The 245,703-nt window shown below is 41.4% G+C and overlaps 17 protein-coding genes across 25 annotated transcripts in view; 7 read left to right on the top strand and 10 right to left on the bottom strand.

Moving 5' to 3' along the window:
- Positions 1 to 2,136: 2,136 nt before the first annotated feature.
- Positions 2,137 to 6,968, bottom strand: epd (ependymin). Its single transcript, XM_089017785.1, has 7 exons — positions 6,812 to 6,968; positions 6,698 to 6,729; positions 6,456 to 6,593; positions 5,579 to 5,765; positions 4,798 to 4,879; positions 4,499 to 4,693; positions 2,137 to 3,465 (listed from the first exon to the last, which is right to left on the bottom strand). Exons 1-6 carry the CDS (start codon positions 6,885 to 6,887, stop codon positions 4,567 to 4,569), a joined length of 642 nt encoding a protein of 213 aa, XP_088873911.1. The 5' UTR covers positions 6,888 to 6,968; the 3' UTR covers positions 2,137 to 3,465; positions 4,499 to 4,566.
- A 5,003-nt stretch (positions 6,969 to 11,971) lies between these two features.
- Positions 11,972 to 13,198, top strand: LOC148886352 (uncharacterized). The gene is given in 4 exon segments (XM_089017787.1): positions 11,972 to 12,269; positions 12,360 to 12,461; positions 12,579 to 12,783; positions 12,786 to 13,198. Coding segments are annotated over 4 exon segments (717 nt in total). The 5' UTR covers positions 11,972 to 12,110; the 3' UTR covers positions 13,037 to 13,198.
- A 149-nt stretch (positions 13,199 to 13,347) lies between these two features.
- LOC148886351 (unconventional myosin-Ic-like) lies at positions 13,348 to 27,341 on the bottom strand. The gene is made up of 32 exons (XM_089017784.1): positions 26,791 to 27,341; positions 22,873 to 23,031; positions 22,659 to 22,774; positions 21,098 to 21,296; positions 20,944 to 21,024; positions 20,695 to 20,874; positions 19,985 to 20,083; positions 19,790 to 19,903; positions 19,636 to 19,707; positions 19,443 to 19,562; positions 19,278 to 19,360; positions 19,100 to 19,205; positions 18,938 to 19,018; positions 18,758 to 18,849; positions 18,576 to 18,670; positions 18,420 to 18,466; positions 18,259 to 18,339; positions 17,631 to 17,736; positions 17,381 to 17,498; positions 17,179 to 17,292; positions 17,008 to 17,084; positions 16,836 to 16,904; positions 16,641 to 16,725; positions 16,387 to 16,546; positions 16,237 to 16,320; positions 16,065 to 16,158; positions 15,928 to 15,983; positions 15,214 to 15,349; positions 14,689 to 14,759; positions 14,519 to 14,616; positions 14,346 to 14,445; positions 13,348 to 14,262 (listed from the first exon to the last, which is right to left on the bottom strand). The coding sequence occupies exons 1-32, from the start codon at positions 26,806 to 26,808 to the stop codon at positions 14,239 to 14,241; spliced, it is 3,135 nt and encodes a 1,044-aa protein (XP_088873910.1). The 5' UTR covers positions 26,809 to 27,341; the 3' UTR covers positions 13,348 to 14,238.
- A 3,825-nt stretch (positions 27,342 to 31,166) lies between these two features.
- On the top strand, positions 31,167 to 41,220 carry arhgap35b (Rho GTPase activating protein 35b). Its single transcript, XM_089017783.1, has 7 exons — positions 31,167 to 31,832; positions 34,087 to 37,997; positions 38,104 to 38,245; positions 40,010 to 40,087; positions 40,183 to 40,314; positions 40,521 to 40,626; positions 40,742 to 41,220. The coding sequence occupies exons 2-7, from the start codon at positions 34,278 to 34,280 to the stop codon at positions 41,166 to 41,168; spliced, it is 4,605 nt and encodes a 1,534-aa protein (XP_088873909.1). The 5' UTR covers positions 31,167 to 31,832; positions 34,087 to 34,277; the 3' UTR covers positions 41,169 to 41,220.
- A 1,775-nt stretch (positions 41,221 to 42,995) lies between these two features.
- LOC148886349 (cell adhesion molecule DSCAML1-like) lies at positions 42,996 to 103,464 on the bottom strand. Of its 2 annotated transcripts, none has more exons than XM_089016981.1 (33): positions 103,291 to 103,449; positions 94,271 to 94,591; positions 91,521 to 91,667; positions 73,294 to 73,440; positions 69,616 to 69,894; positions 67,821 to 68,096; positions 67,449 to 67,745; positions 65,591 to 65,863; positions 63,659 to 63,943; positions 63,436 to 63,555; positions 63,180 to 63,356; positions 62,454 to 62,653; positions 61,170 to 61,266; positions 60,941 to 61,069; positions 60,687 to 60,854; positions 60,532 to 60,602; positions 59,808 to 60,048; positions 59,089 to 59,235; positions 57,624 to 57,779; positions 55,949 to 56,088; positions 52,467 to 52,620; positions 51,891 to 52,008; positions 50,545 to 50,708; positions 50,371 to 50,469; positions 48,886 to 49,074; positions 48,505 to 48,792; positions 48,273 to 48,428; positions 48,161 to 48,191; positions 47,963 to 48,081; positions 47,281 to 47,433; positions 46,325 to 46,525; positions 45,939 to 46,250; positions 42,996 to 45,781 (listed from the first exon to the last, which is right to left on the bottom strand). In XM_089016981.1, the coding sequence occupies exons 1-33, from the start codon at positions 103,331 to 103,333 to the stop codon at positions 45,345 to 45,347; spliced, it is 6,135 nt and encodes a 2,044-aa protein (XP_088873107.1). In that variant the 5' UTR covers positions 103,334 to 103,449; the 3' UTR covers positions 42,996 to 45,344. The 2 variants fall into 2 exon arrangements, with proteins under 2 accessions (XP_088873107.1, XP_088873108.1); XM_089016982.1 differs by having other exon boundaries at positions 42,997 to 45,781; positions 59,050 to 59,235; positions 103,291 to 103,464.
- A 1,657-nt stretch (positions 103,465 to 105,121) lies between these two features.
- scn4bb (sodium channel, voltage-gated, type IV, beta b) lies at positions 105,122 to 113,072 on the bottom strand. The gene is made up of 6 exons (XM_089017035.1): positions 112,931 to 113,072; positions 112,588 to 112,763; positions 109,592 to 109,755; positions 109,297 to 109,516; positions 108,770 to 108,899; positions 105,122 to 108,629 (listed from the first exon to the last, which is right to left on the bottom strand). The coding sequence occupies exons 2-6, from the start codon at positions 112,670 to 112,672 to the stop codon at positions 108,530 to 108,532; spliced, it is 699 nt and encodes a 232-aa protein (XP_088873161.1). The 5' UTR covers positions 112,673 to 112,763; positions 112,931 to 113,072; the 3' UTR covers positions 105,122 to 108,529.
- A 3,449-nt stretch (positions 113,073 to 116,521) lies between these two features.
- On the bottom strand, positions 116,522 to 122,650 carry mpzl2b (myelin protein zero-like 2b). 3 transcript variants are annotated; one of them, XM_089017622.1, is made up of 5 exons: positions 122,448 to 122,650; positions 120,759 to 120,928; positions 119,760 to 119,970; positions 118,111 to 118,300; positions 116,522 to 117,327 (listed from the first exon to the last, which is right to left on the bottom strand). In XM_089017622.1, exons 1-5 carry the CDS (start codon positions 122,560 to 122,562, stop codon positions 117,156 to 117,158), a joined length of 858 nt encoding a protein of 285 aa, XP_088873748.1. In that variant the 5' UTR covers positions 122,563 to 122,650; the 3' UTR covers positions 116,522 to 117,155. The 3 variants fall into 3 exon arrangements, 2 of the variants coding, with proteins under 2 accessions (XP_088873748.1, XP_088873749.1); XM_089017623.1 differs by having other exon boundaries at positions 117,185 to 117,585; XR_016117930.1 differs by having other exon boundaries at positions 117,190 to 117,327; positions 117,447 to 118,300; positions 122,448 to 122,649.
- Positions 122,651 to 123,423: 773 nt separating this feature from the next.
- On the top strand, positions 123,424 to 127,511 carry pafah1b2 (platelet-activating factor acetylhydrolase 1b, catalytic subunit 2). The gene is made up of 6 exons (XM_089017595.1): positions 123,424 to 123,568; positions 124,004 to 124,091; positions 124,248 to 124,337; positions 124,426 to 124,542; positions 125,427 to 125,549; positions 125,999 to 127,511. Exons 2-6 carry the CDS (start codon positions 124,005 to 124,007, stop codon positions 126,275 to 126,277), a joined length of 696 nt encoding a protein of 231 aa, XP_088873721.1. The 5' UTR covers positions 123,424 to 123,568; position 124,004; the 3' UTR covers positions 126,278 to 127,511.
- Positions 127,512 to 134,327: 6,816 nt separating this feature from the next.
- Positions 134,328 to 141,093, bottom strand: LOC148886345 (transgelin-like). Its single transcript, XM_089016544.1, has 5 exons — positions 140,934 to 141,093; positions 135,616 to 135,804; positions 135,373 to 135,544; positions 135,190 to 135,292; positions 134,328 to 135,079 (listed from the first exon to the last, which is right to left on the bottom strand). The coding sequence occupies exons 2-5, from the start codon at positions 135,793 to 135,795 to the stop codon at positions 134,929 to 134,931; spliced, it is 606 nt and encodes a 201-aa protein (XP_088872670.1). The 5' UTR covers positions 135,796 to 135,804; positions 140,934 to 141,093; the 3' UTR covers positions 134,328 to 134,928.
- Positions 141,094 to 151,798: 10,705 nt separating this feature from the next.
- LOC148886344 (gap junction delta-2 protein-like) lies at positions 151,799 to 171,218 on the bottom strand. 2 transcript variants are annotated; one of them, XM_089016542.1, is made up of 3 exons: positions 169,985 to 171,218; positions 168,942 to 168,998; positions 151,799 to 153,476 (listed from the first exon to the last, which is right to left on the bottom strand). In XM_089016542.1, the coding sequence occupies exons 1-3, from the start codon at positions 170,053 to 170,055 to the stop codon at positions 152,612 to 152,614; spliced, it is 993 nt and encodes a 330-aa protein (XP_088872668.1). In that variant the 5' UTR covers positions 170,056 to 171,218; the 3' UTR covers positions 151,799 to 152,611. The 2 variants fall into 2 exon arrangements, with proteins under 2 accessions (XP_088872668.1, XP_088872669.1); XM_089016543.1 differs by lacking the exon at positions 168,942 to 168,998.
- Positions 171,219 to 174,583: 3,365 nt separating this feature from the next.
- Positions 174,584 to 183,166, top strand: rab6a (RAB6A, member RAS oncogene family). 2 transcript variants are annotated; one of them, XM_089016352.1, is made up of 8 exons: positions 174,584 to 174,931; positions 176,216 to 176,274; positions 176,354 to 176,407; positions 176,689 to 176,794; positions 176,920 to 177,031; positions 179,909 to 180,002; positions 181,851 to 181,917; positions 182,747 to 183,166. In XM_089016352.1, exons 1-8 carry the CDS (start codon positions 174,862 to 174,864, stop codon positions 182,809 to 182,811), a joined length of 627 nt encoding a protein of 208 aa, XP_088872478.1. In that variant the 5' UTR covers positions 174,584 to 174,861; the 3' UTR covers positions 182,812 to 183,166. The 2 variants fall into 2 exon arrangements, with proteins under 2 accessions (XP_088872478.1, XP_088872477.1); XM_089016351.1 differs by lacking the exon at positions 179,909 to 180,002 and adding an exon at positions 179,443 to 179,536 and having other exon boundaries at positions 174,585 to 174,931.
- A 142-nt stretch (positions 183,167 to 183,308) lies between these two features.
- dnajb13 (DnaJ heat shock protein family (Hsp40) member B13) lies at positions 183,309 to 188,394 on the top strand. Its single transcript, XM_089016349.1, has 8 exons — positions 183,309 to 184,827; positions 184,884 to 184,987; positions 185,264 to 185,425; positions 185,502 to 185,650; positions 185,878 to 185,991; positions 186,104 to 186,217; positions 186,294 to 186,370; positions 187,349 to 188,394. Exons 1-8 carry the CDS (start codon positions 184,760 to 184,762, stop codon positions 187,506 to 187,508), a joined length of 948 nt encoding a protein of 315 aa, XP_088872475.1. The 5' UTR covers positions 183,309 to 184,759; the 3' UTR covers positions 187,509 to 188,394.
- LOC148886341 (dicarboxylate carrier UCP2-like) lies at positions 188,133 to 193,855 on the bottom strand. Its single transcript, XM_089016350.1, has 7 exons — positions 193,764 to 193,855; positions 192,093 to 192,218; positions 191,166 to 191,373; positions 190,900 to 191,097; positions 190,727 to 190,828; positions 188,876 to 189,056; positions 188,133 to 188,783 (listed from the first exon to the last, which is right to left on the bottom strand). The coding sequence occupies exons 2-7, from the start codon at positions 192,207 to 192,209 to the stop codon at positions 188,678 to 188,680; spliced, it is 912 nt and encodes a 303-aa protein (XP_088872476.1). The 5' UTR covers positions 192,210 to 192,218; positions 193,764 to 193,855; the 3' UTR covers positions 188,133 to 188,677.
- Positions 193,856 to 197,845: 3,990 nt separating this feature from the next.
- ppme1 (protein phosphatase methylesterase 1) lies at positions 197,846 to 204,297 on the top strand. The gene is made up of 14 exons (XM_089017263.1): positions 197,846 to 198,119; positions 198,789 to 198,884; positions 199,066 to 199,156; positions 199,252 to 199,309; positions 199,774 to 199,825; positions 202,684 to 202,838; positions 202,922 to 203,012; positions 203,128 to 203,193; positions 203,277 to 203,397; positions 203,500 to 203,629; positions 203,704 to 203,748; positions 203,826 to 203,890; positions 203,975 to 204,042; positions 204,234 to 204,297. Exons 1-14 carry the CDS (start codon positions 198,034 to 198,036, stop codon positions 204,235 to 204,237), a joined length of 1,128 nt encoding a protein of 375 aa, XP_088873389.1. The 5' UTR covers positions 197,846 to 198,033; the 3' UTR covers positions 204,238 to 204,297.
- Positions 204,298 to 211,213: 6,916 nt separating this feature from the next.
- Positions 211,214 to 237,576, top strand: nectin3b (nectin cell adhesion molecule 3b). Of its 4 annotated transcripts, none has more exons than XM_089017355.1 (8): positions 211,214 to 211,367; positions 217,870 to 218,217; positions 218,821 to 219,120; positions 219,276 to 219,393; positions 219,960 to 220,111; positions 231,005 to 231,149; positions 233,563 to 233,665; positions 233,753 to 237,576. In XM_089017355.1, exons 1-8 carry the CDS (start codon positions 211,289 to 211,291, stop codon positions 233,924 to 233,926), a joined length of 1,419 nt encoding a protein of 472 aa, XP_088873481.1. In that variant the 5' UTR covers positions 211,214 to 211,288; the 3' UTR covers positions 233,927 to 237,576. The 4 variants fall into 4 exon arrangements, with proteins under 4 accessions (XP_088873481.1, XP_088873480.1, XP_088873479.1 ...); XM_089017354.1 differs by lacking the exons at positions 233,563 to 233,665; positions 233,753 to 237,576 and adding exons at positions 223,876 to 224,726; positions 226,400 to 226,799 and having other exon boundaries at positions 231,010 to 231,103; XM_089017353.1 differs by lacking the exons at positions 233,563 to 233,665; positions 233,753 to 237,576 and adding exons at positions 223,876 to 226,626; positions 226,768 to 226,799 and having other exon boundaries at positions 231,010 to 231,102.
- A 2,679-nt stretch (positions 237,577 to 240,255) lies between these two features.
- LOC148886338 (reticulon-2-like) lies at positions 240,256 to 242,972 on the bottom strand. Its single transcript, XM_089017684.1, is given in 7 exon segments — positions 240,256 to 240,318; positions 241,801 to 241,825; positions 241,827 to 241,842; positions 242,002 to 242,072; positions 242,165 to 242,302; positions 242,750 to 242,768; positions 242,771 to 242,972. Coding segments are annotated over 7 exon segments (534 nt in total).
- A 2,412-nt stretch (positions 242,973 to 245,384) lies between these two features.
- The window catches only part of LOC148886337 (reticulon-2-like), a 1,161-nt gene continuing 842 nt past the window's right edge, over positions 245,385 to 245,703 (bottom strand). Inside the window, 3 exon segments of the mRNA XM_089017683.1 lie at positions 245,385 to 245,421; positions 245,423 to 245,438; positions 245,576 to 245,646. Of these exon segments, the coding sequence (XP_088873809.1) occupies positions 245,385 to 245,421; positions 245,423 to 245,438; positions 245,576 to 245,646 (124 nt within the window).

Genomic DNA, 245,703 nt, shown 5'->3' with positions numbered 1-245,703 from the left:
GCTCAGATGTATTTTATTCTGTGAGCATTTCTTAGCCCACATACAGCTCTTTGTATCCAACAATGGTTGTTTTACGGTATTCTATAATTCAGACAAGTCAGTCTAGCAGTATCAGGTCAATGTAAAAAAGCACAACAGTATTATAAATGACAACGTTTACATTGGTGAATAGTTTTGCTGGGCTTTTTGAAATTGTACCACATCTATTTTCATTATTAACAAGTCGATGAGAAGGTTTCTTCAGCCGTCATCTGTACAAATGTGAAGGTTTCGGACGTTTCCCCTCCTACCCAAGAGGCTTCGTCAGCGAACTAAAGTCTGACTGGTCGTATCGGCCCCATTTATATATCCCTAATGTCCAGACATGGTGGCGCCGGACACAGCTATGATAGGTCCCTACTCTCAGGTTGGGGGGGCAGAGGACCCCGCCCTGTGGCCCCACTGAATGTTCCTACATTCCTGACTAACGACTGGCCTATTACCCCCACTCCCACCGGTATCACCTCATCAGCATAACGACCCTCATCAGCATTACGAAAGTTGCCTAACCTGTTTTGCCTAAGCAGGCTATTGTATGAACGATCCAAATTGAACCTCACCCCACCAGACCGGTTTAATGAAGGATTTTGTTGTTTTATAAGAATCGCTTCTTTTACCCCCCTTTCAAACCATCTATGTTCTTTCGCTAAGATTTTAACCTCATTGTCGTCAAATGAGTGGTTGCTAGCTTTTAGGTGCAAATGTACTGCCGATTGAGGTCCACTTATATTATCCCTGCGATGTTGATAAAGTCTTTTTTTGAGAATTTGTTGAGACTCCCCAATGTACTGCTCTTTACAATTTTCATTCTTACAATGTATGGAATAAACTACATTACTTTGTTTTTCATTTGGTAGCCTATCTTTTGGATGCACTAATTTTTGCCTTAACGTGTTTATCGATTTGAAATAAGTAGGAATTTTATGTTGCCAAAGGACTCTTTGTAATTTTTCAGAAACTCCTGCAATGTACGGTACTGCTACTCCTCTCCTTTTTGTATCTTGAGAATTATTGGTTTCATTCCCTATTCTTTCTTTCTGACATTTGTTGAATGACCACTCAGGGTACCCACAGTTAGTGAGTGCTCTCCTGATATGTTTTGACTCCTTTTCTCTACCTTCAGTGCTAGTTGGTATTAGTTTAGCCCTATGCTGGAGGGTTCTGATAATTCCTAGTTTGTGTTGTAAAGGGTGGTTAGAGTCAAAAAGTAAGTATTGGTCAGTGTGCGTAGCCTTCCGAAAGACTTCTGTTTTTAGCGCTCTGTCCTCTTTTATAATTACTTTACAATCCAAGAAGGCTAGTTGGTTCTCTTGAATGTCCCCACGAGTAAATTTAATGTTGAAGTCTACAGAGTTGAGGTGATCTGTGAAGGATTGAATTTCTTGCTTTTTAATTATGACAAAAGTATCGTCCACATATCTGAACCAATGTCTAGGTTTTGTCCCTGGGAAGGATGTGAGGGCCTGTTTCTCCATCTCTTCCATGTAAAGATTAGCCACTATGGGTGAAACTGGTGAGCCCATAGCACAACAATGAATTTGTTTATAAAATTTTTCCCGAAATTGAAAATACGTAGTATTAAGGCAGATTTCTAACCTGAGAGTAGGGACCTATCATAGCTGTGTCCGGCGCCACCATGTCTGGACATTAGGGATATATAAATGGGGCCGATACGACCAGTCAGACTTTAGTTCGCTGACGAAGCCTCTTGGATAGGAGGCGAAACGTCCGAAACCTTCACATTTGTACAGATGACGGCTGAAGAAACCTTCTCATCGATGGACCACTCCTGTACGACTGAGAGCTTACACAGACATTATTAACAAGTGAATAAAACAGGCTTGAAATTGTCCAATGATGGCATTTTTGTTAAACATACTGTATGCAAGCATTGGCACTTGAATGTATCCAAATAGGTTCACATGAAGCATGTGCAATACAGGCAACTATTGGTCATTGACACTAAAAGATAAGCTACAGGCTGATTTGATTGGCATGCTGCTTTGCTGCACTGCCATGACATGATGGTTGTGTATCCTCCTTGGTGTCTTTTGTTGAGAATAGTTCATTTACAAAAACTAGAATGATACAACTGTCAGCAAGAGAAAACATGTCATTACATTTCGATTAGACAAGAAATTCAGCACATGGGTGAGTTGCAAGGTGGTGTTGTTTTTGTCAATATTTCTCCAATCCACCATTTTCAAAATTACTAACCTTCCTTGAATTTCCTCATGGCAGCAGCACTCAGTCGGGATGGACTTCTTGAAACCACAGTTGAACGCCTGACTGCTTTATTAACTGATGATTGTCAAATTCGACTTGATGGTTATCAAGTATGCCTTCCTTTTTTGAATACAGAAAATTTATCAGCTTAGACCTAACCCACGGCGATGATGTACAAGTGTGTCAACATAACTTTCAATCAATCGGTGTCCAGCCCACTAAGCATTTACATGAGCAAGAGTTTTATTTTGCATGACTTTATTAAACAGTTTATAACTTGATTTGTATGTACTTTAATGAAATACAAAATGATTCCTTTATTCAGTATATACTTTTAACATTTATTTACCCAAATAAATTATTAGTTCATGAGTTATGAATCTATGAATTAGCACTGACAGAATAAAATGTAACCATTGATTTAAATCAAAATAATATATTGATGTATGTTATAATTTATATTCATTTATTCCAACATGTTGGTTGACTGACTTACTGCAAATAAAAATTAAAATAAAACTAAGTTACATATTAACATACATATTTTTTTTAATACAATCACATTTTTTTTGCATGAGTAATCCACTGAGCGCACTCACGTTGACATCTGAGGACAATTTAGAGTCAGCCTTCAGTTAACCTAGCATACACGCTAACATTTTCACATGTTTTTGTACACAAATTTTACCTTTTATTAAAAATAATAATCTAATTCTTCTTATTTGTCTATTTTTAAAATCAATAGATGATGGAGAGACAGACCAAGCGCACTTACGTAAAAAAACTGCTACGGACAGTTGATGTTTCTGGAATGTGAGAACAAGCACGAGCAGAACATGCAAATTCCACAATGCAGGCCCTCGAGAGGATAATATGAAAAAAATGACATAAACTTACACAAATAGAATCTTACTGGAACACAGAAATCAATATACTGAACAATCCAGCCACTGCAATTAATAACATTCTTCCAAAATGTGGATTTTATTAAAATAAAAAAAGGAGAACAAAAACAAGGTCTAGTTGAAACCACTGGTAGTTTTGTTTTGTTGTCCCATTGTTAAGAGTTTCGGAAGCAAGACTGGTGTGATCGTAGTTATTAATTATGATTAATTGTCTCATCTATATTATTTCTATCTTTATCATGAACATGTTTACAGTGTGGTGTCTTTCAGCATAGACGAGTGGAACAGTTGACATCGATGAGAAGGTTTCTTCAGCCGTCATCTGTACAAAAGTGAAGGTTTCGGACGTTTCGCCTCCTATCCAAGAGGCTTCGTCAGCGAACTAAAGTCTGACTGGTCGTATCGGCCCCATTTATATATCCCTAATGTCCAGACCTGGTGGCGCCGGACACAGCTATGATAGGTCCCTAATCTCAGGTTGGGGGGGGGGCGCGGGACCCCCCCCCCTGTGGCCCCACTGATTGTTCCTACATTCCTGACTAACGATTGGCCTATTACACCCACTCTACTACCCACTACCCACTATGCATCCAAAAGATAGGCTACCAAATGAAAAACAAAGTAATGTAGTTTATTCCATACATTGTAAGAATGAAAATTGTAAAGAGCAGTACATTGGGGAGACTCAACAAATTCTCAAAAAAAGACTTTATCAACATCGCAGGGATAATACTAGTGGGCCTCAATCGGCAGTACATTTGCACCTAAAAGCTAGCAACCACTCATTTGACGACAATGAGGTTAAAATCTTAGCGAAAGAACATAGATGGTTTGAAAGGGGGGTGAAAGAGGCGATTCTTATAAAACAACAAAATCCTTCATTAAACCGGTCTGGTGGTGTGAGGTTCAATTTGGATCGTTCATACAATAGCCTGCTCAGGCAAAACAGGTTAGGCAACTTTCGCAATGCTGATGAGGGTCGTTATGCTGATGAGGTGATACCGGGGGGAGTGGGTGTAATAGGCCAATCGTTAGTCAGGAATGTAGGAACAATCAGTGGGGCCACAGGGGGGGGGTCCCGCGCCCCCCCCCCAACCTGAGAGTAGGGACCTATCATAGCTGTGTCCGGCGCCACCAGGTCTGGACATTAGGGATATATAAATGGGGCCGATACGACCAGTCAGACTTTAGTTCGCTGACGAAGCCTCTTGGATAGGAGGCGAAACGTCCGAAACCTTCACTTTTGTACAGATGACGGCTGAAGAAACCTTCTCATCGATGGACCACTCCTGTACGACTGAGAGCTTACACAGACGAACAGTTGACATGTAAATATTTAGGTCGTACATGGAAGGAGGAGACAGGGGTCTGACAAGACACACTTGGGAGCCTCCATTTAGAGGAATTCATCAAAGAAACCATACGCTGTCCCTTCTGGTGTGTCCTCCACACGCAATCCTTGGCATAAGGGAGGCACTGCAAGGACATCCGGATCCTTGATATCCAGTTCAATATTCATGATGCTGGGAGAGGGGGTGTGTGTGTGTGGGGGGGGGGGTGGCATATGCACAGTGAGCAGTCATTTGGTTGACGAAAAAAATATATGCTTCAAAACAAATTGCCATACCTGAACATGAACATGGAGGAGTCAGTCACGAAGATTGTACTCAGAGGTAAACACCCCATGGTTGTGCACATTACGCTGTGGCCTTTAAAAGAAGTTATTCATTTCAGTTGAATTGAAGATAATAATAATCATAACAACAACAACAATAGTAATAATAATAATAATAATAATAATTTATTGTTATTTCGTTTTTTTCCTTGTGACTGCAAGATGGCGCCGCGAGAGAGGCTGTCTTTCCAGCGGTTCCTGTATTTTGTTTTTCTACTTCTTCCATTCCTTTCAACTTCCTTTCATAACTATGCCGCTGTGAAAAGTAAATTTCTCCACTGCAAGACTAATAAAGGTGAATCCAATCCAATAATAACTAACAGTAATAATAATAATAATAATAATAATAATAATAATACATGTCATTTATAAATGTGTAGAATAGTATATGAGAATTGTGTTCATACCAACATTGGTTAGTGTTTTTTTTTGAGTGTTGTAAAAGCGCAATGTTTTCACATCTCACACTTTGCCTCTGTTTCCTTAACAAGTTACTTAACAGCATTTTTTGCCCCCCCCCCCCCTTTTTTTTCTAAAGTGGGCAAGGGTTGCACAATCTACAGAGCACTACGGCTAAAACGCAGATTGGCAGCTTCTGCATGAAGCCAGCTTGGGGAGAATAAACAGCTGGTTTTCAGACACATTCTGTTTTATACCCTCACAATCATACCCGTGGAAAATTTAGGCTTCCCATGAACCTAAAGTGAGTGTTGTCACTGTTTTATCCCTTTACCTTTAAAACCCGGTGTTGGTGTTGTCCATATTTGAAATTTCAGACCTTCCCCCACAATGGAAGCACTTCCAGAGGTCATTGTGGTCATGAAGGTGGCATCACTGGGAAGAGCAAAAGGGTGCTTTTTGGACTGCAGTGCTTTCTTCTCGCAGCTTTGGTTTTTGCTGTCGATCTTGTATAATATCCCCTGGTACACACAATTTAAAGAATGTAAAGTATTTTCTTGCACTGCAATAAACAGTGTGATGAATATACTAAATTTTATTTCATGAGGTGGTTTAAAACAATAAATCATCTGAAAACAGAGAAATGTGTTAACTTATTCGCTGCCATTCATGAATTTATTCAGGAATTGAAAATAGGACATAGAGCGTCATTCGTGAATTTGTTCGTTTTTTTTCTTTTTTTTTCCATGCTTGGGTGCTGATAAAGCACCGGTCATGGCCTCTGGCAATGTTTTTCTTTTCCACAAGGGAGCAGCATTTCCTTTTTTCCATGTTAGCGCTTTGTTCCAGTTTCAGCTGTTGTTAAAGCGCTATATAAACCAATATGTATGTCTTTTGGACAGCTGCCCTCATTTCATGCTCATATAACTTCAAACCGATTTAATTTAGGAACTAACTCTTTTTTCTGATGAAAGAAGAGAATCTAAGGTTTCGAATGCTGTATCGAGTGTAGTCCTAAAACCCAATATTCTGTGGGTCCCAAAATTTAAGTGACTGACAAAAACCCTGGCACTGGAGTGGACGCATTTTTTGCACGCCAAGCAGTAAATGAGTTAAGTAGATGTGCAGAGTAGTTAAAAACATATCTGGATCCAGATTCTTTTATGTGGAAGCACTTGATATTCAATGCATATTTTCTTTTGTCACTATACCTCCTCAAAGAACACCAGGAGATCCAGATCCAAGGTTACGTTCAAGGGAAGGCTTGAGTTGGACTGGAAGCGGAGTTTCTTATTCATTGAGTCGTATGTGAACACTCCGATTGCTTTCGTTTCAGCCCTTCCTCCCATCTGGTCACATCCACAAGCACGCATTGAGTCAAGAAAACATGATTTAGTTCTTTCAAAAGCTATCCACATTTTTCGGGGTTCAAAATCAAAAGATTATCACTCACCACCGAAAGTGATCCGGTCATATTGGGGGAACCTGAAAGACATTTGTTTCCTTCTTCACTTACAGAACTCAGTGAAGTAATTCGGCATGGAAAGATGTCAACTGAAATTCTTACGACAAAGCTGATGATGGTCTGCATGGGTAGAGGTCGTCCAGCACACCAAGACAAAAAGTAGAACAGCTCTGTACATTTTCGTCACCCCAAAAGCGGTTTCAGTTCAAAAGGATGGCCAAAAAATGAGGCGAAGCGCATCTGCCGTGCTGCGCAGCTCAAGCAGCTTTTAAAAGGACGCACCATAGCCTGAGATGACGTCAATGGGCCAGCTTTCAAAACAAGCCCCCTTGCTGTGTGCCCAGCAGGTGGTGACCTTTAAAAAAATGATTGATTCAGATATCTTTTCTTTTCTTTGCTCGATTTATTCAGCTGTATTTTGATGTTTTTATGACTGGATTTATCTGGTTTTTGCTTGCACAGTTTGGATGTCTGGAATTTTCATCAGTTAATGTTATGTTGTACTGACTCTGAATATTGATCTTAAAATGAGAACGAATTTTGTGATTTCAATGAACAGTTGTCAATCACAAGGCCCGGGGCACATCACTTCATGTCATCCACTAAAACAGCCTGTTAGTCAGTGGTGGGCCATCAGGGCCTCCAAGGCCTTCTCCGATGGCCTAAAAATATCTGAATCACAGACCAACGTGAATTATAGGGTGTCCATGAATTCTTATGAAATAATTCAAAATTGTCTTTCAGTTCCTTTGATTACTTTTTCCCTGCTGTGCTGCTTCCAGGCGTGTGTTTTTGCATTTAAGCATTTAACCAATCACATTTCAGCCATCATTTGTAACCAGGATCAGAAATCTACTTGGATGCCTTCACAATCATTTCTGCAGGCCCTGGAATATAAAAATCAATGGTGATGAAGCTGTTGCTTTAACCAATCAGAGCTCAAGTTGGCAACCCAAGGCCTGCTCGAAGGTGCTGGTAACATCAGAATTTTCGCAAATTATGATTGGTTAGTCACTAGCCAATCATAGTATCACTAGCCGCTACACAATTTGAAGTAGTTTTTGGACATTTTAAGTCATTTTTATTGGTGTTTTGCATTTGACTAAAAATATCATACTCCATGTTTTGGGTATTTTAGATGCTATAAAACGTTTTTCTGATGTCAGTTAGGAAACACAAAAGTGATGTCGGTTGTCCTTTAAGTGTGCAGGTAAACGTGGTGGGATCCAGGTCACCTAAACCCGATTGAGGATTAGCAGTATACAGAAAATTGATAGATGGACATTACGAAATAGAATACAGCTTTTAAATTTGGTACTTAACCTTCAAAGTTGAACTGATGAAAGGAACTTTGGCAAGACGCGTTAAGAGCCATTTCCACCCCAACAGCACAAGTTAGATCAGGAATGTTTTGTGGTACAAAGTTTGTGAAGCAGTCATTTGTTATTCTTGAATGTGTCCAAAGTTGGTGCAGCTGTCGTTTGTTATTCTACTCAACATTGTGTCCCTGTGTCGCCTTGTCCCTGCCAACAAGTCACTGCACTTTTTTCTTCTTCTTTTTGGGTCAAGCAACAGTGACAACAACCTGATTACTTACATCTTCTGGATGCTAAAATCTACAGATTCTGATGATGGATGCCCGTTTTTTTCAGGGTGAGTGCCTACCTGCTCTTTTTATGTAGCTACGTTGATCCATCCAAACATTTCCTGAACTTCGTCTCCTTTTTACTCATTCGTTGCCATTCTCGAATTTATTCGGGAATTGAAAAGTATGATGTGGAGCGCCCTTCCCGAATTTGTTCGGGTTTTGGTTTTTCTGTCGGGGGGTCCCGATAAAATGCTGGTCAGACCTCTGGCAATGTTTTTTCCCTTCCACGAGGGGGCAGCATTTGCTTTTTGTCCATGTTAACGCTTTTTTCCAGCTTCAGCTGTTGTTAAAGCGCTATATAAATCAATACATATGTATTGTATTGTATTTTGTACAGCAGCCCCCGTTTCAAGCTCAAAAAACACCAGACCCATATAACTTGGGAATTAACTATTTCTTTCTGATGAGACAAGTGAGTCCAAGGTTTCTAACACTGCATTGAATGTTTATGTCGTCCTAAAACTCAATATTCCGTAGGTCCTGGAATTTGAATGAAAGTGACAAAAACCCTGGCACTGGAGTGGACACATTTTTGCCCATCGTCTGGCAGTGAATGAGTTAAGGGTCACACTTAGACAGACAAACATCCACACTCACACTTTGGGAATATATTTTACGTGTTCTGTTGACTTTTTAACAAAGTTATTGGAATGTGGGAAGAAACCGGAGCACCTGGAGGAAAGCCACACTGACAAAGGGAGAACATGCAAACTTCACACATGAAGGCCGGAGCTGCAATCGAACCCCGAACCTCTGCACTGTAAGGCAGACGTGCTAACCACTTGTCTAACCGTGCCAGGAATATACTATTATAACAAGGGCGGGGGGGGGGGGGGGGGGGGGGGGGGGGGGGGGGGGGGGGAATTAAAGACAAAAAAGGATGAACTAAAAATATAGCAGTTCATACACATCACTTTCTTGAAATCAGTTTTCCTTTGATTACTGTATCTATTTTGTCATGTTAAAGATTTTCAGTCACGTGACAGGCCTGACAACTTGACCACATCACAACACGAGAGGTTGCACTGTAATGTGTGACAAGAAAAAATGGGAAGGAAATGCATAGCAAAACCAAGAGTGAGACCGAGAGTAAACAACGCGTCACAAGGGAAATTTGCTCTGAAGGCGCCACTGGGGCGGGGATTATGAAAATGAGGGAAGCCCTTTTCCTTTCCCTTATGATGCGTTTCGGCAAAGAGGAAGTTATCGAGTACAATGATTCAATCCAACTCAAATAGACAAATAGTTGCCTCATATTTGTGTCCGAAGATCACACGATTGCTGAATGCAAGTCATTTTGAAGCTGACAAATATTTTTTGGGTAATTGGCAAGGGCCCTAATATTGATCATTGGAGGAGACCTCTTTGATTTGGGCATGAGACTACAGAGTCACTTCTGTTCTGCCTTTGCATTGCAATAGGCTAATACAAATCTATTAAAAAAATAATACCTATTTTAAACTGCATAAATCATTTACCCTTTGTGCTTCATTCATTTGTTGACATGGTTAATTTATTTAGTGACTTCTTGACATTAAAGGGAGAATTACATCGTTATTAAGTGGAAGTTTCTACCCCTTCCTAGAACACTCACAAAACCAGTTGTTGCCTTGACTATTATAGCAAAAAAGAAATAAAAAACACAAGACCTCCCTGGAAACAAGCAAAGCGTACTGATGTGCCAAAAAGAAACAGCCCCACCACGAACAAATACGTTGAAACCCTTCTATGCTTTGTTTTGTAGTGTTTCCGGTGGTTTGGATATGACTGTATTTTGAAATTGCCAGATTTTTTTTTCCTACAATGTACACAGTAAATTGTCTTTTATATTGCAGGATACTTTCCAGACTGACACAGGATGATAATGTAAAATACAAAGGGAAATTTAAAAAAAGCACAAAAAAAGTATTATTATATAATAATAATTATACATTTTATTAAATTATGCTAAAATTATTGAAACGTTCCCTCTTGTGAGGATATTAAAGGCTTTCTGATTCTGATTAAGAAAAAAATGTTTTGCATGGACACACACACGCACACGCGCACGCACACACATTTTATTGCAACACAACCACATGTCAAACCTTGGAACCAACCTTGGAAAACCTTGGAATCTTATGTAAGAGTGAATACCCTGCATCATTCCCAAGTTAGGAATGTAACTCTATATAATTATCCCACCAATCATGTTTGCACAAAAAGAAATAAATAAATAACCAAATAAATAAATACACAGATAAATAAATAAACAAATAAATGCATAAATACACAAATACAAAAAAAAACAAATAAACATAACTAAAAATATAATAAATAAATAAACAAACAATAAAAATATAACCAAATTAAAAAAAACAAATAAAAATTTTGAAAAAATGTCAGAATTTGGACCTAAATCTGTTTCTCCAAATTTATATATCCACTCGCTTATGCATCCAGAAGTGCCGCATGCAAATGCATCTAAAATAAGCATTCATTGTATTTTCTTTGTTCATGTTTTTCTCCACCAACCTTAATAAAAAACGCCTAAGTGAGTCTTACTGAGAGTGTTGGTGCTGCTACAAAGTCAATGTGTGATGAAAAATTCCTTCTCAAATAGGACAGAAAAAAAACATCACGAGAGACTTAATTCACATTTGATATATATATAGAGTCGAAGTTTCTTACCAAGAAACTTCCTCCCTTTCAAATGATTCATGTTTCAAACCACAAGATGCGGCAATTCTGTGGGAGACAGAGAGAGAAGATAAAACCCGAGATTAGTCAGGAACCGAAAACATGACCGCTAATATAAATTGATGGTTGCATGAAGTTTTGGCACTCATGACCTTTTGGGCATTCCTGCACTGCTCCTTCTCCAAGGTATGCCGATCTTTCGTATTTGGCTAACATAGTGGTAATTAATTGTCAGCATGTTTAGAATAAAGACAAATGCCATGACTTTTACTTTTTAATTTGTAATGAACCGTATCTTTGTATGTTGGGCTGTCAACAATGCAGACAATTTTGGTGACAGATTCAGTTCAGTGAAGTTTGCTTGAAAGTGTTAATTGGTGAGAGTCTGCATTCATTTAAATGTATTATTATCTGTGCTTATTGCTTTTTAGACTAATCTATATAACGTCAATTCAGAGGACAGATGCGGTCATAGGAACATTTACGGCGTATATAGCTTTCTCTAAACTAAAAAAAAAAACTATTTTATTATTATTATTCTGATCAGCGTTAAATTGAGCAGGCACAGTATTGATTTGCAAGAATTTTGCACCACTTACACAATTACTCAGCAGCTGTTGGACACTAAAACTATTGAAATAACTTCTTCTTTTTCCTTTCGAAGGGTCGCCACAGCAAATCAGTGTCCTCCATCTTTAGAGGATTGATCCGCATGTTTGTTTTGGCCAAGCTTTTACGTCGGATGCCCTTCCTGACACAACCCTCTGTATAAATAACTATATATTTCTAAATAACTATAATTATGACATTTGGTTAGTTACACTGGCTCGTGTAAGCAATACCTCAGCTACCGGCTTTCGAGTAGCACACTGCCAGAACTATGTCAAAATGTTATTTCACAATGTTGAATCATACTTCTTTTATTGGCCCAAGATTATGTAATTTTTTTGGTCGCAATGGTAAACAGACTGAATAATAGTAAAGAAATAGTCATGCACAAACACCATCATGTATTTTTGCTCTATTTAAAATAACAAAACAACGCTCATTGCTATGTTGCTACTTGTTTTCCAGATGAATGCCGGCTGCTGTGCTCTCGTCCTATTTTGTTGCATACTGAACTGTACAGAGTCTTCAAATTCATCACTGGGCATCCATAAGGCGAGATACAGCAACTCCTTCCGCCTCACAAGGTCCACACGAAGTCGTGTCCAACAGCTGCTGAGTAATTATGTAAGTGGTGCAAAATTCTTGCAAATCAATACTGTGCCTGCTCAATTTAACGCTGATCAGAAAAATAATAATAATATGTTGGGATTGCAGAAGGAGCAGCAATTAGGAAACAAGGACTTTGAGGACAGAAGTAGTTATTTGAAGGACCTCCCATTGCTCTCTACCGACTTTAAAAGCTGGCTCCAGCTTACGGTCAGTCACTTTTTTAAAAGACAAATCGCGCACGAGAAAACAAGTTACCGGCATCAGACTTCCTGGTTCCAATCAAAAACCGTTTCCCTGGCTAAACCTTGGCTGGTTTGCATCCAGGATTGGCAGCGACTCCAGGCCGCCTTCTCCGACATGCAGGCCTACAGGAACAGGCTGGAGTGGAAGAGGAAAGAGCTGGAGAGGGAGGCAAAAGACAAGAAGGGACTGCAGACTGTCCTCAACACTTTACCTCAGGACTTCAAACATATTGAACTGGACCTGAGGGACCTGATGAGCAAAGTCACCAATCAGGTATGCTCCCACACATTTGATCCCTGTTAATACCAGGTATCATCAGAGCACCTGTTGACATTTATTTCCTTCTTCAGATGAGTCACATCAAGACGTCCAACAGGACATCAAACTTACCCACCGTTCGAACACTTTTGAACCAGACACTGATCTCGAAAACACTGTGGGAAAAGCGTGTGGATGGTTACATCATTTTACGGGATCTTGACCTGTACCTCACCAAGTTGGCACGAGACTTCCTCCTTCTGGCTTCTAAAGCACAGTAAATATACTGCGGGACAAAAGGAATAGTTTGGCCATTGAGGGGTTGTCTCATAGGTCACCGGAGTCAACTATTCATAGAGCAATGAGCATCTGACGGACTTCTCCGGGTATTTTCCCAAGTTTCTGTCTCGCCTCGGACTGTAAATTTGCTACAAGGCTCCCACAACTGACAACATCCTGTTTTGTCACTCAGGCCCCTTCATCGTCTGGACTTTCCAAAAGACACGAGATATTTTGCTATTTATTTGACTTATTTATTGAATGGATTGCTTTATTTATCTTACAAAGACAGTGACACAGTGTTTACATTCCATTGCATATTTAAAGTATATTTATTTTTAAATGGCTTTCAATAAAAAGATGAAATGTGAGGACTTCGTGTTTCGTTATCATCAATCACGACCGGATATACATTAAGACAATTTTGCATATCGTATTTCCTCGAAAGGTGGCTTCCGTTCTTGAAAGTCACTGTACTTCAATAAATCACGAGGTGAATCCTTTACCTGAACATCTGAAACACCCGAGTCATCCCTCATTGGAGTGTTTAGGAAGAAAAATTGACGATAAGTTGGTGCGAAAGCTATAAAGTGCATTTGTCCTTGCCGGTAAGTAAGCGTGAAGGAAACAAAAGCAAAAGAGATAGAGTAGAATATATTACTACTGTATTATATTTTTGTGTATCTATTGCAATTGTTTTTTTAGGTGTGTAGATGAGAGGGAGCCAACCCCAGCTGATTTTGAAACAAGAGATGAGGTACACGCCGGCCGGACTGCTTGCCAGCCATCCCCAAGGCACATCCAACAGTTCACAAGGAGGAACACTTTAAAGTCCTCTGTGAACTTAACCTGCATGTTTTTGGAATGTAAGAGGAAGCCCGAGTTTAGGGGAAGATCATACGCCAAACATGGCTGCCACACAAAGGCGAAATTTCTGAACTATGAGGCACTATCATGCGTTATTTTCGTTGAATCAAAATATCTATATTTTTTATTAATGCCTAATAGAAGCTTTGGACTATCTATATTGATTTTTCACTAATTAACCACGTTGGGCCACTATAAGAGGAATGAATGGCAGTATGACCGAATGAGGTATTTTCAATATACAGTATTCTGTGTGCTTCAAGCGCATCAAGAGCAGTGTGTTAATCCTGCGGTTAGCCAAGTGTTAGCAATAGCAATTTTCTGGTTTTGCGCTTCTTCATGTGTTGATTCGAGGGGCAGTCTAGGAGAGAATCAAACAGATTTTGTTCTTAAGTATGCTGGTTTTATTCAAATGATTTTAAATAAGAAAAGCTGCAGACTCACCACGAGCAGGTGTCCTCTTTTGCCTTTAGCCACCTTGAACTCGGAGCCACTCACAAAATCGATGATGCCCTCGTTGCCTCGTGCGCCTGCAAACCTTACACTAATAAAGTGGAAGCGCTGTTAAAACAGGGCGGTTTGCGGAACTTGGGGTCGGCGGGGTGAATGGCCCTCACCTGCCGGGCTTGATGTTGACGTGGTTTAACATGCGGGCCATCAGGGCTAATTTTGTCACGAGTTCAATCACGTGGTTGCAGTGCAGCAACATATCACCCTGGGGAAGATAAAGACAGACTTAGGATGTCTCCCATTCTTGAACCCAATGAAGCAGCTCAGATTACTGTACTTTTTGTTTATTGTCCTCACTGGGCAGGTGCAGAACAACCATTCCATCGCTGAGAGAGCTCACAGAGATACCTGCACATTTCAAAAGGTAATCTGGATTCACAAAGAAACTCACAATGCAGAAAAAGTGGGAGAGCTCCTTTTGAAACTCCACGTGATCCCGCAAAGATGTTGCAGAGGCCAAATGTTGAACAAATGATGGCTACTTGATCAGAATATTCCATGGATACAAATAAGCAAGTTGGTACAATGTTTGCCTTTTTTGAGTCAAGGCACATACCGTACATGTAATATGAAAATCTGTCATAGTGCAGTATCCTGAAATAATGAAGAACCCTCCTTAATTTACATATAAAATGACTTGTAAAATCTTGGCCTATTTGAAAAGTATTCACAGTCGTGTGTTGTAAGAATGGCAAGAGGTTAACCGCTCTTACTGCCATCCAGTGGAAAAGTAGAAAATTGTCCTGCGTATTCCAAGATCATCGAATTGTGTTTGGATGCTCGACATGCTGATCAATCTCACCTCCAAGAGCCGCGTAGTCAATCCTCTGCTTGATCTTGGTTTTGTCCACTAGTACGGCGAAGGTATGGGAAAGGAGGAGCTGACGCAAGCGTGGCTTGAACCCCCTCCTGTCGTACTTTGTCACTGGGACGGCGTACTGTGAGGCACAGGCAGCATGAATGTTGCAATTCAAACATTCCCAGGCATTTTTTTTTAAATTATTCAGGCATCTATTTTCTCGCGATCATCCTGTTCGGGGTTGCGACTTTCCTGTAACTGGGAATAAAAATAAAAATGAAAGTAAAAATAAAAATAAAAATAAAAATAAAAAATAACAAGACATACAAAAACATATATAATACTAAACCTAATAATATTAATAATAAGAATGGCACTGCTTTGAGTCACAATAATAATAATAATAATAATAATAATAATATTGTCAATAATTTTATCAATATTATATATTAGCAGTTGGATTTGTGTTTTTTGTGACAATATGTGAATTGATTTGGATTCCTTTCTGTTACATATGTATGAATATATTGACCGCAAAACACTGAAAGACGCCGTTTTGAACAAATAAGACAACCAACCATTTGGACTCACAATCAAACCCGCAAGGTAATCTTCCAATGAACCAACATAAACGTGTTTGTAAAATGAAAAAAAAAAAAAAAAATACAAATCCTGGAAAAAAAACATACAAGTAAAATGAGAATGAGAAAAAGTCACCTGCACTTTGTCACTGCCAAGAGTCTGGAGAACCTTGAGATTAATTTGTTCACGATCTTTATTAAAACAAAAAAAAACAGTGAGGGAGTCAAGGTATATTTGTTGGATACTTGTAAAGAAAATGCCCAAACACGCACCAATCCTGGTGTCCAAAAACAGCCTGCCAACACTTTGAGGGTAGCTATCTTTCTGATCCTTGAAGATCTCACTCGCAACAACCTTCTGCGTCATCTAGAGAAAAGTCATGCCGGATCGGCATAAAAAAAAATTACAAACGCCACCTCTGTGGAATCTCACTTGACACCTTACTTGATTCTTCCACTCAGGCTGGATCCTTGTGCAGTACTTCATGACCATATTGCGCATGTGCAATCTGCGAAGGTACTCTGAGGCCTGCAGAGGGAAAAGTGATCAATGGCGAATTTGTAACCGCTCGCCCTACATATCTAGCGATTGTACCTCAGTGACAGAGGGAGGAGATGCCATCCAGCTTTTGTCCAAAACGCTTGTGGGCAGATTTTTGCTCAGCTTCATGAGGAAGGAATAACGCACATGATCCAAGAAATAGTCATTTTCGGGACAGTAGTCCTCATGGCGGTAGATAAAGCCTTTTATGAACCTGAAAAAAAAAACAGATACAGAGAAGATCTGAGGTGAAGCTCATATTTTTGACAGATTAAACAACTAAATAGCAACGATAGACAGTTGCGCACCTGCGAATCAACAGAGCAGCCATTCGACGCCTCTTAGCCCTCTGACGTCCTTTCATTCCTCGCCATGCGGCCTGGATTACTATGACTGTACGTACACACAAAGGCATTCTCAGCAGTCATCCAAAGAAATAATGATGTGAAAAGGATATACAGCAGTCACATGAAAAGTGTGAAAAAAGTGTAGTGCGCACTGACTTGCGTGTCGGATACGTTTGTATTTGGCTCTCTCCCTGTAGCCTCGCCAGGATGTCTGCAGAGTTAACGCTGGAGTGAAAAAAACAAGTTAATCATACATGAGCCTGGTGACATGATCTGGATTTGTTTTGGATTTGGGTGAGATATATTTCATTGTAATCATGTCACTGACCGATCTCTGGCTTTTTGGCTTGAAGCGCATCTTCAGTAAGAAAGAGAGTTTTGGGGAAACAGATGAAAATTTTGGACCTACATGGAATGAAGCAGTACAACTTACATCATTGTAAAGTTTGTCGCAGATCAAATGAAAGGATGGTGTGAAAATGGATGGAGGATGCTTTGCCTGCCAAGTTTGTACTCCTCCTCTTGGTAGCCGAGGTGGTTGACCAGTGTGACCACACCATCGTAGAGTCTGCCATACCAGTTAGGCCACGTCTCCGGACACAGCGGCTTGTACCTGAGGGTGTTACCACATTAATGTTATGACACGGCCAAGCTGAGGATTCACAAAGCCAAGAAAAACGATGACTGGAATAGCGAGTCACCTCTGCAAGAAGGCTTCAAAGCTGCGTCTATAGGCAAAACCAGCTCCCCTGACTCTAAGATTCTCCATTAGACCTAAATACCTGACTTGGTGTCTGACCAGAACTTCATCGAAGTGATCTGCAAGTGGAGACCATATCAACAAATTTAACAGTGCTTGTGTAAAATGTTTCTTGTAATGTGTAACTGACGAATTCAGAGGTTCGTGCAGGTCTACCTAACAAAGTGTCATGAGAATGTATACAATTTCACCTGGCTGCTTGGCATCATTCGGTTTGATACAGCGCACGTATGACGGTTCCTTCATCATGAGAATATCCAAAAGTCTCGATAGGCTATTTTTAAAGTGAGTGGCAGCCTGGAGGAGAAAAAAGAAAATAATATATAGTATACATTTAATGTATGTATCAGTGTGTGTGTGTGTGTGGGTGCGTGCGTGTGTCTGTGTGTGTGTGTGTATGTATGTATGCATGCACTGTACGTACGTGTGTACGTGTGTATGTGTGTCGTATGTATTTATGTGTGTATTTGTGTATGTGCGCATTTGTATCAATTTGTGCGCTTATAAATGAAATGTATTTTTATATGTGTATGTATTTACGTGTATGTATGTGTGTCTATGTGTAAGTGTGTGTATGTATGTATTTGTTTATTTATGTATGTGTGTGTTTATTTATGTATGCATGCATATATGCATGTGTGTGTATGAATGCTGTGTGTGTGTGCGTCTGTCATGCATACATGTATGTATTGATTTATTTAGTTACGTATTTATTCATCTATCTATTTATGTATGTCTTTATTTATTTACGAAAGGAACGGGGGGTGGGGGGTGGGTCAGACAGACAGAGACAGAGAGCAAGAGAGAGAAAGCTCCTACCATGAGTGGGCGTTTCTGGTCCGTCACTTCCTCTCCGGAGAAACACTGACTTATGATCTCGTTGTCTGACTGGCACATGATCTTAACGCAGACCAAAACCAAATGATTCATGTCAACATCGTGGGAAACACGCTTTTTAGCCAATTACAAATGTTGTTTACCTCTTTCACAGTCCTGTTTAAGGAGTCAATGTTCTTCTCAAGGAAACCTGATTGAATAAAAAAATGACATCAGCTTGTTTTTTTTATTACTTATTTCGGGTTGCCGCAATACACTGTAATGATTAAAAAAAGAATGAATGAATGCTTATTTGCTACCATCAACATTGTAGTTGACTTCCCCAGCATAGTGCAGAAGCCGAAACTCCTCTTCACTCATTACCTTCCGAGTTTTGCCATTTGCCAGCTTGTGACTGCAAGACACACGTCGGCATTCACAATCTATTCGGTGGCTTGTAAATCTAAAAGGATAGCAGTACTTGGATCATTTTCGCACATACGTGACAAAATGGGGATGGCCTCCAAGCGTGTCCTCCAGTTTCTCTAAGAATGAGGCATCGCTTGTCTCTCCGGGTCTCAGGCACTCCTCATCCTGAAAGACAGCAACGCTACTCAACTGATAACAACACCAGCAGCTGCCCGTTCAGCTGACCGTTCAGACAAGGCGCTGATATACACACCAGAATAGCAATGATGCCCTTGTGCCTCGCCTCTATCAAGTCACAGATGATTTTGTTGTCAAAGTACGGCATCATCTCCCACTGAAAGTTAGTCGGGCGTCATGTTGTGTTCAAATGGCAATGTGCCCAATGCATGCATTTTGAAATCTATAATGGACTCACTGCAATTCCCTCTGTTGTATACTCCTCTTGCTCCAATCCCAGCGTGAGCTCAATAAAGAGCTGCTGGAGCTTCTCGCTGCAGTAGTTGATGCAGAATTGCTCAAAACTACAAAGGAAAAAAAAGCGAGGTCTATTTGTTATGACATATTGAACAAAGCAAAATAAGGGCGTGTCAGACCTGTTACGCTGTAAGACCTCAAAGCCATAGATGTCCAAAAGGCCGATCACAGGGAAAGATTTGTTGCTATGGTCGATGTCATCCTTTATGACAAGAGTAGAAAATTGACACATAATAACACTTTCACAGTTGACTTTGTCTTTGTGATTAAAAGAATGGCTGCACCTTCAGAGCAAGAGACCGATTGATCTTCTCCACCAACCAAGTGAAGGCCCGACCGTAGACAGTTTTAGCCAAAGCGTCTCGGGCAGACATTGCTTGCTCAAAGTTGATAGGAATGATCATCTACAATGGAAGTGAGAAGTGAAAAGTCACTGGAAACACAAACGCCGCAAATAAAGAACAATGGTGTCTTTACCTCCTCCCCATTGGCTGTGATTTTCTTGTGAGTGAGAGCTTCACTGAGGGATGAGGCTCGAAGACCCAGCAGCTGCAAAACAAGAACACATCTGTTCAAAAAAAATAAAATATAAAAAATACCATCTGGCAATAGTCCGTGGGATAAATCTAACCTTGGCCGCATTTGCTAACGGCATCTCAGTGGTTATGTGAATTTCACCTTCCTTGCCTTCTCCCAACTGAATGTTTCCCAGATGGAGAACGCTGGCAGTGATATTCAACAAATTCTGACAATAGACCAAGAACTCACATTGGTGAAAACAAGCTGGTGATACGCAATATAGAAGAGCAGAGCGATTTTGACCAACCTGCAGATCTTTCTCAGTGAAGCCAATAACAGAAAGGGCGTTCATCAAAACCTTCCAGTTATTCTTGTCACTCATGGAGCTGACTTTGGAACAGCTTCCCTATATCGACACCACTCAGTATCATGGGAAATGCTAGCAAGGTGAATTCGTGTATTTGAACGATAGAGAATAGAGTAGAAGTTATGTTTAAAAGTTTCATCCCGTTGTATGCTTAGTTGGCTGAACACAAGGCCTACAATGGAAGCACAGAAAATCTGGGGTCAATCTGAGGTGAAATGACACAGCCTGTTAAACTGTCGTCCTCTGGTAAGAAATCTAGCCTTGGGCGAAAGGGAGTATTTGGTACACTCTTGCTTTAGAAGATATCATTAGCCAGGTTACGAATCTATCAGTTCAAGGAAAGGCCACCCATTAAAATGTCTATGTTCTGTTGGTTTATGGATGTTGATGCTTGTACCAAAGGACGACTTGGGTGTGTCTTCCAGGGGTGTGGTATTCAAATCAAGAAGGCTGTGTTTTACTAATGTGTCACTTAAATTTCCATATACTTTCAATAAATAGCTTGGCAGAGGTCAAAGAAGCGCACACGAAGCGGCTTCATGAAAACTGCGCCCTGTGCCTGAAGTAAAAGACAATCTTCCTGTGTTCGAGCCTTTGTTCAGTGTCCGAGCAAACATTTCTGACAATGATGCAACTTGAGCTCCACAAACCTTAATCAGATACTGGTAGTTCTGAGGGTTTTTTTCAAGGTCCAGCATCTGAAGAAGTTCACTGCTTCCACCATCCAGAAGTTGATAGAAGATGTGGAAGTTTCTTTCTCCGTGGTTCTGGTGGACTACACGGGATTCCTCTAAAAGGTAATTGAGGATGAGGCCACCCACTGGTGCACCCTATGAAAGGCAACGTCTTAAAAGTTTGCATTGACAAAGAATTGTTAAAAAATCCAGAGGATTGTTTACCTTAAAATCAAACTGCACATCCATATATTTTCCAAACCGACTGGAGTTGTCGTTCCTTAGTGTCTTGGCGTTACCGAATGCCTACACAAAGCATCAGTTGAATGATTCCAAGTGAATGGAACATTGATTCCAATTACAAACTCCAATTCCATACCTCCAGAATAGCATTAGACTGGAGCAGGCGGTCTCCGACGGTGGTCATGTGACGATTCGTGGGGCAGGTGAAAGCATAGTAGAGGAGGATCTTCTTCAAGGTTTCTGTTTTACCCGAACCGCTCTCCCCTGATATGAGAATACACTGATCCTTCCATGTGTTCCGCATGGCCCGGTAAGTGTTGTCCGACACTGCATAGCTGAGTGAAAAGCGATCCAGTTTTAGAGTCAATGCAATGAGTTAATTGTTATGGGTTATAAGCGGCTACCAATACCATGTGGTATTTTGAAATGTGGGCAATTTTAGGGTACACATTTTTTCTCTTAAGAACCTGACTCATATTCAGACAACAATTTCAATGGGTAATAATTATTTTTTTGGGGGGAAAGGGCAGTATTTGCCAGTACAACTAAAACCAAAATTACAATCATGACTACAAATTCTAAAGGTAGAATAGTGTATAAAACAAATTGATTGACTGAACACAACATTTGGTTCAGCTTTTCCTAAAACATTGTTGTGCATGCGATACTTAGTTTTTCATTTCAACCCCCGACCCTTTCAATTTTGCTGCTGTAGATTGCAAATGTCCCCGTTGTGGGACTATTAAAGGCTTTCATAATCTTGTTTTTTTTAACTCATTCATTGTCATTCCTGAATTTATTTGGGAATTGAAAATATGACGTGGAGTGCCATTCGGGGTGCCGATAAAGCGCTGGTCAGACCTCTGGCAATGCTTTTTCCCACCCACGAGGTGGCAGCATTTGACTTTTGTTCAGCGGGCCCCACTTGTACCTCATATTACTCCTGACCCATATAACTTAGGAATTAACATTTTTTTCTGACGAAAGAAGAGAGTCTAAGATTTCTTACGCTGCATTGACTGTTTATGTAGTCCTAAAACTCAATATTCTGTATGGAATTTGAGTGTAAATGACAAAAACTCTAGCACTATGGTGGACACATTTTTGCACACCGTCTGGCAGTGAATAAGGCTTTCTTATTCTTATTTTCATTCTGAATGCAATTTATCACAAAAGCTGTCCGGTAACTATAAACATAGAATTAACATATTTTTCCGGTGTATAGGGCGCACCGGAGCAGAAGGTGCACCCCGAATGAATGGTGTCTTTTAAAACATTTTCCATATATAAGGCACACTGAACTATAAGGCGCACCTTCAATGAATGAAAAATGTTTCCCAAATATAAGATATAAATAAATAAATAAATAAATAAATAAAACCTTCCCAAATATAAGGCACACCACATTATAAGGCGCTACAGTAGAGGCTGGAGTTACGCGCTACTTCTTCTACAGGAGGAAATGCTGACTGCTGACAGTATTTGTGAGACCTGTTGTGGCTCAATATTACTTCACATATTGGGCGCAGGGTCATCTTTTGAAGAAAATCAAGGCTTTTGGGTACGCCTTACACACCAGAAAATACGGTATACTATATCAGACATGACCATGTCATTCAGGCACATAGTAAACAATACAGTTGACATTTATTACCCTGAGACCGTGCGGCCACAAGGCTTCTGAAAACAAGACTCACATGTGAGGAGATATTTCATAGAAGCCGACTCCTCTGTAGCGTTCCATCTGCGGCTTAGTGTAAATCTCCAGCTCTTTGTAGGGGTTAACGGACACCAGAACGGATCCAATGTACGTCTGAGCCCCCCCAAAAAAAATCACAGAATGATATCAATCACTCCAAAACAACTTAGCAAGAGAGATATTATTTCAAACAAGAGAGAAAAAGTGCTTACATAGATGAGGTTTTCTTTGAAGCGCCGTCGCAGGTTCTCTATAAAGGCTGCCTCACTGTTGTGATTCTCCAGTAGGACAAAATCCTGGACGCCAACCCTGTCGCGAGCTGTTAGGGTGCTCTTCATCACCAAGCGCACCCTTCCTTCAATGTCCACCTCCTGTAAATAGAAGCAGGGTTGTAATTCATTAATTCAGGCACAAGATGGCGCTTCTGGGTTGTTCTGAGTTTATCAAAATGCGTTAAGACCTTGAAATAATTCACACAAATATGAATGATAGTACAAAATAATGATGAAAAAAACAAAGAGATTATATTTGGACCCACATGTTGAAAAAAAAAACGGAATAGACTAGGCAAAATGGTTTGGAATGACAATTTCTGACAAATAAAGTTTTAATAATAATACATTTCATTTAGAAGCACCTTTCAAAAATTCTTAAGGACACTTTACAGTCACAGGATAAGTTTTTCTGCAAGTGAGCAAGCAGCGGCAGCCAGACGCGCCAGCGTTCATTCAACCCGAAAGTAACTCAAATATAAAATGTTCATCGGCACAATAACATTCAAATAAAGTAAAATTACTCACTATATATATATATATATATATATATATATATATATGTGAATATAACATACAGTAAAGTCTCGTTATATCGATATTCTCGGGAGTCCGAAAAATATCGATATAACCGGGACTATCGATATATCCGACCCTGCGCGCATGTAATTTTCTCCTTGCGGTCATAGAAATAGTATCGTAATAAGCGGTACTATCGATATAACCGATATCGATATAACGAGACTTTACTGTAATTACTGTAATTATTTTATTGATAATAACTTTTGTTTGTCTCTGGAGGATATGATTTGGTCAAGGCATACATTATAATCAACAATGAAACTTTTCTTCATTTTTTTTTTCGCCCAGAGTCACATTTTACTTAAAAAAACAGCGAGGATTGTGCAAGTGCGAACATCAAGCACGAGACATCAAGCAATTGCAACACAATCTACACACAAACCGTCTCCCTTCTTGATTATAACTAAAACAAAAAAAATACAAATGACTCAACATTTACCAATCACATCTATCAACAAACAACACTCCACACTTTGACCAAGCCTCGCCAAGGCAAGACATTTCGAGAATCCCAAATGATAAACAGGATGTGCTTATCCGTGTTGAGATGGTGATAGTCGCCGCATACTGTACACATAACGTGATGATACCACAGAGTGATGAGAGTGATGTAAATGGGAAAGTGTGTGTGTGTGTGTGTGTGTATATGTCAACCTTAATGTGACGACAAGCCTAATATTATGGATGGGTAGAATTTAGTGGGCTGCGGTGACATTCTCTGTGGCCACAGTGTAAAATATCACGGGCACATACAACCACAGCAACATGCAACAGGAAAGGGAAACATTTGTGGCTTTGGAATATTTACTAATGAACTAAAATTGCATCATTGGGACATTGAGGGTAAGTTGTCAATGGTACCCATGAAAACATTGTTCTGGAGACCTTATAGCAGTTTCAAAATATTGACGTTCAGTTCCACATGATGGAGTGCCAGTCAATTTAAAGCATTTGGGTTGACATTTCAAGGCTCGCAGAACATTGTTTTGTATGTAAACACGGAAAATACCAAATGAAAGATTGCACTCTCTTCTTTTATCTGGAAAGTTTGCCAAGATTTTTTTATGGAAAAGGATTAGGGCCACAGAAGAAAAAAAATTATGTTAGTAAAATTCTCACTTTAATCTCAGAATTCTGACTCCAACCCTCATATTATGTTAAAAAATCACGTTGATTATGTTGTGGGTGCCTTGCATGCTGGGTACAAGAGGACAGTAATTTCACCTGTGCTGTATGTCATGCATATTAGCATATTTGACAATAAAGCTGACTTTGACTTTGACTGACTTGAAGGTGAGAATTCTGACTTTAATCTCAGAATTCTGATTTTTGAATGAGATTTCTGATTTTAATCTCAGAATGCATTACAGTATTCTTAGACTTTTCCCTACCGATTCCCATTAAAAAACAGTTGTTGACTGCAACTCACGTCCATTTCATTCAATGCGAAAATGCTAATTTTGCTCAGACTTCTCCATGACTTTTTCCTCAATACAATACAATACATATTGATTTATATAGCGCTTTAACAACCGTTGAAGCTGTTACAAGGCGCTTAACATGGACAACTCTCCTATACAGCGAATGTTCAGTGGCAAAAGGTGTGAGCATTAAAACAGGGGCATTTTCGACATTTTGTTGTTCGATTAAATACACAATGTCTAATTTTTACTTAATTTGGCCATAAACAGCATGAATTAAGCAGTTTGCATTTTGAATTAAGCAATTTTGAATTATTGTTCATTCCAGTATTTGATATTTGTTGTGTTCCTGCTCGACAGCTCAGGGGTCAGGTCACCTGTGAGACAAAGTACACAAATGACACCTAAAGAGATTCCTTCCTTCATATTAGATTCACTTTCTAGCAGTATCTTCTTCTCTGGCTCACGCCCTGCGGATCTAATGTAAACTACGATAAAAACGTCAACAGAAAGCAGAACAAAGGCGCTGGGCTTCTCCTCGATGCTAGCGTCTCTCTCCGGGGGAACATTTGGCCGTTCCATGTCACTAAAAGGCCTTTTACCCTTGAGCAGTATTGGTGGGGAAATCCTTGCGAAAACAAGAGGACAACAGTGGACGAGAGCCAAGATGTGAGAGCAAAGGAAAGCTAGCAAGTCTATGGCGGCCACTCCTCGCGCCTTCACCTTGGAGTATTGTTCTCTCATTCCTGCAGGTGGGCTCCCTACAGATGTGATTAACGCTTGGCTGTCAGATTTTCCAAAGAATATAACGATGGAATGTTGGGGTCAGGATTGTAGCAGGCGGTCAGAGAATGCCATGGAATCTTTTGTTGCGGTGTGGCAATAGCTGTGTGTTTTCAGATGAAACATTGGGGATGGCGGTATGGTTGAGTCTTATAAACGAAAGGAATCAGCTGTGTAGATGTGTGAGGGAAGAAATATAACCCTTGAAATCACTCTGCCTTTTTTTCTGAGAAAAATCACGTAGGTATGCATACCTTCCTAAAACTTACCTCAGTACAAGACAGCACAGAGCCAGATTGCCCTTGGCAAGATTGAGCTGGCTCTGCGACAGCCCCTTTAAACATAATCACTCATTTGTCAGATTTAGCACCTTTGCACCTTTTTTTGCAGACGTACATCAGCTGTCGTGCCGTGTTTGTGCAATAATCTCATTTGTTTTTCCAACTTGAGAAGGGCAGTTCAAAATCGGACGGGGGGGGGGGGGGGGGGGGGTTGCCGGGCAACCAAAGTATGTTGTGTCATCATGCAACACAGCAAACTTTGTTTTCACAAAAATCACGAGTTTAGATTTTGACTTTCTTTCATCCTTGCAATCACCCCGGAGAGCGGAACTCGATTTTAACTGGGAAACGGCCGCGTGTAAACCAATTTTCCAGACTCCAAAACAACTTCTACCAGCACATATGAGGCCAGGCAATACATAGCGTGGATTTTACATTAGGAAAATCTGAGTTGTTGTGAAAGGAGTCTGTTTATTCTGCAGAGGAGGCACACCTCGCAGTAGGACTCCACTCAACTTTTTGCTCGAGTGACTACATCCAGATAATCTTCCTTATTTGGTCAGCCACTTTCCAGATGAGGCAAAGCTTGATGCTACCACAGCTGGATGCAACCGACTATCTGGAACAAGCTAACTCCTCAACGTTAATGCTTGACGAAGCCTTAAAAATAACAACTCTGAATACACAAGGCTTTGTTTGTATCCCGATAGCAATTTGTGCTTCACCCTTCACAGTATAGAAAGATGAATATGCTCGAAATAGGAAGTTAAATCTGAACACGGGGTTCTTACCCTGCCTTGGTACCTCATCCTGTCCAGTTAGTTGCTTGACAAAGGATGAAGTGCTGGTTCCTCCGTTGAGCTGGAACTCCTCCTCTGGTGTGAAGCCGACCCGTCAACTGGAACCACTCATTCAGCGTCACCCAAGGGCAACAGAGTGTGGCAGTTAAATGTCTTCTTGTCCCCCCGTCAGTTCTCTTTTCACTTTCTCTCAGCCTTTCCGCACGTCCGTCGTGTTTCTGTCGCTTGATACCCCCCCTGCACGTGAGGATAGAAAGTAATCAACGCAAAAGAAGTCCCTGGTTGAAACCTTCAATCCACCTTCCCCTTCAAACGTTCACATATACGTGTGCCTCTCCAAAGCCCCTTTCACCCACTCACTGCCCAAACCGTGCCGCATGAAACAAGAGCAGGAACTCACACGTCACAAGTGGGTTGCAAAAGAAAAAAAAGAAAAAACATGGGAAAGTATGCCGCTGTGGATAATGCTAAAGGAAAGCCAGAGAAATAGGGAGTGGAAAAAGTTACAAGCAGCTTCAAAAGAAAGAGTACGCTGCTGCTCATGCTGCAAAAAAAAAAAAGATGATGAGATCCTGAAGCATTCTTTCCATTTTTCCCTCCCAGTTAAGTTTACTCCCTCCCATTTCTCCCACAAGCTGAGACAGATTCAAATAGGATTATATTAGATTACATTACATGCGCCTTTATTTGTCTCACAGTGGAGAAATTTACATTTCACAACAGCAAAAACAAAATACAGGAGCTTCTGTAAAGGCAGCCACTCTCGCCACGCCATCTTGAAGTCAAAAACAAACAAAAAAATCCAAAAGAACAAACAATGTGACACAACAAAATCTTAGTCTTCAATCTTAGGCACTTTCTCCACCCTCTTTGTTGCATGAAGCAGTTCTAGATGAAAGAGCGTCCTTTTCACCAGTGGATCGGGGACGTCTGGTGGAATGTGCACATCTGCTACAAGCTAGGTTTTGAAAGCAAATGTGGATCTGTAGTATCCATTGACGAAACAGATTGTCTCACATCTCCTGTCAGACGTAAATCCGCTTCAATTCCAAGCTGCGACAGTTGCACATACACATGGGGTAAATATTTCTTTGACTATACCTGCATATCCAAATCATAAAAAAATGAAGACTAATGACAATTTTCTGGTTGTTTCTATGGATGTCATAGTAGACAATGTCATAGTTTTATAAACATAGCCCTAGCAATAAGCTAACAAACAACAAACCTTGAGAGTTTTGAAAGGCGCTTATAAATGAAATGTATTATTATTATTATTTAAAAACAAAACATGGTTCCAAAACACTGTCTTTTCTTTGTTTGTGTACATTAAAGGTGTCAAAGTCATTTTTTTGCCGCGGGACTAATTATAGTTACAGTTTCCTCTCGAAGGGCCGTTATGAATTTGGGGAAGCCATTAGAATGTTTAATCCCCTCCACATGTTGCATATAGAGCGCACAACAAATTACTGAATAGTTTTCAAATTTGTATTCAAAAATAATTACTGTGATTGTGGTTTATATGGGACAATTTTCAATTTTGGTTTGGACTTCAGCAAGAATCGTGGAACTTCACAAGTTTGATTTGCTTTCGCGGACCGAATAAAATGATGTGGCAGGCCAGATTTGGCCCCCGGGCCTTGATTTTGACACCACGGAGTACATTCTCAGTCAGTTAATTTTGAAAGAATATTTTTACTATATATGGTTCACCCACATAGTTCCCTTATCTTCATTTGGGCCAACGCTGCATTCCATCAAATGCTTGTTATTCATTTTCATGTTAGGCGACCATTTGAAAAGGAATTCATACAATGGAACAATAGTTAATAATTTCTTTGCCACACGGGGGCAAAAAAAAGGATCAGTATTGTTTTGCTTTCCTATCAAAGCCTAACAGTCTCCTGAGAAACAATTCTGGATCGGAGCTGATGTCACGTTTAAATTAGCCTCACGGGAACATTATATTGCAATGTTTTGTTCACATTCTGCTGAAATGATTAGAGACAAAGAACAATTTCGCCTTTTGCTGCCATTCGCGTCTTAGTATATGGACATAAGATGCAATGGTGAAGGTGTCACAGTAATCGACAACATCTGAGAGGTGAATCTGTCACCGCTGTTTTCCAGATGTGCCAGTGCTCCTATTTCTGTCAGGCAGTTCCTGTAAGTGGGATTTCCTTCCTTGCTCTTTCCTGATGTTCAAGATTTTCCTTCATGGCCTTCCACCGGAGAACCCAAACTCCCGTTTCAGAAATATGACCTCAAGCAATGTGCATATAGAGCAAATAGAACTTGAGATTTTACATGCTCCAAGATGGGATCTCCATTATCACGCCACACACCTTGGGTTGGATTTTAAAAAACTGTACAATGTTATTATGGTTCCATGAATAAAAGACAGGACGAATGAATCTAATTTTGATTTTCACATAATTGGATCCAAGCTCCAAAACTAATTCCAAACACGTGAACTTTAACCGAAGGCACTCCACGCATAAACAAATCATCTTGCAAACTGTCAGCCTGCTGGTTTGTGTCTTATTTTAGTCTGCAGACGGTGTATGACTCAGCGCGGCAATACATCACGGTGGGGTGAATTTTAGGGCGGGGTGGAAAACGGGAGGGATTCTTACCTCTCTTTCTGTATCGGTTTGGTCTCTCTCACACACACACATATACACACACACCCACACACATGATCCATGTCCACCAGCCTGTCCTATCTTTTTTTCATGCGATCACACTTACACACAGCGTGCACACTTAAGGGTGCAGCTATTATTGAGTCTGCACCTCTGTGTATTATGCCCCCAATGGAGAACCCCATGGTAGCCTACTGTCCATCTGTGCCGCGCTCCATCAGCATCCATCTGTTGTCACTTTCACCTCGTATTCACCTTTGCTGGCTCTCACTGCCCCCGTATCGACGTTACACACACAAAGGCTACTTGATTACTAGATAATTGTATCAGAGATATAATACAGAGAACACATCAGGACTACGTTTGAAGTTATAATTGTGCAAAGTGGACACATCAAGTACAAAAAGATTATTATGCTGTGTTGACTGTCGAGACTAACTTATCTTAAGATCTAGTCATTTGGTATTTAATTAAGTCAAGACCAATGGCATTGCCTTGTGGAAGTTATTATCAACCACTTAAACTGCTAAAACCACCCAGCTCATTGTTAACTTCTTCTGAAAGCACCTAAAAATATCTTGGATTAAAACGTTGATGCTGCCCTCTTGTGGACCTTTTTTACTGCATATGCAATGTATATAAAGTACAGTATAGTACATTAATAAATAATAATAATAATAATAATAATAATAATACATTTCATTTATAAGCGCCTTTCAAAACTCTGAAGGACACTTTACAGTCACAGGATATTTTTTTCTGGGGGTAAGCAGCGGCAGCCACTCGCGTCAGCGTTCACTCAACCCGGAAACTGTACCTAATATTTATAACTACATACAATATGACGCAATAATTAAACGCAATCGGACAATTATGGGTAGTAATTCAAAGTTGTCTATCTTTTATTCATTTTCAACTGCAATTCAACTTTTGGGGCCATCCAACTAAATTTATATTAGTTTAAAGCTCAGTTACATTACTGAGCTTGTGGAGCAAATATTGCAACTGCACTAATATACTGTACTGTATATGCTTTGAATACTAGTTCAAAAATACTAGATATTCAACTACATATTAATGTATATTACAAAACAGTGACAATTAGAAGGGTTATGTTGACTATTTCCACTCACGTGAATAACAAAAGTAAATGCACAAGAGGTTAAGGACTCAGCTACCATTGATTACACAATCTAAATGTGAAGTACGTAATTGCATTTGTGTTGTCTTGATTTACTTTTCAGATGCATGCGTTTCAGATGGCATCTATAAAGGATATAATATGAAGAAATGTTGCATGCATATGTATATATACATATATGCATATGTATACCTATACACACAGTGCATCTATATATACAGTATACACTACATGTCGAAAACATGTATACAGTGGTAATAACCATGTGTAAGACATATTTACAAAGCAATTTAGCTCATATTTTTTTCATAAAATCAAAAATGAGTGACCGAGTTACAAAACGGAAGATGTTTATTTCTTTATCGACTCTTACATGACAAATGAAAGTACTGTATGCATAAAACATTTGGTGACTCAAACAACATCCGTGGGGAACAACTTTGCCTAGCATACTTAAAGTGATATTTAGACTGGGAAGGGGCATTGGTGGTAATATATGTGTAACCAATGAAGAAAGTATACGTGAAGAATACATTAGTTAGCTTTAAATAGTGAAAGTATGGTGTGTGTAGCTACCTTGTTGAAAAAATAGGATGCTTTCTCTCTCCTTGCAGTGACGCAGCCCACAATACTGGATGGAGTAAACACGCCAGTGTCTCGCTAGCCGTGTTGTAGTAGTGTGCGGGCGCCGCTGGGTGAGTCCCTCTCACCGCCGCTGCTGCTGCATCCATTGCTCCATTCCCCTTCCGAAGAAAAGAGAAGAACTGGGTCCGGGGAGGAGGAGGGCCCCCGCTGCCGCTGCCTCCGCCGCCGCCATTATCGGAAAGCTGCCTCCAATCGCACTTTCACACACGCGATCTGCTCCCAAAAAGCGGGACGTGAACATTTCCGAAAGCCCCTTGGATGTTTTGTCGGAGACTAAACGGCTGGTCGATTGCAACCGACCGGACCGTTTTGTGTAAGGCGTGTGCGGCCGGCCCAGCATTAAAATGTGCACAACAATGGACACAGTAATGAGTGAAAACCAAGCAACGTGGTGAAGCCAGCAAAGAAACGGCTTTGGACGATTCTTTTTTATTTTATTTTTGGACACCGGGATATTTTTTCCTCAAGAAAAAAAGCGTATGTTCAAACAACAACGGATTGTTCTCATTTTTGTGCGTGCGGATATTTATTGCCTTTCCAGTGTTTTTCAATTGCAGCAACGGAGTGAGCAAGTGATGCCAAATCGGAGAAGGCAAGCACGGGTAACTAAGCGCTTTTTAATGCACACAATGAATGGCACGTGCACCAAGTGTATGTCGAATGCGTTGTATGATGTTTTGTGTGCCTTTATGCGGTTGCACATCAGGCTGGGCTGCGGCACGCTGGCCTGACAGATGCTGCAAAAGAAAAAAGGGGAGACGTGCGATGGTATGCACGCCCTCTTCTTATTTGTTGCTTTCGTGCACCGGCGAGTGCTCGTGGGTTGCACACTAGACAGCTGGCCAAATAAAGCACCTTTTACACGGCGTCTGTGTGTTCCACCGGAGACACACTAGCCTAGATTTCGGGAATGCGTCTGCAATCTCATTATGTAGACAGCAGAAGAAAGCAGGCCCGTGGTGGGCAGCCCCTCCGTGACTGGCTACCCGTGTCAATCCTTTGCAAAAAAAGGATCAACGGCAATATGTAACGTTTACAAATGATATTCTGATATTCGAAGTCGATCATATCTGAGCCAAACCAGGGTCGGTTGGGAATGTGAACTGCGAATAATTGCTTCTGAGGCTACTCATCTTATTTACTTCTCTGTACGTAATTTGCTATGTCCGCCCAGTTCTGATTTACTGCAATGGCTCCTGTAGCTTCACACTGTTTATCACTGTCACAGATACAGTATGTGTACAGAAGAGAGCATGCACCCTCAAGGTACAATCAATGATAATTCGCCTTTAGCTCCCCGATTATAGTACCAGCTGTACACATTGGCTGTGGAATGGAAGTCGAAAGTAAATTTGCCGTGTAATGCAGCAGAACATTTGGCAAACGAGTCACATTCAATCAAACATGAACCATTTCAATAAGTCACACGTGGCGAAAAATGTTGATTAATCTGTACAGCATGGATAAGACCAGAATTATTAATGTCCTGGCTATGTTTTCAGTTCCATTTTTTTTGTGAGGAGATTGATCGAATAACAAAAATACTGAGCAGAATCAAGAGCTCATTCATTCTTTCATTGCATCAAATAGTTGAGGATATAGTATACAGATAGAATGAATAAAATATCCATCCATGCATTTTCAAATTGGCTCAATGTAACAAGGGCCACATTTAGTGAGTTCTAGCAAACTACCAGGCATGTTTTTGGAATGTGGGAGGAAACAGGAATACCTGGAGAAAACCCACACAAGCACAGGGAGAACACGCAAAGTCCACATAAGAACACTGGAGTTGGAAACGAAACCCTCACCTTTGTACTTGGAAGCCGACTTGTTAACTCGTCACCACTGTGTCACCCTAAATAAAATATGTGAATTATTTTGTTGACAGGGTATTTTCTCACTCAAATGACACACTCAAGAAATAATAACCTAAATCAATTGTGGGCAAAAGCAACCATTCATTATGATTTCGGTAACAACAAAGCAAGCGTTCACATCAACAATGAATGTTTAGCATTGGATAAGCATTTCATGAGGGAAGAATTTCAGACAAGGATTAATATTTCTGAGTCCTTTTATTTTACAGCATTATCAGACAGTGTGATTTAGAAAGCATCGACCCTTTCATGGAACCTTGCATTTACCAATCTTGTCAAACCATCCATCCATCCATGCTAAACTTTCTAAATTAGTATGATATGATGTTGTTGCGTGGTCTGACAATTTAGTCAGGATTGCAATGTATTAATGACAGGTAAGTTAGTAGTTGAGAGCTATGGTAAATTAAAAAAAAACTCACTTTCTCCTATAATGTCTATAATGGTTGGATTGGATTAGCCTTTATTAGTCTCACACTGGAGAAATTTACATTTCACAGTAGCAAAGCTATGAAAGAGGAAAGGAAAGGAAGAAATAGAAAAACAAAATACAGAGCTGCTGTAAAGGCAGCCACTCTTGTCGCGCTATCTTGAAGTCAAAACAAAAAACAAAAATAAAATAATGTGACACCTTTTTGCCCCGTTGTTAAGATTGCACAACTGTCCATGTATTTAGGTGACTTTTGCGTTTATTATTTTGCTTTATGTTGACTATTACTTGAAGCGCTTTGTTACAGCGGCAGCTGTTGTGAAAGTGCTATATAATTTAGGATGCATTATATTCATCGATGAGAAGGTTTCTTCAGCCGTCATCTGTACAATTTTGAAAATTGTACAGATGACGGCTGAAGAAACCTTCTCATCGATGGACCACTCCTGTACGACTGAGAGCTTACACAGACGATGCATTATATTGTATTGTATCTTTTAAAATATTTACCGTAATGAAATACTCACCTCCTTTTTTATCTTCCAGGACCTGGCTTTGAAAGAGCATGAATGAAGGAAGGCACCATCTTTACATTTCACAGTGCTGCTTCTTGAATTCAGAATAGATGTCCTGCACAAGAACTGAAATTTGAGCCTATCACCAACTTTATGGACAAACCTTCAAGCAAACGTTTTTCACATAGTGCCCGTTTATGGCAGGATGATCGGCGATAGCTCATGATGGCGAAAAAGCAAGATGTCCGCTCCCCCATTTACAACCTCATTGTGGTGGGTTTGTCGGGTACAGAGAAAGAAAAAGGACAATGTGGGGTTGGAAAGTCCTGCCTTTGTAATAGGTATGTCAGGCCCAGCGCAGATGACTTCTACTTGGACCACACATCCGTGTTGAGCACCAGTGACTTTGGCGGTCGGGTGGTTAACAATGATCACTTTCTGTTTTGGGGGGAGGTCTCGCGGCTTCTGGAGGAAGGGCCAGAATGCAGAATGCATATCGTGGAGCAAACGGAATTCATTGATGACCAAACATTTCAGCCACATCGTAGCACCGCCATGCAGCCATATATTAAACGAGCGGCCGCCACCAAGTTGGCGTCGGCAGAGAAGCTCATGTACTTCTGCACAGATCAGTTGGGCCTCGAGCAAGACTTTGAGCAAAAACAAATGCCCGAAGGCAAGCTGCAGGTGGATGGTTTCCTTCTCTGTGTTGATGTCAGCCGAGGTATGAACCGCAACTTTGATGACCAGCTCAAGTTTGTCACAAACCTTTACGGTCACCTGAGCAAGACCAAGAAACCTATCGTCTTAGTGTTAACGAAATGCGACGAAGGAGTCGAACGCTACATCAAAGACGCGCATACCTTTGCCATCACGAAGAAGAGTCTCCCCGTTGTTGAGACGTCTGCGCGTTCAAATATCAACGTGGACCTCGCCTTCCTCACTCTGGCTCAGCTTATCGATAAAAGCAGAGGGAAGCCCAAGATTATTCCCTATTTCGAAGCACTGAAACTTCAGAGTCAGCAAATCGCTTCCGCCAAGGATCGCTACGAATGGCTAATCAACCGGATCGTGAAGAATCACAATGAAACCTGGCTGAACACCAGTCGACGCATGAACACCTCCCCAGAATACAAAGAATATGTTTTCTTGGAGGGAACGGCTAAATGCAAGAAGCTATTTCAACAGCACGTTTACCGTCTGAAGCAGGAACATATTGAGCGTCGTCGTAAAATCTACCTAAGCACACTTCCCCTTGCACTTAGTTCTTTGGTTCCCGACCTGGATGAGATAGATCAGCTCAGTTGGTCTGGTGTACAGAAGGTTCTTGAGTCCAAACAGCACTTTGCTCACTGGTTCGTTGTTTTGGAGGACTCTCCATGGGAGGATACATCTCACATCGACAACATGGAAGATGAGCGGATCCCGTCAGACCTTCTGGAAACGGACGAAGCGGAGGAATTGTTTAATACCCACCTGGAGCATTTACGTAACGAATGCAGACGTGCGGAGATGAGGCTGGAGTTTAAACACAAGTTAGCTTCTTCTCCTTTTGTCACACCTGGAAGACCCTGGGAGGAGGCTCGCAGCTTTATCATGAACGAAGAGTTCTACTTGTGGCTTGAGGAACCCGAGTATTTGGACCTTTACAACCGTCATCAAAAGGAGATCATCGACCGGGCTAAAGAAGACTTCCAGGAGCTTTTACTGGAGTATTCAGAGCTGTTTTATGAACTTGAAGTGGATGCCAAGCCAAGTAAGGAGAAGATGGGGGCCATTCAGGAGGTGTTGGTGGAAGAGCAGAGGTTCAAGGCGCTACAGAAGCTTCCAGCCGAAAGAGACGCTCTGGTATTGAAGCATATCCATTTTGTGTATCACCCTACCAAGGAGACCTGCCCCAGCAGCCCCCATTGCGGAGACTCCAAGATCGAACAACTCCTAGCTTCCCGTTTCCCGACGTGTTATCCATTTTTTGATGTGAAGGCTCATTTTGGCGATACAAAGGCTGACAGAATCAATCTTGTCATCCTGGGAAAAGATGGACTCGCCAGAGAATTCGCCAATGAGATTAGGGCCCTCTGCACCAACGACGACTGGTACGTGTTGGACGGTAAAATGTACGAACTAACGCTACGACCCATTGAGGGAAACGTGCGTCTTCCGGTGAATTCTTTCCATACTCCCACCTTCACCCCTCATGGATGTCTCTGTCTGTATAATTCAAAAGAATCGCTGTCGTACGTGATTGAAAGCCTGGAACGGCTTCGGGAATCGACATTAGGTCGAAGGGACAGCCAGCTAGCGCAGTTGCCGACGTCGCTGCTCTTAGTGACCAAAAGAGGTGTCGGCTCCTATGTGGATGTTGGTGGAGAAACCGCCTTAAATCTCATAACACAAGGACAGCAAGTTGCAAGGAGACTTCAGTGCAGCTTCTTAGATCCTGCTTCTCCTGGCGTCGGATACGGCCATAACGTCAGCGAGTCGCAAATCAACCAGGTGCTCAGGGGCCTTCTGGATATTCGGAGGAGCACATCGTTCAGTAGCAACTCGCCTCCACTCCTCCCCGAGCCTCCAGGCTTGAGAGAATCTCCTCATCAGCCAGCCCCGGAGGCGGATCTTCGCATTGTCATGTGCTTAATGTGCGGCGACTCGTACGACGTTGAACAGCTGCTGTCCCCTTTCCTGATGCATCAGCACTGCAGACCCATGTCAAACAGCGGCACTTCTGTATTACTCGAGCAGACTATCGCTGGACATAAACTAGCCATCGAGTTATCCGTCCTCTCATATCATGCCTCCTTTACATTACGGAAGAGCAGGTTGGTCCACGGCTATTTTGCTGTGTACTCTGTTTCCCGAAAATCATCCCTGGAGACTCTGTGTGCGTTCTTGTGCGAGGTTCAGGATATCATCCCGGTGCAGCTGTTGGCGGTCGGCGATAGCCAGGCCGAGTTGACGGAGAGCGACTACGCCCGGGAGCAGCAGATCCAAGGCGAGGAACTCGCCCACGAGATCGAAGGTCGTTTCAATAGTGTAATTTGCGGTTCTGGGGGCGTGGTGGGGGGCCTGCACAGGATAGAGATGTTCCATCCCTTCCTAATGGAGGTGGTGGAGAAGCGGAACATTGTGGAAGCCACACACATGTACGACAACGTCGCCGAAGCGTGCACAAATGAAAACATCTACTCCCCGCGTTGCAGTTCTCCCAGTCCCGTCACCTTGTTCCTGGATTCAGAGGACGACGTGGAACCTTCACCCCCGTACTACGATGGCACGCTGACATCTCACCACGGGGGATTCCACTTGCACGACCTGGACTCCAATGACATCTCACTTATCACTGATATTCGAGACCTTGAGAGCAAACTCAACAACAAGGTGCCCCCGCATGTAAGAGTTAAACCTGGCGTCACGTTCGATTTTCGGAAGATCAGCCGAAACCCTTACGTGGACACGGTCGGTCACCGGCGCTCGCTGCCATCTGCCGTGACTTGGGTACCCGGAGGCGACGTTGGCTACGACCCCTCAGACTACGCAGAACCTCTGGATGCTGTTTGCAAGCCCCGCCCCCACAATGACGAGATCATCTACTCCGTACCGCATGACAGCACGCAAGGAAAGATCATCACCATCCGCAACTCCAACAGGATGCACGCCAACGGCAACGGATCTGACAGTGAAGCAGACAGCAGCTCTCTGGAACGAAGGAGGAAATTCTCCGCGGTGGGCGTGAAGCCCCGTCTGTATCGCGACCGCTCCAAGCGGCTTGGCAAGTTCAGCAGCTTCCGCAGCAGCTTTATAGGTAGCGACGACGAGATGGGAGCGCTCCCAAAATTCAAGGAAGATGACTTTGGGACACTGAAAGGTGAAAGCTTGGTCAATGAGGAGAATGAGGACCCCAAGAAGAGGAATATTCTGAAAAGTCTTCGCCGAACAGCTAAAGTGTGTTTTTACCTCTTTCTCCTGCTTTTCTGATATTAGATCCAATCAGCAGTTTCATGTGATTGGTATTTTTTGATGTGGAACTTCGTCTTTCTGTCTCTCCCAGAAATCAAGACCAAAGCCCCGTCCAGCAATCCCCAAGCCCATTGAAAGCAACTATTTTGGGGTGCCTTTAGTCAATGTGGTATCCCCGGATAGACCAATTCCACTCTTCATTGAGAAGTGTGTCCGCTTCATTGAGACCACAGGTGGGCAAACTTCTTTCTACCTGCTTAACATGCGCTCACTGGATTATGTAAACACTCCAAGTAGGTGCAACACTAGAGCGGTTGTGATTGACACAAGCAAAGAGGTATCTTAGCGCTATGTGGGCGTCTGTGCCATATATTGGGCCCAGTTGGTAAATATGTATGCTATGATTTTTTTTCTGATTATTAAACGACAGACAGAGAGGTAGATAGATATACACGCATACATATACACACACACACATACACATATATATATATATATATATATATATATATATATATATATATATATATATATATATACAGTAAAGTCTCGTTATATCGATATCGGATGTATCGATAGTCCCGGTTATATCGATACTATTTCTATGCACGCATGGAGAAAATTATATGCAAACAGGGTCGGATATATCGATAGTCCCGGTTATATCGATATTTTTTCGGACTCCCTTGAATATCGATATAACGAGACTTTACTATATATATATATTATATATATATATATATATATATATATATCTCCATACATATACTGTACATACATATATACACACATACTGTACATATACATATATACACACACACACGTATACATATACATAGAGATACATATACACACACGCATAAACAGTATATATATATATATATATATACAGTATGTATATACACGCAGTATATGTATATACTGCGTATGCGTATGACTAGCTCGACTTACGACCACCCGTACTTCAGCCCACGACCTTCAAACCCTATTTTTAAAAATTGCAAAAAATGCAACGCGTAGGACAATTTTGGCCAGGCAGCCAGCATCTTACTCTCGCACAGCAATTGACCGTGTGATGGCACCAGGGGGGGGGGGAGTTTGCGTGTCATTTTGCCTCCGAGTCGCTATTCAACATTTTGAATGGATTTCGAATTACGACCCTTTCGATTTACGACCGTTTGGTCGGAACAGAACTCGGTCGTAAGTCGGATGTTACCTTGATATACACATACTGTATATACATACATATACACACATTATATGCACATTATATGCACCTATACACACATTATATACACATGTGCACACCTATACACACATTATACACACATATGCACACATTATAGACACATATATATATATATATATATATATATATATATATACAGTAAAGTCTCGTTATATCGATATCGGATATATCGATAGTCCCGGTTATATCGATACTATTTCTATGCACGCACGGAGAAAATTACATGCAAACAGGGTCGGATATATCGATAGTCCCGGTTATATCGATACTATTTCTATGCACGCACCGAGAAAATTACATGCAAACAGGGTCGGATATATCGATAGTCCCGGTTATATCGATATTTTTTCGGACTCCCTTGAATATCGATATAACGAGACTTTACTGTATATATATATACATATGAACACATTTTAAACACATATATACACATATATATATACACAATAGGTTGAGTGTGGCTGCCGCCTCTCACCCGCATAAAAATATCCTGTGACTAGTGTCCTTGAGTTTTGAAATCTCTCTCTCTCTCTCTCTCTCTCTCTCTCTCTCTCTCTCTCTCTCTCTCTCTCTCTCTCTCTCTCTCTCTCTCTCTCTCTCTCTCTCTCTCTCTCTCTCTCTCTCTCTCTCTCTCTCTCTCTCTCTCTCTATATATATATATAGAATGAGTTATGAATAAATATTGAGGAGATTTGTTTAAATGTTACAATGTTGGTAATCTGTGTGCACCTTCCCTTTCTTCACTCAGGTCTAAACACAGAAGGTTTGTACCGCGTTAGTGGGAACAAGTCTGAAATGGAAAGCATGCAAAGGCAGTTTGAACAGGGTGAGTTAACCCAAGAAAAGGCATGGTTCACTTCACTGACCCATTGCCGCTTATTGTTCATTCACCTCTCCGTAACATCTGCTCCTGTTGCGCAGACCACGGATTAGACCTGGTGGAGAAAGATTTCTCCATAAACACTGTGGCTGGAGCCCTAAAGAGCTTCTTTTCCGAGCTGCCTGAGCCCCTGGTGCCTTGTGCTCTGCAGGTGGACCTACTGGATGCGTTCAGTAAGCAACCACCGCTGGGTAGGGAGGGGTTCTGTCTCCGTCATAAAAGCATGATTCCTGTCGGAGCTCAGAGGGTGGAGTAGCTTTTAACTTTTATCTTCCCTGTGCCTTAACGCTGATGAGCGTAAAGAGGCTTCTTGAAAACCAATCAATGCTGTAAATGGCATGACGCAATTCTAAACCCTTCGTGTCGGATGTGAACGCAGAAATCACCGACAGAGAACAGCGGCTGTACACAATGAAGGATATCCTGAGGAGGTTCCCCAGGGAGAATTATGATGCCTTCAAATACGTCGTGAGCCACTTGCACAAGTAAATTGCGCCTGAGAAGCATATTTGTTTAGAAGGATGAAAAAAAAAACGTTGAAAAAAATCTGCTTCGTCATCGGTCTGAAAATAGCCTCCGTCCACCTTCTGTGTTTATCAGGGTGAGCCAGCTGAGCAGGGTGAACTTGATGACCAGCGAGAACTTGTCCATCTGCTTCTGGCCGACGCTCATGCGACCGGACTTCACCACCATGGACGCCCTGACGGCCACGCGCACCTACCAGACAATCATCGAAATCTTCATCCACCAGTGTGCATTCTTCTTCTACAACCAGCCGCTCATCGACTCCCCCACGGGGCTCGGGGGGCTGCCGGCCTCGCCCACCACCACCCTCGGCGGGAGCTCGGCTTATTCCTGCTACCGCTCTTCACCTCCGCACACCGGCGCGCATTTCAGCCCGCTGCAGCAGCAGTCGCCTCCCACCACCCCCCAGTCCCCCCTGCAGTCCTTGCTCCCACCCTTGCACCAGCATGCGCATCCCCACCCCCACTCCCATCACTCCCCCGCTGAGCAGGAAACACTGTGAGACGCCGAAGCCTCGTGTGCCCGGGATGCACCCTGGAACCTCACCGCCAACATACAAACATTCATGCTAAATTATAGCAGGGGGAGGGGCGGTTAGCTAGGGCGAGTGTGCCCCCCCCTCTAACTTCATGCTGGTGATTTTGAGGGTTGCTGGAAGACATTTGTGGCCACCATGTTTTTATCTGTTTTTCTTGCTTGTGAAAGTACTGCCACTGGATTTGTTGAACCTCTCGGTCCTTTAGGGTGGATAATTGCGCCCTCTTGTGGAGGCATTGGGGGTCTTCATTTGGTTGGTATTGGGGTGGGGGATAAGGGGTGGGGCTTACACATCCAGGGATGCACTTTAATGTTCACTTTTGTTCAATTGTGTGTTTTTAATTTTGACAGTTCAGCCATACCCATTGCCTCTACAGAACGGAGCTCTGGCAGATCAACCTTTGTTTACATGAAATGTTTTTTGGTTTGTTTTCTTTTATATCCGCAGACGTACCTGAAGCACTTTTTGATAGTGTAGCGTTACATTTGAATTGTCCGGATTTGTTTAGTGGTTGAGTCTGGCTGGCATTCTAGTGCAAATGAGATCCCCCTCATGTAAAAACTTTCATTGGTTCCATTATCCCGGACCGACTCCTATTCGCCACTCATTCGGCTTGACAGAAGATAGCGTTAGATTCTGTCCTCTTTGTAGCTGTTGGCTGAGCTGAAGGAATTTGATTAATGTGGATCAAATTAAGAAAAGCAGCCATATTTGATTAGCACATATACAAAAAACAAAATGCTTATCATGTCTAATATTTCCTCCATTTTCCATATTGACCGCAAATCCCACTTTGACAATATTGTAGAAAGAATCTGAATGGCGACGTCACACGTGAAGTACTTTAGCATATCATACAGTGTTTGTTGAAGATCTAAATGTTTTTTGTTTACCCTTAAAATTTATCAGACAAAGCTCTGTTTCCTACGGGTGGGGGGATGTTGATGTGTTCATCACTGTGTTGACTGTATTTCTTTTTTTTCTGAACATCTTTGACTGGCACTTAGTAATTACCACAATTGATTATTTTTAAACATTGGTCCTCCTACTGAAATATATTATAAACACATCAGTGGTTGTGTGGCCATTCAGTGGGCAAACAGTGTCAATGTTTGTAGGCCTGGGGGAGGACACCAGTGAAGTCAGTAGTAGGAAACATTTCTCGTGTGTTTTTTGGTGATTGAAAGTACTTTTTTACCTTTTTTTTGTGAAGGGTTCAAGGCCACTTAATGCATGATTTAAAACACACACACTACCATGGCAGTGGGATGAAAGAAAGACTCTCCCTGTTTGAAAATATACACGAGGACAGAACAAATGCTTCAAGCGAAATAGCTTACATACCGCGCACCAAGAGCAATTCATGAAATTTGTCCGACTGAGTGTTTGAAGATGAAGGCCTTATGTGAACTGTATGATAGTTAATAAATTAAATCTTGTAACATTGTCCTCATCTTTCTTGTACATATGTACTTTCCTATCTTTGGGGACATCCTGAAGCAGTTGCAGCACACAGATGTTACAACCATCCACTTTAGAGTGTTCAATGGAAATTGTACTCGTACTTAGTTACTTCCACCGCATCTTGTTCAATGTGTCGATTGTGTTGGTTGATGCAAGTGGAACTTCTCACCTGGAAATCTTTTTTTTTTTTTTTTTTTTTTTTTTTGGGGGGGGTTGGGAGTGATATTTTTTGCAAGCAGGTCGTTCCCTCCCAGAAAAATAACTAGAACAAGTGGAAATGCAAAATACAGTAAAGTCTCGTTATCGGATATATCGATAGTCCCGGTTATATCGATACTATTTCTATGCACGCACGGAGAAAATTACATGCAAACAGGGTCGGATATATCGATAAGTCCCGGTTATATCGATATTTTTTCGGACTCCCTTGAATATCGATATAACGAGACTTTACTGTAAGTGAAATGCTTATCCAGGTACACATTTTGAAAACATTTCAGAATATCGAAAGGTAATATGTAAACCATCCAGAAACCATAACGTATGAAAGATAGCTTTATTGCACAAGGTGTTAGAATGATCTTTTTAGTTTTTGCTTTCTTTTCATAGAAAATGTACTTTTGAACACAAGCAATTGCCGTAACAAGCAACTCCAACCAATGTTTGGGATACCCTCAACGTGTTTTTTTTTGTTTTTTTTCCTCCAGGCATTTTTAATTTCCATACATATTTTCTTTCAAATGTTTCCCTTCTAGCTAGCATGCAATGAGTTTTTAGAGGATCAACAAAATAAAAAAGTATGCTTTAAAAAATGAAAATAAATGACATCAACAACAAAGACCTTTAAAAAAAATACGACAAATTAGTATCAAAAACAAAGAAGGGAAAGTGTTTTACCCATTCAGATGTATTTTTGACTATTTTTTCTTTTTCAGTTCTTGAAAGTGGGGGGATTCAACCATGACGCATCCCCCTTTAACCATTCTGATGAAAATAGCTCTTCATACAAAACTGTGTTTTATATACATGACTTTACCTATAAACAACACAGACAAAAGTAGCAGATGCTGCATCTAACATGGTTGTGGGGTCGGGATATTTTCACTGTTCTTTCATCTGCGCAGTGAGGGAGAAAGTGAGAGGAACCCGGAAGTATCATTTTGACATTCACCTCACTCTGGTATTTATGTACATAATAGCAGTTTGTGTGACATAAAGAGCTACTACGAGTCCCTGATTTGCTTTGGCTGACATGCCACATACTTGATTTTAGTCTAGAAACTACATTTTCATTAAAGCCCAAATAACTCTGATGAAAATGGACGACCGACAGAACACCCCCCCCCCCCACCTTAAACAAACGTACAAGATAAATATAAAGCACAAAATCTATCACAGAGATGCTTCAGAGAAGCATTTCAGTAGATTCTTGTGGTGAATGTACATATTGAGGGACATTTACAGTACTTCAGACAGGACATGAAGGAAGATATTCATCGGGTAACCATTTGCTAACTTGCGCTCAACTTAAAACCGAGCCATTAGAAATCTTGAAACGCTCACATCGCTACTGGGATTCCTCGAACTGGGCTTAGTGGGCGCTTGGTTGTCATGATGATAGCAGTAGCATCTGCTAGTGGTAGAGACCGGACTGAAGTTTGGGAGTGATTTTATTCATGAAATGCCCAAAATGCAAAAGGCTGACTCTAACAAGACTGCAAATCATCCAGTCACCCAAAATAATAATAATAATAATAATAATAATAATAATAATAATAATAATAATAATAAAATTAAATAATGAGTCCATCTTGCCTTTTCCCATTTTCACATATTGACACTTTCATATTTATTCAGAACATCCATACTTAACTTTAATTCTTTCTGTAGTCAAACCTTTATTATTATGATTACTTTTTTTTATGATTGAGCGATTGTCTCATTCTTCTTAAATTTGACTGGTATTGTAAATACCTGATAAATATTACTACACCGCCGTAGCACATAGCATTTATTTCATTTCGATTTAGACGTTGATATAACTTTATAGAAATATATATATGTTAAATCTTTTTTTTTTTTTAAATAGCAAACATTCTCTATTTGCAATGTGGGGTAATTGCAGGTGGTTCATTTAAGTTGCCCTGACTTCACTACAGGAGTCACAGGGCACGACACCCATCGAGACTTCTAGAAGTGAATCTTAACATCATTTGTTAGAGGACAGTTGCCAATAGTTATTAGAGAGACAGACAAAGGGGAAAGGGAAGAAGAAGAAGAAGAAGAAGAAGAAGAAGAAACTGAAGTGGAAGTCCTTAAATGGTCAGTAAAACTATGAAAGTGTGTGTGTATGTGTGTGTGTGTACATACGTATAAGACATGATCCTGGCCGTCATGGACTCAAAGCTTTTTTGCCCCACACAGATAATTAATATTTGGCTGCACTACTCCGGAAATCAGCATCAGCCGGCCATATAACTGTTAGTTGGGCGTTAGTAGTTCTTTTCGAGAGTCCCTCGTGGAGATTAAAAAGCAAAGTTAGTTTAGGAGTCTCTGCATAGGAGGACACCTATGGAGAGGGCAGCGGGCAGTGGGCAGCTCACCTTTAGTTGGGTACAAAATGCGGTGGCATGCCCTTACAGGCCCAGGCCGCTGGGCGGGGTGGCACCGAATGGACTAGACCAGCGTGTAGGACTTGGAGTAAGCCCCGGCGCTCTGTTTCTGCAACCGACCCAATGCCGAGGAGCTGCTCTCCAGCAGCGAGTCTCTGGAGCCGCCCATCTTGTTGCCGCTGTTGGTGGGGTTACTGCTCGTGCTGGACGTGGAGGACGTGGCCGCCACGTTGGAACCTGGCACGGTCAGAGTCCTCTGGGGGAGGGTGGCCGTGCCCGAGCCGGCACCCAAACTGCCCAGTCCAGAGTGGCCCAGCGTCAGCGCCTGCTGCTTGGCAGAGTCTAGAGTCTTGTGGCGGCCCTGCGTGTGATACGCACGCTGCGTCAGGCTGCGGATGGACGCCTCCCGCGGGGGCACGGCCGGGCAAGGATCGTGCAGTTCCCCTTGCTTGCGGAAGAAGGGATCCGTCTTCATGTAAAGGGGGAGGTTGCAGAATTCACCTGAGAAAAGCCGTTGAGGTGAGAAGCTATTACATTTGTGAACTCTTGCAGAAAATGGCGGCAAAGCACTACATGAAGCTCCTCAACTGACTTCAACATAGTTCCTTTGCACCAGCGCTGTTAACATTTTAGAATGGAGGCGGAGGGGGTCACTTACTTTTGTTTGCGCGATGAGGAATGGGCACAGCCACATTTTTACCACGATCGTAGTCCTGCGGCTTTGGAGGCGAGGCGGTGAAGCGGCAGATGCCCGGCTCGGACGGCGTACTCAAGGAGGTCATGCTGTCCGCCGGGTCGTTGGTGCCCGTGGTCATTTGGTCAGAGGAGCTGTCGGAGATGAAGCACTCGGTGATGGTGAATTTGGCGTGTTGCAGGTGCTCCTCCAGTTTGGCGTGCTCGTACGCCCTGGCCAGCTCCTCGTAGGTTGACGAGGCGCTCTCCGTAGACACCATGCTGTTACGACCCTTATCTGTGAATAGATGGACCAATGTCATGTTAACGTGGACAATATTGGTGTAAAGAGTGATCCCAGATGTGTCTTACCTGTGTCTTGGGAGAGGCTGGCACTGTAGCTGTCGCTCTCGGTGGCGGTGATGCCATGAGAACCCATGGTCCGCCAGTCTGAGGTCAGAGTTCGCGCAGAGGCCGTGGACTGGCTTTGACTGGGTCGGCTGAGCGTCCACTGACTGGAGTACCGGTTTCTGGAACTGTGGGCTGATTTGATGCTCTTTCGGGAAACGGGGTCTGAAACATTGTCCAGGTGATTAGAGTGTTAATTGTCAAGCGATGCGCTGCATCAAGGGGTGTGGCGTCCTGAGTCAAAAATTGGTCCAAATTACGCCAGTGACATATCGGTTCCTATATTCGGAGACAGCCGCGCTTGCACGAGGCGTAAAAACTGTTGCCCAGCGGACAATTTGGTGACATGAAGTAGATTTGTGTGCGTCATTCTTCTGCACAGATTCCGACAAGCCCTTTATACTTTCGCTACATTGATTGCGAGCCTCTGCTTCGGCGCTTTAATTGACCATGTTCAGCCCCACAACGGTGCAAACGGCCATTTTTTAAACTCTGCTGTCTATGGAAATGCAAACCTCAATTCCACCCCCCTAAATAAACAAATAAATAAATGGTGGTCGAGTAGTTAGCACGCCGGCTACACAGTCCAGAGGTCGTGAGTTCGATTCTCACTGCGGCCTCCCTGTGTGGAGCTCGTATGTTCTCCCCTGGCCCATGTGGGTTTTCTCCAGGTCCTCCGGTTTGCTCCCACATTCCAAAAAAGGCTGATTGAACGCTCCAAATTGTCCCTTGGTGTGAGTGTGAGAGTGAATGGTTGTTTGTCTTTTTGTGCGGATAATGAATGTATGTATAAATAAATAAGTAAACTACTCATGTGTACGTTTTGACTGCATTTTGTGCTGTGCATGGAAATCTGGCATTTCGTGACATGCAGAACAATTGAATGTTCTTCCACTGGCGTCAAGACTCATGCCACTCACTCGTGCCAGGACGAATGTCGGACATGTCTATCAGAGGTCCAGAATTTTGGATGAGGGCTTGATGGTGAAGAGACACGCCTGTGCAGAAGTTTTGCGGGTTGACTGATTGGTTGAACTCGGTATCTGTCACTGGCACCGCAGCTTTGTCTTCTCCTGTTAGAGACAGATCATGACAAAATGTGATGGTTAGACATGGGACCAGTAGGGGGGGGCATACCGGAGTAAAAGGTGCACCCCCAACAAATAATATATTTTCAAACTTCTTAAATATATAAGGCATACCGGACTATAAGACTTATCAATTAATTCAATGAATGAAAAAGGTATTCCAAATATAATATAGAAATCGATAAAAGTTTTCCAAATATAAGGCACACCACATTATGAGGAGCTACAATAGAGGCTGAGGTTATGCACTACTTCTTCTACAGGGGGAAATGGAATCGGTGGCTGCTGACAGTAGTTGTGAGATATTACTTAACGTGAGGTGCACCAACGTATAAGGCGCTGGGTCATCTTTGGAAAAAAGTGAAGGCTTTTAAGTGCGCCTTATACACCAGAAAATACGGTACTCTGCATGTTTTTCTAAGACCCATCACGCCTTACTCAGCTGTGTGATAACTTTGGAAGAAATGATATGCAGTATAAAAACTGGACACGTTGATATTTGTCACATGCTCACCTATTTGTTTGATGCCTTCCTTGTCCTCAATGAGGAGCTGAACGCGGGGTATGTCAATGTGGAGACGCGGCCCCTGCGGAGGACCCTTCACCGGAGTGTCAATACTGCGATTGTTTTTACTGCACACAAGAATGTCTGATATTATTTTCATGAAGCTGAAAAAATAGCGTCCATCATAAAATAAAAGCTATAACTCACCTGATGAGCATTTCAGCGAGGCTTTTCGCATCTATAAATCAGAAAAAAATAATGTCAGGTTCAGTGTTCGTCACAAATTCAATTTTAAGGGCTTATTTTTATTTTGACTTACCTCGAAGTCGTTTCAGTCTCTTCTCTTTACGCTTCTTGCGGATAATGAAGAGCAGAGCAACCCCAATGGTGACCAGAATGACAGGAGAGCCGATGGAAAACAACTTTTTCACATCGTCACCTTCCCCACGGGCGGATTTAATGGGAGGAATTGTACCTGCGGTGGGAAACCGATATTTAGCAACGATTTACATTATATATAATGAATCAAGAAATAACGTTGAGATACTTACTTCCATCGTAATCGGTGGTGGCAAACTGCGAGCTCTGGTTACCACAGCCGGCACTGTTGCAGGCCTTCATTTTGAGCTCATACCAGGTTGCCTCCCGCAGCTCACCGAGGAAGAGCTGAGTGGTGGAATTTGCTTTGAGGCTTTGCCAGGCCCAGGTGCCTTTGGGCCTGAAGTCCAGCATCATATCAGTGATGGGGCAACCGCCGCTGGTCCAACCTTGCAGGTTGAACCCTGCATGGGTGGAGTTGATGTGGGTGAGCAGCGGCTGGTCTTTGTTGAATACGGGCTCTGTTGGAGAACGAGAGCGGCCATGGAGATGAGCAGGATACACAGAACTGTCGAATAACATAAAAGTATCCATTTCAAGTATCCGGTCGTCACCTCTGCCGTGCGTTTTGGCTTCAATAATCTCACTGATGCGGCCGGGGCCCACGCTGTTCTGTGCTGCCAGCTTGACCTTGTACCACGTTCCACAGCGCAGATTGTCCAACCTAAAGGAACGTTCGCTGGAACTGATGAAAACCTCCCTCCACTCCTCGGTGTTGTCCACTGAATACTGAAGCAAGAAGCCTACAAAGTTATACCAAGGCTTTCAGTTTAAAGCGTACGAATGGCGCTTGAAAAACTGCAGTAACATATATTCACCACCAGGAGGCAGACGTCACATACATTTCTATCACACTAAATATTTCATAAGGAATCGCGTTTGCAGGACGAAAATGTTCATTATCATAGAATTTCCTTAATTTGGGAATTTATGATCGTGCCTGTGCTGTATGAACGTATAAATAAATGTTAGGTGTTCAGCGTGTGCTGTATAAACATATACTGTATATGTTATCAACATATTTAACAAAACAAGTTATGAGATAGCGAAATATATTGTGCATAATCATAGCAATACAGTACATTTTGAAAAAAATAGAACACATTATGTAAGCAGTTTAATTCTTTGTAAAATCTGAGTCAAACTTTGTTTTGTTACTTGGGTTCTTTGTCTTAATCAAGAGGTTTGCTTGGTTGTCGTAAAACTTTGTTGCCAGTTCCGAGTAACTGTCCCGCCGATCAGTAACATCGGGTGAACTCTTGTGCAAACAAGAGTAGTTTTGAAAGCATTGCCATAGCTTCTTTGCTGGACGGTGGCATCATGTCATCATGATGTCATTCACTTCCGTATATTTTGTCTTTCGAGGCACCAGTAACTTATCAACTCGCCCACATTGTACTGTTGCGTAATATTGTCTTCGTTTTTACCATGTTGTACACTTGAGTTTTGCCTATTCCGAGTATTTCTTGAATTTGTATGACTTTATATACTTCTTTACTCAGTTTAATACACTTCACTCTCTCTTCTACGCTCATGACTTTCTTACATTTGGATGCCATGGTTACAGTGCTTACTACTGACGAGAACTACCTAATACAACTGCTGCACTACACTAAACAACGTGCAATTTTGAAAGCAAACTAATGCGTATAACCTGGGGATTTCCCATCATCCTCTGCGCAGGTAACCACAAGAAAAATGGCGGAAAGTTTTTTTCCCCATATATCGAGCATGAAATCACACAATTTTGCATGGATTGTAATTCAGTGTTCTGGATATCGGAATTTCCGTTGTAGGGAATCGATCACTGCTATCATTTAGTGGTAAAAAAAATTCATACATATGATTTTTCTCCTGGTTAAGAAATTTCCGTTTCACAGAAATCCTTATGTATATTCCTTACTGTACTTTCCACTCATAGTATTCAGAATCTGCTTATATAATAAAATAACGCTGAGCAACAGCGTAAATAATGTGTCCCGGACCATGTATTTTGCACATTCTGTGACAGAGGTGTTTCACGGATGTAGGCGGCATACCTCTGATGGAACTTCCACCGTTATCCCCTGGGATCCAAGCCAGGGTGATGGAAGAAGTGGAAGTGGTAGAGACAGTCAGGCGGGGCTGGTCTGGAGGAACTAGGCGGAATCACACAGCCAGTGACTTGACAAGTGAGCAGAATGCATGAAGGATAAATATTGTCTTTTCCTTACCTTGCACTATGAGATTGACAATGATGGTGTCAAAGCCAAGGGTGTTGGTGGCCGTGCATGTGTAGTAGCCCGAATCTTCTGCTTTGACTAAACGCAGCACCAGTGTGCCATTGGATAAAATCAGCCGCTGACTGTCAGCTGTCACTGGAATGGCTGAGTCGTCGCTGACGAATGACATGGACATTACAGGTGTTAACAACCTCGCCGTCAATGCTTAGAAAGGAATTCTGTCAAGCACTTGTTGTATCCCGCCATTAATCCGACGACATGATACAGAATTTTGTGTTTTATACAATACAATACAGGTAACATCCGACTTACGACCAGCGCAACTTACGACCTCCCATACTTACGACCACCAGTTCCCCCCTTTTTTTTAATTCTACGCCTGGCACTGCAATGCGCTAGCAGCCGGCGACGTGTACTACAATTTTGGCCAGCCAGCATTTCACGCTCGCACAGCAATCTACTGCGTGCGCGGCGAAACTAAAAGGTAAGAATTCAATGTATCAATAAACTGTACAGTAAAGTTTGGCAAACATTACAGGTATACAGTAATAAAAATCGATATGAAATATAAAATGATGAAAACGATACTAAAAGGTATAAAATGTACAACTAAACTGTACAGTAAAAAGTTTGGTATATATAACAGGTATATAGTCATAAAAATTGATAATACGAAATATAAAATGATAAAAATGACATGATATAAAATGATAAAAATGACATGACAAGTTATAAAATGTACAAATTAACTGTATACAGTTTGGTAGATAATGGTATTCAATTGAAAACATTGCTTAAAAACAACAGATTGACAACGTATACTATCCTGTCATATAAACCTCGCGTCGGCCATTTTGAATGGATTTCGACTTATGACCGTTTGACTTACGACCGTTTTGTCGGAACGGAACCCGGTCGTAAGTCGGATGTCACCTGTACATCCTAATTTAAATTTCATATAGCGCTTTCACAACAGCTGCAGCTGTAACAAAGCGCTTCACATAATAGTCAACACAAAGCAAAATAATAAACACAACAGGAACATAAAAACATGTACCGTTGTCCAATATTAACTTTTTTTTGTTTGAGTACAAGACAAACACTTCATTAGATGAAGCAGTTCTAGATGAAAGAGGAGAGGGTGAAACCCTCCTTTTCATCAGTGGATCAGAGACGTCATGGTGGCGTTGAAAGGAGTTTCAAAATCTTATCCGATTTCAACAATTATGGCATGATGACAAAGTGTAAAATCCTATTTAGGGGCACCGTCATGCTCGTCTGTGGTCTCTTTTTGTTATTTTTTTAAGTTGGACATAGGCAACATATGCTCAACGGACCTGTCTTTGGTCCATTTGATGGTTGGCGCAGGCTCCCCCACAGACTTGCAGGGCAGACGAACCTCCTTCATCCAGGGCGTGGTCACTGTTCCCCCAAAGGACAAAATTTTGGCCGGGACTGCAAAGCAAGACACAAAGACGTCCCACAAAGTGTTTGACAGATACTTCACCCCCACCCTGCATCTTTTGTTTGCTGTACAAGTGGGCCAGTTTGTCTGAGGGGAAGGCCTTTATTCATCGGCCAAGCCTCCTCAGCTGACCTCGTAGTCTATCTTGAAGCCATAGATCCTCCCCTCTATTGATTCCCACCCGCTACCTCTCTCCCCATGGGTCATTTTACTTTGGACTAGATCGGCCCTGTTCATCACCACATAATTAACAACAACATTTTTCGCAACAGAGCCGGCACCCAATCAATACTACGGCTGTCAATCAATAGCAGAGCGTGTCTACAGAGCCAGGAGGAGGGCGAGTGATGAAAGTGATGTGTGATCGGGAGATCATCTCGCTATTTAATAGCCATCGTTAGGGCGGCTCCACCTCATAACCTTTACGAGGCCGGCCGTCATGACCCACCTTTTCCGGCAGGCTCCACGATGACCTTTGAGCTCATGTTGCCCCGGCCAGCAGTCGTCACGGCAGCGGCCCAGATGTGGTACTGTTTGCCTCGGCTGAGGTGGGTGATGTGGTAGAAGAGCATTTCCGGGTTGGCCTCGTACTCACTGGGTGCCTGAGACGGACGGACGGGGTCTTGCGTTAGAGGATAACGGATGGCAAACTTGACTTGATTTAGCTTCTGCCAATCACATGTTCATTCGTGGTGTTCTCACATTGCTAGTGGAGTAAAATCTTTATGACAAAATAAATCCGCCCCTCCCCTCCCTATGATGGTCTGATTAGAGTAGCAACATAACAGGTGTCTCACTATTCAATAAGCCGCTGTCCTCAGAAGGCCCAGCTCGACTCCGTTGTGACGTTTTTCAGTTTTAGAGGAGAAACGAGCTGAGGGAAACTGACCATATCCAATTCAGTTTCGGTTTTTTTTCCGGAAATGATTGAAAGAGAGTGAAACTATATTTCCATTTAACTCATTCTCTGCCATTGCCATTCATTCACAAGTGTATTTCGGAATTGACAATATGACATAGATCGAGCGCCATTCCCGAATTTGGTCAGGTTTAGTTTTTTTCATGCTTGGTTGCCGATAAAGCGCTGGCCATGTCCTCCGGCAATATTTTTTCTTTTCCACAAGGTGGCAGCATTTCCCTTTTTCCATGTTAGCGCTATGTTCCAACTTCAGCTGTTGTTAAAGCGCTATATAAACCAATATGTATGTATTGCATTGTATTTGGGACAGCTACCCTCATTTGAAGCTCATATAACACCAGACCCAATTACAGTAAAGTCTCGTTATATCGATATCGGATATATCGATAGTCCCGGTTATATCGATACTATTTTTATGCACGCACGGAGAAAATTACATGGAAACAGGGTCGGATATATCGACAGTCTCGTCACCTCCCGTATCGATTATTGTAATTCACTTCTTTTCGGGGTCAATCAAAAATGTCTCCATAAACTCCAACTAGTCCAAAATTCCTCAGCCAGGATCATCACAAAAACCCCCTCATTTCACCACATCACTCCTGTCCTCCAACACCTCCACTGGCTCCCTGTTAAACTCCGTATTGAATTCAAGATACTTCTGTTTACATTTAAAGCCATCCATAACCTTGCCCCCCCCTATCTGTCTGACCTAATTCAAATCTCCGTTCCTACTCGGGCCCTCAGATCCTCTTCCTCCCTCCACCTCTACACGCCCTCTGCCCGTCTCACAACGATGGGGTGCAGAGCTTTCAGCCGCTCCACTCCTAAACTCTGGAACTCACTTCCACCCAACATCCGCAACATTGACTCCCTTCCTACTTTCAAATCTCACCTGAAAACCCACCTCTTTAAACTTGCTTACATGGTCTAATTTATTATGCTGTTTTATTATTTATTGCTTTATGCATGATTTTACTGTTTTGTGTGTTGTCTTTGTTGTAAAGTGTCCTTGAGTGTTCAGAAAGGCGCTTGTAAATTAAATGTATTATTATTATTATTATTATAGTCCCGGTTATATCGATATTTTTTCGGACTCCCTTGAATATCGATATAACGAGACTTTACTGTAATTTAGAAATTAACTCTTTTTCTGATGAAAGAAGAGAGTCTAAGGTTTCCAATGCTGTATTGGATGTTTATGTAGTCCTAAAACTCAATATTCTGTGGGTCCTGGAATTTGAGTGACAATGATAAAAACCCTGGAACTGGAGTGGACACATTTTTGCACGTCTGGCAGTGAATGAGTTAATATTTATTTTTCATGAAAAACTTTTCCTCTTTGAGATAAAGGGCTGAAGTCCTTTGCTTATTCAACAATGTAGAATTGTCTGGTTATTCTTAGCATCTGTTAACTAACAATTATCCATATTTCATGTCTTTGGTAGACAGATTCTAAATACATGACATGGCATATTGTCCAAAATGACCATGATCAAGTTACAAATTAGATTTATTGATTAATCTCTGAAAAGCGATTCACTATTATGCATTGCATTCGTTTTGGTCTGCAAAAGTACAGAAAATACATACACTGGGTTTTTTTCTGGTATGTTTGTTCTATACACCTATTTAGTATTCATTTGAATTAAAAACAACAACAACTTGGCAGTTATTTATTGACCTGTGAATTGTGTGTTGAGAAATAATCCAAGTACAACATACACCCAAGAATCATACAATCAATGTCAATCGAATATGAAAATGATTGACGAAAGGATTTATGATATTAGACTTTGCCCGTCTATATAATATTTGGTTCAAAGGATAAGGATTCTACAATGTACACATAAATTGTATTTTGGATTTTTGATTGAAGGACACAATTTAATTTGAACTAATCAAATGTTTGACTGTTTGGGCTGAATTGCAAAAAAAATAAAAAATAGTGCATTTTCATACCTTGTTCCACAACCAAATGTATTCATGTGTCTTAATTTTTCCCAGCAGAAACACACGGGGAATGATTTTCACACTTTTGCCCGGAGGCACGCAAACGCACGTATGGCGATGCGCACAAAACGCTGCATTCTCTCAAGTCAATCTCCCGTTGTGTCTTTCTAATCTGCTCGTCTCTTCACTGCTTGTCTTTTGTCTCCTTCAGAATTTGCTTTCCCTCTCTTTCTAACTCAGCGAGAGGATGGAAGGACGCGCGGAGGGAGGACACGTGTGCGTTTTTTGCGCGTGAGTATAAAGGGGGGTGCGAACATTCCACCAGAATAGCGGCAGTGTTGTGGTGATCCAGGGAGTGATACAGGGAGATAATGAAAAGACGGACAAAAGCACTCTCATCTCGATGTGACTGATACCCTCCTCTTTCTCCCCCCATCCCCTTCCCTGCCCGTCTGTCACTCTACCCCCTCTGTTACTCTCCCCTCAGCCCTGCCGCTACCCCATTTCCCCCTCAGTCTCTGCCTACCTCTAATGGTGTCTTTCTTTCAGTCGCCCTCCCCTCCCGTCTCCCAGATCGTTCTCATTTACATTGCGCTTGTGCACCAGAAATTGAGAAGCATTTTTGAACAACAACAAAAGTGGGAGACATCAGCATTCACCAAGTGATATGCGTTGCGCGCACACCAAAAGTGAAATGCCACACGCGGGTGTAAAAATAGCAAATGGCTGAAATGTGATGTCTGTGTGCCTCTCTGATGCGGCAGTGTGCATGTGTGAGCTTGTTCTCTGCCTCATTTGCATATCTACGTCTCATCACGTTGCCAAGACAACCTCATCTGTTCATCTGGGAAGGCAGGAAATGAGGCGATGGGGCAAACATGCCGAAAGAGTGACAAAAAAGACACGCGTGCAAACACACACGTATTTCTGCTGGTTCCCTTAACACAATTTGAATCGGTGATTAGATTCGTATCAAGCTTGGCAAATTCTCATTTTCACTGAGATGAACGCACCCCCCAAAAGCATGTTTTTATGTTGTTGTTTTTTGAGTCGCTTACCGGCTGTCCGGACCCCGGGCTGGAACAGTAAATGGTGTACTTTCGGATAACACCGTTTGGTTTGTTGGGAGGCAACCATGACACGACCACGCTACTAAGAGACGAAGGAACTGCCTTGATGCCAGCCGGTGGGCCGGGAACTACGGAAAACATGGAGGCAGATTAGCAGGGCATGCGTGTACTGCATATTTATGATCACCCGTGTGTGTTTTAGCACACTATGCTTTTCCATGCTGAGTATCTGGTGTCTATTAAAGTGATCAGGCTTGTTTGCAGCTTTTTAAGTCTTATCCCTCACTAAGCTGCTGCGGAAGGACTGGCAAGAAGTGCCTTTACATGGCCAGGCGTGGCATATGTTCATTGAGACATTTGGTCAGCAGTTCTGACACCAGCATTCTCCTAACTCGCAAACCCACAAACAGATTAGAAGATGTCTGATCCTCCGTCAGCCATTTTAGCTTGACACTGGATGTGGCTTAATACGCTCGATTGCTGGTAATCAAGCCGAGGACTGAAGGAGTTTAAAATGCATGCGCACTTTACAGTAAACACACAATAGCTGGACAGCGTGTGAGTGTGGCTTTTGTCGCCTAAACTATAGAGTGAAGGGTTCACAGTGTTAAAGCTATTCAATTCCTGGCATAAATATTGGGTGGGCCTGACAGTGGGCCTCATCCCAGGGCTACAGAAAGAGCCACTGCGGTGTAATGCCAAGCCTCTGTAAATCCATCACCGCTTCCTTTTTTTTTTCTTCCCTCCTCCCCAAAATGTAGGCCTCCCTGATCCCGCTATTCAGCCAGTCTGTGACTCGGTACTCAGAGGGGATGTAGCAGGGCAGCGTTTACAAGTAAAGGCAAGGGTGAATTATTTGATAGCTGCTGATCCCCCCCGGGGGAGTGAAGATGGGTGGCAACGGGGAGGCACGTTGTCATAAATGAACCTCCACGCGAGAGTAGGAGAGTTGGTGTGGCAGGAGGTAAATCCCATCTGGTGCCCAGACAGAATCTGCCAAGGATGCCACGCATGCAAAAATATTCCGGCGTCCATCGTGTGTGGCCCGTGTTAAGATAAGCAGGAACCGAATAAAGGCACCTTACATGATTGCTGCATTATGGTTTGTTGTACTGATAAGGAGCGAGACAACCGAGACTAAAAGGCACGGGGGGGGGTCCTCAAGATACACAATAGGCTCTATGATGTTCCTTGCTATCTTCAGCACTTGTTTGCCATACATACCCCTCCATAATCCTGCCTCCAATGGTGTAAGCACAAAATTAATTCTTTCTAATCCAAGAGGAGTTAATCCTTATGCCTATGGCAAGGAGGGGGGGGGGGGCTGATGGAACGGATGCATGGCTCGGGATGACGGTTGATTCCAGTGTGCTATTAGCTGTGAGAGAGAGAATCCCCCCCACACACACACACCACCAGCAGCGGTTCCTCCCGCCAGTCCTTTCCCAGCCCTGAGCCATGTACCCAAAGCCTCTTAATTCTCATTAGCACCACTAATGGAGCTTCCTAACATAAATGAGCTTTGGTCATAGGTTGGAGATACACCCAACACCCATTTCTCGACTCCCTCACCTCATGTAATCTCAAAGACATCAATTGTATTATTCCTTTCGTACATTTTTGAACACAGAAATATATGGCGGTAAAATGTGTGTGTACTCACGATCTTCTCGAGTTTGGATGTACAGCACATTGCTGCGAACCCCGTCGCCGGCTTGTGTATACGCCAGCACCTGAACACTGTAATTGGTGAACTTTTCCAGTCCTCGCAGCTCCACCTGCTCACGTGTGGTTGTGATGTTCTGCATCTCTCCCCACTCTGACAATAATTGAAGGATTTTATTCATCCATGCACACTGGCTATATTTGCTTTCTTAATATCAGTACAGTGAGCGTCCACATATTTGCACTATGGCATTCTCCAATTTTTGGATGTTTTTTTTTCATTCATTGTTTTTCTACTCAGGCCAAAAGCAATAAAAGTAAAGCTTTGGTGCCATCTTGGCATCCACCAACTACGTTGAAATGAGTTGAAGTGAGGAGTTTCATTGAGACAAAAAGCACCTTGCTGTAAATATTCAGGCAATTTTCTCCTGCTATGAGTATAAATTCACTGCACTCAAAGAACATCAAAAATACAAAAAACACTTTAGCCAGGTATTACAACACTGATGTTTTCTGACTTTACACTTCATCTGCAACATGCTTTGAAATACACACTAAGATTAACTCATTCAGTGCCATTTCCGAATTTATTCGGGAATTGAAAAGCATGACATGGAGCGCCATTCCCGAATTTGTTCGGGTTTTGCTTTTTCTTGCGTTGGGGTTTTGTACAGCCGCCCCTATTTCAAGGTCAGAGAACTCCAGACCCATATAACTTTGGAATGAACTATTTCTTTTCTGATGAAAGAAGAGAGTCTAAGGCAGTGGTGTTAAACTCATATTTGTCGCGGGGCACAGTTACGTTATGAATTTTGGGAAACCTTGTTTCATCACCTCCACATATTATATACAAAGCACACAACGACATAATGAATAACTAGCTTTCAAATTTGAAGTAAAAAATAATTACTGTTTTTGTGGTTTACATGGGACAATTGGAAATTTTGGTTCGGAGTTTAGCAAGCAACATGGAATTTCACAAGTTAGATTTGCTTTCGTGGGACAAATAGCTGGATTTGACCCCGAGCCTTGACTTTGACACCTGTGGTCATGATGTGGCGGGCTGGATTTGGCCCCTGAACCTTGACTTTGACACCTGTGGTCCACCTAAGGTTTCTCACGGTGCATTGAATGTTTATGTAGCCCTAAAACTCAATATTCTGTGGGTCTTGCAATTTGAGTGAAAATGACAAAAACCCTGGCACTGGAATCAACATATTCTGGCAGTGAATGAGTTAAATGCTACTTCGATAGCAAGCACATAAAGCATGCGACGCTCAAACTCATTTCACAACAACAAACATCCTCAAAGGGGACATAGAGAGAGGAAGTGCTTGATGAGGTACACACAGGTCAACACGTCAATGGCATTGACAGTGAAGTTGGGGGTGGGGGGTGAAGTTTAGAATGATTTAGATATTTACTCTGCATTGGCCATTGGGCCCGGCCCCCGCAGCACCCACCTCCGTCGGGGAACAGGGACCAAAACACAACCCGGTAGCCTTTTAGCACGCCGTGCAGCGTTAACCGTGGAGGCTCTGACCATGTGATCACCGCCTCATCCGACGTGACCGAGATGGCTCGTATGTTCTGAGGGGGTTCACTGGGAACTGTGGACATAGAAGAGCGAAGGAGTGTTAGTGCTACACCCGGGAAAAAAAAAGGGACTTTGTTGGTTATTGCTATAAGGCGTGCGGGTGATTGTCTTCGTTAAAATGGCCTGACGGAATCTACGTAGCGGGTCTGCTGAAGCGCTTGACATTTGAGGGACTTGTCAAGACCGCAAAGCCACAGGCAATCGCTGCAGGAATGAATCAGTCAAATAAGCTCAAATGAGCTCGCAGTGGCTTCTTATTCCGTGCGCACATTTCAAGAAATGGAGGAGAAAAACAGGGACGAGAGGTGTCGGTGGAGGGGGGGGGGGGGGTGATGGAGGAGAGATCAGAGTCGTAAAAGAGATGCCCCTAAAGGGGTTCAAATGCAAATGAGTAGGGTGGGGTGAATAAGACGGGGAGGTTTCTCCTTTAGCTTCCAGCAGCTAACGAGCGTGCTAATTGAAGAAAAGAGAAATAATGGGGTTGCTCCAAATCCAATTTTTAGCATTCTTGTGAGAACAAATTCACATCAGCGTTACATCTTCCTACTCCATTCTTACATTTTGTCACCGTTCATATTTCCTCACCATCTTCCAGTGTGGTTGCATTGATCTCCGTGCTAGAAGGCCCCGTCCCAGCCCTGTTGAAGGCCTGGACTACCACTCCGTACTGGGCAAACTTCTTGAGGTTGTCTAGGGTGTATACTTCGCTGTCTCCGGTAGCTTTCATTTCCACGATACTATATTGGCCGTTACTGCCTGGGCCGTTTTCTCGGTAGCCAATCTGGTAGCCGCGGATCACACCATTCTGCAGCTCCTTTTTCGGTGCCTTTGAAGAGATGCGTTGGTAAAATTAAAATGGATTCATAGATGTAAAAAAATGTTCTCACTTTTTTAATCATTTTTTTTAACTTAGCATACAGTACAGGAAAAAAATATTTTTTTAAATGTTTGATATTTTGGTGTGGGGTGTTGTTGCATAAATAGCTCAATAACAATGGCAGCAAAATAATACTTTTTATAATCAAAGCATCCTCAAATATCATTCAACTAGTCTTTCACAGACGTGAAGATAGACAAATGGTGAGCGGTATAGAAATGACATCAATGAATTGGATTCTTAGTCACGCCTTTGAGAAAATTCCACATTACCCACCTTGCATGACAATATTAATATTTTGTGTGTCGGAGATGTGAATTTAAATGAAATATCACAATCTCAACATGTTTTATTTTTTTAACACATGGCAGAATCGACGACTTCTCTCATCAGCTTCAACATTTTAGATAATGCATTTAGTCTATGATTCACCCTCCATGTGACCCGAATGCTCTGTGATGTCATGGGCTGCAGGATCACATCCATCGGTGGCCCATCAGGTGCTATTGAAGCCAAGACATTGAATACATTATGAACGTCAATATTCTGAGGGTTTTCTTTTTAAACTTTAAAGAAAGTTCACTTACGTGCTTCTTCTGTACTGATTGTCAGCTCTTTGCTTGGAAGGCTTCGACCTATCTTATTGTAGGAGTACATGCGGATGCTGTACACACAAGCCGGGTGCAGCTCGACAATGTTGGCTTGGTTGTTGGTGGGTGAGATGTTTCTGGTTGTATACATGTGATCCCAGGAGTCTGACAAATGGAGAAATGTAGATTATTTTTTAAAAATTGTATTATTGTATCAAAAAATGACATTTGCTTTGATTTGGGGTACCTACCTGATTTGTTCTTATACTCAATGTCATAGCTTGTGATGATGCTGTTGCCATCAAACCTTTGGATCCATCGTAGATTCATACTCCTATCCTTCACCTCCCTTACTTCCAGCTCTGGAGGATCTGGCGGTTCTGAGTGTGTACGTAAAAACACAATTTTTAAGATCAAATATCTCCATTCGACATCGGGTCCAAACAAGACCGCTGTTTTCTTCGCTCCGAGACACGATACCTTGCACGGTGAGTTGGATGAGTCCTCGACCTTCTCCGTAGGAGTTGATGGCGTGACAAGAGAAGAAGACAGAATCTCCTCTGTCGGCTGGGTTTAGCTGTGAGCATGAAAGATTCCAATTAGTGAAAATCACAAATGACAAAAATAAATAAATACAATGAGTATTAGCAACTCTGTAACATTCGTCCCTTTACGGCATCATCCAGCCATATACGTATCTATATCCATATATCTATGTACTGTATATCCATCTATCCATCTATCTACCTACTAAATGTAATGTAGTAGTAAATGTAAATTTCTCCACTGTGAGACTAATAAAGGCATATCCAATATATATATATATATATCAGAATCAGAATCATCTTTATTGCCAAGTATGTAGGACACACAAGGAATTTGTTTCCGGTAGAACACGCTGCACTAGTATTGTTGTCAAAAAAACTGCTAAGTGGCACTATACAGTTCCATTTTGGCTACTGTTGAAAGAGTTCAAAGAGTTAATGGCTTGGGGGAAAAAGCTGTTTAAATGTCTGCTGGATTTGGTGCGCATGGATCGGTAGCGCCTGCCTGAGGGGAGTAGCTGGAAAAGGTGGTGGGCAGGGTGCGGAGGGTCCAGTAGGATTTTCCGCGCCCTAGTTTGGATTCTTGCAGTGTGCAAGTCCTCGAGAGTGGGTAGGGCGGTGCCAATGATTTTTTCCGCCGTCCTAACTGTCCGTTTATATATATATATATATATATATATATATATATATATATATATATATATATATATATATATATATATATATATATATATATATATTACCGATCCATGCGCACCAAATCCAGCAGACATTTAAACAGCTTCTTCCCCCAAGCCATTAACTCTTTGAACTCTTTCAACAGTAGCCAAAATGGAACTGTATAGTGCCACTTAGCAGTTTTTTTGACAACGATACTAGTGCAGCGTGTTCTACCGGAAACAAATTCCTTGTGTGTCCTACATGCTTGGCAATAAAAATGATTCTGATTCTGATTCTGATTCTGATATATATATATATATCTAGCCATCTACCCATCTATCAATCTATGTATTAATTTTTATTTATCACTAGTTCTATTCTTAGAGATAACAATACAGATTAACAGCTTGTCTTTGTGTCAAAAAGAAAAGGTTGGATGTTTTAAATAGTTGTTCTCTATTCATACTACAGGACTATTTATATATTCTGTGATAAAAAACCCATATAATTCTTCCTGCACAGCCGCACACAGGTATAAAGACATCAGCCAGTATTTGACCTTTAGGGTGGAGATGACTTCATCGCCCTTCTTGTTGATGGTGATTGAATAACGTGGGTTTCTCTCCGCGTCAATGACCGTGTCCCCTCTTTCCCAGCGGATGATGATGGGCTGCTCGCCTCGGGCTGTGCAGTTCAGTTCCTTGGTCTGGCCCTTCCTGGCCATGGTGGTGTTGGGGTGGCTGGTGATCATTGCGGGAACTGAGAAGAATCGTCGAGCGGCGTCAGTGTGACAAATGGCACGACGCGGTGTCATGAGACAGCGGTGCAGGGAAGGAGTGATGGAAATTGAGAATATATTACAAAATGTATCGCCATCTCCATCGCTTCCCTTCCGCCTCCATTTCACGCTTTAAACCCCGCCGCCGGCATTTTTCGTGCCTGCCTCTTTGCACACCCCTGCTTCGATCTCTTCTCCGCGCAGACATAGATTATTGATTACAGGGGTTCTTGTGGTTTTGTTTTCATCACTAATTCATCAGTACCCCCTTTCCTCCAAACTACATCGAGCAATACACAGACAGGCAGATGAAACACAACCTTCAAAGAGTTAATTGAACCCCCGTTAACAACAGAGACATGGTTTTGATTAGGTTCGGTCCACAGTCTCCTCCTCTTGGGCAGATATGTATCGATTAAGAGTCAACTTGCCCACCAGGAATCTGAGGATTACTGTAGTCAGGGAAAAAAAGCTGTGTTGAAACCAGAGGAAATGATTGGCACTTACTCTTGACAGTGAGGATCATGCTTTTACTGATATCTGAGCCCACTCCATTGGAAGCTTGACACAGGTAGTATCCGCGGTCATCCTCCAGCACATGACGGATGAGCAGCGATCCGTTTGACATGATTTGGATGCGACCGGTTAGAGGGACCGGATGGTACTGCTGGGGATTTCCTACACCTGCACGATCAAACGTCGTTATATTTTCTCTTTTCTGTGAGCGTCTGTCGAACCGCTGGTGATGCCGCAATTACTTTACCTTTGGCATGTTTCCACATCACCTTTGGGGGCGGGTAACCCTCCACAGAGCAGTTGAGGACTCCCGCTTTGCCGTAAATGCAGTCCTGGTTGTTGGGCTGCACCACAAACCGTGGTGGAACTGAGGGATACAAAGTTGCATTCAATTTATTTGAAATGAGTGAGTCCTTAACTGGTAAACATGCAATTTCAGCTATTTTGGGTTTTATGTGCAAGTGCCTCACCGGTAACAATCAGCTGTCGCTCCCAGCTGACGGTGGCGGCGGCGTTGCTAGCAATGCAGGTGTAGTTTCCGTTGTGTTTTAGCGTCACCTTTGAAATTTGCAGGGAACTCATGAACTCTTTGGTCTCGATCGCAACGCCAGAGGTGGGCCCGGGCACGATGAGCTGGCCGTCTTTGTGCCAGGTGATACGAATGGGCATGTCCCCGGATGACACCACACAGGCGATGTAGATGAGCTTCCCCACCGAAGTCGAGGGGATGTCGAAGGGTTGGATGAGAGGTGGCACTAGGGGAGGGAGATGAGAACAGCTGAAAAACGGCCGTGGGTAAAAGCAAAAGACAGGCAGCCATGCTAAGAGAAGGTCATTGGCCAACAGGGCCCTCTTCTTTGCCCCCTGAACCCTTCCCGCTCCATCTCCTGAAGCCCCTAAGAGCTATTCTGGGTAGGATCCAATTGGCAGGAGGAAGTCATTCTGTTGCCATAGTAATGGAGGTTGGCGCGGTGGTACTACAGCTGAGACATCTGGGGGATTTAATCTAGGCTTCATTATTATTCATCTAATTAAATCAGACTCATGCAGGCGCATGCACACACCCTTAAACACCTCTGCAGCTGCCCAGCCACCATCGTTACCTCACTCTGAGACAGAATGAGTCAAAAGGTCCACCCTGAATCGAGAAATATACCAAAACGGTGGCCATCTGAACAAAGTGGCTCTTTTGTTTACAAGCAGGTGATAAAAAGTCACGGGCCGATTTTTTTTTGCGGTCTGCATCCCTGGTCAACCGAAACTGAAAGAAAAAAAAAATCACGTGCAGCTATAATCCATTCATCAAAACAATCACACAACTGAAATTGAATTTCGGTCATTGTTGCCCCCCAGAGTTTGAGGCTTCTATCAGATATGCCCCGTAGGCCAATATAAGAAATCACATATACAGTATAGACCTAGTCATGGACATTAGGCGGTTTGCAAACTGGGTGTGAAAAGCACTGTGCCTTGACAGAATTGTCAGGCATGGAGAGGTTAAGGAAGGCATTAAAACATCCACGGGAATGTTCATAACCTCCTTAGGTGAGCATGAGACTATTCCACCTGACTTTGGGTAAGAGACCGGGTACAATTTAGACTGGTAAATAAATACCTAATTTCAGGGCACCTAACTAAAAAAAAAAAATCACTCGCCCACACACATTCACAACTACGGACAATTGAGTTGGGAGTCACTTAACTCATTCACTGCCAGATGTGCAAAAATGTGTCTACTCCAGTGCCAGGGTTTTTGCCATTGTTACTTGAATTCACGGATCGACAGAATATTGACTTTTAGGACTACATAACATTCAATGCAGTGTACGAAACCTTCCACTCTATTCTTTCATCAGAACAAGAGTTAATTCCTAAATTATATGAGTGTGGCGTTATATGAGCTTGTAATGAGGGCAGCTGTCCAAAATACAATGCAATACATACATATTGGTATATATATATATTCCTTTCATCACTTTGCTGCTGTGAAATGTACATTTCTCCACTGCGAGACTAATAAAGGCAAATCCAATCCAATGGCGCTATAACAGCTGAAGCTGGAAGTGCTAACATTGAAAAAAGGGAAATACTTCCCCGTTGTGGAAATGAAAAAAAACATTGTCAGAGGCCATGGCCAGCGCCTTATCGGCACCCAAACAAGAAAAAAAAAACGAACCAATTCGGGAACAGCGCTCTACGTTATATTTTCAATTCCCGAATAAATTTGTGAATGGCAGTGAATGAGTTAATTTAAAGACATATTGAAAACCAATCACTCCTCGTGTTAGGAAAGAAAAAAAGAAAATATTGGAGAGCTGAAACGCCAAGATGTATTTTCTAATTGGTATATGCCCTGTTCCGGATGAACAATAATGTACAAACCGACGTGTGAAGCCACTTACCTTTCACAGTAACATGCACGGTCTGGTTGATTGACACCTGGGGTTGGATCAGAACACTACAAAGGTAGGTGCCCTCATCGGCACCCTTTTGCACGTCCGTCAGCCGCAGGGTGCCATTGTCAAACAACACTTGGCGGTGATTATCGGGCAGCTGCATGCCGTCCTTTAGCCATTTAATAGAGTAGTAAGGGTACCCAATGACACGGCATGTTATGTACGTGTTCCTGCCTGCCACCGCCGTCATGTCTCGCATGGGTCTGATTCGGGGTGGACCTGGAGACACGGGGGAAAGGAGAGGGAGGGGACAGGGTCGGGGGCGGCGGGACGGACACGGTGGTCGGAAAGACGGGCCGATGAGGTGAGGGAGGTCGTGGCAGAGAGATGGAGCAGCCATGGAAACAGAAGGTGAAGCGATAAAGGTCGATGGACAGAGTGATTGGGGCAAGTCGAGAGATTACAGGGAGGTTAGTTTTGCTCCCTTTGCTAAAATTGAGTGAGGATATATTGTATTTGTTTTTATTACCTTAACCTTACTTAGATTGTAAATTAACCACATTGGTACCTTGACTTACGAGTTGACTTTCTCCCATGACCGAGCTGAGATCAATTTTCCTTTTCAAATGCCATTAATCCATTTCAGCCCCTCACACTACCCTCCCCCCCAAAGAAGGAAGTTAGGAAGTAACTAACATAAAAAAATGTGGAGTGAAAACGGTGTAAAAAAAAATACAGTATTTTCCAGAGTATAAGTTGCACCGAAGTATAAGGCGCACCCCCAATGAACGGTGTATTTTCCAACTTTTTCCATATATAAGGCACACCGACCGGGCTTATACCTTTAATGAGTGAAAAAAGTTTTCCAAATATAATATAGAAATATATCAACGTTTTTCAAATATAATACTGTAGATGAAAATGTCCCTTTTCGAATGCCATTAATCCATTCCAGCCCCTCGCGCCACCCCCCAAAAAACGATCAAGAAAAATTCAACTGTATCTCAAATTTAATTAAGTTAACAAAACTGAGAAAATAACTACCATTAAAAAATATGGAAATCAAAACGGTGAGAAGGAAAAAAAAAACAAACAAACAACCAATTACTCTATTTCCCGGTGTATAAGGCGCACCCCAATGAATGGTGTATTTTCCAAATTTTTCCACGTATAACGTGCACCGGACTATAAGGCGCACCTTCAGTGAATGAAAACTGTTTCCAAATATAGGGTGCACCACATTCTAAGGCACTACAGTAGAGGCTGGAGTTATGCACGACTTCTATTAAGGAAAATTGAGTCAGTGTCTGCTGACTGGTTTGGCTCAACATTACTTCACATCTAAGGTGCGCCTGCATATAAGGTGCAGGGTCATATTTTGAAGAAAACGAAGGCTTTTGGGTGTGTATTATACACCACAAAATACGGTACACTACCTATAACAGAAACAACATGTGACATTTGGAAAAATGACTATAATCCTCTTTTTTTAATCTTTGTCGATAAACATCAATATGTACTAGTCTCTAGTCTGTGTGTGAGAGTTTGGGTGCGAGTTATGACCTGCATCAGATCCTTGCAATGTTCTCATTTCAAATGTGTGTTTGACTGCTAGTCACTTTTAATAAATTATTGCATTTGTGTTTTGCTCTGAACTACAATTTTGGATTACAGCACAAAGCAAAAAATAAACAAGTAAATTGGCGATGCGATAACATGAAAACCCTTATATTTGGCCACCCGTAAGCCAAGGTATCAGTGTATTTACATATTGTTATAACAAATACATCTAATCAATAGCTGAACTGTCGTGGTATAAGAATGGGGTGTTAGAGTGCATTTATATTGAAAAACAGACAGGCACCTCTTACGTTTATGCGCGCTTGGTACTCGGCGCTACCGGCCGAGTTGCGTGCGACGCAACGATAAACTCCCCCATCTCGGATGAGCGGGTTGCTGACGTTGACGTGGGACACGGTCAGGCCGTCCGATTGGGTGTACTGGCTGGTCTTGTAGGTGGAGTCTCGCGACACGGGTTCGTCGTCCAGCGTCCAGGTGATTGAAGGTGGCGGTGCTCCTTTGGCCTCACACACGAGGGAGAAAGGCTCACCGGGGTTCACCACCTTCTCGCTGAAGGATGTCACTATACGAGGAGTACCGTCTGAAGACAAAAAACAAGGGGCAAATCACTCATTTGCACACAATCGGAACTTGTTGAGGGTTTCTTGCGACATACCCTCGAGAAGAATGATGGAAAAGTCCTGAGATGTGAGGCCCTTGCGTGAAGCAAAGCACTGGTAGGCCCCAGAGTGGACCTTTTGTGCGGCGGTGATCTGCAGGGTGTCATTGTGTTGACCCTGGATGGAGATGTGCTGGTCGGGAAAGATGGGTTCCGTGTTTCGGTACCAGTTGATGGTGTATTCCGGAGAACCTTCCACAGTGCAGGTGAAGAAGAGTGTGCTGCTGATTCCCGTTTTCAAGTTCTTGGGGGATAAGGTCACTCGAAGTGGGTCTGAAAGAAGGACGGACCGCGGAGAAATCGCTGGTCATTGATTTGTGTTAGAGCCATAAGGAAATTGTGGTTAAATTATAGATTTTTTTTATTGTTCACAAAGGTATAATTCGATTTTGAAAAGGTGCAATAGGTTTCATTTTATTGTCGTTTTACTTAAGGTAAATTAGTAGCGATATTAAGGTATCTGGGCTCCATTAGTCTTCTTGTCTTTAGTCCGTTAAAAAAAAAAAGGCCATTCCATGTTGACGTAAGCAGCATTCGGAAGACAGTAAATCATTGAGCAACAGGTTTTCTGATTGTTTCAATTCACCTGATCAGATCTGAATTCACCTATTCGGATCGTCTTAATTTACCCGATTAGGCTGTCTGCAGTCACCTGATCAGACTGACAGATCGTCTGAAGTCATCATCTGAAGTCATGTGATCAGCCACGTCTGAAGTCACCTGATCAAATCGTGTTATGTACGTGATCAGATCGTGTTGAGTCACGCGTTGAAATTGTGTTATGAATGTGATCAGCATCTTAACATTGTGTTTTTCGTGTTAGTATAAAAGGCTAGTGTTGGAGTTATGTTCCTCACTTTTTAATTTTTACACCCTACACATTTCATGTTTTAATGAGACTTGGTTTTTGTTCAAGAAAATAAAGATGAATACAGCCATGTCTTTTTGTTGTCATTAATGATATAGGAAAGGAACAGAAACCTTCATGCCTTGCTGAAATAGCGACAAGGGGAACGCAAGTTGGTTCTGCAAATTGGATACCTTATGTAAGAAAAAATTAATGATGGAACCAATTCTGGCATCGACCACAGTGTGTATTTACATCGACAAAGGAGCTCGGTCGGGCACAATCAGCGGCGCTGAGTCAATCAGTCGGACGAAGTCATTAAAAAGCAGCTGGAGATATCGCTTCACATCCATGTCCACTTATGTGTGCGGCCGCAAATGTCAGTGAGCAATGAGGCAGCTGGTGGTGTGCGCTAGGGGGGATTGCTGTGCCTTGCAAGCACCCTCCCAGCCCACACCCCATCCTGTCAAAGTCACAGAGTGTACAGCCATGACGTGCCCAGTGGCAAAGTTGAACGATTCTCCATTCTCTGTTCGTCTCGCCTTTGTTTACAAGTATGCTTACACCATTTTTTTAAAATCACTGTTCAAAATTATTTTTAAGATGCTACTTTCTTTCTAATGTCATTCAGGCTGTGGTCCTCACGGGACATCTGCCCATCTTGACCCTGTGGTCTTGACCACCATTTTCCCCACTCTCCTCCTCAGTGACGCTAAGTCGTGCTGGCAGCTGTGTTATGGCTTCAGTCGGAGGATATTACATCCTTGTCGCCCACTCTGTGACCTGACGTGTTGGGGCATCGTAGACAGTCGCTCGCACGGTGTTTGTTACAGACACTCACGCTATACATGTGCCCGAAACCAAAAAAAGTGTGTGAAAGTGATCATCTGCCAGCTCGAGGAAAGAGAGAGACTATTAGTAAGTGTCTGTGCGGTGCTCACACACCTATTATGTGAAGCTGTCCAGACACTTCCTTCGAGCCAAAGCTGTTAGTGACTTCACATGCATAGTTGCCGCTGTCTTCCTGTCGCAGGTCACTGATGGTCAACCCCGTCAAACGCCGTGTCCAGCGGGTGTCCGAGGGCAGCGGGCGGCCATCTTTTAACCAACGCACAGTCGGGCTGGGGTAACCTCCTGCTATGCAAGGGAGTTCGATACTCTGGCCTGCATACACTTCCCCTGGTTGGAAACTGTCCAGGATTGTGGGTGAGGACTCATTGGGGTCTGGAAGGAAAATATCAAAAGATTAGATTTGATTTTGAACCACAAATGCATGGCCAAGATCAAAATATCAAAATAAAATCCAAAAAATGTGACTTGTGTTCTGTGTGTCAGAAATTGTGGTACAGCAGAGAGCAATGAATAATTCAGTGGCGCGCCAAATTAGTTTTCATTTTGAGCCATACTGTCATTCTGGTGGCTCTCAGGGGGGACACCACATACATTTTTAATTATCCTCTTTTCAAAATAAAACAGCGTACATCTTTTCCGTTTAGAAAAGTGAGACGTCAATCCATTGTCTTCTTTTAGGAAATGAATGCGGAGAAATATAACAGTTAGAGCCCAGTGAGTTGTTGGCATTTGCTTTTACTGGATCGGAAGATCATGAAAGTGGCTGTTAAAACGGCACAGCATTTGGCCATGTACCGCACCGATATAATTCAAACTTGGACTTGGCATGCGGTAAGTGTATGAAGCAGTCGCTTTTCTTGTCACATCATATCACATACTTCTGACCTCCGTATAATTATTATTATTAGTTTTGAATGAATGAATGAATGAAGTCCAAGATGGCACCCGAGTAGGCAGCCATCAGCAAGTGCTTTCACGAACCTTACTTTTTTTTTGTGTATAGTTTTTGTTTTCTTTTGTCACTGTGTTGTTGTATGTCGTGCACAACGCATACGCATTGTTCTTCAGCATTTTTGGCCACATTATTCATCAAGCCATCAACAACAAGCCATGGTTCACTCCCAAACTCAGGCAGCTTAGGAAAGAGAAAGAATCCGCATTTAAAAGCGGTGATCGAGCAGTTCACAAACTCGCCCGAAACAGACTGACGAAGGAAATTAACATCGCAAAGAAACGTTATGCGGAGAGGCTTAACAAACAGTTCTCCGCTAACGACTCTGCATCGATGTGGAATGGCCTGAAAGCAATAACAAATTATCGTTTACCTTCCCCCCAAGCAGTGTACAACAATGGTATGGCTGATGAGTTAAATACATACTTTTGCCGATTTGAAAAGGACACCCCCATTTCCCCGGTCTGCCCACCATTACCAGAAACTACCGTATCTCCGCCCTCTGCCCTACAGATCCACGAACTGGACGTTAGACGGCTCTTCAAGCAGCAGAAGATCAAGAAAGCTGCAGGACCTGACAGAGTGTCCCCCTCCTGCCTGAGAGTATGCGCTGACCAGCTGGCTCCGGTCTTCACACAAATCTTCAACAGATCCCTGGAGCAGTGTGAAGTCCCATCCTGCTTCAAACAGTCTACTATCGTCCCAGTTCCAAAGAAACCAGCACCCTCGGGATTGAACGACTATAGACCTGTCGCTCTGACGTCTGTGGTCATGAAGTCCTTTGAACGCCTCGTGCTGAACCACCTAAAGAACATCACCGGACCTCTGCTAGATCCTCTTCAGTTTGCCTACCGGGCAAACAGGTCTATGGAGGATGCAGTCAACATTGGACTGCATCACATCCTCGACCACCTTGACAACACAGGAACCTACGCAAGGATCCTGTTTGTGGACTACAGCTCTGCGTTCAATACCATCATCCCAGAACTCCTCATCCCCAAACTTCTCCAGCTTGGTGTGTCCCCCACAATCTGCCAGTGGACCCTCAGCTTCCTGACAGGACGGACACAACAGGTCAGACTGGGAAATATATCATCCACAACACGAACCACGAGCACTGGAGCCCCGCAGGGATGCGTCCTCTCTCCATTGCTCTTCTCTCTCTACACGAACGACCGCACCTCAACGCACCCAGCTGTCAAATTCATAAAGTTCGCAGACGACACCACGGTCATCGGTCTCATCAAAGACGGCGACGAGTCTGCGTACCGACAACAAGTGGAGCAACTGGAGCTCTGGTGCAGCCGTCACAACCTGGAGCTGAACACGCTCAAGACAGTTGAGATGATCGTGGACTTCAGGAAACATCCATCACCACAGCTACCCCTCACACTATCCAACTGCCTGGTGTCAACCGCTGAGACCTTCAAGTTCCTGGGAAGCACAGTCTCCCAGGACATGAAGTGGGAGGTCAACACCAACTCTATCCTGAAAAAGGCCCAACAGAGAATGTACTTCCTGAGGGTGCTAAAGAAGCATGGCCTGCCACAGGAGGTGCTGCAACATTTCTACACGGCTGTCATCGAATCCATCCTGTGTTCTTCCATCACCGTTTGGTTCGGGGCCGCCACAAAAATGGACAAAATCCGACTTCAACGGACAGTTAGGACGGCAGAAAAAATCATTGGCACCGCCCTACCCACTCTCGAGGACTTGCACACTGCAAGAATCCAAACTAGGGCGCGGAAAATCCTACTGGACCCTCCGCACCCTGCCCACCACCTTTTCCAGCTACTCCCCTCAGGCAGGCGCTACCGATCCATGCGCACCAAATCCAGCAGACATTTAAACAGCTTCTTCCCCCAAGCCATTAACTCTTTGAACTCTTTCAACAGTAGCCAAAATGGAACTGTATAGTGCCACTTAGCAGTTTTTTTTTTTGACAACAATACTAGTGCAGCGTGTTCTACCGGAAACAAATTCCTTGTGTGTTCTACATACTTGGCAATAAAGATGATTCTGATTCTGATTCTGATTCTGAAGGAGGTGACTGTGCTGAGCAATTGTGCCTTTTCGGCAGCACAAATATGCCAGCACTGTTTTTGATTGGGAGGAATGTCAATGCCATTTGATGTCATTTGATGTCACCAATGTCATTGCTGGACAGGTCTGGGGCGATTGTGCTTTTTTTGCACCTGTAATGGGCAGTATTTTCACAGTCCCTCTTTGTTCAGCGAAGAAATGAGCATCAGCTCAGAGCGCCGATGTGGAACTGTCGCGGCTTGGAATTGAAGCGGAATTACGTGGGACAATCTCTTGCGCCAATGGATGCTACAGCTTCATGGTTGCTTTCAACATTTAGCATGTAGTATACATGCACATTTCACCATGACATCCCTGATCCAATGATAAAAAGGATGCTTTGATGCTCTCCTTTTCATCTATAGCTGCTTCATGCAATAGGGTGCAGAAAGTGCTTAAGATTGAATGACTGTGTCTTTGTGATGTGATATTTTGTTATTTCGCTTTTTTTTGTTCTTTTGACTTCAAGATGGCGCCGCGAGAGAGGTAGCCTTTCCAGCAGCTCCTGTATTTGGTTTTTCTACATCTTCCTTTCCTCTTCTTCCATAACTTTGCTGCTGCTGTGAAATGTACATTTCTCCACTCCAAGTCTAATAAAGGCTAATCCAATTCAATCCAATAAGCACGTAAAGCTTTCCTTGTGTCTCACTGTGGGACTGGATGTGACTCCCCGAGCCTTTGCTTTCACACCAACTCCCTAAAAATAATATGGAAAACTGAAAGAAGCTCTCTCTCACCCATGACAGAGAGCCTGGCTCCATTGCTTTGGCGCGTCTCCCCGCTGTATTTATGCCTGGTAATGCACCGGTAGGTGGAGAGGGCATCCTCCTTCTGAACATCGGAGATGTATAGAGCGCCAAAGGAGGTCAGCAAGAATCTGTTCCCTGGAAGAAAAAGATAAAGAACTTCAATTCCTGAGCGGCGGGTGGGGGAAGAAACATGGCTTTGGCAAACCATATCGTAAAAAACAAACAAAGAAAAAACAACCGTGTCTTCCAAGAGTGCCATTTAAAATGTGGAGCAGTCACATTCAAACCAATCACAGAAAAAGCCAAGCCTTGTGAGTTCATTTTGTTGACAAGGAGCCACGTCTCCTCACCTTTCAACCCGAGCTACAGTCCAACAGCTTAACAATTCGCAACAATTGTGTTTTATCAACAAGTGCCATGTTTATTGGCGTCGAGCAAATGACTACGCCCCGAATCATTTATGACATGTTTGCAATCGATATTTAGTATGACCCCGTGAGCAGACGCAAGCTGCAATTTCACTGCCTACATTGTTTGCCTCCTCCTGCGAGGAAGTCTTGCGGGATAATGAGTGTTTTAAAGAGCGCTACTCCCCCCGCGGTGACAAGTGGCTTGTCAAAACGCTCTGACACAAGGCAAAGCCACGGCCAAATCAGCGGGATGTGTCAAAAAGCGCAATTTCCGGTTTTTGCGCCACATTGAATTCATCCCATCGGCGGATCCAATCACATGATTTCCCTTAGTGACACTGTCCATCTCGCACGAGTGGCTTGTTTAAAAATCCATCTATTTTACAGTCAGCTCTCATTAAGCAACTCCCTCATTTCGTCTGTCGCCGTGACGCAGCCCCTTCCTCCTCCTCCTCCTCGCAGTCTCCGAGCAGAGTGGCAGACGGAGTAAAATATTCATTACTAAATCACTGCACTCCCTTAGCTTATATACGTGCTTACTTGACAAGCTCAAAGGAAACAGAGCCAATGTCCACACACACACACGCACAGACGCACACACACACACACACACACACACACACACACACACACACACACACACACACACACACACACACACACACACACACACACACACACACACACACACACACACACACACACACACACACACACACCAGGTTTACATATTTTTGTTAAAAATGGACCTGGAAGTCTCTCCCTTAAGATGTGGTCACACAAACTACACGGGCAAACATGTTTTGTTCCACCACAAAAAATAAAATAAAACAAAATATTCATAAAAATTCTGTCACAACCACCTGTATAGGATAGCAAGTGTGTACATATCACACAGTGCCATTCAGTGTTGTTTTGGTTTAACACAGATATTTTTATTCAACATAAATGGCTCTATAAAAAGTCTGTTCATCCAGAAAGAGGCTGCGTTGCCTCCAGGAAAGCTGACATTGTCGGAATTTTGCATGAGGTCCATTTGAGCCATTAGTGGCAAGAAAAAAAGGGGGAAATACTGAATGGAATTTCTTTTAAGTGAAAATCGCATTGAAGATGTTAATGGTGCATTCGTTTGAGTGTGAAAAACATTTTCCGACTGTCAAAATCTCACGTTCGCAAGGTGAATTTGTTCGTAAGTTGCGTCAGTGCTATATTTTGTCTGGAATGTATGTTTAAGGCATATATAAGTATGTTTAAGGTTTATATAAGTATGTTTAGGCTTATTGGTTTGTACTTAAAAACAAACATTTCATAAAATATATGCTCTATAAAGATATGTACAAGTGGAGAGAATCCTACATATGTTAGAGAAAAGGCGAGAGAGCTCTCACAGCGGCCCACGTTGTAAAGAAGTACTACTCGGAAAAAGGCGCACAATGCAAAATCTAACTTACAGCATCTCTGACCAAAATTTTTCCACATTTTTCAAATGTTCGTATGTAGCGTTGTTTGTGACTCGAATGGTCGTAAGTTGGGGAGCGTCTGGATGCATTTGACACTTTTTGTTCTCCTGCTGTATCATTGATTCAAACACAACTACCAATAAAAAAATGGGTTAGAAATTAACTTTTGTTGCCAATCCCTAATTGTATTTTGCCTAATGATTATATTACCTCAATAAACCACTGCTGTGCCATAAAATAATTATCATGTTCCATTTTCGAATATGACAACGTGCCTGGGTCCGCAGAGACAGAACGTCCACTGCGACAAATAATAATAATGAGAACCGTGAAGATGAATTAATGAATGTGGACGAGAGGAAAAAAAAATAACCCACACCGTATAAAAATAGGATGCATACAGTAGGCCATTTTGGTCTAACTCTGTGTGTGTGTGCGTCTGCATATGCGCTGAAAATGTGAGCACAAGCGGGTTAGCAGCAGCTACGTTTGTGCACATGCAAATGAAGGCGTCGGCGCAAAGATAACGAGGCCCATATTTCCACCTCCTCAGTGGGCCCATTATTTATTGATGCTCTGCATCTTTGCTGTGCACGCGCACACACACACATACACACAGACACACGCACGGGCATGCGCACACACACACACACACACACACACACACACACACACACACACACACACACACACACACACACACACACACACACACACACACACACACACACACACACACACACACACACACACACACACACACGTTCCTCATCCTGTCCCTGTTGCTAGGGTCTTCTCCCCGCCATCCTCATTTATTTTTGTGTCCCTTCCGCAGCTCTTAATCACAATTACCCGGAGCATGGATGAAGTTCTCTCACTCTCCAGATGAAGACATGATTGATTCGCATTAATCTTTGGTCTTCGTGCACCTTACGTGAAAAAATCTCGCTTTATGTGGAAATGTATTATTATTTTTTTAAGCTTCAAGTGAACCGATTTTGCTCTCCTTCAGGCCGTTTGATATTTATCTTGCTCAAGGCCAATGCAGACAAAGGCAGTGAGGCTTTTCTTCCTGACGGGGTTTCCCCCACTTAAGTAGCATTGATTTTATCTCATGTCCTAATAGTACCGCAGCAAAGACAATGTTTAGAGAAAAAAAAAACAATATCACAACAGTCTATAGCTGCAAGAAAACGTACACAGAAATTTACTCCATTTCATCCAGTGGTTGCACAAAATAACATCATCCATATCCAGATACGTTTTTTTTTTAAAGGAGATGTACTTATTGATTTAAATGTACTTTTTAAAATGTATCTGAATTCATCTGATTTTATTTTGTGCCACTACCTGACGAAATAAAATGCAACAAATTCAACAAAAACTGTTTTCCGTGTCAGTGAACACTTTGGAGTAGTTGAATTTTGGCATACATTTGACCCAAAAAGTGATCTAATGTTCATTTCACAGCAAAATACTGCAAAAACAGTTTTAATTCACGAAAACCTTGCAAACAATTTGCCGATAGATTTCCATGTGAGTAGAAAAACAAATAAGCTAGTGTAAATGTGTAAATCGCCACCATTCTAAGGTGTAGAAAAAGCTTCAAAACAATCTCCTGAAAGTCATTGACCCTTTTTCGCCAAATAACTCGTTCACCGTCATTCCCGAATTTATTCTGGAATTGAAAATATGACATGGCGCACCATACTCAAATTTGTTCGTGTTTTGGTTTTTCTTTCCGGGACTGCCGATAAAGCGCTGGTCAGACCTCTGGCAATGTTTTTCCCTTCCACAAGGGACAGCATTTCCCTTTTTTACCATGTTAGCGCTTTGTTACAGCTTCAGCTGTTGTTAAAGTGCTATATAAACCAATATAAATGTATTTAAACATATGTTTTTATTGCACAGAATGTATCCCAATATGGAGTGGAAAAACTATTTGAAACTTTGGATGTCATCATTATAATTAAACATTATTTTTCCAAAATTAGATAAATATCGAAATTATTATTTTCCTTTATGTTCCATGATTTTTCAGACATTTTTTTCATGAATTAATATTGGTGAAATAAATAATATTGGCATAAATAATAAATACATAATATTGACATAAATAACATTGGAAAATTGGTAATATTGGTAAAATAACAGCAAGTACGTCAATGCATGTTTACGGAACACCAACAATTTCCAGCATATGCACAAAACCACAGTGGATGAAGCACAACAGTGGTTTGTTTCCACTTGCAATCGGTTGAAAAACAACGCGATTGTTCAGAGTTTGACGTTAGAAAACTGCTTTCTGTCGCTGAGAACAATCTGAAAGAAGGTGAGAATAGACGTGGGGAGGAAGGAATCAAAGAGGGGGGGACTGTCATGGGAAGAAGCAGTAGGGGGGGATGAAAATGGTGTATTCTGGAGATACTCTGGTGCTGGGATAAACTCCCGCGCACAAAGCCATCAACAACCGGGCTTAAAAATAGGACAAATCATGTTTCTCGGTCATAACAAAAACACGCTGTAAATTCAGTCAGTAAGTAGTTGTGGAAGTTGTAACGACACATCACTCATTGTGGCAGCTCCGTGTGTATCCCGAAAAATAGTTTGTATGCCAAGGTAAAATTGTCATAAATTTAACGTTCGTAAACCGAAAAGTTCGTTCACCAAGGGGTTCGTAAACCGAGGTATCACTGGATATACACTTCTCGTGCTTTTATACCGTTGCACACAAAACGTGCATGAATGCTGTCCTCTCATCTCCTTCACTTGACATTCAAAGCAGATCCCGACTAATGTACGACCAGGAATCGGGCCTCGGGAGCCCACCCACCTCTCCATAAAAAGAGACTTTGTTCAGGCCACCGAGCTGCTCAGAGGGGGCAGAAGTCACGCTGCCAGTTAAGGCCACGCCGCATAAGCAATATCGGTCCTTTCGCTCTTGCGTCCTCGCTGTACATTTTCTGGAAGATGCGGCAGGCTGACGGGCGGGGAAGCGGCGTGCTTTCATTATAAAGTCACGCTTCACTGTCTAATCCAAACTGCCGTGGCCTTTCCTGGGCCATTCTGACTGCTTTCCTCATCTTTCAATCATGCCCCCTCTTTGCCACGACTAATGTCGGACAGTGGCGTGCGCACACATGACAAGAGTGACACAAAGGTGAAAAGGAAGAATGGCGGTGGAGGAGAGGAGGGGCCGGACCAGACAGATGAAAAGTCCCGTTTCCATTGCGATGGCACCACGTCTCTTCTGCTCCACTGACTGCTCTGTCCCAAATTGCCCTTGTGCGACTTGAAACCGTAAATACCGGAGGGGGATGGGTGGGTCGCATGCGTGACGCCAAAACGAACAGCGGGGACCCTCGTAAAAGTCTTTTTATGCAAAGGGTGTAGTTTCCATAGATACATCTCCAAACTACCGCGACATCGCTGCCTGCCTCCACAAATGCTTCGTGAGCAGACGAGGCTGGCTGATCGCGCTGCGTAAAACTAAATGGTCCGTCCCAGGGAGAGGGAGTGGGCCGTAGACGAGGCATCACAGGAAAGCGAAGGACAGAGGCTGCGAGGGTGAAGAGAGCCACGAGACCCCCCAAAAAAAAATGCAGAAATAGCACTCCATTATTCATGATTTGTGTTTCATGTGCTTGGTGACATCTGGGATTGGAGTGATAATGAGGGTCCCGAGAGAGGAAAACTACATACATACACACACTCACATACACACGCACACACACAGATCCCAATTCACCGCAGTTTGTAGAAATATGCTAACCTCGCCTCACCTCACTGGTTAGACTAGTGACTCCAAACTGAACTTTACAGCGTTAATCTCGAAAAAAAACATTTGACTAGATGAAAGTAAAAAAAAAAAAAAAAAAAAAAAAAAAAACAGCTTCAAGACGATTATTGCCCCTTACCGAGTCGTTCTGGCAGTTGTAGTGTGTGTGTGTGAGAGAGAGAGGTGCACTTCAGCTTAGCCCATGGCCTAAGGCCGTATGGTGCATTAGCAGCACTGAGTGAGTTGCCCACCGCCCCTCCCATGGCCACCACACCATTAGAGCGCTGGTGGCAGAGGAGTGTCACTGACCAGCACGGGTGGGGGACAGAGAAAGGGAGAGAGAGAGAGAGAGAGAGAGAGAGAGAGAGAGAGAGAAAAGAAAGAGAGACAGAGAGAAAGAGAAAGGGAGAGAGAGACAGAGAGACACACAGATAGAGAGAGCGAGAGAGAAAGAAAGAGCAACAGATACAGAAAAAAGTGATAGAAAGTAAGAGAGGGAGAAAGAGAAAGCGAGAGAGAAAGGGGGAGAGACAGAGAGACACACAGATCGAGAGACAGAGATACACAGAAAGTGAGAAAGAAGAGAGGGGAGAGAAAGAGAGATAGAATGAGAGAGAGACGTATAGAGATAGAGAGAGAGAGAGAGAGAGAGAGAGAGAGAGAGAGAGAGAGAGAGAGAGAGAGAGAGAGAGAGAGAGAGAGAGAGACAGACCGACAGACAGAGACACAGAGAGACAGCGAGAGACAGACAGATAGTGAGAGACAGAGAGAGAGAGAGAGAGACAGACAGAGAGACAGACAAACACAGAGACAGCGAGAGACAGACAGACAGACAACGAGAGACAGACAGACACAGAGACACAGAGAGAGAGAGAGAGAGAGAGAGAGAGAGAGAGAGAGAGAGAGAGAGAGAGAGAGAGAGAGAGAGAGAGAGAGAGAGAGAGAGAGAGAGAGAGAGAGAGAGAGAGAGAGAGAGAGAGAGAGAGAGAGAGAGAGAGAGAGAGAGAGAGAGATGGGGCTTAACTCATAACACACACACACACACAAACAGACACACACGTGCAATGGCAGCCACGCACGCTCGCAGAGAGATTGTCCGTGTTTACCAGAGAGGATCGTTGAAATCCCCAACAGCAAAGTAAACAAATAACTCAACGTGACATTGTTGCACGCGAACGTGACCTTGAGCTCAGATGTCCGACATGAACGTGACATTTTACAAGTCTGCTGCTAAGCTTCCTGTTCAGTCGTGTCCCCCCCCACCTCCCAGTATGCAAAGAAAGACTTGCTTGGATGTGTTTGGTGTGAAAGAACTTTACGTGGACTGAAACAAACACTTTTCGGATAAGCAAGAGCAGAGCTATGGTGCGAGTGACTTCACGAAATATGACCACAAAAAACAATAATAAACACCATTTGCCCTTTTTGAGCCCAGAATGACTTCAATGAGTGTCTAGTGTTGATGTGCGTGTGTGTGTTTGGGCCGCAAACAGTGAGCTGGATCAATAGGTCTGATTGCCAGGTCATGTAGGAACATGACACTGGGAGGCTCCCCGGGGATCCCATTTTTCATTCTTGATTATGTCTCCTTGCGACCCTTCTCCGTGCATTTTACCTAGAGTGACCAATCCAACAATATAACTTTTGTATTATTCAATAATTGCACACTCAGAAAAGTGAAAGGGGGTCAATGTCTCATCTCAATGACAAGACTGTCGCTAAGCCACGCGACAGCCCACAATTTGTATTTTCCGGTATATAAGGCGCACCCAAAGGCCGTGATTTTCTTCAAAAGATGACCCTGCGCCTCATATGCTGGTGCGCCTTATATGTGAACTAATATTGAGCCACAACAGCTAACAGCCTCTAATGTAGCACTCTATAATGTGGTGTGCCTTATATTAAAAAAAAAAAACTTATGTTTACCGTATTTTCCGGTGTACAAGGCGCACCCAAAAGCCTTCATTTACTTCAAAAGATAACCTGTGCCTTATATGTAAAGTAATATTCAGCCACAACAGCTCTCGCAACTACTGTCAGCAGCCTCCAACGTAGTTTTCCGCTGAAGAAGAAGTCGTGCGGAACCCCAGCCTCTAATGTAGCACATTATAATGGTGTGTGCCTTATATTTTGAAAACTTGTATTTATTTATATACAGAGAAGTCTCGTTATATCGATATTCTCGGGAGTCGGAAAAAATATCGATATAACCGGAGTATCGATATATCCGATCCTGCGGCATGTAAATTTTCTCCTTCCGTTCATAGAAATAGTATCCTAATAAGCAGTACTATCGATATAACCGATAGCGATATAACGAGACTTTACTGTATTTGGAAAACATTTTTCATTCATTGAAGGTGCGCCTTATAGTCCGGTGTGCCTTTAATATGGAAAACGTTTAAGGCACCATTCATTCGGGGTGTGCCTTATACTCCAGTGTGCCTTATACACTGGAAAATACAGCAAAATTTAAATCACATGAAAATATAATACAATACAATATTGACATATTGATTTACAATACAGTAAAGTCTCGTTATATCGATATCGGATATATCGATAGTCCCGGTTATATCGATACTATTTCTATGCACGCACGGAGAAAATTACATGCAAACAGGGTCGGTTATATCGATATTTTTTCGGACTCCCTTGAATATCGATATAACGAGACTTTACTGTATATAGCGCTTTAACAACAGCTAAAGCTGTAACAAAGCGCTTAACATGGACAACTATCATATACAGGAAATAAAGCAGTCACAGAGATAGTAGAAACCACAAGGGAGTAAAACTAAGATCAAGTTTGAATCATGCTGAGTTGAACACCAAAGAGTACAAGTGAGTTTTGAGGCAGGTTTTAAAGATGGTCAGGGAGGGGGCAAAGGGGGGGGGGGAGGATAAAACCCATCTTAAAACTCTTCACATTAAAAAAAATGGAGTTTTCATCTCTGCTGAGGTGACGTGAAGTCAAACCAAGCTTCGTGTTGGGATTTTGTGAACGGTTAGGCAGAGCTTAAAAGGAAATGGACTGTCGCTCGTAAGAGAAAGAAATGTGGCCCAACAAACATTTTAACAAGGATTTCCTTTCGGACAATTTCTTGGCAAAGTTGCTGAAATCTGCTGGCACTAATCCGTCTTTCAGTAGCCTCAACAAAGAGGAAGATCTGGAGGAAAAGCTGTAAAACCTCGATTTAAATCCCATTTCTTAATCCAAGCGAGATTCACTTATTTAACACATTAAGTCTTGGCACAAGCTTCCCTTCTTTCACTTGTGTTAGTGACTCGCAATACTTGGATACTTGACTGGACATTTTTACGTATGAATACTTTTTTTGAATCAGACCTAAAAGAAAACAGAGATTAACATCTGCTGCATGGTCAAATCTGACGCTTTTATTGTGCAGACATTTTCCCCCCTTTATTAACTCATTCATTGCCATTCACAAATTTATTCGGGAATTGAAAATATGTTGGAGAGCGGCATTCCCGAATTTGTTCGGGTTTTGTTTTTTCATGGTTGGGTCTTGATAAAGCGCTGGCCATGGCCTCTGGCCATGTTGTTTTTCTTTTCCACAAGGGGCAGCATTTCCTTTTTCCATGTTATCGCTTTTTACTAGCTTCAGTTGTTGTTAAAGCGCTATATAAACCAATATGGATGTATTGCATTGTACTTTGGACAGCCATCCTCATTTCAAGCTCACATAACTCCAGACCCATATAATTTAGGAATTAACTTTTTTTCTGGTGAAAGAAGAAAGTCTAAGGTTTCTTCCGCTGCATTGAATGTTTATATAGTCCTGAAGCTCAATATTCTGTGGTTTCTGGAATTTGAGTGAAAATGACAAAACCCTGGTACTGGAGTGGACACATTTTAACACATTGTCCGGCAGTAAAAGAGTTAAATCATTAAGTTCAAAATACATTTTCCGGATATCAAGTCATGTGTAACAGATTCTGTCAATACTCAACAGTTTCCACCATACTCATAGTCAGTTTTATCAGTCAACTTTAAGACAGCAGATTAGCGATGAAAATGAAAAAAATGTAAATGATCACAAATTGCACATGTATCATTTTGTGAAAGTGTAAAAAAAAAAGTTAATTTTAAGAAACTGCCAATTCTCTTTTCTAAATCTGGCAATAACAGCCAGCATGGAGTTACAGTCTCCCCGTCTGCCGCTTGTATTGTCACCAAGTCTGTCTTGAAGGGTGAGGTGGTGGCCAGATTTGTGTCAGCGTGATATGCTCTCAGGGACCCCCCCTCCATCTCCCCCTCTTACGCTGATTGACAATGATACGACGATGCTTGACAAACATGCTCATACTTGTATGCGTGCGACTCAACCGCGTGGCGTACGTGTACTTGATAGAGACACAAAGACGAGGAAAACGAGTGTTTCTGTGTTAAGTGCACGTGAGCGGGCGTGTGTCGTGGTGTGTAAATAGTCAATAATAGCTGACACTTGTCAGCCCTCTCCTAGATACACACAAAGCCTTGTGGTCAGGGGCACTGTTGTAGTCCGCCTCTCATCAATGCTACAGACCCCCCCCCCCCCCACTTTGCTTCCACCCGCCCCCCTAAAACTGGTCTCTCAAGCAGAAATAATTATGCCTATTGTGGCCCTCCTGCACACATGCGCGCACACGCATGCAAACACACACGTACACACACGCAGACACACACACTTGTTTGTGCTAATTAACACACTCTTCCACGTGCCTACTCAACTTGAGTAAAAGATGGCTGCCAGCAGCCCATCTGTTCCTGCCTCGCTCGCACTCTCACTGAGGCAAATGGGACGAAATTTTACATCCAAATGAGCGGGAAAGCACACAGAGAGGAGAACAAACTGCAAAAACAGCATTATACAGTTGTATGCTAAGTGGAACTGTCTGATGCCATCTTGCTTTGCCTTTGTTGCATGGAGGCTTTATTGCATGTTTGTCTAGATAATATCAGTCGTGTGATATGAACTCCCCCCCCACACCTTATTTTACAAACGCCCCGCTGTGTGCCACATCGGGCAGCCGAGGCAAGAGCGAGGGAACATGATATCATTGAGGATTTGGGAGTGGTGATTGGGGGGGGACAGTTGATGAGGTTGTGTCCCATGAGGCCTGTGGAGGCTCATGTGCTCCCTTGCTCCCTCCATCACACCTTGTCCCGCATCATAGTGAGCTGAACAGTATGGGACCACCATTGTACAGGGCGAGCGCACACTTAATGCACCCCAAGTTAATGTTTAATGATTTCTCCCTATTCGGGCAGGTTCATGTAAAATCTGGAAATGGCTTTATTGTGTTATGTGTGTGTTTGCTGGGCGAAGTGGGGGGAGGGAGGCGCTGCGTGTACATGTAGTCCCTCATCGTGAATGCATTTGTAAGACCAGTGTTTACATGAATAAGTGGGGTCCCAGACAAGTGGTTTTATTCATGTATTACAGACACTCCTCAACTTATGAACGAGATACATTCCGAACGGTCGTTCCTAAGGCGAATTTGTTCACAAGCGCTTCAGTGCTATATTTTGTATGGAATGTATGTTTAAGGCCTATATAAGTATGTTTAAAGGACAACCAACGTCACTTTTTTGTTTCTTAACTGACACTAGAAAAACGTTTTATAGCATCTAAAATACCCAAAACACGCAGTATGATATTTTTATTCAAATGCAAAACACAAATAAAAATGACTTAAAGTGTCCAAAATCTGCAAAAAATTGAGCTACGAATTGGGCATTTTCAGAAAGTCCCGCCCCTAGGTCGTGACATCACGCCAAGACGTCTTGCATTGCTGGAGAATCCAAACAATGGCTTCAGATTCGGAGAATATGCTTTCTTGTTACACATCCAGTTATGAATATGATTCAAATAGTTTTGAAGAGGAAAGCATACATGTTTGCAATGGATTAAATAATTTATTCGATGCCATTTTGAGGCAACATTGGGGCAACAGTGGATCACCAGAAAAGAGGCACAAAATGGCGACCTCCAGTGGCCATCTCCGCTTGCACAGGCTGATAAATTCCTTATATGGAGCTTGGACTCCCTCTTCTGGTGGCTTTTGGGTGCAACACGGTTCTCAGACCAAACGTGTACAGCAAAATACATTGACGTGATGGAAGGACTGCTACAATGTGTCTTTTTTCGGTCAGGGGGGCTGTCCTTTCGTGACGTCACGTACGGACTCGTCACCAACTCAAAAACAAGACTTCCTGAATATTCAGAGAGAGTCTTAAAACGTAAAATATAGCTATATGCGGTGGAATCTTTGTAAACTACGCTCAGTAGAAGTCATTTGAAGCCATTTTACAAATTATGGACACAACTTGTCCGGAGACGTCGGTCGTCCTTTAAGGCTGGTGTAAGTAACCTGTATTGATTTGGACTGAAAAATAAAACATTTTATAAAATATATGCTATATAAAGATATGTACATGTACAACTGGAGAGAATACTACATGGTACTATACAAATGTTCGTATGTGTACCGTTGTTCGTAACTCGAATGTTCGTAAGTAGGAGAGTGTCTGTACGTGCTCTGTGTGCACATGCACAGATTTATAGACAATATGTGTGTGTATCTTCTAGTTGGAGCATTTGTCTTGAAAAGAATTTAACAAATACAGTGAAACAACACCCCGATTACATCATCGATTTCAAAATAGAGGCGAACCTTCCGTGACTACAATTTTGCAGAGCTGCAAATCAACATTGTTGAACGAAATGTGCAACATCAGCCGATAGACAGCGGAATCCAAAAGTTGTGGCCCTTTAAATATTTGAACCCAGGATTGATTACATGACATCGAGTGTGGATTATCATCAAACTGATTCTGCAAAACTAATCAGTTCAAATTTGTTATTGAGAGTTGCTGAGCTTTCAAATTGAGTGTCAAGGCAATACCCAACTTTGTGACCATCCGTGTGTGTGTGTGTATGCGTGTGTGCGTTTTGAACCGCCTGACTTCCAACGAGGACGTCAGGGGCAGAGAATTGATCAGTAACATAGCATGTAAATAACCTTGCCATTCAGCGACACCCATTAGCATCCACGCTCATAAATATCATTAGCTTCTGCAATTATAAAGTAAACAAAGTCAGAAAAGAAAACGTCAACAATCCAGCCCTGTCAGGGTTTGCCAGGTGGTGATGGCGGTTGTGGATCCCAAAAAGCAGGCAGGAGGGACCAGGAGGTTGTTTGACAAATTGTATTAAAATAAAGGTCAGCAGGAACAAAATGTAAAACATCAAAATCTTCTGAACAGAAAAAAATACCAAGTATCAAAAGAAAACCAAAAGTAAAAGTCCGCCAATATGAAACAAACACGCATGCACAGCATACAATGCATACACAATGCATACAAAGCATACATGACAGAGTGGTCCCGCAGGTACAACGGACCGGTCTCATTTCCACCCTGTACCTGGCAGTCAGCGTCCATGTCGAGCCGATGCTTCGTCCCGTGATTGTGTGAAAAGGTTCACACTCACGTCCACGACAAGCGGTGCTGCTTGCACGTCCACGTCAGGTCGAGACCTCCTTCCAGGTGGCCATCCAGGGTGACACTGGGTGTCTGGCAGTGCATGCCCACGTCCGGCCACGCATCGTCGTGCATGTTGAATTGAGTCGCATCCACGACGAGCTGTGCAACGTCCGCGTCGTGCCACTCAGCGCCTGGCAGGGCAACGTCCACGTCGCGCCATGCGTCGTCACGTGATTGTGCGAGAAGGGTCGTACAGACGTCCACGACGATCCGTGCTGCGTCTTCGTCCACGTCAGGCTGAGTCCCATTCCCATTAGGCCACCGCCCATCATATGCTGGAGAGGCAACGGTTGCCGTCTCTACAATAGTTTCCTGGCGTGTTGGATCTTTTGGGAGACTGTTGGGGCTTCTGGAAGCAGTCCCTTGAAGGGGGGGGGGGGGTACTGTCATGATCTGGTTGGCCCCGCCCGCACCTGCACACGTGCTGGTCGTCCAGATCAGTGGTAGCCTGCCACGTTCGGATTGGCGACCAGCGGTTAGCGCTCTCAGCCATGCAGGTGCTGGTCGTTACAATCAGTGGCAGTCAAAAGGACTCCCGGCACGACCAGTCGTTGTCGGGTCATTGTATGCTTTGTATGCAATTGTATGCATTGTATGCTGTGCTTGTTTCGCCTTGGCGGACTTTTACTCTTGGTTTTCCTTTTGATATTTTGTATTTTTTCTGTTCAGATTATTTTGATGTTTTAGATTTTGTTCCTGCTGACTTTATTTTAATACAATTTGTCAAACACAACCTACTGCTCCCTCCTGCCTGCTTTTTAGGATCCACAACCACCATCACCACCTTGCAAACCCTGACAAGCCCAATTCGCAGCCTCGATAAGTGAAAGCAATCCACGGTATTTGAATCATTTATGGTTGGGATTCAGGAGGACATTTTTGAAGGACAAAATGGTGTTCATAACAGCGCACATGCCAAAGCAACAACAACAACGACATTAAAGCTTTTTTTCCCATTTCTGGTCTTACGACAGATTTACCCGTTCCACGACTGTATGTGTATGAAATGACTGCGCCAGTAAGTAAACAAAGGCAAACTGCACGGAAGGTGGATTAGATGAAGCATAGTTGGGCATCTTCAGTGGGCCATCCGAGTGGCCGTAGCCATCTGCCAGTCCAGTCTGGATGCATCGGAGCCACTCATTAGCTCGCTGCTGGTTGTTTTGACAGCTTAAATCCGTGCTCATGGGGTGCTTTAAGTTTTATTATTATTATTTTAATGCTCATCCACAAACTTTTCATCTCTCTGTCACTACTCCAACACTCCTGCTTCAGATCAGTACTCCAATTTGCCGTCCCCTATTTTCTCATGTGGGCGCACTTGCACAAGACTTCACAGCACGGGGATGGTACCGGGGAACTAGGTCAGTCTGTATGCACCCCTCCCCTTCTCAAACCCCCTTAAAATGTTCTGGCTGTACATGAAAGTGGGACACATGCATACACACATTAATATACCGACACAGGCACACACACACAAACAGATGGGGAACATGTGCGACTGTCAGAATGGAACCGGTTGGGATGCAGAGGGCAAGGCTGCATCCTGTTATGTCATCTACTCAAAGAGGGACCAATACGGATTATGATGCTGGAGGCCTCCGCTCATGCCACAGGTAGCAAGTGAAGACATGACTTGGATTCAGCGCATCACCTGAGCATCTCATTTTATATCTAAATATGTCAGACGAGTCTGCTTTATCTCCTATTTGGAAAAGAGAGCAAACCGGCTATCTCTTAAAGGTCAACCGAGACCATTTTTTTGTTTCCTAACTGGCATCAGAAAAAAGTTTTATAGCATCTAAAATATCCAAAACACGCAGGCAGATATTTTTTGTCAAATGCAAAACATCAATAAACATGACTTAAAGTGTCCCAAAACTGCCACAAATTCAGCTCAGAAATTAAGCGAGATTAAGAAAGTCACACCCCCTTGTTCGTGACGTCACGCCAAGATACACCGTTACAAACTGCCCTGCTCAAGAATCAAAACAATGGCTTCAGAGAGTTCAGATTCGGAGAAGATCCTTTCTTGTTACTCATCCAGTTATGAATGTGATTCAAATAGTTCTGAAGAGGAAAGCATAAATGTTTGCAATTGATTCAAGAAGTCTTTCCGCATCAATTCGAGCCGTCTGGACTCCAATGTAGCGTCCCAGAAAATGCATAAGATGGCGCACAAGCTCTGTTGGAAATGGGCTGATTTGTCTGCTGGGAATTTGTGTCAACTTAACACCTTCTTTATGCGTTTTACTGCATTAGGGAGTCTTGGTGCAACACAACGATTCACCATCGCGTTATTTATGTAGTTTTCCTTCTAATTTCGTGATCAACACGGTGTTTTCAGATGAAAAAAAGTGCCCAAAATGCATTGGGTGTCGCTTTGTCGGTCAGGGGCGTTCCGAATGTGACGTCACGTCAGGCATCATCAACTCGAAAACAAGACTTCCTGAATATTCAGCGAGAGTCTTAAAACGTAAAATATCGCTATATGCCGTGGAATCTTTGTAAAATGCGCTCAGTAGAAGTCATTTGAAGTGATTTTACAAATTATGGATGCAACTTGTGAGGCCTCAGGGAATTCCATAAACATTTTGGATTACCCTCGTCAGCGAACTGTTCGCTGACGAAGCCTCTTGGATAGGAGGCGAAACGTCCGAAACCTTCACTTTTGTACAGATGACGGCTGAAGAAACCTTCTCATCGAACTGTTCAAAATACAACGCAATACATTCACATTGGTTAATATAGCGTTTTACCAACAGCTGAAGCTGGAACAAAAGCACTAACATGGAAAAAAAGGGAACTGCTGCTCCCTCGTGGAAGGGAAAAAAATATTGCCAGAGGTCTAGTCAGCGCTTTATCGGCAGAAAAACCAAAATCCGAACAAATTCAGGAATGACACTCTACGTCATATTTTCAATTCCCAAATAAATTTGTGAATGGCCGTGAATGAGAAAAGCTTTTAAATTATTTGTATTTAAAACCTTGAAATGTTTCAATAGATTTTCGCCCATCTTGGGTGGGTTTGAAACGTAAACCTGGGAAAAATGGGGTTTCATTCAGATGTATGTGAAAGGGGTGGTGGTGCTAGTGATTCGTTCCCACACCCATTTCCTCCTCAACCACTCAGACAGCTACCTCGGATGAGCAGAAGGAACAATATTTTGGATTTGAATCGACAACCTATGGGTGCATTTGTACCCTTGTAGATTTAGCGTTTGAACCTTTTTGGCACAAGGCACACAGACAGTCCTCTCAGATTTTTAACCCATGCAGATACAGGGGCTGGAGAAAAATGTCAGGTGTAATGTGTGATAGAAGGTATAAAACAGTGGTGAGACCAGCCATGATGTTTGGACTGGAGACAGTGCCACTGAAGAAAAGACAGGAAGCAGAGCTGGAGATAGCAGAGCTGAAGATGTTGAGGTTTTCTTTGGGAGTGACCAGGTTGGATAGGATCAGGAATGAGTACATTAGAGGGACAACTCATGTTAGAGGCTTTGGAGAGAAAGTCAGAGAAGCCACACTGAGATGGTTTGGACACTGCATAGGAGAGAGAATGACTATATCGGGAGAAGGATGCTGAGCCTTCAACTGCCAGGCAGGAGACCGAGAGGAAGACCGAAGAGGTTTATGGATGTTGTCAAAGAGGACATGAAATAGCTGGTGTGAGAAAGAGGATGCACAAAACCGGGTTAGATGGAGGACATTGATTCGCTGTGGCAACCCCTGAAGGGAAAAGCCGAAAGGAAAAGAAGAAGAAGATACCCAAACATTGCTAAAAAAGTCCAACAGATCCTGTCAAACCAATCCAAAATGTTTATGGAATTCCCTGAAAGTGAGGGTATTGTAACAGTTTTCCCAAATAACAGGTGACTGCGTTCATCTGCCGCATGGATTTCATTTTCGATCGGCATAAGCAGATAAATGGGGTCAAGGTTGAGGGGCTTCCAGCGTTTGCGCATTCTACCGCTCGTACAGAGGCCAGTGCCGAGCTCAATGAGCAGCTCATCATGTTCAGCATCTGATCTTCACACTCACTGCTCATCAAGTGACCTATATACCCATACGCACAGCAGCCTTGTGACGCGCTACGCCCAGCCAAACGAACCAAAAGCGCAAAGCGTCAACATACACAACAAAGTCTTGTTATCAAGATGTGTGTCAAATCAAACTAATGAAGTCAACCAAACATGTCATCGCATACATGGAAATGTTAAAAGTGGATAAAAAAATGACATAGGAGCTGATTCTACACAAAGCAGCATATCTCATGTACAAATTATTGTTTATTTTTTTGCTATTGAATGAAAACTGCTGGTCCGCACGTCAAGTGCTAAACAAAAGGCCGATGCCTGTTTATGAAGCATAATGTTGGACTTTGCATACGTCAGATTAAAAAAAAAACACCATCTGCCAGAACCTGAGGCCATTCTTGCCCTACTACCCTCTTTGCTTCATTTTCCTTTCCTCAGAGCTCTTCAACATCGGAGATACACATATTGTAGACCCACAAATTGTTCAAGATCCTTGATATGACGTGCGTACGATGCCGTTTCAATCGGGATATTCCAATTGTCACGCATACCTGAGTCTCTATGCACGCTTGTTAACACGTTATTCCAAATGTAAATTTAGTCACCGTCTCTAATTGGAGCTCCATTGAAGTCAATGGCGTAATAGTAAGACCAAGAAGACAAGTAGGATGTCAATTACAGTTAATGTCAAGATTTGACATTTGTGTCGTATCTAATGAGATGTAAACATTACCGGTAACCGTGAAAAGCAAACGTACACCCAAAGGAGACCAAAGGCGAGACAGAGGATGGGAGGGGTTCAAGCTGGAAGGAGGTAGAAGGCCAAGTCAGTGATCCAGAACAGCGAGCAGACAGAAGACGCAAAAGTCAACATACGTCAACTGTCACGCAACAACGCCACCTCAATAAAAACGCAAACCGCTTTTGAAAATGACACCCAAAACATTTCAGCCATGATAGAAAAATAAGTCTTACCTGGAACGATAGAAACCGTGTCTCTCTCCCAGGATACGACACTGACATATTCCTGCACGGCTGTGGGAATGAGGCACTTGAACACAGCTACGTTGCCCCGCATCGACCGCTGGTCCGCCACCCGTACAGTGTAGGGCTCCCTGAAAACTACACACACACACACACACACACACACACACACACATACAGACTCAAAATACCGTCTGTGAGTTACTTTAAAGTATGTCAATATCAATCGAGTGATGCTATTTTGATAGTGTGACAGTAAATGGAAGGGGAACATAAACAAAATGCAGACTACACCCTAACTAGCCCACAGAGGACTAAGACAGAGACCGTGGCTAGCTCAGTAGCTCGACTAAAAAAAAAAAAAAAAAAAGAGTGTTGAATTTACTCAATTTCTTTTCCTCAAGTGGTTGCGCACACACACACAAAAACAGGTCGAACAAAATTGAAAGCTTCCGTCGCTGAGAACCTTGCCATCCCACCACAGCACGTTTCAAGAATACAGCATCCGAATATTTATCTTGCTCCCATAACTAAAATAAGGACCAACTTGTGTTTACCTCATTAAATACACTCCAGAGCTCTTTCATCAATTACCACAGCATGCTGTATATTTTCTGTGGAATTTATTGGCTCCTTCTTGAGCTTTGTTTGAATGTGTCTCATCCCGTGTTGGCGATTGACATAAACACAGCTATCTTGCATGAAACAAAATAATCACTTGTTGATGTTATTTTATTAGCAATGCAATGTTATCATGATGTGTATATCCAGAACTTTTGAAAAATCAGACATTTTGGATTTGATTGGATTAACCTTTATTTGTCATGCAGTGGAGAACATTTACATTTCACAGCCGCTAAATTATGAGGAAGAGGAAAGAAAGAAGTAGAAAAGCAAAATACAGGAGCTGCTGGAAAGGCAGCCAATCTCGTGGCGCCATGTTGAAGTCAACACAAAGACTCATATAGCCATTCAATCTTAAGCACAGGAGAGGATTCAAGACTACTTTTCACCAGTGGATCAAGGACATCATGGTGGAATTTGCACGTCTGCAACAAGGTAAATGTTGAAGGCAAACATGAAGCTGTAATATCCATTGCAGAAGAGATGGTCTCTCATCTCCTGTCCTGCGTAAATCCGCTTCAATTCCAAGCAGTGACAGATCAACATACGCATCGGCGCTCTGCTTTTCTTCTCATCGCGGGCTCCTAAAGTCATGCATCCATCCAGTCGCAGACTGTCCAACAGCACCAACCTTTCCGCTGAGCAAAGTGGGGCACCGAAAATGCTGCCCATTATGGGCGCAAAAAAGCAAAATCGCCAGAGAGTTGTCCAGCAATGACAGTCAAATGGCACAGACATTCCTCCCAATCAAAAACAGTGCTGGCATATTTGTGCTGCCGAAAAGGCGCAACCGCTCAGCACAGTCTCCTCCTTGATGAAAGTTGTGGCCAAAAATGCTGAAAAACAATCCATATCCATTCCACATGACGCCCAACAACACAAAGTGACAAAAGAAAACACAAAAACAACAAAAAAAGAAAGGCTCGTGAGAGCACTTGCTGACAGCTGCCTACTCGGGCGCCATCTTGGACTTCTGGATCGGGGGAAAGAGATTGTCCGTTTTCGTAAACTGTGTTTTTCTTTCCCCTGCAACGTTGGTGAATGAGCTTCATTAGCTAAATCAAAAAATGCGTCTGCAACCCGTTCAAGAGTTGCCAGGGCCCAACAGAGTCGGCTGGCTTCAGGATGTTTGGTTCATGCTAATCCCTTGTCTACTGCAGCCGGGCTTTTGGGTCATGTGGGAATGAAGGCAACACCCGGCCGGCATGCAGCTCAGGGCCCTGGCTCAAATCCGCAACTTGACGCTAGCATTAGTATTAGAGTGAATATGAGTATTAGTATTAGAGCAGAATATGAAAGCAGATGTTGACGGCAGGAGGCACGGGGGGAGGAACCGACTGGCCTGAATGAACCAAAGAGAACAGACGCAGCGCAACTACTATGTCACCCAGATTTACTCCGCCGGTGATCTGAGGTTACTCTTTGTCGAGTAATTTCAGTCGCTTCTTTCTAAAGCTCGATTGCTCTACGGCCAGAGGACTACATGCCCGAAATGTGCTATTTTACAAGAGATGAGGTTTGACTTAAAGCGAAATTACACCGTCTAATCAATGAAAAGCACCAATTCCAGTTGTTAATGAGAGTTAATTAAAGAAGTGTGCTGTGGCTATATTTAGTTTGACACGGGAACGCAATACGGAGAACCTAGGCAGGAGAGGGAATAAATGACAGCAGAGATGCAGCTTTTGGTACTATTTTCTAAAAATAGACTAATTTCTATCTCTGCCCATCAAATCGCTGAACGCTTTGCCGCAAAGACCAAATACAAAAAAAGTTTTTGTTTTTCTAATCCATTGGCAGTTCACACTCAAATCTCTTGTGACATCTTTTTGATGCCATTTGTGACTTCAGTCGGTATTGGGTAGGTAGGTGTCCTTTGTTTCGTATGGACTTGGTCGGGGGTGTCCAAATCCGGTCCTAGAGGGCAACTGTCTTCCATGTTTCATAATTGTCCTATGATCGACTCAAAATGTGGACAACCCTGTTCTAGGTCAATCTGCATTTGGGGTCAGACAGACTAGTTTGGGTACAGGTGATCCTGTGAGTGTGAGTGCTTATCGTTTCTTTTTTCAACCTTTCTCAGATACTTTGATGACTCATTGACCTGAGTGACTCACCAGCTTTGATGCGGATGTTGGGGCTGCGGATCTTGCCCGCTTGGTTCTCGGCAGTGCAGAAGTAGTCGTTGTCATGGATGTAGCTATTGTAGGCGGAGGGCGAGAACGGGTACAGCTGCAACGTGCCATTGGCGTACACGTGACGGATGTGGGGCACGTCATAGATGTCGTCGCCGGTAGCCAGGTACCAGCGCAGGATGGCACTGGGGGTGCCCCCTGCTGGACAGGGTAGGGACACCCCCACCGAGCTGGAGTAGGTTACCCTCTGCAGGGAGGCATTCACAAAGTACAGCCGGGTAGAGCCCACATCCTCACTGTGTACTGAAAGGGCAAACAGAAAAGGCGACATCAGGCCCAGGTGCGGGGTGATAACAATGCCGTATTCAAAGGTCGGGAACGTCCTTCAAATTCATTGCAAAATAAATCAGAAACATCCAGCTGCAAACATCAGTCATGTGATGTGGAAAGCCAGGGATTTGGGCTAAAGCCTCTGGTGAATAAGGTGGATGGGCAGAGGGAGGAGCCCGCTACCTCGATCCAGTCGAACCAACAAAGAGAGAACGCTGATGATAGGTTATGTGATTGGAATTTCTATGTCAGACGCAGATTTAAATCGTTTTAATCTCCTTACATATTTAACATACACACAGGCGCGCACATAGACACACACAACACTGATGAAACACATACAGAGAAAGAAGGGTTGACTTGAGAAAGGGGGTTGGAGGACTGCACAATTTGGGGTCACCATCGTAAAGATCAGAGGAGGAAAAACTCAGAGGAAGCGCATCCAGCTGTCTTGATCCTATATTTAGGGCGATTCTGATATAGCAGTTCGTGTGTTTTGTTTTTGGGGGGGAATATTTCCCAAATTCAAGCCACGTGTCAATTATTTGGGTCAAAACTGCATTATTGGGCGACAACTCCAAATTGTTAAAACTGTCATATCCCACTTCTTTTGGATGCAATAATAAAAATCACTATTGTTACAGTTGTGTACTTAAATACAGTATAACACTGCTTTTATACCAGACCCTTTCATCTATTCTGGATACATAAAAGTCTGTCTCCACAAGATTAATGTGAGGAACATAAAAGTTGAAGGTAGTTGCCGTAAAAATGTCCCCTCGGTTATGATTTAACCCAAATACGTCTGTGAAAGCAAAAAACGGATGCACTATAACAAAATGGGTGAAACACCTGCTCAACACAAGTGGGTGCTTGTAGATCAACACTGTCTCCTCGCCCATTGAGGGTGACAACTGGGAACTGACTTTACCACCTCGGGATGAAGAAAAACAACAATCGACACTAAAAGTGCAAGTGTAAAGATAAGGAGTGAGAGTGCCCCTAAGCTTGAGATTGATAAAACGGCGCAGAACGTTACAGATGGTATATGAAACGCGACTGGCAGTCCAGTGGTGAGCTGAAAAAAAATTCAGGTCAGACTCCCTCCCCGCTGCAGATTACAGATAATGGCCCCAGAGCATAAAGCCATATTAAAGATTGCAATATCTATAATCTCCCAATGGGGGGAACGGGACTAAAGTAGACGAGTGCGGGGGTCACCCTGAGAGGTTAGGGGGGGATGGGCTCTGGTGGTAGATCATATGCCCAGGGGGGTTGGCACACAAGGCTGGGGAGCACTGATGGAGCAGGAAGTGGAGCAGCAACAAGATCAGAGCAAATTCCCAACACTGAGTCCGTCACGATCACGATCCGGGGCCACCGTTCGGAATCTTTTCGGTGTCTCATGCCTGATTCAAATGATCGGGATTGTTATAAGGTTCCTGCAAAGTTTGCTGATGGGTGGATCATTTGAATCGGGTGTGTTGGAGGAGGGAATCATTTATAGGACAACTGACGCCTCCGGACAAGTTGTGTCCATAATTTGTAAAATCACTTCTACTGATCGTATTTTACAAAGATTCCACAACATGGGGCTATATTTTACATTTTAAGACTCACGCTGAATATTCAGGAAGTCCTGTTTTTGAGTTGGTGACGATTCCTGACGTCACGTCACATCAGGAATGCCCCTGACCGAGAAAGCGACACACAATGCATTTTGGGTACTTTGTTTGGTCTGAAAACTTCGTGTTGATGGCGAAATTAGAAGGAAAACACAAATAACACGATGGTGAATTGTTGTGTGTTGCACCAAGACTCCTATTTGATACGAGTTGACAAATTCCCAGCAGACAAATCAGCCCACTTCCAACCGAGCTTGGGTGCCATCTTGTGCATTTCTCGGATGTTACATTGGAGTCCTGACGGCTAAATTGATATGGAAGGACTTCTTTAATCGATTGCAAACATTTATGCTTTCCTCTTCAGAACTATTTGAATCATATTCATAACTGGAAGAGTAACAAGAAAGCATCTTCTCTGAATCTGAAGCCATTGTTTTGATTCTAGAGCAAGGCACGATGTACTGGCGTGACGTCACGAAAAAAGGGGGCGGGACCTTCTGAAACTGAAACTTTCTGAGGTCATTTTGAAGTAGTTTTGGGACACTAAGTCATTTTTATTGGCGTTTTTATTTGATGAAAAACATCAGCCTGCGTGTTTTGGGTATTTTCAATGCTATAAAACGTTTTTCTGATGTCAGTTAGGAAACAAAAAAATGGTGTTAAAGCAATCCTCGAGGACCAGAGCTGACAACCCTGGCGCTACAACCAAACTCAAAAGTAGTTCTGTCACACTGAAAGAAGAACATGTGTTGTCATGGCGGCGTAGACACTTGAAAACCATGTGGAGATTTTAAAACATTTAAATAAAAAAAACAGCCACGACCAAAAAACAATGCAGTTGGCAGCATCCAGATAAAACATAACAGTAGCCAAGGGAATAAGCTAAATTTAGACCCCCAGAGTCACCAACATGCACACTTTGCCAAAGTGTCTCGGATATCTGAATGTTTAATGGGCTTGGCGGGGAAACAGCAGTTCAAGCATCTTGTCAAAGTGTAAACAGACGTTGGTTGGATAGGAATGGGAGGGAGTGTGTCAGGGACATTTTATCACCTTGACGTGAACACAGAAGGTCAACAGAGAGTTTACCTCAGACACTTTTTATTTTTTGGAGAATGGCTTCACTCTCTCTCTGTCTGTAAAAAGCCTCCCGACTGCTGCGTTCTTGACCAATCACGTGGCACTAACCGACAACTGGGGGCGGGGAATAAAGGACCAAAACAAGCCGGCTGCCATTTTCTTGTTAGGAAAACGGGCTCATTTGCGAACGACACATCACTCATTGTGGCATCTCCGTGTGAATCCCGAAAAATAGTTTGTATGCCAAGGTAAAATATTCATAAATTTAATGTTTGTAAACTGAAAAGTTCGTAAGCCAAGGGGTTCATAAACCGAGGTGCCACTGTATATTACAAAAACGCAAGCAATCATAGAAATTTTAATTTGAACCATAAAATGTTCGGGCTTTGCAAACAGTTTGTCCACAATGCCGCACTCTGACATAACTGTACAACATGAATGACATTTCATATTAGTGTTTCGTTATAGATTGCAGTATTGTAAAATCAAGGTGAATCGTAGTTAGAGAAGCTAACTAAATTATTTGGCTCTTTGCTCATATATAGTAATCCGCCGTTTATCACAGGTAATGGGGACCAAAACCCCCCGCGATAGGTCAAAATCCACAAAGTAGAAAAGATGCACAGCATATCCACATGGCTGTAAATCATGGGATATCGTGCCATCTTTGGTCAACGTCAGCTCTGGGGGGAAAAAAAAAAATCAACCTCCAGCCATGTATAAAAACCTCTGAGTCATTTGGCATTTTTTTCAGAACTTTTTTTTCCCCGCAATGCACTGAACCCGCAATAAATGAACCGCGATGCGGCGGGGGATCACTGTAATCGAATCTTGTTGCATTTTTGCACATTGTGTGCAAGGGTTAGTCAGATCTACAAATTTTCTCTTGGATGTGTTTGACACCCGCCCAACAACTCCCATGCATATCATCAGAGTAAAAATATAATGTAAAAAAAGGATAGGGATGAATACCAAACTGTATAGGGATGGTTTGTTCTTTTACAGTATGTCCCAGTCTTCTGCAGTTTTTTTTCTTGTTGGTGTAACTGAATTGTCTCACAAACAAACAGATTAAGACAACAGTAACATGTGAAAACACGGAAAATTCCAGACTTATTCAAGCCACAATGGACTACCACAAGGGCTGTCAGCGCCACAGCCGCTATTTTATACATCCTGCCGGAGCCTCGCATGAATAAGTATGTTGCCAAGGTAGAAGTCATAACCTATGCAAGGTTTCATCATGCATAATGTAGCTGATCTACGCCTCACCAGGATTGTGTGTGCGCACACAACATCCACGCGGCAGTCATGGGAAGAGGTGGTAACCAATCTCCATGGCCAGCAATGTTTGCACCTTTGTACCCCTGTGCCCAACAGGAGGTGTCATAACGCATGTTTTGCCATTATCTCTATCCATCGACATCACTGATCAATTTGACAGCATTCTTTATTAGATTTGGTGATGGAAGTGGTGGGGATTGGGGGACACAACTCAACCAGATTGAGATGTTTCATTGTCATGGGGTTCGACTGTGAAGTGATTGACGCTGAATCAACAGGCAATGGACTCTATTTTGCATCATGACACGATCAATCGTGTCAGCTGTGTGGCACGATCAATTTATTTAAAAAAAATACAATGCAAAAATCTATCAATCCGGTTTGCAACATATAATTAGAGTTGGGAATATTGCAACATGGCCTCATCCATGTTGTGCATTTGTTTATGGGACATGGGACCTTCCCGCAGTTAATTAGTCGATTGTTATGCTCATTCCTATTTTACAAACAAACCAAGGTGAATTAAAATGATGCTCAAAGCAGTCGGTGCGCATACAGATTGCTTTCTTGACAATGAAATCAACGACTGGCCCGGCATTCGAAATACAGCTTTTTGTTTCTTTTGCCAGTCTCTGCGCACCGCATACAATTTGGACAACAGAAAATGGGAGGGGAAAAGAACAAACGTATTTTCTGGTGTATAAGGTGCACTCAAAAGGCTTGATTTTCTTCAAAAGATGACCCTATGCTTTATACGCAGGTGCACCTTATATTTGAAGTCATATTGAGTCACACAAGATCTCGCAACTACTGTCAGCAGCCATGACTCCATTTCCCCCAGTAGAAGAAGTCCTGCGTAAGCACAGACTCTACTGCAGCGCCTTATTATGCTGTGTGCCTTATATACATAATATATGTAATTATATACTTGCACAACTTTTGTCATTCATGCACCTTATAGTCCGGTGCACCTTATAAATGGAAAAAAAGTTTGAAAATACACCATTTATTGGGGGTGCACATTATACCCCAGTGCGCCTTATAAAATACGGGAATTGTTTTTTTACTTGACAGCGTTTTAATTTCACAGTTTTTTATGTTAGTTATTTCCTCAGTTTGGTTAACTACAATAACTTTTAAATACAATTGTATTTTTCTTGATATTTTTTGGGGGGGAGTGGTGCGAGGGGCTGGATTGGATTAATGGCATTCGAAAAGGAAAATGATATTATATATTATATTTGAAAAAGTTTTAGATATTTATATATTATATTTGGAAAAGTTTTGTCATTTATTGAAGGTGCGTCTTATACTCTGGTGTGCCTTATACACCGGAAAATACTGTAATTATTGTTTTCTTTTTTTATTTCATCATTTTCCTTTCACATTTTTTGATGTTAGTTATTTCCCCAGTTTTGTTTAATTACAATAACTTTGAGATGCAGTTGGATTTTTTTTTGATAATTTGGGGGTGTTGCGAGGGGCTGGCATCCAAATTCATTCAAAAAGGAAAATCATATAAATTATATTTGAAAAACAATTTCTGTATTATATTTGGGAAACTTGTCATTCATTGAAGGTACGCTTTATACTCCGTTACGCCTTATAGGTGGAAAAAGTTTGAAAATGCACGACACATTGGGGGTGCGCCTTATACTCCGGTGTGCCTTATACATCGAAATATACGGTAACTTCTGATTGTGTGGTTTCGACAAATGATGTGCAAGGGCAAGGCTGTGGATGATGTGTGGCAAACCCAAATGGAGTGGGGCAAAGTGGACAGACACTGTCAGAAGGGGTGTGAATTGGATATTGGGGGATGTCAAGAAATAAAGGTAGGTGGAAGGTTGGAGATAATCCTCAAGGGTCTCGTGTAAGTCGGTGGATGGTGGGAGGGGAATGTGGTTGGGGCTACATCTAATCAACGGAGGGATATCACAGTTCCCACCTACTGTCTTTCTGCACACCTTGTCCCCAACAATCTGCCCCCCCACACACCCCCACCCTCATCACCCCACTAAGCCACCCCAGGCCTGTGCTGTGTCAGTAAAAAAAAAAAGTATGCTCCTTCAGCAGTCCCTTGGGTCCTGCCCCCCTCTCACATCAAAGCAGCCAGTTTCTCTCCTAATGTGAATATCAAATCTGCGGATCACAAGTCTCAGCACAGTCTGCATAAATGGCCCCTCCCCCCAACCTTTAATTCTGCCTAGTGATGAGGGAAAGAGGGAGGGGAGTTGCTGTGAGAGGAGGAAACGTGATGGGAGGGAGCGATGAAGAGGGACATGGAACAAAAACAACCACTTGCTTCACAGATTTGACATTTGCAGAATTCATCTCTGCAAAAGGATGCGGGTCGCGTAATAATTTAAATTGTGTTGCTGAACTTGGTTGTAATGGCAAGTTCATTTTGCTTTAAATTTGATTGGTGATCTGAGCATGGATTCACGCAGTGACAGTCTTTGACATGTCAACTTTGCAGCAGGGTTCAGCTAATTTTGGTTTGTCCGCTGAAAGCCACCTAACTGACAGTTGTGTTGATAATTAACTCGATCACTGCCATTCCCGAATGTATTCAGGAATTGAAAATATGACGTAGAGCGTCATTCATGAATTAGTTTGTTTTCTTTTTTCTTGCTTGGATGCCGATAAAGCACTGGCCAGACCTCTGGCAGTGTTTTTCCCTTCCACAGGGGGGCATAATTTTCCTTTTTTTTCCATGTTACCGCTTTGTTGCGGCTTCAGCTGTTAAAGCGCTATATAAACCAATATGTACAGTGAGGTGAGTTCGTTTTGATCCTAGATCAATACATACATTTTGGACTCAAAAATCAGATGAAATTGTGGAAATGGAAAACCGCCTGAATAATGTCAGCTGTGTCATTGAGCCACTCACATTGCAGCTTTAATTGTGCAGCCTTGCAAAGACAGCGCTGGGAATTGGACTGCTGGGGAGGGAGGGCAAATTTAGCATATTTCTATTTGTGGAGGTTGAGCTGCATGGGGGCGGGGGGCACGCCAACATGCCACGGTGACGGATCGCCTTATTGCTTTGCCAACTTCGAATTCACATTTTTCCCCGATTGACTTCGAACGGATTGCCTTTTTTAATAGGCGCTTCAAAAGAGGGCCCGCACGAAGCTCAAACTGGCTTCGATTAATTCTTCGCATTGAAAAGATGACGAGTTTTTTCCGCCTTTCAAATTATCAACTATCATCAATTGTGCATCAGTGGGACGAACGATTTAATCGAGTCTTGTTAATTACACTGACTGGTATTTTACCCTTACTTGGCGCATCTTGAAATGCAAAAAAAGTGACAAACGAACTTGCATTTCAGCTACTCTACGCCTAACACGTTGACAACAGGCAAAACGAGGGTGCCCCCTTCTCATCCGCGCAGTATTGGGCACGCGACAGACACGCGCCCACGCGAGCGCGCGCGATCCGGCGCAGGCGCGCGCGAACGCGTCTGGTGGTCCAGGTGCGCCATTAGTGAAGAACATGACCGGGCAAGTCTACAATCTGGCCCAGCTCCCCTGCTTGTGTGTGGACACTCTCATTTGCGTAAATTCACATGCACGAAGAGGGGGGAACCGTGACTTCATTAATTCCTCCTTTCAGTTGATAAATAAATAAAGAGAACCATTGTCAGTTGAAGGAAATAAAAATGACAAGTCAAGACGGATGAAGTCAAAAAAGGGTATACATATTTTTCAAACGTCACGCATTCGTTGATACAAAGGCCCGGATGTGGAAATTCTGCTTAATTTCTGCACATTTTCGATGCAGATGTGTCCAGATTATAAAGCACTTTAATAGCGCAGGATCAACTTGGCAGCAGAGCAAGGGATTTATTTCATAGGGAAGATAAAAAAATACATATACATTTATTTTAACTCCACGTTCTTATTCGCGTTTCAAATCAATTTCAACGGTGTACAGCCGAAGCTGCTAATTGCGCCAATTAAGGCCTTTATGCAGGGTTCATCCCGATGTAGCCAAATGAGCCCGTTGTCAAGGAAATGCCTTTTGTTCGTCATTAAATTACCACTACAGCGACAAAATGGCACTAATTTGAAAGAAAAAAATAATTAAACCACTGAAAAGATGTTGATGGAAATCACCGGGTTTGGTGGTGTCGAGATTGAACACGGCTTTATCAAAACAGCTGCAATTAGCAAAATCTGTACAATCAGAGGCAAAATAATCATTACAAATCACACGTGTGCCTTGTTTGAAAAAACTTTAAAAGCGCAAGATATGGAACGAATTCGTTGCAAAAACAGGATCGATTGAAAGATTTGCATTATCTGTATGGTTTCCAGCTCTCGTTGTATTTGCACCTCATTCTCTCCATTCAGCCATTTTACATATTCATATCCCAACTGGTAAAGCGAAAAACAATCCAGGCGTTACGGGCCCGAGCTTGAAAACACACAACCACCTACTTAAAAACACACTTTTCATCATCACTTTGTCGAAAAGATCCACATTTTAAGCAGTGGTTTACAATCGGGGCGTTTAAAAAACAGATTTCTCTCATTAATTAGACGACGCATTAAAGCAGAAGCCTCATCGCGAATAAATGCATTCATAACACCTCGATCGATGGCCGCTGCTTAATCAACTTAAAACTCTCACATTCAGTCTCCAAAAAAATGCCAATATAATATTTTGTCTTACCTTCTTCGAGAGAGTACAACAGGAGTAAAGTTACAAGCCACATGCCATAAATAGCAGGTCTATTTTTTTTTAGATATTTGCAATCCTGGCAAGCGTGGAGCGCCGGAAGGTGATTTTTTTTTTTTTTTTTTTTTTTTTTTTTTTTTCGTTTTTGGGGGGGCCAGGTGGGTCTCCGTGCTGGACTGGCGACTGTGCTCCCCGGAGGTCTCTCCAGCCCTGCCGCCCCACCAAGAATGGATGAGAAAGGAGAAGAGCCTCAGCCCCGCCCAGATCCCTCCTCTCTTAGCGGGACTAACGAGTGGACAAATCCGACATCCAACGCCCTCCACGGTGCGAGTGGACCGGGTCAGGTCGAGTGGGTGGGTTCCTATTTGTTCTTCAGTGACCTAAAAGTTCCGCGCTGGCTGGCTCGGCACCCAAGGGAGAGCGCCCACCTGTGATGACCCCATCTCTTTGCGCAATATGGACGTGTTGGAATCGAAGCCTTCTCCGTGGGACTAACGTCACCTCTTTTTAAAATATTTTTAAACGTCTGTTTCGATCATCTGGACTTCTATTTCACGATATCAGAAGGTATTTATCTGTGTAGTGGTTGTGGGAAAAGCAGTGAGAATGGCACTCGATTTCAGCACATGCATGGTGCAAAAAAAAAAAAAAAAAAAAAAAACAAGACCGTCAGTAAAGCAATGCTGTATTTTTTTGTTTTTCTATTTTTAAAAATAATCATTTACATTTAAACACCTAATGTGAACGTGTCGTGTGTCTTCATAAATTTCATCATAAGACTAGATCATGCCTTGCTCATTGAATATTACACAGTGTTTTTGAAAACATAAGTCTTAAAGTGTAACAAAAATATTTTGTCCAGTGCAACGTGAGCTGTTTATTTAATTTACAGAAACCTAACGATGGTTTGAACATTTTTACACAGAAAGTTAAGACCCGGAAAAACTACTGTACATGCTCTTAATAATTGTGGTTACTATCTCTCTCTCTCTCTCTCTCTCTCTCTCTCTCTCTCTCTCTCTCTCTCTCTCTCTCTCTCTCTCTCTCTCTCTCTCTCTCTCTCTCTCTCTCTCTCTCTCTCTCTCTCTCTCTCTCTCTCTCTCTCTCTCTCTCTCTCTCTCTCTCTCTCTCTCTCTCTCTCTCTCTCTCTCTCTCTCTCCACCTCTCCCCACCACCCTCTCCCACCAGATAAGCAGTGCATCACTTAACCTGTCTGAAAAGAGACAATTTTCCATTGGAAACTTGTTGAGCTATCGGTGCAATCGATTTTAAGTGATAAATACTCTCCTGCTAGATGGCAGAATGCACAATACTTGTGTGTGCATTTGGAGCCCTTTAACAAATGATCCTGATGAATTGGGCCAGATTTCACCCGGAGTAAGTAAATTTCTAAGTGATCAATGACACTTGAGTTTGTTCACATTTTAGTTGGGCAATTTGAGGTTAAAAATATACTCAAAACTGGAACAAGTCGGCTCAAGAAAGGTGAGGAAACGCCAAGTTCAAATTCAAACGATTCTGCCCGCAGCCGATAGCAGCAGATCTGAGTGTCAAAATTTAACACACTCCTGACACCTGCTGGTTGACCATGAAAATGCGAAATTTCAACAATGTATCACGCACAACGCTACTAAATTCTTTTGGAGTAAGTGAAAAACATTAATAAAATGTGCCGGTCCCAAGCCCGGATAAATACAGAGGGTTGTGTCAGGAAGGGCATCCGACGTAAAAGCTTGGCCAAAAGAAACATGCGGATCAAACCTTTGAAGATGAAGGACACTGATTCGCTGTGGTGACCCCTTGAAGGGAAACGCCGAAAGGAAAAGAAGAGTAATAAAATTAACGTTAACCACTTAGTGACGCATGGTTGTTTTTTTATGACGCCTTCTTCCATATTACCCCATGTTCACAAGCTATGCCAGACTGGTAGAAGTTCAATTACGTAAAAACGTTTTTGTGTCTTCCACGCTGTTGTGATTAAAGTCTATCAACAGCAGTTGGCGCACATATACAGTATTCACTAAATAAACGATATCGAACCGTTATTTGCTTTTCTTACCAATAGGTGACGCTGCTGTCTTGGAAATGCATCACCACGAGTGGAAATTGTTAATTGACAGCAGCTGGTAAAGGAGTTCGAGGTCATCAATATCGGCATTTGGACGACTGTTTGCACTGTCGGGGCGTTCCCTGTCGTATTATTTCCTGCACTGATTACAAACCAATGTTGTGAGAAATCTTTCAATTCCACGTAAAAAATCGTCACATCTGTATGTTGTTCATGTGAGAAGTAGTAAGGTGAAAGGCAGAACAATTAAACATTTTTCCTCTGAATGACAGAAGCTAAAAAATAACCTGTCAACAACGTTAATGATCATCAAATAACCCAACAGTGCATAATATCAATGGCTTTCTTATTTATTGGAATAGAAACACTCACACTAGTTTTATGAAGACATTTAGGCCTCCAATGTTGCTCAATTTTAATATTGGCCATTCTACTGTTTGCATGCGGTAGAGAATGACACACATTTCTGTATGTTCATGTTAAATGTTTTGCTAGCAATATAATCAGTGACTCAGAAGATTAGTGTTTCAATTTGTACATTTAGAGCATATATATTTTATAGTTTGCATAGAAGTGATGATCACTCTGCTGCCTCCCTCATCCAAATAAAATTTCATGAATTAAGTTTCATCAAGTCACTATCGTGACTTCCCGTAAAATGAAAAAAATCTTCACCAAAATGTATCCTAATTTGTGAATTTATCTTCCAACATTCTCTTTATGTGTTTCCAAGGAGCAAAAATATTGATTCATTTTCATCAAAAGAGAATACAAGTACTTGCGCATTCATAGGTGCATCACAATATGAGGCGTAGACAGTTAAAATATTGGAGTCAGTAATCTGGGATCATTTCTACCAGAAAAAAATCATTTATGTACATCTCAAAATGTGAAACCTCAAACATCAGTGTGTATTTCCACTTTTATCTCGACACTTTTGAAAGGACAACCATCCTTTATTTCAGTTTTGCTTATACCTTGTGATTCAAGAACGCCAACACAGGATAACTCACCCGTTGCAGGCGTAGATAATTACGAAAGGAGTCCCCACCCCACACACACTACAGAAGTCATCTTTTCAATGTGGAATTTCAGAAACATAAAACATCATCATTGTACATTCATCTCCTGATGTGTTGCTCATCTTTCGATTACCCTTGCATGGTACAATCAATCTGTCGAATTCTGGTGCAACTCCAAACTCAGTGTGCAATACGAAACCAAGTCACCATCATCATGGAGGTTCAGCTAAATTCACAGTGCAATTTTCTTGAACAATAAAAATAACAGTTGTAAAGATAACATCGGTATGGAATAATCATACAGTAGATAGGACTGGTTAAGCAGAACTTGACACAGATAATACATGGATGGCCAATGGAATGGAATGCAATATGATATTGTAATATATTAGCTTTTATTACTTTATCTCAAAGAGCTAAAGCTACAACTTTCACCCTATATATAGAGCATTGTTATTTTTTGGGGGTTCTCAATGCTGACTGATATCACATGCTTGAATTCTATTTATTTTTCACAAAAGCAGGAATGTTGGTAAAACTTTCATTGGTTTGGGAGGATTGTCCTTTTCAAGTCGGAAGCTAATGATTTTTTGTAATACTTGCAAGTAGAATGCCCATACTGGGAGGAACTCAGATGTCACAAGCAGGTACTATCGTTATACTGAGCAAAGAAAAGAAAGCAGATGGGTTCCTCTCATTTGTTTCAACGTACATTTTGTCACGTAACATTTTACATGCTAATTTCCAAAGCAATTATGTTATGTGTTATTCCCCAAACGATCAAGAGAGGGTTATTCAACCAAGCTCGATCTACTTGAGACTCTTTTTCGTTTCGCTGGTGACTGAAAAATAAAAATCGATGTATTTGTACTACATTTGAAAGTGCCTGATAAATTGTAATACGTACACACATTGCGTGGCATCACACAGTCAGAGACTAATATTTGAATCATAAGCATTCACACTTAAAGGACAATCAACGTCACTTTTTTGTTTCCTAACTGACAGAAGAAAAACGTTTTATAACATCTAAAATACCCAAAACACGCAGTATGATATTTTTATTCAAATGCAAAACACCAATAAAAATGACTTAAAGTGTCCAAAATCTGCAAAAAAATGAGCTGTGAATTGGGCATTTTCAGAAAGTCCCGCCCCCAGTTCGTGACGTCACGCCAAGACGTCTTGCATTGCTGGAGAATCAAAACAATGGCTTCAGATTCTGAGAATATGCTTTCTTGTTACACATCCAGTTATGAATATAATTCAAATAGTTCTGAAGAGGAAAGCATACATGTTTGCAATCGATTAAATAATTTATTCCGTGCCATTTTGAGGCCACATTGGGGGGAAATGTATCACCCAAAAAGAGGCAGAAAATGGCGTCCAAGCTCCTGTGAGGAATTAAATACCCCGTTTCCACAGGCTGATAAATTCCTTCCATGGAGCTTGGTCGCCCTCTTCTGGTGGCTTTTTGGTGCAACACGAGGTTTTCAGACCAAACAAGTACAGCAAAATATATTGATGTGATGGAAGGACTGCTACAATGTGTCTTTTTTTCGGTCAGGGGCGTTCCTTCAGTGACGTCACGTACAGACTCGTCACCGACTCAAAAACAAAACTTCCTGAATATTCAGCGCGAGTCTTAAAACGTAAAATATAGCTATATGCGGTGGAATCTTTGTAAAATACGCTCAGTAGAAGTCATTTGAAGCCAACATACAAATTATGGACACAACTTGTCCGGAGACGTCGGTTGTCCTTTAAATGACTTTCTGTGTAAACAAATGTCCCTTTAGTGATAATAACAATAAGTAATGCCATGTTTGGCATATATGTGCTTGAAAAAGAAAAGAGTGTGCTTTTGGATTTATGGAAATGCACTGAGTAAAAATTATATTTGACACATGGCAAGTTTAAATGTTGCATTGAGGTGCCTTTGGTTCAATCTTAAGAGTAAAGTGTGCAGGCTTGACAAAAGCATCTAAAATTTTCTGTCTGTCCTCTGCATTGTATGTACATTTGAAAATCAAAGCCAGGCAGGCACGTTTTTTTTTCCTAAGCATATCCTGGTTGTCTTGTACAATTCTGCAATAAAGGCATACATGAAAGCACTTGTAAGGCATTAAACGCATGCACGTCCTCATTTGGGTTTTGTCGGTTTGGGTTTTGAATCCACTTTCGATCCTGAGAGGCCATTTTCTGTGTTGTCGATCCCTGATGAGGTTACAAGGCACTCCTTACTGCACGGGAGGGTGGGGAGTGGAAGGAACGTGGAAAGGAGTAAAAGGATTGCAAAGAACAACAGACACCAATGCCATCTCAAACATTAGGATCAGAAAAACAAATCAAAAAACAAAACAAACCAAAACACAGAACTCACTTTTTCTCCTGAAGCTTGGAAAGAACAAATAGAGTGAAGTTCTTCAGCAGCATGAAGCCCATGAGCAGCGCAATAGCTCCGCCAACAGCAGAAGCTATGATGATCGTTAGCGTGTTGTCCACCTCCCGCACTGCCGAAAACAGAGGTATTCATAATCAGAAAACCTTTAAGAATAAAGGCTTATAATAATAAACAATATAATAAAATATAATAAATAGTATAATAAATAATATAATAAATATTAAATAATAATTAAAATCATATTTTTCAATAACTTAATATTTGTTCTTAATTATGACTGATTGGTATTATGAATTATTCCTTGCTAAATTAAATAATTATTACAATTATAATTATTACAATATATTAATAATAAAGCCTTTAATAATCAGAGCCTTTAACATGCAGTGTTTGCTTTAAGAATATATATATATATATATATATATATATATATATATATATATATATATATACTAAGCCTAACCTAACCCCCAGGCCTCATTACCAGGAAAGTGTAGAACACTCACACTCGTCCACCACAATGAGTTTGAAGATGGCGCTGTGGTTCTTCTCCTTTTCTTTGGGGTTGCGCCCAAAGCAAGTGTACTGGCCTCCATCCTCAAAGGTGATGTTCCACAATAAAATGGAAATGTTGTTTTTGCGGTTCATCCCCACGAATTCAAAACGGTCTTTATACATCTTCACTTTTGGCATCACCCCCTCTGATGGTATCACTGCATCACACACCTGACGGAAAAGGTTAGAACGCTGCCAAAACCCACCCGAGAGCAAAACATCGCTGCGTCACGTCAAAGGGTTTACCGTTTGCATGGTCCCATTGTCATTAAACTGCCATCTGAAATAAAGGTTCTCGATGCCAATGCAGCTGGAGTACGTGCAGGGCAACATGACTGTGCTGCCGTTGATGGCTTTGAGGAATGGCACCTTGCCAACAGACATCTCTAAGGCTTGAGTGGACTTGACAACTGAAGAGCAATACATCAGGATGACGCCACTGTTTCAGCCCCTTTATGGAGTCTACTTTGTTTTTACTCTTACAAGAGAAAAATCTGACAATGAAAAGATCCAACAAAATTGCCCCAAATATGAATATAATAATAATAATAATAAATAATAATAATAATAATAATAATATAATAATAATACATTTTATTAATAAGCGCCTTTCAAAACTCTCAAGGACACTTTACAGTCACGTAATTTTTATTATGCGGGTGAGTTTTTTTGCTGCTGTAAACTGTGAATTCCCCCACTGTGAGACTAATAAAGGCCAATCTAATCTAATCTAATCTAATCATTTGCTGCCATTCCCAAATTTATTCGGGAAGTAAAAACTGTGACGTGGAGCGTCATTCCCGAATGTGTTCGGGTTTTGGTTTTTCTTTCTTCGGGGGTGCCGATAAAGCGCTGGCTAGACCTCAGGCAATGTTTTTTTTCCCTTCCACGAGAGGGCATCAGTTCCCTTTTTTCCATGTTCCATTAGATTGGCCTTTATTGTGCTGTTAAAGCGCTATATAAACCGATATGCACAGTATGTATTGCATTGTATTTAAGACAGCTGCCCTCATTTCAAGATCATATAACTCCAGGCCCATATAATTTAGGAATTAACTCTTTTTTTTCTGATGGAAGAAGAAAGTATCAGGTTTATTACGCTGCAGTGAATGTTTATGTAGTCCTAAAACTCAATATTCTGTGGGTCCTGGAATTTGAGTGACAATGACAAAAACCCTGGCACTGGACTGGACACATTTGTGCACGTTGGGCAGTGAATGGGCTAATCTAATCTAATCTAATCTAATCTAATCTATCGATGAGACGGTTTCTTCAGGCGGCATCTGTACTTCTTTGAAGGTGTTGGACGTTTCGCCTCTTATCCAAGAGGCTTCGTCAGTGAACAAAAAAATCATCATTTTAGTTCACTGACAAAGCCTCTTGGATAAGAAGCGAAATGTCCGACACCTTCAAAGAAATACTGACTGAAGAAACCTTCTCATCGATGGACCACTCCTGTACGATTGAGAGTTTACACAGACATGACATGACATGACATGACATGACATAATATAATATAATATAATATAATATAATATAATATAATATAATATAATATAATATAATATAATATAATATAATAATAATGATGAGATTAATTTGGACTGGACCATTAATCAACTCAAACTAAAATAAATAATCCTTCCATCTAGTGTGTATTGTGTAAACTACATGCTGACAAAGCTTTGTACTGAACGACAAGCTCAGGTGCAATGACGCAGAGAAAAAAAAGCTGATGACATGCCCCAAAAAAAGAAGAGAAATAGCTGTGGATGCATCTGGTAATAAACTTTGGATGTCATTTGTGATGCACGATTCACAATTTGCTCGTGAACACCCACAAGGACAAAATGAAGTCAAGCATCATCGCAGCAAAAAGGAGGTCGCATGTGAGGGACTGTTATTGATTCCTTCACGTCACACTCCGGCTATCTCAATTCCTCTTCTGTGATGGTGCATGGTGAGTTTGCAAAAATAGTAACAGTAAGTGCGGAGCGCTACTAACACCTCTCTTGTGTTCATATTCCTCCGCGTTGACAATTACGTCTACCACACACAATCCCTTAGCGCAGTGTCATCATTTGGTATGGGAGTTGTCGTCGTCGCCTTGTTGTGACAAGTAATAATAATAATAATAATAATAATAATAATAATAAATTTCATTTATAAGCGCCTTTCAAAACTCTCAAGGACACTTTAAAGTCACAGGATATTGTATCTGCGGGTGGGCAGCGGCAGCAAAACGCGCTAGCACATTGAGGTCTGACTCATTTCAAGATACCCATAAACAGAGATGTTTACAAAACTTTATCTTAACACATTCACTGCCAGGTGTGCAAAAATGTGTCCAGTCCAGTGCCAGGGTTTTTGTCATGGTCACTCGAATTCCAGGACCCACAGAATATTGAGTTTTAGGACTACATAAATATTCATTGCAACATAAAAAAAACCTTACACTCTCTTCTTTCATCTGAAGAAAAGAGTTAATTCCTAAATTGTATGGGTCTGTTGTGATATGAGCTTGAAATGAGGGTGACTGTCGAAAATACAATGCAATACACCCATATTGGTTTATATAGTGCTTGAACAACAGCTGAAGCTGGACCAAAGCGCTAACAGGGAAAAAGGGAAATGCGGCCCCTTGTGGAATGGCAAATACATTGCCAGAGGTCATAGCCAGCGCATTATCGGCACCCAAACAAGAAAAAAACAAATTCTGGAATGGTGCTCTACGTCATATCTTCAATTCATGAATACATTTCTGAATGGCAGTGAATGAGTTAACAAGTGTAATGCACCCTAAGGTACCATCACATTCACTGACCCCCCCCCCCCCCCCACCCCCGATGCATAATGCAAAGCCAGTTGAAGACAAATAAGTGCATCTTGGGCATTAATGCAGAATGATTTTTTATGCTCTCCAAATGCTGTAGTCTGTCCCTGCCACATCCGCCCTTCAAAACTTGATTCATTCAATTCAGTTTAGCAGCTAACTTCAAATTAACCCTTTCATGCACTCTGTAATCTGATAACACAATAAAATGTCCACTATAGTAACTGCTGTCACTGATAGGATTAAAACAATTTTTTGTTATAAAAAACAAAATGACCTGATTATAATGCTTTCAGGTCTCATATTATATAATAATATAATGTATTATTAATATAATAATCATGATAACATCAATAGGCAAAGGTCAGATGACATATATTACAAAATGCTATTTTGAAAGAGGGATTACCAAGCAATACTGAGACGATCAGGTTAAAGGTTGCAGGCGGAAAGCCCAGCCTCGGGACAGCAACCCAGATCCCACGGACCTCCATGCGGATGCAAAATCGGCACCTTAAACCACTTCAAGACCCAAAGTGACCTTTGAAAAATTTCTTCAGTTTCCTGGGTGGAATCTGGAAGCCTCTGAAGAAAACACATAACACTTCAAACTACTTAAAAGTCACTGAGGATTCAACCAAAACATCAAATGGACATCTTTGCGGGAAAAAGAGTTCACAAAGTATCACCAAAGCTGCAAAAAGACACATGGGTGACTGGTGAGTTCAAGTTCAAGTGTTCACAATGCCTACCTGCTTCCGCCACTGAGGCCCACAGCGCGTCGACTCAGCGGCCAATTCTAACCGGGCTGCATCGTCAGGTTCATTCAGTCCGTCCGTCCGTCCGTCCGCACTCTCACTGCGGCGACTGCCACGTTGCAGGAGTGGCTAAGAGAGACAATTGGAGAGGAGAGACAGACGGGAGAAAATGCCACCAGTAAAGACCCCCGAAGCAGCTGACTCCTCCTTCTACTCACCTCTCATGCTATCTAACAACTTTTGCCTGTCCTTTACACTGGCTCTATGCCACCCTACCCCCCCCTTGCATCCCCATCATCACCTTCCCTTCCCTCTTCTGTTCACTCAACCCTCTCCCCTGGCTTTTCTGATGACTCGGGGAGTGTATGCAGGCGCTTTTGTCAGAGCGTGTGATGAGTAAGTAAAAGTTCTGCACTGCAGATTGGGCTTTTGTGATGCAGCCTCAGGTTCAATACACAGCTCATGACGAGCATTCGTAACGGATGCATTTCTTTGCCGGATATCTGCACTGGTTCTATCTCGAGTGGACCCCATCACAAACATTGTCTATCGTCATACATGCGCATCACATATAATGTTGAAAAGGTCACAATCATTTGAGTCAGGTGGTACCAGTGCTCCGTTGTGATCAGGAGTGGCGCAATCATTTTTCTTCACGGGATAGCACCTTTAGAATAAATACATATTCATTCATCAGCGAGGAAGATTGAAGTACTCTTCGCTGCTGGACATTACACATGATTGGCTTCGCTCACCATAGCCAAACTTTATGAGTCATTGTCAGTTGAGAGCCAACGTCCAGATTGCTGTTAATTATTGTGAGCTTATAGGTCACTATTAACGGCGGTGTGGCCATCAGGAAAATAGAGAGATTCCTGAACGAGGCCTTCCATTCCAGAAAGTAGCAATGAGTCCCAAAGAGGGTACAGAAAGTTCTGAAGAATGTGTCTTTGTGTTGTCATATTATTTGTGATGTAGTTTTTTTGGTTTTTGTTTTACTTTGTTACTTCCGGGTTGAGTGAATGCTGGCGCGTGTGGCTGCCGCTGCTCACCCGCAGAAAAAATATCCTGTGACTGTAAAATGTCCTTGAGAGTTTTGAAAGGCGGTTATAAATGAAATGTATTATTATTAAACACAATGGAAACTTAGTTTGGAGATGTTTCAAAATACATTTCATGCACTTGAAGATACACTTCAGCTCAAAATGTAAATTCACCCACCTGCCTTTACTCACATATGAATTCAAATGACGTCCCATTCTTAATCCAGAGGGTTCAATATGAGGTCGATGCCCCTGGTTGCGTCAGTTTTGCTCTTCTTGGTGTGTGTATCATGGCCACCTGGGGGCAGTATAACAGACATACAGATTGGCAAGGAAAAATACATAAATAATAATAATAATAATACATTTCATTCATAAGCGGCTTTCAAAAAAACTTACCGACACTTTCCAGTCAAAGCAGAAGTTTTTCTGCGGGTGAGAAACGGCAGCCAAACACGCTAGCTTCACTCAACAAGTAACATAAAACATGCATCCAATCTATCAATTATCCTAACTAAAATCTTTTAGTTTGCTGACGAAGTTTCTTGGATAAGAAGTGAAACGTCCGACACCTTCAAAGAAGTACAGATGACGGCTGAAGAAACCTTTTCATCGATGGACCACTCCTAAACGACTGAGAGCTTACACAGACGCCTGTTTAACAAATGTGTGTCTTTGCTGTGGCACATGGTTAAAAGCTGCAGTATAAGACATTTGCTTAAAAATAAAACAAACAAAAATTAACAAATGTCTGTAATTATTGTTATATTGACTGTCTTGTTTGTTTCAACTGTAATAATACCACAACTTAGAAGTATTGGTTAAGACACCATCTAAGTACAGTAGTAAATCATGCTCTTATACTAATTAAATAATTTACATAGGAAAGTTACATTTGAGTGACAAAATGTAATTTGAGTTTATCGGCACATGAAGCAGCTATATATTGAGGTCATTTGCATTCTTATTATATATTTTTTGCTCTTCTGAGAAATGTTGTGGTTCCATGCCAACATTTCCAGGTAGAGAAAGGCTAGTGTTATCCGGTAGGCGCTGGAGTAATGAGCTGTTTGCAGGATGTGGTGTTCTAAATGAGAGATAATGTGACCGGTTTGATGGCTGACCACACTCATTTTCCGGCTGAGTTCAGTGAATGCAATGATAGTGGGAACTCTTCCAAAGCGAGGAACAGGAAGATTGGACGGCTTGCGTCTTGATTGTCAGGCTGCTACTGCACACAGTACAAATGACTGTTGTGTGTAGTGTACACATTTAAAATTGTTCCTTCAGGGAAAAAAAAGGATACAACTCACACATCCAATTTCATGGTGACAGTATTAAAACCGTACGGGAGTCATTTCAAAAATGTGTCCACTCCAGTGCCAGGGTTTTTTTTTTTCATTTTCACTCAAATTGCAGGTCTCAGCTAATATTGATTTTTCGGACTGCATAAACATTCAACGCAGCGTTAGAAACCTGAGACTCTCTTCTTATATCAGAAAAAAATGAGTTAATTCCTAAATGTTATGGGTCTGGGGTTATCTGAGCTTGAAATGGGGGCGGCTGTACAAATTACAATGCAATACATACATATTGGTTTATATAGCGCTTTAACAACAGCTGAAGCAAGTACAAAGCGCTAACATGGAAAAAAGGAAATGCTGCCCCCTTGTGGAAAACAATAAAAAACATTGCCAGAGGCCATGGCCAGCGCTTTATCGGCACCCCCAAAAAAAAAAAAAAAAAAAAAAAATTCGGGAATGGCGCTCTACGCCATATTTTCAATTCCCAAATAAATTTGTGAATGGCAGTGAATGAGTTAATAAAGGGGGAAAAAGCGTCAGATTTGACCACGCAGCAGATGTTAATCTCTGTTTTCTTTTAGGTCTGATTAAAAAAAAAAGTATTTATACGTAAAAATGTCCAGTAAAGTATCAAATATTGTGAGTCACTAACACAAGTGAAAGAAGGGAAGCTTGTGCAAAGGCTTAATGTGTTAAATAAGTGAATCTCGCTTGGATTAAGAAATGGGATTTAAGTCGAGGTTTTACAGCATTTTCCTTCAGATCTTCCTCTTTGTTGAGGCTACTGAAAGACGGATTAGTGCCAGTAGATTTCAGCAATTTTGCCAAGAAATTGTCCGAAAGGAAATCCTTGTTAAAATGTTTGTTGGGCCACATTTCTTTCTCTTACGAGCGACAGTCCATTTCCTTTTAAGCTCTGCCTAACCGTTCACAAAATGCCAACACGAAGCTTGGTTTGACTTCACGTCACCTCAGCAGGGATGAAAATGAAATGAAAATAGCGCTTTAACAACAGCTGAAGCTGGAACAAAGCGCTGACATGGAAAAAGGGGAAATGCTGCCCCCTTGTGGAAGGTAAAACATTGCCAGAGGTCGGACCAGCGCTTTATCCCCTTCCCCCCCAATGAAAAATCTAGAGCAAATTCGTGAGTGGCGCTCTACGTCATATTTTCAATTCCCTCATGCATTCGGGAATGGGAATGAATGAGTTAATGTTCACATCACAAAACAGGTTGCATGTTATACTTTCAAATAGTTTATTCCAGTTACAAATAACATTGTAGACCAAAAAAAATTAAAATACAAAATCATAAGTGCAATGCTACCATTATACCGAAGTAAACAAGAGGTTAGTTTTCAGCAGCACTATTAAAGTGAAAAATGGTGCGCGGCAGTATCTTAGTGGGGTGTTTGATCAGCAGATAATCACATTAACTTTGTTTGTTCCAACAAAAGCAAAATGATGCCACATCACTTGTCCATCAGCCAAACAAAACTTGAGGAGAGCGGCAATCCTTGAACAAAAAAAGCGTGACGGGACAACCATCAACCCAATGACACAAATTGCAACTAAGCACTTTGTGGAGCGTAGATGCTACGCCAAGGTCGAACAATCCCAACAATGTCCATCTCACATGCAAGGCCATATCATGCCATGGTTGCTCACGCCTTCATAAAGCCGCAGTGTGACTGGATCGTAATGACATAAAGGGAAAAATACATTCTTGTACTTGCAAATGTTGTTTGTCAAAAAATGGGCGTCTGATTAAAGGACATTGGTCCAATCCAGATAAGAAATGGATCAAAGTCATATGGCTCGTAATGGCACTTTGCAAAGGTCTAATGGGGACGCTCATGAAAACTTCACCCAACTTAATCATCATCGTCACCGTCTTCGTCATCATCGTCGTCATCATCATCGTCTTCTTCACTGCCCTCCTCCTCGTCATCGTCTCCGCTGCTAGGCTCAGACTCTTCATCGTCAGAGCTATCAACTTCCAGTGTCTCCTTTGCGAGAGTGAGATGGACCGCTTCCTCGGGTTTACTGATGCAGACCAGCAGTCACGCAAGTGCACACAGACACATACACAACATGTAAGATGGGCTGCTATTGGAAAGTGGAGCAAATAAGCAATGAGACCAAAGTGGATTGTCCAGTAATACCCAGAATGTTCAGCTTGACCCAGCCAGCCTTACTGCAGAGGGGGGAAAAAAACTACTTAAAGCCACATGAGCATTCATCCAGCAAAAGAGAGTTCATGGTTGCCCGTGGTTCGGCCTCAGGAGTTGTTAGTTTCTTCACCTGTATTCGCAAAGTACAAAAAGGCAAACATGCTGACTCGCAGTTGCCAACCAAGAGGAAAATAATTTAACAAGCCAGAAAATGTTAAGATGCTCACATCGTGATTTCAACCCTTGAAAACAGGCAAAATTCGCAGCAACAGCTTTGTATTTTAAGTTAGGTTTAGCGCATATACAGTCATTGGAGCTGCGGTCTACTTCCGGTTAAATGACAGGTGATCAAAGCTGCTGCTGTGAACTGAGATTATTTCAACAACAACAGAATGATTCCTCCATATTCACATCTCCTACATGGCAGGGTCAGCAAAAAAAAACAATAAATGTCATCAAACAGGAAGTTTTTTTTTTTTGTGAATGGCAGAAATCTGTGATACATGATGTCTAACACTGCATAAGGGTTCACATTGGAGGAACAAACGTGGAAGAAAACATTCTCAAGCTGTGATTAGTCTCTTTTTCCCAAAATAGCCACATCAGTCCCAAGAGGAAGAGCAGGAGAGAGGCGGCGTCCCCTTTGGGCCCTCACCACACGGTTGGGTCCTTGCGCTTAGGCTCGGGATCTTTGCGCATGGGTTCCTGTGCGTTCATCTCCAAGTCCTCATTCCGGCGTCTCCTCTTGTAGAACTTCACAGCCAACCAGGAACAGAGGAGAATCAGTACAACCACGCAGCCACTGACAACAGCGATGACAAGGATGCTGATCTCGGATAGGGAAGCTAGAAGGAAGAAAAATACAAAAAAGGGATACAAGGGAGGAAGACAAAACATATTGTTGGTCCTTGAGCTGTGTAAACTGCAGCTGCAGAGAACAGCGATAACGCTAGGAAAAATAAACACAAGAAGGTTTCACCAGTTACTCATGCCTTGCTATTCTAACACACGCCATCTGCATTAGTTTTTGGCACAAAGTACATACGGCTATTGTATCAAAATAATCTCAACTGGAATGGCTAGAATGGATTGTTGGCAGACTTATTTCCAAGGCAAGTTCTATCAGTGGCCATCAGGGCATTGCAGGCCTTCTCTGCTGGCCTAAAAATATCTGAATCACAGACTAATGTGAATTATACTTTGTCCATGAATTCTTATTAAATAATTCCAAATTGTCTTTCAGCTTCCCTTTGTTGCTTTTCCCCTGTTGTGCTGCTACCAGATGTGTTCGTATTTTAGCATTGCAGCCATCATTTGTTACCACAGTCAGAAATCCACCTGGATGCCTTCACAATCAGTTCTGCAGGCCCTGGAGCATAAAATCAATGTGGATGAAACTGTGGCTTTAACCAATCAGAGTTCGAGTTGGCAACCCAAAGGCATGTGGGAAGTTGCTGGAAACTTCAGATTTTTTGCAAACTATGAATGGCTCGTCACATAATTGGCTAGTCACTAGCCAATCATAGTATCACGAGCCGCTAGCGAAGAGAGCATACTGGCCAGAGCTAGCACGCTGTATCTCTCGTGAGCTGCAGAAGCAAATATATTGATTTAATAGCACTTTTTGTCAACCCACAATGGCTGAAGGGGGAGAAGAAATGGATTTGGTTGCAGATTTACTGTTAAAGCCAATTTCAAGACGGACATTACAAGGATAGATGGACATCATTAAGGTTGGACAACTCCGAAGCTAGCAAAAATAGCAAATAATATTGCAATTTTATGAGGTTATCATGAATCCACACATTCTTTGTAAAAGGTTGAACAGTTTAATGACAGTATTTCGTAAGTTTCATAAGTCACAAGTTATTTTCTGGCCAACAGCGCCCTCTAGTGGGTGTGTGGTAATATCACATCACACTCGCAGCTGATTGATTCAGGCGGAGCACGACTGAAGGCCTAGGAGTGACATGCACGGCCCGCCACTGCATTTTATACATAAGTCAGGAAGAACAATCTATCACAGACCGAAGCTGTGATGCATCAATAGCTGGTAAATGTCTGACAACAAAAAAAGATTATAACTGGACAGAGGGAAAATATTTCTGGTACCTTCTGGAGTCTGCATGGCATTATATATATTGATACATCGTGCATGTTGGAAATAAATATATTTCAATATTAATAATTCAGCCAAATGCAAATGAATGGTCATTAAAACCAGTGAACAGTCTTCAAAATCAGGTTATTATTCAGGTTAAGAAGTGTTGAAAATGGCTCAATAGATGGAAGTGGAACACTTACCTTTGCTGACCACAGTTAGGGTGGTCTCTCTGTTATTTCCGTGCACATCAGGGCGGTTCCGCACGTTGCAGATGAACGTGCCGTTAAATGTTGGGGGCACCTCATGGAGGGTGATGGAGGCATCATTTCTTGTGACATCTCCTGACCACACTGCACGGTCTTTAAAACGTCCACTCTGAGGTGGGTACGGAACCTCCTGGTAGTAGAACACCTGACGGACATGCACAAATCAATGTGTTTAAGAAAAGTACCACATTTTCGGTGTATAAGGTACACATAAAAGTGCCTTATACGTAGGTGCGCCTTATATGTGAAGTAATATTGAGCCACAACAGGCGTTGCAACTACCGTCAGAAGCCATTGACTACACCCCCGTAGAAAAAGTAATGCGTAGCCCCGGCCTCTATACTGTAGCGCCTTCTAATGTGCCTTACATTTGGAAAACCTTTATATATTTATATGTTATATTTGGAAAACTATTTTCATTCATTGAAGATGCGCCTTATAGTCCTGTGCACCTTACAGTCCGGTGAAAAAATAAATAAATACACCATTCATTTGGGGTGCGCATTATAATCCGGTCCGCCTTATACACCGGAATATACGCTAAGTGCCTATGTATACCCACATGCACGCACGCGCACAAAATTCAGCTGCACTGTATAATACATTATTGAGTAAACATTATATATGCCATTTGTCTCCAGGATGACACATCATTCGCCTGCATGTTTTTTGTTTTCATTTTTTTTTTACAAAGTGTGCAGTCAGGCTTTCAAAACTATTTGAGATGTACCTCACTTCTTTCACTGGGCTGAGGCGTTCTATTTGGTTTTGCCTTATGCAAGATGAAAGTGACAAATGCCTCCAGTCACTGCCTTTAATTGTTCCATGAAAAGCGAGGCGATTAAGATGATTTGGCATGTTTTGGCTTGTTATAGACCGTACAAAGCGACTAAACCTACTCTGTGTCTTTTAATGGATTCAGTTTGTACCTACCGACTCTTCTCTTTTAGAATTCAGTGGACGGAAGTTCCAGGACACAATAACAGACTGAGTTGACACAGGGTGACTGGACCGGAAGGTGCATTTGAGTTTAACCGTGGTCCCATTCACCGCCTCCACCTCAGATGGTGCAAAGATTTCAATTCCTGAAACGTTCGCCACTCCTAAATAAAAAGCGCAAAAAGTAAAAAGTCAGGCTCATTCCTAAAGCGTTAATGATTACTGAAGAGTCTGAAGGTCACATGTCGGCCAGCTGATGATAGACAGCAAATATTCCTTTTTCTAACCCAAAGACTACCTATGAGTACAGTGTGGTTGATTTCCTTTACTTTTAATGAAATGTATTATAATTTCATTTATAAGCGCCTTTCAAAACTCTCAAGGTCACTATACAGTTACAGGATAAGTTTTCTGTGGGTTAAATCAACAAAGAGAAATTTAAAAACTGACTGACTGCATAATAAAAGGCAACCTTTAAAAATAGATAACACATTAGCTGCGATAAACTAAATTGTAACATGAAGAAAGAATCATTTCCATATCAATCATTAAAGTGATTTAAATTACTCAAGGCGTTTCCCTAATTTGCTTGTTCAAACACAATGTTTGTCAGTTTCACAAAAGCCAAGACAAATCACATTTTGTTCAGTCAGCAAGGCGTGCCTCATTGACGCCTTTTGATTTTACAAATACACGTGTGTACCAATCGACATAGAGGCTCTTTGGTAGAATAATAAAGCAATAAAAGACGACATTCAACCATTGATCCTGGCGCATGAGTGAGCCCCTGTGATAAGCAAATATGCCCTTGAGGAGTTGGGCTGCAATGCACTCTATAAACTCCTGATTGTCACAATTGTTGTTTGAATGCAGGGTAAGGAATTGACAGACGTCTTTGATAAACTAAAAGACCCCCAACATCCCAATCTCCTTTAAATAAGCATTTTCAAGATAGTTGCTGTTACAGTTTACAAAGATAAAAATACTCAATTCTGACTGACACGATTGGAGAGAGGTACCAGTATTCATTAATAGTCTGTGTGTGAATTTTAGGGGCATTTTTTCAAAGACAATACAAAAACACAAATGACATCACAGGATAATCATTCGTCTTATTCCAGGCATTCAAAAATCGTTTTGAGTGAATTTGATCAGTAGGGGTCAGGGGATCTGCATATTAATATTATCTTTGCGTGAATCCTGGTTTCAGAGAAGGACAACACATCTGAATCGAATTTGTACAGGAAAATATAACCCACGCCTGTTACTGATCAAAAACCAGAATGTAATGTTAAAAATGCCTTGTGAGACGCCCCAATCCAAATAAAAACGCTTAATTAACACAGAACTTTGCAAAACGCCTGATGTGTTTATTGAACGCCTCCAAATTAGCTGGAATGGCTTGCACGGTGTATTTACTTCAATTTAGCACATCAAAGTCGTTTCAAAGAGCGATTGTAGAGAGATAATACAGTATCTGAAATCTATAACTCGGTTTAAATGTTAAAAGACATTCAGTCAGAAACACATTGTCACACGGTGGGGGTGTGTGTGATATTCCACGACTCTAAACACTCATTAAAATTTACTTAAAAGTCACATTGTTTTCAGCAGAACCTATTGTGTCCTTTTAAAGAGAAGCTCAATGCGTGCATGTGTCATGGAAGTTTCTGTAACTCTCACCTGACAGGACGAACCCTCCTAGGAGAAGCAGATGCCATGTTGGACACATGAGATTGACAAACGTCGATGCCGTCTCAACACGGACAGTCCCTTCGTGAAAATATAACGAGGGCATGCATGTATGTTCCCACGATTGACAAAAACAAATACAACATGTATGCGTGGATTCCGCTCCACTCGACTCCCACTATGTAAAACTTGAGTCACCTCTCCGAGCAAGAACACACCTGATGGGCGGTGTTTGGCAGCTTCTTGCATAACCTGTTGCTCTGCCTCCTCAAATTGTGTGTGTCTGGTTTCGACTTATATACAATATAAAGAGGTTTCTTTTTCTTTCTTATTCTTTTTGTCTAAAATCGCAGGTCTGTACGCGTTAATTCTTGCGACACAAATATAAGTATAATGCCAGCAATCTTTACCTCCACTCTGTGGCCAACATAAAAAACTTTAACAAAAACACAACAACATATAACTATGCATATAATAAATAATAATATAATAATAATAATAATAATAATAATAATAATAATAATAATAATAATAATATAGTTTATTATATAAACTAATAACAAAACAAATGTCAATGAATAATCATTTTAAAGGGTACGGTCGAAAATCTATTTAATGTCGATAATTTCAAAAAATTGTACGAGTGTTGAAATATTAAAGCGAAAAATACAAATGAGACCAGAAATCAACGTTTATTGTGTAAGAAAGCAACTGAATAATATCCCATAATTCATTGCGAGCCTGCCGCCCGCCTTTAATAATCCTACGATGAATATTAATAATATCGTATTGATGTGTTATAATGTTCATTAAAATGACTTACAGAAATATTTAATTTATACAGATATATTTTGTAAAGCGTTCGCAAATCTCTGCATTGCACTGTCCTCTCCCACAACATTAAAGCAAATTTTCACACGGAAATACTCTCTCCCCAACAAGATCTCTGGTAGTTGCCTTCTTGACACGCCTTTTGTTGTCTCGCCTAGCTTACAGCCCTTTTGATGCTACCATATCGAGCATCCGCACATCAAACTGCGAGACAGCTGTCAAGTCTACGGCGCAGCTCACGTCAGCCTCGGCTCGAGAAGTGACGCTCTGCACTTTGCAAGGTCGACCGTTTCCTAAAATGAAATAACACATGACATTATTGTGCATTCCGTGTCGAACGCGAAGCACGTTTAGTTAGTAGATTCAGCTTGCAGTAATAGCGCCCTGCGTTTAGCTAGCTAACAAGCAAACGAGAAAAAAAAACACCCTGATTGTAACATCGGGTCTCTTTAATCCTTGTGTTGATGCTGGGATTTTATAAGCAGTGGCTTAGAAAGGGAAAATAACGTGGGTGCATATTAGGCCACGCTGTCTGTCCCTAAAGCGTTAATCGGCTGCTGCGCGGCTAAAGTCTGTGCTAGCTGGTGCAGATGCGCCTTTGCTCATATAAATTGCGTGCATCCTGTGCAGCTTTATACTTTGCACCCATATATTTAATCATCCGTGCAAGTCTGTTTTAATTTAATAGCGAGTAAACCTTCTGATCTATTCTGCAGGATGAGTGGCGATGGTGATGGTTCCAACCCTGCTGCAGTAGCTCAGCCAGTCGATGATGTGCAAGGAGATGGGCGTTGGATGTCACAGGTGTGGTAAAGATTAATTTCAGACTGAATTTATTTCCCCCCTAACAAAGCTAGGATCAGTCAATATGAATAACTTCAACATACTTTAAAAAAAGCACAACAATGTAAACATTTCCCCAACTCTTTTCTGACAAGGTTGTGTTTGTTATCTTTTTAGCACACTCGATTTGTGCAGGAGTGCAAGGATGGAGAACCAGATGTGCTTTTTGTCGGGGACTCTATGGTACAGCTAATGCAGCAGTATGAGGTGAGATGATTATCCTGGAGTGTATTGCTGTCGTTAATTTCATTCGTTTTGGAATTTGGAAAAATGACTACCCGATTCGCTTGTACAGGTCTGGAGGGAATTATTCTCACCACTCCACGCTCTCAACTTTGGCATCGGAGGCGACACCACCTGCAATGTGTTGTGGCGGCTGCAGAACGGAGAGCTGGAGAACATCCGCCCCAAGGTTGGTGTGACTCCCCATGCCTGCTGTGTTTTTACGTCCTTGCCCACATGTGCGGTATGTTCCTAAAGCCCACTCAAAGATATAGTTGGCTGTCCCCGACCTTACCAATTTAGCTGTATCAGGAGCAGCTGTTGTGACTGACGTAGTGGAACATTACAGCTGCAATTTTGACTGTCCAAAAGCTTTCCGGTTTAAAGTTGGGCTCAAATTTAACTGAAGCAATTTGCCCCAAACAAAGAATTAACTCTCCATGATGTTGATTCCCTATTCCTTTGCTTATTACAAAGAAAGTTACTATGATGTAAGATTCCTCTTTTTCATATTGTTGTCCAATATTCTTACCTTTTTTTTCCGTGACAGTCAGAGATGATTCCCAGTATTCGTCAATGACCCTCGAAGTGCGTTGCACACTGTTTATTTTATTTTGCTGTGTTTCTATTTTTGTTGGTTTTATTGAATTTTCATCAAGTCACTTTTTTTTAGTTTAATCAACAAAATATTTTCCTTTGACTCTTCTGTGACTTATCTGGGTCATTTGAGTCACAACCATTTGTGTGGGTTGATATAAAATAAGGACTGTGCTCGTCACTTTGCTATCAAGTAGCATTGTTTTCTGTGAGATGTGTTTTAACATTTGACAATGCGTTTGTGGTTGTTTTCCTATTAGTATTGTGTGACGGTCAATGAAATGACATTCCCCACAGGTACGACATTCCAAAATACGGAGTAGAAAAGCCTTCATAAGGTGTGCAGGAATGTCACTGAGTTATGTAAACAGTGTAAGAGCAACATTATCAAGTTTGTTAAAGTGCACACAAGACTGTAGTTCCCCAAAAAAAGATCAGTGACAATCAGCTGAACATCTGTTTTTGGTTTTGTTTTAGATTGTGGTAGTGTGGGTAGGAACCAACAATCACGAACATACGGCAGAACAAGTCGCTGGAGGCATTCTTTCAATCGCAAAGCTGCTCACCTCCCGTCTACTCAAGGCCAAAGTAATTGTGCTGGTTAGTACACATTTGTTTGCTTTCGGTTCCATTCAATATATGAACTTTTTTTTTTTTTTTGTCGTTTTGATTCTTTTTTAAAATGCATTTATTTCCTTTACTGAGTCAAGCAACATATTTATAATGGAAAAATATCACAGAATACAAACATGTAAAAAAACCACAGGACCCAGTTATGATAGTACTATATTCTTTTCAAATATCCATCCAGCACTATCACTGCTGTCTCACACAAAGGGTGCCTGACTTATTCAGTTGAAAAGATGTCAACAAGTGAGACAGTTTAATAATGCTGCTTTGTTTTCAAGACAGTACCTAAAACTGCAATCTATGAAAACAACAGTGAACAAAATAACATTTCAAAGATCGGGCCCAAGCCAAGCGAAGACCAAGCTTCCATTTAAAATGATGTGGCGATTGCATTGATTTCAAACCAAACCGGTTCTCAGGGATTATTACCACGGGGGGAGCGCCCAAACCCCCTGAGGGAGAAGAACGCCACCGTCAATGACTTTCTCCGCTCCTGGCTGCCTCGCCTTGGCCAGGCTCAATTCTTGGACGTGAGCGGCGACTTTGTCCACTCCGACGGCACCATCAGTCCGCAAGACATGTTCGACTTCCTCCACCTTACGTCCACGGGTTACCGCGCCGTGGCCAAGCCCCTCAGTGACCTGCTGCTTCAGATACTGGAGGAGACGCCGGAGGAGCGAAGGGCGTCACTGGTTTGAGCCAAGTACGACGGCGCCCCAAATCCTGCCTCTGGTGTCGGCAGGAGGAATGGCACCCTAAAATGGACGTGTCTTGGTGTTGATATGTGGAGAGTTGGTGTTGGTGCTGTCGAACGAGAGAGAGACATCACTACCTACGTACACTCTTGAAATGACTGTCTGCCCGAGACCTTGTGTGAGCACACTGTCAGATCAAATGAAGTATTTCTCTTGATTTCTGAGCTCAGTCACTCATTCACTGATACGAACAGCCTCGTTTCTTCCTCTATTATCTTGTCATGGTCAAATGTTTGACAGCAACTCTGGTAACTTGGACAATGTTTAAAGTAAGCTCAGAAGGAGAAAAAAAGTGCTTCATGTCTGTCAATCGTTACTTATTATTTCACGGTCGGTATGTAAGAAAAATTGCCAAACAGCGCAGAAAAATAGCATAAATGTTGTTTGTGGTTTATCACCTTGCGCTTTTTCAGTGACTGTTAATGGCAAAGGGACCAATTCGCTTGAAATATTTTGTTTTGTAAAACTCCCGGAAACTATTTGAGCGACATGGAACCAGGTTACACGCATTTTGTTTGCAACACAAATGAACTCGTAATATATACACTATTATGTATCCTGATGTTGCTGAACAATGAAACTCTTTCCTCGTTCCCTGTCTTTATGGTTATACAGTATTTTCCCTCTCACGCGCCTTTTCATTATGTAATCCTTTACATTCTTTCATTTTTTAATCCCCATTTTGTGTTTTGCTTTTTCACTGACCTCACACAACCTTGCTCCTTCTGTAAATCACAAACTGATATTTTAGGAGTAAAAAGTTGCAGAAGCTACTGAATATCTTCATCACGCTAGGAAAAAAAATGTCTGCAAACTCATGCTAAAGCTTCTTTCTCACTCAATAAATCACACACTGAGCTTTGAATTATCATAAATTACTGCTGTCTTAAGCTCTGCACAATGCCTGCTATGTTCAAGTATGTATGATTTTATGTGTGCGTGCATGCGTTGAATGTCTAGGGGAGCAGTTGTGTACAGTTTTGGAAGTTGGAGTCGTGTGAGTGTTTAGAACTGACCCCGGCTGTATATAAGAAATGAAAAAGGGGTGTCTGAAGGGGAAGTTAGATTGTGGGAGATTGTCGATGTGATCCATTATGTGCACTTGTTTGTCTTGTTGTCTTGTTGTTGAGTTAAAGGTAAAGCATTCCAATAAAGAAAAAACCATGAATGGAATTCATTTGCGTTCAAGTGGCCATACTTAGTTTTCTTCACTTTTTGCTTCTTGATGACAGATGGAATTAAGACATTCAGCATTTCAGTGAAATTTCAGGATAATCAAAACATGTTTTCTTTGATCTTTCAATATTACATGAATTTGACCTCTCAAACTCTGAATGCAAAAATGTACAACTTTGGTACTTCCTGCACAGCTTGCTGTTCTCTAAGCAAGGAGCAAAGTGATAAAAGTTCACAACAGGTATTGAATCCATAAAAATTGTCTAGGCTGTCCTTTGCCTTTTTGTGACTTTTCTTTTTCTTTAAACATGTATTTGAAAGTTCATTAAAAATCACCTTAACTCATTCACTGCCAGATGTGCAAAAATGTGTCCACTCAAGTGCCAGGGTTTTTGTCATTTTCACTCAAATTTCAGGACTCACAGAATATTGAGTTTTAGGACTACATAAACATTCAATACAGTGTTAGAAACATTAGGCTCTCTTCTTTCATCAGAAAAAAAGGTTATTTGGGTCTGGAATTATCTGATCTTGAAATGGGACGGCTGTAGAAAATACAATACAATACATGAATAATTTATATAGCACTTTAACAACAGCTGAAGCTGTAAAAAAAAGTGCTACCATGGACAAAACGCTGGACAAATACTGCCCCACATAGGAGGGAAAAACCCTGAAAGAGGTCTGACCAGCGCTTTATCGGCATCCTCGCAAGAAAAACTTTTTGCTCTTAAATGTAAGGGTATAAAAATGAGTGGGGATTCTGGACCAAGTAAGAAGAAAAAAAGTATCACTTTCATACGGAATGGGAGAAGTACTTTTTTTCCACGATGACATTTTCAGAGTGTGTTTTTCTCGTCTGCCAGTTATAATACATAATTACTGTATGTTCTGTTGTGCAACATATGCGGTTATACATCAACATAAGTTGCAAGAATCCTCAGTATATTTCTCAATAAATATAATGGCTAAATCATTTTAACGGGGTCAATTCAAAAGTAGCAGCCACCCTGAAAAAAATGTGTACAGAAATGATATAGGCGTATTGCGCCTTAATGTTCGTCAGAAATGCGATATATTTATTTCTAGAAATTATATTTCATATAATGAGCCACTGACACACGGCATAATTTGAATGTTGTCGTAAAATTGAGTAATTAATTGACTGCCTTTGAAGAACATAGATTTCCTTTTAAATCAGGTGTTTTGGATAGTCACCAGCAGGGAGCACTGTTACATTAAAAACAGGAAAAGGCTCCTTCATGTGATTTTTTTTTTCTTTTCTTTTTTTAATCTGCATCAAGTACCATTACATTACTGTTGCCATTCACAAGCCATGCTGAAACGACTCAGTCACGAAAGTTTGATTTACACAGCGTTCATGTTTCGGCTACTACATTAATTTATCTGTGGTTCTCATCATTTGAGGAATGTTTATTTTACCCCATATCATGTGTCAAGGACCTGCCATGTGTTATGTCTTCTTAAAAAGTAATCCAGGGTTGCAATGTCTTTTCTGGTGTGTTTATGTTGTCGTTGATCCAAATCTCCTGGAATTCTGTGTTCACATAAATACTGCGAATGAATGCCTGGCTGCGCATATTTCCATTTGTCTTGCTTCGGCTCTGCTCGTAAAGTTCAAATTTTCTGTTCCCAGCAGGCATTTGAAGTTTGACGATAAAAATCTTCGTGGCAGCAATGTTTGCTCTTCGGGTGCTGTTAACCGGTTACACTTAGCTTCAGTTCAGTTCATTTTATCACTCAGGATTGGAAGTGTTTTTTTTCCTTGTTTTTAAATTTCATTTGCTGCCAAGTGTAAGCAGTAGGTCGGCGGTTATTGAATCCTTATGTTGTCTGTTACATAGAATTTTATTATGAAATGAATAGTGCAACACCACAGTAGGACTGAAAGTCTAAAGGTAGTGGATATGGTCTTTCAGTGATTTTTGTAATTGTACTTTTTTTGTCCTACAGCCTCTGTTCTTAATCATCCTAATTGTGTTTGATGGGCCAAGTCAATATTTATTCATGTGTAATTTATGGTTATCGTGAAGCGGTGCAGCATTACACTACTCTAAAGGACCACCACTACGAAACATATTGTAAAATTGATATATGACATCATCATAATATTATTGTATTTGATACAGCGTTGGATAGGATTCTGTTGTGCAAGTGGTCGCAATTTTGTGGCGACGTGGTATATATTTGCATAACTTTTCATCTTGAGCTGTTTTGTTGGCTGTCTAGACTAAAGGCAGCCACTCTCGCGGCGCCGATATTGGAGGACTCCTTGAATCAATTGCAAACATTTATGCTTTCCTCTTTAGAACTATTTGAATCATATTCATAACTGGATGAGTAACAAGAAAACATCTTCTCCGAATCTGAAGCCATTGTTTTGATTCTCGATCAAAGGCAAGACGTCTTGGCGTGACGTCACGAACAGGGGGGTGGGACCTTCTGAAACTGACCATTTCCGGATTCATTTGAAGTCATTTTTATTTGTGTTTTTCATTTAACTAAAAATATCAGCCTGCCTGATTTGGGTATTTTAGATGCTATAAAATGTTTTTCTGATGTCAGTGGGAAACAAAAACAAAAAATGGTGCCGATGCCTTTAAATGTAGTATGTACAAACCTCATAGCACAGTAAGAACACTACAACCCAATTTATTAACTGTCTTTCAAATGTGAAAAATATCCCTGATCAGTTAATAAATTTGTCTCAAGGAATATGGCGTTTACATACTTATTTGTGGAAAAAAAATAGATGCACAGAACCTCAGACTGTTGTTTTTGTCACAAATTGGACCTCGGTTTTTGGCAGTAGAAAATAATGGGGAAGCACCTGCTTCCTGACTATGATCACGCAAATATTGGTGCACTTTCCGCACACAAACGCTATTGAGTGACACAAAATCTAAAATACTGTCAGAGTCCCACTCCTTATTGACTAAATCGGTCATGTTTATCTCTAACCTTGATATGCAGAAATCACAGCTACAGTCAGTCATATAAGAAAACAAAACCACCGAGCATCCTGTAATATTTGCTATGTTCATTTATGTACTTTCATCTAAAATGGCTGAATTGTTAAATTATGTTTTCTTGGTGATAAAATAAAGAAAATATTGCAAAAATATACTGTACCCATGTAAGTAATTATGTTTGATTAATTCATTACAATTAAACAAATGAAATATTTTTTTTTAATTTTATTCCGAAAAGAAGTACTTTTACAGACCGTTTAAAAAAAATGAATATTGTCCTTGAGTGGGTTGGAAAAACGCACATTAAGATGTGTCGCAGCATTTTCAAACTGCACAAAGTCCACTCCAGCAGCAGCTCATCGGAATTCATTTACGGCCATCGATTTGTGAGCTTCAACTCTCAGCACCGGTAATTGTCTCGGTGCTTGAGCTAAATCAACAGGTCTTCGGTCACCTTTGGCTCTCCAGTGTATTTCCACGGCCTCTTTATGATTGCTGCCTTATGTAGTATGACCCGAATACTGCGAGGTGACATTTTGTGGTCCCTCACTCACAAGTGTAGAAAGTGAAATGAATCTGTTATTTGGAAATTGTGCTTTTATTTAGAAGGCCTGACCTTTGACACATGAGAAGCCAAAAAGGAAGCTTGGTAGATCTAGGGAGATATTACTTTTTTTGGTCTGGTTTCAAATTCCAAGTTCTGATCCATAAATAACAAGAAATTTAAAAAAACAACAATAAAAAAATTATGGGCTCAAACAATCTAATTTCAATCCAAATTTCATAGTTCCATCGTGAAGGCTATCGTTACCCAGCGATGCCCCCTGTATGATACATTCCACTTGAGTGAGGCTTTGACCCTTTTTATATAACTGATGTCATAAAAAGTAAATTCCCCTTGTTTTAAAAACAAATACAGTAAAGTCTCGTTATATCGATATTCAAGGGAGTCCGAAAAAATATCGATATAACCGGGACTATCGATATATCCGACCCTGTTTGCATGTAATTTTCTCCGTGCGTGTATAGAAATAGTATCGATATAACCGGGACTATCGATATATCCGATATCGATATAACGAGACTTTACTGTAAATAAAAACCTCATACTCATTTATTTGCTGTAGTGAAACAGTCTGCCCAGCAAATGTGAAATAAATGTGTGTTTTCCTCCGCCTACTCTTGTCATCCTGTGTGCCTCCCTTATGTGCAGCTCGTTTCTCATTAATCCCCAATATCCTCTTTGAGCTACATTTGGAGTAAATGGAGATCAGAATGAGGAGGAAGGGGAAAAGGGAGTTGTTTTGTTTGTAACTACTCCTCCTCTGAAAATACTTCCAACATTTCATTGCTGCTCTGCCTTGACTCTACCTTTCTAAACTCCGATGTGATCATCTCCTTTGCAAGATGCTGTCATTTCAACACAGCCATGTAATGTGCTTGATGCTTTATCTCTGTCTTCATCTCTTTCTGGAACTCACTTATCTGTTATGATGTACTTTATTGACTTTGACATTTGTCCGAGTCACTACATGCCGGGTATATGCACTGTCACATCAATATGACTGCTCCTATTAATTGCCATTTTCTCACAATCCCAATGATGTGTATCTTTCACTTCTGGGCACACTCCTTGACTATATAGACTCCTCCCATTTTCCCGACATGTTTTTGTTGTTGTTCATCTGCAGATTGGATTGGATTTACCTTTAATAGTCTTGCAGTCGAGAAATTGACATGAAATTCAGATGATGATGGTAATAATAATAATAATAATAATAATAATAATAATAATAATAATAATAATAATAATAATACATTTCATTTATAAGGTAGCAGAGCTTTAATGCATACTAAAATCATCAGATAACATCATGTTTCAAAATATGTTACATAACACATACAAGTCATATAGGGTGCAGCGGAACATTTCATTAAATTGTCCCCTTTACTTTCTCTTTTTGTGACTTACCCTTCAGATAAAATGTATGTAAAAAATATAGTTTGCATGTTAATTTTAGCAAGTCAGTTGTTTGTGGATGAACATTAGGGGTTGTGCACTCGGCGACGTGTGAAAATATGTTGAACCATTGGGTCATGAGAAATCTTTTACTTCTAGTTGCTTCTGTGGGAACACTCAGTTAAAAGTCTTTCTACTTAACTCATTCACTTCCAGACAATGTGCAAAAATGTCCGCTCCATTGCCAGGGTTTTTGTTATTTTCACTAAAATTCCAGGACCCACAGAATATTGAGTTTTAGAACTACATAAACATTTAATGAAGCATAAGAAAATCTTTTTTCCATCAGAAAAAGTGTTAATTCCTAAATTATATGGGTCTGGAGTTATATGAGTTTGAAATGAGGGTGGCTGGCCAAAATACAATACAATGGAATGCATACATATTGGTTTATAACAACAGGTGAAGCTGTAACAACAACTAACATGGGAAAACAGAGAAATGCTGCCCCCTCGTAGGGAAAAAAAACATTGCTAGAGTTCTGGCTAGCGCTTGATCAGCACCCCTAGCAAGAAAAACCAAAACCCGAACAAATTTGGGAGTGGCGCTCTGCATCATATTTTCAATTCCAGAATAAATTTGGGAAAGGCAGTGAATGAGTTAAAAAAGTCCCATTGCAAATTATATGCAACTGTCACCGTTGTTAAACCTTTGTTAAGTCAGTCTAACATTCTGAAATGTTAGGAATAAAAAAAACATTTTCATCCATTGTTTCATCATTTAATTCAGTTATTCTTTTACGCACCACTAGAGGGAGCCCAAGAACCATGCATAAGCACGCATTGAAAAATCGTAACTTTAAAGGACAACCGACGTCACTTTTTTGTTTCTTAACTGACATCAGAAAAACGTTTTATAGCATCTAAAATACCCAAAACACACAGGCTGATATCTTTATTCAAATGCAAAACACCAATAAAAATGACTTAAAGTGTCCAAAATCTGCAAAAAATTGAGCTGCGAATTGGGCATTTTCAGAAAGTCCCGACCCCAGTTCGTGACGTCACGCCATGACGTCTTGCCTTGCTCGAGAATCCAAACAATGGCTTCAGATTCGGAGAATATGCTTTCTTGTTAAACATCCAGTTATGAATATGATTTAAATAGTCCTGAGTAGGAAAGCATACATGTTTGCAATCGATTAAAGAAGGTTTTCTGGGTCGTTTTGATGGCTCAAGACTGACGTGTAGTGTCACAGAAAATGCAGAAGACGGCGGCAGAGCTCCGTGTAAGGAATTGATCAGCCCGTTTCCACAGGCTGATTAATTCCTTTGTCGCCCTCTTCTGCCTCTTTTTGGTGCAACACGAAGTTTTCAGACCAAACAAGTACAGCAAAATGCATTGACGTGATGGAAGGACTGCTACAATGTGTCCTTTTTTTCCGGTGTGGGGCGTTCCTTTTGTGACGTCACATACGGACTCGTCACCAACTCAAAAACAAGATCCCTGAATATTCAGCGCGAGTCTTAAAACGTAAAATATAGCTATATGCGGTGTAATCTTTTTAAAATACGCTCAGTAGAAGTCATTTGAAGCCATTTTACAAATTATGGACACAACTTGTCTGGAGACGTCGGTTGTCCTTTAAATGCTCTTAACTCAAGTTTCACAATATTTGCTCATGTCTGCTATTTTTATTATGTGGCCTATTTTTAAAGATAATTTTAGTTGTAAGTGTTAGCGTCATCGACTTTGGAGTTTTCACTGCATTGTACCGAAAGTGTATTCAAGGCTTAATGTCGAGGTCACATTCTTGTGCTACACGCAATGTTGCCATGTTGTTTCATCACACAGTAGTCTTCCCAACAAGTAAAAAGGAACTTTATTTTGAAATCATTTTCAAACAGAATGTATTACACCATAGAAAGGCCATCATTTTAATTCAAAAAATAAAACATTACATACAACAACAGAAACTTAGCAAAATGATTGCTCATTGTTATATTTAATCCAATTTCCTTTTGACCTTTGCTTTATTCCACCACATCTGTGTTGCGCTTCAACAAGGAATGATTGCAGCTTCGTTGCCTTGAATGCACCGTTAAGTAAAGCCCACATGTAGCGGAATCAGATGGATTTGATTTCCCCCTACAAACCTCCAAATTAAATCAACTTAAATGCAATTCAGATGGTGTATCAATTTTTTTGTTTGTTTGCTTTTGGAATATAACTTGCAGAATACGTACTTTAGCAGTTTCACCGGCAGTGAAAACCCTATTGGCATATGTAGGCGTTATGTGCACACGGTTGCTTTGGTCCCCGTTTTTGTCCAGTTTGGTCTGAAAAACAGACGGGTCAAATTGGTCCCTCCTGGCCTGAAGATTTACTGAAAGTGGAAGAGTTTCTGTATTTTATGCAGACTGGTCTGTCACCAAGCGGAGGGAACATCACAACACTTTTCGGCCTCAGTTGTTGTTGATGATCTGTCGCTGTCTCCCGTAGCCCGTCATGCCGGCTTGAGACGCCAACTTGTTTGTGCCCATTTGCAAGCCGATGACGTTTTTGCCCTCGCTCAGTTGCTCGGTAGAAAAATCTCTCCTGTTCTCTTGAGCTTTCCTGTGGACAAACCATATTTCTTTCTTTATCAATATATCTACACGAGTCATTTTTTTTTTCCACTGCTGCCTACATATTTCGTTGTTAGAGAGATGGTGTAGGAGACGTACTTGTGAAACCAGCTGGGGTCTCCTTTGTAATTCCCATCATTCTTTGTGACAGCCAAGCTACCCAAAGCCGCCAAGGTCCTCTGGACACCCGCCATATCCTTGCCTGGAGAAGAATAATCAAATCAATAAAACACGCCATAAACACGACTGTTGTGCACACACACACATACACGCGGGTCTTACTTTCAAAAAGGTCAACAGTTTGGAATATGTCCGTTTTAGTGACTCCGTATTTTTCTGCCGCACAAAGGAACAAGGAGATTTGCTCCATTTGCCCAAAGGCCATTGCGGACTTCTTGATGTTCTTTATGGGCTTGGTGGTTGGATTCAAGCTATTGATGAGCTCGCACAAAACCTAAAGACACCAAAAACAGCATCAATATATCACAGTAATCACAAAGGAGGATTCTCCTGCATCAAACTTACACATCCATTCTTGAGCCATTCCTGGAAGCCGGGTCTTCCTGCCTGTGGCCGGCCCACGCCGGGTCCACATTGAGCCACGATCCACTCCACCAGTAGTTCCTCCAGTTCCGGGTCATATTTTTTATCAATCTTACACTGCACCTCGCGGGTGAGACCATAAGCCGGGCCCCTGTTTGCCATGTTGATCCTCTTCGAAGGGAGAGTTGGATTTTAGAAACAATAAGAATATTTCTGAGCACTTTAATAAAATGTTCTGTTGATATTTCTGTCTGACCGTCTTGGCTGAGTATTTATAGTCTGGCTTTTTTTTCATGTGTGATAGACAGAAAAGACTCTTTTGTGCTCTTTCATGTCTTGGAATAAAACCAATCTCCCACATGGCAATATACTTGCCTTTGCTTCCCTCATTGAGCCCCATTTTGTTTTAACCTATAACATCTTATTGTCTAAACCACTGGTGTGAAACACAAGGCCTGTGGGCTAAATCTGGCCAGCCACATCATTGTATATGGCCCGCGAAAGACTTCCATTCTCACTGTCTTTGTGTTGTCATATTATTTGTTATTTTTTGTTTGTTTGTTTTTTACTTCAAGATGGCCTCGCGTGAGTGGCTGCCTTTCCAGCAGCTACTGTATTTTGTTTTTGTACCTCTTTCTTTCCTTTCCTCTTCCTTTCATAACCTTGCTGCTGTGAAATGTAAAATTCTCCACTGCAAGACAAAGGTACATCCAATCCAATCCAATCCAATCCAATAATGCTTCCTTAAAAATACCAAAATTTCAAATTCTCATATGTAATAAATGATTGACTTATTGTAAGGCATCAAACGCAAGGCCCGTGGGCCACATCTGGCCCGACCACATCATTTTACATGGCAAGCAAATCATCTCCAATAATGCTTGCTTAAAACCACCAACATGTTAAATTCTCATAGGTAATAAGTAATAGACGTATTGTATATTGTCAAACGCAAGGCCCGTGTGCCAGATCTGGCCCACCACATCATTTTATATGGCCCACAAAAGCAAATCAACTTCCATGATGCTTAAAACTGCCAAAATGAAATTCTCATCTGTAATAAATAAGAGATTTATTGTAATGACTTTCTTGTAACCAAAACCCTCATTACAGTAACTTGAATAACAACTGAATTAACTCCTCAAAACTGGTTGGTCGCCAGTCAAAGATTTAAAGTTCAAGATCAAAGATCAAGAGAACTACGTAGTATAATTGATACTAGTGAGTGAGTGTGTACGATGTGGCTATGCTTGTACCCTGTAATCGCATCTTTCTTTTATGATTTGATTTACAGAACAGCTCATTGTTGTTATTCATATTGTACTGTAAAGCAGCGGATAAGCTCGCTCCCGTTGTGCTCGAAGAATTGTGATCTAATTAGACAGTTGTAAGAATAAAAACTATAAAACAACAAAAACAGTTATTCTCCAAATACCCTCCAAATTTTATAGCCACCACGGGGGTTCAACTTTTAAAACTCCCCCATGATTGATTCAGGATATATGCTTGCCTGACAACAGTTTAAACGAACATTTTACTGCATTGATTTATCATGTGTGATTCATGCAGGCCTTTTGGCAACTTAAAACTCAAGTGTGGGGAACGGTTGTGATCTTTGCGTTAGTTTTCAGCATGCTAACTCTTCATCTTTGACACAGTGATCCCCTCTCAAGGTTTTTGGCATTTTTTTCCCCAAATGGGTTTTCTGTTAGTTTTTCCCTGCCAAGATGGGGGTTTTAGACCAGGGATTTTGTCAGTCTTTATGAACTGTGGCCTATAGTGGAACCTTTTCACACACTTTTGTGATTAAGGGCTAAATAAATAAACTTTCATTCCCGGCTTTTTTCCCCCTTTCCATTTTTTGAGTCTTTCCAAGTGTCGATTGACAAAAAGGTGAACATTTAGATGAGTTCCAGCAGCCTCGTTTTCTCTCAATCATGGCCGATTTCTACCACCTACTAATACCGTGTGGGCTTCCTGTCAGCTTCCACAGAATAGTCCTCCTTCCTGCATCCTGTTTGCTCATTCAGCTGTCACTTCCTTCCTCTCTCGCTAACAAAGCTTATGTGTATACAAGAGTCTAAACAAAATGCCTAACGACACCGCTGCTCACTGCAAGCAAGAACTGCCCTAATACCCTTCACACAGCCTAGTCGGGAAAGCGTATTGTAATACAGACATCTACATCCCTCATTTTAATGATTATGTGGCATATTTTACTCTAATAGATGCCATATGGAAATGTTTAGCGCAAGTAGGAACATTCCCCCCAGCCCCCACACACACACTTCCTATTTCTCGCCTTCACGTCTGTTGGAAATATGCCCGCTGCACGTATTAGGAATGAGCTTCGTATTTTATCACTGCAGTCAAAGTGCTGATGTGTTGTGAAGCACCTTTGTTCCCTCAGGGCAGAAGGGCAGAGCGATTACATCCCTTGCAAAACAGGGGACCTGACTTGCACAAGGCGAGCTTGCCGTGTGACAAATGATCGTTTTGTCTCACGGCTCCACACTACTTTGGATGAGATCTACATCTGTTTATTGTCTGAGGTCACAGCGGTTATACGGGCGGTAAGAGCACGGGGCTGTTCACGTCATGATTCCAAACCAGCTCATTTTATCAAAAACATCTGCTTGCACACTTATCTCCTACAGTCTCTGGATCTGTGCTGTCCGGGCATATCCAAAGTACTCCAGACGTATTTATCTCTGAACAAAATGAAGGCGAAGAACTCTGTATACTTCGATCTTAACATTCACGTTGACCCTCCAACCATGCGCATAAACAGCTGATTGGAGGTCAGCAAAGTCTTCCCAGTGTCAACAATCACTGGTTATATTTCGGTGTTTGTAAACACATACTGCCCAATTGACAACATGACTTGAATCATATGCTTTCCGTTAGCTCATCCGGTGGCACATTTTCTGGGAATGGATGATTTGAGAGGGAAAAATGGATCCATTGTTACTATTCAGTTCGTATCATTTTCCGTGTTTAGGAATTTCCATCCTTGAGCGCCTCTGCTCACTCAGCTCAAAGCGGACTGTGGAAAAGACGGAACGCACCCTAGAAAATGATGCCACACCTGCACTCCATTCATGTTAAAGGAGAAACCTGTAGTCATTATTTGACCCTCCCCTTCCCCCCCGCCAACAAAAAAAGAATAGCACACTCATTAACTCATTCACTGCTATTCACAAATTTATTTGGTAATTGAAAATATGACACAAAGTACCATTCCCGAATTTGTATGGGTTTTGCTTTTTCTTGTTCGGGTGCCGATAAAGCGCTGGCCACGGCCTCTGGCAATGTTTTTCCCTTCCACAAGGCGGCAGCATTTCCATTTTTTTTCTATGTTAGCGCTTTGTTCCAGCTGTTGTTCAAGTGCTAGTCCCGCCCACAAAAAATAGCATACTCGTCAACTCATTCACTGCCATTCACGAATTTATTCGGGAATTGAAAATATGAAAATATTGCCGAATTTGTTCGGGTTTTGTTTTTTCTTGTTAGGGTGCAGATAAAGCGCTGGCCATGGCCTCTGGCAATCTTTTTTTCTCTTCCGCATTTCCCTTTTTGTCCATTTTAGCGCTTTGTTCCAGCTTCAGCTGTTGTTAAAGCACTATATAAATCAATATGTATGTATTGCATTGTATTTCGGACAGCCATCCTCATTTCAAGCTCAGATAACTCCAGACCCATATAATTTAGTAACTTTTTTTTTCTGATGAAATAAGAGACTCTTTTTGTATGAAAGAAGAGAGTCTAAAGTTTCCTACGCTGCATTGAATGTTTATGTCGTCCTAAAACTCAATATTCTGTGGTTCCTGGAATTCGAGTGACAATGACAAAAACCCTGGCACTGGAGTGGACACATTTTCGCACTTCATCTGGCAGTGAATGAGTTAAAAAATATAGATATATAATTTAGTTAAATAATTTATAATATTATAAATATTTATCAATTTATTTATGGTTTTATTGATCTGATGTTTATTGTTCTTTTAATTGTAAAGTGTGCTTGGGAGCTTTGAAAGGCGCTTGTAAATTAAATGTATTATTGTTTAAAAAAAGGATGAGAATTACCCAACTTATTATATGTTACATATATTCCAAACATGTCCTTTTTGTACACTCTTGAAGATAATTCACATACAATTCCTGAACTATGGGACCGGTTCATGCTGTTCCCAGACTTGCAGCAGGAAAAGGAAAGGAAAACAGAATGTTAATCATATTCTAAAAGAGAGCAAATGTGACATCCAACTCCAGTGCGGGGAAGAGGTTGTTCGCTTTTCGTTACTGCAAAGCGTGTTGAAAAAGTACACCTACTCGAACATTGTGGTTGTTCCTCTTTTTTACACTTATGTGGCAAATACAACACGGATCTGCTACACAAACCGCACCTTCGTTATTTGCCTTGAGAGTCAATGCTGAGAGTTTTCTTTTTTCAGTTTATAGTTTCCGAGTCTTAAGGACCACTTGATGTGCTTATTTACTGCAAATGAATAACACTATCAACCGTTTCATTGGTACTTCAAAAGTGATACTTCAAAAAGCAGAGTTCATCAATGATTCATGTTTAACCTGGAGCAGAGTATGGCGACGAGCATTCCAGAAAAGTTGGTGAAGGAATGTGTCACTTATGCAGGATGGCTGACTCTTTTACACTCATACACCTTACGACTTGCAGTTTTCAAATCAGGTCGTTTTAGGCGTGTGATATCTGGTTATTGCTTATCATTGCATGTTTATTTTATCACAAGTAAACTCGGCGGGCTCTCATTCCCAGAAGGGGTGTTACTCGTATGACCCTGTGTGTTGTTGATTGATTTCTTTCAATTTGGCAAATTCCTTTTCGTTGCATCAGGTTGAACTTTGCTGTGTGAGATTCGCAACACTTTACATTTTGAGTATGGACACAAGTTACATGATCTAAAAAGAATTGAATGAAACCTCGAAAAGTGTTGACCCAGACTGTAAATTCAAGGCCTTTGTTTTCCATAATGGCTATTATTTAAAACAAATAAGTGATTTTGTGATGTCAGCTGAGAACTCTGTCTTACTCCCCGAAATGTTTGAAATGATCGTTTTGCAATACTTGTGTAAAAAAAAGGAACAACAGGAAAAACAATTAAAAAAAAATGCTTTCGTAACACTGCACCATTTTGATCAACTGATTTGTGGTCTGAGGGTGCCTGATTGTAGGAAACTTTCAAGACTTCTGGCAGATATTTAGTCTTTACTCTGCGCTGAAATCGAAAAGTGTCAAGTGGGGTGAAGAAGGTGCCTTTACTTACTTTGCGTAGTAGCGTTTAGGTCAGAGATGGTACACTTGTCTTGTACGAGTCTCCTTTGCTTCTTATCTAATCCTCTTCAGCACAGCACACTGTGCACAAAGCAGGTTGCCAAGGTAAATACTGCAAACACGCCTTGTCTGAAATATATGACTTCACCACATTCAAGAGAGAGGGAGTCAGAAAAAAGAGATACGCCTTCATGACCCGCCCCTTTTGCTCTTTCTCCCCTTCTTTGCTCAAATTGTAATTCCTTATTTAGGAGAAGGAAGGGAAGGAAAAAGAGGCCATGTGACAGGGGAGTTTAGTGTGGTCACCAAGAAGCTTTTTCCAAATATCTGCCCAACCCACCACATTACAGCACCGGATTAGTGGGGGCAAGTGGGAGGAATGATAGAGGTATCAAGAACAGTTTGTGGGAGGACGGGAAAGAGGCTGAATTATGGGAGAGCAGGGAACCAGACGGACGAGCTCATTTCTCGCCTCTGTGTTTGTCTTTTCTTAAAATCAACACATGCTCCTCCGTGCTCACATTCATTTCATTCTCATGTGAAAGGAACAGGCCACGACACGACCCGCACGAGGCTGGGAGTGTTGGAACCGAAACTCGGGCTTGTTCTTGCTCTGAGTTTGTTTCCATGCCAACAAAGGCTGACACTCCCCACACCAAACATGCCAGAGACTAGAGCAAGTCTCCACATGGTGAAGCTTTTGTTTTTTTTTACGACAAACGATGACATCAGATGTCCTTGCAGGACGTGGGCAGACATTTGTTCAGAAATACTGAAGTCATGTTTGTGAGTCATCGGCTCACTATGAGTGTTTTAACAACTATTTCCTGTTACCAGTGTGATACGAAACATAACTGTAGTGACTGCAACAGTGTTAATAATTGCCACACTTGATCCGAAAGTTGTGCTGTGGAATTGTTCCCTCCCACCATACGTGCAAATCAGATAAAACATAACCACTTTGAATATTCAGTCTGCTATTCACAACAAATACTTTCAAGATTTATTTTACTAGTGGCTCTGATTCATGATTTGGATGATATTTTGTCTGAACACAGAACGTGTGTCTCTCTTGGATTGGATTAGCCTTTATTATAATATCTCACAGTGGAGAAATTTACATTTCACAGCAGCCAAGTTATGAAAATAAGAGGAAAGGAAATGAAGAAGTAGAAAAACAAAATACAGGAGCTGCTGGAAAGGTAGCAACTCTTGCGGCGCCATCTTGAAGTCAAAAGAGCAACAAAAAAAAAAAACAACAACAAAATAATCTGACAACACAAAGACTCTTAAGCACTTTCTGCACCCACTTTGTTGTATGAAGCAGTTCTAAATAAAAAACGAGATGATCAAAGCATCCTTTTCACCAGTGGATCAGCGAAGTCATGGTGAAATGTGCATGTCTGCCACAAGCTAAATGATAAAAGCAAACACGAAGCTGTAGCTTCCATTGACGAAAAGTGATTGTCTCACAACTCCTGTCTCAAGTAAATCCGCTTCAATTCCAAGCCACGACAGCCACTAATTTCACACAATATTTGCGGGGGCCGTGACATGACTACTGCACATGACAAAATATGATCTCCAAACACTTATATATAATTTATAAATCCTCTTAAAATACTATCATTAAAAACAAGAGTCTTCCAAATTATTTGTGTTTGTTAATGTTTTGCATTTCTTTTTTATTGTGAAGGTTTTTTTTCACCATTCAGTGAAAATGGTCAGATGTTTGTTTTTTTTTTCTCGAGCCAAAGTGTTTTCACAGGGACACTTTTTTTTTGATTGCCTTGATTCTCCAATGGTCAATTCAAACATATTTTATTGAAATTGTCAATATGTGACACATTAGTGTCCTATATTACTGCTTTTGTATTGGGTATCATCAGATTGTGTAGATTTGCCTCATCTTTTATATGCTATTCTATAGATTCGTCTTGTGAAAATTCACATTTGACTCTTCTCGGGCTTCTTAATTCTGCACTCCGCCAAATATCTGGTGGCTCACATTGGAGCTTTTCCTGTGATCAGATCCAACACGTTTAATTTGGTTTTGGGGTGCTGTGAAAACTCTGTCATGTGTTAATGATCATGCTGGGAGCTGCTAATTGAAAAAGTGTCGCCTGGAGGACATACACAACTGAAATGTCATCAGGGTGTCAAAAAAATACAAAAAGGAATGACGCATTAGACAGAATTTTTTTCAACGATACAGGTGAATAATTCAGAAATTATATACAATTTCAGGTCAAGCGAAACATTGTACGACATCAGTCTATCTATGAGGTCCTTGATTGACATGGTACAATGCCTTCTAAATATGCAATGTAATGGACTGTTGGCCCGTTTTTTATGGATTCATTGACATTGCAGTATTGGCTTGAGTTGTGGGAGAGAAAGAGCTGCAGTGCGCGTTGGACCTTTTTATTTTAACAATTCATGTGCACAACCTTGCGCTATTAGTGGCTATGGGCACCATGAGAGCTGTGTTCATAATGAGGTGCAGGACATTCATGAATAGAAAAGTTGAGAGAGACCACCGGCGGTGTATGATAATACAGGGCAAATAATAGTTGGACACAGCAGGGAACACATTTATATTCCTTATCTACTCTATTCCAAGCCCTCTTTCGTACTGTGATGGAGCACGGTTTGCTTTTTCTTGTGTTCTAGCATTTGCTGTCTCTACCGCTCATTGGTGGCCAGAACACTGCTGTTTTAAACTCAATATGTATTGTATTGTATTGTATATAATTTATTATTATTATTATTATTATTATTATTATTATTATTATTAGAGGATCAGCAATCAGTATGGGAAATTTGTAGTGTGGCGTTAAATCCTCTTGATGTCGCTGTGTCTCATTTGATCGCCTGTAGCTACCCAGCTTCGAAACGGTGACCCCTAAACGTCCATATAAATCTTATGCTTGCCATCTCTTCTCTCTCATAACGCGAGAGGATGCTCACCAGCTGCACAATGGACATGCTCAATGTGAATGTGTGCTTTGGTGCAGATGCGAGCAGCACAAAAACTTCTAAATGCCAAATTTGTGTGACTTACACGGCAGTGTAGAAGCCATCCCGGATGGGCCAAATGCCGTCTATAAAACAGTAATTTCAGAAATAAAATTAGGCTTGTGCTTTTAGTCCGTGCTTATTGATCCGATCTTGGGGGAGGTCGATTAACAACCTCTGCTGGCATTTTTCTGAATCGTATATACATCATTAGCAGCTCATGGGAGGCCACTCCTGTTTGCATTTGAAGGAACATAATTTGGCCGTAGGTTTCACACTTCCATTTTAACATTCACCAACTGAGAGAGCTGTGTCAGGATGACAAATGCATAAAGTAGCATCCACACGCCGAGTGGATTTATTGCTGCGGAGACTAATTTAAGCATCCACTGGAGGATTACGTGTTCTTAAAGCCAATCCGGAGAGAGATGTGGGTGCAGTGGTGTGATCATATGTCCGTGTTCCCATTGAAGTGCTGAAAGATATTTTTATTCCTCGGCTCTGTGTATGAAATTCACATTAACAGCTGTAGAGTATTTCCAGTATGTACTGTATGTATTTTTATTTTAAACCGCAATATGCAAAGGCCATTAAGTTTGTTGACATTGGAACGCTGTAAATAGAACATGTGTCGGAGGGCATTTTAGGTGAGTCTTGATGAAGCTCCAGATGCAACAGTTCAACCTTCATTTTTTGTAAACACCCCCAAATACATCCATCCATCCATTTTCCGTACCGCTTAATTCCTCATTAGGGTTGCGGGGGGTGCCGGAGCCAATCCCAGCTGTCTTCGGGCACGAGGCGGGGGACACCCTGAATTGGTTGCCAGCCAATCACAGGGCACACACAAGGACAAACAACAGTCACTCTCATATACCTAGGGACAATTTGGAGTCTTCAATCTGCCTGCCATGCATGTTTTTGGAATGTGGGAGGAAACCGGGGGACCCAGAGAAGGCCCACGCGGGCCCGGGGAGAACATGCAAACTCCACACAGGGAGGCCGGACCGGGACATTTCTGTCCTAGACTGCAGTTCAGCGCTGTTTTTTTTTGAAGCCCTATGGTCATCAAAGTGCTCCAACCTGACGTACAATTTACATGCTCATTCACTGCCGTTCACAAATTTATTCGCAAATTGAAAGTAGTGCGTAGAGCGGCATTCCCGTATTTGTTCAGGTTTTTTTTTTTTTTTAGACTTGGGTGCCGTTAAAGCCATGGCCTCTGGCAATGTTTTTTCTCTTCCACAAGGGGGCAGCATTTCAATTTTACCATGTTAGCACTTTTTTACAGCTTCAGCTGTTGATATAGCGCTATATAAACCAATATGTATGTATTGCATTGTGTTTTGGACAACCACCCTCATTTCAACCTTATACAACTCCAGACCCATACAATTTAGGAATTAACTCTTTTTTCTAATGAAAGAAGAGAGTCTGAGGTTTGTAACACTTTATTGAATGTTTATGTAGTCCTAAAACTCAATATTCGGTCGGTCCTGGAATTCAAGTGACAATGACAAAAACCCTGGCACTGGAATGGACACATTTTTGCACATGTCTGGAAGTGAATGACTTAATCATCGGAGGTTTCTCAAAGCAGGATGTATACTTGACAAACCACACCGCAGAAGGCCTATATCTATGACAACTCACTCAGGAAAACACCAAACTCTGAGAGCAGCGATCTGACAAAACCGCAATTCAGCGGATGCTTTGGTTGGTTAGCTTTACCTATACTATCTTGAGGTTGTTCAAAGGCTTGAAGGGCAAAAATATTCTGCTGAAGATTTGTTGGAGTGTTACTGTATGTCAGGGGTGTCAAAGTCATTTTGTGCCGCGGGCCACATTGTAGTTATGGTTTCCTCTCGAGGGCCGTTATGAATTTGGGGAACCCATTAGAATGTTTAAATCCCTTCAAATATTACATATAGAGCACACAGCAAATTAATGAATAACTCGTTTTTTAATCTGAAGTCAAAAATAATGACTTTTATTGTGGTTGACATCCAAAAATATGAAATTTTGACTCAGATTTTAGCAATCATCATGGAATTTAACAAGTTTGATTTGCTTTCGTGGGCCGAAAAAAATGATGTGGCGGGCCGGATTTGGCCCGCGGGCCTTGACTTTGACACCTGTGCTGTATGTGATGACTTCTGGTCGAGCTGGAAATGATTCGGAGAAGGCTCCGAGCCATAAATATGCAATTTTTCAAGATTGTGTCAGCACATGGCAGTGTACTGTGTTGGCACTGATGTCTTCATTGGCAAGTTGAACCATGTCATGCCGGCATGATGTCACCTTATTTATGTCTCTGACGCACATATCGCCATCCCGCCTACACAAAATCAGGGTTTACCATTCTAAATGATGAGCTCAGTGGAAGTACTGCATGGGGAAAAATGACATTTTAACAAGCCCCTAAGCTGCTTTTCACTTAAACACGTTTTTGCTGGAAAACAATGATGATATTTGCTTTGGCCACAGTTTTGTAAGGCGCTTATAAATGAAATGTGTTGTTTTATTTATTGTTCTGGTGTTTATTGTTCGACTGTTCTTTTGATTGTAAAGTGTCCTTTGGTGCCTTGAAAGGCCCTTGTGAATTAAATGTATTATTATGATGATGATTATGATGATGATGATGATGATTATTATTATTATTATTATTGTTATTAGTAGTAGTATTAGCAGTAGTAGCAGTAGTAGTAGTTGTAGTAGTAGTAGTAGTAGTAGTAGTAGTAGTAGTAGTAGTAGTAGTATTTTGTGGCATCATAGCGCAACTATGGTAATGTTGGTGAACTTTGTTTGCATTAAATTAGTGATTTGTCACCATCTTGTGGCATCTGGATGCCAAGAAACTGTGTTGAAGTGACTGACTTACAGACAACAATTTATAGACACTCCCCAATTTATGAACAAGATACGTTGGAACGGTCGTTTGTAAGGTGAATTAGTTCGTAAATTGCTTCAGTGCTATATTTTGTATGAAATGTATGCTCAGGGCTTATATAAGGATGTTTAATGTATATATAAATATGTTTAAGGCTTTTATAAGTAACATGTATTGTTTGTACTGAAAATTAAACATTTAATAAAATATATGCACTATATAGACATGTACATGAATACTTTCATCTTTCTTTCATAACTTTGTTGCTGTGCAATGTAAATTTCTCCACTGCGAGACTAATAAAGGTAAATCCAATCCAATACTACATATGTTACGACAAAAATGTTCTTACAGTATGTACCATTGTTCGTAACTTGAACATTTGTAAGTAGGGGAGTGTCTGTAATTCTCATTGTAGTTCCAAAAGGTATCTCTGTCTCAAAGATGTTGAGAAACAAGGTGGCTTGAACTTATGAACACACAGTGGGACTGTTTAGAGACAAAAGGCGTGTGTCATGGTTTGCCAGACGGATGAATGAGCGCGGAAGTCATTTTGTTTTAATGTTACCCAGGTGGTAAAGAATAAAACAGGTCGAATCGAGAAAGGACAGGCAAGGTCAAAAGTAGTACAGTGAGTCAGGTGGAAGGAGGAGAGGGGCAGATGGAGACGGGAAAGAGAGAGGGGAGAGCGAGTGGAAGGGCGGCGAGCGGGTGCCAAGCGGGGGGATAGCACGGGCTGACAGCAAAATGGAGACTGACACAAAATGATGGCACAAGACATTAAGAGGCTGCATGAGGAAGAGCACATTCCAGAGGGACACGCCAACTCCACTTTCATCTTTATGAATGAGCCGAGAGGCACGGAGGCAAATATCCAAGGAACAATAGCAACTAATGAAATGATCTTTCTTCAGACTGAATAATAATGAACAAGCTGTGCTGATATGTAGGTCACACAGGGGATGAAAATTTGACAAACGAGGCAACCCTGTGAATAGCCGCTTAATGGAAATCTATGTGTAAACTCTGATTCATCCTGACTGACATCAGAAGAAAAATCAAAAAGGAAGGTCGATTGTCAGGTGAAAGGTCCGTTGGACGCATTCAGCATCACTTTGAGGTTGCAAAGTGACGTTATGGTGAGCAAACATGCCACAGTGACTGAGCATTTACCCCGCCTACGAAGATGGATTGCAAAGCTACCAAAAATAGAAGCCGCATACTCATGACATGCTATGGTGGACAGCGCTCGTCATGCACGTATACATTTTTTTAATTGACAGTCTCTCAGTTTGAGGACCGGTAATATACTACATGAGTGCAGTTGTGTCGCCCAAGGTACGGTTTAGACGAATGTACCATCTCTCTGCGGCTGGTTGGATGCATGGCTTGAGGAGCCCACAATGAGAAGAAAGGAGCGTCACCGCAGAGCGTCGATGCATATGTGGAACTGTCGCAGCTTGGAATTGAAGCGGATTTACTCGGGACAGGAGACGTGAGACAATCTCTTACGTCATTGGATGCTCCTGGTTCGTGTTTGCTTTTAATATTTAGCTTGTAGCAGATGTGCACATTCTACCATGACTTCCCTGATCCACTGGTGAAAAGGATGCTTTGATCCTTTCCTCTTTCATCTCGAACTGCTTCATACAACAAAGAGGGTGCAGAAGGTGCTTTGGGCTGAATGACTGTCTCTTTTGTGTTACATTATTGTTATTTTTGTTGTTTTCACTTCAAGATAGCGCCGAGAGAGTGGCTATGCCTTTACAGGAGCCCCTGTATTTTGTTTTTCTACTTCTTCCTTTCCTTTGCTCTTCCTTTCATAACATTGCTGCTGTGACATTTATTTATTATTTAGTATTACTCATTATATCTTAAGTTTCTTCATGTTACAAGTTATTTCTTGGCTGACTCCACCCACTTGTGGACGTGTAGTAAATCACACCACACTCGCAGCTGTGCATTGATTCAGACGTAGCACTACTGAAGGCCTGGGGTTGACATGCACGGCCCACCACTGCCTGGCCTATATTGGACCACAAGGCATCAGTGAAGTGATGTTTGTGATGATTCTCATTACTGTCTTGTGTGTACTGCTTATGATTACCACTCACCTGTCACCACAGCAACCAGACTGGCCACATCCTCACTAATGCTTTGTCTGGCCACTTATCGACTCTTTGCTTGTGTTTCTGTATGCGCTTGCCGGATGCTTGTTGATACGAGCATACACTGCACGCTGCAGGGTCAATCGCATGTCGATAAGAACCCAGCATGGCTCCTAAGTGAATGAATATGTCCAAAATTCATTAGCCTACATCCCATCGGACAATCACATTTATTAACACGCCGCTTCACCCCCATGCCCCCCCTCCCAGTTCCTCTTGCCTTTCTCCCACAAAGCCCGCTTGAACCACCCGAGGCCGCTTTGACACCGCCTGCTCTGACTGAAGTTTTAATAACGCTAAAAGGTTCACTGTGCACCCACGCCTCGCTCTGTCATTTTCTGCCATGACCTTGCTCATTCCTCAAGCAATCAGTATTGCTCTGATAACTTGTGGGCCTTTTAATCCTACCATCAGCATACACAAAAAACGTTTTTAAAAATATCTATATTGTATGTTGTTTTACAACACATTCATTCGGTTTGAAACTCTTGAGGTTTTTACCACCAAGGATAGAGAAAAACATGCAACATCCATAATTCATCAACCAAAAGTCAGGATGGATTTAGAACATGTATCCACCCTCTATCAATTGTCAGGGTTTGAATGATACATATTAAATCGTGTTTCTGTTGTTGCCCAGCTGAAAGCATTGCAGGATGTCCTCCATATGACCCAAAATGAAATGTGCAAGTGCAGCATGAATGCTGTGAAAAGGCACCCAGAACGGCGTGCAATCATTTTATTATGACCACTGGCAATCATATTATCCAAGCATGTCACTACATTTGTTTGTTTATTTAGTTCATATTTAACTCATTCACTGCCAGACATGTGCAAAATGTGTCTACTCCAGTGCCATGTTTTTTGTCATTGTCACTCAAATTCCAGGATCCACAGAATATTGAATTTTAGGACTACATTAACATTCAATGCAGCGATCAGAAAAACAGTTAATTTCTGGATGAGGGCGGCTTCTATCTGTTTGAGTTACTTCCGGGTTGAGTGAACGCTGACGCGTGTGGCTGCCGCTGCTCTCCCACAGAAAAAATTATCCTGTGACTGTAAAATGACATTGAGAGTTTTAAGGATAAGGCACTTATACTCTTACACTCTACTGTATAGTGCCTTATGTGGTGTGCTTTATATTTGGAAATCTTTCATGTACGTATTTACATATTATATTCTGAAAACTTTTTTCATTCATTGAATGTACGCGTTATAGTCCGATGTGCCTTATATATGGAAAAAGGTTCGAAATACACCATTCATTCGGGGTGCGCCTTTTACTCCGATGCGCCTTATACACCGGAAAATACGGTAACTCCAGATAAAGTTTAGATGTTTTAGTAGTCTGTTTTTGTTTTCTGAAGGTCAACTTATTCTGTGCTTATACTGACTGCTATTTCGAACTTTTCATAACTCTCCCCACATTATCTAAGGACCCAGTTCCAGATGAAGAAACATATCCACACAACGCAATGTCGCCTTCACCACCTCGCTTCACTTTCACCCTCATATTATGTTAAGGGGTCAATTTCTTTTTTTATGTTGACTAAAGCACTGGATATCCTTTCCTTTTCCTTTCTTCAAAACAGTTCTAAAATATCTCAATGGGATCGAAAATATGTTATATCTCTTTTCAAGTATGTTTATAACATCTCAGAAAGAGTTGTTGCTGATGTAGACTATTATTTGACTGTTTTGTGTGGATTTTTACATACGGATAATGATGACCCACAACATAATCAACGTATTTTTTTTCAACATAACATGAGGGTTAAGTGTGGTGTTCATTTGCTGATGAGCAGGTTTTGTTTGTGTCAAGCTTACCTTTGCAGTCATGGCTGAATAAATTCCACCTATGATCAAATCATGCAGTATCTCCCAAACACTTCACTTGAAAAAGCATCACTCACTAAGCTGAATGCTAACATCACAGATGATTTTAGAAAAGCCACGGCGAACCACACCGTACCCTTTTCTAGAAGTGACATTGATGGACAGATGTGTAAGCCGACAGTTGCTTTATCCTTACGTCTTGTGGATCAACCTTATTAGCCTCCGCGCATGAGATGACTTTACACACATCTGTTATTTTGTCCATCTTGCGTTTTTTTCTGCTGTAATAATCAATTTAGTGCAACATGACCCTGTGAAGGGTAAATAATCGGATTCATAGCTGGATGGACAAAGAAGCCAAAGCTGTTTGCATAATAATTTATTGACTTATTTTCTTTTCATATATTATATATTAATATTATTGCTGCATTTTGGGAGCATTTCAAATATTCACTTTCAATGTTCCCATGACGGGAACCTATGTATCGCTTAATATCGTAATGCATGCGGAGTACAATTCACAGGAGCAGGATGCAAATAAATAAAAGTCTTCTTAAGTTAAAAGTCATAACCTATCCATTCTATTTATGCTTCTTTAACATGCCTTTTTCAGTCCATGGGATGGAGGGGGGGGACACTTTTCTGAACATTTCGTTTCTATTGGAAGGATGAAGGCTGAACAGAGAGCACATTAATAATACATATGATTCGTGTTTCCAAATCCAAGTGAAGCGCATCGATAATGATGAATTCCTGGATTTCAAATATGTACAGTACCTTAAAAATATGGCACCGAATCTGCTTGTGGAGAAGATTAAAATATGTGACAACCATATATGTGTGTGTGTATATATATATATATATATATATATATATATATATATATATATATATATATATATATATATATATATATATATATATATATATATATATCCTCAGACGGTGGTCGTATACAATGAAGACGGCAACCCGTTTTTCAACATTTTTTTTTCTTCTCGATCACTCTTGAAAGTAAACGGCCAACCTAGCGAGCGGGCACACTGAGGTATGTTACACAGTGCTGGGAGGTAAGTGTGGAACTGGTCATCAGTGCACACGTGTTTCACCGATTTACGTGTTGTGGTAGCACAGCACCAAAAAGTTGCCAAATAACTGGCAAAAGCAGCCATGTGATGTCAGTTTTGGATACCTCGGTGCTATTTCGTGTGAAATTGTGTCTGAGCATTGAAGGAAAACAAAGTGGAGCATTTGTCCGCTGAGTGGCAATGAGATGTATGAATCGCTCTCAGCCTTACAAATTACCTTCAAATTCAATTTTCCGACTCCAGTGAGCGATTGGCTTTTTTTCCCCCTCGACGCTAATGCATCTTTTGCATATGTGCACATTTTCGGAAATCAAGAGGACGACAGTATTCATGAGCTACAACAAAGGCAAGTCACGAGGAGGCATTCCTCAGTGCAAGTGCAACCTACCTTTACATTATTTCATTTTTTTAATGAAATTGCTCATTTATGTCTGTTGGGTTTTTAAAGGCACCTAGTGTCACCTAGGCAGAGTGCAAAGCTCCATGGTTTTTTTAGGGAGAAGCTTTAAGCAGCACCAAAGTCCGTAGTGGGAAGCTGATTCTCTGTGCTCCTTCAAAGTCATCGTCCAGTGGTGAAATTTTGTGCGCCAATGGTCATCGGGCGTCCAGGGCCAAGGAGAAAATCCCTTCTCCGTAAGGTCAAATGCCCCAGGCGGAGAAGCCTCTGTCAGACGTAGGCCGACTCGCTGGACTGGGTCCTGCCCAGGTTGGGGGCTTGAGACAGGTGGGAAACATCCTTCTTGCGCACTTCGCAGATGGACTTCCTTCGGGCCTGCACGCCACGGATGGCCGTCTTTATCTTGCGCCAGCCAAGGTGGTTGAGCTCGGCCAGGTTGAGCACCACGCAAATACCGCTGACCGCAAACATAAAGACCAGGAACACCGTCTTTTCCGTGGGCCGTGAGACGTAACACTCTACTTCCTTCACGCACGGGTAGCGGTCACACTCAAACATTCCCGGCACGTTGAAGCCGTACAGGAAGTACTGGCCTGCCAAGAAGCCGATCTCCAGGGCGTTGCGGAAAACCACTTGGATGACGTAGAAACGGGAGATTCCTTCCTGCCGTCTCACTTTGGCGCTTTTGTGTGTCGGGGGGAGCCCTCTGGGTCCATTTGGGATCTCCTTGACCTCCAGGCAGTCGTGATCCTCCTTACTGCTGTCAGGGTGCACCAGAATCCCGTTGATGTTGCGGGAGTGTAGCTTACGAGCGTGATGGTCGTGATGGCGACCGTGGTGACCGTGACCGTGGTGGTCCATATAAGGGTGCAGCAAGGAATAGCTGCGATCTCGAGCTTTGGCCGACTGGTGGACAGAGTAGGTGATGAAGCAAAGGCTCGGCGTGCACACCAAGATGATCTGGAAGACCCAGTAGCGGATGTGCGAGATGGGGAAGGCTTTGTCGTAACAAGCCTGGTTGCAGCCGGGCTGCATCGTGTTGCAGATGAACATGATCTGCTCATCCTCATATACTTTCTCGCCCACGATGCCAACTATCAGGATGCGGAAAATCACCACCACGGTTAGCAGGATTCTGCAGACATGAGGAGAAAGCAGAACGGGGAAGAGTGAGGTCAATGTTCATTCAGAAATTTTACAGGTTGATGTGTGCTGTTTCTGTTGACTGTTTTTGTTGAGGTTTAGTTTAAATTTTGTTTTCTGCCTTTTTCATTCCTTGTCTCATCGTTAGGTTTTCATTTCCACTGCCTTTGGTCAGCACAGTTCCTTGTGTCTACCAAGCAACTCCTTTCACTTGTCTTTTTAATCCAGTGTTGGACTGCAAGGCCTTTTCTGCTGTCCTAAAAATATCTGAATCACAAACTGATGTTAACTCATTCACTGCCAGACATGCAAAAATGTGTCCACTCCAGTGCCGCAAAAATGTGTCCACTCGATTGCCAGGGTTTTTGTCATTTTCACTCAAATTCCAGGACCCACAGAATATTGAGTTTTAGGACTACATAAACATTCAATGCAGCGTAAGAAACCTTAGTCTCTCTTCTTTCATCAGAAAAAAGAGTTAATTCCGAAGGTACATGGGTCTGGAGTTAGATGAGCTTGAAATGGGGGTGGCTGTCCAAAATACAACGCAATACATACGTAGATATTGGTTTATGTAGTGCTTTAACAGATGCTGAAGCTGGAACAAAGCGCTAACATGGACAAAAGGTATGTGCTGCCCCCCCGTGGAAGGGAAAATCATTGTCAGAGGCCATGGCCAACACTTTTTCGGCACCAAAGCATGAAAAAACAAAACCTGAACAAATTTGGGAATGGCGCTCTATGTCCTATTCTCAATTCCAGTATTAATTCGGGAATGGCAGTGAATGAGTTAATTATATTTTGTCCATGATTTTTTCTTAAATAATTCCAAATGCTCTTTCATTGCTTTTCCCCTGTTGTGCTGCTTCCAGGTGTGCTTTCGTATTTAAGCATTGAACCAATCACATTTCAGACATCATTTGTTACCAACGGTCAGAAATCTACCTGGACGCCTTCACAATCAGTTCTGCGGACCCTGGAGCATAAGATAAGTGTCGATAAAACTGTTGCTTCAACCAATCAGATTTCAAGTTGGTGACACGAACGCCTGCTCGCAGTCACCAACTCAAAATCTGATCATACAAGTTATTTCCTGGCTAACGGTATGTAGTAAATCACACCACACTTTTTATATAAGCCACATTCACAGCCACAGCTGCAATAAAAGTTGTCTAGTCATAAAATAGTTATTGAGGGTTGGATTGATTAAGACATAGCACTACCGAAGGCCTAGGTGTGAAATTCATGGCTTGCCCCTGGTTTTGTCCCAGTGTGCCTCATTCTCCAGTCAGTCTATTTGTATTTTATTCCGTGGTTTATGCCAATGTGTGTCGGTTCATTTTGTCCCAAATTGCAACCTGTCCTTGAGAGCCTCAAAAATTAATCGCACTGTCACGTGTGCACATGTGAGCAGCTTCATCCCTACGTGAGTACTTTATCCACATAAATTGCTCGGCGGCGTGGATGAGCTTGATAGCATTCCATTGGTTATCGCATAAATGCTCACAAGTTCACTCATCATGAGAGGCTGTCAGTCGGTAGAGTGACTCACACTCCACATCGGTGCGCGTATGGTTACACACATGCTTAAACAGTTTGCTATTTGTCATACTGCACACAAAATCTTATCCACTGGTGCTGATCCAACTTGGCCACTGCAGAGGAGGAATGGGCCTTTACAATTGCACTGTCAGCACTTTATAATGTGTAGAGAGCGGCCGCGCATCACAGGGTGCCCGGTGCCAAAATACAGTGGATGCGCGTACTTCCTGCGCGGGGGAGCCAATTACTTAGAACTCACTTGTCTCTAGGCAGCGAAAAGGGAGATACATCGGAGCTGGCTCCAGGTGGGGTGGGCCAAGTATGGTAAACACAATGGTGTGTGTATGTGTGTGTATGTGGTGCGTGTGTGTGCGTGCGTGTGTCTGTGTGTGTGTATGTGTGTGTGTGTGTGTGTGTGTGTGTGTGTGTGTGTGTGTGTGTGTGTGTGTGTGTGTGTGTGTGTGTGTGTGTGTGTGTGTGTTTGAGAGCTTAAGTGCTGAATTGTGCCGGCATACCTTATAATTTTTCATACGAGTTTTTTTTAAGAAGCTTCATTTGCATTGAAAGCTCTGTTGCCAAAGCAACTGCTAAAATGGGAGATGTTTAGCCACAGTGAGAACAACGATTTTCTGAAGTGATGCATGTTGTAGTCCACAAATGTAAATGTTGTTGGAGAATGGGATGGAATTCGGGATGAAATGTAAGACAATAATATTAGAAGAAAACTGTTACAAGTTAAAAAAAAATCAGCATCTCTGGTGAGTGTGATGAATTATCTATTTTTTCCTATTTTTATTTTATGACCGCTTGCTGAATTTACCACGGTTGTTGTTTAGTATGAGTGGTTTTAATTAATAAATGTGACACACTTTGGCATTCAAATATTCCTATTACACGAGTATGCGTATTCTCACTCGAATTCTCAAATTCTTATTCCTATTTGGGAGCCCAATTTGCATCTCGAGATTAATCATTACCAATACCAGTTTCAGTTTCGATAATAGTGATGGAGATAATGATGGTGTTTAAGTCATATAAGTCCCCACCCAAGGCCCTAATACCAAATGAAAGGATCGCCTTAAACTTATATTAGTGTCTGAGTTAAAAAGAAACACATCTTCCTAAGACGAATAGAATCTACTGAAAGCAAAAGACAGACAAAGAACACATGTTGTTGCCGTCGAAGAGGTTTAAAATAGAGTAGCACTCCACCTGTGTGTGCATGCCAAGTATATTTATTTCTGTTCGAGACGCCAACAAAGTGACGGAAACAATGAAGAAGAGTCAGCCATGTGTGTGACTTGTGCAAAATGGCAAATGTGCCCGCCCGTCTGTGATGGAACAGCTGTGAGTGCGTACGCTACACTGACTTTCACTCCAAGAGCGCCTAGAACACAATAAAGCTCAGCTGCACCTTTGGACCCCCATAAATGAAATTTAAAGTTGTCGTAATGCACACTTCAATTCTATTCGAAATGTTGATATGTTTCATTGTTATAAGGAGGTAAATCTGACTCCATCCATCAGCCCGTCTGCCCGTCCACCCATCTATCTACCCATCTATCTTCTCATCTATCAACCTATCTATACATCCATTTACCCACCAATCTACACACCCGTCTACTGTACCCATCCATCTGTCTACCTACCTACCTATCTACCCATCTATCTATCTGGCCATCTACCTACCTACCTACCTACCAAGCCACCCACCCACCTTTTTTGGAATCCACAACCGCCATCACCACCTTGCAAACCGTGACAGAAAGAAAGGAGTCTCTGGTTTCTTATGCTGCATTGAATGTTTATATATGGAGTCCTTAAACTCAATATTCTGTGGGTCCTGGAATTTGAATGACAATGACAAAAACCCTGGCACTGAAGTGGACACATTTTTGCACATCGTCTGGCAGTGAATGAGTTCAGTTACTTTTGAAGTATTCAGTCAGGTATCTAAGTTACCTTTTTCAGGTGACTGCAACATTGTTTCTCACCATCTATCACCCCTAACAGATGTCAATATCAAGATGGGCAACAAATGTTAAGATTATGATCACACAATGGCACAATGTAGTGTATGAAAATAAAATATACTGATTAATGAGCGATAGACTGTTCTGGGTGACGTTGGATGCTCTGCTACTGGATGTCATGGCTTGGTTTCTTGCCGCAGGCTTCAAAACACACTCACACACATTCATTCAGAAGGCAGCTGCCGCCACCAACTCCCTCGGGAATAACAAGCGCCTACAGCATGACAGCAGATAAAAAAAGGATATATTCTTTACAGTATTGTCCCTCTCTCGCTCGCTCTCTCTCTCTCTCTCTCTCTCTCTCTCTCTCTCTCTCTCTCTCTCTCTCTGTCACACACACATACTGAATATACAGTCGAATACCCCTGGGGATCTGTCCTTGGTCGGTGACACCCTGAACTGGTCACAGAGCAGATGATTGAAACATGAATGTGTGTCAATCCCATACCAAAGTAAATAATGCCTGATCTGTGAAATAAATGTAACAAGACGTTCAAGAAATAACGCTAAAAGGTAATTACCATATTTTCTGGAATAAAGGGGCACCTTCAACGAATGACATAATTGAAAATCGTTACAGAAGGTGCACCGCATTATAAAGGGCACCTGCAACGAATGACATTTAAAAACCTTTTCCATACATAAGGTGCACCGCATTATAAGGGGCACCTTCAATGAATGACATATCAGTCTCAGAATCATCTGTATTGCCAAGTACAGTGACACCTTGGCTTACGAACTTAATTGGTTTCCAGACAGAGTGTGTAAAGTGAAAAGTGTGTATCCCAAACATTAATTGCCCATAGGAAACCATTAAAATGAGAATAATCCGTTCCCAGGTCCCCGTTAAACATAATGTTCTACTTTCTAAGTTTGTAAGCCTTAAAACTACATAAAAATGGATAAATGCATAGCTTTTTGCATAAAGTGTCTCATGAAGCTCTGGGTTGTACATCTTGGAAGTTGTGATATTGTAACAGCAACAGATGCAAGCAGACACACTAGAAACATCATTATTAGCTGGTTCTCTTGCTTGTCTTTTCATTTCAAATTGAACTGATCCCTAGTGCGGGTTATTTGTGTAACGAAGGTTAAAATTCCCATCACATTGAATTCAGTCACTTTATATGTGCATGAGAAAAAATGTGTGGTTGTTTTCCCTAACCTGACAAGTTGCGAATTTTGAGCAGGATGGAGCAAGCAAATTACTTTGACCCACTCGATTGGTTTGAGGAACCGATTCGGTCGGTTTGAAGAGCTGGTATTGGCCGCCATCGAGTGGATCAAAATGGGTGGATTTGCACATGTATGGATTTTTTTTTGTACAATTGTGCGACAATTTAGCACAAACCAGAGTTTGATTGGCATCTCGGGACAGATTGTGTTTCACCCTCAAGGTCTCACTAAACTGTTTGGTGTGCTGAACGATCAGATGCGGGAGTGCATCCAGCCTTATCTGAAGGGTCAGCAATAATCTCTGCAGTGTGCCTCGAGTCAAAAGATTTATCCTACCCATATGCTCGCAATAATAAGCTCCACCGATTGCTGTAATGAATAAAGACTTGTGCCGGCCGACGTATTAGGCTGCTTAAATTAATGATGAGTGTGCGGACATTTCTATCCTACTGCCACTCATTTCCCCCCTCATCACCGCCCAACCCCTCCTATCTCTAAAAATGCTTTGAGAGTTCATAATATATTTCAGAGAGGCCGTCTCAGGGTCCATGAAACAGCGCTGTGAATGATGTTTTGATGGATATTCTCACGAAAGCAGGTTAACTAGGCTTAATCAGCGTATTTTTACAGAGTGATTAACTCATTCACTGCCATTCATGAATTTATTCAGGGATTGAAAATATGACGTAGAGCACAATTGCCGATTTTGATCGGGTTTTGTTTTTTTCTTGTTTGGGTGCCGATAAAGTGCTGGCCAGACCTCTGGCAATGTTTCTTTTCCCTTCCACAAGGGGACAGCATTTACCTTTTGTCCATGTTAGCACTTTGTTCCAGCTTCAGCTGTTGTTAAAGCACTATATTAACCAATATGTATGTATTGCATTATATTTTGGACAGCCACCCCCATTTCAAGCTCATATAACTCCAGACGCATATAATTCAGGATTTAACATTTTTTTTCTGATGAAATAAGACAGTCTAAGGTTTCTTATGCTGCATTAAATGTTTATGTAGTCCTAAAACTCAATATTTTGTGGGTCGTGGAATTCAAGTGAGAATGACAAAAACCCTGGCATTGGAGTGGACACATTTTTGCACGTCTGGCAGTGAATGAGTTAAGAAGTAAATGGTTCATACTCTAAGTACGAATGACTGTGAAGCAAACAATTGACAGTATTTCTGTAATTGAGAAAATGACCCTGGTTCATTTGAGGGAAAACAAGGCAAGATTATTCTAGGGATGATGCAGCCTTCTTCTTTCCCATTCATTTTTTATTCATCCTTTCATCTATAATGCTCTTTTCCACCCCTCCTCCTTTTCTGGCAGCAGAAAAATGAATTCTCTGTGCAGGTTTCAAATGAACGAACCAGTGAATTTTTGCTGACTGCATCGAAACGCACCTACCGAAACCAGCATGATTCTTATTGCTTTTCCACTCTTAGGAGTAACGACACCTTCTTTTGTTATCCAAAAATATGATCACCCCTGCGAGGTGTGCAAAGTTCAGCAGAACTACGAAACTTCCATTCACATCCCAGCATTGATATATTGTGCTTTTATGCATTATCGAGTGTCACCTAATGGTCAAGGCAATACGAGTACTTCATGCATGTAATAGGATATCATTTAGATTAGAGCGATAACTCAGTGTAATTGATCATACATTTTTTGCACATTAAAAAACTACTACAGCAAATTATTATATGAGTATGTCTGCTATCACACACGCACACACCCACACCCACCCACACACACACACACACACACACACACACTGTTTACTCATTACTAAAACTGACAGTGCGGTACCATACAAAACGTTGATTATTTTTCTTACAGGGTACTCCAAATGCTATTTTCTTCATACTGTATGTGTAAAAATAGTAATGACGAAAGGTCATTTTCCTCAATTGTGCAGGACACACATTGATGTTCACATGCCATCTTTTTCCGCTATTAAAAATAATAAAATAAAAATTCACACTGTAACTGATAAACTGCACAACTCGGTTTAATCATTTTCAGTGGAGAATTTAAAGCAAACAGAGATGATGTAGTTGCACAAGTGTACACACCCTCTTATAACCGGCAATGTGGCTGTTTTGACAAATAACTAATCACTCTGAAATGGGAGTCAGCGCATACCTGCCACCAATTTTAACTCATTCACTGTCAGACTATGTGCAAAAATGTGTCCACTCCACTGCCAGGGTTTTTGTCATTATCACTCGAATTCCAGGACCCACAGAATATTGAGTTTTATAACTATATAAACATTCAGTGTAGTGCAAGAAACCTTACACTCTTTTCTTTCATCATAAAATAGTTAATTCCTAAAATTATATGGGTCTGGAGTTATATGAGCTTGAAATGAGGGTGGCTGTACAAAATACAATCCAATACATACATATTGGTTTACCTAGCGCTTTAACAATGACTGAAGCTGGAACAAAGCGCTAACACAGAAAATGAGGAAATGATGCCGCCTTGTGGAAGGAAAAAACATTGCCGTGTCCAGCGCTTTATCGGCACCCAAACAAGAAAACAAACAAACCCCAAACAAATTTGGGAATGGGGCTCGACGTCTTATTTTCAATTCCCAAATAAATTTGTGATTGACTAAGTGTCTTTCAATAATTCAAATGTAAGTTCAGATGTTATAGTAGGCTTTTACTCATATGTTTCTTTTTGCTTGTTGTCCACATGGAACCAGCGAAATCCTGGAGTGTTTGTACTACCACTGACTATGATTAGGAAAATTTTTTATCGTTGGAAAATCAAAATCAATTATCATCCTATTTATTTGTATGTTACATATATTATATGCATATACTGTATGTATACAACGCTTAACCCGACTCCAAACCTAACACAGTTGAACGTAAAAGGTGTAAAATGCATAGAGTGTAAGGGTTAAGAATTCAATTAAATTAGTCTCCTGTCTTGGCGGAGGCTTGATTGATGCTTTTCCTTGGCCTACGGCCTTCTGTGTTGTCTTTGCTGATATATGATGATGAAACAGCGTGTATGACACAATAAGTGGCAGTATGGCCTATAGAGGCTGTCTGTCCTCTCTCCGCTCCCGAGCTGAGCCTCAACTCCCTTGCTTCTCGCCAAGTGTTTTTCATGCTCCTCACAACGGGACGCAATGCGGTCACGCCGCCATTTGAAACAGAAGCTTATTGCTCTGCTTTTTAACAGGGAAAGAAAGGCTGAAACGCGTTGCTCAGCAATTGCATTATCCTAGGTCCAAAATATCTGACATGTTAAATACAGTAGCCATTTTTCTAATCCTGGAAAACAGGCGTAACAATAAGGATGAACAGTATATAATAATAATAATAATAATAATAATAATAATAATAATAATAATAATACATTTCATTTTGAAGCACCTTTCAAAAGAGGTTACATTTTTCTGTGGATGAGCAACGACAGCCACACGCACTAGCGTTCACTCAACTCCAGGTTGACTCAACTCAAATAGCTAGAAAGCAAGCTAGCTAGCTAATAGATACCTAATAGACAGTCCATCGATAGCTAGCCAGATAGATAGCTAGATAGTTAGATAGCTACATAGCTAATAGATAGCTAGATAGCTAATAGAGAGAAAATAGATAGCAAATAGATAACAAATGGAGAGCAAATAGATATTGGAAACTTTCCATTAGGTATTTGGAGAAAAAAAAGGAAAAAACTGTAAAATGCAAAGGATTTAAACACATGCACACACACACACACACACACACTACTTGATATTCATAATGCATCTCATTTGTCACCGATGAAAATATACTTCAGAATTAATTAATTTGTTTTGCTTTAACACACATTGGAAACTTCATTAGGTACACCTGCACAATATAGTACAATCCAGTCCATGAGCTGTGTCAAAAATTCTGCCAGTACAAATGTAATAATACACATTTGTTTGACACTATAATAGAGATATTGAGGTATGGCGTAATGTTTAGAGGTGTGCTAATACCAGATATCATCATTGGCTGTTTCTAATGTAGATCCCTGATGTAGCCAAGTCTGGTTTAAAATATGACTAATATATAAATTAACATCCGAATAAACATACAAAGTGCTGCTCTCCATTCATGTGATGTGCATGAGGGCTGACTGCAGGAATAATTGTTACTTAAGGCAAATTGTGCAAAGATGGAGCACTTTAACGTGCAGGTTCAAGTTCAACCATCCAATAAATTGATCTCAATTGAGAATTTAAATGTAAAACAGGCCGCAAGAGCTTTTAAATAGTTCATGAAACATATCTTCAGAAAGTGTCAAACTCATTTTTGTCCTGGGCTATACTCTTATGGTTTCTATTAGAGGGCCGTGATGAGTATAAAGATATAAATGTATAATCACTTCTCCATGTTATTAAAGACAAAGTATTATAGGTAACTGCTTTTGAAATCTGTGAGAATACGTAGTTTAATAGTGTTTCAATGTTATTACAATAAGGTATTACAATTTGTAATTTTGAGGCAGATTTTTGAGGAAAAAACTTTTATGATTTAATTTCATAGGTCAAATAATATAATGTGTTGGGTCTTATCTGTCAGTCGGGCCTTGAGCCTGACACTGACAAAATATCTGAAACTATAAATAATGGACTAAAACTAACGCAGAGCGCAGGAGCAATGCAGAGGAGTGAAACATGCTTTGGTAACTTACCCGACCTATCAATACGTTGCCGCGATGAAGAATATACTGCAGTGGGTGTACGCTGAGCTCAGCTTTATCGGGGGAAAATCCACCATTAAACAGCAAAATCAATCGCAGTCGATACCGACAATTGATGCGCAAATAAACTCATGACAAGCTCTTCCAATGTGCAAATACTTTAATCTCAAAGAGCAATGAGCTTCTTCGATTCATCATACAATGACGGATCTCGAATTAAATGGTGACGTCGGGATTTCTATCAAGGAAACTGATGAGAAATGTGACTTGAAGAAGTGGAAGAAGCTGCCCACAAGTGGTGTACAGTGATCCTATACCTGTTTATTTGTGTGTGTGTGGGGGGGGGGGGGGGGTATTTGGGAGCTCTTGTCAAAGTAGGGTACCTCCCCCTGCCGGAGATCTTGACCTATTTAGGCGGCGAAGATGCAGCCGGAATGCAAATAACTACCGCAGCAGGCACCAATTTAAAGAGGCCATTTACAATCTTTGCTTTCCTTTTGAAGAAATGCTTTGATCAGATTGCGCTGGACATAAAACAAATGTGATATTTAAATACATTTGAAAAATGGTGATGTAAATTATTTTTTGCGGGGTTGTATAATTTCAGGATTAATGTGTGCAGGCATTCTAAGCAAAACTTGAACATTGTTCACGATCACACGTCACGTTTCGGTTATAAGGACTCCCGGCGCGACCATTCAATGTCGGGTCATTGTTGCTTTTACGCTGTCAGGTTTGTTTCTTCTTGTCATGTTTTACTCATGGTTTTCGTTGCCACTTTGGACCTTTTTGTTCTGATGACTTTGCTTTTTCAGATTTTGTTCCTGCTCACATTATTTAATACAATTTATCACACACATCCTGTTCCTCCCTCCTGCCGGCATTTTGGGGGTCCACCACCATCACCACCTGGCAAATTGCGACAATACAGGTGGAAAAATAAGTCAACCACTTTAATAATAACACTGATCATAAGAAGACATTATTCCAATTTGAATGCATGTGTCTTTCCTTACACGGAGCTTTGTCGCCATTTTCTGCCTCTTTTTTGGTGATACATTTCCCCCCCTATTGCCTCAAAATGGCACAGAATAAATTCTTTAATCGATTGCAAACATGTATGCCTTCCTCTTCAGAACTATTTGAATCATATTCATAACTGGATGAGTAACAAGAAAGTATATTCTCCGAATCTGAAGCCATCGTTTTGACTCTCCAGCAAGGCAAGACATCTTGGGGTGACACCACGAAGAAGGGTGCGGGACCTTCTGAAACTGGCCACTTCCGGGTTCATTTTTTTTTTTGCAGATTTTGGACACTTTAAGTCATTTTTATTGGTGTTTTGCATTTGACTAAAAATATCATACTGCATGTTTTGGGTATTTTAGATGCTATAAAACGTTTATCTGATGTCAGTTAGGAAACAAAAACGTGATGTCGGTTGTCCGTTAAAGGGGCTGTTTATTCAGCCAATGTTGCTTTGCTGTGTCTGCATAGATGGTGAATATTGCATGCTATTTCTCTCTAAATAGCACTTGACTGCTAAATTGCGTGCAGGGGGATGTGAAAATTAACACACTTCATGTAGCAATGTGAAGAGCACATGTTGACTGAGTTGGATGTTTTGAAATGGATTTTATTTTCGCTCTCACATCCTTTTCTCTCCTTGCATCCGGCAATACAGTACTTAGGATTTTATCTTCTTGGGATCACTCTCCCCTTCCATGCCTCTTTTCTCGCTCTACTTGTCTTTGGATGGGGCCCCGCAGCATTGCAGTGGAGAACAAAATGCATCAAATTCCTTCCTTCCTTCCACTCTACCTGCAAGGTGGACACTTCATTTGTTGGTGCAGCCCCAAGGCTTTGTCCTTTCCACGCTTAGACACACACACACACGCGGTCTCAAGAACATCTGAGCACATTGTGTCAATGAAGACATAGGGTGACATCGATGTCTTGATCTGTTTTGGAAAAATAAAATTGAATGCGGTGTACATACTGTTTGTGATTCAAGGACCATCTGGCTGAGTGTGAGCTGCGTGTGGTCAGTTTGGCTTGCAGTGGACCTAAAAGCTCGGTGTTCTTCACATTGAATTATCTTGTTTGTATTTATGCCTTTTGGAGGGAACATTTGTTTGACCTTTTGTGTTGTTGAGCGTATGACTCCCATTAGGAATGTTTTTATGTTTAAAAGACACGCGCACACACATACATCTACCCTTTTCCATCCGATTCTATCTATTTCCTTAGAGGTGTATTTGCAAAAGAAACTATTTCCAGAATAAATTGCTGCTGCCGTTATGATGCCAGAGCACAAATTTAATAAACAGCTGTAGTACATTTATTCCGTCATAAAACGAAATGTTCCGTTTCACTCCCAATTCTTTTTTTTTTGTGTGTTGTTGTCGCTCCTAGCCATAATTTAATTCACTACTGCTCGATAAAGAACATGGTATTAAAGGGTAATATCATTTTAGGATCTAATAAGTATCTATTTCTATGTGATTGTTGTTTAAATTCAACTAAGATTAAATAAAAAAGCTCAGTCTATATCTTTTCTCTGAGAAACAAAATATGTTTACTAATATTTTTTTCCTTTATTGCAAAGTGTGTGCACCGATGCACTTTAACAGGCCAGCGTATACTATATTTACATTAAAAAAAAATAATCTCAAATGACGATTACTTTGACTGCACAATCTATCATTTTATCCAGTGAATGAGGAGATTCTCTTGAATGCTTTCTTTTTTGCAATACAAATATGATTATAACTATACGCTACATATTGTACCAGGCTTCAAAAGAGCAGTACACAAAACACTGGGTATAGTATGCAAGCCACCTGCAGTTAGTTTGAGGCATAGAAACAAATCTCACGTTGTCCTTTTCCAAAACTATTATTAAAATCACCTATACTACTTTTTATGTCAAGTTTAATAACCCTCTTAATGCCATAGTATAAGTTAGTTTAACGTCACAAATGAAGAAGAAACAGAATGGCAACGGGAGCGTGCGTCTGATGCTGGAATGTCATTCGTCATCATATTGCAAGAGAGCAGCCAAACGGATGACTGACATGCAAAGGACAATTATCAGCAGCCAATGGAAAATGACATTGTCATGTACTTTGGAGCAGCATCATTTCGTCTACAAGTGCAGACATGCAACGTACAGTATTTCGAGTTTAAATGACTACCCGTACTCAACATCCTCGTTATGCTGCCAGCAAATTAACAGATGCTGCATGCTCCGGCCTCACTGGGTGAACATACGCTTTGATGATGCACAACTGTGAATGGCTGCGTCACGATGGATCGTATTGGCACGTGTGACAACGGATCACTACTGACCACACCCAACGAGGGGAGGGGGCAGGGTGTTGGATGTGGTCAGTGGTGCAACAGGCTTGAACCTTTCAACCCACAGAGGTCAATGCAACAATTTGGACTCCGTACACCGTTTATGACGTGGACTTGGTCCAATTAAGGAGGTATATATGTAGCGTAGAAAACTGTGCCAGAGAGTGAGCACCAATCTCCATACTTGCTTGGAAATCCCCAAAAGTAGAATGTGGATGGATTTCCTGAACATGCAAACACATGCTTTGTGTTGGGGTTTCAAATCTTCACAAAATATATTTGTCACTTAGCTTCAGATGGTGTATGTAAAACTACAACATCCCGACTAAATTTAATTCAGTGGAACCTCTGCAAGTAATAATAATACGTTTCATTTACAAGCGCCTTTCAAAACTCTCGAACGGCTGCTAAATTTGGAATTTTAAAATAATAGAATACAATGATCCCCGTAGAATGTGTTTTAATATATACGTATTTGACTTTTGACTGTACATATACATTTTGGCAACAGAGACTCTCCATGTGAAAATATGAATACTGTCTGGTTAAGCGTTACAAAACTAGGAAAAGAAAAACAATGTCATACATAATGCCTCTTTTGATATGCTATCAGTTCATCCAGCTCAAAGAATTTACCTCTATTGGATTGGATTGGATTGGATTTGCCTTTATTAGTCTCACAGTGGAGAAATTTACATTTCACAGCAGCAAAGTGATGAAAGGAATGAAAGTAGAAAAACAAAATACATGAGCTGCTGGAAAGGCAGCCACTCTGGCGGCGCCGTCTTGAAGTCAAAAGAAGTCAGAAGAGTCATTCATTCTTCACGACTTGCTGTACCGTATTTGTGATTACATGAAGCAGTTCTAGATGAAAGCATTGGCATTTGTCTATTTTTGAAGTCAACGTTATTGTGTATTTTATATATTTTATAATATAGTTTACAACATACAATTTCTTTGATTTTTTTTTTTTGGTGTGTATGTGTTTTAATGTCATCATCCATAGGGTTTTTTTGGCACTTCTCAATGTTAATATTGCATGTTAATATTATTAATTTAAAAACTGCTGTGTTGGTGATGTTGACATGTTGGCTTTGATTTTAGTTTCTATTATTTCCAGCGAGTTTTATTTTGAAACTGGTTTCTTGCAATGGATCATCTTTGACCTTTACCTCGTTCACTGCTATTCCCAAATTTATTCGGGAATTGAAATTATGCCGTAGAGCGCCATTCCCGAATTTGTTTTACCTTCAGCTGTTGTTAAAGCGCCATATAAACTAATATGTATGTATTGTATCACATTGTATTTTGGGCTGCCACCCTCATTTCCAGCTCATATAACTGCAGACCCATATCTTCTTCTTTTTTCCTTTCGGCTTTTCCCTTCAAGGGGTCGCCACAGCAAATTAGTGTTTGATCCGCATGTTTGTTTTGGCCAAGCTTTTACGTCGGATGTCCTTCCTGACACAACCCTCTGACCGGCACAAGAAGACTTATGTCCCTTTGTGGCTACAGAACAAGCAACTCACTCAGTTAAAAGGCTCCCAAACACAAAATGGTCATCGGCACAGCAACAATCAAAAAAGCAAAAACTACAGACAGAAAATAGATAGCCAGCTAGATAGACCCATATAATTTAAGAAATATTTTTTTTCTGATCAAAGAAGAGAGTTTAAGGTTTCTTACGCTGAATTTAATGTTTATGTAGTCCTAAAAGTCAATATTCTGTGAGCCCTACAATTTGAGTGAAAATGACAAAAACCCTGGTACGGGAGTGGACACATTTTTGCATGTCTGACAGTGAATGATTTAAGGCTGAATTGTTAATACGAAGGCCTCCTCGCCCATCCAGATTTGATCTGAGCACTTTGATTTCAGAAGCAAATGAAAATACATCTTTAGGGAACGACAGCCCACTAGTGTGAGTTGAAAGTGGTGCCAAATACAGTGTTCGCAACTTGAGCTACACGGTAAAGTCGGATCAATGCGAGGACCTCATCGGGAAACTCTACTCCAATTTAAGGGGCTTGCAGGACAAACACGATCTGAGTGAAACCAAAACATTTACAGAGTGTGTCACTTTATTTAGAATTGTCAGAGTGTTTATACCCTGAGGGTGTCAACCACGTTCTCGATTGTTTTGTCTATTAGCCCCATTTGTGTAATTTTGGGGTTATCAAGCGAATGACCTATCATTAAAAAAAACCAACAGACAAAAAAGAAAATAACAACCAAAACACGTACTTAAAGGACCATTTTAAATTGAGCCACAAAAGCTTCTCGGCTGATTATAATGGCGACTCAGGGAACCGTTTTAATGTTCTTCCACTGAAGTGCATGATCAACAAATAGCTTAATTAAGCACAGGAGAGGGAGCCATTACATTGTTAGAGTATTCATGATGACTTTTGAGAACGGAAGCAGACAATTTTTGAGTTGCCTCCATGCCTCTGAATAACTACAGGTGGCTTTCTACATTTTGTATATGGTTGACTTAATTATTAAAAATTTGAAATAAAATCCTGCATTGTATAATTTTTGACCACTCCGGAGGGGCGGAAAGACTACTTTTAAAAAACAATCACAACAATTAGCAATTATCTTAGCAAGTAGCCATGGCTGACATGTTAGCAAACAGTTGCCTACTTACAAATCCAGTAGAAACAGAGCAACACGGACATCCCTTTGGTCTCCTTTTTCCGGCCACCTGTTGAACGCAATTCCAATATTCACTGGCGTTTTAGCCCTTGTGCTATCTTTTAGCGCAAACTAAATATTCAACATTTTTCAGTTACTGGAACAAGAAAAAAAAAAACGAGCTAACAAATGGCTCGACCGAAGTTGAAAGTTGGATCTTAATTCCGAGTAGTGACCCCATAAACTGCGGTCATATAATCACAGGCCTAAAATCTTTCTCACTACATTTTTCTATCCAGTCATCATCCTTGCAGGTTTTCCCTCCATCCAGATTTTATTGCTTAATAATGTGCTTTCAACCACATGCAAACCTCTATAAAATGACTGAGTTGGAAGGAAAATCTCCAGCAAACCAATCATGATTCCGGGCCAACGAGAAGATTTAGTGTAATGTCATGCAACTCGCATCCTTTTTGTTGTTGTGATGCAGTGACAGTGACCCACATGCTGAAAGGTATCGCCTCTGTCCACACAAGAGAATTCCCCGCACTTCAGCTCACCGTTGCGGTACTTGAGGGTGGCGTGTACTTGGTGTAAAATGATTTTTTTTTTGTCAAACAGAGATGATGTAGAGTGTATGTTTTGTTCATTGCGAGATATATTCCAGCATATCTGCTTGATGCCAATCAAAATAAAATCTTATCTGTTCATCCACTTGCAGTGTGAAGTGTTTGCAGATAAGAAAAGTGCTCAGGTGTTTCTTTTAAATGTTCTTCATTGACACTCTTACTCTACTCGACTCCTTTCTGACCTACTGTTGTAAACTTTACATATCGGCTATTAAATAGTATCAACGCAGGAAGCTCTCTGAATTAACTGCGAGATCTAGAAAAACTGCCTTTTGATTACGTTTGAAATTTTTATGTCATAACTAATGGTCAAGATGGCAGGGGGACGTGAGGTGGTATGGAGAGTTTTGGTCTTCAGTCAATACAAAATCAGGAGAGCATATGTCCTCAGTACGCACAGTACACACAAACGAAGCTGTTTTCTTACCTGCCAATCATGGTAGAGTGCTGCTGGACAGCCGCCTCCAGCAGCCTCTCCAAAATGGTCCACTCTCCCATGTTGAAGCGTCAAGGCGATCAGACCAAACGATGTACTCTGAGGTGAACTTTCTTCCTCTTGGACCCAGTGGTCATCAAATGGGGGTACAGCCAAGCCACCCGCCTCACCGTGGTCTCTCCGTGGGCCCTTTCTACCTCTACACCTGGCCTTGGGTGGTGTTTTTATGCATCCTCCAGGCCTTTCGTGTTATGATTCTCTCGCCGCCGTTGGTGGAGAGGTGCTGATCTGATTGCACCCCCCCCCCTCCTCGTCCCTCCTCTACCACTCTCCCTCCCTTGTGCGGTGATGCTTGTCCTCCCCTGCCGCACCACTCTGTTCTGCACTACAGCATATGCTATAGCTCACTGTTTGACAGACATGATCACCCTCTCTGTGCCCCCCTCCACTCCTTCCCTGTCATCAGTCTCCACTCGACCTCCAGGGATCTCCACTTGGTACCTCACTTGGCCTCCTTGCCATTAGTCCTGCTCTCTGCTCGTCCTTGCATCGTCCGAAGACCTTCCGCTACTCTCACCTTAGGACACGAGGCGTTCGCCTGATCCCAGCCGCCTTACCTCAGCACACAGCAGCGCAAACAAAGCCCTTGGATAAAAGCCCTGAATGCAGCTCTGCTACTTCCTACTGAGGACTGCAGAGCCGCACCAGCACACACAGCTTCTGTCTGCTGAATGTCATTTTATGACTGGAGGAATGGTCTCTCCCAAAGCTCCAAGCGCTTACAAGGACCTATAAAAAAGCTGTGCGCACACTCACACACTTTCATAGACACACACGCATAAGCATGCTGCCACCCAACCCCTTCGTAATAAATCCTTGCTGCATCCAGCGAGGCTGAACCAAGGCTCTGCAGACCTTCCGTCCTGACTTGTCCTCTCCTTTGCTAATTTGAGCACACTCCAGTGATTAGAGTCGCGCCTGCTGCAGAATGCGAGCGCTGGTGAAAAGATGTCCTGTACAAACCCGATTTCTGGGCTCCATCATCCTGACTCCCTGCAACCTGCTCCTCCCCACCTTCACCTCCTCACCTTCCTCCCGCTAACCCCCACTCTCCTTCTCCCTCCGCCTTTTTTTTTCTTTTACTCACGTTTCTGTGCGGATCTTTCTCCAATTAGCTTTGCTCTCAGTGCTCAGTCCCCATCTCTGCATTCCCTCTCCACCTCTGGCTCGCTCTCGTGCATGGAATCGCTCTATCTTTGTCACATTGTGAGCATGCAACACCCCCCTACACCCTCCCCTCTCTCTTTTTCTCTCTCTCTCTCTTATGTTCTCTCTCCTCCCTCTCTCCCGCCCTTTCTGGTAAATGTGCTTACTCTCATCGCAGCTTGACTTATGCTTGCAAGAATGCTTCCTTCTGGCCACAAATGAGGGATTCTACATCTCACGCTGCATTATGTCTCATCATCGCTGTAATCCTTTGTTCCATGGTGTTTCCCCACACTCTTCCCGCTCTATTCTCATCCGGAGAAAACGATTTTAGAGGAATTGTGTCCTGCCCCCTTATGATCATCTCCTTTGCTTTGTACTGTCTAGGAAGGCAACACACTGACTTTACCCTGACCCAACCCGGATGTCATTCCCATATTCCCTTGCCTAATCAGCCCCTATGTTCTTCATTCTGTTCACCCCTACTCCCCTCTGCCTCCTCCTTCATTACATTCCGCGTGCTCCCCATCCCTCTCAGGAGACGTGAGTGCTGTATTGCACTTCGCTGTGACATTGAAAGCTGCATTCATTAGATTTATATTAGGTGGTGTGGAAATGGGAAGGTCTCCCTCCATCATGTGCACAGTTAGGCTGGGGTGCGTGATTGGTACGATCACATATAGGAAGCACGTTCAAGGTATCCATTTTTCTACATGTACGGGATAAACGTGGGGTGATAGAAGCCACGTTTGTGAGTCATAAAAAGGGCTTCCCCATCCTCCGAGGACTGGGCGAGGTAGTTTAGCGCAGGTCGATAATGCAGTTATAGCATGAGCAACTTGCAAGTCACAATGAAGTCACCGAATGAGGTGACATTTTCCTGCTTCTTTGGATTTTGGAAGGCAAAATTGATCAACTCATGATTTATCCGCCTTCCTATGAGGAACTGCAGAAACATGTAACCAGGAGAGCAAATCAGCGATTCTGATTCTGATTCTGATGCTGAAACCAAACAGCAAACGCCATCATGCATTTTCAAATCCGGTGCATACACATAAGTGAACAAATAGAAATGTTTGACAGCAGACAGCGTGAAAGACATATTTGTCAGTTCAGCATCTTGGGGGTCATTCGAATACCAAGGACATATGGCTTAGCGGAGGAGAGCAGCAAGGGGGAGGCGGGCAGTGAAGGGGGATGGCTCCAGTTTGGCGAGGTTCTGGCCTCATGCAGAATGTAGCGCTGGCATCAGTCTGATGGAAACTATTGCTGTGTAGGATATGAACCACAGAGTCGCAGGTGTGTTTTCAATGACCTACAGCTCAAGAATGAACACACACACATTCACTGTGTTTACACAAAGCAGCAGCAAAGTAAATTATCATGTGTAAATGGGTTATGTTTTAGTTTGTCTGTTTTGTGATACGTGCAAGGGATCCACAATAAAAATGGGCCATGCTTTTAACCATTCACGCTATAGAAATTCAATCATCTACTGAACCTGCCATTCAGTGGGAGGTCACGTTTCATTTCACGCGTGTAAACAAACACCCATGTGTTCCTGTATGCTGCTGCTATCAATTTATTCGCTCATGATTTGTTGGAAATGATTCAATTACCCTTCCAATGACATAAATGTGACTGACATTATAATGATTGTTAGCTTCCCATATCTCACTTCTCTGCGCTATGACCTTGCGTAATGTATTCTTTCAGTTTTGATTTGATAAAACATTGCGGTAAAGCTAAAAGGTCCATAAATTACTAAAAAATTCTCTGAGTCAGTGTATGTGAGCAACATTTTGTAGTGGTACAAATTACAGCCTTCAAAATGACTATTACTCAAGATTGCTCTTGAATAGATTCAATCAAAACTGGATATTAAACTGGATTTGAAAAGAGGTTTTATCGCAAAACGATTGTGTAAAACCACATTTGTTTGATCTCGATGAGTTAAATACAATTACAAAAATTTAATTCCATCGTTTTACATCTCATCTCTTCATATAAATGTTTTTAGGAGCGATACATGTGTTATTCAAATAAGTAAAAACATTTGCATGAACCTGATTCATAGATGAGTTCGTAATGATGTAATCAGTCTGATAGTCATTTGCTCTAAACCGGAATTAAACAGCATTAAAATATAAACAGAAGATTTATTGACCATATTCCCGGATTTTATAGTCAACTCATAAAACCTTTTGTAGATGAATTTCATTGTCTTTTCTGTAAAAAAGCAAATGAACCAGTTGCTCGCAGGCTTGGCTTGCATTTGTCAGTTGCTTTATGAAAGAGAGTTCAAGCACCACAATGGATTCACTACATTTTCTATCATAATATATTCAGAGGTTTTATGAACCAATAGATTTTAAATCGAGATTATACTTTCCATCATGCTATCATATATTTAATGTGTAATTATATTCGTTGCAAACAGAGTAGTGGTTTTCAGCTATATTCGGACATTCCGCAGAGGGACACCCTGAACCGGTTGCCAGCCAATCGCAAGGCACACATTCACACACACTGACGGATAATCTGTAGTGTTCAATCATCATGACATGTATACCCACGCAGGCCCAAAGAGAACATGCAAACTCCACACAGGGAGGCCAGAGCTTGAATTCAACCCGGCACTGTGAGGTTAATGCGCTAACCACTAGGTCACCGGGCCACCGATGCGATGTTTATCAAATTATCTATTTGTTTCTTACAGTTTAAATTGTATTTGCTATGAATACATTCACTGTTGATTATAATTCAATGTGTTAAAAAAAGAGAAGGAAAAAGGGTCCACTCCAGGCAGGCATTGAAGTTGTGACCACCGCTAAACACAGTTTTAAAACGTGTTCAATTGTGACACACAAGGCTGTCAATATGAGCATAATTTTTCAGATTATATAATCAGAAGATTTGTGCTGTTTTGTGTTTAAGGGGTCTTTTGAGTGTATCATATCATTTCAGTGAACATCAGATTATCTACATTAAACTAAATATTGTATTTTTAATTATGTCGTCTACAAAAAAGAAAATATGATCAGAAATAATACATGATCTCAATTTATTCTCTGAAACTTTGCATTACGTTCGCCTCACGAGTGAAGGATGGTCACAATTCGCCCTCCTGTGGGCAAGTTGTGGTGTAATGTACACTGCACAATTCGACCATTTAAATAAATAATGCACAGTGATTTAAAAATATATACAATCACAGTGAAAAACAAAAAAAATCAAACGGGGATCTCGTGTTTTTCTTCTGCAGTAAATTCATTATGAATCAACATAATCTGTTAAAGTATGTACAGACAGATTCCACCGTGGTTTGTTTTATTGCCAGTGGGGGCGGCACAGTCATTTCTGGGTGGTATTGACGTACAACGAAGAAGAATGGCCAAAGTGGCAAGTCGCCAGTCGACATGTCACACAAGTAATGTACTGTAATGCTAACTTGAGTGCACCTCGGCGGTGAGTGGTCATAAAAGTGTCTAAAAATTGGAAAGGGATATTTTAACACTGAAACCACGCACAAGTTGCTTCTGTTTCGATTTGGACGTATCTTTTCGACGTTCACAGATTTTTTTTTTCGAAAACAAGTGCTTGCTTTAGCTGGCTAGCTGGGAAGCTCCAGAGAAGTCACGTAAAGAGATTGTTTCACAGCCATGTCCACGGCCGGAGACTTTGGAAACCCTCTAAGGAAATTTAAATTAGTCTTCCTTGGGGAACAAAGTGGTAAGTATTTTCCCAAATGGGCTTTCGTTTATTTTTTAAATCGGCGTTCAATGAATGTATCAGTTTGGATATGATTCTGAAGACTTTGGGTGGATTGTTGCAGTGTTGATTAAATCGGTTGTCGTGTCTAGCAAGCTCTTATTAGCCACGTAACGTAGTGATACGCAATTCTAAACTTATTCCTGGTATTGCTTCCTCCCTTAAAACGTAATGCTCATGTAATCCAACAGTCACCGATGACATCACACATTGCTTTTGTCCAGTGATAATGGTGATGGGTTAACAACGACACATTTGATTTGTAAATATATTTAAATCGTCTTTTTCAGACGTTTGTTGTTCCATTTATGATAGTTACGCGTCCAACCCTTACGTTGTGTTAAAAACCTGGTCAGAAACATTCCTGTATTTTTCTTCCGACTTTCTGGTCAAGCACAACATCGAATTCCCATGTCAACTGGAAAAAAAGGCACGACCAACAATCCTTAACGTTCGTTAAGGACAACGTTAAGAGAAAGAGCCTGTCAATACAAAACGTTTTAAAATCTTTCTCCCAAGAGAGGTCTGATACCTCAAGCCAATACAATATTAAGTATAAATACGGTATGCACTGCAAGTCTCCATGACTCATCGCTGTGCTTGGTAATATAAGCTCAGGGATTGCTTGCATCACACTCACTATCGCTCATTGAATTGCACTGCTTGTTTGAAACTTTATCTTTTATTGTCAATATTAATTCTGATAAACACAAAAGGCACAGCTCCAAATCAAATGGTTTTCTCTTCATACATTAACTCTGCGTAACTCTATATCCTGCCAAAACATTTTGAGCATCTAACTTAATGGCAGCAGTGTCATTGAGTACCGTAAGGGCATGCTTTGATGCAGCCAACACAAGAAGAAGCAAAATCCATGCTTTGCAACGGTTCGTCTTCAAAGGTATTGATTTGAATGTCTTAATGGTTCTCTACTACCAGGCCCCACCTTATTAATCATATATCTAACACACAGACACGCCAGGGTGTCATGTTGACTTTTGCCTTGTTATCTTCAAGTCAATACATCTTGGAAATGATAATCAGTGCAATTTCGTGTCACAGTCCACGCTGGCAAGTTTTTGTGACCTAACCAACCCCTCCTGCACCCCACCCTGCATACATTCACAACAGGATGATAACTGACAACATCGGTTATCTGTGGAGAGCTTCGGCACGTTGGGTTAAGGCATTATATGACGTGACGTTTTTCATAGAGTCACTGTATAATGTGGGTTTTGCTTTCAGTGGGGAAGACCTCACTGATCACCAGGTTCATGTATGACAGCTTCGACAACACTTACCAGGTGAGGCCAACGCTCACAATCCTGTGTTGACAAATGCATTAATCAGTATGCCTAATGAACATTATATGCCATGTTTCAGGCCACAATAGGAATCGACTTCCTGTCGAAAACCATGTACCTCGAGGACAGAACGGTGATTTATTTATTTATTTTTGGGTCCCTCTCTGTTGTCATTTTGTTGCCTATGTTGCATTATAAATGTCGTTCTGCCTTTTAAGTGTGAGTAAAAACCCACAATAGGTTACGAACTCTACCCCCCAGCCCCCACACAAATCAACCATTCACACACACACACACACACACACACACACACACACACACACACACACACACACACACACACACACACACACACACAAATGTCTCTTTTGTTCCCCTCCACCCCTCCTGAAATTTTCTCATCCTGCCTTCTAGATCAGATTGCAGTTGTGGGACACAGCAGGCCAGGAGCGATTTCGTAGCCTCATCCCAAGTTACATCAGAGACTCTGCCGCCGCTGTCGTTGTGTACGACATCACAAGTGGGTGGTCATTCCTTTCAGATGCATTTAGTTGCTTATCTGTAATCACTCTCACAAATATATGCCTAAATACATCAGCAAAATCAAATTATATTATATGTTCATGCTTCTAATCTTGTTGTTAGATGTGAACTCCTTCCAGCAAACCACAAAATGGATTGATGACGTGAGAACAGAGCGAGGAAGTGATGTCATCATCATGTTGGTGGGAAACAAGACCGATCTTGCAGACAAAAGGTAAACTCTTCTTCCTTTCTCGCTCACTTGCTGCTGGCATGCTAATGAAGGCATTGATTGTTGCTGCTGGAATGTCAATACAGAGTGGTTCAGAGTTTCCTGATGCAGCAATTTATGTCTTCACTGCGTGGCTGGCGCTGCTATGATCGCCATTTTCCAACCGTTTTCATTCACTTTCAAAAGTAATGAGCAAATGATCATATTGTAACTATTTATTCTCCATAAATCTTCTATTTCCATTCAAAGTGATTATATTTGAGATTATTTCTTCTACAGTCCAAGATCGCATCATCCTGACATAGTTATTAAATGTATTGGCAATTCTTCAAGTAAAGTTCGAAAGTGCCCCCAAATCACATTTTTCACATATAAGTAGTCAATGAAATCCACCTCTAATGTAAAATTTAAAACACATACACATGCACACACACTGTAACATGTTAATTATTTTTTTTCAAGTTTTATTTAAAATGAATCTGGGTAAAAGTTAATCTTGTGTATTTTTGAATGTCCTATCGGCTTCGTGTGTGCAAGCACAGTAAAAGCACTGCAATGCAGAGGTGCAAACAAGGTGGAAATAAAAACAGCTCAACGTTATTCTCAACGTCTTTACAAATAGTGCAGTTTTATTTTCCATATTACTTTGAAATTGCTGAACATACAGTAAAAGTTAAATACATCAATTATATAACCTAGTCACATATACATTTACAGGGATGCATCTGGGTCGCGCCCTTGCGTCATTGACACATTTTGACAGCCACTGGCGCAACTTTGTAACTCCACTGCGTCAGCACCGGCACACGTGTATGACGATTAGCGCCTATTGCTGCGTGATCTGCGCCACATATGACATACTTCTGTTCAAATAGCTTAAGAAACAAATGTAGTTAAACAGCAATTGAAAACTGTTCGTTTTCCTTCAGAGGTTTTAACGTTCGTCGTCTGCCATCTTGCCTTACCTGTATTTAGCCATAATCACTTTCCATTTGTTTTTTTGCATTCCAAAGTCGGGGTATGTTTAACTTTTCCGTGAGCCGCTGGAGACTGCCGAGAGAGATAATGAAATATACATTTACCCATGGTGCATTGCAATATTTACATCCAACATGGCAGATGGTTGCAATATGGAGTGTGAGAACAGGTGTAAAACTCTAAAAGACATTAAAAACAGGCAACAAACAAACATGCTTGTTTTTTAAGAAACCATCTAAGTCTGCGGGGGGTAGTGACAATTTGTTGTAGCAAACTGCTGTTAATGGCGGGACTTTCTGAAAATGCCCAATTCGCAGCTCATTTTTTTGCAGATTTTGGACACTTTAAGTCATTTTTATTGGTGTTTTGCTTTTGAATATGGGTATTTTAGATGCTATAAAACGTTTTTCTGATGTCAGTTAAGAAACAAAAAAGTGACATCGGTTGTCCTTTAAATCAGTTGTGTATACATCTGCAATCCAGTTAAATCGGGCCCCATCAATTTTTGAATGTGGCCCCCTGTTCAGACACAAGGGAGCCAATTGGCTCCCTTTTTTATTTCCCAGATGCATCTCTGCATTTACCGTCCATAAACCCTTCCACTGTGCTGTGTTGTGCTGACCATTTTTTGCTTTTTGGCATCTTTCAGGGCTACTTGTTATACATTGCTAAAAGATAATGGGGAGGGGTGTTTTATTTTACGCTTCTTTTTTCCTTGAATAGCACCGACCACAATAGCAGCAGGTAGTTTTTTAGCACTTGGTCAGCTTTGTCAAATTTGGCCTGGAAGATCTGGAACATGCTATTCACTTGGCCTCTTCTTCTTTTCCTTTCGGCTTTTATCTTCAAGGGGTCGCCACAGGCCTACCAAACAAAAATCCAGACATTAAATTTGCTGCAGTTATTTATCTTTTGAAATCAGTTGAAATAAGTTCTAAAAATATGTGGGCGCAGATGTCTAAGGTTGCTGCTTTGTAACTTGTAAAATGCCAATGGTCAAACAATAAATTATAAATAAAAAAAACTGTTGGTTGATAGATGAAGCGTTTTAATGGCTCCTTGGCAGAGGAAGAACAGCTACACACAGCAGACTCACTGAAAGTCTGCAAATCGCGGAGACTAAACATTGCATGATCGTTTTTAGTTTCTTGATTAAAATGTATTACTTCTTGTCAGGAAGTACCACTTTCCTTTAGCCAGGGTGTTGATACACTATTGTGACATCGTAGAAATACACTAAAAATAAAAAGTGAGCTGCAAATGGGGAAATTATGTTTTTTTTCCTTAGTATAGTTATCATAGAAAAATATAATGGTACCTCATTAGAAATGTAACATATACAATGGGGAGCCTTGTAAAATGGCTTTTTGTTTTTTTTCCCCAAGTTATTGTCATTATTGTATGATGTCAAAGTTTAACCCCTTTATCTACCACAGGCAAGTATCTATTGAGGAGGGAGAACGGAAAGCCAAAGAACTAAATGTAATGTTTATTGAGACTAGTGCGAAAGCTGGCTACAATGTCAAACAGGTAAGATCGAGAGCGAGCGTCGTGCTCAGTCACCACTGATGCTGTCACCTTGTCGACGCCTCCAAAAGTGACCCCAACACTGCATCCAAGTTACTCATCTGAGGGGGTCCTTTAAAAAAACACCCATAAGTATTGTTGTAGGTGATGTCTAAGTCTCCTTTCAGACTTGCATTCCCTCTTCGTTGTGCAGATGGTGAACTTTTGGTCTTGAGAAAAGGTGGCAGTAGGAGCAGGGATGAGCACGACTCTTTCATTCATTTAAAAATATTCAATCTGTACTCCCGCCCCCTACCTCCCTTTTTTGTGTCTGTCCGTCTGTCTGCATTTGTGTTGTCGGCTGTGTGCGTCCCCGTTCGCTGTGACTCATCACAGGCAGATTACCACAGAGGAGGGAGAGCAAAGAGCAAAAGACATGAATGTTCTGTTTATTGAAACCAGTGCAAAGACAGGCTACAATGTCAAACAGGTAGAGCGTGCGCTACCTCCAACGTTTGTGCGTGTTCGTGTGTTCATGCTGTCCATTGACTTGGCTTTGTTTGGCCTTACACACGCATGCGGAAAAGACGTCTTTGACATCTGGCCCTGGGTGGTCATGGGAGGGTGCGGCCATTTATTCTGACTGTCTTTTGATGATAAAGATAGGAATGACGGATTGGAAGAAACCAGTCACTCTGGTGAATTGCATCATTGTTTGGATGTATTTTTAAGTATGCGGTCTACAAAGTGCAGCATTTAAAAGCTTGCTGTGTTGGCCACGGGCGACAAAAAAGGCAATTTGAAATGAAATGTGCACACTGCTTGATAAATATCAAAAGATTTGTCGGAATTTACAATCGAGGAGTATTAGAGGAATTCTGAAAAGCACCCAAATTATTACTCTGAGTTTGAGTCATTCATTTACAAGAATGATAATGGAAATATTCAGTACTTTGAATATCCTTGAATGCAGATTTACGTTCAGAATTTTGAATTACCAGTATTTCTTCTTCATGATTTATTCTTACACTTTTTCTTCTTGCAACGAGACTGTGTTTTGAGCGCTCCCCTAATACTCCCTCGTAACATTCCATTTCACTGGACTGCTGTTCCGAGACTATTTGCTCCATGTTGACGATCATGAAACATTAGCGTTTTCTTTAAAGTCATCATTCACTTGCCACTTGTAGTGCTGTGTAATAGTCCCCCCCCCACTCCTGAGTTTTGTGTTTTACTTCTGTATTTATCACATACAAACCAATTCTGCCAAGAAAAGTTGGCCAAAATGTGAAAGACTCATCACCAATTATATTGCAAACTATTGTTTTCCTTTACCGTATTATCCGGTGTATAATGCGCACCCCAAAACCTTGATTTTCTTCCAAAGATGACGCTGTGCCATATGCGCAGGTGCACCTAATACGTGAATAATATTAAGCCACAACAACTAATGTCAGCAGCCACCCACTACATCCTGCCTCCCGGAGAAGTATTGCGTAACCCCAGCCTCTACTGTAGCGCCTTATAATGTGGTGTGCCTAATATTTTGAAAGCTTATTATTATTATTCTTTCTTCTTTTCCTTTCGGCTTTTCCCTTCAAGGGGTCGCCACAGCAAATCAGTGGCCTCCATCTTTAGAGGTTTGAGCCGCATGTTTGTTTTGGCCAAACTTTTATGTCGGATGCCCTTCCCGTCACAACCCTCTGTATTTATCCAGGCTTCGGACCGGCACAAGAAGACATGTCCCTTTGTGGCTACAGAACAAGCAACTTATTATTGATATATTATATTTGGAAAACATGTTTCATTCATTGAAGGTGCGCCTCATATGAGGAAAAAGTTTGAAAATACAACATTCAATGGGGGTGCGCCTTACACGCCGGAAAATACGGTATTTTTGACGGATGGCACAACCCATGATTAAATTTGGGGTGCAAATATTTTTTAACAGCTGGCAGATTGTGATTTTTTCCCCCTTATGTGTCCAAATGAATTATATTTTCACTTAGAAACTGTGCTTTGAATTCACTTGGGTTGTGTCTGTGTGCTATTAAAATTATTTTAATGAACTGAAATCTTTGTGTATGATAAATATGGAAAGAACACAGAAACCAGGAAAAGTGCAAATACTTTTTTGTGGCACTGTAGCTCCCTCAGCGGAAAGCAGAATTTTCCTCTTAGAGAGTTTCAGGTGGACCAGATGCTTAATCACGCCAATACATCGAGAAGCCATTTCATTACGTTTCACAATGTGCGCAATTCTCTCAATGTCTTTGTCTGGATGGTATTTTGATGTATTTATTTTTATTACAATGCATTGAATTTTTTCCTACTGCAGCTCTTCCGTCGCGTGGCAGCCGCCCTCCCTGGAATGGACACAACACAGGACAAAAATAGAGAGGACAGTATCCTTTTGTGTGCATGTTTGCTGTCTGTCTTGTCATAAACCCTGAAAAACCCTAAGCCCCCTTGACAGCAATGTACAAGCCTTGTCATTCATTGCTTGAAAATTGGCGGATTTGTCAAAGCACATCATATCTATCCTCTGTATTATGATTGTGTTCTATTGAGATTATTTTTCCAAGGTCTTCATTTTTTAAGTAAACATACACAAGCAAAACATTAATCTATGTCAATAAACAATAGCAGATTTATTCTACATAATGTTGTAGTCTTCCAGGTTAGTTTTAGTGGATTGGATTAGCCTTGCAGTGGATACATTTACATTTCACAGCTGCAAAGTTATGAAAGGAAGAGGAAAGGAAAGAAAGTGGGCTAAAATAACAAATTAATCTTGAATTCATATGAAATGCGTCTGGATGGATGCATGGCTTGAGCCCGCCATGAGAAGGAGCGCCAGCGTAGAGCACTGATGCGGATGTGGAACTGCTGCGGCTTGGAATTGAAGCAGATTTACGTGGGACAGGAGATGTGAGATAATCTCTTCATCAATGAATGCTACAGCTTCGTGTTTGCTTTCAAAACTTTAGCTTGTAGCAAACGTGCACATTTCACCATGACGCCCTTGATCCAAGTAAATCTGGCTTTCTTTTCATGTTTCATGAGTTGATTTACGTTGGTTTATAATAGCTTCATGGTTAAAACATGTCTGCCGCGCAGTTTTGGTGGTTTGTTTTAAATCTCAGCAAAACAATGCTTGAGCAGACTTTAGTCGTTAAGAATCAGAATATATCATAATCAAACGTGACATTCCTTAATTCATACATCCTTCAGTGATCGACATCAAACTGGAGAAGCCAGCAGAGCCCCCTGCCAGCGAAGGCGGTTGTGCTTGCTAGTTTAGCCACATCACTGGCGGTTCTCTGACTGGGCTTGTTTGTCTGTATCTGTACTTTTCACTACATCGGCCTCTTCCCATACCCCAAGGAAAAGGGAGACCTTCACTCTTGTCCGGCAGCCATTAAAGTCTCGGATCGATATTCGCACTTCTCCACACAAACATGGAAACAGTATTCACAGCTTGAGCTTGAACGACTTCACCGTGTTCGGATGGAAATGGTGGCAGAAGCGGAATGAGACGCGGTGGCGGTCGTTTGTGTAAACGTTACTTTTGGAACCAAACGGCAAATGTGTATAAAGGCACCAAATGGACTGAGCATGTTATATAAATAAAAGAGCATTGCATTAACAGTGTCAAGTGCAATGTGGCTCTATTAACCTCACCTTGCACTGATTCATACATCATTCTGTGTTATCCACAGGCTATCCTTGTGTAACGTGGAAATGGTTGCACTAAAAGCAAACAGGCATTATCGTGGCGAGAGCTCGTGTCGACACAGACTGAAATTCACAAACAAGCATGACATGTCAGAATAACCTTTACCAGCGAGGTCACCCGTCTCCCAGCATGATGCCCACGTGGGCCGACACTACACCTTCCCTTTGAACGTCCATATGCTCCATTTGTTTTCTTGCTTTCTGTTTTCTACCCTCTTTATTTTGATTTTTTTTATTGTTAGAGTATCATATAGCAATTTGTTTGATGATAGTGTGTGATGAAGATTTTCTGATATATACAGTCATTTTAAAGAAAACACTAAAAATTTCGAATGCGTGTATTTTAATGTAGAATGAGGGCATCATTTCTAGTTTGGTTGATTAAGTTGTTTTTTTAATTTTTTTTGCTACGTTTGGCTGTTGCTATTTCCATTACTGTTTTTTTCTGTATGGATGGACTTGTATTTATTTCTACTGGATTAATTGTGATTTTTTTATGTTTCTTAATTTTTTTCAGTCTTTATGAGTCCTGACCATGCTAATAAAATATCCATATATCTAGAGCACTGTTCACAGATGAACACGTGCCTGTCAAGGGCGATCCAACTACCACTGCTAAATCGTTGGTAAATCATGCAATTTTCATTGTGCAATTTTAGCTTGTGTCTACGGGAAGTTATATACAATAATTTGTCTGAAATTGATTTTAAAAGGAACAAAATTAAAATGAACTTCTTACTGCTGCTGAAAATCACTTTCTCATTCAGTCCAATTACCTTTGGATGCTTGGGGGGAAAGCATTTCAAGGAAGACAGTGTTTACTCCGTTTGTGTTGATAGTGTTCCAAAGTATAAAGTTTATATTCATTAATACTTAGGGCACGACTAGGCTTTGTGATTTTATTTTGCTGTAAAATGAGTTCTAAGTTTACATTTTTTTCTACAATGGACCTATATAACTATATGCCTGGGATGTAAATGTCTACACCAGCCTGTATGGTGAGGAATATTGCTGATCCATAATTTCAGTGGTATTTTAAAATTTATTTTGTTATGCCCCCACCGCTTCTCCCAAAGCTTTCTTGTTTGCGTTCCACCCATTATTGACGGTCCCTTGATAGCCCGGGTCCCTAGCAACCCATGTAAACATTTCCTCCGCAATGGATTGTTGTACCGTTGTTTAGTTGAACCGGTGGTTGTAGTGGGTTCTTTTTTCCCTTTTCTGCTTTTAAATGTGCTTTTTATGTAGCTGAAAGCGACGTCAGTCACTTGGCATTACCCTGATTCGCGTAACTCTCTTTAAAATAACTAACGTGGCATAGTACTCCGTCATTGATACAATTGAGGTTGAAATAATTTAGTGTGCTGTTTCGATGATCCTGACCCCCAAAACAAGGATTGGGGGGACGTCGTGGGATTAAAACTTTATCTCGCACTAATTTAATACATTTTGTAGTGTTTTTTATACCTCTGAGGAAAAACAAGTCAAGACCATCCACTAAACGCTGCAATGTGCAGCGAATACTACGACAAACTTGAAATAAACAGAAATGCGACAGACGCAGACATAAAAAAGGCGTAAGTCTACCTCGTAATGTCGACACACCGCCAGAAGTTTATTCTCTTTTCTACAGGTATCGACGCCTGTCACTCAAGTTTCATCCGAGCAGCAATAAAGAACCAGAAAGTGCAGAGAAATTTTACCAACTGGGTGAAGCCTATGATGTTTTGAGTGATCGTAAGCATGTTGTTTTTGATTAAAACATTTTACAATACATCATTCTATGACGCTTACACTTATGTGATATAAACACAGTAATAACCCATCTTCTTCTTAGGTTTGATTCGCATATTTAATAACCCATAATAATAACTATTATTATTATAGCTACCAATTTGCTGTGTGATGATTTGTTTCATTTCCCCTTTTGACAATTTTGTGGACCTAAATTAGCATCAAAATCTGTTTGGTTGATCATTATCACTTCATAACCTGGATATGATGTTGTGGCAGCTCGGAAAAAGGCAACATATGACAAATTTGGAGTGGAAGGCCTGAAAGGTGGAATCCCATATGAGTTTGGCAGCGGTGGTGCCTGGTCAACCAAATACGTATACCACGGCAATCCAGACAAAACTTTCCGGCAATTTTTTGGCAGTGACAACCCATTCGCAGGTACCACAATTTTCACAAACGTTTGATCTTAAATGCATGTTCGGTACTGCAATGATGTCTGTTTGTCTCTTGTCAGACTTTTACACAAATGACATCCCACTGCTGTTGGGTGGCCTGCTACCAGAAGAGGTCAAGACACAAGATCCCCCCATTGAAAGGGATCTCCATTTATCCTTGGATGACCTCTTCCATGGTTGCACTAAAAAAATTAAGATATCACGAAGGGTCAGTTTTCCCCCCTTTACAGTACTTAATGCAATGAAACAAAACAACAAAAACGTTTTTATTGCATTGCACATCGATAAATGTATGGGTATTTTGAATACGCTGTGTGTAATTCTGTTTCTTTTGTTTAGTTCGACAGTAAATGTCAACTTTTTACATCGAAGAAACCATACAATGTAAATACAAAGAAAGAAATACAAATGCATTTCTTGTAATTCAATTTACAGGTTATGAATGATGATGGCTACACGTCTGGTATTAAGGATAAGATTCTGTCGATTGATGTGAAGCCTGGATGGAAAGAAGGCACAAAGGTCGTTTTTTCCAAAGAGGGGGATCAGGTAAGAAATCACTTTAATTCAATAGTCACAAATGATGCCGCATGTGATTTTTATGTTGTGTGACGAGAGTAAACTCTTATCTTTTATGAGACAACAATTTTGTGACCTACAGGGCCCAAACAAAATCCCTGCGGATATTGTGTTCATAGTGCGACAGAAAACTCACCCTCAGTTCAAAAGACAAAACAATGACTTGATCTACAAGGCCCAAATTTCACTAGCAATGGTGAGTCACGCTCAGAGCCACAAATGCAACGTGTGGAATGGCGACTAAAATGGTAACCAAAAATCTTTCCTCACAGGCGTTGACGGGTTGCTCTGTCAATGTGGAAACACTTGATGGCAGACTACTCAACATTCCCATCAATGACATTGTGCAGTAAGTGTTCTCTTATTTGAAACTTTTTGCCACTGTTGATGTCACGTCTGTGTTGTCACAAAATTGCAAAAAAAAGTAGCAGCCCATTTAATGACACGTTACTTTATTAGTTGGATTCAGCACAGCAAAGTGCTGAATCCACGTGCAGAGACAAACTCAAAAATGGTGTCTGTGTTTCCATCGTGAACATTTTTAGGTTAGATACAATATAATATACGTAATATATATGGATTTTTAGAGATGATGATCTCCCTTTCATCCATCGGTATTCTTGTAGTCTAAACGGTTTACTTGTGATGTCACGAGAATGCAAATGGCCAATTCCCTCAATGCTTTTCTTAATCACCACAATGCTTCACTTCAATGACTGAATCTTTTTCTATCTTCTTTCTGTTGTGTTCCACAATGTTGTTTTCTGGAATGAAAAACACAAAACGCTGATCTTTAACTCATTCACTGCCATTTACTAATTTATTCGGGAATTGAAAATACGTATAACATAGAGCGCCATTCCCAAATTTGTTTGGGTTTTGTTTTTTTCATGCTTGGTTGCCGATAAAGCGCTGACCATGGCCTCTGGCCATATTTTTCTTTTGCACAAGGGGCTGCATTTCCCTTCTTTCCATTTTAGCGCTTTGTTCCACCTTTAGCTGTTTATAAAGCGAAATATAAACCAAAATGAATGTATATCATTGTATTTTGGACAGCCGCCCTCATTTCAAGCTCATATAACTCCACACCCAAATAATTTAGGAATTAACTCTGTTTTTCTGATGAAAGAAGAGAGTCTACGGTTTCTTATGCTGTATTGAATGTTTATGTAGTCCTAAAACTCGATATTCCTGCAATTTGAGTGACAATGACAATAACCTGGCACTCAATGAGTTAAAGATTTGCATACCATGAGAAACAAGCCGACGGGTTTTCTTTATCCGTATCTCATTTCTTTTCTCCACTTTGTGTATCGCTTCACTGCAGCTTCACATACCAAAAAGTGGTGACTGGAGAGGGGATGCCGCTCTCCCAGAATCCTTCCCAGAGAGGAAACCTCATCCTCATTTTTGGCATCCAGTTTCCAGAGAGGCTCTCCCCAGACAGGAAAGATCTTATCAAACAAGCTCTACTTTTTAAAAATTGATCGCATTGAGTCTTCTTTAGTCATTATCAAGTGAGAAATGGAATTCCGTTATGCTTGGTTACAATGACAAACTTCTGAGTCATGCTGTATGCAACTTTGTCGATGACACATTGCCTCGGGCAATTTGTCACAGCCCATTTACACTAACCAGCCATATGCCTTATGTATAGTATACTAATTATGTAATCATGTCAGAATATTTGGAGCATTTCAAAACCACAACCACCTATTGTAGTAGTATATATAGTAGTGTAGACATGCTTGTACAGCTCTTGCATCGTATTTCATTGGCTTGCCTGGTGTCTCTGCTAAGCCAATATGTTGTATCAATGAAGCTGCACATCTCCCACCAATGACAGAGGTGTTAAAATATCATCGTCCCTTGTTAGAATAGTCATCAATTCACCATATGGCAAGTTGTGGCAATGTCGAACCAGTTTAACCAGAAAATCAAACAAACATGATTTTTTTCCCTTGATGCTCACAAACTAATTTATCAGTAAAATGTCAATTACACGCCCCAATGGGTGTAAATCTGATTTTATGGAATGAATCGCCATTTTCCCATTGTATCAAGTAAGAAATGTGTTCGGTGACTTTGATAGACAGGCAATACAAATCATATACTTTAATTAAAAAAAATGATGCTTTATTGTTTCTTTTTAACACTTTTGTTACATGTTTGGAATTTATTGACCAGCAACAAATCAATGTATATAAGTGCATATCCCACCATTAAACTTGACCACGTGGCTCACAAACAGGAACTGTAACCCTTCCAAAAACAAACCAATCATATTTGTAATCATATAGCTCATTCTACTTGCATGTGGTCTCCCGAAAAAAAAAAATACAAACATAAGCAAACAAAATACAAACATAAGCATCACTTCCATATGATCTCCCAGTTTGTTTTTGTAAACATAAACATTCTATTTTCAAGCACAGACCACATTTGGATCTGCATATTTGGGCCCTTACTAAATTGCAAATGGGGGCTTGCATCAATTCTGCCAGCTGAAATTTGTGGATTGATCTATGATCTACCTGAGCTCTGACCACAGCCCCCCCCCCCCCCCCGCCTCCCTCAAAGATAAAAAAATCTCACTCGTCGTAACTGTGCACTTGCGTTAAGCTTTGGTCTGTGTTAATTCTTTCTGGATGAGGCTTCAAAAAGGCGACTCCCAATATTGCGTCACGCCACGTTTGATTTGTTCATAGGTGACAAACATGATGATGTTCCAGGAACCCAGGCGCAGGAAAGAAGGCATGAACCTGACAGAAAACAAAATTCTCCATTAAGACACAAAACGTTATGACAAAAGCTCCTATGAAAAAAGACATATAGCACACAGGCATCTATTTACCCTTTATAGAAGGCGGTGGGTCCTTCATTCTTCAACATGGCGAGAGCACAGTTGACGGCGCTACTGTAGTGATTGGCATTTGAATTCATGAAGCGTGTTTTAACGACGTCGACAGGCGAAGCCACAATAGTGGTACAGAAACCTGCGCTGAAGGCAGCAGTGAAATGGCACGGCAGGTTGTCTGTAAGGGAACAAAAGCAATTAGCCTTCATCAAATATGGATGGAGGGGGCGGGGGGGACACCTCAGCCCATACTTTTGATGCACATAACGCAAAGTCGCGGCTTGGAATTGATGCGGATTTACATGGGACAGGAGATGTGAGACAGTCTCTTCGTCAATGGAATGGATGCTACAGATTCGTGTTTGCTTTTAACATTTAGCTTCTAGTAGACGTGCACATTTCACCAAGACTTCCCTGATCCACTGGTGAAAAGGATGCTTTGATCCTCTTTCATCTAGAACTGCTTCATACAACAGAGCGGGTGCAGAAAGTGTTTTAACTTGAATGACTGTGTTGTGTCACATTATTTGTTATTTAGTTTTGTGTTGTTGTCTTTACCTCAAGATGGTGACGTGAGAGTGGCTGCCTATTTATTTTTTCTACTTCTTCCTTTCCTCTTCCTTCTATAACTTTGCTGCTGTGAAATGTAAATGTCTCCACTGCGAGACTAATAAAGGCGAATACAATCCAATCCATAAAAAGGTCTGGGCAAATTGATCGAGTTACTGCCACCCAATAAGAATATTTATTTAGTCTTACAATATAATAATAATAATAATAATAATAATAATAATAATAATACATTTCATTTCTAAGCGCCTTACAAAACTCAAGGACACTTTACAGTCAGAGGATATTTTTTCTGCGGGTGAGCAGCGGCAGCCATACGCGCCAGCGTTCACTCAACCCGGAAATAACTCAAATAGATAGAAAGCTAGCTAGCTAATAGATGCAGTAATAATAATAATACATTTCATTTCTAAGCGCCTTTCAAAACTCAAGGACACTTTACAGTCACAGGATATTTTTTTTGCGGGTGAACGGCGGCAGCCACACGCGCCAGCATTCACTCGACCCGGAAGTAACTCAAATATATAGAAAGCTGGCTAGCTAGCTAATAGATGCAGTAATAATAATAATAATATGATCTCACAAAGAAATATATCGTGACCATTTATACAGTGCTTTAAAAATGGTACCTTATATATTTTGTGGACTAATGTCTGCCATGACGGATTTGATCTCTTCTTCTTTTCCTTTCGGCTTTTCCCTTCAAAGGGTCGCACAGCAAATCAGTGTCCTCCATCTTTAGAGGTTTGATCCGCATGTTTAGTTTTGGCCAAGCTTTTACGTCGGATGCCCTTCCTGACACAACCCTAAGTATTTATCCGGGCTTGGGACCGGCACAAGAAGACTTATGTCCCTTTGTGGCTACAGAATAAGCAACTCGCTCAGTTAAAAGGCTCCCAAACACAAAATGGTCATCGGCACAGCAACAATCAAAAAAGCAAAAACTATTCTCACTGTAATTTACATGTGTGCAGAGTGGAGTGTCTCTATTAATCTTAATTTGATTGATTTACTCCGTATAAACATTTTCACCACCCACGTAATGTGTTTATTAAAGTGCTCTTCAATAAATTACAGAAGATCATGGGTAACAGTCCTGCTAACTCCTGTAGTTATATTAAAGCAAAGTCATGTCATCTGCACTACACCCACAATCACAAATTTGGACTGGTGGGAAATTGTGCGCTCACTCTGACATTTCAATCCTCCCATTTTGTGTCTGTTTTATAGTACTAAATCTGTTTTGGGGTATTTCCTCATTCTTGCAATGTGCCTCACCTGCCATTAAGTTGTACTTCAGGATGACTTCCTTGATAATGTCATAGGTCACCAGCTCTGCGCAGTTGACAATGGCGTTACGGGTGATGTTAGGTGTGCACCCTGGAAGGATGGTAATTCAGAAGCAGGATATATTAATCGAGACGTGATAGAAGCCGTATATACCGTATTACCTTTCCAAAGTCCTCGGACTCCCTCATCCCGGGCGATAGTCTTGTAAGCATCCAGTGTACCGTTGTATCTCCTCTCACCGTCAGGCCGGCGCGCTTGGGCTTGAAAGCGCACCTTCACCACGTCGGTTGGTTGTGCCAAAGCCACAGCCATGGCGCCGGTGGTGCAGCCTGCCATGATCCTCGTGACGATCCCAGAACCTTTAAACGTGAGCTTGTTACTATCACGGCGCCTTCATGAAATGACAACATTCTTCTGGGTTCCTCACTTTCAGTGCCTCGAGTGTAGAATTGCTTCATGGAGTCGTAAAGACCGATTCGTACGGAGGCGAAGGTCATCTGCCTTTGCAATCCGGCGACCAGTCCGTTGTAAAGACTCGTGGGTCCCTCGGTACGCACCATTGTGGTAATAGTGCCAAAAACCCCATGATATTTTCTGGCATTGGCACCGTCAGCTTTGCGAATCTCGCCCTGAACCTAAAAACACGGCCACGCACTAACCATGATTCATTTTCATCCGGGCAGCATGTTAGCATGACGAGCTTGCCTGCCTCACAGTCCTAAGGTTTAGAGTTCACTATACATCACTGGCGTAAATAGATGAACAAAGATTAGAGCTGAACAATTGACTAATTCATTGCCATTCACAATTTTTGGGTGGAATTGAAAGTATTACATAAAGTGCCATTCCCAAATTTGTTCCGGTTTTGTCTTTCATGCTTGGGTGCCGATAAAGCGCTGGTCACCCACAAGGGGGCATCATTTCCATTTTTTTCCATGCTTTGTTCCAGCTCTTGTTAAAGCGCTTTATAAACTAATATGTATGTATTGCATAGTAGTTTGCACAGCCACCCTCATTTCAAGCTCATATCACTCCAGACCCATATAATTTAGGAATTAATTCTTTTTTTCTGATGAAAGAAGGCTAATGAGGCTAAGGTTTCTAACGCTGTATTGAATGTTTATGTAGTCCTAACCCTCAATTTTCTGACGTATGTGGTGTTATAAAACAAAACAAAAAAATGGCAGGCAAACCTTAAAAAAAAGCTGCAATTAGATTATTGTCCAAACTGGTCACGTCATCTACCAAATGACACGTTATTTCAGGTCAATAAATAATTTTCCACTTGCAATTGAAATAATGCCAATTTCTCAATGGCACATTGGTTGGGGATCACTCATGAACATCATCGCACCTGCAGTCGCACTTTGGCCGTGTCTAATGGAAAGGTGACCAGGTCAGCGATGCAGGCAGCAGTGCCAGCACCAAAGAACTTGACAGTCGCCGAGGGCGCCACCTCGCTGCCTTTCATCTTTTCCACCTGAGTCAGCGACACACATGGAATCAACAATGTTCTTATTTGAACTGCACATGCCTCAGCAATAGCGTGACCCAACTTGACCTGCAGACATAACACGTCATTAATCAAGTTACACAACATCAGTTGCATGTGATGATGAGAGGGGAACCAAATTTGGAAGCCAAAGCGATGTGTGTCATGTGCGTCACAGCGCGTGTCATTTTTGGGGTCATATGATTTTTCTCAGCCAATCAGTAAATATAAACATGTGAGCGGTCACGAAGTCACATCATATACGGATGATTGCTGGTAGATCTGTTTTGTGAACGTGACAATAACAAAGCAATCATATACATAATACAATACATTATATATATATATATATATATATATATATATATATATATATATATATATATATATATATATATAGAGAGAGAGAGAGAGAGAGAGAGAGTGAGACCTCAACTTACGAACTTAATTGGTTCCCAGACAGAGTGTGTAAGGCGAAAAGTGTGTATCTAAAAAAAAAAATTCCCATAGGAAACCATTAAAATGGGAATAATCCGTTCCCGGGTTTCCATAAAATATACTTTTCAACTAAATAAGCCTTAAAACTACAACAACAACAACAACATACCTTATTCTATGTGTAATAAATGTGCTATTGTATTGCAATGAAACAAATACACTGCATTGTATCATAAAGTCACTTTATTTACATTTGTGATGGTCATTCATGGCTTGATGGAATGGCGTTGGAGGTTCTTGGTCAAAGGGAATTGCATGAGGGCTGTAATTAAATAAACTCATCTCATCTCATCTCATTTTCCGTACCGCTTATTCCTCATTAGGGTCGCGGGGGTTGCTGGAGCCTATTTCAGCTGTCTTCGGGCACAAGGCGGGGGACACCCTGAATTGGTTGCCAGCCAATCGCAGGGCACACAAGGACGTACAACAGTCACTCTCACACTCACACCTAGGGACAATTTGGAGTGGTCAATCTGCCTGCCAAGCATGTTTTTGGAGTGTGGGAGGAAACCGGAGGACCCGGAGAAAACCCACGCGTTTCCGGGGAGAACATGCAAACTCCACACAGGGAGGCCGGACCGGGACGCGAACCGGCGACCTCTGCACTGTGAAGCCGGTGTGCTAACCACTCGACTACCGGGCCGCCCATAAATAAACTGTGCTGTAAAATAAAGTTGTATTTACCTTTTTGATGGTCGTTGATGGTTTATGGAAGAAGAGTCACCTTCCATAAGGACTGTTGGTGCTGTTCGGTCGTGTGCTTCCGCCGAAGATCACTCCGCCAGCCGTGGTGGGTGTGTATTATGAAAATAGTGCTTATTATAAGGTTTAATTTTCATAAATTTGACGTTTGTAAGACGAAAAGTTTGTAAGTTAAGGTGTTTGTAAGTTGAGGTCTCACTGTATATATATATATATATATATATATATATATATATATATATATATATATATATATATATATATATATATATATATATAGTTTTTTTTTATAAACATTTGAGTCAGGTTTGTGATTGTAATATCATCTATTACCTTTGTATTCCAAAAGCAGCAAAGTGAAGAAATAATCCTTGAGGTGATCGCTATGATGTCCTCATCTCTAGCTGTGTACTCACTGTTTGTCCCTCCGCCAAACTGCTGAATTTATAGATACCTTTTTGCACATGACCCCCAGGCTGCGTGACAAGTTGAACCCACCTGTTATACACATCTCAAGTTTACCGCGGTGGGAGCGAGACACGGTCGGGATACTTGAGCTCTTGTTGATCTTCACTGTTCCATGGACTTTGCAAATATTAACGTTTCAGCAGTGGATCAGGGACGTCATGGTGGCATGTGCACGTCTACTACAAGCTAAATTTGCTGGCTATTAGCTATCTATTTGCTAGCTAGCTTGCTATCTAGCTTGCTATCTAAGTTACTTCCGGGTTGAGTGAACGCTGGCGCGTGTGGCTGCCGCTGCTCACCCACAGAAAAAAAACAGATCCCGTGACTGTAAAGTGACCTTGAGAGTTTTGAAAGGCGCTTAGAAATGAAATGTATTATTATTGAGAGCACTTTCAGAGCAATTTCAAGCGACTATTATACTTGACCTATTATGCAATCCTTTGCGCGTACTTTATGTTCATCAAAGAGTTCTTTTATAATGCAGTCATTCGTCTATTGGCTCCCCATTTGCAGCCAATGAGAAACACTCCCTTGTGGAATTGGATCGGAATAGCCTTTATTAGTCTTGCAGTAGATCTTCTTTTCCTTTCGGCTTTTCCCTTCAAGGGGTCGCCACAGCAAATCAGTGTCCTCCATCTCTACAGGTGTGATCCGCTTGTGTGGCTACAGAACAAGCTCAGTAAAAGGCTCCCAAACACAAAATGGTCATCGGCACAGCAACATTCAAAGAAGCAAAAACTACACTCACCATTTGATGACAATGCTCTGACCTTACCGTGAATTGGGCATCTCTTTCCCTACATTACATCACAAACATAACTTCAAAGTCCTTTAAGATGCTTTATCTTCCAGTCACAGTTTGTGTCCATAATTTGTAAAATCACTTCAAATGACTTCTACTGAGCGCATTTTACAAAGACTCCACGGCATATAGCTATATTTTACGTTTTAAGACTTGCGCTGAATATTCAGGAAGTCTTGTTTTCGAGTTGATGACGATCCCCACGTGACGTCACGTCTGGAACGCTCCTGACCGAGAAAGCGACACACAATGCATTTTGGGTACTTTGTTTGGTCTGAAAACTTCGTGTTGATCCGTGTTGATGGCGAAATTAGAAGGAAAACACATAAATGACGCGATGGTGAATCGTTGTGTGTTGCACCAAGACTACTATTTAATACTAATTGACACAAATTCCCAGCAGACAAATCAGCCCATTTCCAACGTAGCTTGGGTGCCATATTTTGCATAATACATACATAAAGGCAAATCCAATTTCCTCGGACACTACATTGGAGTCCAGACGGCTCGAATTGATATGGGAAGACTCCTTTAATCGATTGCAAACATTTATGCTTTCCTCTTCAGAATTATTTGAATCATATTCATAACTGGATGAGTAACAAGAAAGCATCTTCTCCAAATCTGAAGCCATTGTTTTGCTTCTCAAGCAAGGCAAGACGTCTTGCCGTGACGTCACGAACAAGGGGGCGGGATCTTCTGAAACTGGCCATTTCCAGTTTCATTTTAAAGTCGTATTTGGACACCTTAAGTCATTTTTATTGGTGTTTTTCATTTGACTAAAAATATCAGCCTGCGTGTTTTGGGTATTTTAGATGCTATAAACGTTTTTTCTGATGTAAGTTAGGAAACAAAAAATGGTGTTGGTTGTCCGCAAATATTTTTCAGGTGGTCGGAAAAAAAATGCAGGAATAGTTTCTAGCTTTAACATGTCAATCAATAAGTCCAGCTATGATTTTTTTTTCCTCCAAATTGAGATGAATGCTGTATATCTACATTTTTTTTACGAAAGCGACCATTAGTGGATAGCAAGTTGAGGAGCCAAAACCTTCATCTTCAGCGCCCGCCTCTCAATCGCAGAGATGCACTTGGTGATGATGAAAGGGATGCCGTCGCTGGCGCAGCTGGCCACCTCTTGCAGTGGATACATTTCCATTTCTCAGCTGCAAAGTGATGAAAATAAGAGGAAAGGAAGACGTAGAAAAACAAAATACGGGAGCTGCTGGAAAGGCAGCCTCTCTCACAGCGCCATCTCGAAGTAAAAACAACAATTAAAAACCTAAATAACAAATAATGTGACACAACACAAAAGATACAGTCATTGAACCGTCTGAACTTTCTCCACCGTCTTTGTTGTATGAAGCAGTCTAGATGAAAGAGGGTAGGATAAAAACGTCCTTTCCACCAGTGGATCAGGGACGTCATGGTAGAATGTGCACGTCTGCCACAACCTAAATGTTGAAATCAAACACGAAGCTGTAGCATCCATTGACGAAAACATCTCCTGTCCTATGTAAATCCACTTCAATTCCAAGCTGTGACAGTTCCACATACGCATCTTACATACAAATCTTCATATTCTACTTGCATTTTTGTTGTTCAAGAGCAATTTGATGTTGGATCAAAGCATGTCCCCTCGGCATTGCTAATACTGCAAACAAAGTAATTTATAACAAAGTCAAATTTCCCTTTTTTCCTCAAAGTTGCAAAAAAATTAACCCTGCTTGCTTTGATAAGTACATTATGATAGTTGTCCACGTTCAGCACTTTGTTACAGCTTCAGCTGTTGTTAAAGTGCTATATAAATCAATATGTATTGTATTGTATTGTATTGTATTGTATTGTATTGTATTGTATTGTAAAGAGGATGGGGGTACTTTGACCCTTTTGAAATGTTGGGAGTAAAAGTATAAATGCCTGCCAAACATGCCCACAAACGAATGGCCTTTTTGTCACCATTAGACAAGGTTAGAATTTTATCAATAAAACTAATTCGCCTTAAACTGCCACAAGATGGTGCACTATAACGTTTTCTTTAATTTACGTATGAGACATGGCTTTGGCCATCGAAGAAAAACAGTGAATAGGTAAATCTCCACAAGGAACTGGCTGCAAAGACCTAAAAGTAACGAATGTTCATGAGAGGGATGACATTTTAGAGGGATTGTTGGTGGGTGCATACCTGCATACAGTTCATGTGACTTTCCATTGTCCCAGCATGCTTATATCACCAGTGACAAGGAAGGTCATTCGAAGACATTCCGACAAAATATTGAACATTTCAGCCACTGCATGGATTAATATATCACAAAATGCAAAGGAATACAGGATAAGAACTTTCCCCTAGTAAGGTTATCTAACTTGAACCCATTCCACTTCCCCAGCAATCTAAAATGACCCTCGGAGACCACAGACAGAGCCGTAAACACCTCCTGGCAGTTCCAGCTTCAGCCTGATCGAGGTGACTCGTCATGTCCGCTTCCTGCAAAATGAAACCGAGAAGCCTCGTTTGTTTGCCCCGCTGCTGTACTTTGAATACCACGAAGTGTGCAACAGCGCCGTGAACACAGATTAACACGGCTGCACTATAAATAAGGCCGAAACTATTGACAAGGTTAGACGCTGCTTAATGTAAATGTTAGTTGCGCACATAAGAATGTTTCACTGACTTGTTCACCTGACCCCAATGAGTTTAAAGTGGTTCGGGAACGAATGAATAATTTTATAGCTTTTATTCTAATAAATATTTTAGAACTTTAAATTATTATAAGCGCTACATTTTTAAATGGACTTTTTTTCTCTACCACGTTAGGTTTTCGTAATAATAACGGATATATTATGTAATATATTTAGGAATATTTAATAACGAGGTTGAAATCTTTACTATCCAAGCTTTTATAGGTGAAACACAAATCTAAATACTGTATGTAAAGATGACATTCCAGGGGAAAAGTACGACATTTTAAAAATAATCTTATCAAATATATTTTAGGCACTTCGTTTGAACAGTGTTATTATTTTATTGTTGAAATAAACTGAACTATTTTACTTGATTTTAGGAAACATTTAACTTGTTGACGTTATTGAACACGAGAGGGCACTACAACATCGCAGAAGACAGAGAAGGTGGATGTGACGTAGAAGAAGAGAAATCACCTAGTAGCCGTTAGCTTGTGGTTCAAATGTAGCCGTAGTTCACTGGCATCGATTGTGTCATGTATGCATAGCATCTGAGCAAGTGTGGAATATAATTACTAGAGTGGGTTGAGTAGTAGAGGGAGAGTGGGTTGATGTCATATTCAAATTTCGGTACCGATATCCACTTTCCCCAACATGGAGAAACAGTTGCATTTAAACCTGTTAGCTTCCAGACCTCCTATGCCGGGTGGCTTCCAGTCCAGCTCCAAAATGAAGATGGGGTGAGTCAATGAGCATAATATTAGCATTCCGTCATTTTTATTGGTCTTCAAACGTGACATATATATATATAATCCACATCACAATTCATTCTTTCTGCGTTGCAGTTGTACATCCAGTGATAATTGTCAAATGACTACATTTGCCGACTGGATAGCAGTGACGCTGTCAACTCTTTGAAATTGAATATTGTTTAACATGATACAACTAGCTAACAGCTCAACTTTCGACTTGATTCAGTTTTTAAAAAGAGTTCTTTATGCACCTGAGTTTACACTCATTTCGTTCATGTAGTATGTGTGCAAATAGCCCGGATGTGATGATCGGTACTTGCTGCTGTCACTGTGAGTCTACAGCTGTGATTCAGAGGAGATGCTTAGATATCACTGATATTATCTTTTCTGTCAAGTGTTTACTCTATGCTTCTAAAGAGTAATGCTTTGTGCAATAGTGTTCATTTTAAAAACATCTGTTGTGCGTAATATTGATGATTATTAACACTGATTCATATTTGGTTTTATTTCTACAGTCAGAAAGGTTAAGCAACAACCCCCTCCAAATTAACAATTCCTATTCATTTGTATCTGAATGTTTTAATATTCAAATTAGGATAAAGAGGGTACAGCTAATGTATTGATGTTCAGACCGTGCTTTATGTCTTCTCAATTCAGGCCCGGACGAAGGAGAGATTTCACCCCGCTGTCCTGGAGCCAATATTTTGAAACCATGGAAGATGTTGAAGTGGAAAATGAAAATGGCAGAGACATATCTTTTACTTCTGCTGTGTCCCTGCAAACATTTCTAAAAATGATGATTGTGGTGATCCTTCCAACTATAATACTCTAACCACCCCTGCTTTTCACATCATCATGAAGCTGATTACTTTGTCACTTGCTTTAATTCCATTGAGCTATTTGGGTTGCGGGTTTCTTTGACTATGTAGAACATTTTCAGAGTTTACTGCAGTGGTGCTCATGGCCCTGTACTCCTGTTGCTCCATGGAGGAGGACACTCTGCTCTTTCCTGGGCCGTCTTTACTGTGAGTGTCAACTTTTACAATCGTTGTATCATTACATTGCACGTGACTCTTCTCTGTTTTAAGTGTACTTAAAGTCATATGTTTGTGTTTTACAGGCTGTCATCTACAGCAGGATTAACTGCAGGGTGGTGGCTATGGACCTCCGAGCTCACGGTGAGTGGCTGGTCCTGGAACAGTTGTCACATGAGAAACTGCACCCAACATTGTGGCAGCTGATTCAACTCCTTTTGTGACATGGTGCCGTTTGCCACATAAAAATTCTTAAATGCTTGTCAAAAAAGAGGCAATGTAATGCAACGCTCAGTGGTCTTGCAAAAGTTTGTAATCTTGCATGTAAAACAAAATGCCACAGAAATTAGAATTGAGGTTACGGTAATTATAAACCTTTAAAAAATGCCACTTGAACACACACATAGCAGCAACGCATAGTTGAAGCAGAGTTATAAAAGAATACTCACAGCACTGAATAAGATTTAGTGTAGGAACCTCCTCTTCTATGCTAACCATACAAGCCCTACTCTCAAATATTCGCTACAAAATCCGGTAATGATGAATACAGAGCTGTGCTATACCGGAGGAATACTGTATTTCATGTTCTTCGCTTTCATCTGCTTCAGGTGACTCCAAAGTGAGGAATTCTGAAGATTTGTCTGCAGACACTATGGCCAAGTAAGTTGCTGTATATTGAACAAAGACTCCCACATAAATAGAGGCTGTAAAAGGACATCACCTCCATATTATTTTTTTTACATAAAAAGTGTGACATAGCTAGATCATTAGTTTCACTTGAAGTGCTTTTATGACTGAACCCATTTCAAGAAGTCAATAATAATAATAATAATAATAATGTGATAAAAACACATTTTACTTATAAGCGCCTTTCAAAGCTCTCAAGGACACTTTACAATCACAAAACAAGGACATAAAACCACAGATAAAGTTATAAAAGGAACAAGAAAAAAAACTTTTAGTTTCACGAAATATCTAAGTTTAACTCCTGTTGAAGTTATTAACGGGGGTGTTGGCAACAAGGAAATGCATAGAATATGTCTCTAGTTTATTACATATTAGAATCAAAACATTAGGGAGACATTTTAAAAAGGATCAAGGGAGGTTGGCATGTTGATTGGCTTTTTTTGAGTCCCACATTAAATGAAGTGGTGATTGTGCTCTTTCAAGAGAGGCAATAAAACTAAGCATTGGAAATTATGTGCACGCCTTCTTACTTAGTTTAGAATTCTACCAGTTGATAATTCCGTTTAACATATTTAACATGACTTTGAATGTGATTGCTTAATGCTGAGGTGTGTACCCATTACATAGGTTTTGTTGTTGTTGTTATTTTCCTTCATCTGGATTATGATTGGTGAGAACAGTTTTGAAATTATTACCTTGGTCTCATTTTTCCCCCAAAATATATCCATTGAACAGGCTGTTTATTTCTCCTGTACAGAGGCTCCCCAATTTCCGATCAAAATATGTTCCGAACCATCGTTCGGAAGATGAATTCGTTCATAAGTTGCTTCAGTGCCATATTTTGCATGGAATGTATGTTTATGGTTTATATAAGTATGTTTAAAGGACAACCAACATCACTTTTTTGTTTCCTAACTGACATCAGATAAACGTTTTATAGAATCTAAAGTACCCAAAACACGCAGGCTGATATCTTTAGTCAAATGCAAAACACCAATAAAAATGACTTAAAGTGTCCAAAATCTGCAAAAAATTGAGCTGCAAATTGGGCATTTTCAGAAAGTCCCGCCCCCAGTTCGTGACGTCTTGCCTTGTTCGAGAATCAAAACGATGGCTTCAGATTTGGAGAATATGCTTTCTTGTAACACATCCAGTTATGAATATGATTCAAATAGTTCTGAAGAGGAAAGCGTACATGTTTGCAATCGATTAAAGAAGGTTTTCTGGGTCGTTTTGATGGCTCAAGACTGACGTCTAGTGTCACAGAAAATGCAGAAGATGGCGGCAGGGCTCCGTGCAAGGAATTAATCAGCCCGTTTCCACAGGCTGATTAATTCCTTACACGGAGCTTTGTCGTCCTCTTCTTCCTCTTTTTGGTGCAACACGAAGTTTTCAGACCAAACAAGTACAGCAAAATGCATTGATGTGATGGAAGGACTGCTACAATGTGTCCCTTTTTCGGTCAGGGGCGTTCCTTCAGTGACCTAGGGTGAGGACTCGTCACCAACTCAAAAACAAGACTTGCGGAATATTCAGCGCGAGTCTTAAAACGTAAAATATAGCTATATGCGGTGGAATCTTTGTAAAATACGCTCAGTAGAAGTCATTTGAAGCCATTTTACAAATTATGGACACAACTTGTCCGGAGGCGTCGGTTGTCCTTTAAGGCTTGTATAAGTAACCAACCTGTATTAGTTTGTACTGAAAAATAAACATTTCAAAAAATATATGCTCTATAAAATATGTACATGTACAACTAGCAAGAATACTACATATGTTAGAGGGAGAGAGAGCTGGTCAAATAATATTTAATAATAAAAATGTCAAAGTTCTTATCATGCTGTAGAGACGATACAAAATCTAAAGTCAAGTCAAAGTCAGCTTTATTGTCAAATATGCTAATATGCATGACATACAGCACAGATGAAATTAATATCCTCTCGGACCCAGCGTGCAAGACATGCAAGGCACTTATAAGGTGGCTAAAAAAGACATACAATTGACAACAGACAATACATGTAATTTCTGTATGTAAAGTGAGGTAGTGTCGTATGGAAAGTGAGGTAGTGACGTATGTAAAGTGAGGTAGTGACATATGTAAAGTGAGGAAGTGACGTATATAAAGTGACGTAATGTCGTAATTGCAAAAACAAACAACTAGAAAGGGTTGAAGTGAGGTCTTGTCTCATGAGAAATAACAAAAAATAGAGTTCAGGATGATCGTACAGCATGTAGCGTGTACTCAGAGTTCGCTGAGTGTGGCAGTGAGAAGGGGCAGGCTGGGCAGGGCTGGGAGGGAGTTGAGTCTCCGGACTGCCTGGTGGCAGAAACTGTCCTTGAGCCTGCTGGTCTTGGCTCGGAGACTCCGCAGTCTCCGACCCGATGGCAGCAGGCTGAAGAGGCTGTGGGAGGGGTGGGTGGGATCGCCAGCGATCCGGATGGCTCTGCGGGTGAGGCGGGTGTTGTAGATGTCCTGAAGGGGGGGGAGAGAGACACCGATGATCTTCTCAGCTGTCCTCACGATGCGCTGCAGAGTCTTACGGCAGGACACGGTGCAGGCGCCGTACCACACGGTGATACAGCTGGTCAGGATGCTCTCGATGGTACCGCGGTAGAAGGAGGTCTAACTTGCAGCATCTCTGTCCGAACATGTTTCAACATACCCGCAAAAATGTTCGTATGTACCGTTGTTCATAACTCGAATGTTCTTAAGTAGGGGAGTGTCTGTATTTTTATTTAAAACTCTTGACATGACATGTCATTGATTTTGCTTTTCTCACCGTATCCCCAAAATAATGTTGACGACTCTTTCCTCTTCTTCTTTCCAAAAGGGATATTGGTAAAGTGGTCGAAGCTCTTTACGGAGAAAACCCACCGCCAATCATGATTATTGGTCACAGCATGGGTGGGGCCATTGCAGTTCACACCGCCGCTGCCAATCATATCCCATCGCTGCTTGGCCTCTGCGTCATTGATGTCGTTGAGGGTAGGGTTTTTTTTATTTTTTTTTGGAGGGAGTGATTCTTTTTTGGAATATCAGTTGTTTAACACTCTTGTCTTCTTTCTCAGGCACTGCAATGGACGCTCTGAACAGCATGCAGAATTTCCTCAGAAGTCGTCCCAAAATGTTTAAATCGCTGGAAAATGCCATTGAGTGGAGGTAAGCCTCGAGTGATCTAACAGCTTCAACATTGAGCTGTTGTCACTATCTTCCACTTCAGAATCTTCCGTTTGTTGCGCACGCCTGCTGAAAAATGGCTACTTTTCTGTATTAGTGTGAAGAGCGGCCAGATCCGAAACATCGAGTCGGCACGAGTGTCGATGGGCGGCCAGGTGAAAAAGTATGTCCTGTCCTCAGTAGGGCATTTATTCATGAGAAGTCTCAATTTGGTCTTACAGATTTGTGGTGCTGTGACATTGACAGATGTGAGGAGTGCACCAGGAGCCCAGTGGTCTCCAATAGCATTAGTGAAGGTATCATTGAGGAAGAAGAGGAAGAAGGGGAAGAGTCCAACAAGAAAAGGATGAAGGAAGATGACCAAGAGGTTGCGCCTTAGTTCTGCAATCTATTCAGACGTCACAATTTTTATTGTGAAATCTCTTTCTCTCCTGCATCTTGTTGATTTCAAAGCTGGGATTTGTTTCAGATGAAAAAGGAAAGCATGTTCACGTGGCGGGTCGATTTGGCCAAAACCGAGAAGTACTGGGAGGGCTGGTTTAAAGGCCTGTCTTCACTTTTTCTCACCTGCTCCGTACCCAAACTGCTCCTGCTCGCGGGTTCGTTCACATCTCGCCACCATATCGCGAGTTGAAGTTTTGTTGCGAGCATTTCAAATTTGTTTTGGACACAGGGGTGGACAGGCTTGACAAAGATCTGACCATAGGACAGATGCAAGGTAAACAATTTGAATTGACATCTGCAAATCAAACAAAACACAAAGTTTTATTTGACCGTCACACTTTTTGTTTACAGGGAAGTTTCAGATGCAGGTCCTCCCTCAGTGTGGCCACGCCGTCCATGAGGATGCTCCTGAAAAAGTACCTCCCCGAGAATCTGAGCTTGCGGCATGAGCTTTGTCTCCCACTCCACTGTTGTTAATTGTTGCTGTTGCTTTTTTCTAGGTAGCAGATGCCCTAGCGTCGTTTATGGTCCGGCACAAATTCACTGACTTTAAAGAAGGATATATGTGGTAAGTGATTGTCCTTTGAAATATGAATGCTCAGCTTTCAAATTTGAATTGAACACCTCGCTGCAGACTTGACAAATTCTTAAGAATCGCCATTTTAGAACAGAACATGTTAAATTATTGCAATGTGAGCAGCTCTCGCATCTTTCTCAAATTTTATTAACGAATGTCTAATTTGTCTGATCTTTCTACAGTTAAATGAATATGTTGCCATAGAAGAAATGTTTGAAGAATCTTCAAAAGCAAAGACAAAGGATATAATAACAAAAGTCATTGCTGTCAGTTTTTTGGGGTGTTTTGTTTTGTAGATACTTTGCCTTTCAGCTTGGCCTTATTTTATTGTAAAACACATGATTTTGTTGTACTAAATTCATCCTGTCTACTTGATAACTAATGTTAAGCAGATTCCTTACTTACAGACAGTGTATTGTCGGTGTTCAAATACCTGACATGTTTCGGCGACTACTTCCGCCTTCGTCAGAGTGTCACGGATGTTGCTGTGACGCGCCATTTTCAGCTGGTGTTGCTATGAGGGCGTGACCTACCTGTCAGAACTGCCTGTCAGTTCTGATTGCTGCCTGTCAGTTCTGACAGGTAGGTCACGCCAGTTCTGACAGGTAGGTCACGCCCTCATAGCAACACCAGCTGAAAATGGCGCGTCACAGCAACATCCGTGACACTCTGACGAAGGCGGAAGTAGTCGCCGAAACATGTCAGGTATTTGAACACCGACAATACACTGTCTGTAAGTAAGGAATCTGCTTAACATTAGTTATCAAGTAGACAGGATGAATTTAGTACAACGATTACGCGAAAGTTTTGGAGAGACATGCGTCAAGGAGTTTCGCCTCCTCGAAAAGCTGTCAAGGAAACGGGCTCGCTATCGAAACCACCTGAGATTCAACCTGCGCTGCCGGGACGAAGAAGTCGTTCCGGCCAGTCTGAGGATTAAAAACCCGATCCCAACCAGGAACGCGGAAAGAATCATCAAAAAGGTGCGGATGACTCTGATGAAAGAACGAATACGATGCACAGCAAACAAACTCAATAACATTAGCAGTGATCTACAGCGGCAAACGGAGCAATTCGAACTCCGGTTCCCCCTGGACAATTACACAAAAACAACGCTGCACGGACAACTTCACAACATACACGAACAGGAATTCATCGCGACCAAAAACCGACACATCCGGAAATTAGACAAACTCATCACGCAAAAGAAAAAGGCCGAATCAAACACATTTCAGACAAACGACAAATGGATACATAACATGTCACGCCACAACCTCACACAAGCAGAACGCAGCATATTATCAAAAGGTCTCAACTACGCAGTCACCCCCAAAAAAATACCATACGACGATTTCATTCTCGCAACGGAATTAGCGTGTGAAAAAATACAGAACCCAGGACAAAAAGCAGCACTACGCAATGAAATAGCAGGCATTTTAAAAATGGCCAAACCACCACCCAGCAATATTACCAAAGAGGAAGCAAGAGCCATGATAACACTATCAAAAAACAAAGACATCACAATACTCCCCGCAGACAAAGGCAGAACAACAGTTATTATGGACACAGAAAAATACGAAAAACAGATGCAGCAGTTATTACAGGACGACGCCTATGAAATATTAAAGAAAGACCCAACAGAAGAAAAGAAAAACAAACTTAAAGCACTACTCAAACCCCTATTAAACGAAAATAAAATAAACAAAGAGTCGTACAACCACCTGGTACCTACAGCAAACATCATCCCCAGGATTTACGGCACGCCAAAAATACATAAACCCGATGCACCCCTCCGCCCCATAGTAGACAGCATCGGATCAGTCACATACAACCTCTCCAAAGCACTATCGGAAATAATAAAACCGCTACTGGGACACACGGACCAACACTGCGAGAACTCAAAGCAACTCGCCACAGAACTCGCCACCATAAAATTACAGAAAGACGAAATGTTCATATCACATGACGTCACCTCACTTTTCACAAAAACACCCACCAAAGCCACCATTCAGATAGTTCAGGACAGACTCAAAACAGACAGGACACTCAAAAAACGCACAAATCTCACAGCACAAGACATAACCCAGCTACTTCAATTCATAGCCACATCCACATATTTCCAATACAAATACACCATATACAGACAAAAAGAAGGGTTCGCCATGGGGGACCCACTCTCTGCCATCATGTGTGGATTCTTCATGGAGGACCTGGAACAGAAAGCACTTTCAACAGCCCCGGAAATATACAAACCAACACTATGGAAACGATATGTGGACGACATCTTGGAAAAAATCAAAACAGGACACACGCAACAGCTTACTGAACACCTCAACTCCATAGACACCACAGGCAGTATCAAGTTCACCCATGAAGAAGAAACAAACCACTCCATCGCCTTCTTGGACTTGAACATACACCACACGGACAACGGGGACATCAAAATAAAAGTACACAGGAAACCTACACATACTGACCAATATCTCCTTTGGACATCTGAACACCCCACCATTCATAAGTTGTCAGTCGTCAGAACATTACATGAACGCACCACAATAATCACGGACCCGGAAGACAAAACACAGGAGGAAAAACATATACAACACGCACTGAAAAAATGCCAATATCCCCAGTGGGCAATAACTAAAGGGGCAGAGCAGGTCAAAAACAAAAACAACACAAGACAGGGAAGAAAGAAAAAGCAAACAAACAAACAAGAACACAGAGCAATGGTAACACTACCGTACATAAGAGGAATCACAGAACGCATACAAAGGGCACTGAGGAAACACAACATAAACACACCGGTCAAACCACACACAACTCTCCGTCAAATCTTGGTACACCCAAAGGACAAAATACTCCCGGAAAACAAATGTAACTCAATATATGAAATCCCATGCAAGTCATGCAATAAATCATACATCGGGGAGACAGGAAGGAGTTTCAATACAAGAAAGAAAGAGCACAAGAACGAGTGCGAGAAGGAGACGGCAACAATCCAAACAAGAGCAATAAAAGAACAAGCACAACAGGAGCACCACAAATCAGCCATCACGGACCACTGCAAAAGAGAGAACCACATCATGGACTGGGAGAAGGCCAGAGTCATCCGCACCGAAGACAACAAACATCAGCGCTGGATCAGGGAGGCCATTGAAATCCGAAAGCGAGGACCAAGGACCATCAACAGGGATGAGGGAGCTTACATGCTCTCTACTACCTGGAGCAGCATCCTGGAGGGACGAGCGGACAGCGGGGGGCGTGGCTTGCCTGTCAGTTCTGACAGGTAGGTCACGCCCTCATAGCAACACCAGCTGAAAATGGCGCGTCACAGCAACATCCGTGACACTCTGACGAAGGCGGAAGTAGTCGCCGAAACATGTCAGGTATTTGAACACCGACAATACACTGTCTGTAAGTAAGGAATCTGCTTAACATTACATGATTTTGTATTTTTTCTTTTGTAATTCGTGTAAATTTATGTTCATGTTTCCTTTCCCCCCTTCACCGAGTGATGTGTTATGGTTACAAGTTGTGTTTATCACGGCAAACAGTGATTCAGAGGGACGGAAGATGTTATATGCTTTTTTGGAATGTCAAACTTTCACGCCGTTCAAAAAGCGATCATTTGATCGCCTTATCTGTTGCCACATGTACTTGTACAGTACACTGATTGGTGGAATCATATCAAAACTGATTCAAACCACATTCCAAATCCTACTTTCAATTTACAATGAACCAACAACACAAGAATAAAGGAAATACACTCGCATAATTAATATTATCTAATGTCTTCATAAGAGTACATCAAGCTCCTTCAGTTAATTCAGTTGCCTTTGCAATTTTGGGGTTCAGCAGTTTAGAGAAAATCGACACTTGATTTGAGTGTTTGGTACAATCTCCGAGTAGTAAACCAGGACGATTTTGTGTGCTTTTATTGCATATCACATAGCACAACGCATCAGATATGCACAAAATATTCTTATTTGGTTGCTTTGCAATTTTGAGCGCAGCGGTTTTGAGAAAACCAACATTTCATTTGTGTGTCTTGAGTTATCGCAGAGTGAATTGTAAACAGCAGTTTTATGTGCATTAATTAGCACATAAGCATCGGATGCACATGATCGACAAAAACGTTCTTTCATGTATTTCGTGAAATAAATTTAAAAAGGAAAAAACGATTATTTGTGTCTGATTATGCGAGGGAAATATATTGTGTGAGGTCAACAAGACTCAGTCGGTTTCGAGCAAGCAACAAAATCCTCTTGTGATGTCATCCTCATACATTAGACTTGTGATGGTTGGTGGGACGGACCTTGGCTCTTCTTCCGCTGTATCTGTTTCTTCCTCATCCAGCGAAGGAATGGTTTTGAAGACTGCATCAGGGCAAACATCTCTTTGTGACAAGAGGGTAGTTCTGTCTGGTAGCGAAGCTTTCCCTGTTGCTGATGTTGTAGAAATAGTAGTCTTTCGACTCCCCATGATGTTAACATCACTGATGGGTATTGGATTGAACTAAAATCAAACCAAGTCATTATAAACCACATTCAGATAACACATCACTCTTACAACATCATTGAAAAACGTTTCCTATTATACTGAAATAAATTACGTTTAAATTGATACCTCTTTTCCGATACCTCGATTGCCACAGTCAAAAAGGGCACGTGGAGTAAATGGAAGTGGATTCAATTGCTTTATTAAAACTCATGACGATTGTCATGAGTTCCCACGTGTACTGCTGCGAGGTGTGTCGTAATCTGGTCACACTTGTCTTATTTTATCTTATTTTTTTTAAGTCAGCAGGCGTGTGATAAAACGGGGTTGCTTCGCACAAATATTGCACTTAAAGATGTTGGTCAAGTCAATCATTTTTTAAATATTTTGCGTCGAAAGTGAACAGTCGAGATTAGTTGCAATAAAACAAAAATACATAAGTTCTTACTACATCCAGCAGGTGTCCTCATTGATATACATTTGAATGCGATAGTCCCTGAACAGCCACTACCAATGATACACTATACTGAGTCAAGTGTCTGACGAGTTTTATGAATGAATATACATATATATTGGTCCAGGAGGACACACAAAGGCTGTGAGGCCCATTTATGATCATAAACGGGAAGGGAAGCCGTAACACATGAAAGAAAAAGGAGACTTTGCCGCAGGTGGACTAATTGAACAGATCTTTACTCTGCCATGAGCGTCAAGTCTTCTCAAAACCTCCTTGGCCTCTGCAAAAGAGCACTCGGAGGCCTGAAAAACATTCCAGAGAGGGAAAAGTACCTGGTGACAGGGGCACCGAGACAAAGGTTGTTGTCATGATCACAAACTCCTTCACATCTTTGACCAAGAAAATGTAGAATGACATTTAATTTTCCCTCAACTTACCCCCCTTTCTGTTTGTGTGCCCTGCTATTTCCATTTGTTATAAGTTGCTGCTTCTCAACTCACATGGATGATTTGAATATGCAGAATGTGGACATATACTGTGTATAAAACCTCCATGTTCAACATTTATAAGCTTCGGCTCTCGTTTTGAAACTTGCCAGAAATGTCTCCAGGCAATTCAGCAATGTTGAAAGTCCAATTACATAATAACCTAGTGATGAAATGAAATCTCCAAACAATACCATTGGCCTGTGACAGTGAAGGCAACAACATGGAATGCACTAATGCGGCAATTCAACTAAGAATTCTGCCACCATTTCAACTGGTATCCCCAAAGGTTCCCCCATAGGCTGGCACTGAGACTCAAATTAAAGCGCTGACCTGGTTAGCTTTCTGTCAGCAGGAGGGAGCGCTGTACCCCAACCCCCACTTCATCCCACCCACGTGCATGCAGACATTAATGAGATTGAAATACTCAAAGTGTCAACCAACTTTTGCTAGTTTTTACTTGAATTTGCAGAGAAAGCAATACTATGCTATGACACTTTATTGATGGATGAAGCCAAACAATTAAAATATTAAATTATGGTTATCTTTACAAAATAAGCAAGGGATAAGCGTGTCGTCAATGATATTAATTCCATCAATTTTTATCTTGCAACGTTCCTGTCTTGGGGGAAAGGGAAACCTCCCACATGTAAATGTGATGTTACCAACACCTAAATATAAAGTGTCAATAAGTCAGTGTGGGCATGTGAATCTGTGTGTACTATGATAAGATAAGAAAACCCTTATTAGTCTCACAATGGAGAAATTCCAAATTCACAGCAGCAAAGTTATGAAAGAAAGGAGTAGAAGAACAAACTGTTGGGGCTGCTGTCAAGGCAGCCATTCTCGCAGCTCCATCTTGAAGTCAAATAACAAAACACATAAGACACAGCCGTGCAATTGTAACCACTTTTCCTGCATGCACTTTCTTGTTTGAAGCAGTTATAGATTAAAGAGGAGTAAATTCACAGTGTATTTTTCACCAGTGGATAAAACACAATGTTTAAAACGTGCACACGTATGCTACAAGCTAAGTTTGAAAGTATCAAGCAGCCATAGCACCCATTAACTAAAAAAAATGGTTCTATCCAGCCATCCAGTCTTAGTGTCCGATTCAAACTAGAACTCTGGCATACACATTGTTAAAATTCTTACATTTTCAAACCTGAGCGTGTGGGTGAATGAATGGATGATGGACAGAGAGATAAAGAGACTGATGCATTTTTCTCTCCATGGTAAATTCAGTTGCTCTACACATTGATCATATATCATATAAAAATATACATATAAAAAGGACATTGCACATGTCTTAAAGAACAATGGTTAAACTGAATATAGTAGTTTCAAAGAATTCAAACAATGACATGTTTAAAATGTGTGAAAACAGTCTGCATTTGCGCGTATGAGACAAGTAAAGTATATATTTTTAACCCCTGACAAAATTGACGACGATTTTAGTGAAGCTCGTCGTGTACAGAGACAGAATCGATTAAAGTGATTAGATTCATCAATTGATATTCGGTTTTAAAAGCGATGACGTAATGTGAATAATAATGGTTCACTCCTCCAAGGGTATAATGAAATTTGAACCCACGGATAAATGCCATTCAATTCATACGCAGGTGAGTTTGTGTCCCCCCTGTTGTATGTGGCAAGGATGGTACGGTCCGTATGCACTCTGAGTTAGTTGTTGCTGAGGAGGTTCCACTGAGCACTCAGTGCATACCATCAAATTGGTGCGCAGCTGTCGTGTCCTGTTGCAATTGTCTTCTTCCTTTATTAAAAAACAGCAACAATGGCAGCTTTTTCGGACCGAAGTTATCTGGGACGCTATGGCCAGATCGCGTTGTTTCATCTTCTGTTTCATATTACAGGTGAGTGGGATTTTTTTAGTTGTGTTTTACCAACACTTGAAGAGATAAGTTGATCAATCAACTATCGCGCACCAGCTTACAAGTTGTAAAAGCCCGTGTCCCCCGTGGGCCGAATGAAATGATTTATTTTATTTATTTTTAATTTTTTAAAATTATTATTTAGTGTACTCTTGCGATTTTATCAAGTGACTCGCAAAAAAATACTTCAGGGAAAACTTGGCTGCAAATTGACACACAACGCCGCTTCGGCGTGTTTCAGTGCCACCACGTCTGATCATGCCCCGACTCAGAGCTTCCATAGTAACACTCCATAGGAACCGCTGAGGAACAGATGCAAAGAAATTGTATATATTGCCACCTTGATGATTCATTGAAAGCCATATTAACGCCTGGACATTCTATGTCAAAGCAGCGTGTTTTCAGGGTATGTGCAGTAAACCCCATTTTCCGTACGGAAGCGGTCACGCCAATTCTCGCAACAGACTGCAAATAACTTGATTTGCCATTGGAAAATGAAAAGGTAACCAGAGAGAAACATTTTCATCGATTGCTCTGGGCGTGCACAGTGATCCCCAACCACTGTGGACACGGTGTGTTAGAGATCTGCAGGTGTGTCTGGGGAAATTATCCAATTTCACTTGATTGGTGTGAAAGTTCTCTAGTCACCTCAAATAATATAATCTGTTTGTTTATCTATATGCCATTGATGCCGAGCACAGGTATCAAAGCTAATGTAACTAGGTTTGCTTCAGTTTTTGAAACTAACCATCTTATTTTTATTGTCATGAGTGTTGATTAAAATTGCACTTCTCGGACATCTAAGATAAGAAAATCTTTATTCGCCTCACAATGGAGAAATTCCCAATCCACACACGCAAAGTTACGAAAAGAAGTCAATGAACAAAATATCGGAGCTATGGTAAAGGCAGCTGCTCTTGCGGCACCTTGAACCCATTTACACCAAGCCTGTGCATGAGAACACATGTTAATTCATTTTCAAATGCATTGTTTTTTTTCTTGCCACATTAATTATTGTTAATTATATGTAATGATGTTATTGGTAATTATAACTCAATTTGAACCTCTGACACTCTGTTTTGATCATATTTTGATTTTTTTTTCAGCGAATTTGTCTGTGTTCATATGAACATGCTTGGCGTAAATGGATTAAAATAAATACGACAGCACATAAGACACAGTTGTCTTAACCCCATTTTCTGCACCCTCTTTGTTTTAGAGCAGTTCTTGATGAAATAGGAGAGAATCAAAATGTCCTTTCACCAGTGGATCAAAGATATGCCGAAACTGTGTACAAGTTTGCTACCAGCTAAATTTTGAAAGCAAACACAAAGCTGTAGCATCCATTAATAAAAAGAGATTGGCACACATCTCATTTCCCCACTTAAATCCGCTTCAATTCCTAGCTGCGACTCCAAGTTCCAAATACGCATCAGCGCCCATCTCATCATCATGGTGGTTCAATGTGTGCATCCGTTGATTTTCATCTAACTTTTATTGACTGTTAAATAGCAACTTTTGTCATCTATTTTTTTCAATGGATTTTAAAACAATTTATAGCATTCTTTTTGAACAATGTTTATTATTACATTTTCCTGCTGTGCTTGTTTTTGTTAAATGTGCCGTATACAATGTGCTAGCTCTCATCATAGCTCGCAAACTGCTGGGCCAAGAGTGAGCCAAACTTTCATTAGATTGACAACCAGTCGGCAGCTTCTTGCCAGCTAACACTGCCCTGTGCATTTTCTAGTGGACGCAGGATTTCATCACCAAGCGAAAGAAATGCTTGTGTCAATTCAAGTAGTAGTGTACTATGTATTCATTCCCCAACACAAACACTGCCCTGCCCCCACGTTGACCACTTGGCTAAATGACGGACAAGGCCAGTCACTGTTTAACATACGATACACACCCTTGCTTGTGTCACATTAAATGGACAAATGCCAACTTTGCCCAATTTTCTTTGACGTTTTTGTTTTTGTCACGTCCTGTTTTTGATTCTCAAACTAGCCGCTAATCAGAGTGAATGAACTCAAGAGAAACTGTTGTGAAAATGTCTTGAGGAAAAAAATTACTTGCACTAGAAACCGGTTAGATTAAGGTAAATAAGAAATTATTTTTGATTGCATATTAAATGAAATTGCAATATTGAGAGGGGGATGACACAATTACAATATTTTCCAAAATCGTTTTGCTATAATTGGTTGAGAAACATCTTTTTTGGCTTTTATAGAATGTTTAGCCCAAATGTGAGGCAACGGTGATGCGGATGTGCTAAATGGCTCGCTCAGGGACATTTTTAGGAATGGACAGATGGCTTAACCCTTTCAGTGCCAAAGTTGCTCAATTGTACCACGGAAATAAGCAAAATTCACAATTGTGCCTTTAACTGTTTTTTTTTTTTTACTCCCAAGCTACAACCTCTTGAAATAGTTTCTCAAGACCGCTTAACGTCTTTCAAGAAACACTTGTTAATGTTTCGCTTTGATTGATTTCTTAGCGACGGACACAGTTGTACCACTGTGAAAGCCAGGCCGCTTGCGCTACAACTTGATTTGTGAGTTGAATAAGTCTCGACTACAAATGATGATTCAGCTGTACTCTGTCCTGCTCTGCCCAAACGCCGCCTGCAACCTCCACCCTAACACCATCTATTTTCTGCTCTGATTCCCACTTTAAGCGAGACTCGCCGGCCTCTGCCAAGACATACATATTTATACTCCCGCTACCACTTACACATGCTTGATGGACTAATTTGAAGTAACTGCCAATGCCTTTTCGATAGAGAACATTCGGGTTCAAAAAGAGATGAATCACAAGATCCCACCCAAAGTGTCTCATACATCAAACCACATAAAAGTGGAAAATCCTTTTGCGCAGGGCGGGGGAGTTGGTTCAAGATTCTAGTATGGATCTAGGGAATCCTTGGAAAAGCTCTCCTGAGCTTTTCTACTCGCATGCTTTATGTTAGTTACCCGTCACCCAGCTGAAAGTAGTCCATGTGACGGTATTATTGTCTAATGTGAGAACCAGCCTCACGCGGTCCCCGGGGAGCGCTGTGTGTCCTTGATGCTAGGATATCTATAATCAGTTTTTACCCCATTTTACTAAGTGTGAAGGGGACAGATTGTGTTACATTTGTACACCAAGAAGCTTCCTTCTAAGATGCCCCTGAAAGCACGCAAAGTAGACACTTCCTGTTGAGTCAAGCTAGGCTGCATATATGATCAAATACACTTTGCTCCTGTTCTCAGTCGGAGAAAAATGAGGACACGCTTATGTAAGGTTGTCATGTCACCAATAAAAAATTTAACGTCGCTATACCTCAGTCATTACAAATTCACAAGTGGAGAAATGCCGCTTCATTTCCTTGTACCTTGTTGTCTGGTATTATTTTGCCCCTTTTGAAACTGCTAGTGGAAAAATTAAAACTAAGTATTAGAGCAGTGGCCGTCAGGAGTCGAGTTTGGCGATTTGAACATTTACAATACAATACATATTGATTTATATAGCGCTTTAACAACAGCTGAAGCTGTAACGTGGACAACTATCATTTAGCTAATAATGCAATTAAACTAACAGGATATACTTTTTAATGAACCCAATTCCCGACAGGACATGTAACATTAGCTTTGTCTTTCACCAAATAGTCACATACAAAAAGTGGGAATATATATATGAATATATATATAGTTTCCAATCCAAGGAGTTGAGCCTCTGAGTCAATTATTGATCCAGTACCTGTCAACAACCAAGCAGCCAGTTGTAACAAATACAACATAAGTTGTGATTAATAAAAGCCACTGCATAAAATGGAAAAACTCCTGCTCCGGCTTTAAACATTGACAAGTTTGATTCGAGCAACAGACATCGCATCAAATTGCTTTGGCTTGGGCCCTCTTTAAAATGAGTCATGAGTCTACTGAGACAAACTCATAAGAAGTTTTAAGCATTTCTGGATGCATCCAGTGGCGACTGACTGCGCTGTGTGAAGAGTGTAATATTTCTTCTGAGGTCTCAGCCTGACATAATTATTTTTTTCCAGGATGGTTGCCAATTGGTGATATCTGCCTTCAAGTAAAAATATGTTCGCACATGTACCATGTGATTAGTGCCAGGGGTTTCCATTCGAATTATTGCCGACGGGCATGCGTCGTGATGTACTCGGTATTGAATTTCACTTCGGTGTGCCAGTGTGTGAAATTGTGGACGCCTTGTTTGAGGCAAGTACAAAGTAATTAGCCCCACTAAGTGAAGCGACATTGCGGCGACCCTGTCACTCTTCATTCCGAACGGCTTCATTCTCCTTGTAGTGATACATTTTATAGAGGGTAAAAAAGTCATTATTTTGTGTGCCTTGCAGCTATTGTGCAAATAAAAAAAAATCAATTAGTTGCTACAAAATAATTGCTCAATGGCTGTTTCACAGTATGTCCACCAATATATGAGGACACGGTCTTTTCAAGAGGGAGTTTGGCCGGAGATGGAGCTGATTTTGGCAAAACAACAATGGAATAGTGTTTTTAGGCTCAGTTGCCGAGCAGCACAGCAGGTTCTGATTAGTCGTGATGTTATCCGCGTTGGCAGTTTGTTGCAATTAGTGATGCGGTCCAAGGTTTAGGGACATACAGTATTAAAAAAAAATGATTTCATGAAGCCGTGACGTCATTCATCTGTTTTCTCTTAACTGGAATCTTGACTACAGCATCCCTCTCAGTTGTCTTTCCTTGTACTTTTTTCCTCCTCTTTCTCGTTCTGTGTGGTGATGTCATCGCCATATTGACATGTACCCTCGCCTCCGCCTTCACTGAGAACTCGTCGCATCCCCTTTTTTTGCCTTTCCTTAAAAAGATGAGATTTCAGCTTTTGAGCGGTGTCACAATTGTGACAGAAAAGACCACGGGTTTGTTCGAAAAGAGGACGTGTCGAGAAGACGGACTGCTTTCATGCGCTGTGTCTGGGTGGAGGGAAGCTGCAGATTAAACAGATTCATCAAATGAGCGCTCCCACTGTCATCTGTGTTTTATTTGTTTAAATGCTTGACGCCTGCTGTGATGCTATCATGCTTTGAATCCCGTCTTATCGCCACAAATGTCTCATCGCTTTGCGCTTGAAGAGCCACACTAGACACATTAGAAGCGACTCCATAAATATTCCTCAATGTAGTTTGAGCAAAAGTCCTAGTGTGACCTATATTGTTTCTTTTGTTTGGCCAAGTGGACGTCAAAGAAAATACATTTACATCCCAGGCCACTGGATAATAGTATATATATTATTTCTTTATGTTCAGCTCTTGCACAAAGGATGTAAACACATTTTGAGCCTTTTTTTTTTAAATATGAGAAATATTTTTATTAGACATGTACGCAGTTTAGGCAGAAACCTATTGGCTGTCCAACTAGTATAGGCTGATTTTGAAGAGAACTTCTTTAATAGACTATATGAGTTAACACGTTCTGTATTCAGGACATTCATTTTTTTGCATACAGTGCTGTTCAAAATACATGTAACAGCAATGCAATGTGACTAACCAGAATATCCCTGGTTTTTAGTGTATTTCTTATTGATTGAAAAGATAGCAGTGTCTGCTGTTGACTATATAAATTCAAAAATATTGTCTATTTCTCAAAAAAGGAACGATTTAGCAATCCTAATATATGACCACGGTTTTTAATAACTGCTTCGCAATTGTGGCATAGAGTCAACTAACTTGGATTGGATTGGATTTGCCTTTATTAGTCTCACAGTGGAGAAATTTACATTTCACAGCCGCAAAGTGATGAAAGGAATGAAAGTAGAAAAACAAAATACATGAGCTGCTGGAAAGGCAGCCACTCTCGGGGCGCCGTCTTGAAGTCAAAAGAACAAAAAAACTAAATAACAAATAATATGACAGCATAGATGCAATATGACAGCAATATGACAAAACAAAGACACAGAGAGACATTCATTCTTCAGGACTTGCTGTACCCTCTTTGTGATGACATGAAGCAGTTCTAGATGAAAGAGGAGAGGATCAAAGCGTCTTTCCACCAGTGGATCAGGGACATTATGGTGGAATGTGCACGTCGACTACTAACTTGTGACACCTTTCAGTTGTTATTTCCCTCCACGATTGCATAACATTCCACAATCCATTCACATTTGTTGGTTTTCCTTCACAAACAGCATTTTTGATATCACCCCACAAGTTCTCGATTGGATTGAGATCTGGGGATTGGGCTGGCTACTCCATAACTTTAATTTCATTGGTTTGGAACCAAGACTTTGCATGTCTCCTGGTGTGTTTGGGGTCATTGTCTTGTTGAAACATCGATTTCAAGGGCATGTCCTCTTCAGCATAAGGCAAGATAACCTCTTCAAGTATCTTGACATACTGGTCCATATGCAATAAATAGACCAAACACCAGATTTGGAGAATCATGCTCAGACCATGATAGTTGCACTACCATGCTTCAGTGTCTTCAATGTGTCTCTGTGGCAGGGTTGTTGGCCAGTCAGGTGGTCGTGCCCCCCAGTGTGAGTGCCGTGCTGGGAAAGAACCTGACGTTAGAGTGCCGGGTGGACGTGGCGACCAACCTAACGCTCACCCAGAGCTCTTGGGAACGCCGTTTGCCTTCTGGCTCTGTCACGGTGGCTGTCTACAACCCGCATTACGGCATCTCCATTTCCCCAGAGTACACCCATCGCTTGCATTTCCGCTCACCCTCTTCCCACGATGCCACTATTGTACTGGAGAATGTGGGCTTTTCGGACATGGGCATGTACACCTGTAAGGTGGCGACATTCCCACTGGGGAACACTCAAGCCTCCACGACTGTTAGCGTGCTCGGTAAGTCAGTGTGCATTTCAAGCATATGTATGTACAGACGCTCTCCAACTTACGAACGTTTGAGTTACGAATAACAGTACATATAAACATTTTTGCACGTACAGTATGTTGAAAAATGTTTGCACAGAGATGCTGTAATTTTAATTTTGTATTGCGCGATTTTTTTCCATCCAAGCTTGCTTGCGATTGTCTATGTAAAGTATGTGGGTGGGGAGGAAATCCCTCTTCCAAGTTGATGCTCCAGGAGGACACGATGCATAACAAAAAATAAGGGCTGCTGGCACGTAATTCAGTAATTACGTGTCGGCTTACTGAAGACCCAAGGATATACAGTACGTCGTCGTACTACAGTAGGTGTGAATTTATTTTACGACTGTATTTTATACCTTGCCATTCAGTGTTTGACTTAAACATACATTCCATACAAAACATAGCACTGACGCAACTTGTGAATAAATTCACCTGACGAACGACCGCTTAGAACATATCTCGTTCGTAAGCTAGGGAGCGTCTGTATATAGAATGGCAACTTTGATTGTTACCCGTGGTTTGATTTCATCCTTATGAACGCCTCTTCTGTTATTTTCTCCCCTGAACCATAAGTGGAACCAAAGGTCTACGTGTCTGCCGGCTCCACCGCGCTAATAGACGGTGGCAACGAGACCGTGGTGGCCACTTGCATTGCCGAGCGGGCCCGCCCCCCCGCCGAAGTGTCCTGGGAGTCCAACCTTTTTGGACAGTCGGAGGTACAGCTTTTCGATGACGTCAACGGAACTACGACAACGCAAGTGCGCTATCTTTGGCAGCCCACTCGCCACATCCAAGGCCACCTACTCGCCTGCGTCGTTCGCCACCCGGCTCTGCTGAATGACTTCAGGATCCCCTACCAGCTGAATGTACAATGTAGGTGCATCGATTTGGACTCGTTTATTCTGGAAATGCAGCTGAGAAATAATAAATAGAAGAAAAAAAAGTGGTTATTCACTAAGGCCCACACTGTAGCATATGTGTCCTCATGTTGCTGCCACTGCTTTGTCAGCTTTGTTTCTTTGCGACAGTTGCTCCCGACATCTCTGTGGTGGGATATGATGGAGACTGGCATGTGGGTCGGGACAGTGTACAAATGATGTGCAAAGCCAATGCAAACCCACCGGCTCATTACTTCAGATGGATCAGGTGTGTGTATACATATTTTTTTGTACGCCGACTGGCCTTGTCACTTGTGCAGCAGAAAGTGACGCAATTTCCCAATTTGTTAAAAAAAAAAAAAACCTTCCAAGATGGCCCTCAAATTCGGTTGCTGTTGTATGAGAGGTATTATATTAAAAATGTTTATTGTGGTTGCAGTCCATTTGCATCATGATTGATGAAACCAGAATGTGCAAGTGGTCATTGTCTTGTGGCCAGTCTTTTGATAGTTTCTGTTGGAAAACAGAAATGTTGTGGCTTTTGTCCAGTGAAATGACAATTTTGGAGTTCTTGCGGCCTCACAGGGATCCACTCATGCAATAGTCAGAATCTTCTAGTCATTGTTTACTTGGCGCTTTAACGCAGCCCGCTTTACAAATGAATCCGCTGAAAGTGTCGATGAATCCACAAGATTCTGATGGATGAGTGTCAGATTGCAGATGAGAAGTGATGATTTTTACCTCATTAGTCATTTACCCACAAACAACAAGTATGTTTCGCAGAAGTAATTTGATACCACCGACATGTTGATCAGAATGTGCTTTTTTTTCCAGGCTGGACGGTGAGATGCCAGAAGGCGTCGAAATTCAAAACAGCACACTGCTTTTCCTCCGTCCTCTCCAGAGGAACGATTCGGGCGTGTACAGGTGCGAGTTTGCCAATGACATCAACCTCCGCAGTCGGGACGTTCGCATTCTCATACAAGGTGAGCGCCGCATACGCACACCGGAACATGTCTTGTCTCCGATTTGCCCGAAGATGCACAATGCATGCTGCACGCATCGTTGCTTTGTGGGACGCTGTGCTTTTAGCTGAAATGTGACCCTGCCTTGCTCCAGTCCAATATACACAAGCTGCTGGCAGCCTCCCAGGGCATTCACATTCACCGGCCTACATTGGCGCTTATCATACTTGACCCATAATTACCTGCTGATGATAAACATTAACACCCCAGATGTTCATGTTGCACGTTCTTGGCCCACGAGTCTTCCTCCTCCTGCCGTTTTTGTTTTCTCCTCTGAGCATGGCTTGTGTCATGCACATTTGTTCCACACGGGAAGAGGCAAAAAGTCTTCAGCCTGACTGGGATGATGTCTCCCTTTCATAAAACATGAACTCGTTCTTTCATCTGTTATATATTATTTATTATACATATTCCATTTTCTTATGAGAGGTGCTGCGCGGGCATTCGCTCGATTACATGTGTTGCCAGCTTGCTTTACTCCTTATTGTCTGTCTGTCAGTGGGATCACATGTTTTCCATTCATCATTAGAACGATGACACAGACCACCGGCTTTGTGGTTCTATTTGGTCAGAAGTGCATGTTTGTCTCTAAGCCTGTCTGGCACCACTTGAGCTTCTAGACAGTTCTCATTCTGTCTTTATTTTACGCTTTTGTGTTTGTGGTCCTCCATCCCGATCGCTTTCCACTTCAATTAACGTCGCTTAACGGCTGTGTCTTAATGTCGCCAGCCCGACAATCATTAGCTCAGCGTATGTGAATTTAGCAGGAAATTGGATAATGAATTAAATGTGAGCTCAGTGTCTAAACAGCTACAGCCATCCTGTAAATACGCTAAAAATGCAGAGCAGTTCCAGAACCCGGTACACTTCGCAAATATGCTAACCATCCCGCACTGAAACTGATGTCATTTGTTTCCGCTGTCACCAAGTAGCCAGGAAGGCATAATATAAATAGAAACTGGATTAAAATTCCAAGTGAACTCAACACGGAACGTTCATAACTTTGTTTTTTTTTTCATGATCACATTTGAGGCTGGAAATATTTCTGATGTCATTCACCTAATTCGTTCCATGGTCAAATTGTTTTATTTTGAAAAACATCCTTCAAGGTGGTATAAATGTACAAATGAGAATCATGTACGTGACACAATGAAATGTAACCATGCCACTTGTTTGTTTTTTTTTTTTAGCACAGTAAATTTTAACCACAATTGTAATGCAAAACATGAAAGGTGACTGGCAGACGACGCACGAGCTAGCTTGTCGTTGGCTCACAGAAGTATCAAATGTTGACAGTCAAATCGATTATGCAGCCCCAGAAGATCAGGCAAGTAGATAATTGCGGCTTCCTTTGCTATGAATAATGTGAGTTGGTGCAAGAGTGTCGTCTAAACGATAGAACCAAACATCCCTGGGATGACTAATAAGACAAAATACAAATTTTCAAGCGCTGCAAACCACCCACTCATTTGAAATGTGTAGAATAGTTGTCCTTTATGACCCAAAATTTTTCCCAGATTTCTTAAACTTCGGTCTTAAAACAGCAACGCAAGAAATTTTTGGCCTCGTGGCACTGTGTTTTATAACCTTGGTGCGCTTCAACGATCCTTCTTTCAGCTGTTGTCATGATATAACCTCCGTGTCCAACCATGACATCTAATCTCAAGCTTTTAAGACCATTAAGTAAATTCATAGATTTGTCCAAATACATTATACATGTTTGAATAAATGCGGAAAATGTATGTCAAGACTATAATAAGGTATTAAATCGTTCGTCACCAGTTCTCCTGATTGTTTCCAGTAGCCAGTGAATCACGTGGTCCACAACACGGGTCTCCCCTCTCTCAGTATGTGAGACACAATGACATACAATACAACACATATAAATATATTATAAATGAAATGTATTATTATTATCTTTGCGATGATATTTTGTGTTTTCATAGTCATCTAATTTTTGCCAACTTGCCCTGCCTAGAAAGTGGGGTCACTACAAACATCTGAATTACTTTCTGATCTCATCAGTACGGCACTAGTTAATTGTTCAGAACTATCTTTGCGATGCTAATTTGTGTTTGCATAGTCATCAAATTTTTGCCAATTTTAGGTGTCACGTGTCCGGTTGAGCAAGTGTTGTTACTATTAACCTTTCAATTACTCTATGAACTCATCAGTACGGCACTGGTTTATTGTATAAAAGTGGTCATGGAGCAGCCAAAATAAAGCAAACTAATTGGTTACAACAATTTAATTTGAGGGGAAAAAATGAAACTGAGCCGAGTGAGCGCTGGCGCGTGTTGCTGCCGCTACTCACTCACAGAAAAGCTTATCCTGTGACTGTAAAGTGACCTTGAGAGTTTTGAAAGGCGCTTATAAATGAAATGTATTATTATTATATTGATTTATATAGCATTCAGCAAACTAGCCATGCCTACAGTTTGTGTGCTGATGTCGACATAAACTGAAGACGGAGGATCCCGACCACCCCACACTAGACGTTTTTTTTTTTTTAAACAAACCCAAGTTCATCCACACCTTGTCCCTTCACATTGACTCCTTGAGAATGCCAACTGTAGTTGAGTGTGTTCAATAATTCTGTCAACCAACAAAACCCTCCTGTAGTACGGTGTTTCCCAATGCCAAATGAGCCAAGGCACATGTTTTCCGTTTTAAAAATCCAGAGGGGGGCCGTGGATTTTATCGCTAGGCCTTCAGTAGTGCTATGTCTGAATCACTCCAGACTGAAAAAAGTGTGGTGTGATTTACTACAAGTCCACTAGAGGGTACCATTAGCCAGAAAATCGCTTTAACAGTAAATCTCCAACCAAATCTTCCACCATTGTGCATTGACAAAACCGCTATTAAATCAACACAAAAATCTATTTTCTTATGCAGCTCGCTAAAGATGGTGTGCTAGCTCTAGCGAGTATGCTCTTATCAACAGCGGCTAGTGAGTCACATGATTGGCTAGTGACTAGCCAATCATGTGCCTCACCAATCATAGTTTGCAAAAACTCTGACGTTGTCCAGCGCCTTCAAAAAGGCGTTGGTACCCAACTCGAAATCTGATTGGTTACAGCTACAGTTTAGTTGACACATTTGATGTGGCAGGGCCAGAAGAACTGATTGTGAAGGCGTCCAGGTAGATTGCTGACCCTGGTAACAAATGATGGCTGAAATGTGATTGGTTAAATGCTTAAATACGAAAACACACATCTGGAAGCAGCGCAATAGGGGAAAAGTAATGACAGGAAGCTGAAAGACAATTAGAATTATTTAATAAGAATTCCTGAACAAAAAAATATTTAGTATTCAGTCCGTGATTCAGATATTTTCAGCCCAGCAGAAAAGGCTTTGCAGGCCTTGACGGTTCTCCAGTGGGAAAATCTCTCTGCACCAGCAAATAAAAATAGCACCAAGTGTGTAGACTCTAAATGGCCTCCCGTCAATTTCCATAGAAATTGACTCATTGTGTGTAATCTGGAGGTGATTTACTTGGAGGTAACCATATGTCAGACCATCTGGTTGAAGAAATGTCAATTGTTTGTGTCGCTGACAGATAAACGACGATATTGTATCAAATCAATCGGACCGCTATACCTGATAATCTCCCACGTCCGATTGTGCCACGGCAGGGTGGTTGGGAAACACTGCTGTAGTTCAATGTAGTTGCACTGACATGGCGTTTGTCTGTGTTCATCCCCACCCCCTCTACTCCCTATTAGATCCTCCCACCATGCCTTCCACCATTACTGCTCCTGTCCTCTCTGGTTCCTCCTCCTCCACCCTAGTGGACGATAAGCGCCACGTTCATCTCAACTCCTCTACTCTTGAAGCGCTACCTGAGAGTAACCTGGGCACCGTAGTGGGTGGGGCAGTGGGCGGGGCCTTGTTCCTCCTGTTGCTGCTGTGTCTGGCCGGCGTCTACTACCTACGGAAACAGCAGACCTTACACGGGGACTACTACGCCAAAGAGTGCCCGGGTCCTGGCGATCTCCAGAAAGCCCCCGGCGATCAACACGAGCTCCACGCCGCCAAAAGCGGCGGCGGTTCCCACCGCCATCAGGACCACGACAGAGAAGAGTGGGGCGGCCGCGAGCTCAAACGCCACTGCAGCTACAACGGAGATGAATACCCGTCTAACGGCTACACGCGGGCCATGAGGGAGGGCGGTCACCACAGCAACCAGCAGAATCCCCAGCAGGGACAAACGGAGTATTGTAGTCCACGGCAGCAGCCCAGGAAGCCCCGATACGCGCAGCACTCTCCCAAACCTGCGAGGAACGGCTCCCCCTACGTGCCAAACAGCAGCTACGATAGCGGCCCGCCGGGCGATTACGTCTCCCACAAAGACGGTTCGCTCATTTCTCGCAGGGAGTGGTACGTTTGACCAGATACCCGGTCATGGCATCCTGATCCCCATTTTACTCAATTAGAAAACACTTGACTTCTCTTCTTTGAATACCTTTGCACCCTGGAAGACACTTGAGATGGGCTCATGACGTGAATGAGCCTCGTTGCAGTCCAGGGAGCGCCCCTGGACTGCCGGGTTTTGGCCGGTTGCTAATGTTTTCAGGTGAGGAAGCCCCGGCGGCCTCGCTTTCTCACATTGCACATCCCCATCCCGCTTCAGACCTCTGAATAGGCTACACTGAAATGGCTGACCAGAACCTGACGTCCAATCCTGCCACGAATCTCACCTCTTCAGATGGTTTCTGGTCCGAACCTCCCATTTATCCATCAAATTAATTGCACTGCCTTTCACCATCATCTTCACATTTCTTTCTATTAACATTCTTTCTGTGAGTAATTACCTACCCCTGCCCTCAAAATTAACTTCAGTTAATATTCTAGGATGGACCTCCGCCCCCCCTTGTTGTGCATAGGAAAGTTGAGAAAGGAAGCCAGGTCCTTTCTACCAGCAGACATGAAGTCTCCATTTGTAAATGTGATGAAAGGACCCGCCACGGTCCGCTATTTAACCTCTTGAGTTGGGCCCCCCTTTAGTTTACCGTGCATCGACTTGACAATTGGACAGTTTGCACTTTGGCACCGGGCCAATGTATCCACTGGGAGGAGGGGGAAGTTGTCAGTAACAAGGCCGCCAACACAGACCCCGAATACGGTATTAAGTTACACAACAGTGCCGCTACCGCTCCTCATGGGCCCACTAATCTGTAGCGGTGTCAATTAAATGCTTGTCTGTGGCACTTGTGCTCCAGTAGCATTTCTCCTCAGATTATTTTCATGCTCGCGGGTGTAATTTTGACGATTATGATATCCAGAGTTTTAACTGGGGTGGTTGTATCCAAATACGGCGATGACATTTGCTCCATTGGATTATCGCTTGTTTCGTGACCACTTTTATTTTTAATGTTATCAAATGTCAGGATATAATTTCAGGGTCTCTCTGTGATGTAAAGTATTGTGGCACGTGCACTTACCAGATGGGATGGAGGAGATCGGACAATCTCCTTCTTGCACAGTAGTGTTTCTAAAACGGTAGCTTTTGTCATCTTTTACCAGATGTGCTCAAGAGGCCAAATATTAGTTTGTGCGTAGAAATAAGACGACGGTGTGTAGAAAAAGATGAGATGACAATGAAGTTCGTAGCATATCTTAGCTTCTCGCAGGGTCCTGTAGCTTGAAACGAAAAGACACCTTAGACACTTTAATGGTAGTCGTCCGGCAGACGTTAGTTCATTTGATGTTCTTATTAGTCCCGGTGTGACTGTCGTGCTGTGATTAGGCAGCCGTCGTGGTCGCGACATGTCGGCCAGTGCGAACCATGTCGTTTCTCATGTGAAATACTAGAGACACATGCTCCTTGTGTTAAAAAAAAAAAAATCAATATCTCTTTCACGGCCATTTTGTCATATTTATCTCCAGTGTTTGTATAGTTGCTGCCATGTTTGTATTTTATTTTTATGGGGGGGGGGGAAAGACTTTGAATTTGTTTTGGACACAAGTTGGGGTAGGGAAGGTATAAAAGTGCGAAGCGGGCAACGTTTATCTCTCTCGGGGGCAAGATGGCTTGAGAATCAAATGAAATGTCGTGAATCTCCAAACTACAGCCTCATTGAGCGCTGAAAAGATAGAACAGACGTGACGTTTTCATGATTCGGGTGACAAAATCAGTATTGTGGCCACATGAAGGTAACAGGAAGCATGGTTGCCTAATCCCCTTTTTTTGGTTGCTTCTATGCACTAAGGCGGAAACTTGACTAATCGATTTTTTTTTTTTTGCAGCCCTCGTACATGACTTCATCCAGTTTGCTTGAGTGGAGCTACGAGACACCTTGATAAATGAAGTAGTGCCTTAGAAGATGTTTGTATCCATATCTGTCGTTTCCCCCCGTTGATGCCCGTGCCATTTGATTGTCGTCAGTGCCATATTATCCACTTTTGTCACGAAAACTTTGGTTGTAAATGAGTTGTCTTTGGTTCACAGGTTAGTACCACAGTCAACAAACACTGTGAGTAGTTTCCTTTTCTTCTTTTTGTAGATAAATATGTGGACATTATTCAACAGGAATCTAAGTTGATGAAAAGAAATCTATATTTATGTTTGTGAAACATTGATTTGTTGTTCTTTTTTTTCCCCTTCACCCCTTCAGATACTTTATCTCAATAAAGCACCTTAGCACATGTGAGTTCTTTTCTCTCGTCTTGAGCTCTTTGTGCTTCAATAAATGACATCATCTCTGGCTCCCCGAATGCTGCATAAGACCGCCCACCCCACCGCTCCGCTCCGTCAGCCCTCCCCTGCTTCCCTCTCGCTCCTTCAGATCCCGTATGCAACATCTGGGACGCTGCCGATGATGTAATGCTTCCTCGCTTCATCTTCATTACCGCGTAGTCTGTGTATTATCTGGGATTACGTTTATTATCGTGAGCTGGAATATGGCCATTTGTTCTCCGCCTCCATTGTCAGAATTTCCTTTTCCGATTCGGCACAAAAAGGCCTCGTTTGCCTTCTATTGCTCCTTTTGTAAATCCACCAGCCGACCCCCTGCCGCACACCCCCACGTTCTCCCCTACTGTCAAGCAGTTGGTAAAATTAAACGCGGAGTGTTTGTCTGGCCCCCGAGTCCCACGCTCCAGCCCATTGACTGTCCCCATGGCAACAAGCTCATCTGGGGTCTGCTTCTGTTCCCGTTACCTGGCCACAAAATCGAGGGAGGAAGGGGGAGGAAAGTTGGGGGAATGCCGGGCGCGCACGAAACTGTGACACGCGGACACCGGGAATGTCCCATTACCCTTTGCTGCTTGATGGCCGCCGCCACCTGGCTCTGACCTTGACGTTCTTGAGCTTCTCCGTGGAATGATGTCAGCGCTGATGACTTTGCAATGCAAAAGGTCATGACTGGTGTTGTCATTTGAAGCAACTCCACAATCACCGTGTTGGACTCTTTGGCGTACTTGCCAACAAGATCTTGGAATTAGCATTTGATTGAAACGTGCCTTGTTTCCAAGGTTACTTTTCACCACAGACAAAGAATGGAAACCGAAGCCTCTCGGAGTGAGGTGGGATGAAATGCTCCATGTCTTTGAGCTGGAAAAACAAAATTGCAATTTGGGTCGAAACGGTGACACTTTCCCACTAATGACGGCAGCATGTGCTCCTTCAGGGCTGTCGTGTGAACCTTGACCCCGTTATTGAGGATGCTTGGGACTGTCCTGTCATCAGTCGATCTCTTACTTGCCTTTTTCAATTCATCATCTGACTGCATGACATCACCTTTCTTTGATTTCAGATCTTCACGGACACTGTACATCCCGTGACGATTCTTGGAAATTCTTGTCATAAGAATTGATTCTATTACGTCTGTGTTGGCTCTCAGGCGTATAGGAATGGTCCATCGGGGAAAATGTTTCTTAAGCCATCATCTGTACTTCTTTAAAGGTGTGAGATGTTTTAATCCTCATCCGAAGAGCTTCGTCAGCAAACCAAAGTAGTGCTGGTAACCCTGGCCCTATATCCCTAATGGACAGAAGTGGCTTTGCAAGACCCTTGCTCTCATCGGTCCTTGCTCTAAGAATCAGAAAACCTTTATTCATCCCACAATGGGGACATTTGGTTGGGGAAGCGGCAGAGCACTCCCTGAAGCCAATCTTTTTATCTCTATTGTTGTATCCCTGGTACTGGTTTTGCCTCATTAGCATGACTAAGCCTATGTGGTATCGGCCTAAGAGGTCTATTGTAAGCACTGTCTAAATTAAACCTTAAACCACCATAGCGATTTATTGTCCCTGTGATGTTATCAACATTGCAGGCTTAGTCATGCTAATGAGGTGAAACCAGAGCCTGGGATAGAATAGAGGTAAACAGATTGGCTTCAGAGAGTTGTCCACTACTCCCCAAACCTTAGAGCGGGGACCTATCAGAGCAAAGGTCTGTCACAGCCACCACTGTCCATTTAGAATGTATATAGGGCCATAGTCACCAGCACAACTTTCGTTCGCTGACGAAGCTCTTCGGGTGAGGAGCGAAACGTCCGGCACCTTCAAAAAAGTACAGATGATGGCTGAAGAAACCTTTTCCTCAATTAATTCTATTGCACCCATACAATGATTTTTTTTATTACTTAATGACATTGGATCACTGCGAATTTAATACAAAACAAAAAAAAGCTCACTAGAGAAAGAAACGTGCATGTCGAGTTAATGCAGTACTTTTCTTCTTCACATCTTCAAAATGAATGGAAAGCCAAAACTACATTTCAGATGAATCAAGAATGACCTTTTGACCCCAACGGCAGCTGCTGCTGCTCTTTCGCTGGCACGCAGTGAAGGTCAGTCACCGTTTATTACAGCGGGAAGAGTGACTACCGGTACCTGCTATGTTTTTTTTTTTTTGGGGGGGGGGAAGCGTTCCGATCAACCGTGTCGTCGTTCAGTCGCCGTCAGGGGCGAGGCATCTATGGCGTAGGGTGGAGGACGAGATGAAGGGCGCGTTGAGGATGAGGATGCTCCAAAGTCCACACTTGTCCGTATGCGTCATGATGGAAGTGGTATTTAAGATTCATTGCGGCGCATTATTGATCCCACCCCCGACCTCAGTGGCTAAATCAACTGTAATTGACCCTTGCAGGTGTACTTTTTGCTTCTGTCACCTTTCGTCCTTCGTCAGCCTTGTGGGGCCGTGTGCGTGCATGTGTGTCATACTCCCATTGGTGCACAGCCCTGCTGGACCCAGCCGCTTCGGCCTGTGACATGAATGCAGTTTAATCGGCATTAAGTCTTAATCCCTTCGGGGGGTTGCATATGCCAGCATATGGTCTAACAAAGCTAATTCAGCAGACATTACAAGAGTATTTAAGATCCACACGCACAATGGAGGGTGGGTGTGATATGTCATAGCAGTGAGCAAAACATGCTCAAAGAAATGCAAGAAATTGTTGTTTAATGAATTTTTTAAAGTCGTCCATGCGATGTAAAAAAAGTATGAAAGAAATGTTTCTTGGGGGGCTAAAACTAATCACTGAATTGCCATGATTGTGCATATATGTTCACGAGAAAGGGATCAATCTCAATTTATCATTTACAAGGTAATGGGCCTCATTTTGTGGCTGCTCTTTGTGCTCTGCATTATATCAACAGTTGCTATGAATGTTGATAATTGAAATATTTCAACAAACTTTTTATAAGATGCCGTTCGACATTGTGAGTACTGTATTTTCCAGTGTATAAGGTGCACCAGAGTATAAGGCTGAAGTTGAATTTGTCTTTGTTTTACATGAGATTTGCCATTCGTGAGCATGAAGGCACTATATGGAGAATTATGAAGTGTTGTATTTTCCGGTTTATAAGGCGCACCCCCAATAATAAATGGTGTATTGTCATACTTTTTCCATATATAAAGCACACCTGACTTTAAAGGACAACCGATGCGTCTGGACAAGTTGTGTCCATAATTTGTAAAATCGCTTCAAATGACTTCAACTTCGCGTATTTTACAAACACACATATAGCTATATTTTACGTTTTAGGACTCTTGCTGAATATTCCGGAAGTCTTGTTTTTGAGTTGGTGACGAGTCCTGATGTCATGGAAGGAACGCCCCTGACCGAAAAAGGACATACTGTAGCAGTCCTTTCATCACTTCAATGCATTTTGCGGTACTTTGTTTGGTCTGAAAACTTCGTGTTGATGGCAAAATTAGAAGGAAAAAAACATAAAATCCGCGATGGTGAATCGTGTGTTGCACCAAACAACTATTTGATATTCGCTGACAAAAGTTCCCAGGAAAAAAAATCAGCCCATTTGCACGGAGCTTTGTTGCCATCTTATGGGTGCTTCATTTCTCTCCAGATGCCTCAAAATGACACGGAATAAATTATTTAATTGATTGCAAACTTGTAGGCTTTCTTCTTCAGAACTATTTGAATCATATTCATAACTGGATGAGTAACAAGAAAGCATATTTTCCGAATCTGAAGCCAATGTTTTGATTCTCCAGCAAGGCAAGACGTCTTGGCATGACACCACGAACAAGGGGGCGGGACCTTCTGAAACTGCCCACTTCCGGTTTCAATTTTAAGTCGTTTTTAGACACTTTAAGTCATTTTTATTGGTGTTTTGCATTTGACTAAAAAATATCACCCAGCGTGTTTTGGATATTTTAGATGCTATACGTTTTTCTTATGAGACCTATTGTGGCTCAATATTACTTCACATATAAGGAGCACCTACGTATAAGGCGCATGGTCACTTTATCATGAAAATCAATGCTTTTAGGTGCGCCTTACCCATCATCAAATACTGTAACTTTTACTGCTGTGTTGACACCATCATCTTGTCCACGTCTACAGGCCACTCTTGTACTCCACTCAGTGTCGTTTCTTCTCCTAGAACAGTCTCAGGCCGAAAGGTCAAACTCCATCGCTGTGGCCGGGGCGGTGATCGGCGCCGTCCTCGCTCTCTTCCTCATCACTGTCTTCATCATCGTCCTCGTCACGGCCCGCAAGGCCCCGCCGGCGGCCTTTTCGGACAAAGTGTAAGTCAAAGAAATCTGACTCAACTAGAAACAAACGCAAAAAAAAAGACTGATGAAATATGATTCCCCTTGAGCTTTGGCCGAGACCTGTGAGCGTGTTCTCTTTCACCGCTGGGGCGCCAAAGAATTGTGAACAGACAGCCTTTTGTCTCATTTTGTTAAAACATGTTAAAACACTCAACCCCGAGACTGCTTTAAGTGCTTGAGGGCTTGTTGTGATGAATTACAATAAGTTTAGTGTTGAAGTCCACGGCGGTGCTTTCACTTGTAACCTCTGGACTGTCACGTCTGTGCAAGGTTACGGGTTAATTCCCCTCATTTATCCTTGTTCACGCGTCATTGCGTACTTTTGTACAAAAGTAGGAGAAAGTGACAGCTAATAACGTTTAGTTTTGTCACTGCTGTAATCCTGGTTATTTTTTGATTGAATTTTATATTTATTTTTTAAACCTGACTTCCCTTTTCAACTTTAATCCATATTCGTGCAGTGCGGACATTTTTGTCTTAAAGGAAAAAAGGCAGTTCAGGTGGAAAGCGTGTGGCCCTGTGACACTGCAGAAGTGCGCACCCTGCAGTGCTGTAACAAAGTTAGCATCTTAAGCGTGACTGTGGCTGGATGTCCCTGTGGGACGACACGGGCAGGGCCTCGCCACTCCATCTCACGCAAGCATATAAGGGGATACGTAGTACAGCATCAAATGGAATTCAAACAAAAAATGATGTTGCACAGTCAATATTAACCCATTCACTGCTAGACAATGTACAATAATGTGTCCATTCCAGTGCCAGGGTTTTTGGATTGGATTTGGATTGGATTGGATATGCCTTTATTAGTCTCACAGTGGAGAAATTTACATTTCACAGCAGCAAAGTGATGAAAGGAATGAAAGTAGAAAAATAAAATGCATGAGCTGCTGGAAAGGCAGCCACTCTCGTGGCGCCATCTTGAAGTCAAAAGAACAAAAAAAACTAAATAACAAATAATATGACAGCATAGAGACACATACTTTCATTCTTCAGGACTTGCTGTACCCTCTTTGTGATGAAATGAAGCAGTTCTAGATGAAAGAGGAGAGGATCAAAGCGTCTTTCCACCAGTGGATCAGGGACATCATGGTGGAATGACATCATGGTGGAATGTGCACGTCGACTACAAGCTAAATGTTGAAAGCAAACACGCAGCTGTAGCATCCATTGACGAAAAGAGATTGTCTCACATCTCCTGTTCCACATAAATCTGCTTCAATTCCAAGCCGCAACAGTTCCACATATGCATCGGAGCTCTGCGCTGACGCTCCTTTCTTCTTATCGCGGGTTCCTCAAGCCATGCATCCATCCAGCCGCAGACTGTCCAACAGCACTGACCTTTCCGCTAAACAAAGCGGGGCTGTGAAGATGCTGCCCATTACAGGCGCAAAAAAGCACAATGGCCCCTTTGGTGTCCAGCGATGACAGTCGAATGCCACCGACATTCCTCCCATTCAAAAACAGTACTGGCATATTCATGGTGCCGAAAAGGCGCAACCGCTCAGCACAGTCTCCTCCTTGATACAGAGGTGGAGGGAGGAAGAGGATCTGAGGGAATGAGAAGGAATAGAAATTTGAAGAAGGTCAGATAGGTATGGGGGGCAAGGTTATGGATAGCTTTAAATGAATAAAGGAGCATTTTAAAGTTGATTCTATATTTCATCGGGAATGCCTTTGGTGTCCTCATCAGAATCACCATCTATTTCACAGGTGTCAAAGTCGAGGCCCGGGGGCCAAATCTGGCCCACCGCATCATTTTATTCGGCCCGCAAAAGCAAATGAAACTTGTGAAATTCCATGATGCTTGCTAAAGTCCGAACCAATATTTCAAATTGTCCCGTGTAAACCTCAATAACAATCATTATTCTCGACTTTGAAATTTGAAAACTAGTTATTCATTCATTTGTTGTGCGTTCTGTATGTAATATGTGGATGAGATGAAACATGCTAATGGTTTCCCCAAATTCATAACTGCCCTCGAGTGGAAATCGAAACTACAATATGGCCCGTGGCAGAATATGACTTTGACACCCCTGATCTAATTTGAAAACATTGCAGAAGGCTAATCCATCCACCCATCCATCCTTTCCATCTATTACTCCTTGGTGCTTTCTACTATCTTTGTGACTACTTTATTTTTTCCTGTATAGGATAGTTGTCCATATTAAGCGCTTTGTTACAGCTTCAGCTGTTGTTAAAGCGCTATATTAACCAATATGTAATAATAAAATAATAATTGTAATAATAAAACTTTGAATATTTGCATACCTATCGGTAGAAAGCTAGCTCTGTTGACATGTTTCTAACTAAATTATTGTCCTTTGTGTCTTTACAAATGCTGCAGGAAATAATCTATCTTTTCATGTGTTGATTTAATCCTCTCAAGGATTGACCTTCCTCCAACACACAAACCCCCTCCTCCATACTCGGAGCAAGCGCCTGCTGTTCCTTTGGGTGTCCACGCATCCCAGGTGGCCTGGCTATGTCAGGTAAAGCCCCCCCCGCACCCCCCCTGCGATGTCAATGATGTCATTTTGCCCACACGTACTACATCTCTGATAAACGTCCACGTGCAGAACCGCTGGGCCGAGCAAAGGTACGAGGCCACCGAGAGGCGGCGACCCCTCGCGGCGATGTCGGAAGGACTACCGGGGAGACAAAGCCCCACGCAGTCGTCCCGCCTGGAGTGGGTTTGCCATCAAAGCGGGACGGAGCGCGTGTACATTAACCACCGTGAACACTACGTGTGATGTGAGGCATGAGTTTGACCGCCGTCAACGTCTGAGCGAGCTTGCGTATGTTCTCCAAGCCATCAGTCCAGATCGGGAAGCATCGTAGGACAAACTCTTCTTCTTGTCGGGCGTTTAAAGCAGTCCGGTCAAAAATCCTTCCGAAAATAGCTTCTCTGTGCCCCACGACTGTAAACCCGAGTATTCTGATTAACTCATTCACCGCCATTCCCAAATTTATTCGAGAATGGCACTGTAACAAAGTGCTTAACATGGACAACTATCCTATACAGGAAATAAAGCAGTCACAAAGATAGTAGAAAGCACCAGGGAGTAATAGATGGAAGGGATGGATGGTTGGATTAGCCTTCTGCAATGTTTTCAAATAGATGGTGATTCTAATAAGGACACCAAAGTTATTCTTAACCCATTCACCGCCATTCCCGAATTTACTCGGGAATTGAAAAGCATGACGTGGAGCGCCATTCCCGAAATTGTAGGGGTTTTGGTTTTTCTTCCCGGGGGTGCCGATAAAGCTCTGGTCAGAACTCTGGAAATGTTTTTCCCTCCCACAAGGGGGCAGCATTTACCTTTTGTACAGCCGCCACCACTTTCAACGCAGATAACTCTACAACCAAGTAAGCTCGAAATAAACTTTTGAAAAGTCGCCCCCATTTCAAACTCATATAACTCCAGACCCATATGACTTAGGAATTAACTTTTTTTCTGATAAAAGAAGAGAGTCCAAGGTTTCTTACGCTGAATTGAATGTTTATGTAGTCCTAAAACTCAATATTCTGTGGATCCTGGAATTTGACTGAAAATGACAGAAACCCTGGCACTGGAGTGGACCATTTTTTGCACGTCTGGCAGTGAATGAGTTCATATTGCGTTTGTGGTGGATGAATTGAGAAAACAAATGCACCAATTATCAGTATTCCATCAAGGCATTGTTATGACTCGCACTTGAATTTAATGAATGGTTACTACACTGTATTGTAGAGGGGCAGGTTTTGCCCAGAATTCCATTGGGATTCATGACGCCTTAACACCCTTCTCAGCTCACTAAGTACAGCGCTAGCGAATAACTGTAATTCCTCATATGAGATGTGTACTGTTATAATGCTTTTGGTCTGTTGCTTCATAGGTCATACCACAACAAAATAGATTTTATTTTACACAGGATTTACCATTAGAGAGCATGAAGCCACTTTCTGGAGAATTATCAAGTATCGTATTTTCCCGGTGTATGAGGCTCACCGTAGTATCAACCGCACCCCCAATGAATGGTGTATTTTTTTTTTTACTTTTCCATATACTGTATAAGGCACACAGGACTATGAGGTACACCTTTAATGAATTGAAAAAAAGGTTTCCAAATATAATACTGTATTTACCCGTGTATAAGGCGCACCACAGTATAAGGCGTTCCCCCAATGAATGGAGTATTTTCAAACTTTTTCCATATACAGTATGAGGCGCACCGCAGTACATGTATAAGGCAAACCTTCAATGAATGAAAAAAAGTTTTCCAAATACAGTAAAGTCTCGTTATATCGATATCGGTTATATCGATAGTACTGCTTATTACGATACTATTTCTATGAAAGCAAGGAGAAAATTTACATGGCGCAGGATCGGATATGTCGATAGTCCGGTTATATCGATTTTTTTTTTTTTCCGACTCCCGAGAATATCGATAGAACGAGACTTTACTGTATATCAAAAATATATCAAAGTTTTCTAAATATAAGGCCGACCACCTTATCAGGTGTTACATTCGAGGCTCAACTTCTTCTAAGGGAGGAAATGGAGTCGTGGCTGCTGACAGTAGTTGCGAGACCTGTTTTGGCTCTATATGACTTCACATATAAGGCGCAGGGTCATCTTTTGAAGAAAATCAAGGCTTTTGTATGCACCTTATACACCGGAAAATACGGTATTTGCCAAAGCGTTGCTATTGCTGATTAAGGAGAATGCTACTATACAGTGATCATCTCACACATTTAGTTCTAACAACTCAAAGATATAGAAATCATCAGACAGTTTATGACTCTGTATATTGTTGTATATGTATTCCTCTGTATATTGTTGGCCTCTTTAGCTGTCTTTTATGAATGGCAGCAGGTGGATCCACAAGTTAATTGTGCCTTCTGCTTTGTAATGGAAGAGCATTTAATTCTTATTCGTGTCACTATATATCACTGGCAGGGTGAATAAATATGACTTTTCATTTCTTGAGAAAGAATTGATACAAAAAGATAATTTCTTCTGGCAACCCTAATGAGCAAAATGTGTGTCTCGAAACAGCAGTTCAGAAATACTGAATGCCATATGCTGCTCTCAATACTGCTGAAAAATGAGAAACGTGCCAATTTGACCTCAAAGAAATACAGCCACGATAAGCTAATATTTGTGTTGTTTACGATGAGACAATTTGCTATTTAGATGTTGTTCTTTACATTTTAGACAATAGCATAACAAAGACAAGAGATAGGTTTGCAGTATGACAAATAAGCACAGATAAAATAGAAAATTAATTTGAAAACATCCAAGGAAAATTGTTTCGGCTCTTGCAAAATGTATTTACTAGGACTCTTTTAGTTTGTAAAGTGAAGATAGGGGATTTTTTTTTTTTTTTTTTGGGGGGGGGGGTGTGTGCAGTGCTGTGAAATAGCATTTACACCTTTTTGATTTCTGTGTTCCTTGCTATTTATTTCATATAAAGGTTTCAGTTCATCAGATAATTCCTTGGATTGTCTCTTTGCGATATTAAAATTCCATTAATTAACTGAAATATTTTTGTGTAATAATTATGCAGAGAAAACAGAAATCAGGAAGAAGGCAAATACTTTTTCACGGCACTGTATACAGTACTTTCTCAGATGCATGTTATGAGCCATCCTTTTATATATATATGTACCAATTATCTGGTCTTTAAGGGTAAGTGAAGAAACTGTAGATCTCAGGTGTCAAAGTAATGGCCCGGGGGCCAAATCTGGCCCGCCATATCATTTTATTCGGCCCGCGAAAGCAAATGAAACTTGTGAAATTCCATGATACTTTCTCAAGTCTGAACCCAAGTTTCAAATTGTTCCATGTAAACCACAATAACAGTCCTTATGTTTTACTTCAAATTAATAAACTAGTTATTCAGTAATCTGTTGTGCGGTCTAGATGTAATATGTGGAGTGGATTAAACATTCTAATGACTTCCCCAAATGTATAACTACCCCCGAGAGGAAACCATAACTATGTGGCCCGCGGCAAAACAATGACTTTGACACCCTTGCGGTAGATGATTGTTAAATGCACCGCTCAAGGGACGATTTACATTACGACTGGGGGGGGGGGGGGGTAGTGTGACAATGTGCTAAAGATGAATATAGTTGTTCAGAGGTGAGAAGTCATTGTATGTATATCTTGTATCATGTCAAAAATTATTTTTGTAAGAATGGAGATGACACTTTACAATCAAAGGTATTCGAACCATTTCATTTTACAGCTACTGGAAGAGAAAATGAGGTTTTGCAGCTATAGCAGTTTCCACTTTTTTTGGGGAAGACTTTTTACAAGATGGTGTTTGCCTGTGGGAATTTTGGCAGGCGACACAATGTACTTGTGGAAAAATTGTGTATAAATAGTTCAGTCGAAATAAAGAGTTACCTAAACAACCCATATGTCTCACTGTAGTAGAAAAGTGTCGTAATTTCAATAGCAACCATCACGATAGCAGTCACACCGGTCGCTCTGTGAGTGTTGTTAGGGAATTCCTGGGAGACTCTGAGGGCACTTTTTAATAATGGCGCTGGATTCTTAGTGATCGTGACCAACACTCTTAGCATCCTTTTGTGTGTGCACTTTGCAGCTCCTCTTAACCGCCCCCCCCCCCCTCCCTCCTTCCCATACTGACACTTTTCAACTGCGGCATCAAGTGGCTTTATGTGTTACTGCAAGAGCGGGTACATTTAATCGTGTGACGTTTTTTTTTGCACTTTATGCTTTGCCTTTTATTCTGTTGACGTTCACATCATTTTACATTTTTTACAATGAACATAATCATCTGTTAAAATATAGTTACTACAAATGATAATCAAGGATGTTTTGAAGATTATTCTTATGTGGGCCCCGTGTTTTAACTTTTTTTCACCAATCTAGTACGTATAAGCAAAAATAGCTGAACAAATGAAGCCAGACAGTATCGAATATGTACACTGTTACCCTATTTCGTATCTTTTTTTCCGAAAAAGAAGGACAACTGACATGAATAAAAGATGAAAAGAACAACGTATTTTTATGGATACTGCTGACAGTTTTTTAAATAAATGCCTTGTATGCAGAGGGCATTTTCTGTGTCCAAAACAAGGACTTCTGAAATGGTGACTGAGACTGTTTGGCTTTTAGACGGCTCACTGCCTTTTTCATGACGGTTCATTAAAATATGTTAGTTTGAGCAGAGTGTGAAGTCATCCATGTTATAGGAGAGTTTCTTTTGCAGAACAGCAACATATTTATCAAGAAAGCAAGGCACATCGAAAGAGAAAAACACGTTTGTAGTTTGGCCCTCGACTTATACTATAAATTAAAAGTTGCCGCTACAATTACAAAGTTTAGGCTGTTTTAAATGTGCATTATCCTGACAATTAACTTCTACCTGCAAACCTTTAAAATAATTGATTCATCACCAGTGATGGTGCAAAGTACACATTACAAGGAGAAAACAAAGTCAATTACACAATTATTCAAAACAATCACAAAGCTAGCCTTTAGTCGGCTAGCTAATCCAAATGCTAATGCATAATGGAAAACATGTTTATAACAATTTGAGCATGATTGTTCAACAGAGATGATGGAGCAACAAATGTAGACATTTACTATAAACGTGTTTCTTCATATATTCTTCATCATCTGCTAAGAGTTGAGCTGAGGGAAAATGTTTACGCTGTGTAAAAGTCCATATCCATTTGTTTGCCCTATACTTCCGCCAAATGGCCAAGGCTAGCAGCAGGATATTGGCCATTCAATTGATGACAACTTGTATTTCATTGTTTTTATAGACCACAATATTGTCATGATCTGGTTGGCGACCAACGGGTGGTGCTGTCAGCCCTGCCTGCTGCCTCGCAGGTGCTGGTCGTTCCCAATCAGTGACACTCAAAAGGACTCCCGGCACGACCATTCGCTGTCGGGTCGTTGTTGTATGCAGTGTATGCATTTGTCTGCATTGTGCTTTGTGTATGCATTGTATGCTGTGCATGTATTTGTTTAATCTTGGCAGACTTTTACTCTTGGTGTTTATTTGATACTTTGTATTTTTCTGTTCAAATGATCTTAACGTTTTGATTATTGTTCCTGTTGACTTTATTTTAATGCAACTTCTCAAATACAACCTGCTGCTCCCTCCTGCCTGCTTTTTGGGATCCACAACTGCCATCACCACCTTGCAAACCGTGACAAATATGACAGAACTACTTTTTTCTAAGGAGGAACACATGAATGGTATTTCCATTTATTTCAATCGGAAATACTGATTTCCGATTACGAAACCCTAGAGTTTTGAGTGTAGTCACGGAGAGCCTTCAGCTTGTTTCTGATGGCACCACTGTATTTATGAAAACTTAGTAGCTTCTTTTAAAAATGTTGCATTGACTAACAAGCACCAATTTGTCAAGTGTAAGGTCACAATGATGCAGATGTATCGTCAATGAAGCTACATTTATTGATGGAATTCTTTGTAAAGTGTTTGCTTTTGCTTGTGGTTCCTTTAGAAAATATATTTCTTTTAAAGGGCTACAATTTTAGACAAAAAAACAAATTTGTCATATTAAAAATGAGTGGCAAGTGAACTTCATGTCAGTTTTACTCAAATTAAATCAGCAGATTTAAAAAAAAAACTTCCTTTTGCATCTCGACAAGAACACAGTGCTTGTGGTAATGTAAAAATAGACCTGTTGCCACAAAAAAATGCACTGAAGTGGATGTGTGAATCAGTTTGCCCACACAAAGTATCTTGCTGAATACAATTCCTCTCTCCTCACACATTCCCTCCTAATGAATACCAGCTTTGTTTCAGCTGTCAACATCGATTAGACGGTACTCCAAAACCGACATCATGGTGCACTCACGGAGGATGCGACATCACCAGCGAGCGCCGTGGTCATTTTGTCAAATCGCAACATGCCTCATCTGCTCTTTACTTTGCCTTTGCTTTCTGTTTCGAGGTGGCGCCTTGTTCACGGGCCGATTTAACTGCATCATGCATCCTGTGGCACCTGACGTACGATGCAGTATATCGGTTACTGTGGACGTGATAATGAATTTGCATGGATCTAACAATTAATTTTGAAACATTACCAAGTTTTAATTTTCTTCTCAATAGCTTTGCACGTTTTGACAATCCTCCTTATCCTCACCTGGCATCATTACAAGGAGTGCACATTTTCTACACTCCTTGGTCACAATATTAGATACAATCGACCTGCAAAACCTACTTTTCAAGATGAGCGGCATTAAAAAAAGTATTCTCTAAAAATTATATATCTATATAATATACTTTTATTTTTACTATATACTATTTAATTTTATAATATATTTTATTTTATCTCATTTACTGTAATTGAAAAGTGTGACGTGGAGCACCATTCCCAACTCAATTCGAGTTTTATTTTTTTCTTGCTTGGCTGGCGATAAAACGCTTTCCATAGTCTATGGCAGGGGTCGGGAACCTTTTTGACTAGGAGAGCCATATAAGTAAAATTTTTAGAAATGTTTTTCAGTGAGAGACACACGCGCGCGCACATACACAAATAACTTTGTGATAGTATTCACCGTTCACATGAATGGTTTTCCATTCCTCGTGATTGTGAAAAAAAATCCAGCCAAACTATCGGAATGAAAGTCAACATGCCGGGTCCATACACGAAGTTACTGCTCTCTAGCCTTAACACTGTTCATTAGCTTGCACGTTTGTTTTCTTCCGTCTCTCGCAGAGTATACTGATGCAAACGTTAGCATGGGGCTTGTTAAAATGTCACTGACATTCGACTGTTTCATCAATGGTATTGTTTCATTGCAAATTAGAATCAGAACCTTTTCTCTCCTCAAAGGTGAATTCTCCGGTGCTCCAGTGTACTCCTCAGGCTCATTTAAAGGGGCGTTTACCTGTTTCAACATGACGGGCAGTATTATCCAATCAAAAATGCGCTTTCCGCCAACTGCAGCCCCCAAGGGGAAAGGAACAGCGGATACACAAGAATATGTATTTAGTTTTATCGGTGAGCCATATGCAATCATCAAAAGAGCCATATAGGGCTCGCGAGCCATAGGTTCCCGCCCACTGGTCTATGGCAATGTTTTTTTCTTTTCCACATGGGGGCAGCATTTCCCTTTTTCTATGTTAGCGATTTGTTCCAGCTTCAGCTGTTGTTAACGTGCTATATCAAATATGTATTTATTGCATTGTATTTTGGACAGCCGCCCTCATTTCAAGCTCAGATAACTCCAGAGCCATATAACTTAGGAATTAACTTATTTCTTCTGATGAAAGAAGAGGGTCTAAGGTTTCCTACGCTACATTGAATGTTTATATAGTCCTAAAACTCAATATTCTGTGGGTCCTGGAATTCAAGTGACAATGACAAAAACTCTGGCAATGGAGTGGACGCATTTTTGCACGTCTGGCAGTGAATTATTTTTTTAATTCATTTATATTGGGTATGATGACATCCTAGTAGTAACAATGTTAACATAAATAAAAAATGGATGCATGCTTGTTTCTTAATGGGATCGCAGTGATACAGCTCTTGCAGCGGAGGTTGTTCAGTTGTGCCGGTCTACTTAATGCCGTGACCGATGAGTATTTTTTTCCAATAAGATACATATGTTCAGAATCTTACCTGCTGTTTTTTGTAGAGGATAGGAAAAAAGATCAATGACAGCTGTAACACAGACACACACACACACACACACACACACACACACACGCACACGCACACGCACACGCACACGCACACACACAATAATGGTGTTAAAAGTCAATTTTCATGTTCTTGTTTTGAGTGTTGATTTCAGAACCAAGGGTCATTTTCTGATCTTACCAGTTATGACAAGTGTCAGTCCAGAAGTGAGAACCCCGATATGGGTCAGCAAGTACAGCAGCAAAACAAACGAAGAGAAGAAGAAAATACATCAAAATGCAATCCCAACCAAATCAGTAAGTACTGAGAAATATTTTGCTTTTAAACAACCCGTCGTCTGACCTTGAGTGAATCAAAAATGTTGTCAATGAAAAGAAGACGCTTGAGCTCTGTGATGGCAAATGCTATTAGAAGCACCACCTCTTCCACCAGCATCACTGTTTCCTTGTCTGTCAGTGAACAGTTGTAGTCCAGATATGACCTGCAAACACATTTGTATGCATCAAAATTTGCATTTCAATTAAAGTACACTGTACACGCGCATTTAATAAATCAACAGTGTCCGAAAGCTGGCATCACAAAATGCTAAGCGCCATTTGTGCAATTTAACCAAACAAAATTGTAAAAACAGACATCAATGCAATGCCAGTCAATGAGGACTCAGAACTCTGATCATTCTATGCAAACACGGATGGATAACTCGCATCATTGAAGTTGGCTGTGATCACTCCCACAACGATGCAAATCTCCCTCTTTCATTTCTGCTGGTCTATGCTCTATCTGTAAAATACCAACACCGTTTCCAACATGCCTTTGCGTTCAGTGGTTAAGGTGTAAATATGTGCGAAACTATCAATCCAAAGTGAACTTTTCCTCAATGTACTTCGCTGTCTCTGCCAGCCAATCAAATCAACGTGAAAGGACTCACTGGAAAGGATGCAGCCCAGCAGTTTGTAGTAGAGACGCAGCGGGAAGGTGACGCACATGACGCTCAAACAAATGTGAGAGAGGACAGTGATGGCGCTCAGCTGGAACAGGCCGGTCAGACAAACCACCAAACCCGTGAATACCACTGCGGTCCTGCTCGTGCTCTTCCAGTAAACCAGGTCCAGCACTACAAACACAACATCCACCTTTTGAAATGATTTCATATCATGTGAAATGATCTCTCTTCATTTTGGTGTTATTTGAAGTGTTCTAGAATCAAAAAAATCATAAGTTGGCTTTATTAAATACAATATAATACAATACATATTGATTTATACGGAGCTTTCACAACAGCTGAAGCTGCAACAAAGCGCTGAACATAGATCGCTATCATATTCAATTTATTGCAAATGATACTTGGGATTAGATGAACAACTTGACATTTTTATCTTTAGTCATTTTGTCAGAGGTGGTTCGTTTTGATCGAAAGCCTTGTTGCCACGGAGCAAGACTTTTATAGACACGTTGAAATGTTTCAGCATTCTCTGGTTGTTTATGTTCCACTCCTTGCTCTGCTGAACGCCATGTTTGAACACCACAGTGACAGCTTTCTGAAACAACTCAAATTTGTTTAGAATACAACCTGTCCTGACTTTCTGCTGGCTTGGAGATGTATGAAACTTGATCTGATTGGAAGAACAACTTGCAACTATTCCCTGAGAAATAGTTGGGAGGATGCTGTCGCCAAGCCAAATACGTCACAGTATAATCTGTGTGAAATGAAAATGATCGAGCAAAGACGCCCTCTAGTGGCCGAAGCACTACAGGGATGATGCCAATGCAATTTGATTGACGGCGAATAAACTAAAGGCAACGCAATAAATAAAGGAAATCGTGTTTGGGTTTATTGTTATTGTTATTGGTAGTAGTAGTAGTAGTAGTAGTAGCAATAATTAATAATAATATATTTAATTTACAAGCGCCCAAGGACACTTTACAATCAAAGAACAATGGAGCAATAAAGACCAGAACAATAAAGCCATAAATAAAATTATAAATTATAGCAGAGAAAAGCAATAAATTTTTCATATCGATTAATTAAAATTTGATCTTTTGAATAACACATTAAACATTGTTAATTAGAACAAACACAAAATGTCAAAATGTCCACGTTTTTTGGGGGGGTAATACATAAAAATTGAGAGGTAAGGGGGTTGGTCAATGGAAGTTTATTCAACTTTACGTTTGCACAATATTTGAGATTCACGTTGCAGAGGACGCCTGTCATTTTGTAAAAGAGATGCCCATTTCATGGTATGATCAGAGCATTGCTATCAAATGCTGAGTAGTTTTACTTTATCAGAATCTGAATCAGAATCAGAAAACCTTTATTCGTCCCACAGTGGGGAAATTTGCGGTCCACAGCAGCAATTCTATCAATTGCAATTCTACTGTAAGCCACTGGTAACAGCACGCTGTTTATCCAACTGTTAAATGAGGGGATCATAAAACAAAATCTATTTATATAATCCTATTTGCAGAGATTTGTGGTTCTACTATTAAAAAAAACAGTATCAGTCAAGAAAAAAAAATGACAAACAAATCCCCATATAAAAATGTAGTTTTCTATTATCCATCACTGGTTAGGTTTCTAAGGAGAGAGCAAGAACTCAGTTGCTGCTGAGTGATTGTGTGAATGTGAGTGTGAACGCTTGTCTGTCTCTTATGTCCTTGTAAAATGGAATAAGTGCCATAAAAAGGGGGTGGAATAATCGGGTGGTGGTTTGTCCAACTTTGAGTATTTACAAAATACCCCCAAAGCTGTCTGAGAATATACTTTTTGAAGAGTTAATAGCAGCTGCTGGTTTCATTTTTAGACCAAAACAGGAGAATCTTACTCTTCTTCGTCTATTTTATTGTCCATCAAATTTTATGTTGAATAAGATTTAATATTGGTAGGATTATATACCGTGTGTTTACAAGGTGTATATTAAAGTTCATGATTAGTGTGTATTGGGTATTTTAATTCACATTGTATTGTTTTTTTTTACATTCGTGTATTTCATGCATTTACCTATAGTACCTATAGTTTCTCTGCTTTCATTGACTGAGAAAAATCCAAAGTTGTTATTCAGTTCATTAATTGTCTTTCTTAAATTATATTTCACGGATTTAATAGAAATTGCACGTATCAAAAGTATTACTAGTATAGGTTACATGCTATAGCTATTGGTGAGCACTCGAGTTGAAGACTCATAATGGTATCGGTCTGGGAAATAATGGTATTGAATAATTGATGATAATAATAATAATAATAATAATAATAATAATAATAATAATAATAATAATAATAATAATAATAATAATAATAATTTCATTTTTGCTTATCAGCCCTCCGTCCATCCCTGTTTTTTGCATCCTCTTCTCTCACACGAGCTACCTTCATGTCCTCTTTCACATAATAATAATAATAATAATAATAATAATAATAATAATAATAATAATAATAAAGTAGTAGGAAAAGTACTAATAGTAACAGTAATAATAATATAATAATAAGAATGGTAGTAACAATAGTAGTAACAAGTATTAATGCCGTGACCGATGAGTATTTTTTTCCAATAAGATACATATGTTCAGAATCTTACCTGCTGTTTTTTGTAGAGGATAGGAAAAAAGATCAATGACAGCTGTAACACAGACACACACACACACACACACGCACACGCACACGCACACGCACACACAATAATGGTGTTAAAAGTCAATTTTCATGTTCTTGTTTTGAGTGTTGATTTCAGAACCAAGGGTCATTTTCTGATCTTACCAGTTATGACAAGTGTCAGTCCAGAAGTGAGAACCCCGAGATGGGTCAGCAAGTACAGCAGCAAAACAAACGAAGAGAAGAAGAAAATACATCAAAATGCAATCCCAACCAAATCAGTAAGTACTGAG

Source organism: Hippocampus bargibanti, linkage group LG16 (genome assembly GCF_051943395.1).
Source record: "Hippocampus bargibanti isolate YZ-2025 linkage group LG16, ASM5194339v1, whole genome shotgun sequence".
Taxonomy (NCBI): domain Eukaryota; kingdom Metazoa; phylum Chordata; class Actinopteri; order Syngnathiformes; family Syngnathidae; genus Hippocampus; species Hippocampus bargibanti.
This window is presented reverse-complemented; position numbering and strand designations above follow the sequence as displayed.

Bases quoted from the DNA above. Each gene is read 5' to 3' on its own strand.
- ppme1 (XM_089017263.1), top strand. From the start codon at position 198,034: ATGGAGAAACAGTTGCATTTAAACCTGTTAGCTTCCAGACCTCCTATG. The intron at 198,885-199,065 runs ATCTTTTACTTC...TATGTAGAACAT, and splicing joins AATGAAAATGGCAGAGACAT to TTTCAGAGTTTACTGCAGTG. The intron at 203,891-203,974 runs GTACCTCCCCGA...GCTTTTTTCTAG, and splicing joins ATGAGGATGCTCCTGAAAAA to GTAGCAGATGCCCTAGCGTC.
- dnajb13 (XM_089016349.1), top strand. From the start codon at position 184,760: ATGTGCAGCGAATACTACGACAAACTTGAAATAAACAGAAATGCGACA. The intron at 184,828-184,883 runs GTAAGTCTACCT...TCTTTTCTACAG, and splicing joins GACGCAGACATAAAAAAGGC to GTATCGACGCCTGTCACTCA. The intron at 185,651-185,877 runs GTCAGTTTTCCC...TTCAATTTACAG, and splicing joins AAATTAAGATATCACGAAGG to GTTATGAATGATGATGGCTA.
- LOC148886349 (XM_089016982.1), bottom strand. From the start codon at position 103,333: ATGTGGCTTGTAACTTTACTCCTGTTGTACTCTCTCGAAGAAG. The intron at 60,855-60,940 runs GTAGGTACCCCA...TCCATTTGTCAG, and splicing joins TGAGTATAAGAACAAATCAG to ACTCCTGGGATCACATGTAT. The intron at 60,603-60,686 runs GTAAGTGAACTT...TGGCTTCAATAG, and splicing joins AATCAGTACAGAAGAAGCAC to CACCTGATGGGCCACCGATG.
- LOC148886344 (XM_089016542.1), bottom strand. From the start codon at position 170,055: ATGGGAGAGTGGACCATTTTGGAGAGGCTGCTGGAGGCGGCTGTCCAG. The intron at 168,999-169,984 runs GTAAGAAAACAG...TGCGTTCAACAG, and splicing joins CACTCTACCATGATTGGCAG to GTGGCCGGAAAAAGGAGACC. The intron at 153,477-168,941 runs GTAAGTAGGCAA...TCATGTCTGCAG, and splicing joins GCTCTGTTTCTACTGGATTT to AATCCTGCTAACCGTGGTGG.
- nectin3b (XM_089017354.1), top strand. From the start codon at position 211,289: ATGGCAGCTTTTTCGGACCGAAGTTATCTGGGACGCTATGGCCAGATC. The intron at 219,121-219,275 runs GTAGGTGCATCG...TCTTTGCGACAG, and splicing joins CTACCAGCTGAATGTACAAT to TTGCTCCCGACATCTCTGTG. The intron at 220,112-223,875 runs GTGAGCGCCGCA...ACTCCCTATTAG, and splicing joins CGTTCGCATTCTCATACAAG to ATCCTCCCACCATGCCTTCC.
- LOC148886345 (XM_089016544.1), bottom strand. From the start codon at position 135,795: ATGGCAAACAGGGGCCCGGCTTATGGTCTCACCCGCGAGGTGCAGTGT. The intron at 135,545-135,615 runs GTAAGTTTGATG...TGGTGTCTTTAG, and splicing joins AATGGCTCAAGAATGGATGT to GTTTTGTGCGAGCTCATCAA. The intron at 135,080-135,189 runs GTACGTCTCCTA...GTTTGTCCACAG, and splicing joins GACCCCAGCTGGTTTCACAA to GAAAGCTCAAGAGAACAGGA.
- pafah1b2 (XM_089017595.1), top strand. From the start codon at position 124,005: ATGAGTGGCGATGGTGATGGTTCCAACCCTGCTGCAGTAGCTCAGCCA. The intron at 124,092-124,247 runs GTGTGGTAAAGA...TTATCTTTTTAG, and splicing joins ATGGGCGTTGGATGTCACAG to CACACTCGATTTGTGCAGGA. The intron at 124,543-125,426 runs GTTGGTGTGACT...GTTTTGTTTTAG, and splicing joins TGGAGAACATCCGCCCCAAG to ATTGTGGTAGTGTGGGTAGG.
- epd (XM_089017785.1), bottom strand. From the start codon at position 6,887: ATGTACAGAGCTGTTCTACTTTTTGTCTTGGTGTGCTGGACGACCTCT. The intron at 4,880-5,578 runs GTAAAGGGATAA...CTTCTTTTAAAG, and splicing joins ACCAACACCGGGTTTTAAAG to GCCACAGCGTAATGTGCACA. The intron at 4,694-4,797 runs GTATGGCAATTT...CCCCTCTCCCAG, and splicing joins TCCTCCATGTTCATGTTCAG to CATCATGAATATTGAACTGG.
- LOC148886351 (XM_089017784.1), bottom strand. The intron at 16,321-16,386 runs GTACAATCGCTA...TTCCCTCTGCAG, and splicing joins CTCCTCCCTCTGTCACTGAG to GCCTCAGAGTACCTTCGCAG. The intron at 15,350-15,927 runs GTGACTTTTTCT...TGTGCCTCACAG, and splicing joins TTGGCAGTGACAAAGTGCAG to TACGCCGTCCCAGTGACAAA.
- scn4bb (XM_089017035.1), bottom strand. From the start codon at position 112,672: ATGGAGGTCCGTGGGATCTGGGTTGCTGTCCCGAGGCTGGGCTTTCCG. The intron at 109,756-112,587 runs GTAATCCCTCTT...ATTGCTCTTCAG, and splicing joins GATCGTCTCAGTATTGCTTG to TTGTCAAGTCCACTCAAGCC. The intron at 109,517-109,591 runs GTAAACCCTTTG...CTTTTCCGTCAG, and splicing joins ACAATGGGACCATGCAAACG to GTGTGTGATGCAGTGATACC.
- arhgap35b (XM_089017783.1), top strand. From the start codon at position 34,278: ATGATGGCGAAAAAGCAAGATGTCCGCTCCCCCATTTACAACCTCATT. The intron at 38,246-40,009 runs GTGGGCAAACTT...TTCTTCACTCAG, and splicing joins CCGCTTCATTGAGACCACAG to GTCTAAACACAGAAGGTTTG. The intron at 40,088-40,182 runs GTGAGTTAACCC...CCTGTTGCGCAG, and splicing joins GCAAAGGCAGTTTGAACAGG to ACCACGGATTAGACCTGGTG.
- mpzl2b (XM_089017622.1), bottom strand. From the start codon at position 122,562: ATGCCCTCGTTATATTTTCACGAAGGGACTGTCCGTGTTGAGACGGCA. The intron at 119,971-120,758 runs GTAGGTACAAAC...CATGTCCGTCAG, and splicing joins ATTCTAAAAGAGAAGAGTCG to GTGTTCTACTACCAGGAGGT. The intron at 118,301-119,759 runs GTAAGTGTTCCA...TCTTCCTTCTAG, and splicing joins CCTAACTGTGGTCAGCAAAG to CTTCCCTATCCGAGATCAGC.
- LOC148886341 (XM_089016350.1), bottom strand. From the start codon at position 192,209: ATGAAAGGCAGCGAGGTGGCGCCCTCGGCGACTGTCAAGTTCTTTGGT. The intron at 191,374-192,092 runs GTGCGATGATGT...CCGTGTTTTTAG, and splicing joins CGGCCAAAGTGCGACTGCAG to GTTCAGGGCGAGATTCGCAA. The intron at 191,098-191,165 runs GTGAGGAACCCA...TCACGTTTAAAG, and splicing joins CTACACTCGAGGCACTGAAA to GTTCTGGGATCGTCACGAGG.
- rab6a (XM_089016352.1), top strand. From the start codon at position 174,862: ATGTCCACGGCCGGAGACTTTGGAAACCCTCTAAGGAAATTTAAATTA. The intron at 176,408-176,688 runs GTGATTTATTTA...CCTGCCTTCTAG, and splicing joins TGTACCTCGAGGACAGAACG to ATCAGATTGCAGTTGTGGGA. The intron at 181,918-182,746 runs GTATCCTTTTGT...TACATCCTTCAG, and splicing joins GGACAAAAATAGAGAGGACA to TGATCGACATCAAACTGGAG.